The following is a 242,986-nucleotide window of genomic DNA, read 5'->3' on the forward strand; positions in this document are numbered from 1 at the left end:
TTGAGAGGTTGTCCCATCAGGCTATCAGAGCCCAAGACCATCAAATATTTGAGTCTTTTCCCCTTCTCATTCTGATTCCATGCAGCTACCTGGTTAGACCATGTCAAGTAGTCAGTTTGTTTGGCAGCTGCATTTTAAGTATAAATAAGAAATTGTTATACTGATTTTATATGTCAGTGTTAAGGTTATTTTTAGCAAGAGTCATATTTACTAATCTGCTCAATTTCAAGTCATTTCTCCAAAGTAGAAGGCTAGACTCTGGGCTGAGGTGAAGACTCTAGGACTGTTAGCTCCATGAAGGCAGGGACTGTATTTATCTTGTCCATCACCCTCTATTTTAAAGTGCCTGGCCCTTAGTTGGCATTTAATATATCTGAATGAGTGAAGTCTACCTTCTTAGGCTACTGAGAAGTAACTACCTAATTGGCTTCGCTCTTGGTGGCATCAATCATATCACACAAGATTTCTTTTGAACTGCTTAGTAAGCTGTAGTACTGTTATTTTATAGAAGTTAAAACCAAGAATTAAAGTAGTTAAATAAGTTTCCTATTATCACAAAGCTCAAGAATGACTTTGGAACCTTGATGTAGAGAGGTTCAAAACCCATACCCTTTCTATTACATCATGGAGCTCATAGGAATAAATCAAGCTAAATAAATCAGAGATCACAGCTAAGCTGGAGCTATTGGGTAAAGCTTCTTGGAAAAGATTTAATTTGAACCAGGATTTAAAGGTTATTCAGTACTCCAGCCTAGAGACAGGATACACAATATCAGCAAAGGTAAATGAGCAAGGTATTGCATGTTATACTCAAGAAACATTAATAAAATTCAACTTTAGTGTATAAGCTATAAGTTATAAGATGATGGGCAATTGATCTGTAAAAGTGTGACACATTATTAAATTCTGAAATATCAGATGAAGGAATTTGAACATCCTTCTGAAAGTAGGCAGAAGCAAACAAAGGTTTGTTTGTTTTAATTTTATTTATTTATTTATTTATTCATTCATTCATTCATAATTTTTGAAAGAGAGAGAGACAGAATGTGAGCAGGGGAGGGGGAGAAGCAGAGCGAGAGAAGGAGGTCCAGAATCCAAGGTAGGCTTCAGGCTCTGGGCTGTAGGCCCAGAGCCCGATGTGGGGCTCAAACTCACAAGCTGTGAGATCATGACCTGAGACGAAGTTGGTCACCCAACAGACTGAGCCACCCAGGCGCTCCACAAACAAAGGTTTTTAAAGAAGATATGGAACATGATTAAAGCTATGCTTTAGAATGATGGATGATTCAAGTTGACATGTTCCTCAACTGGAAGTGAGGAGACTAGTTAAGATGTTATTAAAACTAATGCATGCAATGATAGTGGGGGATGGGACAGTAAGAGGGGAGACAGGATTCAAAAAGCTGAGTCTCAAGACAACATAGGTAGGGAAATTGAGTGAACATTAACAGAAACAGAGGAGTTAAACTGACGATGTAGAAAGACCATGTGTTTGGTTTTGGAGATACTACGTTTGTATAGCTTGTAGTATATCCAGATATAAGTGCACAGCAGAAAGCTGGAATGTGAGCCTGCTTGGAAAGTCTTGGCCAGGGTCAACTATTTGGGATTCTTCCACAGAGAGGCAATAATTGAAATCATAGGGTAGATGAGATTATCAGAGGCAAGGTTATGAAAAGTAAAGAGTAAAGACTTGAACTAACCTCAGTCAGGAACATTTCGGGTGCAGAAGGAGGAAGAAGAAGCCTCAAAGTAGACAGAGAAGGCGCGGTCAAAGAGGTAAGTAGTTATTACTTCCCTCAGGGGGTTATTTCTGCTGGTTTCAAGACTGAGAACTACTGTCTTAGTTTAATGATAGAAAATGATGAAAATAGCTAGGAGGAAGTAAGCTGGTAAATATGGATTAGGCCAAGGCAAATTTGATGAGCTGAATAGAATTTTTTTGTGGCCATTTACTGAAAAAAATTCTTTTACAATGCTACTTAAAACTGCCTTATTTTCCCAAATTTTCTCCCACTATTTTGAATGAAAGTAATAGGCAATACTAATGGATAATGGATTCATAGTAAATTCTTAAAACATTCAGGAATATTCTTCTAAGCCAAGTTTTGATTCAAATGTGAGATGAATTACTAGCAATTGATGTTCTAGCAGACTTTGAAATGAAAATAGTCAATTAAATGACTTTATCTCAACTATTAATGTACTCTTTTTCTAATATTTGTCTCTGAAATGCTAATCCCTCTTTGCCCTCTGGTTTCCTATCTACAGTAAGTTAGATAATGTCATTTTCCTTTTTAAAATTTCCAGTTTGACATAAGTAACATTTGTTTCTTTGTCCTTTCATAATGCTAAAGCCACAGAAATGCTATTCTATCTTCAGATATTTTTGGCTGCTAAACACACAACATATTTCTACCGTTTCAGTATGCAATACTCTTATAGAAGCAAACAAAAAAGTAAAAAAAAAAATAACTTTATTGTTCAAGATCAAAACGTGTTTGCTCAGTCTTAAGAATGTGCATATTTCATAGCTTTCTGAATGTATTTTGCTAATTTAGCCTTGTTCTTTTTGAATAATAAAAGCTTTGGCAAATTGCTTTTTAATTGCAGAAAGAATTTTTCTTCTTTTTAATTAATCTCTATTAGTAATTTCAACTGATATGAGAAACCCTGAGAAGAATCTGTATAAATGCATAGACTATTTAGAAGTTGTAATCTCTGTGTTTGTTTGTTGTTATTTTTAAAGAGCATTTTGATTGGCAGAAAATAAGAAATTTATGTCATGATAGATATGTTAGGAGAAGACAACTAGAATAAAATTTAAAAAAAAAGAAAAGAAAAAGAAATACCCAATGGCAATTTAATGAGTGGTCTCCAGAGTCTAATAATCCATATTGCAAGGTGAAAACATCAAGCCTCCTATTTGTAATTATTTCTCACCTAAGAAATAGAAAAGAGGTTAAGCTGTACTAATCTTTCATATAGATATTTACACAGGGAGGCATGGATCATACACTGTGTGGAAGGTATACCAAGAGTACATTGTATCAGTTAAAGCTCTTTGGGAATTCCTCCATCACTGTTGGAGTCCCTGTCAGTATTTTGCTATGTATTGCAATTTCCTTATTCCATTAGGTGAACTTTAAAATTTATTATTTTAAAGATTATAACCTTTAAATGCTTAATAATGAGGAAGATAATGAGCACGAAATCGTTTTGTCATACAAAGAAGTTCACTGGTTGTCTTGTTGAGGCACTCGAAATGGTTGTTGAATTAAAAGGTGGATTACATGTTTGTTCATTTACAAATTAGATGAGTGCTCCAAATTTGCTAAACTTTGCTGCAGTGATAGGTGGGCCTCAACAGAATGCTACCTTGTAGATACTGTTTGAAAAAAGGAATGTTTTAATTCATCCCATCAAGATAAAGTCGATGTTTTAATAATGAGTGATTCACTGTGTCTCATTAATATAGCAGAAGCATTTTAAAAATGAATCTTCAGAGATGTTTCCATTGTGATTTTGCCGCATTTTAACAGCAGATGTAAATATGGCTTCTATAAATACTCTCAAAACTGCTTCTTAATTAAAAAAAAAACTAACATTTTATAATCTGTTAAAAAATCTCCTAAATGATGATTTCAGTGTATCTTGAACACATTGCTAAAAGTATGACAATGTAACAACTTCTGATGAGGTTTCAAAAACAAATCATTGGTACCTAAGAAAGTACCCAGTTGCCAAATTTCAACAGAATGTTTGCATAATTGGCAGATGAGACTGAAAAACAAGGATCAGAGTTTCCTAAGTGCTTCCCTTGATGTAGTCATTCCATTGGAATATACAGATTTTTTTGTGGTATCTTTTTCACCTATGTTAGTCCTTAAAACCAGGTTTAAAAAAGCTGAAACTTGGGGCACCTGGGTGGCTCAGTCTGTTGAGAATCCACATCTTGATTTCAGCTCAGGGCATGATCCCAGGGTCATGGGATAGAGCCTTGTGTCAGACTCCTTGCTGAGACTGGAGCCTGCTTAGGATTCTCTCTCCTTCTGCCCCTCTCTGTTACTAGTGTTCTCTCTCTCTCTCTCTAAGATAAAATTAATTAATTAATTAATTAAAAGCTGAAGTTTTGACTCTCAGATCACTAAATGTAAAAATAAGAATTTCACAGAAATTAAGCATAGTCCCTTATATTGTTTTCACTAAAAACAATTATCAATAACTTTAAGAACAAACATTAAAAAAAACATTTTATATATCATCAATAACTTTAAAAATTATCTGATCATGATTTCATCTCCAGTCCAGCCCTTAATCTATCCATTTATATAACTATGTATATGTTGCATTTCATACAATAGTACATTAGTAGATACATACATATTTTATAAATTAATATATATCTATGGGATACACAAGATCTTTTCACTATTAGGGGTTTACTATTCAAGTAGTTTAGAGTTCACTAAATCAATAAGCTAGAATGAACAAAATAAAATGTTTTTCCATCAGAGTAATAATTATATTGAAGATTAAAGAGTACCTTAGTATCTATTACCATGTAAGTTATCAGTGAGAGCCATGTTATTACCTTCATGAGCCCTACACACTTTGTCTTCATGGGCCTCTTCTTCCTTAAAAAATACTTAAAATTTTATCACTGTGTTGGTATAAAGATGAATATATTATCATTATGTATTTTCTCTAACCTAAAAGTTTATTTTTTTCTTTTGATTTTAAGACAAACTATCATTTTATGAGCCCCTAAAAGTATGAATGGCCCTAGGTACTGTGCCACATTGATAAGTTGGCTCCGGCACCAAGTCCGTAAGAGAGGAAATAGAGCTTCTCATATTTAAATTTTAGTTTCATACCTCGTACACTCTTAGTTGCAAAATAGCCACACATCAGGAATGGTTACACTTTTTGAGAAAGGGCTAATGTGCCACGTGGTATATATTTCCTCCAAATAATCCCTCGAAGACTTCAAGTCTCCCTGCGTGACGATGGTGGATTCCTCAGAATGGCAGTTGGAATGAGAGAAAGGAGAGAACATGGGCCTGAAGCTGTAACCTAGGGGCAGGCGGACGATGGAGGCAGAATATGTGCAGAACCGCCAGAACTGGTACGGCAGGAAGGGAGGGGCCAGTGTTCAGTCAGATTCAACTCTGAACCCCTTCCCTTGACCTACAGGTCTGATCCACCCAATCTTTCCTGTCTCATCATATCCCACGTTGCTTCTTTGTCATGCTTCCATCATGCTGGCCTTCCTGACGTCCTCAAACACAAACATACTAGCTCACTCCAGCCTCAGGGTTTCTCCTGGAACATTCTTTCCTACGTTAGGGTAAAGCTACTCCCTTGTGTCATTTAGGCCTCTGCTGCATATCATCGCAGACAATCTTTTCTGACCACCCCTTTCCCTACTACTCTGTTACATCATCCTACTGGTTTTTTTTTTTTCATTGTACTTACCACTGTCTGAATCTGTCTTGATCATTTATTCATTTTTTTATTGTCGACTACCCCAAATGAAATAAAAGAGGACAAGTCTGTTTGGGTCACCTGTAGCCCATCAGTGCCTAGAACAATGCCTAGCCTTCAAGAAATACATATGGAGTGAATAAGTTGAGCTCAACGTAACAGCTATCTCAATCCCTCCCTCTACTTCCATTCAAGCAGCTCAGTTCATGGCACTGCCTACGGTGTGACCTTTCCTTTTTAGGAATGCCACCGTTTTAGAAACACAACACTTAGTTTAACATAATGTATCTGAAAATTACAATCATAACAGTTACAGGATAGCATAGTGCACAACGAGGCAGCAGAAAAAAGCCTCCTCAAACACCTTAAATTTTTTACTGTATTTACTGATGCTAATATAATTCACATGAGTAGGTTATCACACAATTATTAGCTGCCTGAAACTCCCTGTTGTTACATAAAATATCTTGTACTGTGTCTATCACTTAGGTGACAGTTTGGGTGAAATGGATAATACAGACAGTGTACCCAGTGATCATGGGTGCCTCTACTTCTCACAGTGGAGGCAATAGCAGAGAATGCAATGCCTCATGTTTAAATGTGAACAGCATCATCTTTAGAGCCTCTTTCTCCAGCCATCTAGAGTTATTCCCAAGTAGGGAAGTTTTTAAGGGTTTCATTCTGCATGGGACAGTTGTGGTAAGCCTACTGCCAAATGGTCACTAACTGGTAATCCTCAGTTTTAAAATTAAACTACAGAAGATGATTTTCGAGTCCCCCATGATTTTCGAGTCCCCCACCTCCCTTCCCCAAATACCAATTTTTACTTCAGTCATGAGTCCTCCTTCTGGAATCTCTTCAATTTTCTGTTCTTCCTTATCAGACTGCATTACCCATCTATCCCCACACACACTCACAAACCAGTCAACCAGGCGGTATTTATTTACTGCTGATGGTGTGCTCAGTACTGTATTAGAGCTATAGAGATATGGCGGTGAAGTGTAAAAAAGTCATTGCTGCCCTTGGAGAACTTATATGGTCCAGATAAGAGACAAAATTACTAGGCATAAAAAAGCATCGATGGATGTTAGCTAGACTTATTGTGGTGATCATTTCACAATACATACATATATTGGATCATTATGTAGTACACCTGAAACTAATATAATGTTACATGTCAGTTATCTCTCTCTCTACATATATATACGTGTGTGTGTGTGTGTGTGTATGTATGTATATAATTTTTATATATGTGTATGTGTATATATATATAATGGTAAAATAAAATAGAAACAAAATAAAGAAACAGAAAGCATCAAAAAGCATTTGAATCTTAGAGGACAAAATACAACTACAGGAAGTGGACCTAGAGCTCATTCTTCAAGTAAAGAGAGAAGGGCATTTGAGGCAAATGGATAAAAGGCATAAATAAAGGATGAGTATGGCTTGTTTGTGGATTTTGAGGAGACTGATCAAAATGGACTCTATGTTAGGGGGAAAAAAGTGGGAAATGCGGTTAGTTAGCAAATGAGAACATATCATCAAGACGTTGAATGCTAGACACAAGCATTTAGATTTGTTTGAGTGGAAAACTTGGAATTATATTTACTCTCATCTTTCTCCTCATGTCCCAAATTTGTAGAGAAAATAAAAGACTTCTTTTTGGTGAATTATTCCTTCCTGGAAGTCTTCTATTTGTAGTAATGACAGTCAAAACCCTCTGAAGGTATGTTAAGAATAGTGGCTGAAGCCTCGAGCTGGGATTTTTAGCATTTATATGTTTTTTTCATAAGGTACTTTTGCTATTTTTAAACTTAAATAATTTGGTTTGGAGGAATGAGAGAAATGGTCTTTAATGAGAGGTGACTTTTTTTGTGACAGCAAACGGATTTTTCATTTCAGCTGGTCTTACGATACACTTTCTTAAGTATCGTAAGCTGTTTTTGGTTTGTCTCAGTATCTGTAATAAGAACATATTAAATTCAGCTAGGTAATACATGCCCTAAATTTTAATATTTTTAACATAAGGCTTATTTCTGTCACCCTGTGACCTAAATTATTGTTAAAGGAAAGAAGAAAATTTGTGGAGCATGTATTATGAACCCAGTACTCACTACTTCGGTCCGGATGGACTAAGATAAATTTCTGTAAAAAATTCAAGGCCCGGTAGTTGAACCGAACAAAGATTTATTTCCATCATGGGTTGGCAGAGGTCCTATTCTGATAGTTGCTCAGAGACCCAAGCTGACAGAAACTTCATCATTTGCAGCTCCACCATCTGGAACACATGGTCTCCCTGCTCCTAGCATCAGGGGAAAAGAGCATGGAAGATGGCAGACTGCCTCTTATGTGCTGTGACCCACTGGCCAGAACTAGTCACATGACTGCACCTAAGTGCAGGGAGTCTGGGAAATATAGTCTCCCAAGCATCCAGGACAGGTAGGAGAACCAGAATTTGGTGGACACTAGTCAGTTCTGCTGTGGCCAGGCAGTGGGCCCATGCATTTCATATGTCTTATTTAATCTTTGCCATAGCTTGAAGGAGTAGTATGATCTTCATTTTTGCAGATGAAGAAAACCAAAGCAGTGTTGTGAGGTGAAAAGAGATTTGGGTCAGAGGTCCTGGGTTGGGATCTCAGCTCTGTTGTGCATGGAGTTTTAAGACAAATCAGCTTATGTCTCACTCCTTCTGCACAATTAAATTGTGCATAGCACAAGTGGATGGTTTTCCTGACCTGTTGCTGCCTTCCTGTAGGAATCTGCACCACTCTGTCATCACAGTTATAGGTACATTTCTTCAAGGAAAGGGCGGTTCTTACAGTTTTATGCCTTGTACGGTGTCCAGTAGGCACCTGATGACTCCCTAGTATTTATTGAGGGAATAAATTTAAACACTTAATTTTGGGTCATCTGTTGGGTTAAGATGTCAATGAAAATGGAGATGTTGATAATGACATGAAGTAACTTGCCGTGCTCCAGAAAAGCATAGCCAAAAAGAAGTATTTTTTACAAATTTCTTGTATGTTGTTTTTTGTTGTTGTTGTTGTTGAAGTAGGCTTTGTGCCCAGCACAGAGCCCAACACGGGGCTTCAACTCATGACCCTGAGATCAGGACCTGAGCTGAGGTCAAGCGTCAGATGCTTAACTGACCGAGCCACTCAGGGACCCCTACAAATTCCATGATTTTTTAAAATCTGTAACAATATTACTTAATATTACATAGCAGTAGACTACATATAAAGCTCACAGACATATTTTTTTCTACTCTATTGATTTCTGAGGGTTTCTGTAACAAAGTGCCACAAATCACGTGGCTGAAAAACAACAGAAATAAGCTGCCTTAGGATTCTGGAGGCTAGAAGTCAACAAGATGAAGGGAGCATCTGAGGACTGCCAGGGAGAATCTGTCCCATGCCTCTCCTCCTGGCTTCTGGTGATGGCTGCCAATCCTTGCTGTCCCTTGGTTTATAGATGCACCGTTACAATCTCTGCCTCCTTCTTCACATGACCTTTTCCCTGTGCGCTTGTCTCCTCTCTTCTTACAAGGGCACCAGTCATACCGTATTAGGGCCCACCCTGATGATCTGCTCTTAACTTGATTACATCTTCAGAGACCCTATTTCGAAATAAGGTCATGTCCAAGGTACTGGGGATTAGGGCTTCAACATATCCTTTTAGGGGAACATAGTTCAACCCATAACAACTACGAGTAGTATTTTTTAAATATTTGAGCCGACATTGATAAGATCAGTAGGCTTCAAATAACATCTGGATTTCTACTTCTCTTGAAAAATCCAAAGACCTTGAAAGAGAACATCTAACTTCCCCTATGGATCATCTTTCCCTTCATGCGGGGCCTGCGCTCTCCAGTTTTTCCGCACTCCCCACTGATGACTAATGTCTCCCTGGCCAAGTTTCATTTTCAGTGCTGAACATGAATTATGACAGAATTCTTATACTCAGCCCCCTTTATCTACTTCATTGCCTCTCTGGCCCTGATGATTTATGATTTTGTAACTTCTGTTATGAAAAAAAATTCAGCTCTACAGACAGACACAAAAGTTTGCTAAATTCATTTTATTCTATAGTTCTTTCTTTAAGACGCACAATATTATTTATTACCCAAAATAATTTATTCATGGAAAATTGTTTCAGAATGACTTATTTAAAGAGTCTGGAATATAATAAGATATAACCCATGAGAAATGAGAAGATAGTGTCAAAGGAGAAAATAAGGTCAACAATCACTTTTCAACAAAAGCAGCTGAAACGGTGCTGGCAATAATTAAAAGAAAGAGACATAAAAAATGAATTGTATTATATGACCCACCCGTGGGCAAGATAAAAAGATGCTGTGTTCAGAAAAAAAAAAAAAGATTTTCATACGATTAAAAGTCGTTAACAGTCAACTTTTAAGAAATACACAAAGAGAATTTATAAGCAAGCAGAGAAAATCCCTGAGGGGACTCATGAAATGAGCATAAAATGTTCATTCTTTCTCAAAATTGTTGTTTTATTTATTACTAAATGGAAAGTAGCAACTCTATGCAGTATTCAAGGACAATGGACTTAACAAAAGGGAGCAACAGTAGATCTTTAGACCTAAATAGATGTGAGTCTCTGTCCCTCAATCATTAAATTTTATGTGTTTAATACTCATTTCGTCTTCATTTTTCACTTCCTCCACCAAATTCAAACCTGCTTCTCCTTTTGGATTCCCCGTGTTAAAAAACAGCCCTTTTTTCGGTCACCTAAGCCAAAAACATCCCTGGACGCCTCATCCTTGACCCTCAACTGCATGCCATCAGGGATGGAATGTCATTTTTTACCTCATAAATATATTGGGAGAAATCCTTTTCTTTTTTCCATCCTCGCTGCCCCGGCCTTCGTGAGCCTGTCTCTACACATACCTTTTATAAAACCGAGCTATGAATAACCAGGTGGGCACATTAAAGTAACGTGGGTCCTCGTCAACCTCCTCCATGTGGACTATTGCACTTCCTGGAAATCAGTCTCCTGCCACGTGCCTCCCCCAATTTGCTATCTTTTTTCCGCACCTACACCATGGCCATTCACACTTCTGTGTCCTACAGACAAACCCCCTTTGCTCAAATGCATTTAATACCTCCCTTTTCGCCTTCTGTTACTCTTCCCTCAACTCCATCTCACTTGCTTTGTGGGGTCTGCCCGGTTGAGTTAGTTGCTTTTCTGGTTCCTCTCTGTTTACATCTCAATGTACATGCTCCTCAAACCCAGCTGCTAGGTCAGCAGTCTCCACAGCCTGGGAACTTGTGAGAAATGCAGCATCTGGGGCTCCACATAACCTGCATTTTAAGGAGATCCCCAGGTGATTCTTATGCACATGGAGGTTTGAACTGTGGGGCTAGCGATATTATCAGAGGTTTGGAGTTCTGTCTTTTATATTGAATTCTTAGCTCCTCTAGGTGACAGCCACACCTTGTGTCTTTTGTATCCCCTAACAAAGTGACAGTGTATGCTGAGCACTTCCGGTACACAAATGAGTGAAGGAGAAAATGGAAACAGATGGTTCAGAGGCCATTGGAGTGGTTGTGGCAAAACCGGGACACCCTGGCACTTCTGTTAAATCAGATCCTTTCTACCAGCCATGCTGTGCCACTTAAAAAGTCTTCTCTATTCTAAGCCTAAAAGGTGTTGAAGGACACCCTTACAGTCACAAGGCTATTGTAAGTGGCAAAGAGGACTCCAGAACACAAGTTTTTCTCTTGACACTTGGTTAAAGATCTTTACTCTGTGTCATTTGGTCTCTATCTGTCAGAACAAATGCGAAACACATTCATTGAACTTCTGTTCTCACAATTCAAGTTTCAAAGAGCATCTGCCATAATGAATAAAAATCTATTTGCATCTCCCCCAGTGTGCTTTGAGTCAGTCGGTCCTGGGTTAGAGTCCAGTAAGTCAAACTCACTGAACGTCATGTTTATCTCAAAGTTAAGAGAGAGGCCCTACCTAGCTACAAAACAAAACAAAACAAAAAGGTAAGAAACAATTGTAAGTAGAAATATGATTAGTCGATTATCAATTTGATTTCTTTTTCTACCTGGTGCAACAATATGTAGCTTGTAACATTAAGCATATCTTTACAAAATGCATAATGGGGAGCCTAAATGGCTCAGTCGGTTAAGCATCCAACTTCGGCTCAGGTCATGATCTTGCGGTTCATGAGTTTGAGCCCTGCGTCAGACTCTGTGCTGATGCTTGAGAGCCCGGAGCCTGCTTCGGATTCTGTGTCTCCCTCTGTCTCTCTCTGCCCCTTCCCTGCTTGTTTTCTCTCTCTCTCTCTCTCTCTCTCTCTCTCTCTCTGTCTTTCAAAAATAAATAAACATTAAAATTTTTTTTAATTAAAATGAACGATATATAGTCATTTCAAGCTTCCATTTTGAAGGAGACATATTTATACTCCAAATGCCACATTTACTTACGTATTTCCAGAGAGTCTGAATGTTTTGGGAAGGAAACAAATAGGATGATTATGTAATTGCCACCGATATGTTTTGCTTTGCTTTGTTTTCAAATAACAACCATATTACACCATAAGTGGCCCATTTAGTGACAAAGGCGACAAATATCTGTTGCATGTGCTGCATGTGCCGGGCACTGTCACAGGCTCTCCCCTCAGAAAATTCTGTCTCCACAAATCTTGTGGACTCAGGAGGGGAGATAGCTAAAGAAGCAAGTGGTCACCATGGGCTTTAATGAAGGCAGAAGCAAACACAGTAACTACAGGGAATCCGGGCAGAAAGAGCACGTGGTCCAGGCTTGGGAGACCAGGAAAGCCTTCGCAAAGAGGATGACTATGAAGCCAAGTCCCAAAGAAGAATGGAATTTAACCAGGCAAATTATGTGGGGCGAGACTCGCCAGACAGAAGGACAGCTGCATGTGCAAAGGCCCACATCCAAGAGAACGAATGGAAGGTTGGATATAGCTGCAAGTAGTTCGGTATGGCTAGAGCTGGGAGTTATTGGTGCCAGGGACGGCATGATTTGTGGAGTGATGAGGGCTAGTGCCAGACAGGAAAGCAAGGGCAAAATCATGAGGGGTGCTGAATATCGTACAAAGGAATTCGAATGTCACTTGAAATAAGAGTAATATGTAATGCTTTTCTAGTGCTTATACGGGTGCCACATTGCTCTAAACTTATGTCATTTCTTCACAACTGCTGTATGCCCTAGATGCCCTCCTGGTTTTATAGGTAATAAACCTGAGGCACAGAGACTAACAGTACTTTCCCAAAGTTGCACAGCTAGGCAGTAATGGGGCTGGGCTCCTAAAGGCAATGGGAAGGGGCATGATGTAATTTTTGTTTTGTAAAGATCATTCTAGCTTGAGGGTGAAGAAAGAATTTAAGAAGACAGTTGAGTAGTCCAACTTAGCTGAAAACCTGAGCTAAGTTGAGGCAATGGGGAAGGAAGGAAGTGGATAAGTAGAGAGATGCTCAGGGGCTAGGGTAGGACTCAGTGATGGGTCACTAAGATGTGAGACCAAGTATGTGAGCAAATAAGCTTCTCCACAGAGGATATGAGTACCAGATTTTAGGACATGTACAATCAAATACACATTTCCCATGACTATATTTGTAATTAAAATGACTAAAATAAACATCAACTAATCTCTAACTGATGACACATAAATTAATTTGAATAGTGGCATCATTTAAATGAAGAAATTGGAAGACCTGGGTTTCACTTTATAAAAAAATACTACATCATCTAACTACGGTGTTACTTCATTCTTCTCTCTCTCTCTCTCTTTTTTCCCTGCCAATTCTGATTCCCCAGCAGAAAAGCCTCGTCAGTGACTGTGTTCTTCCAATGTTAACAGGAACTCAAAATTCAGGTAATTTTGCTGCAGGTTTCAGTCCATCCTTGATAACTCAGATGTCAGGTTGTGAGTGCCTTTTTTTGATCCATTTATCTGATTTTCCTGCTTCATACACCAACGTCTACACTTGGGCTTTGCTCCTTACAATGCCTGCCATTCACGTGTCTTTGAACACTGGCCTCTCCAGCTCAGGAGCCCTATTACCAGCTGCCAAACCAATCTATTAGCTCATTAAAGTGTTGATACTTAGTGGTCTCCTCTTCTGAAAACAATTTTTTTGGTAATATTAGCAATTTTATGGTAAAACTAACATCTTTCAGGGGCACCTGGGTGGCTCAGTCAGTTAAGTGTTAACTTCGGCTCAGGTCATGATCTCATGGTTCGTGGGCTCGACCCCCACATTGGGCTCTGTGCTGACAGCTCAGAGCCTGGAGCCTACTTCGCATTGTCTCTCTCTCTCTCTCTCTCTCTCTCTGCCTCTCCCCAGCTCACTCTCTGTCTCTCTGTCTCTCTGTCCCTCTCTTTCTCTCAAAAATAAACATTAAAAATTAAAAAAAAACTAACATCTTTCAAATACTTTGTTGCTTATGAATCTTACAATCTGTATTAAAATGTCAACTAATTCATATTCTTTAGCTGTGTCCAACAGTCTAGTTCATCTTTTAAAAGGCATTTTTGAACTTTTAGAACTTCTGTCATTTATTTTCATGATATGCCTGTCCTTTTCCCTTGGCTGTATAACCATTCTTTGAACTATCTTTCAGTATCATACCTCCAGCTCCTTACCTTTAAAACAATTATCCTTGTGTGTTCATATTTCAGGTTTTCCCCCCAACTTATAGTCCTGCCTGTGCTTTCAGTTCCAATCTTCCCAATTCTGTCCAGTTCCACTGGGGCCAGTGTTCAGGGCCAATGTTATAAATAGCCATTAATCCCCATTTTAGATTAAATTATTATTAGAACAGCCAAAATTATGAGAGCGTATAGACATATTTTAAAGATAATCCATAAGTAAAAGGAGAGGGAAGAAAATTTTGTATTTACGAAAGGACAGAGGAACCAAAGTTGCATTTATAAAAACCTTAAACACAGAAACATAGAAAATGATGCCTTTCATCAGGGCAAGAATAAAAAAGAAGCTAACATATTCTTTGCTTTCATTTATCTCCCTGGTATAAATAATATCTGTTATCATTTATTTCTCTGATATAAATAACAAGAAAAGAGCAAATCAAAGCAAAGTTTGAATAATACAGGATCAGGGACAAAATAGTTGCTTGACAATTAACAAAGGATACTGGATTTTGAATGCATTATAAGTACAGAAGGAGGAAAAAAAGAAAAGAAAAGAAAGATAAACATTTTCAGGAGAGATAAAAAGTAAAAGTAAATTAGAATGATTGCAATGCCACTATCTTTGGATCTTTACCATCCACATTTTATAAATCATTCCATTGGTGGATTTTTGTTGTTTAACCTGCATCTGATTTCACAGTTTGCTGCGGGGTCAGCAAACTACAGCCGGCAGGCCCACAAACTGAAAATGCTTTTCGTATTAAATGGTTGAACAGAATCATAAGAATAACATTTCATGACACATAAAATTAGGTGGAATTTAAAATTCAGTGACCATAAAATCTTACTGGAAAATAGCTACACTATTTTTTTATGTGTTGTCTGTGGCTGCTTTTGTGCTATGATGGCAAAGTTGAGTAGTTGCCACAGAGACTGGCCGAAAAGTACTGAAATACTTAATATCTGGCCACGTCCCTGATTTCACGACTCAAGTAAGTTTCATTTCATTTGATGAAGACTTTTTAACCAATATATTTTATAAGTATTCATTCCCCAAAGTAGTGGATGTCTATATAATTACATAATTTGGAAGTGAATGAACCAACCCATTTTCTTTACAGATTATCATGTAACTTAATTACTAGTCTTATAAAGACTTATTTTTATGGCAATGGAAGAGTTGAACAATCTAGGAAACTTATCTAAAATGTTTTATTGCTTGTTTATTGACTCCTGTGTATTTTGCTGGAAAGTTCTTTTTGAGGGAAACAGGGAGGTTGATTTGAACATACAATGAGAAATAAAAATCCTTAGAAATCCTGAAAAAGAACAGAGAATAGTGACAAAGGGAACTACGCACAATGTCATTTTTATAGCACAAAAGAATATCCCTTCAGCAATAAAAGGGACCCCTAAAAATGACATGTATTTTTGGAACAAGTTTATGATGCTAGATTGAACTTGACCCTGATATGTAAAGGCCACAGAAACAATTCCCTTAGTAAATCTATTGTATTTACCTAGGTCATTAATGCCCTCAGTAGCTTCATTTAACCTTTTAAAAAATACAAGAGCTTTTAAAACAAACAAATAAGTAAATAAGCAAGAACTTTTGTTTTTGTTTACATATTCATAGAGTTGGGAATTAAGACAACTGCATAGTATATGTATCACAGGTAAACACGTGTATAAAAAATTATCAAAAAACAGGTCATGTCTATATTAACCAACAGATTTTATTAAAGTTTAGGAGGAAGATCTTTTACTAAACTGAATCTTAGTAATAAATTAATAAAAATATATAGGAATGAAGGAGAAGTTTAAAAACTAATATTCCAAGAAGAAGTTATGTATTCTATTATTTATATGTTTAATGTATTTACTTTTAAAGAATATATATTTGTTCAGCCTGCATCCATCACAGTGTGGTGTGGCTTAGTGGTATGGCTAAGCACATGGCCTATGGTAGGGAAAGAACCCCATCTCTAACTGGCCAGGTATACTTACACAGTGTAACTCCCTTGGTTTTTGCCCTCAGTTTCTCTCCCTAGAAAGTAAATGAAATAATATGTTTATGTCATAAAGTTAACTAATATAAATGTTAGTTCACTATTTCATTTTATGCAAGGCCCCATGTGAAGACTTTTACATAATACAAGCATGAACATTTACTATCTTCCTGATTTTTCCTTTCATCAGCTTAGTAAGCAGATAATTTTTCCTGGTCTCTTTCGCTGTGATTTTTTTTTTAAATAATCTTGGTGCATTATGAGAAAACTAAAATGTTTCAAGAAACTCTGTGTCACTTAGGAAATATACCCATCATCTGTCCATGTTAAATCTTTAACCATCCACTAATCTTTAGCTGTATCTCTGTGATAAATGATAAAATAAAACCACCATTGGCTGCCATAATAAGGGGATTTATGGTCGCTGGTCAAAAAGCAACTTCTGAATGCGTATTCCTGCTCTATGAACTTCCCTGTAACCATGGAGCCAGTCCCACAGCAAGATTGTGGGAGCCAGTCCTACTGTTAGCTTCACTGAATGAGGTCCTGTTTTGGTCTGGTGTTGGCTTGAAGAGATCGGAGCACACCCAGTGGTCACATCCAGGACCTCACTGGGAATTTCCCTTTAACACAGGCATGACTCAGGTCGAGTAAATAAAACCAAACATTCCTAAGTATGGGAGTTTTATGTTGTGGGGATGAACAGCCATTTCTGAATGCCTATTTCAATCGTCTGATTTCTCTGTAAAACCATTGTTTGAAAATCTGGATCCATCCTATGGTAAATCATATAGCAAATTATGCAAAATTTTGGCAAATTATCTTTTTTGTTCAAAAGGCATACATGTTTCTCTAAATTTATAAGACCTTGATCTAGTTTGAATGTGCCATGCCATTTGTGAGCAGGAGGACTGTAGAAGCCACTGCAAGTGAAATCTTTTCTGAAGATTTGGTCTTGGGTTGATTTGATTTGGGCTGCCAAAAGATGCATCCAAAAGATGCTGCCACTTATGCATCTCATAAGTTTGAGAAACTCCTTAATAGATACACAGGGAAAGGGGAAGCCAGACAACTCTGGAACGCCATCACTTTTTCTTCCAAAGAATACTTGTGATCTTTCCCAAAGGGGAGAGAAAGGATTCTGTATTGTCTTAAAAAGGTCAGATCATCCTCAGAGGTGACACTGAGGCCACCGAAGGAGTGACTCAGATGAGGTGAATTAAATGGAAAATCCCCAAATTTCCTCATAGAGAACCTTGGAACCAAATCTTTCGTGAACAGATTTCTGTACCAAGAACCCACACCCTCTTGGGAAGGGTGTTTCCGGAGTTTGCCATTCTCCAGGCTATAGGCTATCTCCAGACAATCAAGCTGTGTTGGAGTTCAGAAAACAAAATGAGACTATGTCAAAAAATCCCCAAATTTCTGCGTACACAGTGGAAAACTGGAGGCATAACCATAACCAACTTTGGTCAGTAATCTTTCATTATTTGTTCATATACACATAAAAAAATCCGTGCATTGTCACTTCGAAAGTTAGCCAGTTTGGTTCACTAAAAGTTTCTTTACTATTATAAAACTGGTGCAATGGGTACTCTGCCAAGTCCTAGGCATATGGCTCCACCATGTGGATGAGCCTCTGCAAATAGCACTGACAATAATTTTTAAAAAGGAGAATTTAGTTGTAATGACAATTAGAGATCATAGGTCAAACCCTCTGGGTGGCTCTGTCGGTTGAGCATCTGACTGGGGCTCAGGTCATGATCTCGCAGTTCGTGGGTTTGAGCCCCACATCCGGTTCTCTGCTGTCAGTGCAGAGCCCGCTTTGGATCCTCTACCCCTCCTTTCGCTGCCCCTACCCCATTCACAGTCTCTGTCTCTCAAAAATAAATAAAAACATTAAAAATAAAATAAAAAATAAGTTGTTACCAGTAATGAGTTCAATACAGAACCTTGGCAAAATTGGCAAAACCCAGCACTTTTATCTGGCCTGGTTGAGGATGAAGGAATTTAAAATCCTAGTCATTATAGGAATGGAATTTCAATCTGCCTGATCCTAGTATGCAAAAGTGAAACATCTAATTACATTATATTCTGTGGTAACTGGGAAAGAAATCTTACTACCCAGTGGCCATCATGCTGTGCAGTTGCCAAGAAAGGCCACATATAAGTGCTCCAGTCCCCACTCCTACTCCCTGAGTCAGCCCAGTCTAGGTACCAACCCATAGCCCTGGAGTCATCCCCGGGTTTTAAGTCTCCTAGCTGAGGCAGCAGACATCACAGAGCAGGGAAAAGCCATCTCCAGTGGCCCACCTGAATTCCTTACCTGCAGAATTCATGATTGTAGTAAAATAACTGTTCTAAGCTGCTATGTTGGGTTTTTTCATGCAGCAAAGATAACCAGAACAGGAATCTACACCCATTCAGTGGGATGGCAAGGCTCTTGGGAAAGCAGGATCAGAGGGTTGTGGAGGGAGTTTGGGGAAAAGTTATGTTTGATAGATATGACCTCTCAGAATGAGCCCAAAATGTGAGTATATTTCTCAGAAAATTATAGGTTTACCGCAAGGCCTCTAGTGTGGATTAGATGACTCACTCAGTAAATACAGGTCAACCTCCTTTCTCAGCAATGCCATTGGATTCACAAACCTGGTGTCCACCATAGAGAGGATGAAGACTATGTACAGTTTCAGCAACATGCAGTTCTCATCAATGGCCATCTGGCTATGGCTTTGACGAATGCTCCATTTTCTATTATCAGTAACTGATCGTGAGCTCCTGAAAAGCATGGTACCAAGTGGAACCAAAGGGCTATTTTGTGTTAGTTTGTGTGGGGTACCATTCTCTTATCTTTTGGGGTATGCAGAGGGGGGACTAGCAATTTTTCTTCATTGCAGTAGGTTATTCAGTGTGGACTTGTTTTTGCCTTTCCCGGTCATTTTTCTTTGTCTTTACACAATCCATACACTAATTGGTTGCTTTATACAAGGTTATGGTATCCCAACCAAAATAGCTTCAGTTTAAAAGAACGAGTTTCTTAAAGAAACAAGGCAAAGGGCTAATGTTCAAGGAATTCACTGGTATTATTGTATGCCCCGTTACCGAGAAGGAACTAATCGTTGAAGATTCAGATGAGCTTGATCCAAGAGTCAACAACTTGGGAGTCTGATGTGCTGTCCTGCAGGATATGGTTCATGTTCTGCACAAATAACCATCACACGGTGTTCTTTCTCCCCTTCGCCAGAATATGCAAGTCTGGAATCCTAGGATTCAAAATTGTGATGGAGGCTCTTAGGATTATACTTACTGACTCATTTGCCAATCGTTTGTTTTCTAACCTTTTGATTTCGGATTCTAACAGCATCATGAGGATAGGGGTTCCATTGAATTGGAAGCTAAGGCTGCACCTAATTAATTTGGTTCTTCACACCCTGTGTAAGCCGGCAAAAACCAAAACCGAAGGAGAAAAAATGGTTACCGTTGTTTCTGTGTTACTATGTTTGTTGCCCTTAAGGGAAGTTACTGCTATTCTTGTGGGTAGGAAGATGTCAGTGTACGGTAACCTTATTTAAGCGAGGCCATCAGGGGCTCATATCCCTCACCATATTGAGTCAAGAATCATGACCCACTGAAATTCAAGTTGAAGGCAAAGGAAAGTGTAATGGAGAAGGGGAATCATAAAATTCAGTTAATTCCTCGGCTACAATACAGAACAAGCCCACTTAGTACCCATATTCCCTTTGTGCTGAACCATGTTCTTTGTTTTTGCTCCTGTTTATTTGCAACCAAGAATTCTGACTAGACACAGTCTCCCAATTTGTTGTTGGCTTATTTTCTGGAAAATGATACAAAAAGCCATGGTTCAGTGTAAGTTTATAACTATTGGAATCATATAAATTTGTATCTATTTTAATTAAATTATATTACTTAAAGGAATTAACACTCTAAGAAATATCATATTTCAAGTAAATGGGCATATAAAAAATTTCAAAACTGAGTTTCTTTGATTTAAACATTTCATCAGGTAGTTATTTAAGTCCCAGAGAGTTTCTTATTCATGGATTTTATAGTTGTGGAAATTGTACTTGGGCGGTTATTGATTTTTAGATAATAATTAAAAAAAAAAAATTTTAACCTTTATTTATTTTTGAGAGACAGAGAGAGAGAGAGCATGAGCAGGGGGATGAGCAGAGAGAGAGGGAGACACAAATCTGAAACAGACTCCAGGCTCCAAGCTGTCAGCACAGAGCCTAACGCCAGGCTCAAACTCACAGACCACGAGATCATGACCTGAGTCGAAGTCAGATGCTTAACCCACTGAGCCACCCAGGTGCCACTTAGATAATGATTTTATGGATAAAAATATTTATTTCTCAACTTCACATAACATTTTTCCTGTACTAATCATAAGAGTGACATTTCAACTAGTCTCTACCATGAAATTAAAGTGCTTTCTTTAATATTCTTGATAATAAAGTAATTGAGTCTAGAAATAGATCATCACTACTTTAGTATATTAAATTAAGTAGCTTATTATTAGGAAAGAGAGTGTCAAATTTTAACTAAACATTTTTCATATTGGAGAGACTATAGCTCACCATGATTTTTAATATATTAAAATATCAAAAATATTTGGGGTTTTAAAACATGATCACTAACTATGGGATGGATATAAGCATGTTATAAATGTTAGAATTATTTGTTACAGGATAGTAAAATAAATTCCTGAAGGATGCAAGCTTTGAATCATACCAAAAAAATAATATAATGATTTGAAGTTGTTGGAGTCTTTCCAAATAAGCCGGTAGTTATGTAAGAATATTATTTCAGTATTTAAGAGTAATTTATCACAGATAAAATTCAATTAAGATCCCAAAATGATCTACCACAGACATTTTAAGCATATCCAAACATCTCCACATAAATGAAACATGATGTAATTGAGTGTTACATTAAGCAAAGCACCACTGTTGGTTGATGTGGAAATCACAGAAGTTTCTGTGATTCCTATCCTTTCGGTGTGTGCTAATGTAGATGTCATAGGTATTTTCATGAGGATCATGCTGCAAGTCAACTTTGATCCACCACTTTAAAGACGGGAAAGGCGCCTGTGTGGCTCAGTCGGTTGAGTGTCTGAATCTTGATTTCACCTCATCATGATCTTCCGGTTGGTGAGTTTGAGCCCCACATTCAGCTCTGCACTGGCGGTGTGGAGCCTGCTTGGGTGTCTCTCTCTCTCTCTCTCTCTCTCTCTCTCTCTCTCTCTCTCTCCCTCCTCTGCTTGCTCTCTCTCTCTTTCTCAAAATAAATAAATAAACTTGAAAATTTAAAAATAATAATAAAGATTGAGGTAGGGTTGTCATAATCTACTTACACAGATTCATATGTTGTTTAGAACCTAATTTATAAATAAACAATATTAGGATTACTTGAAATAAAACCATATATTTAAATAAGTCACTTTCCCAGGCTACCTCTTTGTATTTATCAACACTAATTATTGTTTGTTAAAAACAGACACATTTTAATGGTTATTTATTTCCTATTTTAGCATGAACAAAATTAAGGCCATGGGCTGTTTCATAATTCTGGTCATTTGAGTTTCCCAATAATCACAAAAATTATTTGACCCTTATGTCTTTATTTACATTTGCATATGCACCAAAAACATTTTAGGTCAGATTACTGAGATTTTTTTTCATATAGAATGATTTAGAATTTTTTTAAATTAATAAGTGTTTTTAAATATGGTAGGGGAAAATTAAGAATGGAAAAGTTTAATGGAGCCAGAAGTGAGGTTAATATCTAAAAAACATGCACTTGCTAGTGATGAGCCACAAATTTGGCTCCAAGCTCTCCAGCAGCCAGATATTCCTTAAATAGCTTGGGGCTGTCTTCATACAGAAGCCAAAAACTAGTCTGAACGACCTTGAGGCTACTCAGTCTTGCTTAGTATGGTACAAGAAGATTACATGTTAACTGTGCTTTACACAATAGATTTGTTACTGAGAGACTGGACAGAAATGGAAACTTTGCATATGGATCACATGTTATAAATGTACTAGTGAAGGGAGTATAAATAGTTCCTTTTAAAGAAAATCTACAAATGACTCCTTGTGTAACATGATACAAATACATGAACTTCTCTTAGGCATGTAGAGTATTCAAGGTTGAATTTTCTGAAGTTGGTATAATATGTATAAAGTATGGGACCATCCTTTTATCTCAGTATCATGGAAGTAGAGATATTCAATATGTGCACTATTTCAATGATTTTACCCTCTATGAGAAAATACCTCTAACTCCTGTTTCGCTGTATTGTGTTGTTGCTCATTGCCTTGTTCAATTTTCTTTTTTTTTCTTTAAGTTTATTTATTTGAGAGAGAGAGAGAGGGAGAGCACACACACATGGAGGGACAGGGAGAGAGGGAGAGAGAATCCCAAGCAGGCTCTTTGCCAACAGCGCAGAGACCAATAAGGGGTCTCGATCTCAGGAACCGTGAGATCGTGACCTGAGCTGAGATCAAGAGTTGGAGGCTTAACCAACTGGGTCACCCAGGTGCTCCATGTTAATTTTCTGAGGGCACAGGGTAGCCTCCATATTTAATTTTTTTGTGCAATACATAAATATTTTAAAAGATAAATACACGTGTCTACAGCCATATTCATAGATGTCCCTAACATTCCCCAGTTGTTGTCAACCACGTTAAAGTCTAAATATTGAACCAGGCATCGCTTAAATACTTTATATTTTTTTTAAAGTCTCGCTTGTACTAAAATACGTCTTCTATGATTCTTGAAATCAAAACAATTAGATTTAGTAGAGACTTCATATATTTAAACAGGACCTTATAGATAAGTTATGTTTCCCATTTTCTGAGTAAAGAACACAGAATTCAGAGAGAGCAAGGTTTGCCTCCTGTTGTGTCCCAAGACCCTGCATTGAGCCTAACACATAGTAGGTTCTCAGTGAGTACTGTAAAATGAAGACCGAGGGCATACTGTTTCATGATGGCACTGCTCCGGTTTTCGTCTGTGACGGTTAAATTAGGCCTGAGAAGTGCATTCACATGTCACCAGTGAAAACAGAAGTTGTCCGATGGTGCTAATTCCCATTTGGAAAAGCAAAACTTTCTGTACTAATATCTGGCATTTTCAAATGCCAAAAGACCAAAGTCAAAAAATTAGAGTCAAATTAAAGTCCTTGCCTGTAATCAAGACTCATGACAAATAAAAAGCCCAATTTATACTCATATTTATTAAGCTGAAAAGTGCTTTAGGGCAATGATCCACTTGGAGAAGAAAATGTTTCAGTGTGGATGACCCAGAAAATAAGTCACTAGCAACACAAAATGAGGATGTAATCACTGTAGACAGACTAAATCTGTAGATATCTAGCTAGTTAACTCCCACATGAATGAAAACCAGAAATCCTAACCAGCTATAAGACAAATTACATAATGTAAGTGACAGAAACTATTTTAATGACAGGCGAAAAAAGAGCAGTTAATTTCCCCACAAGCCATCTATTTATATATACTGAATAAATATAAAGAAATTGAAAGCATTTCCTCTGTTTGTAAGAGAGAATTGGAATAAAGGACAGGAATCATTAGATATTTTAGTGACACAAAGTCACTATCATTTAGTTCTTCTGAGAAATTATTTAACCAAATAAAATACTATTTTAGAGCTAACGCTGAAGTAACTTTTATTTATGTTCACTACTGACAATGAAAATGTAGCCAATTAGCGAGGATATCTTTTAAAAGAGACACAAAACAGGGTGAGAAGAAAAGAATATTAGAGAAGCAACTGTGCATAGCAAATAGAAATGAAAGGTAAAATAGTCCTATCAAGATAGAAGGTAAAGAAAAAAATGAAAATGTACTGAAAAGGGAGCCTTAAAGCCATCTTGATGATTATGGGAAGCACTTTTGTAAGAGGAAGGAAGAAAGGAGGTATCTCTATCTGCTGTAGTTTGCAGAGACAGAGAGAAAGGTAAGAAGAAAGGAAGGAAGGAAGGAAGGAAGGAAGGAAGGAAGGAAGGAAAGAAGGAAGGAAGGAAAGAAGTAAGGGTGGGAGGGAGGGAAGGAGAGTATATTAAAAAAATTCTTTTTAATGCTTATTTATTTTTGAGGAAGAGAGAGAGAGAGACAGAGTGTGAGTGGGGGAGGGGCAGAAAGGGAGGGAGAAACAGAATCTGAAGCAGGCTCCAGGTTCTGAGCTGTCAGCACAGAGCCTGACGCGGGACTCAAACTCAGGGACTAAGAGATCATGACCTGAGCTGAAGTTCGGACGCTTAACCAACTGAGCCACCCAGGTGCCCCGGAGAGTATAAGTTTTGCAGTGAAATCTTACTGCCAATTGAAGACCCTACTCCAGAAGTTTATTCTCAGTCTCTTTTCTCACTAGATGTGCCATCTGCTATATGATCTCTAAACATACCAGCTCCCTTTGAAGGCAAGGAGTTTAATTCTTGATGTGTTTGGTTGGCTGGTTTTGGTCACTGGTTATGGGAAGATTTGCCTGCTCTTCTAATGACAAAGAAACCTCTATATCCATTCAAAAAATCTTATTTGTTAATTATTTTGCAAATATAATTTTCCAACATGTAAAATATTTTGCAACATGTAAAGAAATTTAAGAAGAAAAAAATCGCACAGTCCTTATTTCTATTTTTGTACCCTTGCCTCCATTATCCACTGTTACCTTCTAGCTTATTTATATCATATGGTATAATCAAAGTATACAAATCACTTAGTGCTCTGCTTTTCAACTTTCTGTTTTTCTGTGTTATTATACAGTCCATGTTTATAATTATTCGAGGGAACAAAATATTCCATGGATGTTTACTTATCTGTTTGTCTATTGTTGAACAATCAGCTTGCTCCTTAGGTTTTATTTATAATTAACATTACATTTGAATTCTCTCTACTTTTATGGTTTTTTTTCTTTTTAATTATTGCCTTAGGATAAATTCCCAGGAATAGGGGAACAGTGCCAAATGGTACGAACATTTTATTGTACATTCCGTTAAGTGTTGCCAAATTGTTTTTTAAAAGGAATCTACCAGTTTACACTTTCATTAGCAGTATCTGAATGGATCAGTTTAACCCAAAAATTGACAGCATTTTTGCTTTATCATTTGACTAACTCGTGCTTTGAGATGCTTTTTCGTTTCTTTTTACACCACTATCCAAAAGGGATGCATAGACGAGCTTGAAGAGCACAGAACCTTTACTCAGTTGGGAATAACTGAGGAAACTTGTCTTTGTTCAATAGCCGTTGTTACACCCACTCAATGAAATATTAAGGAATAAATAAGATAAACAGAAATGCTACATAGTGACATAAAAAAAAAAAAAAACACCACATTCTGGAATTCAATTCAAAGGAAAAGTTAGACTTAAAGGGTTTGGCTTGTCCACTTCTGTTTCCAAATCCACACCATCTGAGAGACAACTGTGTATACTCAGCCTTGTTTTATGCCAAAGACTTTCTTGCAACATAGTCTGTTTTCAAGGGTAATATAAATCTATTTTTCCAAGAATATTGCTTGCTCCCTAACCACTTCTATCTACCTGCAAAGTTCAGAAGAAATGGATCGAACGTGACATTCTGTAATTTTTCTGGATGGGCATAAGGGTCCAATTGGGAACATTGCAAAATAGTCTATCTAAAAGAATAGAACATCTAATTCTTTTCTTGGTGCTCATCTGTATGGTCTTTTTCTAATTAATTGCAAATCATGTGCTTTTTTAGAATGTTTGACTTCAACTATAATATTTACAAAAATACCTGCTCAGTATTAAACTCGTCTATATTTGTTCACAAGAATGGACTCTGGAACTGGATTGATTGCATTCAGATGCCAGCTTTGCCACTGAGCTGTGAGACCTTGCATGTTACTTAATCTGTCTCTGATTCAGTTTGCCCATCTGTAAAATGGGGATAGCAGTAGTAATTGTAGTAGTAGTAATAATGCCACCTGTCTCATAGGACTGTTGTGAGAATTAAATGAGTTGTGATATCATAGTGTCTGGAACAACATAGTAAAGCACACAATGAATTGTCTTCTATGTTGTCGTTATGTGCGAAATCTGATTTTTTGTACTGTATGGACTCCAAAAGCCCACGTCCCATTGTTAGTAACCTTCATTTCCTCTCCTTGAGTTGTCATTTTTTTCATTTCAAATACAATACATGGGGCGCCTGGGTGGCTCAGTTGGTTAGACATCTGACTCTTAATTTCGGCTCAGGTCAGGATCTCACAGTTCATGAGTTTGAGCCCCGCATTGGGCTCCACACTGACAGTGGGAGACTGCTTGGGGTTCTGTCTCTCTCTCCCTCCCTCTCTCCCTGCCCTTCACCAGAGCTCTCTCAAAATAAATAAATAAATAGAATTTAAAAATATATATAATATGAAACAAAAATAATAATAGCCTACATATCAAATGCTTATTATATACCAGACCATGCTTTATATGCATTACCTCACCAGTCATCACAATTACTCTATGAAGTTGATACCTGTTTTCAGATGCAGTGACAAATGCTTACAGAAGCCAAACAGCTTGACCAAGATGAGCTAGTAAGTGGGAGAACTTGAACTTGAAAGCAGTCCTGCTCATCAGAATATTTGCAGAAAAAGAGAACGTATGTACCCAAATATTGCTAGTGCTTGTCCCTGGATCCTAAAATTTGGTGTGATGTCTTAAAATGTCTCTACGTTTATCTCTGTTTTATGTAATAAGAATATATTACTTTGATAAGGTTATTTAAATCTCTTTCAAATCTTGTAGATATTAGCATTTCTACTTCAAAATGAATAATAGTTACTTTCTTGCTCACTCCTGTGAACTAAAAAGTAGTCTGTCTTTGAATCAGTCTTTTTATCCTTTGGACAAAGCAGTTCTATTACAGCTTTCTAAAAATGAATATGGTGTTTAAGAATTTGAATTTCATCTACTTGTTCTTAGCACAAATGCAACACACACAGATCTTTTAAAAATTCAAGGTAAAATCCAGCGTTAGTTTGAACTTGGCATCAGAAGATCTCCATGCTCTTAGCCTTTATGTCTCTAAGGGAAATGCCCTCACGAGTTCACATGGGGATCAGCAACAGAGAAGAGAGGCCGAATGGAAGCGGAAATAGTCTAGTGACCTCAGAGGATCTGGTTTGTCCCTCAGCCACTTCTCAGAACTTATAAGGAGTGGAGAAGAGGAAAGAAAGGCAGTGTGTGACAGATCATATTCATGGGCAACCAACATTTATTCTAGTGCTTACTTGGTCCTACATGCTCTTACCAGTGTTATCCCCTTTTCTTTGCCAAGACCAGCGTGGAATAAGTATCATTAGTTCCACCTTACCGGTGAGGGCAATAAAGCTCAGAGATCAAGCAGCTTCCTTGAAACCAGGCAGTTGATAAGTAGTAGACAAGGGATTTGAAACCTGGTCTTAACCCTGCTCTTTGCTTTTGTATAATGCTGCCAACACATTCATCATTCGTAATGCCCAGAAGTAAAACAAAAACAAAAACAAAAAAACCCAAAGAGGCAGTAATGTGTTATTCAGTATTACATGTAAGAAAGTATCCTTAATTTGGAATACTACAACAACAAAGAATTAGAAAAAAAAAAAAAAAAGAGGTATGGGTCCATGGGCACATCAGCCCTGTACTTCCCTTGCTTTTTAACATAAGAACCTATTCTTTGATTATGTGTTTCAGTTCAGGCTAGTGTTGACCAGACCTACAGTACTTGCCATAAAGTACAAGGCAAATTTTCATTTGGTGACTCATGATAAATAGGTCTTATTTATAAAAAAAAACAAACAGTTGGACCTCTACTTTTACTGTAACTAGAACCACAGTCCATGGGCTTGCTAATTATTTTCTCGTCCGAGGTCTCTGGAAAGGTGATGATAACCAATCCAGTGACCCGTCTCTAAGGCTCTCATCATCTTTGACATTTCTGTCAATTTATTATTCTATGTATCTGTCAACATGGAGATTAAACAGAGAAGAGTGTGGACTTAGATTTCTCTCAGAACTTCATGAGGATAAGGACATTTAGACAATGGAATACGTTACTGAAGCACGTTATGAAGGTTTCTTTCTTTCTGTCTTTTTTTTTTTTTTTTTTTTTTTTTTTTTTGTTCCAAGAGGCTGAGCTGTCATTTGCCTGGAATGGTTCAGGACAGTTCTGCCTGGAGGCAGGACTATGGACTCATTAACCTCCTAGCCCTGCAACTCTGTCAATCTCAATTCTCTCTACGGTTTCAATCAGATACAGCTGCCTCCAGTTTCATTCTAGTTGGTTTCGTGTGGCTGTGTGCTCTTGCAATTTTCTGTATTTCAGGGGAAAAAAAGCATCTTCAATATGTGTCTGTAGCTGTGCATGAGGCAGTGTGCATGGTGGATCTTTCCTTACCGAAAGGCTCAGCATAAAATATATTAATAGATGAGTGCACTGGTATATAGAAAAGCTCCATGTGCCAAATATAGATGATTCTTATTATTTCTCTTTGCATATAGATGAATACACAGCTGTGCCGCTCTCAGGAGGCCTAGGAGTCGACTTGGTCCAAAGGAATGACTGTGCTATTTTCGCTCTTTCCCTCACATTATTTCTCAAGGCTTGAGGGAATTTAAATGTGACTTACTTGGCAATGACAAGTCTCTGTCCCCTCGGTGCCTCCCGAATGAGATCATTTACACAAGTCACCTCACCATAGCTCATTCTATTTCTTCATAGAGAAACAATATCACTTAGATGTAATCTAGATTTCAAGAAAGGACAGGTGCCCCCACTCTTTATGGCTACTTTAAAACATGTTACTATTAAATTCACAGTACTGGTGTGATGATTCATTATAACATATGTTTTCTAGAAGAGACAAGGGTCAATCCATGGAATATTAGTGTTGCCAATGAAGGAACTGAGACTCTGAGAAGTTAAGTGGCTTGGATAGGCTCTCCCGGTGAATTGATGGCATTATCGAGACTGGGACCCACCTCTCTGGTGTTGTGGCCCCGAATACAGACCTCACTGCCTTGCTCAAGACCCTTTGCTCTCACGAAAGAAATTGATTCTAACAAAAGCAATAAAATCTCTCCTCCTTAAATGTTACTGCACTTTTATCATGAAGTCGAATTTGGGAACAAGCAAATATATTTACTAATACACATATCTGTTACTCCTTATGATTCATAAAGAATTCTATTATTTGTGAATCAGTGAAATGTGTTCCTTTGTGGAAGCATATTAAAATAGAGACAAGCAATAGTCAAGCCAAGCTTAAAATACACAGTGAATACAAATTTGGAGAAAGTGGCCGTTCAGTGATCCTATTCTATGGAAGGAATAATAAAGGCCTTGGGGAGAAGTGGAGTAAGTAGAATCTATGGCACTTTTACAGACTGTACACTTAATGAAAGTTTTTAAATTCAATAGATGAATTCACTTAAAGGAATTTCTAAATTTGTAAGCCCTTTTTACAAAGGCTTTGAAAGATTCTCTGCTTTCTAATGTACTTATGTGTATTTATGGCACAATGTGTTTAAATGTAAATCAAGACAACTTCGAGCAAATTTAATCTAAATAACCTAAACTTCCTTGATTTTTTTTTTTTTTTTGAATTGAGGGAATTCTGCAATAGTTTTATGGAGATCGAAGCTTGGTCATTGTCATGTTATTATGCCATCAATACTATTGGCTACCACTATTTTCTTACAAAATAGTCCCCCCTTTGTAGGGACGTGGATCAATATTTCTCATGAGAGAGTAGAAGAAAAAAATAAATGATGTATTTCTCACTTAGGCAAGCTAAAAAAAAGGAGTTTACTGAATTTCTCATTCATTCTTTCAAAAATATTTATATCTCATGCCTAATATGACAGGTGGTATGGAAGAAGGAGGACTCTGGACTTAGAGTACCTGGGTTTATGTTCTGGTTTTCTATTTATCAGATACGTGATCTTGGGTAATTTGTAAGATGGGAGTAATAATTAATACCTATTGTTATAGATTAAGTGATTAATATTGATAAAGCATTTAGAAGAGCATATGGTAGAACGCCTGGGTGGTTCGGTTGGTTAAGTGTCCGACTTCGGCTCAGGTCATGATCTCACCATCTGTGGGTTCAAGCCCTGCATCGGGCTCTGTGTTGACAGCTCAGAGTCTGGAGCCTGCTTCGGATTCTGTGTCTCCTTCTCGCTCTGCCCCTCCCATGCTTGTGCTCTGTCTCTCTCAATAATAAATAAACATTTAAAAAAAATATTAGAAGAGCATATGGTTAAAGACAAAATAAATGCTAGCTGTTGTTGGCATTATTATGCATTATGGATTACAGATGGGGGATAAACATAATAGATATGGTTCTGCCTTCCTAGAGAATAAAGGTTAGCAGGGGGAAATAGTCATTAAATAACTAATTGAATAACTTTATAACTTTAAACTAGACTTACACTGAGTGCTAAGGGAAGTACAGTGTGAATAATATAACACTCATGTAATATCTCTCTAAGTAGATGTTCATGGGTCATTTTCTTCTATTGCAAACAGGTAAAACCACACTTCACTTTGATATCCCACATCCTGGTGACTGAGTCTCAAAATCTTTGATGTTTTTAGGGTAAATCATACCCTTTCAAGTGAGTGGCAAGCGGAATTTCACATCAGGAACATTGTGTTGGACAGACACCCTGGAAATAATTTGTTTTTCCATTTTCCTTCTCATTTCTTTATGACCACTTAAAGTTTTAAGAAAGCAATCCTAACTTCGTTTTGCTACATTCCTTAAAGCAAAAATCTCTGTGATGCTCCAGAGACCTTTGTCCTGATAAAGGCAAGTACTTCTGGGAAGAAATGAAAAGACCAACTGCCAGTGTTTGTTGAAGAGGAACACTCAGTTGTTCCTCACATTATGCAACAGATGGCATTGACAGCCTGATGGCTACGAAGGAGGAAACACACATTCCCATTCACCCAACCACTGTTCTCTCTCTCCACAACTCTGTGTCATCGTTGCATATTCATTTCTTTTCTTCTTCTCATCCCACGGCTCAGCCTTCTAGAAGGGAGCTGATTTGGATAATATGCAAAAATATTAACCAGATAATCCTAAACATACTTGGCATTTTGGCCGCTACTCAGATATCAAAGGTGTTTGAGGCAAATTTTAAATTCAGAGTTAAACGAATGTCAGCTTGTTCCATAGACAGCTCATCCAGACAAGGATTTAAAAAAGAGAAGAAAGCTGTCAAAAGTATCTTCAATAAGTCAAGCTTATTTCTCTGATTTTCTCTTCTTAAAAAATAAAACAACAGGATTCTCATATTAGGGTTCCCAAAATCAAGACTGGACAAAAAGTGAGGCCAAACCCCCCGAGTTGCTAAAAATTATTCACATTACCTTCAACACTTGTATTAAATGTCTTATCATTTTTTAGACAAGGTTTTTGAGGTCTCTTCCGAAATAGAGGGGTAGTCAAATATTTTATTGACTTTTTTTTTCTTCTTGTAATAACATGGATATTCCTTATGATGGGCGAATAGGAAATTTTGGACTTACCCTTTAAGGTAGAAGACAGATAATAAAAACATAGGCTGCCTGCAAGGCAGGGAGCGGCAGTCCAGGACTGCCTTGGTTATATAGTGAGGTGTTAAAGCGATTCCACCCTGTGGTGCTTGAGTGCACTAAAAATAGGTAACCCTGAACTATACCGCAGTTGAAGGACAAGATAAAAATAGGAAATAAACCTGAAAAATAATTGTATAAATAGAGTACTGGGATTAACAACTCAACCCACCAGATCGAATTCACTAATAAGATTTGTTATTTTTATTGAATGCAAAAGATAGGGTGTCATTTAAATATTTAAGAGAAATATTGGTTATAGAAATGTATTCTGAATTTAAAATGACAGACATGTAAGCAGAGATAGCTCACATTATTATTTGAAAGAGGGTTTCTTTAACCTTTTTAGCTAGGATGTCTCTTTATATCTCTTAATGATACTCTTCTCACTTTTATAAAAACAAATATACGAAAAAAGAAAAAGAGAAACTTGGATGTTATCAGATAGATATAACTGATCTTACAGATGTAGCTAAAAGCCAACAGTGGGGGTACCTGGGTGGCTCAGTCAAAGTGTCAGACTTTAGCTCAGGTCATGATCTCACAGTTCCTGAGTTCTAGCCCTGCATCAGGCACTCTGCTCTCAGCACAGAGCTCACTTGCTTTGGATCTTCTGTCTCCCTCTCTGACTGCCCCTCCCCCGCTTGCTTGTTCTCAAAAAAATAAAAAAATAAATAATAAAAATAAAAAAAAACAAAACAAAAAACAAAAGTGACTTAGAATGTCACAGCTTTGCTCTTGTGTTCAGTTCCCAGTAAATCGTAAGGACTGGGACTCTTCCTAAGACATGGAGGCATTCAGTACACTTTTAACCAATACAGCATCAAATGATCTAAAATTCTTCATATCTCCTTAACAGACAATATTTAAAATTCACAAATTCTGGTTTGGAAAGTCTATTCTGGATTATTAACTCTTGGCCCATATTTTAGACCTCTCCTGTTTTCGCTTCCTATGTTTCCGCCAAAAATATTATCGATTGTTAGCCCTGCCTCTCTTTCTTTCCTCTTCTCTTCTGAGGCCACTGCCATGACTCTAGGGCCTGCATGCCATCATTTCACACTTGGATTTGGGCAAAGGATCATTAACTTCTGAGTTTCTGCTTTTGTCCACTTCTGACAGATTAACTTCAGTGTATAATCACATCATCTTTCTGCTCAAAAACTTCAGGACATTATTTAGAGAATAAACCTTAAAATCTTAGCCTCGAATTCCAGAGTTTCTAAACCTGATTTTTAACAGTAATTAAGGACACATTTGTTTTTATTTAGCCATTTTATTAGCTAATTTTAACCCTGGGATCCATCATCCAATTCATAGAATAGAATAATAAAATATTACCAGTAATTTACCATGTGCTCCTTGCCTTCCCTAATCCCTTCTTTCTCCCTCTCAGAGGTAACCATTGTTCTAAATTTGGTGTTTTTCATGCCTCACGTTTTAAAAGTTTTAGCACGTATATGTACATATAAATAGTAGGCCTTTAATTTTATAAAAAGATTATTATGCTATCTATTGCCATCTACAGCTTGCGTCAATTTTTTTCTCTTTAACATTTGGTTACTAAGACTCATTTGTGTTATTGTATGTAGTTATAGCTAATCAATTTTCACTTTTGTATGAGACTTTATTGGGCAAACATATCACAATTGGCTTTGGAGTTATTCCTTTTTTTTTTTTTTTTTTTTTTTTGGACATTACTAAAGTGTGCAAAGTGTATTGCAGACATTCTTAAACATGTCTCCTGGAAAGCATTCCTGCTCTGGTTTCTCTTGGGTATATGCCCGACATTGGAATTGTTGAGTTTTAGACTGTACCAATAAGGATCCTGGCATGAACAAGATCAAATTGTGTAATTGAGGAAAGTTTAAGAAAGGAGCTATTATGGGATGATGAAGCACCCTAGAACTAGCAAGGGCAGGAGCCATAACAATCTCTGTCCCTGAAGAGGCAAGGGGAGGAAGTGATTATTCAAGCCTAAAAGGGGCAGCTGCAGCTTTAGGAGGGGGATTGCCCAACAGAGGTCTCGCTTTTTTCAGCCAAACAGTCTGGCAGAAAGGGAGCTGATCTCACTGAAAACCCTGACCTCACTCTGTACCCTTCTGTCCAGTGTTGTGCCAGGATCTCCCATTGGCTGAACCCAACCAGAAGCCAGAATGCAAGAGAACCTGCTGATGAAAGTCTACAAAGACCAGCTTCTAAGAACACAGAGAAGGATGGAGAAGGCTGGACACTGGATCTAGAGAGGTAAAAGGGTATATGCAAATGTTAAACATTGTATAATTCCATTCTGTTTTGCGAAGTATTTGTACCAATTTACACTCCCAATGGCAGTGGAAAAGAGAGTCTGTTGGTCTATCCTTTCCACAACTTAGTGTTGTTGTTAAACTTCTGCATTTATGCCAGTAGGTTCAAATGGTATCTCCTTGTGGTTTTGATGTGGATTCCCTCGATTACTGATGAAGCTGAACTATTTTTCATGTTTATTAGCCAGACACATCAACTCTTCTGTAAAATTCCCATTCTTGTATTGCAAAGCTTAACAAGTGTATTCTAAAATTTAAATGGAAGAGCAGAGTCAAGAATGGCCAGCACATTTCTGAAGGAGAAGAAAAAGGTGTAACTCTCCTTCAATATATGAAGGCTTGTTATAAAGCTATAGTAATGAAAAGAGTGTGATATCAGTGCAGCAATACACATCTTGACCGACAGAAGAAGAGAAATGAGCCCCCAAAGAGACTCATTCATTAAGGGAACTTCAAAAATGGTGGACACGGTGTGGCAGGTCCCTGGGGAAAGGCATGGTCATTTAACAAATAGACATGAAAATACAAACTCTTCTTACAGATGGCAAAACAGAAAATAGATTGCTGTCTCACACCATACAAAAAATCAACTTCAAATGCATTCAGACCTTGATAACTTTACTGTTTTCAGAAAAAAAATGCCAGTGAATACCCTTTTCTGACCTTAAGGTAGGGAAGGATTTTTTAAAGATGATTAAAAAAAATCCTAACCATAAAAGAAAGTACTAATATGCTCAAGCACTTTGATAAGATGTTTTCATTAAAAATACGACTTAAAGAATAGGAAACAATAAACCACAAGTATGAAAAAGATATTTGCAATGCATGTAATGAACAATGGCTAGTATCAAGAATATATGAAAAATTCCCAAAAATCAAAAAGAAAGAGACAAATGACCTAGTGGGAAAATGGGCAACATAAATTTCTAGCAGCTTTTTCTTTTATGTTTCATGAACTCTCACTAGTTTATAATTCTTAGAGACTATAATTGTGTCTTAGTTATCTTTGTTTCCTTATCACTTTGCTTAGTGCCTGGTAGAAAGAAAATGGTCAACAAATGCTCATTGAATAAATGAACAAACTTGCACTCTCGAATAATGGAAGCTCTGTTAACAAAACTCACCATATGCATACGACTCTCAGAGTCTATGCTCACATTTCCAGCTTGGACAGCTTCCTGTATTTAGATTACCAGCTCCTACCCATCTTTGGAAGTCGAGATCATGATCCTTCTTTATATCATAAAGACTTCACTGCCTCTTATATCTAACAGATCTTCTTTTGGGACATCTCCTGCACTGTTGAATTGTATTACTCCATATTTCTACCCCTGTGCCAATCTCTCTGGCTTAGATTCTAAACTCCTTGAGGGCAAGGGCCATTCTCTTCTAAAGTACCTCTCACAGTTCTACGAGGTGTTCAATTAATATTTAGTTCAGATGAGTCACACCATCTAGTACAAATTAACAGCCGTCCTTCTAGTTTCAAAATGGCAGAATAATTGTTCTCAAAAAATATTGGTACTTCATTTTGATTTTTCCCAATTTTAGGCACTAGAGGTCAGGTTACAAAGGCTCTAGGGATGTATTCTAGAAAAGATAAGTTGTTGTAAAGAAAAAAAAACCAACTTGGTGGTGATTGATTATTCAAATACAAATTTATGACTGGAAAAAGGCAGCAGAGTATAGTGCAAAAAATGAGGGCCATGGAATCAAATATCTGGGTTTGTTGTTGTTGTTGCTCATTTTCTAGTGATAAACCAGAAGTATTTATTTTATTTTATTTTTTAATATAATTTATTGTCAAGTTAGCTAACATACAGTGTATGCAGTGTGCTCTTGGTTTCAAGGGTAGATTCCTGCGATTCGTCGCTTACGTACAACACCCAGTGCTCATCCTGACAAGTGCCCTCCTCAATGCCCGTCACCCATTCAAATATCTGTTTTTAACCTCAGCACCACCTTAGGGGAGGGAATTCCTTAGATGCTTTCAGCTGATGTGTAAAATGGGATGATAAAATTTACCTCAAAGATCATCTAGCAGATTAGTGGTGCACAGGTGGTACTTAACACATTTGATTTTCCTAATTTCTCTCCTCCCTCTTACAAATAATGCTGTGTTTAATCACACCTTGGAGTGCATGGTTTTAAGACTTAACCATCTAACTCTTCAATAATAAACTTTACTAACAGCAAGTTGCTCTTGTCAAATGAATACTTGCATTCTATCATCTCCCCTGACTTGCGTAAAAAAATTTTTTTAACGTTTATTCATTTTTGAGAGACAGAGACAGCGTGAGTGGGGACAGGGAGAGAGGGAGACACAGAATCCAAAGCAGGCTCCAGGCTCTGAGCTATCAGCACAGAGCCCGACGTGGGGTTTGAATTCATAGACTGTGAGATCATGGCCTGAGCCAAAGTCAGAGGCTCAACCGACGGAGCCACCCAGGTGCCCCTGCCTAAAATTCTTAATTGGTGAAAGGGAAACAAATGACCCAAAATTAAATCTCTCATCCCCATGGGTGTATAGTGCAGCTGGTTGCTGTAATAGGAGTATCTCAAAAATTCATTTTCCATCTCTAGTATTAATAATTTCAACATACAGGAAAAGTGAAAGTCATGTATAATTCACATACCTCCCACCTAGATTTAACAATTGTTCTAACAATTATCATAAAAATAATGCAGAGGTTAATGAGGACTTTAGAATTGTTATGCATATAACTTCCTGATGATTTGAAGGTATCTAAAACCCACCAACAGAAGTCACCCAAAAGGGGGGGTGGGGAGGAAGTCACCCAAAGGGTTACTTCACTGTGAACTCTTTAATGAACCTTTTTTTCCCCATTCATTATAGGAGAGTTTTTCAGATGGTGAACTATCGAAGAAAACATAGATTGGGCTACTCTTTTCCATAATGCCACTTCTTGGTTTCTTGACTTAGGGCTAGGGCTGCCCTTTCTCTTTTCCCCCGCAGGGTACATACTCCTTCTTGCTTGCATTTACTCCTTCCAAATTTTCATGAAATGGTAGGGTTGCCAGATTTAGCAAAGAAACACACAAGACATCTAGTTAAATTTGAATTTCAGATAAATTATTAAATTTTTTTAGTGTAAGTATAACCCAAATGTTGCATGGGACATACTTATACTGAAAAGTAATTCGTTATTTATCTGAAATTCAAATTTCACTGGGAAATCTGTATTTTTGTCTGGAAACTTTGTGAAATAGATGAGTCCAGAGAGCTTTTGAGGGGCCTGTGGATCTCTTTGATATTTGGGCTCTCATGCTCACAGGTCTGAGGATAAAATGAGAGAGAAAGATAGAGAAAGGGAGAAAGTATTTCTGCACCATAAATAATAAAGGAATGGTTAAGCTAGAATTGTTTTTGAGCTAGTTGGGAGTTAGAGAGTGTCTGAGGTATATTTGTGTTGGACTTAGTAACTAAAATAGTCTGTGAGGACTCTGGGGAAAATAGGGTATGTGGACCTAAACAGATTGAATGAATTTATGACTAGTGTTAAAGTCATATGTGTATGAGTTTGCTTAAGAGTATGTATTGCATCTATTGCCACATTAATTCTGTATACCCACCAATCATGAACCTGAGGCCTCGCTCATGGGTAGCATTTATGGTTCACACATCAGCGTCAGTTGGGGGGGGACGGGGGGAGTGGTGGTGGCCAAGTGGCCCTGTCGATCTTGGCTGGAGTTGCTAGAGAAGCTCTAGGCTGGCCTTAGTTGGTAGCTCTGCTCCACGCACGTCATTCTCTTCTGAGGACCATCCAGCAAGCTCAGAGATGGCTTTCTCAGAGTGACTTTACACGCACAGGGAGAAGCACGCAAGCTCATGCAGAAATCTGAACTGGTGCAGTCATTTTCACCTCATTGTATTAGTCACAGAACCTACTTCTGAGGGGAGGGAAATGGCTTTGTCTCTTTAGTGAGAGAAAGCACAAAGAGCAAAAGGTGTGGATGCAGGTGAGATAAAGAATTGGGGCCACCATGATGGTCTACCACGAGGAACAAGGGTGGGTAGGAACATAAGAATAAATTGGAAAGTAAAGAAATTGCTTGTTTTGAAAACTCTAAGTTTGGAATTGTAGCACTTTTCTTTCTCCAAGAGGAGAAATTTGCAAGACTTCCAAATAAATTTCTCCAGTTTGTGAAGCAGAAATGCCAACAGTTCCACACAAATTACTGGAGTGTTTCACAATTTCTCTCAAAATACCTGTCAGAAAAGTTCTTTGGAGGGAGCACATGGTGGCATTATACTTGCCATAAACAAAATATACCCATCCATGTGAAGAGTCTGAGGTGTGAAAAACGAAACCTTATAAGAAAGTGGCGACACTGAAAAGGAAGACCAACTAAAGATCCAGAAGAAGTAGATTACTATGTTGGTGTCCCCTAAAGCCTAGCACATTTTCTTCATGGTTTGCAAAGTTTGGCAATCAGAAAGTGCATACTGAAAACTAGAGGTGGGAATCTGCCACTTGTCTGACCTTTGTAAAGTAGCAGTCTCTTTGTGTACTGTTTTGTTCCATAGTAGGTCAATAATATAAAAATTATGTATAACTAAAGTGCCAAATAAATGAGCTATGTTTACATCAACAGTGACTGAAGAAGAAAACATTCTGCCCATAGAAATCTTCATTGTGACCTCTAATTGCAAGGTTTTTCTTTATCGGAATCCATAGATAGTAAAAATGATGAGTTTGATTCTCAGCTCTTTTTACATTTATTGTCCCTACTGGTAGTGGGTAGGAAATGAACTGGCACAAGACAAATAATTGTGTCAGTTGAACTCTTTTGGTTTCAAACTTCAGGTCTCAAGAAAAAAGCCTGGTGTCATTTAAGGACTGGGATCAGGTGGCAGAGTATGGGTCCTGTTGCCAATACCTGGGGGTCAAGGCTAGATTGGGCCTTAAAATGGGAGGGAGGGTCACCCTTCAGAAGGATGGGGAATATATTAGATAAATAATACCTGTTCACTAATAGTACTAAAAATAAATAGCTTTAAAAAATAAATTGTGTGCCAAACTCTTTTAAAATTCATTTATTCCTTACAATCTCATGAGGAAGGTATTTTGTTAATGCAGCTTTTCAGAGGTTAAAATGAGGCACAGAGAAAATAATTTGCCCAAGATCCCATAACTTGGATGTGGCAGACGCGTGATCTGAGCCTAGGTATCTTGACTTTAGGTAGAACTGTGTACCACAGCAAGAAACAAGTCAATAGGAGAAATGTGAACTGAAATATGATAGGGTAAGTCTCTGTGTGCAAACATTTCTTCCAGAACTCTGCTGGTGTAAAAGGGAACTTGCTAAATGGTATTAGAGTGCCTTTTTAATGCTGAAAACAGTAATGACAAGAAAAAAACAAAAAAAACAAAAACAAAAACAAAAACATGAATGTATTTGATATAAATATTTGTATTGGGTATAAATACACCTATCTGTATTGTGTATAAACGTATTGGATACAAATGTGTCTATAGAGGGATTTATATCAAAACATTAACAGTGGTTATCTCTGGAGAGGGGAGTGGGATGCTGGAGCAGAGAAGAGAGTATTTCATTTTGTATTCTATGATTTATGTAGAATGTGGATAATTTAAAAATATGTAGTATAAAGAAATAGCCTGATCGGGGAAAGCAAAAGCAAAATGCCTAGGTGCCCAACATTAAATATGAAACTAGAAAATTGGTTTCAGATTGGTTTCTGTATCTTACTTCTGCTATTACTTGAGGATATGGCTGGTGAAAACTACCTGTCTCAAATTTCTTTCCCAATCAAGTGGAGAGGTGAGCATGTTTTTCTCCTGAAACAGTGTGGATAATGCCGTCTTTTCAGAATGTAAGTGTATTAATGGTTCATACATATAGCCCCTTAAGTACTATGTGATCTTTAACAAATATTTTAATTAAGAACTTCTTCAAGTATGCTAAAATCTGGAGTCATAAAAGTACAGTTGACCCTTGACAAATGGGTTTGAATTGCTTGGGCCCACTCTTATGTGGATTTTTATCAGTATAGTACTGTAAACGTATTCTCTTCCTTATGCTTTTCTTAGTAACATTTTCTTTTCTTTGGCTTTATTGTAAAATTACAGTATATAATACATCTAACATACAAAATATGTGTTAATCAACTGTATATGTTACCAGTGAGGCTTCCAGTCAACAGCAGGCTATGAAGATTTGAGGGAGCTCAAAGTTACATGTGGATTTTCGACTGTGTGGGGGATTGGCTCTCCGAATCCCCATGTTATTCAAGGGTCAAATGTACTTGTTTTCAAACTGCAGTTTAGAAAATAAAATACTACAAACATAATTGATGACACCTGTAAATCTCCCCAACCCAGCACTCATTTCTTGGTACCCACTAGCAAACCTTATGCATACAGCTGTAATATATGGTTATCATTTTGCATATAACTCGTATCAGAAAACATGCAGTGCTCCACAACCTGCTTTTCTTGTTCATTTTTGAGCAGCATCCATGTTGACATGCATAACTCTGGTTTGCACATTTTGACTGTTGTACAGAAGGCTATCATATGAATGTACGATCAATGTTGAGTGCCAGTTGGGACTCCCCTCAGCTGTTATACGCAAGGCTGCCATGACCATTTTTGTTCATGTCTCCTTATGCACATGCATAAGTACTTTTTAAAGGTAACATGGTAATAAGTCTTTATTCGCTATGGTAAATTTGATGGTTGTGCCAGTGTATTTTCCCACCAACAGCGAGAGTTCCACTGCTTTGCTGTCCTTGACAACACTTGCTATTTTGAAACTTACATTGTTGCTAATTTGATGGGTGTGATATAGTACATCCTTATGTTTTTAACTAAAACTTCCTTGAGTAGTGAACAGTATTTTTCCCATATGTTTCTGGCCTTTCAGATTCACTCTTGTAAGAAACCTACCTTTCGTGGGGGCACCTGTGTGGCTCATTCGGTGAAGTGTCCAACTTTGGCTCAGGTCACGATCTCACAGCTCGTGAGTTCAAGCCCCACGTTGGGCTTTGTGCTGACAGCTCAGAGGCTGGAGCCTGCTTCGGATTCTGTGTCTCTGTCTCTCTCTGTCCTTCCCCCGCTCTCACTCTGCCTCTCTCTCTCAAAAATAAACATTAAAAAAATTTAGAAATATTTTTGTTTTTGCAGCATGTGCATATTTCTATTGTAGTATTTCATGAGATTTAGGAATTTTTATAGCATATATATTATATGTATAATATATATATTAACATTCTTGTGGCTTATGTTTTCACTTTTATAGTACTTAATGTGCATGTGTCTTAAATTTTAATATATTTAAATTTACATCTTTTACGACTGTCCCTTTGTGTCTTATTTAAATAATTTTTCCCATGCTAAGGTCTGAAAAAATGTTGAATATATTCACTTAAGTTTTAAAATATTACTTTTAAAAGTCGTCTTTAATCCAACTCAAATATACTTGTTTATGATTTGAAGTAGGGATCCGAATTAATTTTTTTCCAAGGGGATATTCAAACAATTTTTTAAAAAGTCACTCCTTTCCCTACTGGTTTATAACAACATAAGTTTCCATATATTAGGGTCTCTTCAAGTCTGATTTAAGGAAATAACAGTAACATTTAACATTTAATGTGTATCTGCCATGTATCAGGAACTAGTCTAAGCATGTTAGATGCTTAGATTGTGCACTTTGGAGTTTGTATGGGCTCACATGTACACTAGAGAGCCCTGATGAATGATAGGTTTTACTATGACTTGTTTACTGGCTGATAAAGATACGGTTGTCGGGTGAAATTCATAAATATGCTGGTTGACACAAACCAAACGTATAACTTGCTTTTATTAAACATTGAAAAAATCAACATATCGTCCAAAGAGGCAGACATCCCAAGAGCTTTAGTGAAAACCAACTTAACATCAACTTGTTTGACAAAGCTTTGAGAATAAATGAGCAATTAGATTCTTAAAGTAGGACTAGAACATGAATGAGCTCTAGACTCCAATACAGTTATAAGCCAACAAATTAGGCATTGTTTGGCTTAATAGTTTTAGCTTTAATGTATATATATATATTATTTAGAATATTAGCATCTGAGCTACATAATGATTTTATCATTTTATTCTAATTAAAACAAAGATTTCTGGAACCTCCAAGTAGTCTTTGAAGTTCTCCAATATGGACATATACTAACCCCTATTCCTCACTACATATCAAATGTGAAATAACTGTCAATATAGACCAACATTTTCATACGATTTCTAAGGCTTCTGGCACATAAAATATATAATATCTGTGTGACAACAATGCCATGATTATATACAAAAAAAATATTTAAAATGTTCCTTGTGCAATTTAAGTTCTAAAGATTAAAAAAAACAAATGTTCCATGTTAATAAAATATTAAAATATTATAAGCTTCCCATAAATTTGACATTGATTTTATAATTACATAAAGAACACACAAGATAAGGCTTGCACACTAAGTGATTCATCATTTAAATGAACTGTCGAACCAAATATACTTATTTGATATTCTTAGATCTCTAGATCATACTTTCAGCCAAAATACACTTTAATATAACTTATAAACATTTCCAATTAAACTGTAACATTGAGGCAGCAAATGTCAGATCTACATTTGCCTACCTATTTATGTGTCACACAAATACAAGTCTATGAATCTTAATTTATTCTTTTGTCTAAGTCACCATTGTAGAGAATGTGTCAGTAAGTGAAATCCACAAAAGGTGACGATGTCTCATTTGAGAAAAATGAAAGTCATTAACACCTTGTCTTAAAGTTCTAAAGCAGCATAGTCAGCTTTTAAGGCAAAAAAAAAAAAAAAAAAAAAAAAAAGGCCCAAAATATTATAACTTATAAATTCTGTAATTCTTCTTTTGGCATTAAAAGCCACAGCACAAATTCTTACACTTTAATAGACAATATATTAGTGTACATCTGGATATACATTGGCCAACATTCTCCATCAGCATGACATTGTCCTGTGAAATAGCGGTGTTCGTGAAGTGCATTGTGACAGGGCACATTTAATGGCCATCCTGGGCATCAGGGGACATGGAATGGCTGAGTCTTGACCTTCCATTCACAGATATTGTATTTGATGGAACAGTAACCTAAGAGAAAGAAAGAAGCACAGTTTGCACCCATCAAGTGAAAATGGCACAGCTCTCTAATTTTCAGTTTTCAACAATTACCACATTTGAACTTCTGTATAATTGTAAGCGATAATATTTAGTGTTCCGTATTCAATAAATCACAAATGATTAAGAATAAATGTTCACTCTACCATAAAATTAAAAATAAGAGAGTTGTTATTTCCACAACAAACAAGTTAAATAATCCATTAACACATCTTAGCCTTCACAAAATTACCAAATCAACTCAAAGGACAAGAGCACAAACAGACTGCAGGCCAAGCTGTTGAAGAGCATTTTTTGCTAGGTTAATTCTGGCTCCTCAAAGCTGCCTTGGAAAATGTAGAAAAATAAAGCGAATTCCACAACACAAAGAATTTTTGTATTGATGGTATATATTAACTTGACATTCCCCTCCCCAGGTACTCCTTGTTTATAAGAAAATACAGCTTTGGTTTTTAAAATGCTGTCATTTGAAGGGCTAAAAAAGTCAAATCTAAGAGTGTTATGTCAAAACAATTGCAGAATGAAAAGTAGTTTTCTTCCTCCCAATAAATAAACTCCGAAATTCCAAGATTCTATGGCAAAGTCTCCTATTTACAAATGGTAAGTGAATGAAATACACTAAGAATTTCCTAAATAGCTTGAAATTCTAACATTTAGAAGAATGTTTTAAAAAATCATCTGGATTCTGGATAGTAAATAGGTATAATATTTTGAAATATTATACATAAAATTTGACAATACTTTTAAAAAATGGTTAATGTCTAGTTATAATTTGAATAGATTCTTAACCAAACATTATCACAAGAGAACTGGAGTACAAAAGGCCACAGATTCTGCCTTGCATCAGAGTAAGTTCCTGAAAGGGAAAATAAAATGGGCAAATTCAGTTTGGATTTGATTTCCTAGTGCTTCATTCATGGCCTTTTACTAAAACAAAGATTGGTAACCGAAACGAATCAACTTTCTTCACTATGAATCCAGGATGGAGTAGAGTAGTTGACACTAAAACAGCTAAAAGAAAAGCTGCCACCAGGGGAAGGAAAACTCCTGCACCTTGTTTAGTATTCACGTGGGGTTCCTTTCCAAATATAGCCAACAAACAGGTAACGACTTTTCATTATGTAACTTTGGCACGAAAAGTTTCAGTGTGTAGGGATTATTTTTGTAATTATTGCCAAATTTGCAGTGGTCATAATTCTTTGTAAGAAAAAGAGACAAATTTTGTTTTAAGCATTTAAAAAACATACCAATGGCCCTAATACAAATAAAAGATGTTTACTGTAGCACCATTTATAGAGTGGAGAAACTAGAATCTAGTGAAATGTCCACCAACAAGGAGCAAATAAACTATGGTTCATTCATATAATCAAATACTCCATAGTCTGAAAAAGAATAGTGTGTATGTGTATGTGTAACAAGATGGAAAACATCAGAGATATTTATGAATGGTTTACAGAGGAGTTTATTTTTGTACAGAAAAATTAAATATGTTTATATACTACAAAAGTGGTCTGGAAGGTTTCACTTTAATCTATCACGAGCAATTACTTTAGGGGGAAACGGTATTTCATTTGATATTTAAAAATTTGTATACTAAACTTTCAAGCATGAAAAGACATTATTATAGACTAGTCTATAAATTCTGTGTGGTCAGAAACCTTGACTATTTTAATGCCGTGCCTGGCACGGTATAGATCAATGAATTATTTCTTGAATGGAATACAATAACTTCTTATAAACATTTATAAAGTAAAAGAGTGTTGCTTGAATTTTTTGAATAATGAACATATGACACCTATGATAAAGATTTTTTTAAAGATTAAAAACTTTTAAACATTAAAGAATTTACTAATATGAGCATTAAAGAATTTACTAATATGAGCATCTACTATTTGACTGTCTCAACTTTAAGTTTAAAGAATATCAGGAATATTCTTGTAGTTTTCTTATTCTTGTAAGGAAAATTTGCTATAAAACTGTCATTGATTAATATATATGGAAAGAACTGCCAACCTGAAGCCCTCGGATTGTACAAATTCCAAACAAGGAAGTATGAGTAAAAAGCAGACCAATTAAACAAATAAAAATGCCAGTAAGTTCTGGGCGACTTATCCCATAAGTTCTGGGTGACTTATCTGGTTTCTTTCTTCCTTCCAGGTTTTTATGGAGCCAAAGATAAATTTTACATTCTGAGGAAACGGTTAATATCAACTACTAAATACCATTTGTCACTTTATTTTCATAAACGTATATTCTACTTGTAATAGTATAATGACCTTTAGTAACTGAAGCATCAACAGGAACCAAAAGTAGCCAGAAAGTTCTTGTATCAACACAAGTAAATGATCATAGTTTACTTAATCTCATATTCTCTGAAAACAATCTGCTGATTCACATATAAATCTTTATGCCAAATACATTTTATAAAACAGTAAACTAGATTTATTAAAACTAGGAAGACAAGACAATTCTGTGACTACATGGGGGTCAAAGAGGGATAAGGTGTGGAAAAAAATCTTAATATGAAAAAAAAAACATGGCATGTTCATGACTACATTTACACTAGAGCAATCAACTAGATAATTGTTCTAATGTGAACCAATTATTATAATGAAGGTTAATTATTCGGGTATGAACCAGAGCCATAAGGCAGGTTGGTACCTGGAGTTAAACTGAACATTTGGGTGCCAAAATATAGGCAAACCTGGAGCCAATTTTCTGATGAACAATCTAAGCCCACTGTCAAAATCACTGAAGATTTTATTTGGCACTATAACTGTTGTTCTATAAAAGAAATGTTAGAATTTAAAACAAACCAGGAGAAATGTTCAGTACAGGATAGAAATATGGGACTTAAGCAAAGATCACAAGGAATCAGAGCCTTTTGGTGTCCATTTTTACTTCCTTTTGCAATATATTTTTTGAAATACAATACATGTACAGGAGAGTGCACTGAACTTAAATAAACAACCTGATGGAAACAAACACAAACGTATATATAATCCACCACTCAGGCCAAGAGAATAGCTCCAGCTCCCTACTGATCTTGTCTTTATTTAAAATGTTGACATTTTCTTCATCACAGGTTTTTGCTTTCATTTAGACATTTAAAAAATCTTGCATTAAGATAACATTTATCTCGATTACTTAGTTTTTTAGTTTCCTCTTAAATTGTGTTGCCTGTCCTTCTCCTACAAACCCCAGCAAAGCCTTTTCTCTCCCTGTGGAAGTAACCCTATCATGATTTTTATAATTACTTCCTTGCTTTTAAAAATAATTGCCACCTACGCATGCATCGTTAAATAACATAATTTAGTTTTGCATGCCGTCAAACTTTACACATAGATATTTTTATAGGTCTTTACCCTGTTGTGTTTAGGTGTACTTTGCCCAACTTACTGTTGTTTGATAATCCATTCTTTGAATATATTATTTATTCTGTTTTTGGATATTAATGTTATATTTACTTAGAGCTATTACAAACAATATTTCATGAATATTCTTATAAATGTGTCCTGGTACACAACACACACCTTTTTAGGGTATAATTAGAAGTGAAAATACTGATCATAGTGTGTCAGTTCCGTGACCTTTACTAGACCCTGTGTTCATTTTTAGTGCAAAAAAAAAAAATTGATTACTTAAGGAATTTTTATTAAACAAAATTCAGGAACTGGCACTACAAAGACTCAGGGCTATTGATAATCTCCTACTGAGAGAGATAAAATTTAGACTTGATGGAACCTCAAGTAATGACTTATAAACAGGATACAATTATAGGATCATCATTTAGAGCCTGCTTTCTATGCTGATTCACATCCAGCTCATTCTGGAAGCAAGGAGAATTTTATAAGTGAAGAGACTGCCAATTTAGAGCCCGTATCACCAAGCACACAGCTGCTTGCCTGTACAGTTCTGTTGGCCTAAAAGACATTCCCAACTTAATGCACTCTTTTCTGCAATTAGTCCATTGGAACTGATTACTATATCCACGGACTTAGGAAAAGGCACTGCAGTTATGTTCTGTCTAGCTACTTGGTTCTCCTGTGGACCTGATGTGCCACTGCTTCTCAGTCCCAGGCTGTGAACACCCAGAAGGCAGAGGCTTCGTATTATTCATTTTTGTATCCCCAGCATCTAGGACAATGTTTAGTACTTTTTTGCTTAAAAAATGCTTATCAAGTATATTGAATTGAGAAAGCTTTACATTTTTTTAACGCTTATTTCTTTTTGAGAGAGTGAGAGAGCGAGAGACTGCGTGCGTGCACATGAGCAGGGGAGGGACAGAGAGAAAGGGAGACACAGAATTGGAAGTAGGCTCCAGAGCTCTCAACACAGGGTCCTACGTGGGGCTCAAACTAACAAATCGCGAGATCATGACCTGAGCTGAAGTCGGATGCCTTACCAACTGAGTCACCCAGGTGCCCAGAATTGAGAAAGCTTTAGATCAGAAGTGACTGACTTGAAACTGAACCTTAATTTACAAGATTAGAAAGAGAACTATTTTCTTAAGTGAAAATGTACAGTTTATTTGCGTGGGCATATTTCCTCACAAAAATATAAATGTCGTGACCTGTGAAATACCAGTTTCAGTACTCAACACCACCAACTTTTTTTTTTTTTTCTGCCTGGCACCTAAATTCAGATTCTACAAATACTTGACAAAACTCAAACCTAATCTCCTGAATTATTCCTTCGTGTTTCCTCCACTCCTGACAGCAGGCGATATTTTGCCCTGTCTCCTTGTTTGCCCAGATGGGAGCGCCAAGCCCTCCATGAAAACAGCCGTCACTCATGGCTCCACTGAAACACACTGAGGAAAATGGTGAGCGCAGACAGGGCTGGCCTTGGAGATGTGCCCGAGATGCCCTCCCCTTTTCCTTCTCTCCTTGCAGCATTCCTGTCCCTTCGCAGATTTTATTTCTGTTGAGCTCAGTGCTTTGCTCAACAAGTCTCTTACTCTTCTCTAAATAGCCTCCAAAATGATTAGAGAAGGAATTCACAAAACGAAATGCCTAGGGAGTCAGGAGAATAATGAGTACTTTTCTTGTCTTGAGTGTTGAGGAACTTGCAACCAAGACAACTAAGGGGAGAACAAGAAAGACATTTAGGGAGACTACAGCCTCTGGAAAGTCCAAGTTTTGATGCCAGGCTCCAGGCTTCACCACGTAGGACTTCTTTGAGTGGATGAAAGCAACAGAGGGAGGAAACTCACCTCAAATAATTCCCTGTGTCGTTTTTTTGGCATTTGCTCCCCAAAAGAAGCATACCTCCCTTCCTGAAGTTCTCCTACATCTCCGTAAGGAGGAGCTGGCCACTTTGGCAGGGCCTTATTAGACTAGACTTTCTGCCTTCGGTGTCATCTAAATTCCCTAGATTTTCCCTACATTTTTTAACCTATAAAGCCACCTGCCCCCCCGCCCCCTCATTCTCCCACATATGGTAGTTGACTTTGATCATCGTGGGAGCCAGGACTGAAAACTTGCACGTTCCTATTGCTAGTGCGGCTTTTCTGGACTACGGAGGGATTTTCTTTCTGAAAGAATTTTTCTTGCTATGCTAATACAATTTATTAAAATAAGAGTCCAGGGTACTTTCTATATATAGTTATATAATAATGAGCAAACCCCATGTTCTGCACCTGGCCCATGTTGTGGAAAATAGACCGGACATATTTTTAAGTATGTGTAAGACTCTGGACTCTTTCAGCTTATACTTCAAAAATGACCCTTGACATCAAAGAGCAACTTCTGGCATCCTCCCTATTCAGATGCAAGAGCCAGAAAACAATTTCCCCTAAGTATTAGTTTGACAATGTTGAAAATAAACCCACTGTCACCCATCTGATAAAGAAAACTTACCCTTTTCAATTTGGCAGCAGCCTCTCCAGAACGGATTGCAGTGAGCAAACTCTGTCGGATCTGTTCTGGGTCAGAGCTTTGGAATGTTAAAGAACTTTGTCTCTTAAGAATGAATGATGGGCAGTCAGTTGGAGACGGTATTTGGGAATTCTGTTCATTATGTGCAGAGTTATTTCCCTATAAAAATAAGTGCAAAATATTTATATGAATACCAAGTGAACAATGGGCCATTAAAAAAAATTCATCATCAGTATATTTTTAAAGAATCACTATTTGCCACACTGGTGTTTTAGACATAGTTCTGTTTCCTTCCCCAGTGAGTTATCTCTGCTGCCCGAGCTCAGTTGGAAGATGAGGGTATTACCTTCCCTTCTCTTCAACTTATGAGGCTAAGGAAGAAAAGTGGTACCTCTCTTTGTTTTATGAATACACTAATAATTTTACTGTCCCTAAGTCAAATAATGCTGATTTTTGCCAATGGAGTTGGCCAGAAGAGCCAAATAATAAGAAAAAAAAAATTCCATAGGCTAAAAAAATAACACATGTTTAAAGTTACAAAATATTAGGTTTTCGAATTATCATTTTTGAAAGAACAGAATGGACAAATTGACAATTTTATATTGGTTGAATCTAACATAGCTTCTAATAAAAGAATATTAAGGACCATGCTACATGTAATAGCTTATTTTGTGTTAATGGAAGTCACAGGGGCTAAGTGATGACCGTGTTTTCTTTATTTTGCCCATGGACTAAAAAACATTAGGAATTTCCAAATTTAAGAATCAAAATTTAATTAAACTTCTTAGGAAAGAATATTTAATAACCAATTTAACTGGGAACTATTATCAAATAATCTTAAAAATGTCTTTTTTAAACTGCCAAATATCTTTACAAAAGATGAGCTAAACAGAGCTTAGGCAATGACTCAAAAACTGTATTATCTAAATCAAGCTCTGTTGTTTAGGAATGGTATTCCATTCTAAGAAGAAACGCAGGCTTTGTTCCCAAGTAGAGAATTAATCTCTACATCATACATCTCTTCCTGACATTATATCAAAGATAAGAAACATAAATGTAAAATACATGAAGAAATATTCTTCAAGATGAATACTGCTTTGAAATTATGGAAAAATCTTTACTTGGCAATATGGTTAATGTTCTGTTACTCTAGGAATGTTTGAAAAAGTAATATAAAATACTTCTGGAACTGTCACACAAATCTGAAAGTATTCTTTAAACAGTATCAGGGTAAAAGTACACAAAATATTTTTTAAAAATTGCATGGGGATTATCATAATTCATACTATAAATTTCATCCTTTCCTTTGACTATATTATTTGAATCTAGCAAATTATAACACTTAGTTGACCAAACACTAAATAAATGTTCTTTTATGTAAATTATTAAGGTTAGATAATGGTTAAATGATATTTTAGTCAACATACATATAACTGGAAAAGTTAACAAAAATGTGAAATTAAGAAAATTATATTTTGAGATTGAAAATTCTGGTTTCAATTTAAATTATTTATATGTGTCAATGTTTGGTAACTAAGGTTGAATATATATGATAGAAAATGTATAGTTGAGAAGTATCTGGTTATATTAACTAGTCTTAACTGCTTATGTTTCTATATAATTAAAACTATTTTGCTATTATGTAGAAGTAGAGTAGAAAATAAACCATAACATCCAGAAAAGTAATAAACAACTTGAGATAAGCAAAACACAGGAAAATAGAATCAGAACTATAAACTAGTACAATATACAAATGTATGGCAAAGAAAATTTAAATTAAAATAGGGGCACCTGGGTGGCTCAGTTGGTTAGCATCTGACTTTGGCTAAGATCACTCAGATCATCATGATCTCAAGGTTTGTGAGTTCAAGCTCCGCATTGGGCTCTGTGCTGACAGCTAAGAGCCTGGAGCCTGAATCAGATTCTGTGTCTCCTCTCTCTGCCCCTCCCCCACTTGTGTTCTCTGTCTCTCTCTCTCTCTCTCAAAAATAAACATTAAAACAAATTTTAATAAAAAATTTAAAAAATAAATTAAAATATTTCGTAATGATACAATCATTTAATGACCATATAGTAATACCCAATCAAGTTATATGAATTATAATAATTCTGAGAGTAAATAATCAGATGTTATGTATTTTTTTACTCTTTATTCCCTATGGTAGCTTGCCATTAGATTAATATGAATTCAGAGTTAAGTAACACACAAATATACAACATGCTTGTTAACCCCCATTTAAACCACGTTGTATAAGAACCTCTGATTTTTAAAAAGGTCACGTTACCTTATCACTCACAAGTAGTTGTGGGATGCCCACAAATTTATTTACAGAAGGAGCCTTCCCTTCTTCTGTGTCAGGTGGAGGTCGGGCAGCTGCACCCTCACTGCATGACACTGTGCGCACTTTGCTGAGAGACTGTGACCGTTTCACTACAGCGAGGGCAAAGGGTGAGGGAGCAGAGCTCGAGTAAGGTCTCGGTGCACCAAAAGTTTTCAAAGTCTTCAGATTTAGTGCAGCTAATTGATTCGCAGGAAGAGGAACAGGTCTCGGGGCTATGGGAGGTGGAGGGGTTTCAGTAGGCTTCTGGTTGCTGATGTTATCATCAGCATTTTTAATCTGGGGCTGTGGAAGAGACGGAGTTGTTTTACTTAAGGGAGAAAGAGTTTGTTCTGGAGGAGGTATCACTTCCCTTTCCCCCTCTTTCTTTATTAGTTCTTTCGGAGTAGGGTTAGGGGCCACATGGACACCTTTGGCAGCTGCAGATGTCACATAGTGACCTGAAACTCTTTTTTGCATTTGTAGGAAAAAAGAACTTGGTTTGGTCTGGGGATTTGAAACCCGAGATTTAAGTTTTGACTCCAAAATATTGTTTATATCTTCCAAATTTGGCACAAAAGGAGCTGTGCCAGTGTCCCTTGTCATTCTGGGAGTAGGTTTCAGAGGACTCCCCATGGCAATGCAGGGTGAGTTCTCCACTCCGTGGACCTGATGCTCTGTTCTTGGGCTCGGCTGTAGTTTAAGGTCTGCCTGTGGCTCCTTTGGGTTGTCGGAAATAACAAGATCTTCTGTTTGGATTGCAGTTTCTTTCACATTTTCACCAGTGTGCTTTTTTCCTAAAGTATGGATCTCGTGATCATCTTTATACCCAGTGGTTTCTGATTCCCAATTTTTCAGTATCTCCAGGGACTTGGGAGGCACTATTTTATAAGTAGTCATTCCAATTTTGGGTATGTACTCTCTTGTGATTTCATTTGAAGGTTTTGGCTTGGGATCATAGTCTTGTCTATAAAGTGGATAATTCTTTGAAATAGTTGAGTTTTTATCAATCCCATCTACAGAAGGCAAAAGGCCATCATTACCACGTGCACAAACTGGATCTTTTATGGTGAGTTGATTCTCTGAATGTACGTTTAGGGGGCCCTGACTCCTGAATTTCCTTGAGGCATCTACAGCAGAATCTTGGGGACTTAGAGATGAGGGTTGAGTTGATTTACTGTTACTTGGAGTTTGCACACTCTCATTAACTTTGAAATTAGACAAATGATGGCCTTGGTGATTCCCCTCAAAACTGTCAGAGGAAGGGTTTGTCTGAATCGCCGCATCTTGCATTTTTGTCTTTTCCTCACTGGGTTGATTCAGTTTTTGGCCTGCTACTAATGATGGAGCTAGATGATTTTCCTTGTAACTTTCAGCAGTATCAGTTTTATGTGCCTGATAGTTTGATAGTCTGTCAGCTCCCATGTCCACACTGTTATTTTTGGCAACACCTCCCACATTGATTTCTGTTATCCTCACTCCATTTTTCATATTCTTTTCTGTGTCCGTTGGAATGACAATTATTTCATTTTGATCTACTAAGGGAAAAAATATTGTCAAGTTAAATGTATGAAAAAACTAGAAAAAAAACTCAAGTTTTCAATGTCTGCCTCCCCCAAACTGAAGTAGGTTGGTTTGGATTCTACAGGTAATTTTCAGCTAATTATACAAAACCAAGTAATAGCATTAGGAAGGAAAATCATGGGCTTTGGTATCATAGAAATCAGAGGCTAGAACCCGGCTTGACTGACTACAGTCTGTGTGGCCTCAGCATGTAACCTAACCCCTTTGAGCCTCAGTTTGCTCAGATGTACAAAGGTAAAAACTTGTATTATATTTTATATGGCATTTATATAACATGCCAAATAGGAGACGATATTGCCCAGAACAAGCAGTCCATGGAAGACAGCTACGTTTCTCCTGATAGGTAGACTTCATATTTCAGTTAATGTTAAGAATGACAATAGAAATTGACAAATTCCAAGATGTTTTTCCTTTTTTTGTTTCCTATTTTGACTCTGTCTTTTCTATAACCCCTAGTGTATTTCTATTTCACACCTTACATCAAAAGGGAAACAAGCCCAGTGAATGTTACCAGTTTTAATTAAGGCAAACAATAGTAACATTACCTTTAAGAGTTGAAGTAAAAACAAATTCTCAGTTGACTGTCTTGGTAATTAGGCATCCTTGATAAAGACTTTGTTTTCAGTCATAATATGGGTGATTTCAACTACAGAAAAACAATCACGTGCGCTCTGATTTTTCTCTGAGAAAAATTCTCACAGCCTCTCTCTCCCCTGCACTACTTTTCCTCTTAATTCTAATTCAGATCTCCTGAAAGCAAAAATCACTTGCCAGTGTCTAGGTTAACAAGCAACAGTTGCCAGCCAGCAACACGATGGCAAAGAATTGGAATGAGGCATCTGGAAGGAAACACAGGTTTATGGGTGCGCGCTATGTGTTCTGGTCCTCAGGGAAGTGATTTATATACTGGGCTCCTGTAATCAAATGCCCAGAAGAATCATTTCTTCTGAATGACCGACTAACCCTCATCTTCAAAATCCTTAGTGGCTTCCCCTTCAAGATAGGGCAGCAGTTCATACAGCGCAAGTGAAATGTGAGCCTTGGGAGTCAAATCGTGAAAGGATGTCAAGTATTTCTCTAGAGTTGTATCATCACTCACTTTTACTTATAAGATAATGAACAGTTTCACTGCCTAAAATGTCATAAGCTATTCTGAATAGTTCTGTTAAAAAAGAAAAATATGCATGCAAAAAAAATATCATGTTGCCAGGTAAATTTGTATACTTTCTAAGTTTATTTATGTATGAGGGGTGGGGAAGGGCAGAGGGGCAGAGGGAGAGGGAGAGAGAGAGAATTCCAAGCAGCCTCCAATCTGTCAACACAGAGCCTGATACGGGACTTGAACTCTCAAACTGTGAGATCATGACCTGAGATGAAACCAAGAGCTGGACGCTTAATCGACTGAGCCATGCAGCCACTCCTGTATACACACAACTTTTATTTACTTTTTAAAAAATTTTTTATATGAAATTTATTGTCAAATTGGTTTCCATACAACACCCAGTACTCATCCCAGTGGGGGCCCTCCTCAATGCCCATCACCCACTTTCCCCTCCTTCTCACCCCCCATCAACCCTACGTATCAGCACTCCTGTATCCCTTGGGTAAATTCCTAGCAGTGCTATTCCCGGGTCATAGGGTAGATCTATTTGTAATTTTTTGAGGAACCTCCACACTGTTTTCCAGAGTGGCTGCACCAGTTTGCATTTCCACCAACAGAACAACTTTTAAAAATATATTAGGGGACTGGATGGCTCAGTCAGGTAAGCACCTGACTCTTTATTTCAAGTCAGGTCATGATCTTGTGGTTCGCAGGTTTGAGTCCTATGTCAGGCTCTGAGCTAATAGTGCAGAGCCTGCTTGGGATTCTCTCTCTCCCTCTCTCTCGCCTGCCCTCCCACTGTCTCTCTCAAAATAAATAAATAAACTTAAAAAAAATACCTTCATATTTTTACACCCTACCTAATTGCATGATTTTTTGGTCATGGTAGTAATATTTTCTATTATGTTGCAAGGTTCTTATATTAAATAGCTAATTTTTAAATGGAATTCATTTTTATTCTTCCTAAAAAATGCAACTGATTATCAGAATATTTATTGTCTATACAAGTGACTTCTCAAAGACTAATAATTATTAGCTTTTGTGAGTAAAAACACATTTGATTAAAAATCATTGAAAAGGCACATTTCTGCCTAGGTTCTTATTACTTCACAAGTATTTTTAACGTCTAAATGAAAAGTACTATTGTCAACACTGCTGTGAGCACAAAAGAATGTAAGAAATGTTCCCTGGCACCAGGAAATGAATGTAAATGTATTTCTTTCTCTCTTATTGTAGCTCATTATCCAGTGAGTATAGGTATAGTCCAGTTACACAATAGAAATATTTTCCAAAACAAAGTAAATCAACATAAAAATATATTGTAAATTCAGTTCCCTATAACAAACCCTAACTAATTGGTTTTAGAACTCCAAATGTCTATTTTTCACATTTTTGGTGGGTCACACCTACTTTACTGCTTTTTAATTCTGAATTTCTCATCAGAATCTCACAATTATTACCAATGACAGGGCTTGAAACCTAGAATCACTGCTGAACTCAGTAGCTAATCCATCCTCATACTAATAATGACACTAACCAAATGTCAATGACTGGTTAGGCCATTTTACAATGATAGCCAGTAGAAGTTAAAGGTAGATTTTGTACTATCCTGTCCTCTCCCTACTCAAAACCGATACCAACATCTACAACACAAGTCATTTGACAAAAGGATGACTGAAACAAATATACAGGGTAGGTGAAAAAGAGGGAAAAAAATATTAAAACTCCTTTAAGGATAATAGAAATTATTTTAAAAGTCCCCTATATAATTCAATTAAAAAAAAAGTATGGGGGGGGACCCACCCAGAGTTGACCAAGGTTATTGCAAATCAAATGCAAACAGAAAAATATTATTACAGAAATATACCTGTGACCCTAGCACTAACTTGATGCCAAAATCTTAGCAAAAATGATTTGATGATCATTTTTAAAACAAGGAAGCAGCATGATTTCTCAGTAAAAACTCTACTGACCATCATAGTGTATGCTGTGAGAAACTAAATCAAGAGGAAAAGGAAGGGGAAATTATGTACTTTTAGAACTTCTCAGTATTCTATCTCAGGATGGTACTGACCACGGGGAAAAAGACTTATTCAAATTAACCAACACATGATGTGCCTGGGTGGCTCAGTTAGTTAAGCATCTGACTTCAGCTCAGGTCATGATCTCGCAGTCCATGATTCTGAGCCCCGAGTCAGGCTCTGTGCTGACAGCTCAGAGCCTGCTTCGGATTCTGTGTCTCCCGGTCTTCTCCCTGCCCCTCCCCCACTCGTGCTCTGTCTCTGTCTCTCAAAAATGAATGTTAAAAAAAAAAAATTAACCAACACATACCACATAGGTAAAACAATATATATCTACCCATCTGTTTGTGATGCTGGGATAATCCACATTTTATCCAAATATGAATATATATACCATATGTTTTCTAAAAATCTGCATCTAGTTTTGTATATTAATATAACAGACCGGACTATGAGAATTCATCAGCCAACTCCTTCATATTTCCTTAAAATACCATTGTGCACTCCTTACATCTTATATTTGTGTAGTATCATTTTTCCGAAACTCAATGTTAAGTATAGATCTTCCTTAACTTGTGGTGGAGTTACATCCCAATAAACCCATCATAACTTGAAAATATCATTAAGTCAAATGCATTTAATACGTCTAAGCTACTGAATATCATAGCTTAACCTACACTACTTTAAATGTGCTCATAAAGCATTAGCCTACGGTTGGGCAAAATCATCTCTCACAGAGCCTTTTTTATAATAAAGTGTTGAATATGTCACGTAATTTATTAAATACTGTGCTGAAAGTAAATGGCAGAATGTTGCAGGTGGAGGGGTTGTTTACCCTCATGGGGCTGACTGGGAGCTGCAGCGGCTGAGGCCCACCCTCATGAGAGAGTGTCATGGAGCGTATTGCTAGCCTAGGAAAATACCGAACTTCAGAATTCAAAGTAGTTTCCGTTGGATGCGTACCACTTTTGCACCATCGTAAAGTCAAAAAAATCTTAAGTCAATCACTGTATGTATTTTAACAATATCTCAGTATTCCACTAGGTGCCATGAGGAACTTAAAGTATCGGATAGAATTTCTCTGGTTCAAAAGACTGTCCAATCTGGTTGAGGAGTCAAGACCAGAGAAACACATGGCTTGTAATCAAGTAACAAAGTAAGTGAAGTGGCAGGATTCGGACAGTAGTTGAATGGGTGAAGTTAGGTTGGAAAACCATATTTTTGCAAAGAATGAGCATAGCCCTAAAGATAAAACTAAGTGAAATATAATGAAGAGATGAAACTATCTTGATTGAGGGGGTACAGAACACTGGTAAGTATTATACAGAATTAGATGGTTTCAACCTTAAAAATCAGGCAGACAAGTTTCACCCAAGTAAAAGCCACTTGAGTATGAAGTAAAACAAGTTTGACTTAGGAGCTGGTATAAAGAAATAAGAGAAATAGATCACAAGTAAATGCATAGAGAACACATCTTTAAGATCCAAAATCTAGGTTAAACAACCTCTAAGATTTAACAACAAAAGTAGTTCACATAATGGTTAATAGCACATGTTAAAGTAATACTGTCTGAGTTCAAATCCAAGGTCCACCACTTACTAATTATGGGAACTCAAGTGAGTTATATAATATTATTGTGGCTCAATCATCCGTAAAGTGGGACTAAAAATAATAAGACCCACAAATAAGTTAATCCACAAGATTAAATGAGTTAATATAGATAAAGTGTTAAGAATGGCCCTTTGGCACATAGTAAGTGCTATGAAAATGTTGGCTATTAGTGTTTGTAGAACTCACCATTTTCCTGGTTTGAGCCCACTGACTTCAAGTTTCTTACATTGTCCACTACTCTCTCTTCATTGCTTGCATTATATACCATAATGCGTGGCCCTCTGCAAAACAGGATATTGTATTTCATATATTGATACTATTTAAACACACACACACACACACACACACACACACACACACACACACCCCAGATGAGAAAACAGGCAATAATTTCCAAAGACAGATGGACTGAAATAATCATCTTTTTTTCCCCTGCCAAATACCGGAAATTTAATAGCAAAGAAAAAAATCCAACTGAGAGGAAATGCTGCTATGAACCATTAGCTTTCATAGAGAGGTCCTATTACAAAGAAGGATCTAAGAAGCTTGGTAAAAATGAACACTTTTCTAAAAACAGTGTCTTTTTGTTATTATTGACTGTTTGTCTTTTAAAGAAAAAGAAAACTAAATTAATCATTTTCATCTTGCATCTGCCCAGGCCAAGTTCTGGCAAATCAGGATGTGGACTGACCTCACTGGGATTTTTTAGTCATAGAAGGGTTTAATTTGGAGACAATCCCATGCAAATTATGGTAAAACTTTGATAAAGATGGTTTATTTTGCCTACTTGATTCCATCTTTATTCATGATGTGGCATTTCTAATACAATACAAGTGTACTGTAGTATAGATTTCAATTCCTAGGATCAAGTGGCAAGTGCACTATCTTCATCATGAAGTTGACTGTGAAAATATTAGTAACTTAACATCACACTCTAATATGCAGAATTGTTTTACATATCAGTGAAAATCTTGGAGGAGCATTCACTGAAAATTAAAAAGTGACAGGGAGAGAGAGGGAGGGAGACGCGGAATCCGAAGCAGGCTCCTGGCTCCAAGCTGTCAGCAGAGAGCCTGACATGGGGCTTGAACTCATAAACCAAGAGATCATGATCTGAGCCGAAGTTGGATGCTTAACTGACCGAGCCACCCAAGCGCCCCAAAAGCTTACTTATTTTTGAAAAAAAGTTTAAGCAGGGGAGAGGCAGAGAGAGAGGGAGAGAGAGAATCCCAAGCAGGTGCCACGCTGCCAGCACAAGGCTTTATCCCATGAACCATGAGATCATGACTTGAGCTGAAATCAAGACTTGGTCGCTCAACCAACTGAGCCACCCAGGCACCTCAAATAGATACTTTATTAATAAATATTCTTATAATGGTGGTGAAATAGAGCCTAAACTAAAGGGACTACCATATTTGTATTTAAAATATCAGATCTATACTTCAGAGACTAGTATTAATTAAACAAACCATACACTTCTGGCACACAGACTACTACTTACTGTCCATCTGTGTTTCTAGCTTCTTGTTTTTCTTCTTTGGAGTTTTGTGCGGACTCTCCAGTAACACTGCCAAGGGCTGAGTTAGGATTGTTTTTCAGTGTATTTATTATATCAGTAGATCCAAAAGGAATATCTTGTGACTTCAGAGAAACATTTTCAGCCTCAACTTTAGGCACTTCACTCAGTTCTTCCTTTTCATCTATCTCTTCAAGGCTACGATCAGAGCTTATTCCAGCTACAAAGAAATGAAGATATAATCCTGAGTATTAATTTGCCTCATTCTTCCTACGCAATCCTAGCAAGAAAGGAGTTTTTAAAATCATAATTAGCTGGATGGACTCTTTTAAATGCTCATCCAAAACTAATAGTGAAATACTCTTCTAATGGTGAATAATCAAATTAACATATAATCAGATTATCTCAGACACATACAATTCTAAAAATAATATGCTATCGTTCTAGGTTTTATTCATGGTAGAAAAAAATAAATTATTTAAACTCAAACTTCAAGCTATATATCTGAAAGTTATCTATATATCTTTGGATTTAAATGATTGTTACATTTATGCAATAGGTCTAAATGTAAACGAAAAGAACATGAGATTTTTATATTGTCTACAAGTACACCAAAAAATTTGACTCAGTGGTTATCAGTGCTCACTACAATGGAGAGTTCTCTGAGTCCCTCTTAAAAATACTGATGTTCAGGGGTGCCTGGGTGGCTCAGTTGGTTAAGCGTCCGACTTCAACTCAGGTCATGATCTCGTGGTTTGTGAGTTTGAGCCCTGTGTCATGCTCTGTGCTGACAGCTCAGAGCCTGGAGTCTGTTTCAGATTCTGTGTCTTCCTCTGTCTCTCACCCTCCCCCATTCATGCTCTGTCTCAAAAATAAATAAATGTTAAAAAAAATTTTTTAAATACTGATGTTCACCCCCTCTTCCACGCCTGTTAAACCAGAATCTCTGATGGAGGGAACCAAAATCTTTAAGGTTCCTGAGGTGATTCTAATACAAAACCAGGGTTAAAAGCCACTGCCTTAGATGCTTGGTAAAATTTTTGAAAATACAAATGAGTATTATACAATGAAAATTATTCTCTCAGTTTGATTCTCAGAAGCAATTTCCTTTAACAGATTTTTCCTATATAGTATTGGAAAGTATAAGGAACATACAAGCAGATATACATACTCATGTTTCCTTTTTTTGTTTTTCATCTAATATAAATGGAAGCATACTATACCTGATGTTTTTCACCTTCTGCTTCTCCAGTTAACTGTATCGGGAAAATTGTCCCATAACAATATGTGTGTGTGTCTGTGTGTGTGTGTGTGTTTCTTTTCAAAAGCTATGGCTAGTATCTCAGTGTATAAAAATGTGTTTTATCATTATTCCTTAAGCACCAACAACAAGTGGCCAACAGGCTAAAAGAGGAGACATCCTAACTGGTGCCCACACTAGCTGTGAAAGTTAATTTAATCTAAAGAACGAGGTTCTGGATCTTCACTTATTTAAATATAATTTAACACTTCCATTTACATAATAGCAGCTGAACAAACTTTAATTTTACCACAATAGAAGGGGGAGGAAAGGTGGCATAGCATTGGATTACAGAGATCAGCACAGCCACAAAATTTAATAAAAACTTCAACATGTTAGAAGAATATTTAGGGGCACCTGGGTGGCTCAGTCGGTTTAGCTGTCAACTTTGGCTCAGGTCATGATCTCGTGGTTTGTGAGTTCGAGTCCTGCACTGGGCTCTGTGCTGACAGCTCAGAGCCTGGAGCCTGCTTCGGATTCTGTGTCTCCCTCTCTCTCTGCCCCTCCCCTGCTCACGCTCTGTCTCTCTCAAAATAAATAAACATTAAAAAAAAACGTAAAAACAAAAAAGAATATTTAAAGTATTTAAAATGTATGTCTTTAATTTTATCTCTAGGAGTATCAACAAAAAATTTTGCTATTTATGCTGTTTAAAAAACTTTATTTTTTAAAGTTTATTTATTTGAGAGAGAAAGAGAAAGTGTGCACGAGCAGGGGAGGTACAGAAAGAGGGAGGGAGAGAGTCCCAAGCAGGCTCCACTCTGTCAGCACAGAGCCTGATGTGGGGCTCAAACTCATAAACTGTGAGATCATGACCCGAACTGAAATCAAGAGTTGGACGCTTAACCGACTGAATCGCCCAGGTGCCCCAAATATGGAGACTTTTAATGACAGTTTGTTGTAAATTTAAAAAAAGATTACTCAACAGAAAAAAATATTAAGGAATTTAAGTGAATTTTTTAAAAATATATTTTGGCAAATCTTGTTTTATTATGATTTGTGAAGGAGTCATTATGATACCAATGCACAAATATTATGTATGTAAAACAGCATATCATATCTGTGTAGTAAGAGTGTATTTACATAATTTGAAAACCGTGTATTGAGAAAATGAAAGGCTGTTCTGATTTAGATGCAAATGTGTTTTATAAATGGCTCCTTGGCATATAATAAGTTCTTTTGCAAATTAGATTAACTGAGGTAACATTTAGCAAATTATTGATTGTTATCCCTATTTCTCTCTTGCCCATCAAAAGTTATTTCACACAATTTTTCCTTAAATATGGGGCCCCTTAAAGAGAAACGGGTCTCAGTCGAAGTATAAAGAATGAGTTACGTGTTTCAAAAGTCTTCTCAAATTATTTTTCTGAAATTTTATAACTTGCTAGAGTCATATGGGCTTGCTTAAATATATATGTTTTTTAATAGCTTGAAGAGTACTCCTATTCTTAAATGTCTTAGGAAAGGAAGTGATTCTTTTTAAAAAATTCAAATTATCTGAAAGAACTTTCAGAGTTGGTTGGGTGACTAGCACAAATTTCCCCAAGCTTTGAAAAATAATAAATCAAGTTTTTTTTGTGTTAACAGAATTATATGAATCAGGCCACATTTTAGGACCACAATAGAAAAAGACTGGGTAAGGGGTGTGAACAATGAATAAATTCCACAAATATTGTAGCACAACTATTGTTTTGTAGCTTCGTAAGTTCTAATGGAAGAATACTCACTTTCAAAGAATACAGTGTTCAAAATCTTTGTGAAGTTTTAAGATCCAACAACTTCCAAAGGATAAATGTTAAAAAATTACAGAAGTCATCTTTTTAAAGTTTAACTATTGCATTTTTTACCTTTTCTTAGCTTTATATGATATGAATATTTTTCATCTTAAGTTTTTCATTCCCGCTAAAGAAAGCAAAACTGAAACAAAATATAAAATTCAAAACTTCTTTAAAATTCACAAAATGTAATATGTGTAAATGAAATTTAAATACTAAGCTTTCATAAGCTTTCATATTTTTGTTAAGTTTGTAGCATTTTACTTTTAAATTATTAAAGCTTATAGGGGCGCCTGGTGGCTCAGTCGGTTAAGCATCTGACTCTTGGTTTCGGCTCAGGTCATGATCTCATGGACTGTGGACTTGAGCCCCACGTCAGGCTCTGTGCTGACAGAGCCGAGCCCTGCTTGGGATTCTCTCTCTCTCTCCCTCTCTCTGCCCCTCCCCCACTGACACTGTCTCTGTCTCTCTCAAAATAAATAAATAAACCTAAAAAAATTATTAAAGCTTATAACTTCACTGCGACTTTTGGGGTACTTTGCATATTTTTCCTGGAAATGACTGAAACGGCAAAATAAACAAATTATCTCTCTTTGCTAAAATAAAATCATATTACATCCATTCTGGTGAACTACTTTTTTAAAATTCATTCATTCATTCATTCATTCATTCATTCAGAAAACGCTCACTTTGTCAGACACTAATGCAGTTGCTGCCAGAATAGTTTTCTTTCTCTTATAGAAAATGAGATACAGTTTACCTTCAGTAAAATTCATGATTTTGGGGATCCATTTTGGAATGCTTCATTTTGATAATTAAAATGTTCTATAATGAATACAGGTATATAGTTGAGTGACCACCACCACAATCAAGACACAGATAGAACAAGTCCATCCATCTCCAAAATCCCCCATGCCCTTTGGTGATCATCCCTTTCCCCAACCCTAGACCCTGACAACTATTATCCCCTATAGTTTTGCCCTTGAAAGAATGTTATATAACTGAAATCACAGAGCATCTAGCCATTTAAGACTAACTTCCCCCTTTTATCATTACATGCATTTTAGATTCAGCCATGTCATTGCATGTATTATCTATTCCTTTTAATGGGTAGGTGATATCACCAATGTTTGCACTGACCACAGTTTATCCAGTCCTCAGTTAAGGGACATTGGGTTGTTCCTCATTTTTGGCAATTATGAATAAAAATCCTATAATAATTCACATGTATGTTTTTGTGAGCAGAAAGGTTTTCATTCTTCTGGGAAAATACCTAGGAGTGGGATTTCTGAGTTATATAGAAAACCAACGCTTAAATTTTATTTTTAGAAACCTGCCAAACTATTTTCCAAACTGGCCATACAATTTTTTATTACTATAAGCAGTAGGTGATAATATATTTATTTTAAATAATTTTAAATAAGGACTCATTCTGAGTTAATAAAAAACTGAATAAAATCATTTATGATGAAATTCAAATATTACCTGACTATAAATTTTTGCAATCTAATAACAAAATAATTCCAATAATTTACTTTAAAAATCCCAATCGAAAGCAATCCTACAGAAAATAAGCCAGGCCTAGATAACAAAAAAGTAGTTCAAGAAAGAAAAAAATACATATATACTTTTATATTCATACAGTTACACATTGGAAACAACAGAGTTTAAAGAGTTTTGCCAAAAAAGCAGAGAGCCAAATAGCAGAAAAGCTGAAATCCTCCAAAGCCACTTATTTTATTCATCTTACACCTTGCATTATTCATCTATACGGTCAGGGAAAACATCAAACTCTAAACCTGTAATGGAATTTCAAGTGAAAGAGGGAAACTACTATTTCTTTGAGGCATTTTTACACACGGGATGACCAAGTAACCAAATTTTTCTGTGATTACATCTTACTCTGCATCAAACAAAGCACCAGGCAAGAAAGGCCTGGTCACCTACGTGTCAGAGATGCTACGGCCGCCTTGGGTGTTCCAGGGCACTCCGAGAGAGAGGCTTCATCCGGCGATCTGGGCACAGTGCACTGTTCGTGACTGGGGAGCCCAGGGCCAAGGGGGGCTTCTGCCAAAGAAGTAAAATCTGTGGAAATGGCACTTAGACAACAGAGTTAAGGCAAGCAGAGAACAAGAAGCATTTCGAAGAAATCAGATTTGTTAGCTCACAATTATCCACGCATTAATCAAGAAGAGGTAACTAGAAAAAAAAAAAAGGAAGAGAAAGAGAAATAGATATCAAGCAAAGTTTGAATAGCAGTCACATCTTTTTCGTAATACTTCTAAATCTTCTCATTTCACTTATATAGTTTGAAATTATTTAATACATTTCCTTTGTGGAACAAACAGTATCAATGATATTTTTCTGGGTAGGACTTAAGAAAAATCACGACTAGTTATATAATGATAATATTTTTAATCACAGAGGACAGGAGAATTCTTATATAAGATGTGTCAAAATCTCAAATTCCTAAAAATCAGCTAAGGATTAAAGATTTAGGAGCATTTGGTGCGCCTGAGTTTTTGCAGTGTTTATGAATCTTAATAATAAAAATTAAGGCTATACTGAGTAATTTTCTTACCTATAAAATTATCCCCATGCTAAAGTAATAGCATAGTAATATTCTATTTTTGGCTAGACATTAGTCTCTCATATTCATTTGTATCTAACTTTAAGTCTAAAAATGAAGAAATGTTACCATATTTATTCTTATAATAGCTACTAAATAGCTATTATTAAAAACATTAGGAAACAGCATTCAATCAAATTATTTTATTTTTACTGGCATTTCATTTATTTGGGAAATCCAAAATCAGACCATACAACAGAAAATATTTCGTGATAACAAATTTTTACCACTAAATGAGGACACTTTGTATATCGAATTCATACCTAGAACAGTTGCGTAAAGAATGGTACTTTACACTTTGGTGTAAGTTTTCTTCTGAACACACTAAAGTACGTTCCTAACTAAAACATGTCATTCGTCTTGGGAAGGACATTGACACCCTTGACACTGTACAGGGTAACCTGACATTGCATAAGGCAATCTCTTAAGGTACCATCACAGAACTGGAGTCTTGAGTTCTGCCAGTTTCATACTCAACCCAGGGTGGAAAAGTTTTCATTTCATAATATAAAATTTGGGAAATAGAGTCAAAGCATCTGCATCTCTTTCACAGGCAGAGCATTATAACTAGATTCATTCCTCAACTGTCATGAAAGATCTTTGTCAGTACCACATGACTGTGGGGCAAAGGTGTCCTACCTGGGTTGGACGGCCCCTCGGGGCAGCTGGCTTCCACAGTACTGTCTGTAGGAACTGCACGTCCCGCCTGCAGGACTAGAGGACAGAAGCAGCACACCTTACAAATAATCACACTCACAAATGGAACAAGTCTTTAGTAGGTTAACTTCATTTTTTTTCTATACTTTAGGGAAAGAGAGCCCTGAGGCTTTGTTAGAAGCCATTTCACTATCCAGCTCTGATACAACTAAAACCTCCATGGATTCCCCTTCCTACAGGTAGTCAGCCCTGGGAGGAGAGTGTCCTTCTGAACAGATTCACAAGTGATCACTGCTCAATTTTAGGATCAGGGGGCTGCACAATTTTTTTCATTTTATCCTGTCGTCTTGCAGCTTTTAAAAAGGTAGTTAAGTAAGAATAATCAGGGACTATCTAAGAATTATTAAAATTAATTAAAAGCCTAAGTTTAAGTATTATCATTTAATGAAAAGACCTGATTTATAACCTATATCACTTTCTTGTCTGTATTAAACAAGACACAACACACATGTAACGTTAATGGGAAAAGTAACGTTACCAGTCACATGATTATCTTCATCACTTAGAGGCAGGGGCATTTTGGAGGGTGGGGAAGGTGCTTTTCGCTTTGTCCTTTTCAAAGATGAGTTGCCAACAGATGTACCACTGAGCTGCAGCGAGCCGGTCCTCACTATGCCTGCTCCACAGGGATTCTGGAAAACAAAATGACCAGACACAATCTCTATTTAGAAATTAACAGCAAACTTCAGGAAGACACCGACCTTTACATCCAAGGCACCACATACCAATATGAAACAGGAGAGTCATTCATTCCAAAAACATTATGGAGTGTCTGCAATGTGCCAGGAGCAGAGCTATGAGATTGATACGTAAAGTAAAATAAAATATGGTCCTTCTCAAGAAACTTAGGCTGGGATGGGAGCATGGCATACAAACAACCAATTATGAGCTAGTTAAAAACTAGTTTCCAAAGAAAAATATGAAGAAAACATTGGATGTAAAGTAAGAGCTGATAAAGGAAGGATATTTGTACATTAAAACAGCTGGCTTGATTAATGTTTTGTTTTGGCTTTAGTACTAATGTATTCATGACAAACATCTCAAAAATTTATATGTCTACCCAAGGCAAGGTCATTTGAGGTCACCGACTCTATACGCAGCTAATGGCTAACGCTCACATTCACAGCATGTGACTGTCAGCAGACCCTAAGACAGTCAGTCCTGCCTCAGCAGGCTGCCGGGTGCCTCCTGGCACACTGCCACGTCTTCTCACTCTTTCCAACTAACCTGCTTAAAGGGTTGTTCATAGTTTTTTGTCTCCAATTTCTCATCTCCCACTTGAACCCTTCCAACCAGATATTTCCCAACTTTCGATCCATTAAAGCTATTCCCATCAAAGTCATCAAGGACCTCCACCACGACTAAACTAGTGGTTAATTCTTAGAACTCAATTATTTGACCTGTTAGCAGCATTCAACAAAGTTGACCACCCTCTTAAAATCCTCTTTTTCTTAATTCCAGATTACTACGTTCCTACTCTGCATAGATCCCAACACCGTTTTCTTTTATGGTTCTTTTTCATCTCAGGCCTTGGATGTGTTTTCTTCAGTCTCTACATTCACTCTGTTGGTAATCTCCTCAATTTCCTTGGATTTATGTATTATTCATATGCCGATTAACTCCAAATTTACATCTCCATCCTGGACCTCTATCTGATCTCCACTTAACGTCTAAGGCGATTTCCACCAAGGCATGTCTAAAATGGAGATGCTGATAATCCCTCCCTTCCACTCTCCTGTCAAAAATAATCCTGTTCTCACAGTCTCTGCTTCAATACAGAGTAAGTCATTCCTCCATTTGTTCAGTCCAGTAACTTTGGAGTCATCCACATCCCTTCTCTCTCACACTCCACATTGCAACCACTCCACTGCAACCACACTGGCCTTCATGCTGCTCCTCAAGTGTGCCAGGAGTGTTCCTACCTCGGGCGGTTGTCCTGGCTGTTTCCTGTGCCTGCCATGCTCTTCTGATAATTTGATGTCTTGCTACGTCCTCATTTTCTTCAGGTCATTTCTCAAATGCCACCTTTTCAATGAGCTCCTCCCCCTATATTTATCCCTTTTCCCAGCTTGATCTTTATAATCAGCATTTAATAGCTCTCCAACATCCCACCTAGTTGGCTTATTCACCTTGTTTATTGCCTGCTTCCACTAGAGTTGTGTGTAAGAGGAGGGATTTTTTTTTTCTTCCTATTTTGCTCACTGCCGTATCTGGAGAACAATGCCTGGCCCACAGAAGTCTCTCAATACCTATTTGTTGAGTGAATGAATGAATGAAATACTGTCATTTCCATTTGGAAACAAGAGCCTTTGGAGCATGTAAAGCCTGAGTCATTCCAATCTTTAGACTATACAAGTACACCTAACAGAAGGGAACGAGTGCATTAGATGTCTTTCATCTTTATGCCTTGTGACACACCAAGAAAAATGTAGCAAATTTTACTATTTTGTAATTTCATAATATGCCTGTCAGAGAAGAAAGGAAAAAGAGACGTTTGAGTCAGTTGTCATCACTGTCAGTTGTGCTAGGTACTAAAAAGGAGGGCAGGTCATCTCACAGGGACAGAGCACAGTTAGGTCTACAGTGGCAGGCACTTGAAGGAACACACCTCTGAGGTTAACACCTCTTAGCAAGGGAGTGGACAGGGTGGCACCTGGCTGACCTGACTGTAGTCAAACCATTAAACTTCCTCCATACCAGCAGTAGCCACCAACCTCCTCTCCCCTCCATACCCCGGTCCTTCCTCCAGAACTTTTCAGACCTCTCCACAATCCAGCAAGGAAAGAGTTAAAGCCTGCCACCCAAACCCAGATTAATCCAGTCAATAAAGCCAATTCTGATTAAGTCTCAGGGCCAACCCTCATCCCCTACCCCCTCCACAGTAGATGTGGGGTCAGATCCTCAAGTGCAATTTGGATTTTTGAAAGAATCGGGAGAAGGATCCTTGGCAATCAAGAGCTGAGAAAGAAATGGATTATACAATACAGCTGGATGAGCAGGATTTAAATATCATTTTGAGTAGAATATAAAATTTTCTTCTTATTGATTAAAGATATATCTCTGTGTTCAGAAACTTTCATTTGCTATCTTATAATAAAATTAACAAATTGGGGGGTCTTTTAGGAAAAAGGCCAAAAATTCTCCTAGAACAATGAAGCACTTCACTTTTCAAAATAATGCTGTAAAAATCAAAAGCAGTAGAGAACATGTTATTTTATTTCTTGGATGAATTTACTTATGTAAAGCCCTATTAAGGCATGCCTTCTTACTTTCACAGAGCGAGTTTACCAGCAAGAACACAGTAAGTGATAAATACGTAATTGCTGAGCGCACAGAGTTGGGGCAGCATTTGATTTTCCTCCTACTTCCATGCTGAAAACTTATTTCCCATGCTTTGACAGATTGCTTTCATGAGGTCTAGAATATAAACCCGTGTTCCCCTTCAGGCCAGATTCCCGATCACTGTCATTTATTGGTCTTTCTTATTACCTGATAAAAGCAGTCACGACTTGAATTAGTCATGAATTTCTCAGATAATAGTATCCATTTAGGAGTTAGAGCTCTTAAATTTTGCTCATAATAAAGTAGACAGTATAGAAATTAGAAAGGGAAGAATTTATATACACAAATTTATAGGAACCTGTCCATTACTCAAAGATAAAATAAAAATAGATGCATATATTTCATTTATGTCCCTAAAGGTCTAAAAATAAGGTAACTTGTTTTGAACAGGATATATTTCTATGGACCAAGAATTTAAAGTTGCCAAATATACAGATTTTAGTTTTACAAACACCAAAAAAAATTTGATAGTATTTATAAAGACAATTAAGGGAAAAGAAGAGCAAAGCCATGAATATTTTAAAAGAGCACATATTTTGTAATTTTACCCTATAGAACTTAACTCCCTTTACCCTATTTTGCAAGTGTAACATGAACATAAGAGAACATACATTTTTAGAGCTACAATTGGATCAAAGACTAAGAAGGAAGACATTAAGAAAGACAGCATGATTGTCACTGAGTGGTACCAGGTAGACATACGTGACCTGTCATAACCAATTCTGTCATATAGATTCTTTACTATAGTTCTTTACTATAATTAATGCTTAAAACTTATTAAGTTTATGACATAAATATAAATTTAACAAATTATGTAGGATGGCCCAAAGGCAGGAGTTTTCAAGGAATAAGAATAGTGAGTTTAGATAATTAGCAACAGATTAATGACAGAAATATAAGTTTGTCCTGAGGTACAATAATATTAGCGTTAGTGTTCAAGGAAATAGCTTAACATATATTTCTTGTCTTTTAAGACAGAGAGGCAAGAGCTTCCCCCACCCCTTTTTTTAAGACTGTTAGAAAATAATTTCAATCATCTAAGAAGGAAGGGTAAGGTAATAAAAATCAAACTTGCAGTTATTTTGTGTTAAATAAAATATCACTAATAAGACCAAAATGTTCGAGAAACCTCGGGCCTTGAAAGGATGTTCTGTATTTATTTTTTTTTTTATTTTTTTAAAATTTTTTTTAACGTTTATTTATTTTTGAGACAGAGAGAGACAGAGCATGAACGGGGGAGGGGCAGAGAGAGAGGGAGACACAGAACCGGAAGCAGGCTCCAGGCTCTGAGCCATCAGCCCAGAGCCCGACGCGGGGCTCGAACTCGCGGACCGCGAGATCGTGACCTGAGCTGAAGTCGGACGCTTAACCGACTGAGCCACCCAGGCGCCCCGGATGTTCTGTATTTATTGTAAACATCCTCTCTTGGCTAAAAGCATGCAAGAAAAGAAGGGGCATTTAAGTGAAAAGACCTAGGTGTTCCTAAAAACCAAGAAAAGTGGTGTGTACTGAGGGATGTGGGCAGAATATACGTAGCTGGCACATAAGAGTAGAGAGGCTCCTAACCCAAGAATGACTCCTGGTAGAAAGCAGGCTCACTAACCCATCACAGGGGCTTACATAAACACATCATGAATTCCCATATAAAATGCTAGGGAAACAAAAGCAAAAACGAACTACTAGGAGCCCATCAAGATAAAAAGCTTCTGCACAGCAAAGGAAACCATCAACAAAATTAAAAGGCAACCTTCGAAATGGGACAAGATATTTGCAAATGACATGTCTGATAAAGGGTTAGTAGCCAAAATCTATAAAGAACTTATAAATGTCAACACCCAAAAAATAGATAATCCAGGTAAGAAATGGGCAGAAGACATGAATAGACATTTTTCCAAAGAAGACATCCAGATGGCTAACAAACACTTGAAAAGATGCTCAATATCACTCACCATCAGGGAAATACAAATCAAAACTACAATGATATACCATCTTAGGCCTGTCAGAATGGCTAAAATTAACAACACACAGGTGTTGGCAAGGATATGGAGAAAGGGGAACTTTCTCACACTGTTGGTGGGAATGCAAACTGGTGCAGCCACTCTGGAAAATAGTGTGGAGGTTCCTCAAAAAGTTAAAAATACAACTACCCTACAACCCAGCAGTTGCACTACTAAGTATTTACTCAAAGGATACCAAAATACTGATTCAAAGGGACACATGCACCCTGATGTTTACAGCAGCATTATCAACAATAGCCAAATTATGTGAAGAGCCCAAATGTCCATTGACCGACCAATAGATAAAGAAGATGTGGTATATATATGTACACACACACACACGAATATTAATCAGCCATCAAAAAGAATGAAATCTTGCCATTTGCAACAATGTGGATGGAGCTAGTCTATTATGCTAAGTGAAATCAATCAGCGAAGGCAGATACCATATGATTTCACTCCTGTGTGCAATTTAAGAAACAAAACAGATGAACATAGGGGAAGAAAGACAGAGAGAGAGAGAGACAGAGAGGCAAACCATAAAAGAGACTCTCAAATAAGGAGAACTAAGGGTTGCTGGAGGGGAAGTGGGTGGGGGGATGGGTTAAATTGGCGATGAGCATTAAGGAGGGCACTTGTGATGAGCACTGGGTGTTATATGTTAAGTGATGAATCACTAAATTCTACTGCTGAAACTAGTATTACTCTATACGTTAACTACCCAGAATTTAAATAAAAACTTGAAACATTAAAAATAAATAAAAATAATAAAATGCTTTAAAAACAAAAAAAGAAGGAAAAAAGGTGAGGAAGGCCATCAGTGTCTAACCAGCAGTGTTCTTAAGCCCCAGTTTTCCTGTGACCTTCAGGAGTATGCGCCTAATAGTCTCCTATCTCTTCTACCCTTGCATTAATTAGGCTTGAGCTACCTGGTATTTTTAAGTGTGAGTTTGTGTCTAACTGGAGAGAGGCTTCCAGAGGGTTTGCAAGTTGGAAGGCAGCCTAGTGTGTTACGAAACAAATGAGCTTTGGAGACCATGTCAGGACTTCAACCGGGGAGCATGGCCATCTAGTGTCTCTGCAACCTTCAGTCTCCTCATCTATAAAGTGGGAAAAGTAACAGCACCTACACTTCAGAAGGGGCTGGATGCTTAAGTGAAGTGACATGTGTGAAAACTTAGGATAGTGCTTAGTATACAGTACCTGCTCTGTAAATATTAGCTAATATTACATGCAGCTTATCTATTTTAAAGTATGTGAATGTGATCTGTAAATAAAATAAGCAAACAATAGTTGTAATGTAGAGTTGGAGTGAAAAGCATGGATAAAAGGAGGTACTTATTCTAAGATTTTTGTATTTTGTCTGCAGTGTCCGTGGTGGTGAAGAGTCCTATTAGTCTGTCTGCATTATAATCAACCTTAAAACACCAAGAGCCCCAGCATTCAGGAACTTGGGGTTAGTCCACTGCGTAAGCCAAATCCATTGTGTTTAATTCGTTGTGTGTAAAAATTCCTCCTCTAAGTCACCTCAGGCAACTCTATCCTACCTTAAAGGAATTTAATAAAAGCTCCATACTTAACACCAACTTATTAATTCTTGGTGATGGGTATTGTGAATATATATAATAATACATAAATTTGAATATTTCATAAATTTAATGTAAAGAATTAAAGTTGAAGAATTGTTTAGAATGGTCATTAGCTTTCAGCACCAAGATGCATTCTCTTTTGTCAAATTAGGACTGAAATTTTTTAAAAGAGGTTGAGATTAAACTATATTTAAATCCAAAGAGTTTACAAAACAAGAACACAGAGATGTTTCTACTTACTAGGGGAAAACGCTTTGGTTAATAATTAGAGATGTTCAATTATTTACTTTAGTTAGAGTCCCTAAGTCTGCTTGCCATTAGGGAAAACTACATCCCTGGCAGGAATGCACATCACTGAATTTTACAGCCTGTGAAAAGGAAAATACTGCACAGAGAAACAGAGCACACTAGCAAAAGTGGCAAGGTCAAGCTGAAAACTATGCCAGATACTTAATCCCTCAGAATTCACACCCAGATCAGGATTTACTGGTTCAAAATGCAACTAAATTTAGCTGAAGAAAATAGAATTGAAAGGCATTCAGTAGATTTACTGAGGACTAGCTCAGCACGAGTGATTAGATCACTTTCTAATCACAGCTGAATTTTAAGATGTGGATCATAGAAATCAATATGTTTTGTATAAAAGACTTAAAAGAAAGAGTACAAATAGAAAAATGAGACAAAATTTGAATCAAAGGATGGAAATACAGTGGCCCAACTTCAAGGACATTGTTAAATGTTTCTATTAGAAGCTGTTGGGTTTTTATTTGTTTATGATTTCCACATGTAGGGAGGGAAGGGTTAGAGGAGAAAACCTAAGCCATCCCTTGAAACTGTCTTAAAACTCTTATTTTCCTCCTTCTAAAGAGACAAATTCACATTATCCTTCTCCAACCTGGACATTCTCTACAAATGCTATGACATACAATTTGATTTACTATGAATTATATCTCAATGACTGAACTTCTACGTAACTAACTGAAGGTCAATCTTGAACTCTTAACTCTTGATGGAAGAACTTTTTCTAAAATAATTTTACAACTTAGATAATAGGTCAGTTTTCTTAAACTTCCAAATGCATAATTATAATATAATATATGTAATACAGAAGTATGAGGTATCAAAATGAATTTGCAAAATAAGCAAAGCTGTAAAGGGAAATTGTTTGTAATCACAATGAATTCAGTATTACTATTGATTTGATCATAAAATTAGCACAATCTCAAAAGACGCAAACAATGCATTCATTGATGGGGGGAAGAAAAGAAAAAGTACTGTAAATCCCAACAAATGTAAGTCATGTCATAGAAATTTTGGTGTCCAACCTTTTACACATACCTTTATGCCTTTATACACTGGCATACATTTTTTGACTTGTATTGGAAGGCATATATGCCAGTTTATTTCCTTCTTTATGAAGTTTTATTAAATGTGTTAGGTTTTTTTAAGTTTATTTATTTTTGAAAGAGAGAGTGGGCAGAGGAGGGGCAGAGAGAGAAAGCGAGTTAGAGAATCCCAAGCATGCTCCACACTCTTCAGTGCAGAGCCATGTGGGGCTGGAACCCACGAATCATGATAGCACTGAAAGCCTTAGCCTGTTTAGGCTGTTTTCTTGGATTAAGAAAAATCCTATCAGCGAAGGGTATAAGAAATAGAGGTGATGTAGCAGGTACCTGACTACTGTATTTAGGGTAAGGAGAAATAGGGCAGCAGTGTCAGGGCCTAGAGCTCTTAAATCCACACCTTGTAAGCAGTCATCTATTCTGCCAATTTTTAGGGTGTTCCCATCAATTTGCTGAAATAAATTCGATGACAGCAAGTAATGAGATTAGAGCTGGATTCCACCTAGAGGTGTCTAAATACCATGACCACTTGTAACTTGTATCTTGTTTGGTTACTAGAATTACAATCCCTTGAGAGGATTCTGAGTGGCCAAACTTGCCAGTGGATTTCTCTCAAAATGGTCTAGATTTAAACTCAGCATTATTCAATGATAACATCTGTCTCCTCTGGTTTACGAATGCATTAACCTGAGCATATCTTCCTAAAACTGTGTCCTCTACCTCTTTTTATTGATGCCCAAAGCACTTGGGTCGACTTTGTATTATAGTCAGGAGTTCAGGGAGAAAGATGTCAGTTAATCAACGTTTTATTTTGTTATTGTACTTCAGTGTTTCAAAAATCCTCAGAGAAGAAATACTAGGACTAGGCATCGCTATATGGTTAACACTAATCAAACCAAAAATCCACATAACAAAGCACTTTCATCTGTTAAAGGCCAATTTTGAAAGACAACAAAACAATAATTTGATTATACTGGAGTTGGAAGAGACTTTTGTAAATTTAGTCACAAAATCTTATTGTACAGAGGAATAGCCCAAGCCACAAAGTTCAATGGCTTGTTCTTCAAGGTAGACGACAAAGAAGACAATGAGAAAAATGACAACAAAGAAGAATATAAAAGACCTACTGGTAGATCCAAGACTATCTGTCAAAACAGACTGGGGCTTCTGCTGCCACAAAAGATTTCCTTTCTAGCCCTTCTCCAATGAGATCAGAACACACACACACACACACACACACACACACACACACACACTTTACAACCTGGGTTATACCCTTGCAAGGTTTTTAAATTTCTCTCCCTGAGGCAACCTGTGCTTTCATTTCATTAACCCTATAATACTTTGAGATATCATATAACCAAACCTTATTAGCGGTAATCCCTTCCTAATGACATTTCTTAAATGCCCAAAGAGAAGGGCCTAACTCAGTAATACATCTCAGATGAAAAAAGAGAAGATGAATCAGGAGAAATCAGACCTCAGGATAAAGTTAAAAGGACAGAGGATGGTGATAATCAAGGTTCTCCATGGTCAGTGATGAGAACAAAGAAGGGAGTGCAGGGGCAGGGTAGGAGAGTAGTAAACACGTATAGATTAACTGAGTTTAGGGCCCCCACCAAGGTAAAGCAGTAATCAGGGGAACAAACTGGGATCAACTCACTTCATCCCAGAAAGGGAGCCATGACTGTATGGCAGGCATTATCCAAGGGTCTCTGCTGTTTTACCACCAATGGCTCCAAGAAAAGAGGCCGCCTTCTCTCTGCTCTGGTCTCTGGTACAGAGAAAGGCATTTTCTTCCCCATAAGGTCACAAATACCATAGTGGTAGAAAGTCCAAGTGAGCTGTATACAACAAGAACTTGTAAAGAAGATTCCTGACGCTGATTATTTTAAATATTTTATTAATTCGGTATGCACTTCAGAGGGGCACAACTTTTGTGTACTAATAGATAAGACAGAGAAAGTCACACTGATTCCATAAATGACCTATTGTTCTTTGAATAGTATTATTCTTTAAATTTTAACAACTTTATCATGAGCACAGTTATTTACATTTGGGTCAGAGGTAAAGCTTGTAGAAACTTAAAAAGTAATGGCTCAGAGGATTTTCGAGAGCATTAAGTGAGTAATGTGTTTTGGTACCTTGTCTGAAACATTAGTAAGTGCTACATAAGCATTAGTCACTAATTTTGCTATTGTGATTACGACCCTTTGAAAATCTGATTAAAACTACCAGGGCAAAGTATATTTATATATGGGAAAGCCTTAGAAGGGGAAACATTATATTCAATTATATCCCACTGGTGCATTTCTCTACTGAATGAAACAAGTCATATTTTTGGAAATACAGACAGCTGTATCCTGTATATCAAACTAAAAATGCCATGGCAACCACTGTTCCTAAGCAATTGTAGAACTGTGTGTGTGTGGTTCTTTTTCTATATAATAAATACAAGTGGAAAGTGGCGGGGAAAATCAAATGTTGCATGATAACCTGGACAAAATAACACAAAGATGTATTTCTTAAAGATTATAAGGACATGCTCTGTTACAACAACCTTAATGACTCAGCATAAAACAACTAGGATTAAAACTCATTGAGCAAAGGGACTTCTGGGTGGCTCAGTCAGTTGAGCGTCCGACTTTGGCTCAGGTCATGATCTCACTGTTTGTGAGTTCGAGCCCTGCATCGGGCTCTGTGCTGAAGGCTCGGAGCCTGAGTCCTGCTTCGGATTCTGTGTCTCCCTCTCTCTCTGTTCCCTCCCACTCGTGCTGTCTCTGTCTCTCTCTCAAAAATAAATAAACGTTAAAAAAAAAAACAACAAAAAGCCTCATTTAGTGACACTAAGACCGAATATGTACTTGCACATTTTATAAACATATGATAATCTATCATCTTACCTACTTATAAACCATGATAAATATTAAGAGGCAAAATTGACCAGAAGATGAATGGCAAGCATTTCTTAAAAACAAATCATCTGTTAAAAAATGAACACTCTCAGTATTAAATTTCAGTTGCATAATACTGGATGACAAAGTATTTCCATTTCTCAATATCTGAGTGTTTGTCTGCACCAGAATGCAAAATGGGACCAAATGAACAGTTCAATCAAGATAATTCTTTATTGTGCTTCCAGCCAAAAGCCAATATCCTAACGAAAATGAGGTGCCATTCTGGTAGCCTGGGAAAAGCTGCTTTACTGTAGTGTCCACATTAACTCCAAAGGGTTATAAAACCATACCAAATGTGCAAAATTAAAGAATTCTCCAAAAGTTTCTGTGGCTTCTGTGGGCCAAGACTGTCCACAAATGGTGTCCAACTCTTCTTTCCCTTCTTTAAATGTAAAATACTCTTTAAATGGCTAATTTGTCAATAATATTAAGACATCCTTTGGCCAACAGATTTTATTAAGTGTGCTTTCCACAGAAACTTGGTCAGAGAACATGGTGCAGACACTGGATTTCTGAACGTTTTAAATTTAAAGTTTATTTATTTATTTTGAGAGAGACTGAGAGTGTGAGAGGGAAAAGGACAGAGAGAGAGGGGGACAGAGAATCCTAAGCAGGCTCCATGCTGCCAGCACAGAGCCTGATGCGGGGCTCAAACTCATGAACTGTGAGGTCATGACCTGAGCTGAAATCAAGAGTCAGATGCTTAACTGAGCCACCCAGACACCCTTGAACTTACTTTCAATCTCAGAATTGTAAGTCATTTTCAATTTAAGTAAATGTCATTGCATTTCTAACTTTTGTCATGTGTGAAATAAATGACAATCTATATAAATAACTATATACATGTTATCTTATTGTAAATAACCATACACATTTATACAGTAATACGTGAGATACGGTTTAGGTAAACGACAGCAGGAGACTACCATTACGTACGTTGTTGCAAAAATAGCCTTTCAAATCTTTATTCACAAAATATCCGAAAAGATCTGAGAAAAACTGCTCAAAAATTTCTAATTGGGTAGTTTTCCTCTGCAAATGAACACTTCCATAGAAGACAGTATGTTCACCTTTTATAAGGGAAATGACACAAGGTTTGAAATGAAAAAGAGTACAAAGAAATTTAGGGACATGAAAAAACACACTGTAGCAATGACAGTAAACTATCTCTTCTTTAAGATACATTCTTTATGTGGATAAACTAATTGTAGTTGCAAAAATGTTCCAAGAAATAGGTTAGGATAAACTATTTTACTAACTTGGATCTTCATTGAATCCTCTTTGTAAACTGCACAATCAGTTGCCAAAATTAGCTTAGAAAATCAACAGCCTTTTATGTGAAGAGTTTCAGTTTAAGCTCCAAAATCACTATCCAATACTTTAATTTGCCAGTATTGAGAAATGCTTTAGAGAAATGAGACAAATTATTAAATGCTGACAGCCAAAAAGCATGAAATAGATGTGAGGGGAAAATTTTTTTCCAAGCTACAAGTAGACTGACTTATCCATAAACCTAAGGCAAACATAAGATCGACTACTTAAAATAAGGCTAACATGAAGTGAAAGCTCAAAATGAATAAAACAGTTAATTACAAATCACTTTGGCATGTATTATTGTTATTTACCTCTAGTTCTATTTGCTTGCACTTCACAAAAGTATGTATTTGCTATTTCTAATAGAAGGTAACTATTTCCAATAATTTCTTTCTACTTTATTAAAGGATGCTTTGGGGGAAAAAATGTGTAAAAATGAAAACGTTATAGGTCTGTTAAACAGCGCACCCTTGTGGTCTATTCTGATTCCTGAACAATAAAAATTACAGGATAAGAATATATCCAAAATTCTTCAGGGATTTGAAAATAATTTTTTCCAGTACAAATCAAAGCCACACTGAGATACCACCTCACACCGGTCAGAGTGGCTAAAATGAACAGATCAGGAAACTATAGATGCTGGCAAGGATGTGGAGAAACGGGAACCCTCTTGCACTGTTGGTGGGAATGCAAACTGGTGCAGCCACTCTGGAAAACAGTGTGGAGGTTCCTCAAAAAATCAAAAATAGATCTACCCTATGACCCAGCAATAGCACTACTAGGAATTTACCCAAGGGATACAGGAGTGCTGATGCACTGGGGCACATGTACCCCAATGTTTATAGCAGTGCTTTCAACAATAGCCAAATTACGGAAAGAGCCTAAAAGTCCATCAACTGATGAATGGATAAAGAAGATGTGGTTTATGTATACAATGGAATACTACTTGGCAAGGAGAAAGAATGAAATCCTGCCATTTGCAGCAACGTGGATGGAACTGGAGGGAATTAAGCTAAGTGAAATAAGTCAGTCAGAGAAAGATATCACATGTTTTCACTCATATGTGGATCTTGAGAAACTTAACAGAAGACCATGAGGGAAGGGAAGGGGAAAAAATAGTTACAAACAGAGAGGGAGGGAGGCAAACCATAAAAGACTCTTAAAAACTGAGAACTGAGGGTTGATGGGGGGTTGGGGAGAGGGGAAAATGGGTGATGGGCATTGAGGAGGGCACTTGTTGGGATGAACGGTGGGTGTTATATGGAAGCCAGTTTGAGAATAAATTATATTAAAAAAAAAAAGGAAAATAATTTTTTCCAGGTATTTTTTTCCCAGCCTATTACTTTCAGTCATCAAAAACAATGCCTTTTTAAAGTTTCAAATTTAAAACTAAATTAAAATAGATATAAAATGTCTGTAGTAATATGACTTTTTTATTTTAAATTTAAAATTAGCAGTAAAAGGGCATGTGGGTGGCTGTCAGTTAAGCATCTGACTCCTGATTGCAGCTCAGGTCATGATCTCACAGTTCATGAGTTTGAGCCCCGCGTCTGGCTCTTCGCCGACAGCATGGAGCCTGCTTGGGATTCTCTCTCTCTCTCTCTCTCTCTCTCTCTCTCTCTCTCTCCCTCTCTCTCTCTCTCTCCCTCTGCCCCTACCTCCGTGTGTGCACACACTCTCTCTCTCTGCATCTTTCTCTCTCAAAAATAAATAAATAAACTCTAAAAAGTAACTTAAAATAAGCAGTAAAATAAGCAAAATGTTAAATTGCCCGAATATTTGCATCTGGCTATACAATTTCAATTTGGGGTCAATTTATTTTTATGCCCAATGTAACGTACACTGAATTTTTGTTCTCGGTCCTTAAGCTTTCAATACAACCTTGCCAAAATTCCAGCTTTTCTGTACAAGGTTCAGAAACCAGGAATTACTGGGCCAATTACTCTAAAAGTAAATTTAAGAAATTTTTAAATTATCCAAGTACTTTTGAAAATTTACCATATGTATACATGAAATACTAAAATTTTGTGATAGTCTGTGTGACAGTAATTCTCATTGTATATACACTTGGCTGTATGAAAGTTCAAATTAAAGGTTACTTATTAATTCTCTTAAAACACCTATTATGTTACAATATTTTGCTGGGGAACACAATTCTTGCCCTTCTGTTGTGAAGAGGAAAAGGGAAAAACTAACAATGCTATAAACTTTAAACAATAAAATAACACTAACGTTTATCTTCAGAAGATGGGGCACTTACCCTATATTGTGTTATGGCCACCAATGGAATATTACGCAGTCTTTAAAAAGAGGAAGGCCGTTATGTATTAATAAGGATTTCCAAGATATATCATTCACTACTAAAAAGTGAGGTGTAACACAGTGCATGCAGTGTATGACTAGAAAAAAAAATCATGTGTAGCACAAATATTGGCTTGAATATGAATAGGTCATGTCTGGAAGGATACACAAGAAACTGTTATCAGTGGTTGCCTCCAGGCAGAAGAATTTGGCTGAGGTCAGGGTAAGGAAGGAGAATCTTCACTCCATTCTCCTTTTTATCTTTAGAAATATGTATCATTTAAATATACAACCTACGCATATATATAAATAAAGACAAAAATAAAAATTCACAGGAGAGACAAATTCAGAGAAAGTAAGATCACCCTTCTGGAATCTTTAGAAAATTCTCTATGAAATGAGTGAAACCACAGGTATAATTTGAATGGATAAATAGGAATGAAGAAGAGAACACCAGGCTCACTATGCTAAAAGAATAGGAAATAGGCTTCTGCACAAGCAATGAGTCAAATCTTATGGTTAGAGTTGAAAGCATACTGGAAATGATGAGGAATTAAAGTTTAAAACAAAACTACATTTCTGCACAGCAAAGGACACCATCAACACAGTGAAAAGGCAACCTATGGAAATGGGAAAAATATTTGTAAACCAAATATCTGATGTGGGGTTAATATCCAAAATATATAAAAACTCATGCAACTCGTTTGCAAAAACAATAAACAATGCAATTTGAAAATGGGAAGGGGAACTGAATACACATTTTCTTGAGGAAAATATACAAATGGCCAACAGGTACATGAAAAGGTGCTCAACATCACTTATAATCAGGGAAGCACAACTCAAAACCACAATGAAATATCACCTCATCTCTCCTAAAATGGCTGTCATCAAGAAGAGATTTGTGCTGGCAAGGATGTGGAAAAAAGGGAATCCTTGCGCACTCTTGGTGGAAAAGTAAAATGGTATAGCCACTATGGAAAACAGTACAGAGGATGTTTTTAATAATTAAAAATAGAACTAGCATATGATCCAGCAGTCCCATTTCTGCATATGTATCTAAAGGAAATGAAAATGGTATCAACAATATACCTACAGTCTCATGTTTACTGCAGCATTATTCACAATGGTCATAATATGGGAACAACCTAAGTGTTCATGTATGGATAAATAGATACGCAGTACATACATACAATGGAGTATTAGGGAAAGAAGGAAGCCTGCCATTTGCAACAACACGGATGGACCCTGAGGGTATTACATTAAGTGAAATAAGCAAGAGAGAGAAAGACAAACAATGGATGGCATCATTTATATGGGGAATCTAAAAGACAGAAAGAGAGAGTAAAAAAAGGCTGACTGAGAAAAAAATCAGGAGAGGTTGGTAAAAGGGGACAAACTTTCAGCTATTAGAAGAATAAGGTCTACAGATCTAATGTAAATAATGGTGACTATGGTTAATACTGTATGATATAATCAGAATTCATTAAGGGAATAGAAATTAAACATTCTTATCAAAAAAAATATGTGAGGTGATGGATGTGTTAATTAAGTAAATGGTAGGAATTCTTTCACAATGTGTATGTATTTCAATTCACCACAATGTACACTTTAAATTATCTTGTAATTTGCTCTGTCGATTATACTCCAACAAAACTGAAAAGAAACAAAAGTAGAACTGTCCTCTCCCCCAAATTGTGATTGGTTTGTAGAGGGCCTTGAGTGCCTAGAAAATAACAGCCAGTTATCAAAGTTTCTGAACTAAGAAGACATGTTAAAGTACTGGTCTTCTCCTTACTCTGCACCCTGGACTTCTTTCTCTCTCTCTCTCTTTTCAATAAATTTTTTTAATGTTTAACTATTTTTAAAAAAGACAGAGACAGAGCATGAGCAGGGGAGGGGCAGAGAGAGAGAAACACAGAATCTGATGCAGGCTCCAGGCTCTGAGTTGTCAGCACAGAGCCCAGCATGGGGCTTGAACCCACGAACCATAAGATCATGACCTGAGCCGAAGTCAGATGCTTAACCAACTGAGTCACCCAGGCACCCCTGCACCCTGAATTTTTCTAAGGCATGACTTCAGGAGAAGGAATGAAAGAAAGGGACAAGGAAAGATAAGGAAGGGAGACTGAATGAGGGGCTCACTAAACAAAACATCAAAAATGATCCTGAGCTTTTAAATCTGGGAGAACAAAAACAAGCTTTATCTCCAATATGCTGATTTCCAGGTAGTGATGAGTGAAGAAACAACCGTGAGTTCAATCTGCAACTGAAGAAAATACTGGGATTGGAATCACAGAGTTGATGTGTTCATTTCCCAGGGCTGCTGTAACAATTTACCACGACTGAGGGGCTAAACACAACAGAAATGTATTCCTTCACAGTTCTGGAGGCCAGAAGTCTGAAATCAAGCTGTCGGCAGGACCATCTCTCTCTCTGAAAGTACTAGGGGAGAATCCTTCCTTGCCTCTTCCAGCTTCTGGCTTTCCTTGGCTTATGGCAGCATAACAACAGTCTTGGTCTGCATTATCGCATGACCTTCTCCTTTTTTGTCTCTGTGCATGTGTCTCCTCTCTTATAAGAACACGAGTCATAGGAATTGGGCCCAGACTAAGTCCACCATGATTTTATTTCTAGATCCTTGACTTGGACATATCTTTTGAGGGGACACTATTCAAACCACTGCAGTTGAGAACTCAACAAAGAACACGTTTTCTTTGAAAGAGTATGGTAAATATAGGTGAAGACCATAAATTCAGGTACCTCCAAATTTAGAAAATGGGTAGAGGAAGTGGTGGTAAGAAATAGAGGTGAAATATAAAAAGAGAATCAGGACCAAGAAAAAGAGAAAAAATCAAGACCACGGGGTGATTTAGCACATCAAATATGGTGAAGTAAAGGAAATAAATGCTGAGATGCCTAGGAAGGCATGATTTTGTGTGTGTGTGTGTGTGTGTGTGTGTGTGTGTGTGTGTGTGTGCGCGCGCGCGCACACACACCCCAAACCACGGCATAATTGTTAAGAATTTTTGTAATGAATAAATAAAAAATGGTTCTTCAGCTTCTCTAGGGAGAAACAAATAATTCTGGGTCATACTGAACAATACATCAAAGAACTCCCCAGATGTCCAGATCAAAAGAAAAAATAATTAGAAAATTATATAAAGATGTCCAGTCTGCCAAAGGCAACATACCAAAAAAAAGAAAGAAAGAAAAAAAAATTACTTAACATGGGATCATCAACTGGTCAAAGACCAGAGGGTGAGAATCAAAAGAAATGGCTTTTGGTGAGGCCACTGGAAGCACAGTCTAGAATGTTGAGAGGCAGACTATTAGAAAGACAACGTAGGCCTCTTCAGGATCCAAGCACAAGGAAGTTTACTGGAAGAGAATGGATGAGGTCATTTGGAATAAAGATTTGTGAGCAGGGGCTAAGATTTATTTCTACACAAAGAAAAAGACAGACATCGGTAACTACTCAAAAGTATAATAATTTACACCCTTGTAGTATAGTTCTATGATAATTAAAATTTTAAAACAATCCTAAAAGTGCTACGTTTTAAATGACTTACTATGAAGAAATGCAGAGGAGTTCCAGCCACAAAATGCAGTCTTTGGGGACACTGACTTTGCCTCTGCTTATCTCACTCAGGTTTCAATCTCTGCTTCTTGTTCATGCCCGGGCAGGCCATCACCTTCACATTCCCACACCTTTGAATGTGGTTCCTCTTGCCTGACTAAGGCACACCCACACAGATGTTAATCCTGAACCCAAAAATCACCTCTTCCGTAACACTTCACCCAATTACCTAGCAGTTCCTTTGCAAAACTTTGTAGCAAATGATTTTATCATTTGAAAAAATAACTATTCTCCTGATTCATAAGGTGAGATTTTTTTTACCACAGACATTAGATAAGAAAATCTTTATAGAAATAAGAAGACAGCTGAATAGATGATTTTCTAAAGAGCTACTGAATTTAAGCATTTTTTGCTTCATTTCTACCCTGATTTCTATTTACATTCTAAAGGCATTTAGTTTATAAATTACAATTAAAAACTATGGTTAAAATTTTTAAAGTTAAGAAAGCATAGAAATGTTTATTAGTTCGTTGGGAAGTGTTAATTTACCTAACCATTGAGTTTACTAAACTTCCAAGGGGAAATAAAACCCTTCAAGTAGATATAGGAAAAGTTCTCAGTGTCTCATATATCTCAAAATAAAATTTGCTCTCAAGGTTACTTAAATCGTTCGTCTGATTACAAGCAACAAAATATACAGTCTCATGTTCAATCCCCTTTGCTTAAAACTTCATTTACAGTCCACATGAATAAAGCAAGGAACGTACGTATTTTATAGCTATGAAAAGTAGTTTGCAGGAAAACCACATGTTGCAGGAAAATGTGGGAGTGAACAGAAGCAAAGACACACCTAGAACACTGATTTGAACATAAAGAGTATAGAAAAGAACTGAAATATATTCTCTATAAAAAGACACTTTTTAATTTTTATTTCTTTAACTATAAAGTGTCTATCTACCAAAAAAGTATCAGGAATTCCCCAAGAGAATCCCAGAGTCAGGTCAAGAAGATACATCTAGTTACAAACCCACGAATGCCACATAAAGGTCTTGTTGCTATTTAAAAAAAAAAAAAGTTCAAAAATAAGTATTTGCATTCCCAATACATGCATTCAGCAAGCGCCTCTGGTTGGGCCTTAGTCAGGACTTTAAAGTTTATGGATGATTTATTTGCTTGAATATGAAAGCTACTTAAAATTGACACATTTATTCTTTACAGCATCACAGAACTGTACATAATCTCTTCCCAGGGCCAATGTTACTAATAACATGTTATTCATCTTATCACATATTAGTAACTTAGTGACCGTATTAGTAGATGAGGTGGAAAAGGACAAGTAAGAGGAAAAATAGATGGCCCCCTGCCCCATCCTAAAAACACAAAACAAAACAAAATTACGCACCTTATCTGTTTCATCCACACTCAAGGATTTCACTACACAAGAAGCTGGCCTCTCCTGGATGTGAGCAAGGTCCTGCGGGGCGCTCTGAGACACTGGCATTGGAGGCAGTGGAGCCCGCCTCTTCTTGGGTGCATCCGATGGCAGGGTGTTTGAAATGTATGGTTTGGAAATGGTATTGGACCTAGTAAAAGCCGGGCGATGCTTACTTACTAGAGGAGTTGCAGGAGCACTTGCAGTCTGACAAAGAATGAAAAGGCAAAATCTATAGGTAATTTCAAGATAAAAAGCACATGCAATTAAAAAACAGATGAGAAGAATCTGAGAAAACATTGCATAAGAAAACTTTTACCTGTTCCCGCTTTTTCTTACTGCGTTGAAAAAAGCTGAAAAAACCTTTATTGTCTTTCTCCTTCATAATGTCTAGGTTTTGTGATATTTGGCAGGATTCTAAAATAGAAGAAAAGGCTCTTACTTTTGTACATGGAGTTGTATATGTTCACCTCCAAGTTTTCCCTTGAAAAGCTTATCAAGTGATAAAAGCTACTAATTATGATTGACTATGAACCATGCACTCTGCTTATTCAATTCTCAAAGCAACATGTAAATTTAGTATTATTGTTCCTATTCCAGAGCAGAGCAATCTGAAGATTAGAGAAACAAACATACATACTTGGGGCCAACAATCAAGAAATGACAGAGCTAGGACATAAACTCAATTCTTTGTGACTCAGAGTCTGTGTTCTATGCACAATTACCAACATCTCAGAAGTAAAATGGACACTTTGAATTAAATGAGATACGAGGCTGTTATCATACAGTTTGAATTTTTATTTTATCTCAGAGCTAAACAGTTATGAAATACTGTATTCTCCAAAACATGATTCATTAGTACTTTATTAAGTGTTTCAAAACATTATTTCTTTAATCTGATGGTTCTCAATGAAGGGGCAAGTTTCCCCACTCCTGTCCCCCAAGAACACTGGATAATGTCTGGGGACAATTTTAGTTGTCACAACTGAGGTAGGGCAGGAGGACGTGCTACCAGCATCTACTGGGTAGAGGCCAGTGATGCTGAGCACACTACAATGCACAGGACAGCCCCCCAACAACAAAGGGTTATCCGGGCCCAAATGTCAATAGAGCCAAAATTAAGAAACCACATTTTAATCAGAATGGTAAATGTCCACCCTCATGATTGCATATTAACATTCCATTTTTCCAAAAAGTATTTCCTAATGTCAACTAAAAAGGTCTACAAACAATGACAAATCTAGTAGTGCTGAGGAACCCTGGCCCAGATAGTCTCTAAATACCATTTCCCACTAAAAGAGGACCAAAACTGCATACAAATGGTTGATTCTTTGTGATATCAAGGATTGTAAACATTAGTCTGGAATATCTAGTCACAGTAGACAGAAAGAAATCAGAGTCAAAGGGGGTCATTTTAAAAGGGTGCAGGAACCAATCTGACATGGTTTTTACTGACCAAAGTCAGGACAACTTGGGCATCATACGAATAACTGAATAAATTGAAACATTTTGCATACATTTAATTCCATGCATTTATAATGATACTGAAGAAAATAACATCCTCACTGTTTACCTTAGGGTACTGCTAAGGAACCAGTCTGTTATGTTAAAAACTGATGAAGGAAAAGAGTCACACTTTTTTTCATGCCTCTTCTGAATGAACTCTACCCAGGTAGACAAGCTGATATGGGGAAATTTGCTGTTTCAGAAATACCTCATCTCAATTAATAACTAAAGGAATATTTGCAGATTATGATTATTTTCCAACTCCTAATCAAGATTTAAGCAATGATTATTGATGGCTAACATCAAAAATGGTTAACTTGCAGGGCACCTGTCTGGCTTAGTCGGTAGAGCATGCAACTCTTGATATTATGGTCCTGAGTTTGAGTCCCACATTGGGTGCAGAGACAACATACATACATACATGTGACTCGCTATTACGTGGCTGCTGCTGAAAGTACATAATACCACCTATGAAGTATTCTTGCTGAAAATATCTCACCCAAATCTGATCAAGTCTCTAGGTTTAATAATCAATGTAGAGGAAATAGAGATGACCAAGACGCATGTTTAATTGCACCAGAGGATGCAATCAGCAAAATTCTGAATGTGGGAAACTCGAGAAAACAGAAGACCCGGTTTCTTCAACAAATGACTTGCAAATTAAAAAAAAAAAGAGAGAGAGAGAAAAACATGGAATGGGGAATCTGTCAGTTTCAAAAAACATTTCTACTAAGGAGCACATATGTATTTTATGGTAAATCACAATATAATTTCAGTGACATTTGAGACAAAGTACCATATATTGAAATGGTCTAAACCACAACTTAGAGGTAAATGTATAGTCTTAAATACATTTAAATCTTAAATACATACCTCTTTCTTAGGACTAAATGCATAGTCTTTTTATTTAAAAGATATGTTTAAGGGGGCACCTGGGTGGTTCAGTCGGTTGAGTGTCCAAGTTCAGCTCAGGTCATGCATGATCTCATGGTTAGTGGTTCGAGCCCCACGTCAGGCTCTGGGCACACAGATTCCTTGTCTCCTTCAGATTCCATATCTCCCTCTCTCTCTGCCGCCCCCCTCCCCCACCCGCTTACACTCTGTCCCTCCCCCAAAATAAACATTAAAAAAATAAAAAAAAATAAAAAAGATGTTTAAAAATAAATTATGACAAAATAGGGGCCACTCCAAGAAAGTAGAGATAGTTAATGACAATAAATATATTAATCCAATATGCCTCAATAACACATTAAAGGAGAATTATATTTCTCAAATGAAAACTTCATAAATCTGATGCTTGAAACATTAAGTAAGTAGTACGCTCTGTACAATGAGTTTACTGACAATACTAATAATGAGTGGATAGCACTTTACGGTTACAGATTTTTCACATGCCTAATTTCTTTCCTATAACAATCCAGTGAGGTAGGTATCACAAATTATCATTCTGAGCCCTTTTTCTAAGTTAGAGAATGTAAAGAAAAGGAAGCAGAATCTAGTATCTATTCAAAGATATGTATAATACCTTTGACTTTTCCTTTTTTTTTTTTTTTAGAAATGCTATTTCATCTTAAGATAGACTTTTCTGCTAATTGAATGTAGACATACAATTAAATTGAGGTGGAACAGTAGATAGAAAATTCACATGGCGGTACAGTGCAATCAATATAACCAAATTATTTCTTAAAGCAATTTCTAGGCACTTTGCCATTCTCCATACTACTTAACCTAAGTCTTCACTTACAGCTCTATGGAAGAGATCACCACGAGTCAGAGTTAAACACTAAGAAACACAAGGGGTTCAGCTTACTTAGAAAAACAACTCAAAAACACTGTAGTTTCCTGTTTCCAGAAGAGAGACTCTAAATAACTGCATACAAAGTTCTAAGACTTCTGATAATATCAGACAAAATTAGCAGGCAGTGGCATTTAGAGCATTTCTGTTGATCTTGTGGATTGTGACACTGTAAAATGAGCTTTCTTAATTTTCCTAGTCCAATCTCTTAAGGTTAAATTCACAACTTTTAATACCCTGAATAAACCACATATTTTCTGGGCTTGGAAGGGATATCACAAACCAATGCATTAAACACCTCCAAAATGAGGCAACAAGACTATGGAATTTGCTTTGGGTTGTGTATGTAGAGAATGGCTAAGGTAGAAGCGAAAGCTATGTTTAAGTACTAGGATGTTGCTACTGGAAAAAAGCCCATTTTTTCCCCCAATCTATTATTATAGAAGTGGAAGGTGAGATCCCGACAGATAAAAAGCTATTCACCCTATCAACTTGCTAAATGAGTTTGACAGCTAATGCAGTTTCAGAATTTAAATGCCTATCCCCTGATTATTAGCCAATGTATGCTTTATGATCATAACAATTTTCAGCTCCTTTGATTAGCGTAGTCTTTATGATAGCCACTAATAACAAAGAATCACAACATTACTTACATAGACTAATTCTTGGGACTGAGAGGCTTACTGTGCTATAGGAAAATTGAAAGTGGTAAAGAAAGAAGATTCCAATAACACATAATGTTTCTTAAGTTTCTTTTATTAAGTTTCTTATTTTTTGTAATACGTTTATTAGGTTTCTTTTTTTTTTCAGTAGAGTGGTAATTATTATAGTAATAAATTTTCTGAGTCTATCCTTTTTTAATGGAGGAAAAAGGCTTCCAGACTTTATTATTATAGGCTAATTTTTAATAAAGTTTTCCTCTATGAAAGTAATACATTCCCATTATAAAATTCTGCACTATAAAGAAAAGGTTGAAAAAAATTACCCATAGCCCTACCAAAAGGTAACCAGTATTAAAATTTTTTATGTACTTCATTTCAGAAATTTCATGTAAAAATTTTTTTACATACTGTATTAAACTCATTTAAATGCTTTAAAAGCTAATTTTAGCATAAGTATTTTCCATGTTATTATAAAATATTCACAATTTAACACTGCAAAAAATTTTCAATAATGAATATGCCCTGGTTATAATGTAAATAATCTGAGATCCTTTCTTGGTATCACCAAACTATCACCAATTGAACTTAATATATAAACCAGAAAAATCGTTTTTTCTTATATGAGAATCAAAAATATGTTTCTCACATTCTTAGGATGATATTAATTTTTAAGCAGTTATTGAAATGTAATTATTATATTAATTTCAGAAATCAAAGGTTGGGGGGGTTCTTAATTTAAGGAAATGAGAGCCAAAAGTTTTCTTACAGAATGTACACATTAGTAATGTTAAGAAAACAGGTAAATTAGAAGCTTATTTTTAGTTTATCCAATAAAAATAGAGATTTCATGTTATAATTTTTTTTCTACTTATTCATATGTCTTACCTTGTAAAGATGACTTATTGGAGGCAGTAACAGAAGTGGCTACAGAAGGAGGGGGTAAAAGAGGGTAAATTGACTGTAAAGATGATGTTTGTTCAAGTATAAAACACCACTGAGTTGAAATAGCTGTCTATGGATTATATAAATCCACAATTTGAGGATGAAATTTGAAGTGCTCCATGCACAGGGGATGTAAGTAATCATCCTTCACTAAACTTTTATTTCCTGTGAAACACATGTTGAATAAATAAGCTTGCATTTATCTATTAGCATAGAAACCAACATAACCTAAGATCTCCAAATTTTAATACGTTAAATTATTTCTACAGATTAACACTGCCAGTTATTTTTATTTAGAAAAGTTTTGGAGTTAGATTTTTTTATAAGCCAGTTGATTTTGGGAGAACCTAGAAAAAAAATCTTTCCAGAAACTTATAAATTTGAATGATAATTAAGACTCAGGCAAAACATGGTGAGTCTACAGTAATTCACACTTGATTAAAAAAACAATGAATTTAAATGTAAATTTTTATTTTCTGTTTAAATCTCAAAGCCACAAAGAATTAAGTTAAATCCCACCAAAAACTATTCACAGGTTGATGAAAAAGTGTAAAATGTGAATCACAAAGAAGAAAGATAAGTTTTTGTTCTAATTTCAAAAACTGAAATCAAGTTAAATTTTATTACATTTTCTCTTATTACCAATGACATGTATTGACCTCTATTTACAGGATCCATGAACTTGTCATTATGAACTTCAGAAACTCTATTCACAAACACAATACATGCGCTTACATGAACCTCCTGTCAAGTGTATAAAACAAAGAGTCTTCCTTACCTCTGCTGACATCCATGGCATATAATTCTCTTAGTCCCAGGTCATTAAGAGATTTTGTCAAATCAAGGGGCTCCTGAGATTGATAATCCTTCAACAACAGTGTATGCAGTGGATCAAACTCACATTTGCTGCATATAATGGGGGCAAGTTCTTGAAGTGGTGCATGTGGGCTAACTCTCACTATTGTCTTCTGCGTTTTCTTAAAATTGATCACGACTCTCACAGTTTTCTGAAACACAGAATAAATCCATAGTTATTACAATAATTTATTTACTAAAACATTCCACAATGATATCTATAATAAAGAGATAATCTATAATTATATAGTCTTACAATAAACAGTAATTTTCTATTTTTGTGTAAAATTGTTTTTTTTTTTTTGTCCTGAAGCATATTCTTAAAAATAATTTGTTTATTAAGTAACCTAGATTAAATTCATAGCCCTTGTAAGGTATAAGTTAGTTTTACATTCAAGAGGGAACATAAAATACTATTGATATTTTGTTTTGTTCCCTAACATGTTTATAAGTGAGCAAACACCCATAATAATAAAGAGTTGCACATGTTCTATTTTTTGTTTCAGCTGAAGAATATTTATCTAGTGGTTTGCCAGTTGTTTGGATGAAAAAAGTGGTGTTTGGGTTAAAATATAGAATTTTGTACTTCTCTCTATTGGAAATAAGACAAATGAGATAATCCATATAAAAAGTTTAGCATAGGTCTGGCACATAAATTATGAACAAATAAACATTAGCTATTGCGATTACCTGTTGTCACTATTATTTGACAATTTAGATATCTAGTTATAATTAAAATTATTGAAAAGATTCTAAACATATCATTTTAATGTAACTGAATTTATTCCTATATATAAATGGGATTCAGAAACATGTTACCATGCTAAATCTACAGTTTGTAGATTCTCAAAGCTTAACATGTATTCATTAAACTATAACACAATGTATAATCCCATGCTATAGCACAAATATTTCCACCTAGATACATACGTATCTAGATGGAAAATAGTCCAATGTCCTAATTAATTCTTAATGTTAATATTTTATATAATACAAATGTTTTAATACTGTAAGGGAATTCTTAAATTTTTAATAAAAAGCTACATAACAATATGAAGAAAATGTGAGAATATATACACTCAAGTCATATGTAAATAAACTATGAATTTAATATATAGACTTTTATATATTCCCCGAAGTTAAAATGGTTGATGTTCCTAATGAAAAAATAGTTCTTGAAACTCAAAAAATTCTATCCCTATTGCTTACAGAAACAGAACAATTTTGTAAACAAAGAATTGTTAGAATCATCATGGTTAAAAATTTTTGAGAGCAAAAAAAAATTCTGCTTAAAATCCATATAATACAGAAAACTGAGTCATTATATAGCTCAAATTAACAATTTAGAATAAGTAAAACCACCACTTACCAAGTACAGAGAAGCCAAAAAATATTTTAATTCTTAAATAAATTTTCATTAAAAGATTCTAAAACCTTCCTCTTTTTGAAAAAGTTAGTTAAAATGTAGATAATTTATAATTGTCAGATTCTGATATGGTCCTAGAGATCACTTTAGAGCATCTAAAATCTAAAGTATTCCTCAAATTCTAGTTAATCCAAAGATCAATAACTAAATGAATCCTAAACAAAGTGGCCTAGGCAAACAAGATAGCCATGCTCACATCAAATTAAACAGAAAGTCCATTTTTATTTCATTTGACATAAATACAACCTTCAGTTAATGACTGAAAAATCAATTTAGTATTTTTGCCAGAAGACATCAAAATCTACAGTGATGTTCTTACCTCTGGTATTATAGGTGTAGGTTTTTTCTTATCCAAAACTTTTGGCTTTAAAATGACTTTCTCCACCTCCAACATTCCTATTGGTGTGTTTGGCTTAAATTTAATGGGGTTGTTTTCAGCTGACTGCAGATCAATTGTGTAACTTGATGGGTTTAAGTGATACTGTGCACAGAGGAATATCAACAAGTCCATCATAGGTTTACTGTAAAACAAAAATAATACTGATCTCATAAGTGCATAAAACAATTTCATTAAATGTTAAAGTTATTATTATCCCTAGCATTTTTCTTAGGGCCTCGTTTTCAGTAGATAAAACAAGGCTATAAAAGAGTATGTGTGAAAGGAACTTAAAAATCTAACTGCAAGATTTTTTTCCCCCACTGCAGAAGGTGTGTACCTGGAGGAGGTGTATTCCTGCAGGAAGTGTATGCCTGGACTCCAAGCATCTCTCTAACTATAAGATATTTAAGTGGACAAAATTATAATAGTTAAAAAAATCCTGATTAATATTCAAGAGAGCTTGGGTCCTAGTGCTGGTTTAAAAATTACCTATATTTTTTATCTGCCAAGTTGTCATTGTATTATACATTTTAAGAGAAGTCCTTTCCTTACCCAAGAGTACCTTGCTAGATGCTCCTTCACAATATTATTTTGAATACCAGCAGTCTTTTGCTTATGAACTGGTTATGCTCCAAAGAGCTCATAAAAACGAAGCATTAGGAACAACCACCCCAGGGTGCCTGGCTGTCTCAGTGAGTAAAGCATGTGACTATTGATTTGGGGTCATGACTTCAAGCCCCATGTTGCACAAAGAGCTTACTTAGGAAGGAAGGAAGGAAGGAAGGAAGGAAGGAAGGAAGGAAGGAAGGAAGGAAGGAAGGAAGGACGGAAGGACGGAAGGAAGGACGGACCACTACCACCACCCTTTGGGCTTTAGAAAGCACAATGAGTATCTACATGAAGAAGCCCACAAAATTCTAAAGAAGTGTATAGTACAGATTTCTTAATTCATTCAAATAATATTTAATATATTCTAGGCCCTGGAGACACAATACAAGTGTTAACAGTATATCTGCTCTCACAGATCTACACTACTAAATAGACTAGACAAAGTGTCAGCAAACTATAGTCTGCAGGTCAAAGTGGGCCCACAGACTATTTTTGTAAATAAAATTTTATTGGAACACAACAATGCTCACTTGTTTACATAATATCTAGGGCTGCTTGTGTGTTACAAAGGCAGATTTGAGTTGATGTTATAGAAACAGATGGCCCACAAAGCCTAACATATTTCCTACCTGGCCCTTGACAGAAAAATGTTATGGGCACTTGTGCTGAAACAATTAGAAAGTAACCACGTAAATGCATAATTTCAAATGGTGATTAAGTGTTACATATTACTGGTAATATAAAACCTGCTTCTATAGGAAACTGCACATCCAATTTGACAGCAAAGACACCTCCCAAGTTTTTGCTTCCCTTACCACAGACTCCAATTGTTAACACAGATTGTGTTTCCATTCACACCAACAATAGAACAATGTGGTCTCTGAGTCTTTCTTAATTAGCAGCCCTCAAGGAAAGAATACTGAAGATCTTTTGTATTATGTGATTTCCTCAAATGTCTGGATGATCTTAAGCTGTTAGTTCATATTGAAGACTGAGGCACTAAAACACTCTGTAAAGGCCTATTTTCATGGATTAGGTATAGGTTGATGGGCTTCATTTGATGGTAATTAGGTGGCCAGTTATTTTTTTTTCCATGGGGAAATATAAATGTCAATAAAACATTCTCCAATTTCTTGACTAGATATGAACCTGGGTACTGGCTTTCAAGAACTTGACAGGGAAATGAGGCTAGGAGTCTCACCATTCAGTTTGACATTTTAAATTTTGTACATCTGTTTTCATATGCACCTCATCTCCACTCTCCTTCAGTTTTTCCACAGAGGCAGTCTCCTCCTGGAAGAGGGTTAGTTATCTGCAATGTGTGGTCTTGAGGTTAAACATTTTACATAGATTCTCAAACCATCTCCTGTGTTCATTCCCCTACCTCACCCTTACCTCCTGTGGCTATTGTCCAATCGTTCACATCCCTTTTCCTTCCCCATATACAAGTAGCACCCCACTATACATATATAAAGAAAATGAATAAAAACTCTAAGTCCCTCCATAAATTAAAAAAAAAAAAAAATGTTCTCTGGAATATGTTTCAGTCCTTAAAATATGTTCCCTAGGCCTTTATTAGATGATTCCACAATAATAAACTTAGGAATTTTATATCCTCTTGAGCTATCTAATATATATAGAATATATAAATATATATTCCATATATAAATTTGTCTATAATTGCCCAAATTTTGGCAATGAGTAGGATATATTAAATTTCATCCACAGGAAGACTAGCATAATGGTATTATTCAAGTTTATTTTTTGGTAACATACTACTATCTTGAGACCAATTTAATGCTACATACCTATTCTTGACTTGGAAACGGTATCTCCCTTCCCTGATAGTAAATAAAGTTAAAAAGGATCAGGTAATGTCTAGGTAAATACAATATAATTCCAGTAAAGCTGGGAGAGAAACAAAATTTCACATTCAACCAAAATGGAGAGCTGTCCACTACTGTCTATGAATAAATGATCATATGTTCAGATTATATTTCTCTCTGTATATATAAATGTGCCATGTAACAAATGCAAAAAACTGAAGCTTATACTTTAAACATTTTTTTACTTCTTAAATGTACAGTTCTTTAGAATCTCTTCCAGAAATATGCAAAAGTTAACAAGATAAAAATATTTATTAGTGCCACCATTTTCGTCCTCCTATGTACAAAAATACAAACATTTAAGGAAAACTATATTTTCCATTTTTAAAAGGTAAAAATTTAATACTTTTTATATACACGTATTTAACCTTGCTAATATGACTTAATAAAGTATTGTATTTTTATCTGTGACATTAGTTTTCTAATTTAATAAATGAAGCACATAATGGGCCAAGAATATTATAATAATGGCCTATTCCCGCAGTTTGGTCATCTACAATCTTTGCACACTATATCAGATTTCATGGCAAAAAGGCTGCATGCTAACTAGATCTATGTCATGACTTTTAAACTGAACACTGCCTAAATATTTTCTAATAAAAATGTCTTTGAAAGGCAACTAAAAATCTCAGAACTTCTTTATCACTATTCTCTCATTCTAGAATTCCAATTCTTTATTCAAGAATTCCAGGAGCCAATTTTGTCTTGAAAATATTCCTATTTCCAGACGGATAAAAATGCAACAGACCAGAAAGTTCTATAACAGATGCAAATGCAGAAGGGAATTTAAGACTGCATATGATAATGGTATTCCAAATTTGGGGGGAAAGAACTGAATTTTCAACAAATGGTATTTGGGAAAAAAGACTAGCCATCTGATAAAAAAAAAAAAAAGTTATGTACCCGTTTTATGCCTTACACTAAAGTAAATGCCACGTAGACCAGATATATAAATATGGGGATATTACTCTGGGCGAGGGGAGATGACAGAAAAGAAATCCATCTCCATGTAGCTTATGTTCTAGATCAGTACTGTTCAACTGTTCTCCAACATGGAAATTTTCTACATCTCTGCTGTCCAATACAGTGACCACTCACCCATACGCGGCTAGTAGGCGCTTGAAATACACTGACACAGTGGGCTAACAAACTAAAATTTTCATTTAAACTCAGTTTAAATAACCACAGGTAGTGGGTGGCCACTGTATGGGCCACAGTAGTTCTGGTACATCGGTTCTTAAAGTGTCATGCCTGGGCCAGCAGCATCAGTATTTCTAGGACCTTGTTAGAAACACAAATTCTCAAGCCCCAGTCCAGATTAGTGAATCAGAAACTCTGGAAGTGTGTGCTTTGACAAACACTGCAGCCAATTCTCCTGCATATGCTAGTTTCCAAACCAGCAATCTAAAGAGGCTAAAGAAACAAGGAGAATATACAGTATAACAGATAATAATAAATGTTATGATGAAAAATAAGATAACAAAGGAGGTTAGGAAATGTTCTAAATGGAAAAAAAAAAAAAAAAAGACATTAGAACAGAGACCTGAATGGAATGGGCTATCTGGGGAAAGAAAATTCCAGGCAGAGTTAGACAAGCTGCAAAGGCCTGGGGGCAATAGTGTGCTCCACAAGTTTAAGGAAAAACAGAAAGCAGTGTGCTGGGGTGAACAAGGTAGACTGAAATCAGAGTGACTTGGGACTTTACCAAGTGAGAAAAAACCACTGGAGTTCTGAGGAGTGATGAGGTCTACTTTACATCTAAATGGATTATATGCTGATTGTTGTATTCACAATAGCCTGGGGAAGCAGTTACAAAGCCACTGCAAAAATTTAGGGGGAGATGGTGGCTTGGACTAGTCAGATTTCAGATATATTTTGTAAAGTGTTGACAGGATTAAAGCTGATGCCAGGCCAAAAGGGTAAGAAGACACAAGAGACAGAAAAACGAGTTAATCAGTAGAAAGAGGCCAGTATTGCACGAACACTAGAACACGGGAGGATTGCTAAAAGGACCCAACAGGAGGCCTAAATTGCTAATTTAAATGATTTGCTCTATGATACATTAAGGTCCTGGTAGTTTCCAGGAACATGTTAAATCAAGAAAAGAAAGGAAATTTCAAAAGGTAGGAAAAAAAAAAAAAAAAAAAAAAGAATCCAAAAATAAGATATATAGTCAGAGCCAGGGGAGAAGGCTCCAAGAACATTAACCCTTGGGAATCTATAATAATATTATGAAGGGGATTGAACTTTCCAAAGATCTAGGACAAGGGTTCAGGCCAATCTTATCTTGATCTGAAGGAGGAGGATGGGCTCAAGATGTTATGTGGGTTCCACTTATACCTAGATATGCACTCCTTTCTTGCAAGACCCTCTCTTAGCAATGTTTATTCCCAGTACCTAATACAGTATCAGTACACAGTGAGGTCAGTGTCACTGAATGAGGAATTTATAGGAACTGTGATTATTTATCTCTTAGGGAATTCTGGTATCTCAAACACATTAGACAATATACAACTGAGTTCTCTGCACAGTATGAGATGTATGAAAAGGCAAAGTTGTTGAAATGAGATTCATATGCTTTAAAAACACATACACAGAGGTATGAAAGCTGGATTTTTTTCTTAACTAACAAACTTGACTAGTAACCTTGTTGTATCTAAAGTCAAGACATCTTTACACAGAGGTGAGATTATGGCATTAGGTTGGGTTAAGACCGTTTCCAAAAATAACCTCAAACCTGTTCAAATGCTTCTTATATTTCACTGAAGCCTCAGCATTTAGCACTAAAAACATAGAAGACATGGTCCTAATCCAGCCAATTTTAAGCGTGAGAATTACTGTCTTAACTCTATCAAAGAGGAGCCTTAACACTATAAAAGTAGGACATTAACTTTTAAGCAGGCTCTGCATGCAATGGGGCTACTTTGGGGAATATCTAGTCCCGAACTGCACCACAGAAAACAGAACTCATCTCTTGAGTATAGTTTAGAGTTATCCACCTAGAAGTCAAATTACTTCTAGCAAAACAACAATTTTGTTTTGAGGATAGATACCCCAAGTTGATGTACCAAACAGCAATTGGCTAACAGGTTCTACCCTAGAATCACCACAGGAAAAGACTTGTGTCCATGTTTGCTAAAACAGGAGCATGTGCCAACAGGCCACCTGAAACCTGAGCCAAATGATTAAAAGTAGAAAAGGACTAGCTGACCTTGGTCATCACTTTCTCAATCAAATAAGAAATAGTATCATCCTCCTCTATACCCCCCTATCACTTGGAATTTGGGTTTATTATATTATTTAAGAGTCTACTGTGTATTACCATTTATAAGTTTTTTTCTCTTGTAAAGTAATTTTCTGGAGGGCAGATATTTTTTAAGACTCTCTAAAAACTCTTATTTCTTCTTTAAAATGGAGAAATCCCTATGAAATTCCCTACTTCCTTTAGAAATAAAAAACCCCTTGTATGAATTTTATATCTATTATCTCATTTGAGCTCATAACCACCACAAAAGCTACTCTTACTTCATGAATGAAAAAGCTGAAGTTAGAAAAGTTACATGACCAGATTACGAAGAACATATACAGAATGAAGGTGCAGTCAAAATTAGAATTTCCTGAGTCCTAATGGAGCTACATTTTAGCCTCTCAATAACCATAAATCAGGATTCAAGGTGGGGTGGATGGTGTGGAACAGGCTAACTGCTATCTGTTGTAGTTTTACTTCAAAGAATGATGACATCACTAAATCACCCCCTAAATACTATGGTGACTCTTTCTGCATTCATGACACCTATTAGAGGTAATCTTGTCCTAGTTTTGCCACCTGCTAGCTAAGACGAGACCTCCATTTTTGTGTTTCAAAGTACAACTGGATATCAAAAATGAGAGTCATGATTCAACAGAGAGTTCTCAGATCAGCAAGATGTCCAATAACTTCCTCAGTGAATTTCCAACCCCTGGAAGTGTTTAAACAAAGTCACTTACCAATAGGGTGGCTATGTAATTTATCATCCAATCTGAGACACCTGAGAGCAAAAGGGGGCACTATTAGTAATTAATCTGGGATAATAGGTACAAACAGGGACTGTCATAGAAAATGAAGATGCATGATGTAAGGACTTTTTATGAATAGACAGATTTCAAAGTATCTGACAGGGGTTGAATTCTATGAATAAGATTCTTCCTTATTATGATCCTTTAAATTAAAAAAAATTTTTTGATGTTTATTTATTGTTGAGAGAGAGAAAGAGAGACAGAGCATGAGTAGGGGAGGGGCAGAGAGAGACGGAGAAACAGAATCTGAAGCAGGCAAGCTCCAAGCTCTGAATTGTCAGCACAGAGCCCGATGTGGGGCTCGAACCCATGAACCATGAGATCATGACCTGAGCCGAAGTCAGAGGCTAAACCGACTGAGCCACCCAGGTGCCCCTTTATTATGATTCTTTAAATCTGCCCTACTATCTAATACCATTTTCAATGCATTCTCAAAACTGAGTTGAGTTGAATAGATTCTAGCCTCCCCTTACAAATGTGTACTAACAACCCAATTAGATTAATGATAGTATGGAAATTTTTAGAACACTCTTTGTTATTACTAATGTTTGTTTATCTTATGCTAACCCACCTAGCTCAATAATGAATTCAGGAATGAAGTAATGATCTCTATTCCTATGTGCATGAAATGGAGTAGATGAGGTACATAAAACAAATAAACCTAATCTCAAAGTTGAGAATGCTTACTGAATTAGGCTATAGGAAACATTTAGAAGAAAGTAACACAGAATTAAGATTTTAAGACAATAAAACCTTAGATTAGATTAGTATTAAACTGACAAAAGTTCTTACATCAAATGATTAAAAAAAACAGATAAAAAATTTTTGAAATTCACTACTTTAGGCTAAACTCTACTTGGTCATTTACCTTGGATGTTACATTCAGAACTAATCATAATTACCTTCATAAAAACTGCGATTTAATAACATATCTATTAAACACATACACACACCCCTGATTTAAAAAAAAATGAAGTACTATAAATATATCTCATTGCAATTGGGGTGATGCAAATATGGACAAAAGATAAAATTTTATGACACAAAAGTGAGAAATCATTAACTTAAAGGTAGGTTAATAAGATAGTATCTGCAATATGATACCATATTGCCATATTGGGGAAAAAACAAAAGAAGTGCCTATATAGGTAATGTATACATTTGTGTGTGTCTATGTATGAATAAAAGGTTATATACTATAATGTTAATATACGTAAACTGCCTGTTTAATAATGACATGATGTTTTAATTTTTTTAGCTTATCTGCATTTTCCTACTTTATAGTGTCCAACTATTGCATTTGTAGTCATAAAAAAATCAAAAAGAAAATTAACAAGAGTCATTGTTATAAGGTGTAGATGCCCAGAAAGTAAAGAGAGGAGAGTAGCTCCCCTAGGAATTAACTCAGAGAACATTTGTGAGTATTCTGTCACCTTTTTCCAACCAGGACAGCAATCAACCAGTAGAGGCTTATGCACTCCCTGGCTCAGAGCTGTGGAGGGCAATATTGGAGCCCAGATTACAGGATTCTTCAGTCTCACCAATAAAAACTCAAAAAGTGCTGTTCTACTTAAATAATTTAAAATTCCAACTTTTATTTTAAGCATCCACAATTGAATAAGTATCTACACTAAAATTTAAGCATTCTTAGAGTTCAACATGATTTGTGCCATGGAATAGATTTTCAGCAGTGTGTTTTTGAAATCTATTTGCCTATTATATATATACTATACATTTGTCATTATTTTACACTTTTCAATAAATGTAAATGTGATATGAAATTTTGAAACTCTTCTGAGATCCATACTGTTGTATTACTGATTTTTTTTAAACAAAATTGACCCACATTAATGCAGTTATTATCTTGTCATTTTTCATAGTCTACTTTTTCCAATAGGTGGCACTGTAGTCCATGTCAACTGTTTCTGAGCTAGTTCTCTGACCCAACTAGTGCCCGTCAAAGCTGCGGGGCTTACTCTCAACTCTGCTATAAACTGGTGCTGCTGGACAGGCAAATTAGGTCACAAATCATGTGCAACATGTCGCTGGGTCATTTTATAGGCAAAGGCCAGAGAGATGAGGCAACTTGCTGGAGGTTACATAGCAAGTTACAGAATCAACTATAGGGCCCAGGATTTCTAACTTCAAGTTCTATGCTTTCTTTATTTGTGTTTTCATTTATGGCATTCTCAGATTTGCTCAAATCAAAACAAATTTCTATTTATGGTAGGAGCATAAAAGAAAGCAATATCTTTTTTATAAATGGTGTTGATTCTCTTTTGAAGAAGAGAGACTGTGCTAGTCTAGCCATACAATGCTCTCTCCACAGGCTAAAAAAGAGGATTGATGTCAATCTTTTACCAAATCTCCCAAATGAAAACTGTTTTTAAAGTGTCCCAGAGAAAGAGAATAGAGAAAAAAGGAACAAACACTTCATGAGGAATAATTACATCCTAGGCAGACACCTGACTATAAGGTAAGGACCTGGAGTGATATGCAAACATACTCACATATTTCCTTATTCTCTGTAGTGTCTATAGCAGTTTAGCCCATAAACTCATTTTCATTAAAAATTAACTTTCCCAAGTACATGTAGACACCACTACTTGTGCTGTTGCATAGTGTAGCATTTTCTGAGGAGGGCAGGCCCTGGGCATCTTGTCCCTAACAGCAGTGTCCTTTAATGCTTACTTTTAATAAAGCACAGAGCTGCTCTGTCTGGTGAAGAAGGCTGTTTACTCTGCCCGCATGCATGTGCACGTGCACACACACACACTCATACATGTTTATGGGTATATATATGCGCGCGCGCGCACACACACACACACACACACACACACACACACACACCACAATAAACATTTTAATTTCACCTCCCTTTAATCTAATCATCCATGACAGGATGCACAGAAATGCCCAAGGGTTTTCAGTCTGGCACCGCAGGTAGCCTCAAGGTAAGCAAAGGACCGCAAAGACAAGATGGCAGACAAAGGGTGACTTTTGGTCTCTAAAGAGGCATTATCAGTAAGCTCCAGTACCAAAAGATTGGTAAGCCAGTGCAAGGTTACCAACCTAATTCAGGACAAGTTTTTAGTTTCCCCCTGAGCACAAAGTCTATTACCACCTCCAACCTTATTGTGTTCCCTAATCTGAATAAGCTCTTTGGTGAAAAATCAATGTACAAATAAGGGCATTCTTCTGAAGATAATGCTATGTGTTCACATTCCTGCAAATGGAACATTCTGAGCATATCTCTGTATGAGTTGTATAAGGAGACAAAGGGAAACTTTCTAAAAATCTTCCCCAAGACATTTTGAGGAAAAGAAAATATATATGTATATATATCTAAAAAGTTAAATGAAGTATATAAGTTTTCTAAATATTTATTCCAGTCTAATATTGATATTATTCTTCAAAGGAAATGCATATTTGATAGATAATACTATCAAAATAAATATCATGCACGAGGAATATTTAGATAAATTAAGAAAATATCATCTCAAAAAGTTTTATTAGAGACTGTTCACAGTGACATATGGAACTCTGATTTTCTAAGAAAACATTATGTATATAAACTTATTTAAAATTATTCTTCCTTAATCTTCCACCAAATTCCTGAATTATTTTGTTGAAACTTTCCTTATTCTATTTATAGTAACAAAGCCAGGAAGAAATTTAAGTTGTCCATGTCATGGGTCTTCATTTTAGGTAGCTAACATTTATCTGCACATTTTTTTGTTACAGTTAAACACTGTTTTGTTTTTTAACCATGGGCCAATGGTAGCTGCAACATTCAAGATACTCCAAATTACACTCTTAAGATATCCCAAATTGTAGCTTAAGATATCTACAATCACTAAGATATCCAGAATCACACCACCACTTTTAATCACAAACACTTAATATTAAAAAATTAGTCACTGCACCTATAACTTGAGTCATTCCTGAATGATAAAACTATTAGGAACAAAGTCCCTGAATCAAAATGTCTGATGAAAACACTGGTATGAAACAAATTCTGCTTATAGGAAAGTTTTTCAGCCCTAAACAAATTTTAAACAGCAATCAGTATTTGGGACACACCTTCCTTGTTCTCTATGTGGAGAAATTATCTTTATTTAAAAAATCCTAGGAAAGTAACTATGGACCGTCAAAACAAATGTCTCTTCAGAACATACCATTTAAGTTGCTACCTCCATGTACATAAAAGAGTTTAGGAAGACCATTTTCATTTTAATGTATTTATTAAATGCCTAGTATATTGCAAGAAACTGCTAAGCACCATGAAGTAATGATGCCCGCATGGGTCTTGTGGTCTATTCAAGAAGAGAAGACATGCATATTAATTATAGCATAGATGGATATAGGATAACCATCAATGGTAATAAAGTGTCAGAAGAGTTTGGAAGGTAGAGGTAACAGTTCATTCTGGGAAGATTAGGGAGCCTTCATAAATAAAGGTGTTACTTGAGCTACAAGCCAAACGGAGAAAATGTGGGTGGTAAGGTACTCCAGATGAAAAAACATTCAAAAAGGTGTGGAGGTGGAAAAGTAGAGTATCTGTAGAACAAAAGAGTCGTGCAGCTGAAGCTTAAGATATTCAAAGGGGGGGGGCGCCTGGGTGGCTCAGTCGGTTAAGCGGCCAACTTCGGCTCAGGTCATGATCTCACGGTCTGTGAGTTCAAGCCCCGCGTCGGGCTCTGTGCTGACAGCTCGGAGCCTGGAGCCTGTTTCAGATTCTGTGTCTCCCTCTCTCTGACCCTCCCCCGTTCATGCTCTGTCTCGCTCTGTCTCAAAAATAAATAAACGTTAAAAAAAAATTAAAAAAAAAAAAAAAAGATATTCAAAGGGGAACAGGGAAGGAAAATCGTACCTAATTGTGGAGAAGAAGAAATAAGGTGTCCCAATCTTCAGACGTGGTAGTTTGGACTTCCTTAATTTGATATTGAATTATTGTACCTGTGTTCTTTTATCAAAAATAGTGCCATAAAGAGAGGGGTGTTTTAGTCAGATGCATTTGAGGGTGAGAGGTAAGTGGAGAGAGCCCAGGATGAAGGAAAGCAATTCTCAATAGAAAATGGAGGACTCCACATGTGCCAGGCACTGACACCATTTCATTTAATCCTAACAACGGAGTTATCAAGCATTTTTATAGATAAGAAAACTGAGGCATTCCAACAATTGGTGACCCAGAAACAAAACGGTAATTAATGGAAAATTACTCAGGTTTAGGGACCTAAGAAGCAAACATTGTGGAAGGTCAAAAGGGTGAAGAAAATCTAGGATCCTTTTAAGTACAAATGTAGTAGAAATGATTGGTGCAGAATCCAAGATAAATATGAAGAAAAATGCATCAACTTGCAGAAAAGTCATAAATTAGCCTTCATAAAAAGGATGAAGAACAAATCCAATGAAAAAACAGAAAGTATATAAGCCACACTGTCAAAAAGGTTGTGTCAAAGAGGGAACCCTAAGATCTCAGTAATGACCAGCTTCAAAGTAATGAAATTCAGGGGTGCCAGGGTGACTCAGTTAGTTAAATGTCCAACTCTTGATTTTGGCTCAGGTCATGATCTCATGGTACATTAATTTGAGCCCCACAGTGGGCTCTGTGCTGACAGTGCAGAGTCTTCTTGACAGTCTCTCTTTCTCTCTTTTTCTCTCTCTCTTAAAAATAAATAAGCATTTAAAAATAAAAAGTGATGAGATCCTACTCTCTTGGTAGATAAAGAAAGTAGACTATGGATGTTAGTTTCCCAGAGTTAAGGAAACAGAAAAGTTATCTCAGAAAACATATAAAAATTCTAAAATAATTATGATGGGTGACAGGACATAGGAAAACCATGATGCTAATGCTAAAGTCATTGAGGTTAAAAAAAAAAAAAAAAAAAAGCCCAAAGAACTCAGAAAGCTGAGAGTAGAGAAGAAGGCGATATAAATGCATGACTGGAAGGACCAAGAAGAAATTTTGAGGAGTACTGGTGATGAAACCATTGTTACCTGTCAGTATCAGTGAAGAATTAGGAAAAATACTGACTTTTAAAAAAATTACTTTGACTTCAGGAAAAATAAAAGGAACTGTCTTCATTGGCCCTAGCCACATCCATTATTATTATTATTTTAAAACCAGGGTATCAAGAACTGAAGATGATAGTCATGGTCTCTAACTTACAAGATGCCTTCCTTACTCAAAAGAAGCACAACCTAAGTGATTACCTGCATCTGAGCTAGAGGCCCAAGGACAATCACAGGGTCTCAAACTCCTAAACAGGATTCATTGTGGGATCTCCAAAACCACTTTCAATACAAAATAAATGGCAAATTGCAACTTACTTAAATTTAATGAGAATTTAATACACAGTATTATGTATGGTTTGCTAATGCTGAACTTTTCTACTTTCAGATAATTCTAGTAATTTGTGAAGTTACACATAAACTTGATGGTAAATCTGAAGATTAAGGTTATCTTGAATGAGTTTCTTCTAGACAAAACCACACTGTAAGGATTCAACAACCTATAGATTGCTTACTTATTCTTTTGTTCTACACACACACACACACACACACACACCCTATAGATTGCTTACTTATTCTTTTGTTCTACACACACACACACACACACACACACACACACATTTTTTTCTCTCTCTCACTCTTTCTCTATACAAAGGTCAAAACAGCTTAGATTTCTAAAACAGGACTCCTGATAACAAATGGGCAGTTGAAGGTGAAAGGTGGAACAAGACCAAGTATACGGTTCATGTAACTTTCCACTTCAAAATGAAATGGAAAATTACACTTGGCTTTATTCCATTTTTCCAATTTTTATGCAGGTATTAAAAGTATCAGTCTCCTAAATCACATTTTCACTTCTTGCTGGGTTAAAGTTTAATTTTACATTTCTATTAAACTTATCTACATTTTTAGTAAATTGATGAAATCAAAGAACTAAAAAAATCCTACAATTTTACAGTCAGATTTATCTGTTTTGATAAATAAGAGAGTATGACATTTTAAGAGTAGTTAGTAACCTCTGCAAAATCAGATTCAGAGAAGCAGCTTTAAAAGGAAGCAATAATTTGGAGAGAAAGGGAAAGAATTTCCTTATAGGTCGTTGGCTTGCTTTGTAAGTTGAACTTATAAAATCAATATAACCAATGATTGTTCCTCAGGGAAAGACTTTTTTTTTTTTAAAAGAAAACTTATTAAATTAGTAATAAAAAAACAGTTCTAAGTTTCAAGAGTCACTTGACGGGGGTTGTGGAATTCATAACATTGATACTAAAATATTATTAGGAAAAAATTTATCACCTTTTAGCATATTTTTAATAGATAACTAAATAGGGTGATGAATGAAGTATTCTGTCAAAGAAAAAAATCAAGAAGTACATATAAAACAGAAGGTATCAACAACAGAAGAAGAAAGGGAACTCCTGCTTTCATTTGCTCCATCGTACCTGCCATGAACAGTAGTGGATTTGATAATATCTCCAGGTAGCACCACTGAGAGTTCAATGTCTTTATCTATCATGTTTTCTTTCTGTTCCATGATGCAAGCAGAGGAGTCTACAGTATCATCAACTGAAGAGGCATCAAGGTATTTGGTCTCAGCTGGAGGAAGTGGTGCCTTGGCTTTTGGTTTTCTCCTTAAATAAAAATAAAATGCAGTAATTAAATATATCCATTTTATTTTTAAGTTTATTTATTTTGAGAGACAGAGAAAACAAGCAGGGGAGGGACAGAGAGGGAGGGAGAGATAATCCCAAACAGGCTCCACACCATCAGCGCAGAGCCTGATGCGGGGCTGGAACTCACGAACCACAAGACCATGACCTGAGCCCAAATCAAGAGTCAAATGCTTACTGACTGAGCCACCCAGACAACCCTAAATATATCTATTTTAGTAACTTTCTAATATGATCTAATTTAACAAAAACACAAAATGTGTGTGTACATGTTTTTCACATGTAGAAGAAACAAGCACCAAAATGTTAACTGTTTATTAGACATGATGGAATTAAGGATTTTTCTTTGCCTTAAAAAAAAATGCTTATTGTTGGGCGCTGGGGGGTTCAGTTGGTTGAGTGTCCAACTTCAGCTCAGGTCACAATCTCCCGGTTTGTGGGTTCCGGTCCAGCATCGGGCTCTGTGCTGAGCCTGGAGCTCAGAGCCTGGAGCCTGCTTCAGATTCTGTGTCTCCCTCTCTCTGCTCCTTCCCTGCTCGCACTCTGTCTCTCTCTCTCTCTCTCTCTCAAAAATAAATAAACATTTTTAAAAAATTTAAAAAAAAGTTTACGGTTTATTTTTGAGAGACAGACAGAGACAGAGAGAGACAGAGACAGGGAGAGGCAGAGAGACAGAACACAATCTGAAGCAGGCTCTAGGCTCCTAGCTGTCAGCAGAGAGCCCCATGCGGGGTTCAAACTCACAAACCTTGAGATCATGACCTGCACTGAAGTCTGACACTTAACTGACTGAGCTACCCATGTGCCCCCTTTTATGCTTTTTTTTTAAATTGGTGCTCTCTTTTGTTTTCAACAACATGACTACATTAATTGGCAATAAAAAGAAACATGATAATAAATTCGATATTCACTTTCATTAAGTTCAATTAATGTATGTTTATTACAGTAAAGCAAAAGTGTAACATTTTCTTTGAGATAAAGTATAAAAATCCTTGCTGTCCCAGGATGGAGATCAGTATCTCATTCCTATACCTCATCACAGCTCTTACCTATGTGCCTTTCACTCTATTTATTTCCAACCTAGTGTGTTCTACCTCTCTATCCAGATAACTCCTACCTACTCTTCAAAGTCTAGCTGAAACCACCCTTTCCTAACCCCTCAAAGTACAGTCTCTATATAGCATATACAACAGATTCCATAAATGTGACATTTTTTCCATTTCCCCCCCTGGGTACCAGTTTAATCTCTCTGCCTACGTTTATAACTCTCTGGAGGAAAGAAGCATGCTATTTTACCCACTGCACTTAGCAATGAACAATGAACTGTGATTGGTTATTTGATAAAATACATTTCTGCTTCAGTGAAAAATTCTACAAATAATTACTCTAGCAAATATGTTTCAATGTCACTAGGGCAACCTCTTATAACCTATTTATAACAGAAATAGGTAGCAGACATGCTGAAAACATTCACATGGGCCAATTCAATGATTTGATGGGTTGAAAAAGCATAAAAAGAAAGTAATTACAAATAATGACATACTTATTTTTAAGTACTACAAATTAAAACTTTTGAAAATGTGGTCTTTAATTGCTTTTGGAAGAATTACTACTGCTTTCCATTCAGAAAAATATAAATTTTAATTTCTCCCTCTCCCCATTTCCCACACAAAGTAAAAACCAAACAAGAGAAAGGGCTTCTTTATAAGTAAATATGTAACATCCAGCCATTTAGTATTTTCAAAATTTAAAGTCTCAGACACCCAAGCACCTTTATGCATTTGACATCATGAAAAGCAGAAATTTCCTACACTGTACATTAATTTTCCAAAATAATAGGCATTCAATTTTTAAGAGTATAATTGTGGAGATATATTGTACCTGAGAAAATATTTCTTTTACAGTAGTGACAAGAATGAATTTTTAAAAGTGTTACAATATACATAACACATTTATAAAATCTATATAAGAAAAATTTTACCCAATTTCAAAACATTGTTAATATGTAGAATTGACTACTCATATGTGTTCAACCTACAACTGTCCTGTAAGAGACAATTATGTAGCCGATTCAGCTAAGCACTGGGGATGTAAAGATGATAGGGCCCAATTCCTACTCCTAAAGAGTTCAAACCCCAAAAGGACCAATTAATACACACAAAATCATGACAAAGTTTGATGACTACTCTCATGTAGGTATACAAATGATACAGCTGAAGCTCATGGGAAAAGAAACTTTCCTAGGAACTCAGAAGTGTTTTACAGATAGGAAACATGAGTTAAGTTTAGGGGAATGAATAGAAACTACCAGGGTGGGGGTGGAGGGACATGAAGTAATTTACATTTCAGGCACAGGAAAGCAAATGAAACCATGAAAGAAACTGGTACTTTCACAGAATTGGATAGTTTGGTAAAAATCCACAGAAAAGTCAAAGGAGATGAGAAATCAGTAAATCAATTTTTAAATACTTTGATAAATAAGTGAATTCAGGGGATGCCTAGGTAGCTCAATTGTTTAAGTGTTGGACTTTTGATTGTAGCTCTGGTCATGATCTTAGTCAGGGTTCGTGGGATCAAGCCCCGCACTGGGCTCCATGCTGTTAGCAGATTCTCATTCATTCTCATTTTCTCTCTCTCTCTCTCAAAATAAATAATTAAACTTAAAAGAAAAAAAGAATTCAGTAAACCAGCTCAGTATAACATGAACATGCTAAAGTCAATAGCCTATATAAACAAATGCAAAAGTAGTCAGAAAGTATAATGAAAAAAAACTTTTATACCAGCAACAAAAACGAATCTTAAAAATTGTTATAATACATATAACAAGAATTTCGCAAAATCTGTATGAAAAAAATCTTAAACGCCAAATATTCAGTTTGGATCTCTCCCTTCAACTCCAGATTTGTAAATCTAACGCCTACTTGACATCTGGACTCAGATGACTAACTGGAATCTCCAACTTAATTTAACTTCCGATTTCTCTCTCCAGCTCCTCTAAACCAAATCTTTTTCTCTCCAAGTCTCCTTATCTCTGTAAATCATAATTCTCCCAATTGCTTGAGCCAAAAAATCCCCTCACACACATAGCTGCAATCCAATCCATCAACAATGTCTGCCACTTCTATATGATAGACCTGGATTCCACCAGCAACCCTGTTCACCCAACACCTCTGATCAAGTCGCTAGGTAGTCTCGGTGATCCCACCGTTGGCCCTTCACATTCTTTTCAACACAGCTGCTGGAGTGATCCTTTTAAGTTGTAAGATCACCACACTTCCTCTCATACTCTCCAATGACTTCTGACTTCACCCAGAATAAGATCTAGAGTCCTATAATTTGTCCTTCCTTACCTCTGGTCTCTCTAATTTCCTCTTCCTGTCCTTATGGCACTCCAATACTGTGACTCTTGCCCTTTTCTGGAACACACCTAGAACAATCCTTTTTTTTTTTTTTTAACACCTGTAACAATCCTGACTCAAGATTCTCACAGGGCCTGCTTCTAACTTTTTAAGACAGTACCTCTATTTCTCTGCTTTATTTTTGCCATAGGGCTTATCAACAACTAACATATTATTTTTTCATGTCTCCTTCTATTAAAGAGTAATTACTCCCATGACGATAGGGACTAGTCTCCACTGCCTTGTGTCACACATATTTGCAAATACCTAGTATCTCTGGAACAATGCCTGCCACATAGCAGGCACTCATATTTACTGAATGAATTAATTCAATGAATATTTCCCACAAAAGAGGAGGCCCCTATGCATATAACTGGGAAGGAAAACTTCTTACCACCAAGGAAGGGAATGGGTTTTTACATCTGAATAAACTGTGTTGGAGTTTTAGAAATTGATTATATTCTATTTTTGAGAAGATGAGTACTGGAAAATACACACTTGATTTATTAGCAAGAAATAACTGGGACACTTTGGGCTCTTAAAAGAGTTTCATTAGGAAGGCTGAAAAGAAGCCCAAGTGCCACAGGCAGGGAGGTAAAGAAGCGGAACCATTGGGTCTGCAGCGGACATGGCTTTCAAGAGTGGCAGGACAGAGGTCTGAGAGGCACCTCCTGTCGCTGCCATCATCCCCCCCAGCCCCTGATTTCATTAGGGATGAAAGGAGGCACCTTCTCATCTCCAGAAGAGGCCCATCCTGGTTTCTATTTGAATGCCCTCCTCATCCTCTCTACCTTTACACATATTATTTATCCCTCAAGATCCAGACTGAGTCATAATTCCCTGGGACGTCTTTCTACTGCACACCACAATGAACTCTGACGAACAGTTTTAATGTTCTGTGTACGTGTGACTTTTATTTCCTAAAGTACTTTGAAGTCTGTGATGAAAACTCATCTTAAATTACTAAAGATAAGCCTACTTACAAAGAAAAAGGGAAAGCAGAACAAAGCACTAGTTGAAATATTATTTACATAGAACTTCTTTTAAGAACATCTTAGTGTTCCCTGTTATTCAAATAATAAAGCATTGGTCACCTCTGCTCCTGATAACTGGAAAGCATATTGGCAATCAGACCAAGATCTTGCCACAGCGGACTAGAAATCCAACTGGGATAATGCATTGTCTAGTTAAATAATGAATACAAAGCAAAAAAAAAAAAAAAAAAAAAAAAAAGTGTCATAAAGTAGATGAGTAACATTCAAAATCCAGAGCAATGAGAGCATGATGAAACAAGCTCTGTGGGGGTGGGAAAGTTTACTTCAAAGAGAAGAGATATGTGACTCAGATCATGAAAGAAAAGTAGAATTTAGGTGGGCAGAGCCTGCAGGATCATTATGTGTTGCTTCCCTATTGTGATTCATTTATATTAAATTCAGGAATGTGTCTATAAGTTAAAGTTTGCTTACTACACAATATAGTCTAGTGAGAAGAATACTGGGTAGAGGCCTGGATTTGGTCTAAATCCTAAGTAGTTTCAAGACTTTAACTTAGCCTTTTACTCACCAGCTAAATTTTAAAAATACCTTTTACCTACTTATATCTCTTCTAATATTCTCAATTTTTAAAAATTAATTGATTTATTTAGAGGGAGAAAGAGAGTAAGCGCGAGTGGGAGAGGGGCAGAGAGAGAATCCCAAACGGGCTCTGTGCTGTCATCACAGAGCCCAACATGGACTCAATCTCACAAACTGTGAGATCATGACCAGAGCCAAAAGCAAGAGGGGAATGCTTAACCAACTGAGCCACCCAGGCACCCCCACCCTACAATGTTCTTAATTTTTTTACTGAGATGCTCTGAAGCAGTAATAAAATTAAATGTTACCCAAAGCCAAAGGTATAGTGAAAATAATCAAAGTTTATGACCTAACCCAGGTATAGGTAATTCTGGTAATGCAAAAAAAAAAATTAATACATCCATGTGTAATAACACTATAATTTATTGCTTAAGGATACTAGTTTTTGTTAATATTTAAAAATTACAGTAAATGTCATTGAAGTCCCCAACCCTTTTAAATTTATGTGTTAATGTTTGTTTATTTTTGAGAGTGCATGCGTGAACAGGGGAGGGACAGAGAGAGAATTCCAACCAGGCTCCACACTGACAGTCTGTCATGGGGCTCAAACCCACAAACCGTGAGATTGTGACCTCAGCCAAAATTAAGAGTTGGGAGTTGGAGGTTCAACTGATGGAGTCACCCAGGTGCCCCACCCCCATCCCTTTGAAATAGCAATGTTGGAGTCAGTTTTCCTACCCAGGGGATTTTTACATAAGCTCTTCTTCACCAGTCGCCTAATTTGACTGCCAGTTTCCACTCCTCAGAAACTGCTACCCATAACCAAAAACAACAGCAAATAGGGGGAGATGGAGGGAGACTTACACTGAAAAGATATGGAAAACTCCTCTAGGTTGGGACAAAAATTCATTAATCAAGCCTTAAAAATAACAAGACACAACATCACACATGAATATGGTAAATTGAGTAGTATTATTTACATCTATACTCTCATTTATAATATATTTACATATGAATGCTTGCTTCTGTTTGAGGCACAAAATTTCTTTTTCTCCCCCAGCTTGAGGTATAATTGGTATACAAAAAACTGCACATTATTAATGAATGCAATTTGCTAAGTTTGTACATATGCTTATACTCCCTCCCCAAAAAATATTGCTTTCTTCATTAAAATTACCTCAATATTATACTCCATTTTCATGATAAAATTAAGGTAAACTTTCACACATTTCCATAACATCTTAAAAATATCAAAATGCAATTTTAACACAGAATTCAATTGGTCTCCTGCTAATACTGATTGGTCTTTTTATCACTAGATTTACAAATCACTTCAAATCATGTGTCCATTGCAATCATTACTCCATCTCTGTCAATATTAATATCCTTAAAATAAATGAAAAGAAGGAATATAAGAACCTCAGCAAAACAACAGAAATCTACTCAAATACCTCTTGGTTTGAAAGAAAAAAGCTTTACATTATATATGAGATATACTTACATCCTTTTTAAAAAAAATTTTTTTTAATGTTTATATTTATTTTTGAGACAGAGAGAGACAGAGCATGAGCAGGGGAGGGGCAGAGAGAGAGAGAGAGAGAGAGAGAGGAAGACACAGGATCCAAAGCAGGCTCCAGGCTCTGAGCTGTCCGCACAGAGCCTGAAGCGGGGCTCGAATTCTCCAACTGTGAGATCATGACCTGGGCCGAAGTCGGACGCTCAACAGACCGAGCCACCCAGGTGCCCTGATATAGTTACATCCTTAGTAAGTTACTCAAGTCCAATGCGATCTCATCTGTTTGCTATATTTATATAGTATTCCTATAGATTCACTCAGGAAAGTAAATATATATATAGTCTATATATATATATTCACTCACTATATAAAAATACAGCCTCAATATCAAAGACAAAAATATAAAAGTGGAATAAGAAGTCTAAAAACAATAGGCTTTTTATGTATTACATCCTAATGCCAAAAAGAAATCAAACAGCCAACCTGTCTCCGTATAGCGGGCTACCAAAAATAAGATGCATAGTGGTAAGTGTCAGGGAGGCAGCCCTTCCAAATAACTGGCAATGTTCAGTGGTCCCTAAACTACACATTTCAGCCAGAAAGTGCAGACCGATTCCTCAAAGCAATTTCTTAGTGTTTCTCTTTAGGTTTAATATGAGAAGATTGTATTAAACAGAAATCTGTTCTAATGGTAGGCATAACATTGTGCTACATGCTTGAGGGAATGCAATTAAGAACAACAAAAGGTCTCTTTTCTTGATGAGACTTATATGAAATTAGAGTGAGCGGGGCAAAGCGGCTTTAAAAGATAAGCACTAATGAGAGGCAACAAAGGGAGACCCCCAAAAATCACATGATTCTTAACGGACATTTCTCTTGTCAAGGTCACCAATCACCTATGTGTGTCCAAATCTCATGGAAGATTACCTGAGTCATCTCAGTTACATTTGAGTGAGTTTCTAAATTCCAATAAGGACACATTTCACAGCTGTGCAACAGCTGTGCTGGGAATCCTTTTCCCTCAGCTTCTCTGTGTGACAATACAATTTACTATGTTCTTCTTCCTTCACTGTCACTCCTCAGTCTCTATCCTCATCTCCCTGTCCCAGGCTCCTTCCCTGCCCTTTTCTCTTTCTACAACTCTCCCTTCCAGGTGATTTCATCAAACTCCAAGGCTTTAACTACAAGTAGAGGACTCTCAAACTTACTTCCCCAACCCTGACTTGTTTCTTGAGCTCTGATTAAATGCTCAGTAATTGCATGGTCATCTCCATTTGGATGTCCAATAGGTATCTCACAACCCATACTCTTGATTCTCTTTTCCATCCCAATTCACATCCAACACCCTCCCAACCCATCCTGGTATTCCCCATGTCTGCAAATGGCACCACACTAAACACCCCATTAACTCAAGAAAAACTCTTAGGCATCTCTTGATTCCTCTCTGTCACTATCTCCTATTTCCAAGCTACTATCATCAGCTACTTGTCATCAGCTTCTCTGTTATCACCCTGGTAATTAAAGCATCATCTCTTGGGGCACCTGCGTGGCTCAGACGGTTAAGCGTCCAACTTCCATTCGGGTCATGGTCTCATGGTTTGTGAATTCAAGCCCTGCATTGGGCTCTGTGCTGACAGCTCAGAGCCTGGAGGCTGCTTTGGATTCTCCCTCTCTCTCTGCCCTTCCCCTGCTCACACTCTGTCTCTCTCTCTCTCTCTTTCAAAAATAAATAAACATTAAAAAATTTTTTTTTAAAAAAAGCATCATCCCTTGTTTAGACTGTTCCAATAGCCTCCTGACTGATCTCTTCTGTTTTTCCTCTTGTGCCTTAAAATCTATTCTCTTCAGCAGTCAGGAGTGATCTTTTAAATATGTAAATCTGATCACTTTGTATCTATGAGCTCTCACTGGCCTCCCAATGCACTAAGAATAAAACTCAAATCCCTGTCTTTGGTGTACAAGGCCCTAGATGAGCCAACCTGGTGGCTGTCAATGTGTGATTTCAGAGTAGCAGCTTCTAGGACCTTGTTATAAATGTACATTTTGGGGGCACCTGGATGGCTCAGTAAGTTAAGTGTCTGGCTCTTGATTTTGGCTCAGGTCCTGATCTCATGGTTGGTGAGATAGAACTCTGTGTCAGGCTCCACGCTGACAGTGTGGAATCTGCTTTGGATTCTCTCTCTCTCTCTGCCCCTCCCCTACTCATGTTCTCTCTTTCAAAATAAATAAATAAACTTAAAACAAAAAAGAAATGCACGTTTTCAGGGCCTACGGGGGACTTACATAACTAGAAACACTGGAGGTAGAGCCCTACAATTTGCATTTGACAACTCCTAAGTGATTGTGATGCACGCTAAAGTCCAAGCAAGCACTGACTTAGCCTCTGCAAACCTCTGAGCTCCCCTCCGGTGACTGTTTCAGCTCCCTGTGTAATTCACACTGGCATCCTTTACCTCCTCAAATAGACCAAACCCTTTCACTTCTACCCAAAGTGCTTTTAACCATAGAACTTCAAGTTGCCTGCTCCGTGAGCTCATTCAGACTGCAGATCAACTATTTCCTCCTGATAGAGGTATTCTGTCACCACTCAAAAGAGGTGCAAAAGCCGATCCATACCCATCCATCTCCCCCTACTCTTCACACAACTCCATTTTGTCCTCACCACATTTATCACTATCTGATATAACCCTGTTCATTCATGTATTCACTTATTATTTGATGGCAGCCTCTGGAATGAAAATTCTACGAGAACTGGGACCTGGCCTGTGTCATTCTCTGCTACCACCTCTAGAATGTTAAGTGCAACAAGACAGGGTAGGGTGGTCTATAAGTGTTTGCTGATTTAATCGAGGGAAGAAAGGATGGAAGGTTATATCAATTCCATGAATTCATAGGAGAATAAGAGCTTGGTGGGTTGCTAAGAATCAATTATTTTGTGACCAGTCACAAATATAAGAATTTCAAAGAGACCAACATAGATAAAAGTACTCAATCCTCAAAAAGATTTTAAATCTTCTATTGTGGGGGCAGGGGGAGGGCAGAATTAAGGATTAAGTTGGAACAGACTGAATTCTAGAGTAGAAAGAAATCTTCATTTTGCCCAGATGTTCAGTAACTTGCTGAGGGTCAGAACTCAGATGTCCTAGCTATAGCTTCCTTTGACCAGTGAGGACCATGATTAATATGAGAAAAGAATAACTTAATTTCATCTTTAAGAATGGAACTCCTCTCTCAGGTACATCTGGAATAATGTACCAAATAAAGAGGCAAGGGTATTCTTCATATCAAAGTAAGCACTTATTAAATGCTAATGCCTTCAAGTCCCCAAAATGATTCCAACAGGACACAATGGAAAAATAAAATAGCTTCATCCTAGTTTATTACCATATCATCAACAGATAACACTGGAGTGCTGACTCTGTGTTGGAAATTCCCCTAGGTGTTTTACATCTGCTAACTCTTCACAGCACTGTATAAGTGTGCCCATCTTCATGTTCCAGATGAAGAGAACTGATGCACAGTGTTTAAGGAACTTAGCTATCAGTGCTAGAGTGGAGATTTAAACCCAAGTTGTTGAATTCTAACGCCAGTGCTCTGAGCTACTTACTATATCACTGCTTTGGGAGCTGAAACAGTCCTACAAAATAACAGCAACAAAAAATGAATGAGCAAAAAGCCATGTAGTAGAGGAGAAAAAAGTAAGCAGCTATTGAATATTTACTGCTAAGCACTGTGCAAGAACCCTTTTTCTACACTTAATCTCACGAGGCAGGTGTCACTGCCATATAACTGGGTTTTACAGAGGTTAAGAAACTTGTTCCAAAGCACACAGAACCTGGTACCAAACCCTCTAGATAACCTCAACAAGGGCCATCTAAACAATCCCTGATATTTAAGTAGGATTGCAGACGTTAGATGTGCAAATGCCCACTCACACCTACAGAGGCTGTACTTCCTCTGGTGGAGTTGTGGAAACAAAGTACTAGGACTCAAAAAGCACAATGGCTGCCTGTGTCACCTTAAGTTAATCATTTCTCTAGTCCCCCATTCCTTCACTTACAAAATACAAGTATCGAAACAGATGATCTCAGGTCCCTTTCCACATCTAACATACAGAGATTTGTGCATAATAACGTTGTTTAGAGACTGAGAATGGCAGCCTTGGATATCTTCGAACTGGGGCAGGGCACAGTGTCTGAGCTAACTTACAAATACCATTTGGCGGAAAGAGTGGCATGGACAGGACCCCCTCTCCCAGAGAGCTCTTCCTATCCTGAGAACATGCTGGTCCTGGTCAGGAAAGGGTCTCTCTCTTCTGAGCTCACAGGAAATGGTTCCATTTCCAAGCGCCTTTCTCTGTCTTGGCATACACACTAGGAAAAAATGATGAACAGAGTGACAAACTCAAAAAACAGTTTGAAAAGTTTCTGGTTTCAGTCTCCCACACTCAATACTTTCACATTTCAAAACTTGGAATACAAGGTTCCTATCAGAAGCCATTCATCACTTCAGGGATTTTTGCACCCATTGCACCTCCACTCAAATCTGATCAACAATCCAAACTACGTTAACTATATCCTGGGTTTCCATCATCTTTGATATCTTTCCTTCTTCCCAGAACACGCACACGAAATGCACCGATTATCTTAATTTCCACTTTCCTGTTCCTTCCAAGTATCATTTTATCTCCCTCCTTCCTTTTGCAGCCAAACTTCCAGAACTCTGCTGCCCAATGGGGTAGCCATGTGGCTACTGAGCACTTGAAACGTGACTAGTGTGACTGAGGGATTATACTTTTAGTGAACTTAAATTTTAAAACTGATACTTGATTCAATTGTTGGCAAACATTCAAGTATATTTGGAACAATTCAGGTATGTGGATCTATTTTTGAACTATAAATTTTATGACAACTAAATACAGACCATGTCCTTCTAATGAAAATAAACCGTCTGAATGGAGATGTGCTATAAGTGTAAACTACACACTGTATTTTATTGATTAGTACAATAGTTAATATAAATATATTTATATTTGATTACATATGAAATAATATTTTTACATACTATGTTAAATGAAATGTATTTCTGAGAGAGAGCCTCCAAGATGGCCCCCATGACCCTGCCTCCATGTGTAATCCCCTCTCATTGAATGTGGATTTGGATTTAGTGACTCATGTTCAGTGAATAGAATATAGCAAAGAATGTCACTTCTGAGATTGGGTTACCAGAACACTGTAGCGTCAGTTTTAGGCATTCTCACTGGCTCTAAGGGAAGCCTGTTGCCAGGCTGTCAGTTTCCCTGTGTTTCTCTGGCCAACAGGTAAGGAGGACTTGAGCCCTGCCAAAAGCCATGAGTGTGAGCTTGAAAGTGGATGCCACCTCGGCTGAGACTTAAGCCCCAGCTGACATCTTGACTGCAGCCTCACCTCCCTAATCAATCTAGAGAAGTATGGTTCTGCACAAACCCCATGCCTCCGCTCCAGCAGCAGGTGAACTGACATACACACTACACTTGAAAGCACCCACTGCTCATGCCATCACCTGCACGAAGAGAACATTCTCTTCGCCAACAACCAGTGAAAATCTTCTCTTTGGGTGCCGTTTTTTAAGAACCTTTCTTGTTTTACACATGGAAGTCATTCTACTTTAAAATCTTCTGGATTTATAGATTTATATAAATTTATACATAAATACAATTTATGTATTTATAAATTTATATGCATATAAATTTATATTGTAAATACAATGTATTGTAAATTTATATATATAAATTTATGGATTTATATCTATAGTAGGATGCTTGTATAGATCCTTTTGTTCACTAAGTATCTATGATGAGTCATCACATCCAACATACTATGCAGATGAAGTGGGGTAAGTCCAGAGAGGTTTTCCCTTCTAGCACTGTTAGTGGTATGGTAGAAAGAGTTAAAAGAAACCCAAATAAGGAATTACAGTGTAGAAATAAAGTACCCCAGGCTGCCTTGTGTCTTAAAGCACAGTTCTCAATGCACTCCACCTTATCTGCCAGAAAACTTTTTGAAGCAGAAATCATGAATATATTTTTTTTGTATTTTTGATTAATACATCACCTTTTTCAGAGTATGCTCAATCATTTCTTAAGGAGTGAACTATTCAACTACAGTTTTCATTTGGTTTATCCATTTTTTATTATATCCCTCTCAAGTCTTCCTTTTTTATTACTTTTAGGAACTTAGCAATTGTGTAAAGTGAAGACAAGGACATAATAGAATCTCTTTGTAACAAAGGTCTTCCAGGATAAATCAGCATGAGTAAATGAAGCTTTTGTTGTGGTTTAGTTGTCATAAACCCAAAAAAGCACAGATGCTCTCTTCTGTTTTAACCACATATCCATTCCAAAAGCAGAAATGAAATTTCCAAAAGTTAATTCTGGTGAGGAACGGTTTAATATCCACTATGGTAGCCAGCTAATGAGATGCTAAACAACATAATTTACACTCCCTACTCCCACCTGACTTCTCAGCAGGTAATTTCTGAGAAATTTCTTCAACATTTAGTGATATCCGATAACATTCTCAATACCAAAAGCCTGATTTGTAATCTTCATTTGTTTATATATCTAAAATAGCTAAAAACCACACATTGTATCACATTTTATAAAAGTCAATAGGACAATAATTTACTTCTGAGTGTTTCTAAGACAAACTCTTATTTTCACACACACACACACACACACACACACACAGATGCACACATACACACATGCAATGCTTAAGATAGTTAACTGCATAATTTGGTTTTCACCTTTTTTTGGTTGGGAGGCTATCAGTGGTGTGGCAGGGGGAAAACAAAAATATCTAGCTCATAGATACATAATCTCCCTGTGACAACATTAAGATATTACATGTAGAAAAGCACAAGGTGATATAAAAGAAGTACACATTTGCAATTAAAAAGGAAAAAAAAATCTACATATAAATCCTGAAAAGGTACTGAAAGAGTTCAAGATTTTGAAATGAGTCAGAGATCTTGGTTTGTGCTTAGGGCTGCACTTATTAGCAGGTCACTAATCTCTCTGGAACAATTTCTTCAATCACGAAATTGGATAATCTATCCCACCTCACAGGGTTGCTGAGAGAGTTAAATGGGTAATGCATATTCATTGTCTAGCCCAGTGGTTCTCCAACTTGGCTATACAATGGACTCACCTGAGGAGTTTTAGAAAATGCTGAGGCCTACGTCTCACTTTCGGAAATTAATTTAATTGGCTTGTGGGGATTTTTTAAACCTCCCCAAGTTGATTCTAAAGTGCAGCCAAGTTTGAGATCCACTAGTCTAGGATAATGCATGGCCTATAATAGGTATTCAGAGTTAACGATATACCTTCATAAGAACTTTGTAAATGCTGAAACACTGCCTGAAGGTTGCTACTTAGGTCAAGAAGGTCTCAGAATCACTTAATACGACAAATCTTAGAAGGTAGTCCAAAAGTTTTATAAGAACTTTTCAAATCTAAATATCCAAAATATTTTTGCCTCCTAATTCCTTATAAGAGGAAGGAAAACATAAATCTCCCTTGATATTTTCACTGAGGTATAATTTAATACAAAAAAATGTTCAGATATAAGTGAATATTTTGATTCATGTATACACACTCCAAGAACCAACCCACAAAGACAGAGTACAAAAATGTATCTATAACGGGGGCTTGGGTGGCTCAGTCCATTAAGCTTCAGACTCTTGATTTCAGCTCAGGTCATGATCTCACAGTTTGTGAGTTTGAGCCCCACGTCGGGCTCTGTGTGATGCCAGGGCACATGCACATACTCTCTCTCTCTCTCTCTCTCAAAAATAAGTAAATAGACATTTTTTAAAAAATGTATCTATAAATTAAAAATTAAATATTTAATTTCTCATCTGTTCCATAATTGTCACTGCAATTTCAGTTTGTCTCTGGGCTGTCCCCAACATCTTATGGAGATGTTTATCTTAAGCAGTTAGGAAAGTCAAACAAGAGGTAGGATAAGGAAAGTCTCCAGTAGAAACGTGCATATCAAAGGAAGAGATAAAAAAAAAAAAAATTCATCAAAACAAATGAGCAAAGTTGAAAAAACAGACCTGAAAGCAATATAAAGAATGAGTCACAAGACAGTCAACAACATTTATTGGGCACCCACTGTGTGCTCAGTGCTATAGAAAGAAACTGGGTAGATTAAAGAAATACCATGAGGTCCTCAGATAGCAGTTATGTAAAAATGAAGTGAGTCCAACTAAACACTCAAAGATATCCTAAAAGGATCTTACAAAAAAAAAAAAAAAAACAAAACCCAAAAAACAAAAAAAACCTTACATTAACTGAATGCCTATCTAGCTCCAGGAACTAAATTCATTCAGTAAATAATTTCTCTCAAAAACTAACTGAAACTCCAAAACCATGACCCAGTGCTCACTTGCTGCTCCATTTACTCTGTACATAGTCTTCTGTCTGGTGAGTAATAAATGTCAGGATCAACTGGGCTCAGCATCATCTACTGAAAGCTTCCTTTGAACTTTGAAAATGATGCCTGGCAGGCAATGTATATGGGACAGTCAATGCAGGTTATGAAAATTAGTCTAAACAGTAATAAAACTGTGATTGACACTACAATCTAAAAATTCAAAAATGAGTAACATAAACATGGATAGAGTGAACTATGCAAAACTTCTCAGACTTCCTTTTTCTTTGCCAGATAAAAATTAAGTACAAAAAGTCCTGTATAACTCCACTTTTTCAAAAGAGGTTACATACTTACTGAAAAGTAAAGAAAGAGTTACTGATCAAATTTAAGGTAAAAAGTATTTTTTAAAATTTATTTTGAGAGAGTATGTGTACACTCATGCACTATTGGGGGAGGGACAGAGAGAGAGAGACAGAGGGGGAGAGGGAGAGAGGGAGAGAGAGAGGGAGGGAGAGAGAGGGAGGGAGAGAGAGGGAGGGAGAGAGAGGGAGGGAGAGAGAGGGAGGGAGAGAGAGGGAGAGACAGAGAGGGAGGGACAGAGAGGGAGGGAGAGAGAGGGAGGGAGGGAGAGGGAGGGAGGGAGGGAGAGGGAGGGAGGGAGGGAGGGAGGGAGAGGGAGGGAGGGAGGGAGGGAGAGGGAGGGAGGGAGGGAGAGAGAGGGAGGGAGGGAGGGAGAGAGAGGGAGGGAGAGAGAGAGAGGGAGGGAGAGAGAGAGGCAGGAAATCCCAAGCAGGCTCCATGCTGTCAGTGCAGAGACTGATGGGGGGCTCCCCTCGATCTCACAAACCATGAGATCATGACCTGAGATGAAATCAAGAGTCAGAAGCTTAACTGACTGAGCCACCCAGGCACCCCAAGGCAAGAATTTACCCACAAATTGTTTCATCTTATTATGAGCTCTGAGACAATAAAATTATAAAGAAAGAAATGTTCACCCCTAAAAGGAAGTTAAAAAGTTCTTAGTTGCAAGGCACCTACTGGCTCAGTCAGTTAAGGGCTTGACTTCAACTCAGGTCATGATCTCCTGGTTCGTGAGTTCGAGCCCCATGTGGGGCTCTCTACTGACAGCTCAGAGCCTAGAGCCTGCTTTAGATTCTGTTTCCCTCTCTCTCTCTGCCCCTTCCCCACTCACACTGTGTCTCTCTCTCAAAAAAAATAAACATTGAAAAAACGTTCTTAGTTGCAATCAAAATTGCCCTTAAGTAGGTAAATGGACAAATGAAACATGGTATATCTGAAATTTTACTCATCGCTAAAATGAAGTATCAAGTCATGAAAGACCCTTAAATGCATATTCTAAGTGCAAGAAATCAGTTTGAAAAGGCTACATTGCATGATTGTACATTGTAGGATTCCAACTATATGACATTCTGGCAAAATTGTGGAGATAATAAAAAGATCAGGTGTTGTCAGGGATTGTGGGGTGGAGTGAAGGGAGAGGAACAGGTGAAGCACAGAGGATTTTTGGAGCAGTGAAAACACTCTATACAATACTATAATGATGCACACATGTCCTTGTATATTTGTCCAAACCTGTAGGATGTACAACATCAAGAGCGGTCCCCAGTATAAATTATGGATTTGGGGTGACTATGATGTCTCAATGTAGGTTCCTCAGTTGTGACAAATGCACCACTCTGGTGACGTATATTAATAATGGGGGAGGCTATGCACGTGCGGGGACAGGGTATACATAAAAACCTATGTACCTTCTATTCAATTTTTCTCTGAACCTAAAACTGCTATAAAAAGAATTAAGTCCTGGGGCACCTATGTGGCTCAGTTGGTTGAGCATCTGACTCTTGATTTTGGCTCAGGTCATGATCCCAGGGTCATGGGATCAAGCCCCACACCAGGCTTGATGCTGAGCGTGGAGCCAGCTTCATATTCTCTTATCTCTCCCCCATTGTCCCTCTCCCCTGCTTGCACTCTAGAAAAAACTAACAATAAAAAAAAATTAAGTCTTTTTAAAAAAGCTCTTAGTTGGAATACTTTTCCAGTTTTCAAAAGCATGCTATGTAAGGAACTAAAAAACCTTAAATGTGGACATTATAATAATTAAAATATCTATACCTATGTACATTACTTAGTGGGCATGTAGATGTTAGCCAAGCAAGCACACCAATAATAAATTAACCAATTATAAAATGAAAACAAAAGTTGCCTTCAAGTCACAATTTCAATAACCGTTTCTCAAATACAAGCATAACTCAGAGATATTGCGGGTTCAGTTCCAGACCATGGCAATAAAGCAAATTTTGCAATAGTGAGTCAAATTAATTTTTTTTACTTCCCAGTATATATAAAATTTATATTTAAACTATATGGTAGTCTATTAAGTATGCAATAAATAGAATTATGTCTAAAAAACAATGTATACACCTTAATTAAAAAGTACCGTATTGCTAAAAAATGCAAACCATCGTCTGAGTTTTCAGTGAGTCGTAATTACTAATCACAAATTACTATAATAATAAAGAAAAGTCTGCAATAATGCGAGAATTACCAAAATGTGACATAGACACACAAAATGAGCCAATGCTGTTGGAAAAATGGTGGCAGTGACTTACTTAATACCAGGTTGCCACAAACCTTCAATTTGCAACAAAAGCAAATAAAGCGAAGCACAGTAAAGCAAACCGCAGTAAAACAAGGTATGTCTGTATGTACTTTGGTAAATATTAAACAGCATTTAGTCATTAGTCTCTGTTAAAGTTTTCAACCTTTGTTGGGGAGTGGTGCGTGTTAGAGTAAACCACATTCAAACAAAACCTTCACTGCCTATTGATAAAGAAAAGTCCTTGGAATGAATTTTCCTAGCTAGAGAATTTATCAAATACTGGGCTAATAAAACTACTTGGAAATAGTGTCTCAAACTTTGGAAATATTACAGTCTAAAGTCGCACCTTATACAAAAATTAACCTAAAGCTGATATAAATGTAAAATATAAACTTATAAAATGTTTAGTAAAATACAGGAGAAAATCTTTGGGACCAATGCTTAGGCAAAAGGTTCTTAGACATGACACCAAAGACACAATCCACAAAAGATTTTTTTAAATGTCGATAAAGTGGACTTCATCAAAAATTAAACTTTTGCTCTGCGAAAGACCTTGTGAAGAGTCTAAAAAAAAAAAAAACAAAAAAATATCAGAATAGGGGAAAATATCTACAAGTCATAGAACCAAATGATGTATCCAGAAAAGAGAGAGCGCGCTCTAAACTCTACAGTAAGAAAACAATAAGGAATACAATTATAAAATGGGCAAAAGCTCTGAACGCTACCAAAGACGACATAAGAATGGCAAACAGGCACATGAAAAGACGTTCAACATCATTCTCCATTAGGGAAATGCGAATTAAAGCTATGATGAGAGGGGCGCCTGGGTGGCTCAGTCGGTTGAGTGTCCTACTTCGGCTCAGGTCATGATCTCGTGGTTCATGAGTTTAAGCCCCACGCTGGGCTCTGTGATGACAGCTCAGAGCCTGGAGCCTGCTTCAAATTCTGTGTCCCCCCCCCCCCCCCCCGCCCCTCCCCTGCTCTTGCTCTCTCTCGCAAAACTAAGTAAATATTAAAAGCTCTTAAAAAAAAGAAAAGAAAAAAGCTATGATGAGATACCGCAACACACCTAAATCAAAAACTACTGATATCAAGTGCAGATGAGACTGTTCAGAAACTGGATCTCTCCTATGTGGCTTATGTAACGTGCCTGCAAAATGGTATGGTCACTTGGGGAAAGTTTGGGAGTGAAATATGAGGCTAAATACACACTCCATATGGTCCTGCAATCTACTGTTGATAGTTGCACGACAGAAATGAAAACTTACGTTCATATAAAACCTGTACAAGAGTGTTTACGGCAGCTCTCTTTTTAACCCCAAACTGGAAACAACCCAAATGTGTGCCTGTATAAGAATGAATAAACAAGGTGTGGTACATCCATACATCAGACTCAGCAATAAAAAGCAACAAAGTCTTGATACACTCGATATCTCAGAGGATCTCAAGAGTATTATGCTGAGTGAAAAAAGCCAGTCTCACCGGGTTACATATTGTAAGGTTCTATTTATGTAAGAGTCCTAAAGTGACAAACTTAAGGTCATGGAATACAGATTACTGCCTGCCTGGGTTGGAGGTAGGTGTGACTAGTAAGGGGTAATACAAAGGAGTTCCTGTGTGGTGATGCAACAGCTCTGTTTTCTGAGTGTGGGCTGTCACACAAATCTATGTAGCAAAATGTCGTAGAATTAGAAATCAAAACAGATACATAATAAAGAATGCACGTAAAAGCTGATGAAGTCCGAACAAGGTCTATACCTGAGTTGATAGTATTGCAGCAGTGTCACTTCCCTGGTTTTAATAATGTATTATAGTTATGGAAGATATTATTTTTGGGAGAAGCTTTGGGGAAGGCATATAAAAGTGCATTATTTTTGCAACTTTTAGCAAATCAAACTATTTGAAAATAAAAAATTACAATATATCAACAATAGCCAAAGTATGGAAAGAGCCCAAATGTCCATCAATGGATGAATGGATAAAGATGATGTGGTATATATACACAATGGAGTATTACTCGGCAATCCAACAGAATGAAATCTTGCCATTTTCAACTACGTGGATGGAACTAGAGGGTATCATCCTATGCGAAATTAGTCAGAGAAAGACAAATATCATATGACTTCACTCACATGAGGACTTCAAGACACAGAACAGATGAACATAAGGGAAGTGAAGCAAAAATAACAGAAAAACGGGGGGGAGGGGGATGAAACATCAGAGACTTTTTTTTTAGTTATTTTGTTAATTCAAGTTTATTCTTGAAGGTTTTTATTATTCCAATAAATTTAAACAGCAAGGATTATAAATGTATATTAGGATTTTTAACACATTTTTAATAACCCAAACATACATAAGTCAAGATTTTCCCCACCTAAATTTGAGTACATTTTTCCCCTCTGGAGTTACCAGTTAACCACTCAAAGCCCTGCTTTGATTGGGTTCACAAATCAATACATGTCGAGAAGGCAGGGAACAAATAAATGTGATGTGACCAATGATAGTGAATATCTTGTTCTGAGCTAAAAGAAATCTCTAAGATCAAAATCTATGGTATTAATAAGAAACCTTATTGACATCAGAGACTCTTAAATATGGAGAACAAACAGAAGGTTACTGGAGGGTTTGTGGGAGGGGGGATGGGCTAAATGGGTAAGGGGCATTAAGGAATCTACCCGTGCAATCATTGTTGCACTATATGCTAACTAACTTGGATACAAATTAAAAAAAAAATTAAAAAATAAAATAAAAGTTAACACATAAAAAATTACAATAAAAATAGATTAAGGTAGTGATAGGCATTTGATCTCAAAATTTGATAGGCATTAGAATCATCTATGGAATTTGTTTCTAGTATAGATTTGCTTGAGTGGTCCCATATTGTACCTATTTAAATAGAATCTGTATACGGGGCCCAAGTGATATATACCAGTGATCCAGCACATTACACTTTGAGAACCATTGGACTAAAATAAAGGCAAAGGCATTATTAAAATGATGATCCCCATCAATACATATTGCTCTACTTCATGGCCAGTTACTAAAGAAGTCTTACCTACACAGAATCTCATTCACAGACTATCTAACTGAGCTAAGAGGCTCTCATTTATAGACACAGTAAAAGACATGCAAATGAATTTAATTCTTTATTTTAAAAACACAAATACTATTATTCATAACACACACATTTGTGTATCTATTAAAGTCTTTACCTGTACTTCTACGTAAAATAACTATTGTTGGCAAATAACAAGTACACACATATAATGGGCATCAAAGTACTTAATTTAAATTTTTTTAAGTTTTTTTTAATGTTTATTATTTTTGAGAGAGAGAGAGAGAGAGAGAGAGAGAGAGAGAGAGACAGACAGAGCATAAGCAGGGGAGTGGGTGAGAGACTGAAGAGACACAGAATCCTAAGCAGGCTCCAGGCTCCAAGCTGTCAGCACAGAGCCTCACACGGGGCTCAAACTCACGAACCGAACCGTGAGATCATGACCTGAGCTGAAATCGGATGCTTAACCAGCCGAGTCACCCAGGTAACCCAAGGCACATGATTTAAAAGCTTCTTTTATTAGGAAAAAAAAATGAGAAGATCAACTTAGACATTATTCTATATGCAACATCATAAAAATTAAACCCCAAGAAGTCTGTCAAGATTTAATTCAATTATTCCCTCCTTAGAGGCCATACACAAGGATTGGTAAGAGCTGCACACTTTCAAACCCTAGACCCATGGCTTTTGCATTTACATTGAGTGTCTCTGTGCTAAGCACCTACTAGGCCCCTTTTACCTCACAGAGGGAGGAATGATTCAGTTTCCCAATGTCTCCCATCCATCTTTTTACCAAAAGAAATACAACAATAAAACAGGATAAATCAAGTCTTGGAACACCATTTCTGAAAGGCTGCTCAATCTTAAATCTTAAATCTCAGTCTTAAACATCTGCTGTAAATTCTTAAATGCAAACTCATTTGCTCTCAGCTCTGTGAAAAAATTAATTCTTTTGGATGAAATGTATAAAGCCATTTTCTGATTTGTGCTCAAATAATTCACCTAATAATTAGCAAATCTAGTAATCAGCAAAATCTGGAATGTGGATAGCCTACAGCCCAGTTTCTCCTACAAATCGATGATGTGGGGAAATGGGACGAGGACAAGAACTGGCGTAGAATGGGAGATTTAAGTGCCGTAACCACCAAAGGAATGTGGGAAATTGACTCCAGTTTGGACAAACTGACTGCTAGAGAAATTTAAAGGAGTATTAGATGATACGTTAATTCTGCTAAATACTATAATACTAGAGAAGGCATGTTTAAAAACAAGAGTCCTTATCACTCATACACATACAAGAAAATACTCATAAGTAAAGTGGCTACGGGTGGGATATTCTTCAAAAGAGAAAAGGGGAAGAAAATAGAGGTAGGGAAGGTCAGAAGCTGGGTGATGAGTAATAAATACTCTTTCCTTTTGTGTTTGAGAATTACTGATAGAGAACCACCCCCCCCAATTTTATGTCTTATGGTACAGATGAACAAAACAATTAGAAACAATTGAAAAAAACATTACTAAGGCTAATCAAAAATGCATATTTAAAATATATCTAGATCAGGGGCACCTGGGTGGCTCAGTCGGTTAGGCGTCTGACTTTGGCTCAGGTCATGATCTCACGGTTCATGGGCTCGAGCCCCGTGCCGGGCTCTGTGCTGACAGCTTGGAGCCTGGAGCCTGCTTCTGATTCTGTGTCTCCCTCTCTCTCTGCCCCTCCCCTGCTCACACTCTCTGTTTCTCAAAAAATAAATAAATGTAAAAAAAAGTTTTAAACATATCTAGATCAAATACATGCTGACCTCCTAAATGAAAGTCACTTCTGCCCTTTCGTATGCAAAATGAGCTGTGCTGGAAAATTTGTGAAGTTTCTTCTACTCCAATATTCTAAGTGCTTTAAATAAGCAGAGATTGCTGGGGTGCCTGGGTGACTCAGTTGGTTAAGTGTCCCACTTAGGCCCCAGTCATGATCTCGTGTTTCGTGAGTTTGAGCCCTGTGTCGGGCTCTGTGCTGACAGCTCAGAGTCTGGACGTGCTTCAGATTCTGTGTTCCCCTCTCCCTCCGCTCCACCCTTGCTTGTGCTCTCTTTCAAAATTGAATAAACATTAAAAAAATTTAAATAAGCAAAGACTGGGGCCCCTGGGTGGCTCATTTGGTTAAGTGTCTGACTTTGGCTCAGCTCATGATCTCATGATCCATGAGTTTGAGCCCAGTGTTAGGCTCTGTGCTGACAGCTCAGAGACTAGAGCCTGCTTCTGATTCTGTGTCTCCCTCTCTCTCTGCACCTCCTCCGCTCATTCTCTCTCTCTCTCTTAAAAATAAACATTAAAAATTTTTTAAAATAAAATAAGTAAATAAGCACAGATTATCATTTTTCTTTCTAATATGTATGTCCTATTCCTAACCCGTCTGGGGCCCTAGGCAGCCACTAATCTACTTGCTTTCTCTATACACTTGGCTTTTTGGATATTTCATATAAATAGAATTATAAAATATATGTCCTCTTCTCTCTGGTTCTCTCACTATGATACTTTTGAGGTTTGTCCATATTGTAGTATGTAACTGTACTTTCCTACTATTTATTGCCCAGTATTATTCCATTATATGACTAGACCACATTTTATCCATTCATTAATTGAAGGATATTTGGGTTGTTTCCATTTTTGGCTATTATAATTAATGCTGCTATGAAGAGTCACAAGCAAGTCCTTGCACATACCCCTTGTTGGTATATCATTCTTGTTAAGACTTCAAAACAAAACCAATATAGTATGTTCCTAAGTACCCAGTGTAATTCCTCCCAGACTCACAGAAATAGTTTAAAGCCATGATTCCCTAAAGCTATTTGACATCACTGGCATTTAAATGTATAACATATTTGGGGCGCCTAGGTGGCTTAGTAGGTTAAGCGTCCAACTTCAGCTCAGGTCATGATCTCCTGGGTTGGTGAGTTTGAGCCCCACATCGGGCTCTGGGCTGACGGCTCAGAGCCTGGAGCCTGCTTCAGATTCTGCATCTCCCTTTCTCTCTGCCCCTCCCAAGCTTAGGCTCAGTTTCTCTCAAAAATAAATAAACATTAAAAAAAATTTAAAAGTATAACATATTCATGGAAGACTAATAAATATTCAAGAATTATTAGTCACACTTAGACTAAACAAAACACAGCCTCAGACACAAACTGATTATTCAAGGAACATTTTGGTTACAATTCAAACAGCTCAAGAACTGCTTTTCCAGTAAAGCCATTCTTCTTTCAACTACAGATCAAAGGGTTAGTATAAATGTTAATGTGCAATAACTATAATGAATAATATAATTAAACATATTTGTTTTAAGGCAAGATATAAAGCAGCAATCATTGAATACATTAATACATCTAATAAAAAAGAGGTGTTGGTATAATGAAAACACAGCATAACTGTGTTTATGTACTGGTTTCACTACCTAACCCCAGAAATTTAGGATTCCCCTTAAGTGTTGTTTATGCAATAACGTGTAGTTCAAAACTGTACTTTTAAACTCTGACATAGTACTGTAGAAATGTCTTTAATATTTTTCTTACATACTTAATAAACTCATTTGGGAAAATATCTCTAGAGTTTTAATATATACACAGAATTGGTATTGACGTTATCTTACAGAAAGCACTTGGGAATGATTTTGGAAAATGATCATAAAGGAACACAAATATAAGAAAACCCTCTGTACCTAATCAGAAGGCCATTTAAAAAGCCACCTAAAATATGAAATCAAAAGTTCAAGTAAACCTCAAGCATGTCATTTTGACTTAAAAAACACAGATGTAAATCATACATTGATGATCTGTGATGTAGAGTGAAAGCTTATCTTTGCAAATATACACACTGTGGATTTTCACCCCGTTGGTCTTGCAGAGAAGTAGCACACAATGGTTTCCTTTCACTTCCAGTTTTTTAAAGTAAGCAACAGATTTCAAGACACCTGCAAGCAATTTGAGTGCAAATTCCTTGATTTTTATCATTTTTATTCTTTTAGTTCTCTCATTCAGCACATTTTTGATAAATATAATAAGAGGTGCCAGCAGGAAATCTAGAAAGTAGCCTACTGGCTCCAGCAGTTCACTGAGCAAAGCACAGCCATTTCAGCAGGTTTCACCCAGGGAGGGAAAGTCTCATTTGACCCTGTAAGGAAGTTCACTGAAGTTGAAGGGCTTCTACAGTATTAATAGACATAAGATTGCTGGGGAACTTTGATCCATACACTGAGAAATCTTTAAGAGCCCCAAACCCATTTTTATAGTTCATTCAAACACTTGCAAGCTAAACAAAAACCACATCAGGTACCTCTTAATCTTGTAAGAAAGGTAGTAAAAAATGAGAACACTGCAGATCAGATCACAGGTCAGAAATTATACTAATAATACTCTCAACAGAGTAATAATCCAAGCAGTATTAAGATATAAATACATTAAAGTATAACTTTCAAGAAACCATCATTTTTATCCTTCTGTAGAAACACTCCCTTTCATCTGGGGAAGGAATAATCTGGGACTATCCTATTTATTAATTAAATGCTTTCATGATTATTTTCAATCTCAATAATTTAATAAAATGAAAGTTAAGAAAAACCTAGAAATAAAATCTTATTTGTGCCATCAGAACTGAAAAATCCCAATGAAAATGAAAACTAAATATTTACTGACAAAGAAAAGCTCTCTAGGAAAGAGTTCGCCTTCCTATCTCCTATTTTTTGTTATTTATTACAAGCACAAAATAGCATATTAAGCAAAGAAATCCTGTTTACATATTATATACATCTCATCCAGCCACAATGTTCAAGTGACTTACTGTAAATGTTCACAATTCTGACTAGCAGTTAGTTCAGATTAGTAAATTCTGATTAGTGACTGAAAGCTCACTGAGTCCAAGCACTTTAATACTTTAGTTTACTGCTATATTCTGAAGGATCTAGAATTTTTTTTCTGGCACAAAGAAAGATGGTTAATAAAATATTGTTGAATGAATGAATTCTGTTTCTTCAGATAGATACATAGACACAGAGTCAGGTGCTCAAATACTTTCCCAATTACAAAAAAATCCTAATTTCTTAACAACATGCTGAGATAGGACATTTGATGTATTTAGTGTGAAATGAAAGTTTCACCATTTCACACCAATTCTCAGAAAACAAGGAGAACTTACACAAGGAATAAATTATTCTCAATCATATAAAAATCTGGTGGTCCTGAAGCAATGCAGACAAATAACCAACCAACCATTAAGATTCCTAACAGCTAGGGGCGCCTGGGTGGCTCAGTCGGTTAAGCAGCCAACTTCAGCTCAGGTCATGATCTCATGGTTTGTTGGTTTGAGCCCCATGTTGGGCTCAGAGCCTGGAGCCTGCTTCAGATTCTGTGTCTCCCTTTCTCTCTGCCCCTCCCAAGCTTGCACTCTGTCTGTCTCTCTGTCTCAAAAATAAGTAAAACATTAAAAAAAAAAAATTCCCAACAGCTGTATCCCATTAAAAGAATTTTCTCTTCCTCTTCCCATCTATCATGAGTCCTTTACCTTTTATTAACATTTTCTCATGTTAGTCTAACAACTCTCCCAAAGAAATTATTTTATGTTTTCTCCCCCAATCATCAGCAAAAAAAAAAAAAAAAAAAAAAAAAAAAAATTATTTTTATATTCCTGTGTGAAAAAAGTCAAATTATAGATAAATTAAAACAAGCTCACGTAATAGAATAACCATACAGAGTTAAAGGTAATGATGCATGGGAAAGAATTTTGAACCAGGAGATAAGGCAACATGAGTTTTCCCACATACACTCCCACACAACAGTATTTATTAAGCTACCAACACTGGCTTTGGGTAGAAAAAGAAATACAACATTTCCTGCACTCAAACAATTAATAGCTTATTATTTTACTTAACTATACATGAAAAGCCCCAAATGTTACTTTCTCTTAGGTGCCTTTACTTTAATTAATGAGCACTGGTGAAGTACCCACAATAACATCAATAGTGCAACTCATTAGGCTACAATAGGTGAGAAACTATGCATTACAGTATGTATACATTATAGTTAATTCTTACAACAACCTTGTCAGTTACTGTTTTCTGTATTTTACAGCATAAGGAATGAATTCCAGAGAGTAGAATTAACTTGTCCTAGCCACAGCTTATAAACTGCAGATCCAGATTTTAAACCCAGGGTAGTTGATTTGCAAGCCCATTTCCTTTCCCCCATGCCATTCTACTACTGAATCTCCTACTATGTATGTCCAGCCCTTGTGAAACAACAATCTGAGATCTTAAAATTCTATTTGGAATGACAGATAGGAAAAAAAAAAATTGTGTGAACCTATTCAATAAATACAATTTATTATTACACTCTCTGGAACAACATCTAAAAGAAGAAAACCGTGAGATGTTGTGTATCCTAAAGACTAATTCATTGGAACCATGCTTTCCTGATCTATAAAACTATAGTCTTTTTAAGCAAAGGAAATCACCCACATTCTAAAGAGGAAATAACGTGTCATCTGCCTGGTTTAAGCAACCTGAACTACTATTTCCAGCCCTCCCAACTACCATATATTTGAGCTCCACAGTAAGGTAGTTAATTTAGGGTAGAAATACTGTAAAATCTATTGCAGTTCTTCCTCCCAAGAAACAACAGGAGGAAATGACAAAGAAATATACAGTAGTCTCATTCATTTATACAAACTTTCCCTGAGGAAATAGGCGGATCTAGAAACAAAGGCATATATAACATGCCAAGTACTGGTGGTCAATACAGTACAAAGTCTTAGCAAAGATTTTGTTCAAAAATAGCTTGAGAATATCAAAGCCATTAAAACAACTTTAGCACAAGAATTCTGGTATAATAGGTGTGTCCTGTATTATGAATGCCAAGATAAAGGAGCTAAAATAATAAGTGACATTCATGTTTTGATCCTAAAATAAAAACCAATCAGATATATTGCAATGATCTCACAAAAGATTATAGTCTACATTTTGTCCTCAAAATTTCAGGACCACCATTCACATGTTATTCTTACTCTAGTTTCTTAATCTCCTTCTACCACTTTTCTTAAGGAAAACTGCAAAAGCAAAAAATAAAAATTATAAAACATAAAGAATCGTATTTATAGTTTATCACAAAAGCAAAACTAACCCTTTATTTCTTTTTGATGAACGGTGGTTATTTTCATGAAGTACATGGGATATCTTATGTCTTCACTTAAAGAAATGACAGTTAACTTTGACCAACAACTTTTTTTCCATCTGTGAAAATTGGTAAATCATGTTTATGTGATTCCACAAGAGTAATTTTCAAAAAATAAAAAAATAAAATAGCCAAATGTAATCAATTTAATATTCAAATGTTGGGGCACCTGGGTGGCTTAGTCAGTCAAGCATCCAGCTCTTGATTTCAGCTCAGGTTATGATCTCAAAGCTCATGAGGTGGAACCCCACATTGGGCTTTGTGCTGACAGTGTGGTGCCTGCTTAGGATTCTTTCTCCCTGCCCCTCCCCAGTCCTTGCTCACTCGCTCACTCTCTCTCAAAATAAATAAATAAACATTTATAAAAATGTTTTTGTTTCTTTAAACAGTAGTTTTACATTGTTTTCTAGCATTTCTCTTTGGGTAAAAACAAAACAAAACAAAAATAGAACTTAGCTACACTTTTACAGAAAGTCAAAACCTTTAACAAACAAGTTACCCCAACAAATGGAATCACTAGTGGACTATCCGTATGACTTGAGAGCTGTAGAGTCTAACTGAAAACTGGCTCAAGTTTAAAAGAAAGGGGCAGGGTGGGGAGTCAGTACCAAGCATAGCATTGTGGGAAAATTGAAACAGTTGGGGTTGAGAAAGAATGAGTTTCTAGTTGTACATCTCCATATACATGGCTTTGGGACTAACCACTGTATTTTTTCTTTGTGTGAATAAATATCCTCTTTCCTTTGAAAAAGTTAAACAGTGCTAGGAAGGCATCTAAACATTTCATTTAAAGTCATGACTAGATAACTCCAAGATGCTGTAGAAAACACTCACCCAAATTTAATCCTAGAGACTGATGCATAATCATTTCAAACATGAAAATGCAATATAATTATACTCTTAATGTTGAATGTATAATGAGTTTGTGTTAAATAATTCTGTTACTCACCTTAGTTTTTTTTTTCTTATTCCATCTGGTTCAGTACTTTGCTTTCTGAAGAACATATGCTTAGTGGGAGCAAACAAGACACCCCAGAGGTACATTCTCCTCTTTCTTATAAATGACATCATTAAATCTGCCTATTTATAGTCTCAACTATCTGACCTCATGGCCTACATGGATAAATGGATTTGTTTAGCTTATAATCCTCAGTGTGTGCTTAGCAGCATTTAAACAGATAATAACTTGACACATCTTTTTGATCTTTAAAATAAAATATGGTGAGATTGCATTTTCTGTTGTTTGATATGTGTGAATCTTAAATGTGATAAGGTTTCTTTGTGACTGAAATTTGAAAAACACAAATCTCATGTATTTTTTTCTACAGGAAAATTATAAATTTGAATTATGCAAGTCAGATTTCTATAAAGTATTCAGAAACATAGTCCTGTTTAAAAAAAGTAAGCACTCTGATCTTACTGAACCAATTATTTTCCCCATTTTAGATATATTTTATAATAGCAAGTTCATTTATAATTTGAATACTTAGAACCCTTCCTAAGTACAAACAATTGTTACTTCTCCATTCTCTAAGGTTTTTATAACTTTATCACTTTTAGGAAGACTTCTTTAAATACTGAACAGCTATAAGAAATATCTTTGCACACTGTTATTGGGAAGGTAAATTGGTGCAGCCAGTATGGAAAACAGTACAGAGGAACCTCAAAAATATTAAAAATAGAACTACCATATGATCCAGCAATCCCACGTCTGGGTATATTCCCAAAGGAAATGAAAAGAGGATCTCAAAGAGATTCCATGTTCATTACAGCACTATTTCACACTAGCCAGAACATGAAAACAACTTAAGTGTCTATCAATGGATAAATGAATAAGAAAAATGTGGCATACAATACAATGAAGTATTATTCAGCCATTAAAAAAGAAAAGAAATCCTGCCATTTAGGACAACATGGATGAACCTTCAGGATATTCTAAGTGAAATAAGTCAGAAAGAGAAAGACAAATACTGGATGATATCACTTATATGTGTTATCTAAAAGAGAACTCAGAGAAACGGAGACTAGAATGTTGGTTTCTGGGGCTAAGGAGTAGGGGGAATGGGGAGATGCTGGACAAAGGGCACAAACTTCCAATTATAAGATGAGTAAGTTCTGGGACTCTATAACGTACAGCAGGGCGATTATAGTTAATAATACTGTATTATATATTTGAAAGGTGCTAAGAGAGATCTTAAATGTTCTCACCATTTAAAAAAAGGGGGGTAATTATGTGATATGATGGAGTCATTAGCTAAAGTACTAGTGATTATCATTTCACAGTATGTGTGTCGAATCAACTCATTGTACACCTCAAACTTACACAATGTTATATGTCACGTATATCTTTTTTTTTTATGTTTATTTATTTGTGTGTGAGAGAGAGAGAGACAGACAGACAGAGTGTAAGTGGGGGGAGGGGCAGAGAGAGAGGGAGACACAGAATCTGAAACAGGCTCCAGGCTCTGAGCTGTCAGCACAGAGCCCCATGTGGGGCTCAAACCCACAGACCGCAAGATTATGACCTGAGCCGAAGTCAGACACTTAACTGACTGAGCCACCCAGGCACCCCTATGCCAAGTATATCTTAATAAAGCTGGGAAAAAATACTTCCTACCACAAGACAATGTTAGTTCACTTTCTTTACCTTACTATTTCTTTTAAGCCCCCAGACCTCCAGTGGAAATCATTTAGAGTTTTGATTAAAGTTTCTATTAGAGTTTCAATTTTGATTATCTACAGATATTCCACCCCAAAATTTTAGCATATACAAAGACTTGTTTCCACATTTCATCTAAAATTATATAATACTGGGCATCTATTTAAGGGATGAGGTTAGTGTGGTCTCTAAAAAGAGAATGAAGTTTTAGCACACACATTTTTACAAAGGAAGTACAATATTATAAGCAAAGTGATGAGTCAGGTTGTGTTCTTTGGTTAGTTACATAAGCAAAATCATATAATCAAGTATCAGCCAAGTCATAACTTCCACTAGCAACCTTCTTATTCATGGATCATGCTGACAGAGTTAATACTATTCTAGGGGTCTGCTCTAAGATTTATGTATTAAGAATAGGTTCTTTGTTTTTGTGTGTGTGTTTTTTTAATTTAGATAAATTTGACTGAATGCTATTTTTACTCACTACCTAAAGAGGTGTTAACACAGACAGACCTCATGCCAATATGGTATTGAAAAAAAGAGCACCAACCTGGGAACAAAATGTTAATTACAGTTTGAATTTCTTGTTAAGTAACATAACACCTCTGAATCTCAGTTTACTTATTTTCTGATGTCAAATGAAGAAAATGTTCAAAGTATACTTTATAGCATTTTTGTATTAAAAGAGATAGTAATTAGTATTACTGATTTCACTTTTAGTGAAAGTCCTAGATAAAAAATTATGTTGTTTATTGAAATATTCATAATTTCAAAGAAACATCACCATGGCTTAAAGCTTCAAAGTGTATTAAATAAAAACATAATAAACAACAGTAATTATATATACACACAGAGTTTAATAAATTATTATATTTTTCCTTTCCAACAAGCATAAATTACATCCCTGCATCTACATCTAATGTGTCAAGGGAAATAAATTATATAACTTAGTCTCCAAAACATCAATTCACAAAACCATAAGCTCTTCAGCTTTTTCTATAGAAATTCTGACTCAAAGAGTCCTCAAATAGATTATAATGCTTAAAAGTATAATAGTTCAAAGAAAAACATTAGACCATTTTTAAAAGCAAAGGCTAAGAAATTTTAAGTTCTTATAAGTTTACAAATCATATGTACTTACAATTCTTGCATAAAATCTCCATGAAATGGTACCGTCCCTTTGGCTATTTACTCTTCGAAAATGCTAAACCAACTGTCCTGTTCTATTACTGACTCTACTGTTTATCATGTGTGTTAAGTGCCAGGCACTTCTTACCTCTGGCAAATATGTAAAAGGAGGAATTTACCGGTCTTTCAAAATCATTCCAGGAATGATCATGTAACGTTTTCACAGGTCCTTTTTCTAAAGGGAAGGTGTCTTACACAGTAGTTATAAAAAGTAGCTCCTTATTTAGCAGTTTAAAAACTAGAGAATTCAATATTTTTATCTGTTTTTTATAAAATTATAAATTCGTACCGATTCTCAACATACACAATTTCTCTTAAATTTTTAAGCAACATCTCACTAGATAATTTAATCTTTAGGTGCCAGTGCCAAGAAACATATATAGAATATTTAAGAAAAATCTTAAAATTACTTGTAAGATGACAATCTGAAGAAAGCTGGGTAAATACAAATAAAATTCAGAGAAAAGATCAGGTGTTTAATTTTGTAAACAGGGAAAGGAAACAGGCATATTTCCTGCAGAGGCTAAGACTTCTCCCAGTTGGTTCAAGGCAAACACCATTTCTCATCATAAAAACCCCAATACAGACAATGGAAGCTGAAACTTGACTTACATGGCTTTACCCCTTTACCAGTCTGGTAGACTATAGCCCTGACGTGAATGGAGGAGCATCTGAAAGGCTAGATTTTATAGTCAGCCCTTTTTCAAATCAAAGGTCATTTTCGCGACAATTCAATTTTTTTTAGGATGTTCAAAATCAAATACAGATTATTCAAATAAGAGCAATAGAAACTTTGATCCAAAATTACATGTCCCCTTATTTTCACTCACGGAAACATTATTTCTTCTTCCACATGTGCAGTATTGACTTGGATGCAAGTTACAGCCTCAAATAAACCAAGGACTTCCACTGGAATTCCTTTATAGTCTTAAATGGGACTCAACCGTCTCCAAAAGAGCTGTATTTTTCACCTACATCCCTCTCCACAACAAAACCTCTTTAAAAGGGCATCTATAGCTTTTATGTCTAATTCCTTACCTCCTACTGGCTGGCAGTCCACTAACCTCATAGGAGTCCACTCCTATCTGGCTGGCACCCCCTAACCTTGCTGATATTGTCTTATATTTTTATTATCACCCAATCCCCTTATGTTGCTCTGGATTTTGAAGAACAGACCTCCTCTCTGTTCTTATCTCACTTGACTTCTTAGCATTACTTTAAACATCCGATATCACCAATCCTGAAATCCTTCCCTGGAACTAGATTCCTACATATCATACCTTCTGGTTTGCCAAGAAAGTCCCAATTTGCCTCTGTTGTCCCTGCTTTAGTATAGTAGTTGGGTTTTACTAAATCCCACCACACCCCTGTTGCACTTTCAAAGGTGTTTCAGGTTGCATCATCAATCACAAATTCACTGTACCTGGAGTATTACTGCCCATTTTCTTACATCTGTCTTGGCTGTCTAATTAGGCATCTTAAAGTTGGCAATGGCAAAAGCAAAATCTTCACTTCTCCCAACTTAGCCTTCCCATCTCAATAACCAGCTCCCAAAAGCCAAAAAATCTAAGAATTAACTTTGATTCTTCTCTTTCCTTCACTGCTCACATTTAGTCCAAAATAGATGCCGAATCTGTAACTCACTATTACAACTATTCTAGGGTCGACCTGCCATCCCTCCCACATACACCACCATTACAGTCTCCCTGCCTCTGCTCTCACACTGCAATCCAATCTCTTCTAAAGCCTTCAAGAGTGATCATTTTTAAATGTAAATTCAATCAACTCATTCTCTGTTGTAACTCCTCCAAAGGTGTGCTATGGTTCTAAGAGTAAATCCCAAAAGTTTCATCCTTGAATAATACCTAACCAGACTGGCTCTGTCTGGCTCTCGCACCCCTTTCACTTAGCCCTCTGTGCACTAGCAACACTGACTTTCTTGTAGGTCCCTTATTCATAAGCCTTCCCAACCTTAGGGTCTTTGCCTTTGCTCTTTCCCAGACCTGGAATTATTTTCCCCCTAGAGCTTTCCTCATCACTCAGGTCTGTTTAAATGTTACCTTCTCAGAAAGACTTCTAGGAATCTTGTCTAAAGCAGCAAACCAATTGTTATTACATCACCCTATCTTAATTCTTTACAAAGCATTTGTCGGTGATATTTTTTCTTTCATTTACTTATTTTTCTGGCTATCCTCACAAAACATTGCTCCCACCCCACCCCTCCTCTATCCCCCAGAATCTATTTTCTGGGGAGCGATACCTTGCCAGTCTTTCCACTGCAGGATGTCTCCTAGACTGCCATAGACGCTCAGGCCCTGGTACAACTATCTGGTTGGCACTGGAGGGTCCCTGGGAACGCCCCTGGCAATAAGGCCCTTCAGCTCCTGCAGCAGAGGCCCCATGGCCTAGGATTCCTCTGCCAGCCACTGTTCCAATAAATCAGTCTAGAGGGAAAGAAGAGCTAAGGTGAGGGAGAGTAGGGATGCGCAAAAAGGTAATACGGGTAGGCCCCCATCTGTGGGAAGGTTCTCTAGGCTGCACTTAGGCCTATGGAGAACAACGTCTGCTTCATGCACTTCTATATTTTAAAAGGTAAAAATATAATGTAATTATTCTTATCTTTTCTGTAGCTTAGATAAATAACTGCAGCATCACACCACTATCCTACATTTCAAGTTAAGTGCTACTTTCGCTAAACACCAAACAATCTAGCAAGATAGAGCTGACTGCCTGGGCTGATTCCCAGCTTAGCCATTAACTGGTTGTGTGATCTAGGGCAAGTTACTTATCCTCACTCTCTCTTGGGTCATCATCTGTAAAATGGGATAATAATAATACCTCAGGGGTTTACTGTAAAAATTGAATATGCTAATATAAAGAAAGTTCTCAGCACAGCATCTGCAGCATAGAAATGACTACTTCTTATTGAGTATTTTAATGCCCAAAAAGAGAGCAAAAGCAGACCTTTACAATAAACATTTTGACAGGAAATTAATTCTATGCAATCCCTTAAAAAGAATTAAAAAGTATAGGGCGCCTGGGTGGCTCAGTCGGTTAAGCGATTGACTTCGGCTCAGGTCATGATCTCACAGTTCATGAGTTAGAGCCCCATGTCAGGCTCTGTGCTGACAGCTCAGAGCCTGGAGCCTGCTTTAGATTTTGTGTCTCCCTCTCTTTCTGCCCCTCCCCTGGCTCATGCTCTGTCTCTCTCTCAAAAATAAATAAACATAAAAAAACTTTTTTTAAGTATATCAGTTTAAAAAATTTAAACCTATAACTTATCAGTCAACTTACACTTAAAGATACAAACACAAATGCAGACACATACACTTTCTTTTAAAGGCCTCTGGGTGAATCACATGGAAAAGTTTTGAGATTTTTCATGAGGGCTCTTTCTAGATCAACTTTTTTAGTGTGGCTTCCTCTTGGAAAATAATAACTAAACATTAATCTTAAAGCTATGTATTATTTCCCTGGGTTCCTAAGACATTAGGTTATAAGTTCTACAAAGACATAGGTATTATTACTGCCACAAAGTATAGACACGAGCTGCAGTACTACAACCGCTCTACTTTTGTGTATTTGCAGCTTTGTGCCTTATTTAGAAACCAAATGATGTTTGCCCTGGGCGGCACTGCCAGTGTCTCTGCCCGGCTAAGTGGAAATCCAGAAGGCAGAGTAAGCAACAGACACAGTGGAGATGCTATGCTTTCAGGAAGACATGCTGTCGCCTTGTGAGGTCTCTGGGCAAGAAGTAAATATAATTCTCAGTCAATAATTTGCGCTTCCACTTAGTCAAACTCCAGAACAGACACCCTTTAAGAATACCTTGTCTGTGATGTGCATATTTTCCCCTGGGCGTTTCCTTCCTTTTGGGAAGATTTTAAATATACACATGCCCCTCCAGAGTTTTACCAGCAGTGAGCAATCTGTTTCTCTCTGTAATAGTCTGAATTTCACAATGTTGCATTTTAATTGTGAAAGTAATTTTCCCTACTTTAAAATCAAAAGCACGAAAATAAGATTCAGCACCTTATATGTAGATCATAATGAATACCATATAGAGAAAGCAGACATTTATCTTCTTTGCATTGATTTATCAGCCTATTTTTTTTTTTAATCTAAAAGGCTTTTATTTCTTAGGTGCTCCATATCCGTAAGACAAAAAGCACAATAATGACCTATGTCCCCCCAAAAAGTACATGAATACTAAATGGATAAGGCTGGAACAGTTTGTAAAAGATCACTAAAAATAAAACTGCTACTAACAAACTGTAGGAGTATTGAAGTAACATTTTAATTTTTTGATAAAAATGCTTTGGCATCATCATAGCCCCACACAGCAACTAATGTTCAGCCCGCCCTTACTGCAGACCAGGCTCTTTGTACAGTGCTTCTCAGGCATTCTTTCATTCTATCTCAAAGCACCCCAAACAGGCACTCTGCCCTTTTTTAAGATACTTAGGGATAAGAACTATTTAGAGAGTCAACGAGGCATTTGGAGGCAACATTTGAACCCAGAACCTATATTCTTATCCACTAAACTTAACGTCAAATTTAATTCCAAATTTGCTCCAAATTAAATTTTACACCCTGATTTTATTTTAAAGGCCTGATCTGTGAAATGGCTTATCTATAAGCATTCTGTACTCAAAACATTTTTTAATAAGAGCATGAGGGAACCACACACACTGAGAAAAACCAATAAAATTGACTTATTTTCAACAGATATCAAGAGCATAACAGGGTACTCAAAGACCACTGCTGCTTTTTAGAAAAAAATCTAAAATGATTTCCTAAATAATTGATGACATTACCAATGTATATAATTTTTTTTAAACTGAACAAAGCCATGCATTATTTTCTTAATGGTGTTTTTTCTTTAACCTCAGAAAAGACTATCCAGTAGAAAAAAAGGAATTTTTATCTTTATAATTTAGGATATTCTTCATTTAAACAATACTTCTAATTCCCTTGTTACTTTGTAATCACCTTTTAGGTTTTATAATTTTAGATTTCCAGATTACAAAAGTATGAATAACTTTAATGCCTAGCATGATTATTGCATTTAATCCTCAGTATTACTGTGGTTATGCTTAAAACGTTAACAATAGTTCAATAGATTGTCTAGCTTTTCAACACTTAAAAAAATTTTAATGTTTATTTATTTTCGAGAGAGAGAGCGAGAGAGAGAGAGTGAGAGAGAGCGCGAGCACACGAGCGGGGCCACTAAAGCAGGCTCCAGGCTTTGAGCTGTCAGCACAGAGGCAGACGCGGGGCTCGAACCCACAAAACATGAGATCATGACCTGAGCTGAAGTCAGACACTTAACTGACTGAGCCACCCAGGCGCCCCCATTTTTTTCCTGTATTATACAAAGGGAAGATTAAGCCTTCAGTGTATGATTATGATGACTATGTATTTTGGGACTTCCACAGCAACAATTCAATGATAAGTGATCAAATCCCACAGGTCTTTCAGAAAGGCAGGACACATGCCTCTTGCGTTGTGAGTCATGGCCCTGACAAAAGCCATCCAGTCCATCAGCAAGGTCAGGAACACATGTTCTGGCTGGACAGGCCAGATCCAGACACTAAAATCTCCTCTTCCATCCTAGACATTCCGAACACACCCAAGATGCAGATCAGACATTTTAATGTAAGAGATAAGAATGAAGGTAAAACCATCAAACAGCAACACCAATCACGGGAGTGGATGTTGTCACACACCCTCCACGGGTGCTGCCCCAGGCTTTGAGAAAGAGGTGGGGAGCAACAAGGCAAGAGCAACCAGACAAGAGAAGCAGCAAGCCCATGTGGGCCACCAAAACCTTCTCAGGCTTCCTTTCTCTCCTCGGCTCCTGGTGATTTCTCTCCTTTCACAGCATTCACAGCACTTACCTCCTAGCTTCATTCCTATTAATTTTATAGACAAAAATGCTAAGTTTTTTGATTTATGCCTGCTTTATATTCTCAAATAAGAAGGGAGAAGGGAGTGCTATCACCACAGGCACAGCAGGTGGAATCTACTCAAATGCTTACTATGCGTATAATCCTAGACGGTCTTACGGATCTATTTTTGTGTATTTTGGATCTCTAATTAAATCGTAAGTTCCTTTCTTTAAAGAATAATTCACAGGTATTTCTTCAGTCCCCCAAGTTCCTCACACGACTGCTAAAGCATACATAAATTCTCAATCCACATATTTTGCACAGCTCCTTCTGGGAAATCCTTAGGAGTATAAGCATATCTGTTGTCCAAAACACTGGTTCTCTCAAAAAAGGCCAGTTCTAATGTTAATTCCTCTGAGAAGAGCCCCCTACTCTCTCTGCCTTCCTCCCAGTGAGCATCCTAGTCCTCTGTCCTGTGTTCACTTAGCACTTAGAGGACACTCACAGGTACTCACAGGTACTCAGAGTGCAAAAGCTCTATATGATACTTATGCATCATCTATTTCCAATCCTACATTATGGATTCATTTTAGGCAAAAAATTTGTCATTTTCATTTTTTTTTTTATTCCACTGGCACTAGAAGAGTCAATAAGTGATTTTTAAAATAATGAAAATAAAGACTAAATGGATATATAAGGAAAAGTAGTCAGCTATTCATGAGAATACTTCTAGAGAACCCAATGATGAATGGAAGCAATCAAAGATTTAAAGAGCTGGGGTTTTGTTTATTTTGGTTTTTGTTTGGTTTTCTTAAAGACAAAGCTCTTCACATTAACAAGAGACAAATCCACAACTTCCAGCAGGGGTTAATACCAGAAGTTATACCAGTTACACCGAACATTTTTTCATGTGAGCTAGGAGCTCCAAAAGTGAGAGACAATGTAACTGCTGGTAGTTGCCATGGTAGCAAAAATAAACCTTGTACAGATATTCCAGTCATCCCTTAACTATGCTTTCTACTTGCTGGGGGTTTTCAATGGTGTTTCAGCCCAAGAAAGGAAAAAAAAAAAAAAAAAAAAAAGTGCTAAGCCTTATGCTCCAGGAAGAAAATAGGAAGCTGATACATGAGCTATACTGTGGTCTTCTTTGATTAATAAATAGCTAGAGAAAATCCCCAACCCCTCCCCACAAAAGCTGGGTGGGGGGTGGATTTTATCACCAGACAGGTATAAAATAGGCAGCTCAAGACACAGACTGAAATAAAGCAGTGACATTAAAAAAATAAATCTAGGGGTGCCTGGGTGGCTCAGTCAGTTAAGCATCTGTCTTTGGCTCAGGTCATGATCCTACAGTTTCTGAGTTCAAGCCCTGAGTAGGGTCCTGTGCTGACAGCTCAGAGCCTGGAGCCTGCTTCAGACTCTGTGTCTCCCTCTCTCCCTGCCCCTCCCTCTCTCCCTGCCCCTCCCTCTCTCCCTCTCTGTCTTTTTCTTTCTCTCAAAAAATAAACATTAAAAAAATTTTTTTTAATAAAAAATTAGTAATTCTTGTTAACAAGGTGACCATGCTGCATGGAGAAATGAATCAGGAATATCTGAACACATGGGTTAAAACTCCGGAGTCCCTTTAGATTGCCCTATTCAACAAAGTATTTTACACATGGGAAGGGAGAGACCCATGTTAGGTAATACAGGAAATGAACTAAAATATGTAGTCCTGCAATAAATATACAAAATAACATGTGTACAAAGCATCTCAGTAGTCATGCCAAATACAACAGAGAATATATATCTGGGCAGAAGTATGAAGAAAGCATCCTAGAGGAGATCAGGGGTGACATTGTCTTATGGGAAGTTGATTACAGACAATTAGATGGACTGGGAGAGACATTCCTGGAAAACTGTATATATGAGTAGGGGCAGGCATAAACAGGGCTTGAAGAATAGCAACTAGCTCAGTTTATGAGTAGTCTAGCAAGAGTGGCTCAAATAGCCAGTGATAACACTAACAAACAACAAAATGTCTCAAATCACACCACAGAGAGCCTGAATGAAGTTTGTTTCTTTTTTTTTTTTTTTTTTAATGTTTATTTATTTATCTTCAGGGGGAGAAGAGGGGCAGAGAGAGGGAGAGAGAGATCCCAAGCAGGCTCTGTGCTGTCAGCACAGAGCTCAATGCAGGACTCAATCCCAAAATCCATGAGGTCATGACTTGAGCCAAAATCAAGAGTTGGACACTTAATTAATTGAGACACTCATGTGCCCCTGAATGCAGTATATTTCTTTTTTATTTTTTTACACATGTATTTATTTTTGATAGAGAAAGAGCACAAGTGGGGAAGGGGCAGAGAGAGAAGGAAACACAGAATCTGAAGAAGACTCAAGGCTCCGAGCTGTCAGCACAGAGCCCCACAAGGGGCTCGAACTCACAAACCGCGAGATCATGACCTGAGCCGAAGTCAGAGGCTTAACTGACTGAGCCACCCAGGTGCCCCTGCAGTCTATTTCTTGATTCCAGACCTCTCAGCCACAGACCCATAATTACTGCCACCAAGTAGCTTAAGTGTCACTTTTCCAGGTTCTTTCTCACCAACCCCAACCCATAGTCCTTTCAACAGTAATTCTGAAATTGCTGATTCCCAAGAAGATGATGTGTATTGCCTTTTCCTCAATAATGCCATCTCCATCACGAATGCCATTCTCCTCCTGCCTCAGCAGACCAGGGAAAGGGGTAGAGTCAGCATCCTCCAGAATCTCTTCTGCACCTTCCACAGGAATATGTTACTGTAGTTCCTAGCGAACTCCTCTTCCTACAAGGGTCTGGCCATCTAGATATATTGCCTCTTAATCCATGCTAATCCCTTACCTCCAGGTTGCCTTCTGCAAACATTGAGGAACCTGACATCTGGCTCATACTAAACTTACTCTTCCTTGTGCTGTCACTACTCTGTAAATTTCAGTGTCCATGTTGACGGTCCATTCAACACCCTACCTAGTCCAGACTTCTTCATATCTGTACTCCGCCATCACAGGACCTTGTAATTACCTGAAATTTTGCCACATCAGGTATATCAAACTTTAATCCCTATCCTCTGATTATAACTTCTTACACCTTTTTGAATCTGCACCCATCCTCCATACCCCATGAACTTGACCCCTCAAATAAATACCCTAGCTTTATTTTGTTGTCATCCACCATATACTACTTGGCAAATACCTGAGTTACAATTTCAATTCCAATCTCAATTATTTTGTATCCTTTATCCTCCAGATTATTTGGCTTATAAAATACTAAATTGGAATTACTAAAATAATAATACCTTCCCTACTCCCATATGAGTCATCTGAAGAAAGTAAACCCACTGATTACAGGCTGTCTTCTTTTATGATTTAGTTTTCTAAATTTCTGTAATGAAACTAGAAATAAACTATTAAAATTTGAAAATATTTCTTTATGTGTCAGCCACCATAACAAATGCTTATCAGTTACTTCCCCCACATCCATTTCATACTTCTCACACAGTTTAGCAGTCCTGGTGACTAGTTGGGATGGAGTCCCATTAGACAGTCACCTAAGCAGGCCCTAATTGGCCTAAAACAAGTAGCAAAATCCTACAACCATACCATTGAGATTGATAATAACTCAAAACCAAATCGATTAGAGGCTGCCATTACTTTAGCCATAGGCATTGCTATGGAGACTGTCTTACAGTTGGTCCAAAGTACAGCTGAGGAGTTTTTCTGACATTCAAGGTAAGAGACGTCTCTAAGATGTGCGATGTGACATTTCGAACCACTTCAGTCATCGTTCTATGATGTATCAGAAGGTCTGAGTTCAAACCCGACTTTCCTCTTGTTCATCCTCCTTCACCACCCCTTCTTCCTCCACCTCCTGCTTTTAATCTAGAAAACAGCGATAATAATAGCTTCCATGGAAATTATGAAAATTACATCAGATACACGCAAACACTCTACCGCTAGGTTATGTGGCCCACTGTCTCCCTCCAGTAGCACCCATCAACTGGAGAACTGAAATGGAAAATACTACAATTAGGCCGATTCAGTTCTATGGCTGGTGGCATGTTGAGCAAAAGTCTGTCTAGGGAAAACAGAAAGCTTGAAATTGAGCCAGCTACTGAAGAAAGTTAAAAAGACTGACCCTGGAGTTTAGACAGAACAGAGAAATAAATGCATGGAAAGTCAGAGAAGTAGAAAAATAGAGGATGTTAAAGAAATGTGAAGAGCATAACAGGTTTAACAGGAAAGGAAGGAGTTTAAGAATTTGTAGAGTGAGTGGAGTTTCTGAGTTTATTGTATCAGAGGTATGCTAATTCCAGTTAGTAACGAGAGAGATGGTTTGCAGGAGTAGAGGTTTTTAATAAATAATAATAATAATAAATAATAATAATAATAAAAGAACTTTGGGGCCCCTGGGTGGCTCAGTGGGTTGAGTGTCTGACTTCAGCTCAGGTCATGATCTTGGGGTTCGAGAGTTTGAGCCCGCATCAGGCTCACTGCTGTCAACGCAGAGCCCACTTTGGATCCTCTGTCTCCCTCTTTCTCTGTCTGTCTCCCGGTCACGTGCATGTGTGTGCACTCTCTCTCTCAAAAATAAACATTAAAAAAATAATAAAATAAAAATAAAATTAAATTAAAAAACATTAACAAGGCACCTGGGTGGCTCAGTCAGTTAAGCTTCCGACTCTTGATTTCAGCTCAGGTCATGATCTCATGTTTGTGAGTTCAAGCTCGGCACCAGGCTCCATGCTGACAGTGTGGGGCCGGCTTAGATTTCTCACTTTCCTTCTCTCTGCCCCTCCCCTGCTCACATGCATGCTCTTTCTCTCTCTGCAAGTAAAATAATAAACTTAAAAAAAATTAAAATAGGTACAGGATGAGTCAAATACCCCATCTTAATAGAGATCATGACGACAGGTTAGAAGGGACTGAGAAAAAACTGTAGGAGATGGGCAGCTACGAATGTGGTCGAAGGTGGCCAGATTGTATCAATCTCCAAGGTAGTGAGAATTCTTGATCATTTATATCATCTCTTCCAAGAGTATAGAATAATATGAAGCAAAAAAAAAAAATCTTAAGGAAAAACCAGTATTACTATTACCTGTGCCCAGGAGAATAAGTATCTTCCAAAGGAAATGCAATACTTTTTAAGAACAAGAATAATGGGAGGCAGCAGAGGGAGGTGTAAAGTTGAAGCTGTGTTCTGGTACAGGTTCAGAAGATATAGCTGAATATGTAGCTAACCCATCAACTCTCAAAAGTCTATTTTTAGCCTTGTATTATTTCTATTCAAATTTCAGAGCAGGTGAAAATATAAGATTAATTTAATTACTACTTAAATACCTACCTGAAAACCCATAATCAGCAAACCTATTTCTCACATCAAAATCTAGATTGTAATTGCAGATATTCTCTGCAATTACCCCTTTTACAGGACGTTTTCAAAAATAAGTAATAATTGAGTACAAGTGGATAATTCTCTGCTAAGATTATTACTTACTTTCCTGCTCTCAAGTTGATGGATGTTTTACACATACTGGACTGATTACATAACTCTGAACACTTCCAAAACAGCCAGCTGGGTTGGGGTTTTTTTATTTTATTTTTTTTCGTTGTTCTGGTGTTTTTTTTTTTTTTTTTTAAGCTTATCAATTTATTTCCCCCTGCTTTTACCCAAATGCCTTGAGGGGAAACAGATGAAAAAGGTAAAAACATAAATATCACAAAAATATTAAATACACTCTTTGCAACTAAACATGAACAAGAGTCCTTCTTCAATTTTTTTCCCTTAACCTTTAAAAATTGTGTGTTATATTTGCTCACTAAATATAAAAGCTTTTAGGAAAATGGAGACACTATACAAGGAACTCCGGGGGAAAAAAAGCATAGTTTACATAATATAGCATCCCTCAGTGAGGGAAAAGTGCTTTGGAGAACTCTCTATTTCTCTCTCAAAACCAGTTAAACTTTTGACAGTTTTAAGCACCTGACCTAAAAACAGTGCCAAAAGACAGAACACTAGCCTAGAAATTACTTGTTTTCCACACTCTGCACAACTTGAACTATTACCTTCTCATGTTCTCTCCACAGGATAACTCCCATCAGAAATCCCCAAGAAAATCAATTATCAAAATTACTTTCCATTCAGAAAAAATGCATATATATGTTTATATTATATACACACATTTGATTCCCTATATCTTATCTCTGAGAAAGTCCTCTGGAAAATATTCTTCCAGAGATATAATAGATTTAAAATACTCCCAGAGTTATATCTGTTTTTTTTTTTCCTGGTATTTGGGGATTAAGAATTAGAGGTTAGTTCTAGCATCCCATGTTGCACTTGCTATAACATCTAACTTCTCAAAATTAAAAAAAAAATAGCTGCATCTATTAATCAAATATTTTAAATATTTATATATTTTATTTATTCACTAAGAAAGTCTCTAAAAGGCATGGAAAAAAAATTCTTGTCACTTATATATCTACCCACTTGAAATCAGGAAGGAAGGGTTAAAAATTCTTCCACAGTACACATGACCAGAAAGGAGAAAGGCTGAAAGTGACATTATTTTTAGATGTTAAAAATGTAACAGCTTTACTGAGATATAATTCACATACCATAAAATTTACTGAGTATAAAATTCAGTGGGTTATAGTATATTCACAGAGTTGTGCAACTATCATATCAACGTAATCAATTTCAGAACATTTTCATCACCTCAAAAAGAACCAAAGGTGGTACTTTAACGAGGGCTGGGTGTGAGGAAAGTCAGGAAATGTGGCCATGAAAGGAAAGCAAGGTCTCATCCATCGCCAAGATAAACGTCAAGGAGCTTACTGCCTAGGTTTTCTTTTAGCAGTTTTATGGTTTCAGGTCTTACTTTCAAGTCCTTAATCCATTTTAGGTTACTTTTTTGCATATTGTGTAAAATAGTGTCCAGTTTCATTTTTTTCCATGTAGCTGTTGTTTTTCCAACACCATTTACTGAAGAGATGGTCTCTTCCCCATTGCACACTCTTGCCTTTGTCATAGATTATTTAATAATATATGTGTGAGCTTATTTCTGGGTGCTCTATTGTGTTTCCATGGATCTATGTGTTTTTCTGCCAAGACCATACTGTTTTTATTACAATATCTTTGTAGAACAGTTTGAAATCAGGGAGTATGATAAATTCAGCTTTTTCTTTCTCAAGATTGCTTTGGCTATTTAAGGCATTTTGTGGTTCTATACAAATTTTAGGATTATTTGTTCGAGTTCTGTGAAAAACGCTGTTGGTATTTTGATAGGTTTTGCATTCAATCTGTAGGTTGTTTTGGATGGTATGGGCATTCTAACAAAATACTAACCCAGTAGCACAATATATCTTTCCATTTGTCTCTTCAATTTCTTACATTGATGTCTTATAATTTTCAGAGTACAAGTATTTCACCTCCTTGGTTAAATTTATTCCTATGTACTTCATTTTTTTAATGCAATTGTAAATGGAATTGTTTTCTTAATTTTTCTTTCAGCTAGTTCACATTAGTGTGTAGAAATTTAACAGATTTCTGTATGTTAGTTTTGTATCCGACAACTTACTGAATTAATTAATTCTAACCATTTTTGATGAAGTCTTTAAGGTTTTCTACATAACACATTGTCCGTAAATAGTGACATTTTTACTTCTTTCTTCCCAATTTGGATGACTTTTATTTCTCTTGCCTAACTGCTTGGCTAAAGCTTCCAAACTATGTTGAATAAAAGTGGTGAGAATGGGCATCCTTGTCTTGCTCCTGATCTTAGAGGAAAAGCTTTCAGTTTTTCAATGTTGACTATATTAGGTGTAGGTTTGACATATATGACCTTTATTATGCTGAGATACATTCCCTGTATATATACATTGTTGAGAGTTTATCATAAATGTGTGTTGAACTCTGTCAAATGCTTTTTCTGCATCTATCGAGATGATCAGCGTGGTTTGTCATATTGATTGATTTGAAGATGTTCTACTGTTATTGCTTCCCTGGAATAAATCCCATGTGATCACGGTGTATGGTCTTTTTAATGTATTGTCGAATTTGGTTTGCTAATATCTCGTTGAGGATTTTTGTTCATCAGGGATATTAACCTGTAATTTTCTTTTATTGTGTCTCTATCTGGTTTTGGTATTAGGGTAAAGCTGGCCTCCTGAGTTTAGAAGAACTCCCTCCTCTTCAATTTTCTGGATTCGTTTGAGAAAGATCAGAATTAAATCTTTCAATATTTTACGGAATTCAACAGTGAAGCCATCTCCTCCTAGACTTTTGCTTGTTAAAAGTTTTTTTGATTGATTTAACCTCACTAGTAATCTTGGCCTATTCTTTTTTTTTTTTTTTTTTTTTTTTTCTTCATGATTCACTCTTGGAAAACTGTGTGCTTCTAGGAATTAATCCATTTCTTCTAGGTTTTCCAATTTGTTGGTGTATAATTGTTCACAGTATTCTTTTATGATCCTTTGTATTTCCAGGATATCAGTTGTAACTTCTCTTTCATTTCTGATTTTATTTGGGTCCTTTCTCCTTTTTCCTGATGAGTCTAGCTAAAGGTTTATCAATTACAATTATCTTTTCAAAGAAACAGCTCTCATGACCACTAATCTCTTTCTTTCTGCTTTTTGGGGGGACTCTATTAATTTCAACTCTGATCTTTATTATTTCCTTTCCTCTACTACTTTTGGACTTCATTTCTTGTTTTCTAGTCCCTTTAGATGTGAAGTTAGACTGTTCATTTGAGATTTTTCTTGTTTCATGAGGTACGGTTGTATCACTATGAACTTCCCTTTGTTGAGTCCCATAAATTTTGGAATGTTGTGTTTCCATTTTCATTTGTCTCAGGGTATTTATTTTCTCTTTGATTTGTTTCATTGACTCATTGGTTGGATAGTAGCAGGTTGTTTAGGCTTCACGTGTTTGTATTTTCTTCCAGTTTTTTTTTTCTTCTTGTAATTGATTTCTAGTTTCATACCATTGTGGTTGGAAAGATGCTTGATAGGATTTTAATCTTCTTAAATTTATTGAGACTTCTTTTGTGGCCTAACATGTGCTCTATCCTGGAGAATGTTGTTTGCATTTGAAAAGAATACATATTCTGCTGTTTTTGGATACAACATTGTGTAAATATCTATGAAGTCCATCTGGTCTAATGTATCATTTAAGAGCAATGTTTCTTTCTGATTTTCTGTCTGGATGATCTATCCATTGATGCAGATAGGGTATTAGAGTTTCTTACTATTACTGGATTGTTGCCAATTTCTTCCTTTATGTATAATATTTATTTCATATATTTAGTTATTTCTATGTTGGGTGCATAAATGTTTACAAATGTTATATTCTCTTATATTCTCTTGCTGGACTGATATTTTTATCATTATGTAATATCCTTTGCCTTTTGTTAGTCTTTGTTCTAAAGTCTATTTTGTCTCATGTAAGTCTTGCTACCCCAGCTTTTTTATCATTTCCATTTGCATGGAATATCTTTTGCTGTCCCTTTGCTTTCAGTCTATATGTGACTTTAGATTTGAAGTGAGTCTGTTGTAGGAAGCATACAGATGCATCTTTTTTTTTTTTTTTAATTCATTCAGCCACCTTATGTTTTTGAGAATTTAATCCATTTAAAGTAATTATTGGTAGTATGTACTTATTGACATTTTTGAACTGTTTTTCTGATTATTTTGTTCTTTTTTTCATCTCTTGCTCTCTTTATGATTTGACAGCTTTCTTTAATGATATGCTTAGATTCTTTTCTCTGTATTTGTGTGTGTGTGTGTGTGTGTGTGTGTGTGTGTGTGTGTATCTACTATAGGTTTTTGGTTACCATGAGATTCATATATAATAACCTACATATATAGCAGTTTGATAATTACTTAAGTTTGCACTCTAAAAACACTACATTTTTACTCTCCCTTGATGTTTTATGTTCTAGACATCGTATTGTACATCTTTGTGTTTTGTGTATCCCTTCCTGATTGTTATACTTTTACTACTTTTGTCTTTTAACTTTCATAGCTCACTTTATAAGTGGTTAACACACTACCCTTACTAGATATATATCTGCCTTTACCAATGAGATTTTTTCTTTCATATATTTTCTTATTTCTAGTCATGGACTTTTCTTTTTAGCCTAAAGAAGTCCATGTAACAATTCTTATAAGGCTGGTTAAGTGGTGATGAACTTCTTTAGCTTTTGCTTCTCTGAAAAACTTTCTCTCTCTTCCAATTCTGAATAACTGCCAGGTAGAGTATTCTTGGTTGGAAGTTTTATCTTTGAATATACTTTGTCATTGCCATCTAGCATGTAGTTTCTGCCAAAAAAAAAAAAAAATCAACTTATAGTCTTATGGAGTTTCCCTTGCATGTAACTAGTTGCTTTTCTCTTGTTGCCTTTAAGGTTTTTGTTTGTTTGTTTTAACTTTGGCATTTTAATTATAAAGTGTCTTGGTGTGGATCTCTTCAAATTCATCTTCTTTGGAATTCTCTGTGCTTTGTGGACCTGGATGTCTATTTCCCTCCCATGTTCAAGAAATTTTCCAGCCCTTTTTCTCTCTCTTCTACTTCTGGGATCTCTATAAATGCAAATGTTAGTATGCTTGATGTCCCACAGATCCCTTAAGCTATCCTCATTTTTTAAATTATGGGTTTTTTTTTTTTTTGCTGTTCTGTTTGGGTGATTTTCCCTGCCTTCCAAGTCACTCACCTGTTCTTCTGGATCATCTGCTATTGATTCCCACTACTATATTTTTCAGTTCAATTATTGTATTCTTAAATTCTCTGAGTTCTGTTTAGTACTTTTTCATATTTTCTATCTCTTTGTTTAAGTTCCTGGTGCATTCATCCATTCTTCTCCTGAGTTCAATGGCGATCCTTATAACCATTACTTTCAGGTAAACTCTTAATCAGGTAAACTGCTTATCTCCATTTCATTAAAGTGTGTTTTTTTTTTTTTTTTTTTTTTTTTTTCTGGAGTTCTACCTTGTACCTTTACTTGGAACATGTTCCTATTTCCTCATTTTGCTTTTTTGCTTGACTCTCTGTGTTTGTTTGTGTGTATTGTGAAAGAGCCATCTTTACCTGTCTTGAAAACATAGTGTTGTATAGGACACGAACCCTGTCATTTAACCTAACCCTAGTCCTTGGTTGTCTACTGAGCTCTCTTGACTTAGACCCTTGGGGTCCAGAAATACAATCCCCTCTGGTGACCTGAGCATACTGCTCAAGGGGCATCCCTCGTGTGGCCTGCAGATACCTACTGGCTCTAGTAGGGTTGCGTCAGCAGCACAGAGGGTCAGGGCTGCTTGCCCACTGTCTGACTGAGCTGTGCAAATAGCATGGGAGTGGGGAGTAGTGCTGCTCACCTACAAGTGGTGTTGCACAGCAGTTCAGAGGGCCATGTCTGGCAGTGTACTCCAGTGGCTCAGGGGGGTGGAGCTATTTACGCGCTGCTAAGTGGTTACAGTGACAGTACAAATGGCCACCAGCACTGAGGTCAGCAAGGTAGAGGAAGCCTATAAAAATGGCATCTGCCAGCATTCAGGACCTTGAGTCCTCACAGGCTTCTGCTCCTCTTGCAGACACTAAGCTTAGCAAGTGAATTTCCTTCACCTATGGTCTAGGCTGTTTCAAACTGCTGGTATTTGCAACGGTTCCTGGGATGATTGGGTCTGTGCACAAGCCCTTTAAGAGCAGAATCTTCATTACCTATGGTCCTATGTTTCCTCTGAACATAATAATCTCCATTGGTTTTGAAAGCCAGACGTTTTGGAGTTTGTCTGGTGAAGAACCCAAGAATTGGGGTACATGATGTGGGGTGTAAACACTCTGCTCCGTAGGAAGAAACTCCCTTTATATTTTGTTTTTTCTTTTTTTTTTTTTTTTTTTTTTTTTTTTTTTTTTTTTTGAGACACCTCTCTTGTTCCCACTGAAGGCTGCCACACCAGGGGTGGAGTTTTGGCAAGAGTGTGAGTCTGCCTCTCCTACCCATCTCAGTGTGGAAATTTTATCCTTTGTTGTGAAGGTGTTCTGCTAGTTCTCCAGTTCTTTTCAGAGGGAATTGTTCTATACGTAGTTGTATATCTGTCGTGTCCGTGGAAGGAGGAGAACTCAGGATCTTCCTACACTGCCATTTCGAATTGCCTCTCCAAATTGCCGACATTTTTATAAGCATAATTTTTATTTTGTTTAAAACAGCTAGTTTTCTGTTCTGAAACTAAAAACTGATACACATTTATATAAAGATATCAAAAAGGAAAAGTGCTCATTTTATTTTTAAGCCAAATCCTCCTGTGATAAACACATAACAGATGCTATTTTAAGTAAGTAGATACACTTCCTGAACCGGTAGCCATTGGCTCCAGAAAGAAACGAGTTAGGGTCCTAGTTATCTCATAATTGGAAATGGTCAGCTTTTCACAAAAGGATCCTGATTGTGATACATATAACCCAAGTTCGAAAAAAACGAAGATGCAATTCAGATTCCATTACTCACTATGTGACCTGGATCAAATTACCTAACCTCTGTAAGCCTTAATTTCAACTTTAAAATTGAGCAGTACTGGTCACGTGGCATTTGTATTAAAATTGCATATGCAAAGTACCTATACAAATATTAGATGTCATGAGGAAACAAGTTCCCTTCAAGTCACTTAAAAGTTTTATGACTTCGGGCGCCTGGGTGGCTCAGTCGGTTGAGCGTCCAACTTCGGCTCAGGTCATGATCTCACGGTCTGAGTTTGAGCCCTGCGTCAGGCTCTGTGCTGACAGCTTGGAGCCTGGAGCCTGCTTCAGATTCTGTGTCGCCCTCTCTCTCTGCCCCTCCCCCGCACATGCTCTGTCAAAAATAAATAAAACATTTAAAAAAAATTTTTTAAAGTTTTTTGACTCAAAGAGACTTTTAGGAATAAATTTTTGAAATATCAAATTTTTACTAATGCTTTGTATACAGAGAGAATACTTCTTTAATGCTTGTTTATTCTTGGGGGGGGGGGGGGAGTGGGGGAGGGCCAGAAGGAGAGAGAAAGAAAGAGAGAATCCTGTGATGTCAGCACGGAGACCCCATGGAGCCTGACATGAAGCTTGAATTCACAAACTGTGAGATCGTGACCTGAGCTGAAACCAAGAATCAGATGTTTAACTGACTGAACCACCCAGGTGCCCCCTTCAACCCCTGAGAGAACACTTTTGCTTGTATATTCTTTCTTTGTGAAGATCTGGTCTCTCAAACTCTCCTGCCCTAAATATCAACCTTTAGAAAAATTAAGTGACCTGTTGGTGCTCCTCCCCCAGACTAATTCCCTTCTAAGGCCTACTATCTCCCAGAATCTCTCCTTGGAGTGGACATTCCATTATAAGACACACCCTACAGTTCCCACCCATAAACATTCTTACCACAAAACTGCACTGAATTTCCAAGCAGCCATCACTACTCAGCTTGAAAGAAAAAAGAATCACCAAGTTTATCTTCTGCTTATTTCCAAACAGTAGTCCTGAGATAATATGCCTTTAGAGTCCCCCACTGAGAAGTAGAAACTCTTAAATTTACCGTTATGGGCCAGACCCAATCCCTAGTACAATATGATTCAGATCTCTGAAATACTCAATTTATTCCTTCTGAAGTGACTTCTACACCATTTAAATTATAGAAATACATAGGACTTCTTTTCCACACAGAACAAACCTCTGCTATAAGATGTTGGCTTATAAACCCCTTTAAAGAAAGGTTCTTTCTTTCTTTCTTTCTTTCTTTCTTTCTTTCTTTTCTTTCTTTCTTTCTATTTCTTTAAAAATAAAAAGGAGGGGACTTCATACCATCTTAGATTTCCAGCACTATCCCAAATCAACATTCTACAGATGTTATATATGTTAGTAAACAAAACTTAATTCAAGTGTTTATACATGTAACTTTGACCTTTATTTTACTAGAAAATACTAGAGGAAAACAAATCAAAGACTATTATAATGTTTTGCCATAATTTTCCTATGTCCTTGCATAGATCCTTATGACTGAAATCACTGGTGACCTACAAGCAAGTTGTACTTTGACTTTTGTTTTTATAGCTCCCATGTTAAGTTCTATATGGAATTCCTTTCCAATTTTAATGGATCTGCATATAGCAAAGAACAAAATGCAAAGAACAAAAATAAAAACATCCTAGTATGTTTTATAATAAGACAGACATTTGTATGAAGAACCATTCAATTCAAAACCAAACATAAGTGCCTATTTTATAACAGGTTCAGAATAGTATTGTTTTGTGTTATCTAGAATACTAATAAGACCATAAATATTTTCCTTTGTAAACTGTTATGAAGTATGAAAATCATTAGGGTCATTTATTAGAAAGCACTTTTCAATTTGTGTGTGTCTTAAAATTCATATTATAAAAAGTGTTGCTAGATGGTTAAAAGTTTTTATACAATTATTTAAACACAATTAGGACCCCCCAAATCATTTGACTTTCTATTTGCAAGCACCAGGTCCTGCATACCTAAAGGAGGAAGAATGGATTTGAGGGAAACAACAGCAGACCTCTCTGTGTTAAAGAACTGTCTGCCTTTTTAATGTGCTAATCTCTTTGAAAAATCCAAATCTCAAAACTAAAGGGGTGGAAGCTGAGCCAGAGCCTTCTCATCTGTATCCTGGTGATAGCAGTTCCTATTCACACAGCATTATTGTAAGGCTTAAATTATGCATACCATAAATCATTCCACAGATATAAGACAAAAGAAAACTGTACTTGTCTAAATGCTGTGTACAAAGGGTAAAAAAAAAAATGCCCTTGAGTTTGGGATGTATCTTACACCTGGGGGAGGTCCGGTAAGAACTTTCAGAAGTCTACAAATAAAAGTTCATTTCAGGTGTTTTGTGGGAGGCAATGGGGTAAGGCAGGTACAGAAGACAAAAATCAGGTGAGCGAAAATGAGACACACACTAAAGAATTACACAATGCCATATTTAGAATTCTGACATTCCAGTGACCCTTTACTAGGCACAGCAATGGCCCAGCAAATTCCATACCATTTGGCAAATTCCATTGTTCAGTCAAGTGCTCGCACCTGAACGAAACAGGGGGAGAAGAGAAAGAACAGGGACTCAGTACACACACAGCACAGGTACGGGAAGTCCCCGGGGAATCACAAGGACATTTCATCCCCAAACACAAAGGCTGATGGTTCAAAGCCAGAGACACCCCCTCTTTCCACCCTACCCCTTTCCCTACCATGGGTTGCTCTAGTGTTTTCTTATTAAGTCAACACCATTTATATATAAGAGCAAAAGACATTGTTAAACTCACAAATCCTTTCCCCACCCAACAAGTACTAGTGTTTAAGACCTAGTATTGTTAAGAAAAGCAAAGAATATGAATGTTCAAATCTTCTAAATCAATGCCAACAGCAAGAGCCAATACAAACAAAAGTGAACTGTGAGAAATCCTTATCACAGTTACCAGTCTTCACTAAGCCCACTTCCTTCCAGGACTCTTCTCATCCTCATCTCTAGGGAAAAGTTGCTTCCACATATCAAGTAATCAAATATGTTTATTTTGAAAGGGAAACTACCCTAGATGTTTCTTTTAAAGTTATTCCTTTAAGACAACATTCTAAAAGGAGATTCTTTAAATTTTTAAAAGCAACTCAGAATTTTGAAGCACTAGTAAGACTAAAAGGGATATAGAAACAGAAGAGAAATATTATGCATATATGTGTGGGGTGTGTGTGTATATGTGTACAGACAGAGACAGAGAGAAAGAAACAGAAATTGCACTGGGAAAATGATCCTTTTACTTTTGACAAAAACTTGCAATTCCTCAAGGTTTAGAAAATTAAATTAAATGCCATTTAAAATTTTTTTCATGATATTCCTACTAATCATTTCCATTTATTCAGTATACTTTACTAAAATTACCATTGTAATTATCTCCTAAACCTTTCCTGCTTCTGGAATAAACAGACTGGCCAATGGCCACAGCCCAATTAAAATCACTCTCTCCAGGACTGTATGCAACATCTTCATCACAGTCTCTTTCTTACAGTGTTCAAACTGCCAGAGTAGGCCTTTTTGGAAATCATACAGAACATACATCTAAAATATCTAAGATGCTTTTCTATTTTCTGGAGACCAAAGAGCCCACGTTACAAAGTCTAAGATTAAGCATGTCTTATTTTAGAGAAAGCTCTGAAAAGTATTGAAAGACCTTAAAAGGTACATTTTCTGTAAAAATTATTTCAAAAAAGTTTCACTCAAGACATTTTTAAAAACTTTCAATGGAAACATATAAGGTTTTTATCAGGCTGAAAAATTATGATTTTGAATATGTAGTAATACTAACCACAAGAACTAGAAGCTGGGCCGAGCCAGGAAGCAGCACTGACACTGCGGTCTGAAGAATATGGCACACGGACGGTGGTCCCTCTGGATACCACACCTCCTGATGTGACGTACTAGGAAATATAGGACCCCATCTGCAATATATTCTAGCCAAGCACCATATAAATCCATGTTACTTAGATCTAACTTTTCAAGAAAAAAAAAAAAAGGAATTTAAGAACATGCTCACACCACAGAAGGAAGAGAAAAATCCAGAAAGTACAATGTTTTGTAGTGCAACCTGCCTGTTCTCTTCAAAAAGTCAGTGTCACTACATGAAACTTATCAGACATAATCAGAGGTCAACCAAGTCCCAGTTAGCTCCTAATTAGAACAAAGTACGTGTAAATGTTTTAAAGGCTACCGAGCCAATGTGAGAATGGACCGAGCATTACATGGAGAGGTGAAAAGCATTGAAGGAAAAAGGCAGGTGATGAACCAGCATGACCAAAACAGCATTTCATTTGGGTAAAAACACATATATGTGGAAATAAACAGATCTTGAATTCTATACATTGAAATGTAAATAGGAATAACCTCTAGGCAAGAGAATGTTGCTTTACCTTACTTTTGTTTATTAAAATCTTCTAACTTCCTACAATGGACATTTATAACAAAGCAATATTAATATGAACTTAATATAATTAATACAAGTCTTAAAAAGAGGCTGGGATTCTGTTCAGGCAACCAGTTTCGTAAAATTTTATGTGCATAATGATAGATGGAGTTGCTGGCCTCCCAAAAAGAAAGGAGTTGATTTAACAAAATTGTCTGAAGGAAAAAATTAATTGATATTCTTTCACATCTAGTATTGCTTGTAAAGATTCTAAAAGTCAATGCAATTCATGAGGCTAGAAGGAAAATGAAGCATTGCTTCCAGGAATCTTGATGTCACCAGTTACAGGTAAGATGTCAATGCAACTGAAAGTCCTTTTCCTGTGCAAGCATAACCAAGCTAGACTGACATCTGCCAAGCAAGGTAGGAGGGAAGGTGATAAGGAGTAACAGAGACGGAAAATCAGACTGTAGCTTCTCCCTTTAAACTACAACCCCAAACACCCTCAGCCACCAAATGACTATCGATAACTTGAGACCCCGCTGCTGCAAACTTAAACAGCTTCGAGCAGATTTAAGGGATGTTATGATCGAAGTTCAGCAAGTCTTTGATGTACCACTGGTATGATTTAAGTTCTCATTAGTTTTATAAATCATTCCTTCAAGAGATTCGAAGTTGTATGCAAGGCAAAATAAGTATCAAGTTAACGTTTTGCATAGTTTATAGATTTGATATACTGACATAAACCTGCACTTTTTCAAAACAAAAGATACCGTATGAGTTGTCAATTTACTGCCTCTCAGTTTCAAACATACCCTTCAATGCAGGCCCTGGGATAAACAGTGGAAATCCTTTAAGCATTTCTCCTTTAAAGTAGACATGATGTTAAGTTTTGTATAGAGGGCACTGAAGAGGTATTGCAGAGGAGAGCCTTCCTAGAATTCCTTACCTGGGCTGGGGTTTGGGAGTGAAGACATCTGGTAAAGCCTTCCCCAGACATGGGCCTAGAAGACCATCCCTCCGTGATCTTGCAGCCTCTCCTCCTGGAAATAAGCTTTCCAGGTTCCTCCTGACATAGAAACCAGAGACCCTACACAGACTGGGTGCTCTGAATGCCTCCTGCCTGTGCAGGTCTCTGTACTGTGCTGGCAAGGTCCCTCTCAGCCTGCACACTGTCACTTGTGGCCTGGAAGGTCACATCCTGACAGTGGCTCCTTCTACAACACCCCTCCCTAACCCTTTACCATCCTTACCGTCCCTATCCCCAGCATCTCATGCAATGGAAAATACTTCTGCCCTGCCCCCCCACTAGCGCTCAGACTCCCACTGCATGTCCATACCTGCTCCCCAGCTGCCCTGCAAAGAGTGGCTATTTGCCTAAGAATTCCAGAGCAGGCCCAACATGGCTCCCCTGGCAAGATTCTCTGCTTTCTGGCAGGCTGAACCACATCTTCTCTAAGAAGGCCTTGTACCCTTTATGAGTTTGTCCTTCCTTACTCTCCCTCAGCCCTAGGGTATTACTATATAGTGTTTCCTTACATATTATAATCTTTTATCACAGTAATTCTTTAATATTAAATGTGTCATATAACCTACCATGTGGCTTATTGGACCCATACAGTTTAGATGCCAAATAAGATGGTCAGTTCCCTCAGGCACATGCAGTGAGAAATTCATAGCGTCACCAGTTGGTCTATTACTTTTCATTCTGCCATGTCTTCTCTTAACCGTCTAACATCATCACAAGCTCACCTGAAAGACTGAAATGTCCAGACAAATCCTCTGTAGGTCTCAAGTTATACTATTATGTGATACAGATGAGACGGGGCCTAAAACATTTGTGTTTATGGGAACGTATGTGTTTATGTACTCAAAAGAGAAGTTAAAGGAAAATGAAAAGAAAAAAGAAAAAAAGAAAAAAAGAGTCTGCTAACCCACAGATGCAAGGCTACTATCCTGCCCAAACCTTACTCTAAATCCATTACTACTTTGTGTCTCAGTCTTAAGGAATGTAGGCAAACCTGGGTACTCAGGCCAAAAACTAGGCAACCTTATTAAATAAGCTAATCATTTTCTTTGCTATTCATCAAGGTTGAACATTAGCATGGGCTCTTTCAGAAAGCTCTCAGCTATTAAACTATTTACTCTTTTGTCCAAGCTATTATACAAGAGAGGCATGATTTCTATCTGGCAGGCATAGTTTTGGGTCCCTTTACAACTGTTCTTGTTGAATTCATCAAACAATCTACAAATTAAGTAGGTAAATCAAGTGTACCCAAGAAAAGAAACTCAGAGGCATTAAGCAATATATCCACAATCTTAATGACAGAGCTTAGATTCAAACCCAGATCTTTCTGATCCCAAAGTCTATGCTCTTTCATTTAATCATGACCACACACCCATTCTTCCCTTCCAACTTCTATCCTTCACCAAAATGAGGCATAACTGAAATACTTTGTCAACCAGGCTTTTCAAGAACTTGATTACAGTTTTTTGGACTGTGGTACATTTTTTTGTTCCAAGAAGAACAAGAGGAAATATAGGGTACTCTTAACCCACTTTTAAAAAAACAGGTGAGTACTTTCTTCCTCTACCACAGAATTGACCTTTATCAGCTTCCTTTTTCCCCATGCAAGAACATGCCATAATAGATACAAATGTTATTAAATATTTTCAGTTTCAGGCACAACCAGATTGAAGCTATGTAATTCTTCTCCTAAATAATTATGCTGAGCTACAGAATCATTAAAGTTTACATAGAAAGGATTCCTGAAGATGAGGTCAGAAATCCATGGTTTTATTGGCTTGTGCCTGGCATACCTAAAACAAATCTTAAGTGTAAAAGTGGCCAACAAATGTAAAATAAAATGTATTTTTCCTAATTTTAATGCAAAAATTGTCAATGTTCTCACTGCAGAATTTCTGGCTAGATAAGCCAGCATTTTTAAATTTATTTTATTTACTTTTATTTTTTTTATGTTTATTTTTGAGAGACAGAGAGAGACAGAGTGTGAGTTGGGGAGGGGTAGAGACAGAGGGAGACACAGAATCCGAAGCAGGCTCCAGGCTCTGAGCTGTCAGCACAGAGTCCAACATCGGGCTTGAACTCCCAAACCCTGAGATCATGACCTGAGCCACAGTCAGATGCTTAACCAACTGAGCCACTCAAGTGCCCCTAAATCAGCATTTTTTAAAGCAGTGAATAAACAAGAAATAAAATCTGAGGCTCACGCAAATTTGGGGAGCTTATTTCTTCTTTAAAATATCTGCCTCTATATCTCATCACTTACATACAATTTTTTTAAATGTGTAACATCAAATTTCCCACGAGTTGCTTCACATACATAAATTTGTTTTTAAAATATCAATCCTCTAATCCTTTCTAACGTTTGCCAAGGCTACCAGCAGTAGCAGTCTTTTAACTCAAATAATTTTTCAGATATAACCATATCTTCTCTTCTTTAAGGAAAATTATTACAAATATGTTACTCTGACATTTCATATTCAATTATAATTTATTCAAGCCAAAAGTTTTCTATTTTCCCCTAATATTTCAAGACTATAAATAAAAGCTGAGTATTTAGAACTGGGAAAAGAGTCATACTGTAATTTTCCTGACGGGGAGTAGACAAGGGAGAACTAGCACAAGGTCTCCACACACAGGTGGATTGCCTGCTAAAAGTAAACAAAATTTGAGATGTGATTATAAAGACTTAATTTCAGTCTCTGCCAGAGAGAGTGGTCTTGGTTCTTGTTTCAGGAAAGATAAGTACACACTACCCTGTCCCTCTAACAGAATACAGCTATGAAACTCAGAATGTGTGAAGAAACAATCAGAAGTCTCTGAAATTAAATTGGAGCAAATGGACTGGAGAAGACCAGAATTCAAAGTACCACTGAATTGGCAGTGAGTTAACTCCCTCCACTATACCCCAGCCTGGACTCAAGGCAGCCCAAATTCTGGAAGCAGACAATGAATGCAAAGACCGAGTGCAAGCAAAAGCCCTGTGGTTCAGAGTCAAGGAGCAGGAAAGGGTCGCAATGCACAGAAAGAAAAATGGCTTTTTTGTTGCCTTTTACAAAAACCAAAAGTATTTCCATATAATAGCAATGAACAATTTTTAAATACCACAAAAATGAACTACTTGGGTGTAACTCCATCAAAATGTACACAGGATCTATATTATGAAATCTACATGACACTGATAAAAGAAATCAAAGAAGACTGAACTAAATGGAGAGACATACAATGTTAAGAGATTAGAAGACTGAACACAGTATTAAGAGGTCAGTTCTTCCAAAATTGATCTATACATTAAACACAATTCCAATCAAGACCCGGACAGGATTTTTGTACTATTAAGCTACAGCAATCAAGACAGTGTGGTATTGACAAACAGATACATAGATCAATGGAATACAATAGAGCCTAGAAATAGAGCTAAACAAATGTGAAGAACGTATTTTTGACAAACGTTCAAATTCAATAGAGAAAAGAGAGTCTCTTCAACAAATCATGTTGAAATATCTTAGAACAGGTCTAAATACAAATGAAAAAATAGAAGAATATTTTATGATCTGGGATTAGGCAATAAGTTCTTAGATAAGACACAAAAAAATTCATAAAAGAAAAATTTGATAAATCAGACCTTATCAAAATTAAAAACTTTTGATAATGTGTTGTTAAGGGAATTAAAGGACAAGCCACAATCTAGAGGAAATATTCACAAATCACATTAGACAAAGAACTTACATCCAGAATAGATAAATAACTGAACAGTCAACACGAAAACAACCAGTCCAATTTAAAAACCAGCAAAAGACTTAGTTCACTAAAGGGGATCTGCAGATGGTAAACAAACACATGAAAGGCTCTTTAACATTAACATCTACCACCACTAGGAAAATGTAGATTAAAAACAAAATGAGTTATCACTGCACACCTATCAGAATGGCTAAAATAAATATGGACAATACCAAGTGCTGATGGAATACAAAACAAATACTCCCCTGTATTTCTGGTGGGATGTAAAATGGGTACAGTGAACCTGGAAAGTCATCTGGAAGTTTCTTATAAAATTAAACATACTGTAACCGTATGACTGAGCAGTTTCCTACAAAGAGAAAATGGAAACTTCGTATTTACACAAAAACCTGTATATGTATGTTCCATTCATAATGACTTAAAACTGAAAACAACTCAAATGCCCTTCAATGAGTAAACAGATAAACAAATACCCATACTATGGAGTATTACACTAAGCAATAAAAAGGATCTCCTGATACACATAAAAGCTGGCTGGATCTAAAAGGCATTTGGCTGAGGGGTGCTTGGGTGGCTTAGTCAGTTGAGCGTCTGACTTCGGCTCAGGTCATGATCTCGTGGTTCTTGAGTTCAAGACCTGTGTCCGGCTCTGTGCTGACTGACAGCTTGGAGCCTGGAGCCTGCTTCAAGTTCTGTTTCTCCCTCTCTCTGCTCCTCCCTCACTCACGCTCCACCTGTCTGTCTCTCTCAAAAATAAACAAACATTAAAAAAAATTTTTTTAAAAAAGGCATTCAGCTGAGAAAGAAGGTGGTCTCAAAAGATTTGATTCCATTTTTATGACACTCTAAAAAGCCAAACTATAGTGACAGAGAATGTAGGTCAGTGGTCACCAGGTATTAGTGATGGGGAGGGTCTAACTACATAGAGGTATTTTTCTGGAAGGATGGAACTATTCTATGTCCTGATTGGGGTAGAGTTTTCATGAAACTCTAAAGAGGTCAAAATTCCTAGAGCTGTACATCCAGTAAAAGTCAATTTTGTGTTAATCAAAAGTGCTTAAGAGAATGGCCTTTATTGACATCCAGAATGCCACATAATTTTCTTTTTTTGTTCAACTTCCATTCCCCTTATTTTTTTCCTTGAGAGAGAGAGAGAGAGACAGATAAAGTGTGCGTGGAAGAGGGGGAGAGAGAGAGGGAGACACAGAATCTGAAGCAGGCTCCAGGCTCTGAGCTGTCAGCCCAGAGCCCAACGCAGGGCTCAAACTCATGGACCACGAGATCATGGCCTGAGCCGAAGTTGGACGCTTAACTGACTGAGCCACCCAGGTGCTCCTTCTATTCCCCTTTAAAGTAAAAATATCTATGACAAGAGAAAGCAATTGCATAAATAAATATTTACTTCCATCACCTATGAACATGCTATATATTTCTACCAGAACTATGGGCTCCAGAGGCCGAAGGAAGATAGGATAGTACAAATTCCTACAAACTCTGCCAGTCATTTGAATCTCCTATATCTTGAGCATTCAAAAGGAAAACAATGTCTTTTCCTGGTTCTTTGTAGTTACACCTGATGTAAATGTGAAAGTTCATTTTAGCTTACAACCTAGAAATAGATTAGCAAGTAAATCAAAATTTATGCCAAAAAAGACAAAATATTTCATATCTTTTATGTTTCTTATTTACAGTCAACTCTCAATTATCTAGACAATAGATTAACATTCACAAATGAATGCTAGTAACAAAAAGAAAAATATATTTGTGGTGAAATTACAGCTACGAATCTGCAAGAAATATATATAAAAGATCTGTATTTTTGTAAACCTTACAGCATTCATATAACTCCTGGCATATGGGAAGCACTCATCATAATTCCACATGTTATCATCTGATAGCATTAAACAGGAATATCCAACATAAGACCCACATATCATTCACCTCTCTACTGAAGGTTTAACACTTCATGCATGCAAACGTGTGAGCACCTGCCAGTAATAAATACGAGGGCAGGGAATGACCGAAATGTGGAAAAACAAAGTTCGCTTGGCCTAGTGCAGCAGGAAAAAGCAAGGGAAGAGGGTTACTATAGTGAAAAGAAAGTTGTGTGCCCAGCTTCCACAGCATCATTCATCAGGCAGTGTTGACTTAGTTTCCAAGTAAGGTGCACTGGATGATGTGATGGAGGAAGTCAGAGCATAATTATGTTCAGGGGCATAAGCTAAAGGAATTTTGCAAAAAACTGAAGTAGAATTCTGAGATAGTTTATTTTAATACTAAGAGGTCTTATTCTTTGAAATAGTAATAATTTGGTCTATAACTATTTTTTTTAATTCTATACAATGATCTGATAAACATCCAGTTATATTTACTACCAACAAGTTGGGAATAACATTGAAAAATCAAACTCAAAAAAAAAAAAAAAAGGAGGAAGGAAGGAAAGGGCGGGAAGGAGAGGGCGGGAAGGAGAGAGGGAGGCAAAAAGAGAAATGAATTATCAAGGGAAGACATGACTAGAAAGTGACCAAAAGCAAACACTAATCAGGTGACAAAATACTGATAAATGGTCCTTCTCTTTCTGAAGAACACTCTTCAGAAAAAGAAAACAGAAGAAAAGTGCCACTTCAATAAAGTTTAAGATTACAGTACAGGGTTTTGATTCAGCTTAAATGACATAAATATTTAAATACAAGAAAAATAATCCTCACTCTCTAAAAATCCCCACAGTGATTTTATCATAGAATTTAAACCTGGCCATAGAAAAGGGACCAAAACTTTGGAAGGAAGTTAGAAATTAATTTTTATTTTAACTATTTTACATTAAGTTATTGCATGTTTCTCTGCCTTCCAATAAACGTATTATTTGTAACAATAGGTGATGTCCTTAAAAAGTGACCAGCCAAAAAAGTTAAAAATGTTTTGTTTTTTAATTAGCATTGCTTAGAATCCTTCATCTGATATATTTTGGGATAAAAAAGTTTATCTTTTATCGATTAACATTGTACAGGATCCTCTTCCCATCTCACTTTCCTTCTAAATCATGGTTTTAATCACTTTAATCACAAATATGTATTACACACAGGATACACACACAGTAAGCCCTAGGGATACTTGCTAACGTGTGTCACAATGGAGACAAGCCATACAGCAAGTCTATGCCAAACTGACTGGTAATGGGCTGCCTAAGAGCACACCTCACTTGGGTGAGAGGTGGAAAGTCTTTTGGGAGAAGTGACGGCCCAGCATACCTGAATGATGAGAAGGACACAGCCTAGTGAAGGGGAAGATGCAAGTCCTCTAGGCACAGGTAAGAGAGAGAAAGATCCCTTAGGGACAGGGAGAGGAGGACGTAAGCCTGGACAAGAAGGCTGGACCCTTACCAGTGTACCTTACAAAAACCAAAATTGGGCCTTAGCATTAACAAAATAGAAAGGAAGTGTTTTAAGCAAGAAAATGACAGTCAGAGTTGCATTTTAGGTGCATTACCTGGCTCATATGGAGAATGGATCGGAGGAAAGCTAGAGCAGAGGCAGGAAAACCAAGTGGACTAATCCAGACCAACAATCTCCAAATCTATTTGATCACACACAGTCAGTGAAAGGAAAAAGCTGACTCAGGCTATAGTTATTCTCAGACCTGGTTGTTTCTTAGAATACGTCTGACGAAAAGCTTACACTAAGACCATAGTTGTCAATTTTGCTATTTCTTTGTAGTTCGCTGTCCTAATTTTAATCATATTCAATGTGTGATTTCTTTGCAGACATGCATACCTTAACATCATGAAGATTAGTTTATAAATAATATGTTGTGAACACGTAGCAAGCACATGTAAACTGTAGTATCCTAGAAGGTAATAACCACAGGATGCTAACAAGGTGGCCCCAGGACAGCATGCTCACGGTTTTCCCATGCCAACACCACACAGAGCCTCTCTAACCCATAGCATGAGGGATGTCCTCAGCACCCATCTGTGTTAAATACTGAGAAACCTTAATTTCTGTTTTCATATTACATATTAATAGAAGTTCTAATGTTTTCTTTCTCACACTACTGAGTCATTTCACATCCCCCCCTCCCCCAACCCACCCACTACTTTGGAAGCATATGATCATGGCCTAAAGTGGCTAAGGGGCAAAGATGCAAATTTTTCCATATTAACTTAAGAGGAATTTTAGATTTGCAGAAACAAGTGATCAGAAAGTACAGTTCTCATATACCCTGCACCCCTCCTCCCAGTTTCCTCCATTATTTACATCTTAGTGTGTTACATTTGTTACAATTGATGAACCAATATTGATACGTTATTATTAAAGTCTACAGTTTACATTAGGGTTACTTGTACAGTTCTATGGGTTTTAAACAATGACACGTGTCAATCATTAGTATATCATACAGAATAGCTTCATTACCCTAAAAATCCCATACTGTACTTATTTGCTCTTCCTTCCTACATCCTGTACTTCTAGCAATTTTTTTTTAACTATTTCCATAGATTTATCTTTTCCAGAATGTCATATGTTTGGAACAATAGATTGTGTAGTCTTTTCACTCTAGCAATATACATTTACGTTTCCTCAATATCTGTTCATAACTTGATAACTCATCTATTTTTATCACTGAATAATAATTCATTGTGTTGGTTTACCACAGTTTGTCCATTTACCTGTTGAGGGATACCTTGTTTGCTTCCAAGTTACAGCAATCATGAATAAAGCTGACAAAAGTAATGTGTAGGTTGTAGTGTGGACATAAGGTTTCAATTCATTTAAGCATATACCAAGGAATGTGATGGCTGGATTGTATGATTAAGAGTACGTTTTCTCCTGTTGTGTTTTGTTTTTTAATGAGAAGAAATGAACATTTCTCCAAAGAAGATATACAGATGGCCATTAGACACTTATAAAGATGCTCAACATCACTAATCATCAGAAAAAAACAAATCAAAACCACAATGAGATATCATCTGACATCTGTCAGATGGCTAAAGTAAAAAACACAAGAAACAACAAATGTTGGCAAGCATGTGAAGAAAAACCCTCATGCACTGCTGGTGGGAATGCAAGCTGTGTAGCCACTGTGGAAACAGTATGGAAGTGCCTCAAAGAATTAAAAATAAGAATTTCCGGATGATCCAGTAATTCTACTACTGGGTATATACACAAAGAACACACTAATTCAAAAAGATATATGCATCCTTATGTTTACTATGACATTATTTACAATAGCCAACATAAGAAAACAACCCAAGTAAGTGTCCATCTATAGATGAAGGGATAAAGAAGATATGGGGTGTGTGTGTGTGTGTAAAATGGAATATTATTCAGCCATAAAAAAGAATGAGATCTTTCCATTTGCAACAATATGGATGGATCTATAGGTATAAAGCTAAGTGAAATAAATCAGAAAAAGACAAATGCCTTATGATTTCACTCATGTGGAATTTAAGAAACAAAACAAAGAAAAAAAGAGACAAAAACTTTGAGAACTGTTGGTTGCCAGAGAGGAAGTGGGTGGGAGAATGGGTGAAATAGGCGAAGGGGATTAAAAGTACACTCATCATGATGAGCACTGAGCAATGGATAGAATTGTTCAATCATATTGTGCACCTGAAACTAACATAACACTGTACGTTAATTACACTAGAATTAAATAAAATTTTAAGAGTATTTTTTTTTTAGTTTCATAAGAAACTGCCCAACTGTATTACGAGTGTCTACTATTTTGCATTCCCACCAACACTAAATAATAAATGTGAGTTCTTGTTGTTCTATATCCTTGTCAGCATTTAGTGGTATCAGGGTTTCAGTCTTTTCTTTTTTTTTTTTAATGTTTATTTTATTTTTGAGAGAGAGAGTGAGACAGAATGCTAGTGGGGGAGGGCCAAAGAGAGAGGGAGACACAAAATCAGAAGCAGGCTCCAGGCTTTGAGCCATCAGCACAGAGCCCGATATGGGGCTCAAACCATGAACTGTGAAAACATGATGTGAGCTGAAGTCGGATGCCCAAACGACTGAGCCACCCAGGCACCCCAGGGTTTCAGTCTTTCTAAAAGGTAAGTGCATATTAACTTTTATATCCAGACAACTTTCCAAATATTTTCATGGATTTTAAATGCTCTCCCTTGATTCTCTTAGGTGTTAGGTAGCTTATTTACTAAAGGTTGGGGAGATGCTACTTCTTCTTTGAAATTTGAATACTCCTCATTGCCATTTTGTATCCAATGGCATGATCTAGAATTTTCAGAAAGTTATATGGTAATGATAAATGGCAGACATCTTTGACTTACTCTTGATTTCCATGATAAAGCTATTATTCCATCATTAAATGTAATGTTTTCTATTGGCTTCATACATTGTTGAGTCAATTGTTTAATCAATATCTTGACATTTCTAGGTCTCTAAGTTTTTAATTTTCCATTATCTTTTGAGAAGAGCGGTTCAGTGGCAGAAAGACTACTTAATCTCTTGTCTCTCTAGTGGATAGAATTATATAGAATTATATATAACTATAGAGCACAAGTTATAAGGACATCCACTTCAGTTCCACAAAGAATAGAGTTCTCACTGCCTGCATTGTTATACCAGATTTTCTTTCCTAATTTTTCTTTCTTTTCAGGGTTTTTGTCATATTAGGGTACTATTAATGTTTTATTTACACATTTTAATCAACTTTTGTTCTAAGCAATAACATCAAGCCCATGAATTTGTATTGTTTTCTAAGTGGGTAGATTAAAATGACCACTAAAAGCAAAAAAATTATATCCTCTCAAAAACAGTTTATTACAATATTGAGGAGCACTGATAGACTCGGAGTTTTTCCAGGTAGGAATCTCTTTTACGGACAGGTGTCTTCCCCATACACTAGCACAGTCGCCAGTCCTGAGCAGGCACTTGGTATTAACATTCACACGATGAATGGACAACCATGAAGTCATGGACCTAGATTCGCCAAGAAGGCTGTTAGCCCCTAGTCTTGGAGTTATTTCGGCATGAGTGACATGGTCAGTTTTTAAAATTGGGAGATAGGATAGGTGACCTCAGAGAAGTCTAGGATAAGTATTTTAATTTGTAAGGAGAAATAAGAGTGACTTCCCAGGTATGGATAGTGACTTGTACATCACAAAACAGTTTAACACCTAGTTCTGCCACTTACAAACTCTGTGATTGAGCATGATTTTTAATCTGACTTCTTAAAGTGATATATGAATACTTTTCTACTATTAGGCCATTTTTTTTTTAATTCCTGCCGAAATCCTACTCAGTGACAAAGTAACATGCTGATGAATTTTATTTTCCATTTTAAGTTTTGCGTTTTACAGCCATACTCATAAGAGGGCAGCTTCTTTCTCTTTCAGCGATTTCTTTATAAATGCCATGAGATGTACTATCTAAAACAAACTCAAAAACTTAGCTTTTTCTGTGCTCTGTAAAGCTATAAATATATTATCTATCCCTCAGATCAAATAATCTTGCCTCCTTGATTAATCCCAGAGCTTTCTAGAAGATAGCCTTCTGATAGCTTTTTTCATTTTTCTATAATCCATTGATTCAATATCTCTAATTCTTGATTCAAATTTTTAATATATTTTCTAGATAGCCATCCATTTCATCTGGAATTTCCAACCTATTACCATCAATTGTTATTTACTATTCTTTTAACCTGAAAAGGCTTGGAATCCATTATAACACTTTTGTTCTCTTTTTCATTAAATTTGCAAGAGATCTGTGTTGCTTTTTGAAATCAAATAGTCATATCTTTTAGGGTTAAATGAAATCTGAAAACTTTTGAGTAAGGAATCTGTTAGTGACCTTTGAGACAAATGCTTGAACTTTCTGACATCTGCTTTAGTTATTACTCTGATCTTATTTACCTCTTTCCTTGTTTTCAGTTCAGTTTTTCAAGGTACAGTGTAATTTTAGTATTTAAATATTAATAAAATACTTTAAAATACTTTAAAATACTTAAGTGCTTTATTTTAAAAAATTCTTAAGGTACTTAAGTATATTGAAAAAATATAGACTATTTTTTTTAAGTTTAAAATTTTGTGTTAAAGATAGAGCACAAAAGTCCACAGTATTTTAAATTTTAAAGTGTAGTGTTTTCTTTATCACTAAGTGAAATTTTTTTCAAACAGAAATAGCCAGTTTGTTGCTCTACTCCCATACTTTAAGACTATAAGAATAATGTTTCTTTTTATAGCTTAACAATGTGGTACTTTCTACAACATTCACCAAATGGTCTCAATGTACATTAGTAAACAGCATTAGACCACACTGGTAATTAATTCTTTAATCATTAGACATGTTATCCTCAAAAAATACCAATACATTAAGGAGATCAAATATTCTCATTCTTGTCTAAAACAGTATTTTGTTGACTTAGAGGATAAATTCTATCATTTCAATTTGATATAAATAAAATTTACACTTAACGAATCTTAAGAAAAGAATTAGCCTTCAGCAAGAATCTATTCCCACATTTCTGTAGAAACCATGATGTTGAAAGATACATGCTGTTTATTTTACTATTCTGGTAGGTATGTTACATAAATTCACATAAGCCATTTTGCTTTAAATAGCCAATTACAAAGGAAATAAATGTTCATTATTAAATAACAAATCTGATGATGAATCATTTCTACATTGTGTACTAAATTTTCCCTAGACAGCAAAATCCTGGTCTCTGAAGAGGTCATGTTGGAGGCCCCTATTCCTCCTCTGCAAGATCAGGAGATTAATATAAAAATCATTTCGTGGTCTAAAATTCTACAGGTAGTTACCTAAGCTAAACGTAAGATCAAAATAATAGAATTGGTCTTTCAAAAACTAATAGACACATCTCACAGTATTAAGAAATCCAAAGAAGGCAATAAGAAGACATTTATCCCCTAAGTAACTGACTTTATCATAGTAAATTTCAGATTTGTTTTTGCTCTGAAGAACATAAATAGTGAAAAAACAAACCTGCAACTCTTTCACTCAGGGATCTGTTACTTACAATTTCAGACAGAAATGTATTGATGTACCTATAATAGGATACAGCATACTCCTGGACTGGTACATAATTGAATTTCAATGCTATGAACAAATACCATTTTTTAATTATCTGAATAAATTATCCAGTTACACACTATCATCCTCATTTTCATTAGATATATCACAACTTATTACTTTTGAAAAACTCAGCATCTTCTAGTAGAGTTGCTGTGATCATAGTATATAATCTTTCAAACATAAGTACCTTTGCACACTCCAGCTCAAAATTTTTTACAACAAATATATTTGTACAATAGTCACATCATATAACTAGAATTTTATATTTAAAGTCACTTAATTCTAGAAATATTCACTTACATCCTCCAATAAACCTTTTTAACAAAAAGTCTTTAAATTAAATGCCAAACAGTTCATTAAAAATCATCTATCTCGTTTTAGTTTGAGATGTTCAGAAAATTATACTTATCTCAGAAAAAAGGAGAATATCAAATTTATATGATTAGATATATTTTAAAAGAAAAATATAAGCATAAGAAAAAATATTTTTATAGAATCTATATCATCTTATGTTTATTTTCATTAGAAAATCCTGTATCTTTGGATGCTTGCCAATGTAATATTTTCTAGTATGAGATATACTCCAGAAATTCAAAATTTTTCTTCGGAGATTTGAAAAGTGGATTTCAGGTGGTATGTTTTAAACATATATATCTAGAGGCACCTGGGTGGCTTATTCTGGAGTTCAGCTCAGGTCATGACCCCAGGGCTGTGAGATCAAGCCCCACATTGGGCTCCGTGCTGAGCATGGAGCCTGCTTAAGATTTTCTCTCTTTCTCTCTGCTCCTCCCCTACTCGCAAGTCCACACATGCTCTAAAATAAATAAAGTAAATTTTAAAAAATGAAAATATTATGTCTGGGGGTGCCTGCCTGGGTGGCTCAGTCAGTTAAACGTCTAACTCTGGACTTCGGCTCAGGTCATGATCTCACAGTTCGTGAGGTCAATACTCGCATCAGACTCTGCAGACAGCATGGATCCTGCTCGGGATTCTCTCTCTCCCCCTTTCTCTGACCCTCCCCTGCTGGCATTCCCTCTCTCTCTCTCAAAATAAATAAACTTTAAAACTAAATAAGTAAAAGTAAAAGTATATGTCATATTTCCAGAGCAAATATTTATCAGGAAATTTCGGTTTATAAAAAGCTTCATTTATGGGGCACCCAGGTGGCTCAGTTGGTTAAGCATCCGACTCTTGATTTTGGCTCAGGTCATGATCTCTGGGTCAAGATTGAGCCCCACGTCCAGCTCTGTACTGAGCATGGACCCTGCTTAAGATTCTAGATCTCCCTCTCTAAAAAGTAAAAAAATTTAAAAAGCTTCATTTATAAAAATCCAAGTTATTAGAAAATAATCTAATAGCAATTATATAATGAAGAATGTGACATAAAAGAGTTAAATGATACATCAGTGCAACTGAATGTAGATATTAAACTTCTAATGAAGATTAAAAACATGTAATGAAGATTGTAGCAATACAGAAGTATTTACAATCTTCCCAAATTAAAATTCAGGAGCTAAAAAAAAAAAAAATGTAATATTTGTTTATTTTGGGGGAGGAGCAGAGAGAGAGGGGAACAGAAGATGCAAACTGGCTCTAAGCTGACAGCGGAGAGCCTAAAGCAGGGCTCAAACTCACAAATGGCAAGATCATCACCTGAGCCAAAGTCAGACGCTTAAGCAACTGTACCACCCTGGTGCCCCTCAGGAGCTAAAATTTTTGAACAGCAAAGGAAACACCCTAAAGTCAAAATAGTTGAATTTTTTGGATGATAACATTAAATTGTTTATTATTATTTATGCCATGAGTAGATTTTTAAAATTTATAATTCTTCAAATGACCAAAGCTCAAGATTCTTAGTGTTGAGTTTTATTCCATTCTCTCAAGGGAATTCAGATATCAGAAATCCAGCTCACAATGGAAGCTTAAAAAAACAAAAACAAACAAAAAAACCAAAGCCAAAACAAAACAAAAACATCCCAAATAAAAAGTGTTTAAAAAGAAATACAAAAATAAACAAATACATGAAAAGCATGTACCAATTAAGTAAATTATAAAAGCATTCAATATCATACATTGCTTATACTACAGGTATAAAAATTAGATCGTAAAGATATACACCATTAAGTGATATTGGTCACTTCTAGAGGTGAATAGAATAGAAAGGGTGGTTAAAGATGACTTTCTCTAATATTTTATTTCCTAACAAAAGATGATAAAATGATATAAGAATGTTAAATGATTTCTGGATGGTAGAAATTTGAGTGTGTTTTATAACTTTTGAAATTTATCTGTTAAGCTTTGCAAAACAAAATACAAAGAGTGAAACAACATAAAATCCTTTAAACATTTGGGCAGTATTATGCTAAAAGTCATCTCCTAAATTAGGTAGCTGCCGTGACTTGCAGAAGGAACTACCATGTACATTTTATGTCAATACTCAAACTCATGTTGGACTTTTCTGTCACAGCACAAATTTAACGTTAGTCTTTTCTGTCAAGACACTTATCATTACATGTGCAGGCACCACAGAATTTCAGGAGACAGAAAAGCTTAAAGGTCTCAAGAGTTATACACCGTATATTCTGGGGCAAGAAATTTAATTTCATACAAAAGAGGAAAGTAAGGAGAAAAGAAAATATTTTTTCAATACTAAAAAAGCAACATGTCAAAATTTTTAGGCAAGTACTCATTTAATCATTGGAACAATCCTCTGAAGTAGGTATCATAATCATCCCATTTCTCAGATGGAAAAATGAGATAAGGGAACATAAATAACTTCCAGAGCCACAAGTTTGTAAGCAAAAACCAGAATGCAAGCTACCTCTCTGTCTGACCATTGAGTCATAATTTTACTACCACACCAGCCTCCTGTGAGATCAGAACATCTCCCCCAGGAGTCAAAATAGTTCAATTTTTTGGATAATAACATTAAATTGTTTATTGTTATTTATGCCATGAATAGATTTTTAAAATTTATAATTCTCCAAATGACCAAAGCTCAAGATTCTTAGTGTTGAATTGTATGAAAACAACTTCAAGCTAGTAGACAAAAACTGTGTCTGGGCCCAGTTTTGTTCCCAAAGAGTTCTAGGACCTTAAACTGATACCTGTATACCTCAATCTCCCCATGTATAAAAATGTGCAGTGGTGGACATGATACCATATTTATCAATTCTAATCCACACATTTTTCACCTTTTCAACAATACAAAATCTAGTTATGTCTTACACTCAATGGAATCTTAAAATTGCTCTTGTCCAGGTGACAGTCCTGATGCAGGCATGCCCAGATGTGGTCCCAGGTGTCTCCATTGTCATCAACTCCAGGGAATTATGGGTATCAATGCTGCTACTCATGCGGGTACTGCCAATCAAGGAAAACAACAGAAGGCAAAGAAAATGCCAAATCTCTCGGAGAAGATGAAGATATTTGAAAGCAACAAACAGTTGATAGGACCAATAACTTCATGCATCCACCAAGACTAACATTAAGGCTTCAAGCATCTATTAATCAGAAAGTTTCTATGGATTTTGAACAGAAGCTGCTTAACTCCCAGTGGCATATTACTCACTCAGTTAAGGAAAAATTAAAATCTAGAGTTAGTCAAATAAGAAAATGGTAGCCTAAACTTGTATAATGGACACAATCAACTTGAAAGAAAATCCTAGCAGCAATAGAACATATTTCTAGAAATGCTATTATCATTTTCCATACTCTTGACTACAGGGACAAGATTGAATAAGTCACTGACAACTGTGAGTTCAAATTCTCATCCAGAGTCTGAACAAGAAGTTTAAGGAAAAAAAAATTATTTTGTTTATATGTTCTTTTTATGATTGTACAAGAATGATTTAGGGAAAAGTGTCAAATCAATTAAAAACCCCTTTCAATTTCATTAAATGAAATTTAAAAACTAAGTGGCAATGGCATTGTTCTATATCTCAATTTTGTTGTTGGTTGTGAGGGTGTGTTATGACTCATAACTTGCAGAACTTTGTCAAAGCTTGTAGAATTAACATTAAACTACGTAAATTTTATCATAAATTATAGCCTGAAAAATTTTAAGAACACTGTATTAGTTTATTTGTAAGGTTTTTTTTAACAGTACATAAAATAATGGTGAGTCGAAAATTTGATGGCATCTTGGATCCAATGAAATACAAGATATCTAAAAACTGACTCTGGTAGGGGGCTAAAATCCATCACGTGTGACCAGTGTTCTTTATTGGATTAGACTTTCCGTATTCAAATGTGAATACATGCACCAGTTAATTTCCTGATCTCCATGACAACTGATTTTTAAAAGGTATTCTGACTAAGGTGCCTGGGTGGCTCAGACAGTTATGTGTCCAACTCTTGAATTCAGCTTAGGTCATGATCTCACAGTTTGTGAGATAGAGCCTGGCATTGGGTTCTGTGCTGACAATGCGGAGCCTGCTGGGGATTCTCTCTCATCCTCTCTGCCCCTCCTCTCCCCAAATGCATGCTCTCTCACTCAAAATAAATAAACTTAAAAGAAATAAATAAAAGGTATTCTGGCTTTGAGAAAAAAAAAATCAAAGTTACATTTTAAAATATCCCTATCTAAAAAACATTAAGGATGGAATCAACAAGAGAGAAGCTTAGAAAATGGCACGCCCAAAAAGTACATCCAGGTTTCTGTCATCAAGTTAAGACTAAATAAATCAAGAACCTGAACAACATTCTACAAAAGTTCAAGGAAAAAAATGTTTTCATTTATATTCCCCAAGTCAAATTCTAAATGGATCTACTCACAACTATTAATCTAAATTTGTAACTCTCTGTGGTAGCATTTTTGTCAGACATCACAACTAGCTAGAGGTATTTTGAGACTTATTTTCACCAACATCCAGTACCACAAAGAACAAAACAATTTTAATTTTTAACATTCATATAAGAAACTAGACCAATCAGTCATGAACACTTGAATGCGTTTCAATTGTGAATGTCTAAGAGACAAAATTTAAATCATATATATATATATATATAGGATTTTTTTTTCATATCACTATTCTGTAAAAACATTTTAATTGATTCAGTGTTTAAAGTGACTCAACCAGCCTACCGTGCGCTAGGCATTGATGATCTACATATGGAATTGGTAAGGCATACACAGTCCCTGTCTTCCTCACTTTTTATAATCCACTTTAGTTCACATCTATTATTTGCTTGTATTCTAGAATAAAATATTAAAGATAAATTTTATTTACACAGAAAAAAAATCTTCACGAAAATGTATTTTTGTAAAGCTAGATAAGCAAGGGTAGACTGACTAGTGGTTAATGAATATGAAAGGGTCCACGCTCTGCTCCCACCACCTTCCAAATCTTTAACTTTGGTAAGATCTCACCTTTCTCTGCCTGAATTTCTCCAGTTGTAAAACAAGCATCTTAGCACCCATCTCCAAGTTGCCACAAAAATAAAATACATCTCAAGCTCTTGGTGCAATGCTAGGCTTTTAGTAAACACATACTAATTGTTAGCTGGTTTTTATATTAAAAAGTAGGGCCATGATATATTTTAATACAGAATGGATCTTATGAAAAGAAAATTATTGTTTAAGTCTTATTATGTGGTTACAACCCGTTGTATACAGACACAGAAATGGTCTTTTTGTATTTTATGCAAATTTTTATATAATTTGTTTAAATTAGGGCTTGATTATTCACCTCAAACATTTCACAATTGGTTCCTTTAAATAATATCTTTCAGGACATAAGACCAAACATTTTAAAATACTGACTTTTAGGGGCACTTGGCTGGCTCAGTCAGTAGAACATGGGGCTGTTGATCTCAGGGTTCTAAGTTCAAGCCCTACATAGGGTGTAGAGATTACTTAAGAATAAAATACTTTCAAAAAAAGTGACATATACTTCTAATTATGATTTATATAAGTATTGTCAAATGGATTGATGCATGTAGAAATGCTGAATATATTATACATCTTCACTGTAGTTAGTTGCTACTTTAAATGTAGTTTTTCAGCACAGCTAAACAGAACAAGACCCTAATGAAAATCCACAGTCGTATGACATCTTTATTTAATCAACAACAAAGATTTCAGAGTCATTCATTTACTTTAACCACTGGATAAACAACCATGTACCTTCAAAAGACCGCATGGGGGTAACCAAATGTTACGAAATTATAAACTAGGCATTCAAGAAGCTTATCAGTGAAGAAATACTTTATCTAGAATCATGGTTTGTTTAATTTAGCTAAAGAAATAAAAACAACATCATTCTTATTATGTAACTGACTCCCATCACCCAAACGGAACATCAAGGGTGTTGATTATTCCCCTTTGTCTGACTGCAGCATTGGTAGCCCTTTCAAGCATCAGCAAGTAATAAAAAGGCAAGCTAATGATTAAATGAAAGCATTTCCATCCTTGTTAAAATAAGAAATGGACAACAAAGTAGCAAACTAAATACAGGACTTCCAATTTCAAGTTCAGTGTTTACACTCCAACATCACAACTGATGCTATTTGTCTGCTGGAACTCCTCAAGTTGTTTACAAGAAAATTGTTAGTGGTCAAGCTGAAAAACTCATGACCTTATTTATAGGATTACACAATTGTTTTGAGTCATATTATGGAAAAGTAAAAGAGGAAAATGAATGGGGACTAAAATTCTAGAGCCCTACTACCATGTGCTTTCAAAACCATGCAAAATGTATTTTAATCCCCAATTTATTAGCAAGAGAACGGAGGCTCTGAGAGGGTAAGTAACTTGCCAAAGGTTACCCAACAAGGAAACAGCACATCTTTGATTCAGACCCAAGTCTATGTGACAAAGTCAGTACAGGCAGACAGTGTGCTATTTTTTAAGATGCTTTGGAAAATGAATCTCTAAACAACATCTTTCACATGGTACATAGTAAAATCACATATATTTTCAATGGATGGATTACAGTAGCAAGGTACCAAAAATAATCTTGGAGAAGTTGCTTCATCTCTCATTCTCTCAGGTTTTGCTTTCTGTATCTGATAAGGATAAAAATAGCACTATTTCTCACATAAAGTTGTCATAAAGACAAAATGCTCTAATACTTAACATACTTAGCATACAATTCAGCATCTAATAAGAACCTAATGAATACAAGTCAATTTTTGTATTATTCTTTTTGTCATACATAAAATAGTCTTTAGTCTCTGCCTGGTCATCAGTTGAGAAGTCTCTGAAGAAGTCATTGGGTCTGTCTTATCCTTTGTCCTAATAGACAGTCTGGAATATAGTAAGTGCTCAATGAATACTCATTGAAATAAATCATCTAATAATTTTCCATTCACCTTTATCTCAATGTATAAGTACTGATAGACAAAGGATAAGGCATCCCTTTTACTGATCTTTTTCCCACAATAATGCCTTGAATCAAAAGTTCTCCAAGGACAAAAGATCCTTCATAGGAAGACCTACTTGGTTAAAGAGAAACAGGTGAGGACAAGGGATCCAGAACTTCCATTATGTGGGGGTAGGGGGGTGGGGGTAGGGGGGTGGGGGTAGGGGGGTGGGGGGGGGTGGGAGGGTGGACCTATGCAGACATGCATGCAAAATATACTTCAATTCATATACCTCAATTTCTTCTCCATTTGAAAGTAAATCCCTCTCCTCCAACTCTAGAAAAATGTATAAATTCTCACTGTTCTTGGAATTCTACCACTCTTAAACAGTCTCTCTTTATTACCAGTCTGTCATACATCAAGAAAGAAAATGCCAAAATTATTTAATTCTTTGTGCTTGTCCATTGCTGACTGTACATTATATAAATGTCTTAAAGTCTATATTTACATTTTTAACTCCTTCCTCTTATTTATAATTCAATTTGATAGATTAATTTACCTTGTTGACATCTTAAACATCTACAAGCTGATAAGCACTCGTTTGGAGAAAGGCACACACTGAAATCACTTTTTCTACTATGAGCTGATCTTGAAGCTGAACTTGATTTGACTCTGTAGCACAAGGTGGGGTCAGAAATGCATACTTGCCAATGTTCATGTAAAGCAGAAGAGTATAGTGATGAAGAATGGGAATCAGGCAGACCTCACATGCAAACCTGGTTCTATCCCTTAATTAATCTCAGTTAAGAAAACTGTATGAGCCTCAGTGTTTCCTCCTGTATAAAGACTTAAAACATGAACCCCATGGTGTTGCTGGGAGGATGAAGTGAGTTAGTGCATGAGAAAGTGCTACCACAGCACATGGCATTAATAATATCAATAAATGATAACAACTATGATCTGTTTTCAAGAGATTTTTATAATGTTTTTATTGTTTTTTAATGTTTATTTTTGAGAGAGAGTGAGTGCAAGAGGGGTAGGGACAAGGAGAGAGGGGACAGAGGATCCAAAGCAGGCTCTGCACTGACAGCAGAGAGATCAATGCAGGGCTCAAACTCATGAACCGTGAGATCATGACCTGAGCCAAAGTCGACACTTAATTGACTGAGCCGCCCAGGCCCCCCAATTTTCAAACAAAACATTACAACTACCCTAGTTAAATGTCCATGGGGAGTGTTCCTTCCCAAAGCATTCCTCTTCACACAGCCCTAAGAATTCACCCAGATTTCTCCATCATACATATATAAGAGGAAGAGAAGGAAAAGAAAGGGCTAACGTAAATAGGCAATTATTTAAAAAACAATTTCCTCCACTGCACTCCTCTATGCATAAACTAAAGTTTCTTAGACCACCAAAACCCTAACATGGACAAAACAATTGTTAAAAACCCATTATACAGGACAAAATAAACAAATGCTATTGTAGATAAAAAGATGCAATAAAGAAGCAAATGCTACTGTGGGTAAAAAATAAATCTTGCTTTTATTATTATTATTATTATTTTTATTTAAAAAAAAATTTTTTAACATTATTTATTTTTGAGACAGATAGAGACAGAGCATGAGCAGGTGAGGGTCAGAGAGAGAGGGAGACACAGAATCTAAAACAGGCTCCAGGCTCTGAGCTGTCAGCCCAGAGCCCGATGCGGGGCTCGAACTCACGGACCGTGAGATCATGACCTGAGCCGAAGTTGGACGCCCAACCGACTGAGCCACCCAGGCGCCCCAATAAATCTTGCTTTTAAGAAGCTTACAACTTAGGGGCGCCTAGGTGACTCAGTCGGTTAAGCATCTGACTCTTGATTTCAGCTCAGGCCATGATCTTGTGGTTCGTGAGATGGAGCCCTGAGTCAGGTTCTGCACTGACAGCACAGAGCCTGCTTGGGATTCTGTCTCTCCCTCTCTCTCTGCCCCTCTCAAGTTCAGTTCTCTCTCTCTCTTTCTCTCTCTCAAAATAGACAAACATTTAAAGAAAAAAAAAAGAAGCTTACAACTTAGGAAAACAAGCTTATAAAAAAAATGTAAATAGAAGACAGGCTTAGAAGAATACTTGCTCTGACAGACTTACACTGCCATGAAAGCAAAAGGGAAGAAGAAATAAATCTGGCTTGAGGATCTGTGATAAAGCTTCAAGGAAAAGGTAGACTTTGGAATCGGGCCTTGAAAAATGCATGGATTCCTCTGGGCGAGGAGTTGGGCCAGTAGAGTTCCACACTGAAGAAACTCTAAACAAAAACAAAGAGGCTGTAACTCCTCAGTACACGGAAGAGCCACAGTCTGTTCCCAAGTCTGAAAAGACTTAGTGGAAAGAGACTGTGGGAGATGAGGCCAGGAAGGAAAGTTAGGATGAGGCATCCATACATTCCCATGCCTACTACAGAGTCTGGCCTTTACTATACAGGCAAAAAGACCTTTATGGAGAGAGTACGGGAGCTTGACAGGACTGACTTGTGGTTTGAAAATATCCCTGCAGTATTTTAAAACTTATAATATAAAAAGTAGGAGCAATAAGGGGCCAAATACCCCAGGCCTAAACTAGAACATCAAGAAATGGAAATAAAAATGAACACTATATTGCAAGAGCCCCAAGGACTTAGTAATTTATAATCCTTATATTATACACATATATTTCTTCTACTCAGTGTAAAAGTTAATAGCAAGCAGAGTGGAGATGGAATAAAAAGGGCTGACTAGCATGTGTGGCCCAAAATCAAAATAACCCTCTCGAATTTGCTAAGTATAGGTTGAATACTGGTTATAAGGGGGATCTTTATTATAATAAAGAGATACAATTTGGTAGACGAAACACAATAGCCAAGGTCTCAAGGCAGTTGTGGTATGTGTAGAAGTCAGGCTGAGGATATGGTCAATGTTTCAGAGGGGTTGAGGGGGATGACTCTCTAATTCATAGCAGGCTCACAGCTGGTTACTGAGGCCACAGAAATCCAGGCCCCAAAAGGGGGGAAAAAAAAAAAAAAAAACTAGCAAGGGAGTCAGGACGCAGCCAAATCACCTGAATTTCAAGGGAGGGTTCCAGTGAAGCATAGGAAACAGCCATGGGCTCACTGGGGAAGACTGGATCTATGGGTACGGAGAGTACCCTTAAGGATGGAGTTTCAAGTAACAAGAATAATTCCAGGCCACCCCCACTGGCAGAAGAGGCTTTGTCTAGATTAACCAATTTTTGAACCCACAGTTTGAAAGTCTTCAATACTGAGAAAAGGCTGATTAAAACCCAAACTAAAACTGTTTTAGATGAACATGAACTTGTATCACAAACGTTTTCTGAATTCCTCATCTAAATTCCTTATCTGATGTGAATGTAATGGCAACGGTTATTTAAAAAAAAAAAAAAAAAAGACCTAGTACCAACCAAGATAAAATACTTTTATCCAAAAGCAAGACAAAGTAGTAAACAAAAGGCTCTCAGTCCACTGTAATCTTAAGAAAACTTGTACAATTGGGCCCAGTTTTACCTGTAGCCTCACCTGTCCCCACCCAGTGCATAAGCTCTAGTCACACTGGACTATTTCCCATTCTCTAATACTCAGGGTATTCTGGTGTGTTTATGCCTCCATTTACAATACACATCTTCCTCATTTGGCTTGGCAATGGACATTCATCCTTCAAGTCACCTATACTTCAAGCAAAACTAATCACTGAGTAAGTTCTTACAGCATTTTCTACATACCTTTCTTGGGATAGCATCTAATTGTCCTTCATGATCAGCTCGAGTTCCCTCTCCAAAGAAGCCTTGGGGCTCTAGCAGACATTTATGTTGGCCTTTATTCCCAGCCTTGCCATAAACTGTATCACATCACTTGGTTATTTCTGCCCCCCAATTATGAATAGCTTATGAGCCATAGCTAAATCTTATTCACCATTTTATAGCCTCTAGTTAGCCCATATTCTGGCATAAACTTATCAATATGTTGAGTAAATTAACATTTTTCTGGGGCACCTGGGTGGCGAAGTCCATTGAGTGTCTGGCTCTTGATTTTAGCTCAGGTCATGATCACAGAATAATGAGATTGAGACCTGCGACCAGCTCTCTGCTGAGCATGGAGCCTGCTTCGGTCTGTCTGTCTGTCTGTCTCTCTCTCTCCTCTCTCTTCCCCCTCCCCTCTATTCCTCTCCCCCCACTCACACTCTCTCACAAAAATAAAAATTAAGAACACAAAAAACATTTTTAAAAAATTAACATTTTTCCAGTTTCCCAATAACTGAATAAGGTTCGGTCTGTCTGTCTGTCTCTCTCTCTCCTCTCTCTTCCCCCTCCCCTCTATTCCTCTCCCCCCACTCACACTCTCTCACAAAAATAAAAATTAAGAACACAAAAAACATTTTTAAAAAATTAACATTTTTCCAGTTTCCCAATAACTGAATAAGGTTCTGCGTGTTTACTTTTGCTTATTAATTGTTATCATTTGAATGAAGATATTAATCCTTATTTTACTTCCATATTCTAGTTATCCTTCCCTCAATTTCTTAGAAATTTGCTATAATAGATATTTTAAAACTAGAAAAATATGTCAGACTTTTATTTGATTCAATGTAACAGTGGGGCCATAACAATTTAATACCACACATTGCTAAAATGAAATTCAGGGATTTGAAGAACAGTAGTGTATTATGTCTGCCCACTTAAAATATGCCAGCCTTGAACAAGACAGAGTGTTTATCCTCACCATCCCAGACCAGGCACTTTATTGCCCTTCTTGGCATCACCTGTTATCTAGAACCCATCAAAACCAGGAAAACCCCTTACATTCCAGACTTCCCCTCCATTCTCCTAGACACTACCACCACTATCTAATACATTGTACACTACTATAGCCTTTGCTTATTAGAAAGCAATCTGGTAACAATAATAGTATTCATCATCATCTATACCTTTTGCTTATGATACAGATAATTCTCATAATGGCCCATATTACAGATGAGGATATCTAGACTTAAGTATACAAGTAACTTACTCCAAATTACACTGGAATAAAGGGCTAAAGTGAGATTTTAGATTATAGGAGTCCAAAGCTATGCTCTCTCCACTATTCCAGTGGTTCTCAACCTTTCCCATGCATCAGAATCACTTGGAGTGGTTATTAAAACAGACTGCTGGGCTCCACCCTCCCACTTTCTGATTAAGCAGGTCTAGAGTGGGTCTGAAAATCTACATTTCTATCAAGTTCCCAACTCATACAGATCAGGGACCACACTTTGAAAACGACTTACACTATATCACAATGACAAAGTAAATTACTTAATTGAAGACATATAGTTAATTCAGTAGATTTTCTCTTGACAGAGGGCACCTATGAAAGCATACCCTCCTAAAGGCAAAATCCTGTGTTCTTTGACAGAGAAGTGAGACATCAGGAGAAAATAGTGCTTGGGACAGGTTCCTGAATCAGAAAATTCAATAAGGTAGTTACAATACCAACTCCCTACAAATTTATATGGAAACTAAATGTAAATAATCAATTCCCATTTCCAATTCTAACTTCAATGTGGAAAAACAAATGCCTGAGAGCAGCCAGAATTCCTAAAAGAACATTGGCCATTATGACTTACCCTTCCAGACCATTAAAACATATTACAGAGACACTGCAAATAAAACATTTTGGATAGAAAAGCAGAAAAGTCAATGGAGCTAAAGGGAAAGCCCACTAACACATGAATAAAAATAAATTTAATATATAAAGGTGCCGTTTCAAATCAGTAGGGAAAAGATCGACTGTTCAATAGATAATGTTGGGGTAAATTTTTTTTTAATTTAGACTATCTCATACCACAAAAGAACTTAAAAGTTTGTTTCTGTCAAATATTTAAACTTTCATAAATTTTAGATAAGGGGATATTTTAAAGACTTCTAATGTACATCCATTTTATTCTAAGCAAGGCAAAGGAAATACATGGTACCGCCTCTAATATAAAACTAGAATGACAAAAATGCTTCCACAAACAAAGCTACATGATAAAATAATAAAACTGGGGGAATAGAACATAAGACGCAAAAGGTCAATAGGTTTTATATATTGAGTGTAAAATACATATTAAGAGCTTTTACAAAATAAGATAAAAATAGAAACATGAGTATGAAGTGAATGTAAGAGAAAAGCAAATGAAAACTAAACATTTTATGTTTCTCAAACTCAATAATGATCTAAGAAATGCAAATTTAAGATACTCATAATCATTTTCCCTTATTAGACTGGAAACCATCAAGGCTTGACAATGAAGAAAGTGATTTTTTTTTTTTTAATCAAACTGGAAAAACTGGAAAAATGCAATGAATACTCAACAAGGTCAGGAAACATGCCAAAGTGTCAAACACAAAGTGCATTTTAAGTAGAGAAGGAAACAATTGTTCAGATATTTGATATGTTTCTATTATGTATAATCCTGAGGACAGGTTTTCACTGACTCTCATTTAAAGTGTGTCCTTGACTTTAAAAGATGGAAGATTTTGAAAGGTTCTTGTTTGGTTATTTCAGGGGAGGTGGTGGACTGGGGGTGGGGGTAGGAACTGCTAGTTTGGCCCTTAGATTTTTTTTTTTTTTAAACTACATGAACTCCCTCCCTATTCAGAGCAGTCTAGTGCAAAGAACAAGATACTGCTATTTTCATAAAATATACAAGTTCTGTCTGGGAACTCAATGATGCTTGACAAATCTTTAAAATTATCTACGTATCTGAAATCACAAAACAGTAATGCGTGACAAGTGTTCATATCATTCACATAGCAGCCAGTCAATAAGAATGCTTACATTTATTAGAAAATACATACCACTTCAAAATGTAAATGTACGACAGTGGGCTACCCTCTTCTATGATCACAAATTCCTTCTCTATGACCTTGAGGCTTCTCACCAATTTTCAATAGTTTATGACCAGCGTTAACCTAATTAGAATACCTTAGTGAGGAAAAATGCAGCTGTTTGCTTCTTTATGACCAAAGTAATAGTATGCCTTTCTTCGGAAATGGTACTAACAATTTTTAATTGAGTATCCAAGTGGAAATGAATCTGGCATGACACGAATATGGTACCAAAAAGCTCAGTAAGACAACACCTTCATGCAGATGTCACCTCACACCCCATACCCAAGAGAAATGTGTGCTGTCAACAGAAATAACCTCAATGAGAATTCAGAAAGGAAACGCAGAACTTATTCAAACTGACTCAGTGTGTTTCAAGACATGAATTATCAACAAATAATCATAAGCACTTCTCATCTTAGGTATCATTTTAAGATTTTTTTTTCTTTTTTTTTTTTTTAAATTTATTTTTGAGACAGAGAGAGCGCATGAGCAGGAGAGGGGCAGAGAGAGAGAGGGAGACACAGAATCTGAAGCAGGCTCCAGGCTCCGAGCTGTCAGCACAGAGCCCGATGCAGGGCTCAAACTCACAGACTGTGAGATGATGACCTGAGCCGAAGTCGGACGCTCAACCGACTGAGCCACCCAGGTGCCCCTTAGTTATCATTTTTAATGTAAAGGGACTATTTATGATTTACAGATGTGGAAAGTATGTGACCAATAGTGGAAGGTTCTCAGCCTGTATTCTGCTACTTCAGCTTCCTGAAAAAGGAATGGAATCTGGGCTGTGGATAGGGAAGGTACAAAATAAAAACCTAGTCTTCTCATACATGAGGTGACTGTCTTGTAGTCTCAAAGATAAAGTCTTTTCACCAGGAACCACTGCCAACAATAAAATCCAGTGAAAGAACATCTTTGGTTAGTTTTTTTTTTCCCCCCCTAGGGGAAAAAAGGATAAAGGTCTACAACGTACACACAATGTGCTGTCTCCACATCTACCAGGTAGAGCCTTTTCTAATGATTGTAAAGGGCCAAAAAACCTGCTTACAAAAAAATCACATTCTATGAACTAATGAGTCACAAAACAGCATTATTTTATTTAGGAAACAATTATCCTTAACCAAATATTAACTACTAATTCACTGAACAGAAACAGAGTGGGCAGCTTAAACCAATCTTATCAACTTTCATATGGCTGATGTTCAAAAACTTCAATAATTTAGCTATAGACATTTAATTGTGAAATATTACAGGCATGAGTCGAGACGGGTATCTTCATTTTCAGATTAAAAAAAAAAGAAAGAAAACAGATGTACAAGGTTAATTTGTCCAAAATTTCCTATCTATTCAATGGTGGAGCCAAGACTGAATATCAGGTCTTCCTGAAACACCGAGCCTATGTCCCCTAGACTATTCTTAATACATCTTTGTCACTTCACAAAGTTACAAGTTTAAGGCAACAAAGGTGACTGCTGGAGTCTGGTCAGATGAAGAATAACCTCCATTGTTGCCTGACATCAAACTGCAGCTCTGCCCCTGTGCCTGCTGGGCCGGGGACCCTGGGAGCTCCAGGCTGAAAAGGAATAGGCTAGAGCTACCTCTTGCTGCCATAGCAATGATCCTCAGGCCTCCTGGGTTGTTGTATATTCCCTTTAGGAATTTTCCCCTTGGCACCTCACTGGACTTTGCAATCCACTGCCCCAGTGAGTACAGCATTCACCAGTCTCACAATTATCCCAGACTGAGAGAGACAGTTTTGATACTTGGTTCTAGCTAAGAAAACTCAGTGCTAACAATTTCCCAGAGTCCAGTGAGAAGATTTCATCTCGGGGGAGGGGGAAGTGTTAAGGGGGTAGGAAGAGGGCACATAGATACCTACAACTTCTATATTTGCATAAACATTCTGAAAATGTTCACTAAAGCATCTGAGAAATCACACATGATCTTAACCAAGGCAAAAAAAAAAAAATTTTTTTTTGAAACTGCATAGTAATTGGCATTTCAAAGATTTGGACTTTCCTTATTTTAAAACAGAGAGAGTATTGTTTACACTGCCTTGGAGGCTGTTCAAAGATGTGTATTTTTAATAAGATTGAATCATGTTTTCAATTCAGCCAAAGCAATTTTATTCCATGGATACATTTTCCATGTACTATATAGTAATATTTTCAATACAATTAGCTGCCAGTGCCCAGCCCAGTACCTGACACATAGCTTTCAACAAGTGTCCATTGAATGAAAACAAAATTAATGAACTGTTGATATTTTCAGGAAGATATCTTATTCTTGTTACAATCGGTTACCTATTAAGTAGCATCAAACCTACCCCTCCCCAACAAATTCAATTTTAAAATCCCCCCTCTCAACCCCCTTACCTGTCTTGCTCAGCTTCTTCATCCTTCAGTGGAGCCTATGACTCCCAGTCCTCTTACCCTCCTTGACTACAGCAAAGATTAATAACCAGAACTCCCCTTGTGTCCAAGCTTCCTCAGTGCTGCTGGGAAAAGACCATGCCTGGCCCAGGGACCACACAGACTGCACTTCAAACAATGTATACAGTACTTCCAAACCAAGTAGGTAATTACACACACAGACACCCAGCTTCCCAGCTTACTTTAATAACTGACAACAGATGGTCCCTGACTTACAATGGTTTTGACTTCTGATTTTTCAAAAAGATGGTCCAGAAGTGATACATGTTTAGTGGAAATCATGTTTCGAATTTTGGATTTGGATCTTTTCCCAGGCTAGTGATATGCAATAGGATAGTCTGTCATGATGCAGGGCAGGGGCAGCACAGTTCCCAGTTAGCCACGTGATCATGACTGTAAACAACTGATACACTTAACCACCATTCTGTTGTTCACTTTTAGTATTCAATATAGGAGATATTCAACACTTTATTGTAAAATTGGATTTGTATTAGATGCTTTTGCCCAACTCTAGGCTAATATAAGTGTTCTGAACACCTTCAAGGTAAGCTAGACTAAGCTATGATATTCGGTAAGTTAGGTGTATCAAATGCATTTTCGACTTTATTTTCAATTTACGATGGGTTTATTGGGGCATGGCCCCATCATAAGTCTAAGAAAATCTGTACTTCTATTTCCCTCTAAGAATGTCCTTTCTTTGGCATGACTCTCCCTAACGGCAAGTCACAGTACCTTCCACACAGATTTCTCCGAAACTTGCAAAGGCTTTCAGTTTCTAGCGATAACAAACTCTGGGACTGGTTTCCTCACTGCTGCAAACTTTGCAGTCTTTCAGTTCTGGAATTATATTCATCTAAATCTAAAACTTATCACGCATGGTTAATGATCTCATTGGAAACAATCCAAATGTTTAATATGTAAAAGCTAAAAGAAAATGTAAACACACACACAGGCAAACATATGGTTATACAACTATTTGAAAAAGCATTTTTAAATGTGTCTCAAACAACCGAAATAACTTATAATTCTGAAGAAAAGGATATAAAAATAATACACATAGTTAAAAATCTAAACATTTACAAGTCTAAAAGGATGCATTCTATCCACAGCATTACCTAAACTATAGCTGAAAAAAACACTGGTTTTAAGATATGAATCAGTGTTCTTCCAATAAATGAATTTGGAAAGTGTTACTTTCCATGTTTCTATTCTAGAAGTCCATTCTGTATATTAGCATATTAAAATCCCTGAAAAGACCTTAAGAAAACATTTTAACCCAAATTTTTGTGATCAGAAAAAATAAAATCAGCAAAAGAATGTTTAGCCCCATTTACTGTCACTGCTATAATTATTTATTATATTCGCTTTCCCACCCCTGGCAGTTCTGGGAGGAAGATGTGGGGGACAGGGGAGCAGAATGCAAAGTGGTCAAACCAAATGGATTTCAAAGGACATTTGGGTTCCACTCAGACCTGCCACCTCCTGGCCACGTGACCTTGGACAAATTACACGTATAAGCCTCAGTTCCTCTTCTGCGCAATCCAGATAATGACTACATCTACTTTACAGAGCGGTTGATCACAATTAAGTGCACTAGCACCTGCCATGCATTTAACCCAGTACCTGATGAACAGTCAATGTTCAGGAAACTTTCAATGCTTGTATGACTACAGTCCTATAAGTCATTACCCATTGTTGTTAAATTACTATGCCCCTGATACTTTTAATTAGTGGAAATTTGAATTTAAAGGTATTCATTCAAACCCTAAAGTAATTAAGGTTCCATTTCATTTCACATACTATCTTGTAAAACACATTATTTAAGAGAACATTTAGTGGGAACACCGTAGTACTCAAGAAATTTTCCAAGTGCATGAGTATAATTCATTGTCTAAAAATTTTCATTATACTTACTAAGAAAAGTAGGTGTAAATTATGTTAAGAAATTCTGAATAGTCTTTTCTCTGACATCAAAACTTACCTGCAAGAATATGGAAAATATTCCTGTATTGCCAAAAGGCAAATCCAGAAAAACATTAATATGATTATTTAATTCTATTTTTCCTAATAAAGGCTTTTAGCCAAGGGTATGCAGGGTTAATTTTCAGACCATGCTATCATGCTGCCACCAGAACCTAATAAGTTACGGCTTTACACAATCTGGAACAAATGATTCCTACTAGCCTCTCATCCTAAATGATACAGTCACTATCATCACTGTGTAAAAAAAATTTTCTCCAATAGGTGATAGCCATGGTAACGATAGTGTCTCAAATTTTCACTCCCTCTTTTGAGTAATGATGTTCTTGTATAGGACGTTACAATAGGAAATTTTCAGTCAATACATATCAGTCCTAACAAAATCAAAGAAATGCAGTTAGAGTTATTCTCCTTACAGAGAAGAAAGGTTACATACTAAAATGTAAGGCACTTCCCACAATGGTGAGGAAAGTGAGGAAACAATCAGAATTGCAATCACCTTGGTAGGATACTCCTAATCTCAGAGGGGGCATTTTTTCTCCTCTAAAAGGGAATGTGATTTTCATTAAGATTAGTACCCATTTCGTATTCAGTGTTCCAAGAACAACTTCCCTGCACCTGGCACAGGCACTTCCACGGGTGACTGATGAAGAAAACCAACCCACATCTTCTACTTCCTGGGAGAGGATGATGAGAACAGGCATGTTCTGGCACTCCTTGGTTTCCATTTAGTACAATAATGCTGTCAGCATTATAAGAAGTTGTTTCCTAAAACTTCAGGTAATATTTATAATTTAACAAACATAGATTGAAAGCCTGATATGTGCTGGTGTTACTTCTGCACTTTCATTCTGTATAATTATCCCACCACAGAGGGAACTGAGGCCCAATGAGAGAAAGTGCCTAGCCAGAACAGAGACTGGGTTCCAAATCTTCTGTCTCCAAATCCATTCTGCAGTAGATGACTGCTGAGTGCTATTCTGACTTCTGGCTGGGCCACTTCTATTTGAAACCAAAGACAGTGCTGTTAAGTGTCCGAGGGCCAAGTGCATTGGTTAACCGCATCAGACAACTAACTATAAGGTAGATAGATGGCAGAGTCAAATGGAGAGAATGAACCTCACTCAAAATGCTTTATGGACCTGCCCATACATTAAATTGTTACTTTTTAAAGTTCCTTTTCTGATGCATCCTGGTTGAGAATTTCATCTTATTTGAAGACAATGTAAAATGCCAACTTGCTGCCCAAAACATTCTTGGAGAAATAAAATGAACAAACTTGCTTTCTACTATAATATTTGCAGTTTTGTACACATCTTGAGGTATAATTTCCAAAAACACTAGGGAGAAAGAGCACTTGTATTGATTTTTCTTTCTTAGGTCCCTATTCAACAATTTTATTTCTTCCATTCATGATGCCTTTCAATTCTCAATCTCTTCTTTCATAAGCTGGAAGAAAATACCCTTTATTATTTGTTCTTATTCTTTAGCCATCATTGTTCACATCAAAAGGCTAATTTCTTACACCATTAGAATAACCAAATCAAAATAGCAAGGATCTTGACAATTTAGATTTCAGGGTCTTGACACAAATGAGTAGAATTTTTTTTTTTTTGAGAAGAATTCTTATGCACTAATTAATCATGCAATTAAGGACTAATTGCTTCATCCTCAAAACCTGTAACTTATTCTATAAACCAAATGTTACTCTATCATTATTCAAATAGGAGTATTTAGGCTTTAAATAATCATACAGCACTTAAGTCCTGTTAAACAATCCCACCCATGATGGCTAAACATTTTGTTTTGTTCTACGTTTGAGATGGAAACATTACTCAGAATTTTCACTTATACTACAAATGAAATGCATATAAACACCACTGCAGGGAGTAATGCTAAAAGAGAATATCAGACTAAGAATGGAATTTAATAATAGAGTGCTAAGAGGTTTACAACAACCTTTTTAATGGTGTAGCATTTGATAGGGGTTTAACAATTCATTAGTTAGTGGCTGCAAAAATGAATGTTAAACACTCAGTTTGATGCTTTGTTTCTATCTCTCTAGTGGACAGGTAATCCACTGGTCTTCAATGCTGACCTTTTGCTCAGGTTCACACAAATTCAAATAACACCTATCCAATAACTGATCATCAGGTGTCTAGGTATATGCAGGAAATTAAATCAAACCCAGCAGTATACACAAAAGAAAAAAAATATATATATGTATATAGCCTCTGCCTTTTAGGGTTGCACAATCTAGTTAATCTAATCAAATATATCAGGAAAGAGTATTACACCACAGTAGATTGTAAACTGCATAAAGAATGCTAAAGTGACCACTTATTAATAGCAAAGAGTGGTGGTGGGGATAAATCCAAGTAACCATCAATAGGGGACTAGTTTTATAATTCATGGTTCATCCCTACAAAGACATAATAACACTAGGGGGAGAAAATAGAGCCCTTTATGTCATGAAATGGAATAATTACCAAGTTACATTATTAAGTAAAAAAGCAAGGTACAAAGCAGCACTAACTGTGCACAAAAAAGGGAGAAACAATATGCATATACACACGTGTTTGCTCCTGAGTGTAAGGAGATACACTGTCTAATATGGTCGCCTGTAGTCACATAAGGCTCTTCAGCACTGGGTACGTGGCTAGTGTGATTAAGAATTTAAATTTCAATTTTATGTAATTAACTTTCAAATGTGACTCACTGCAAAATATTTTCAGTTAAAGACAACTTTCTTGCTTTGTAGAATTAGAATCATGTTAACCTTTGCATCATGTAATATATCATTTAAATTGAATTATTTAATGTAGTGCCTAAAATTTTTTAAATTTTATTTGTGGTTTCTATGATATTCGAATTGGCCAGCACTGGTATACAGTGTCCTACCAGGATTTAAAAAAAAAAAAAACAACTGATGACACTAATTGCCTCCAGGAACCAAGGACTGGAGGGAGGTCTCTCACTGGTCATTTTTCTCTTTTGAATTTTGTGCCATTTGGATATATTGCCTATTAAAAAATAATGAATAGGAATGCCTTGGTGACTCAGTCAATTGAGTCTCCAACTCTTGATTTCAGCTCAGGTCATGATCCCAGGGTTGTGGGATCAAGTCTCAGGTCAGGCTCTGCTCTGAGCATGCAACCTGCTTAAGATTCTCTTTCTCTCTCTCTCTCTCTCTGCCCCTCTCCCCTCAAACTCTCTCTCTAAAAAATTAAAATCGGGATGCCGGTGGGGGGGTGCTCAGTTGATTGGGTGTCCGACTTCAGCTTAGGTCATGAACTGATGGTTCATGGGTTCGAGCCCCACATCGGCCTCTGAAGCCTGATTTAGATTCTGTGTCTCCCTCACTCTCTGCCCCTCCCCAGCTCACACTCTGTCTCTCTCTCAAAACTAAACGTTAAATTTTTAATAATTAAAAATTAAAATAGAAAATAATGAATAAATGACATGACCTATAAACACCAATGTAAAGAATTACTATCATTAGCATAAAAATTTAATTTTGGATGGAATCTCTCCCCCAAAAAACATAGATGATACTTTTGAAGAAGTTATATATGGTCCTCGGCAGAAGATGCTTTCTAATTACCTAAAATGACAGAAATGTTTCACAAACTAACAGTATCAGAGTTATCAATATAAGAGATTAAAGACTTCAAGCCTTAAACTGCTTAAACTAGCATAATCTAACATTTAATGCCATTACCTTTCTTCCATCACAAGACTGTTCTTTCATTTTTCCACTCATTGAACATATTTTCCCCATTTTCTTGTTCCCTTCTTTATCTATATCCCCAAATAAAAATTTAATTATCTCTACATTTCCACTTAGCACTGTGTGCATCTACTTGGCTAAGCAAAAAATGGGGGAAAAGCCAGGAAAATCCTCCCCTACACAACTCATGAATGTTTTTTTCTCCATGAAACAGCCGTGTATAAACATAAGCAGATCACAATGGGCTCAACTAAATGAGTCCTGGTTATACTACTGAATCACACTTAACATAATTAAATATTATAATGAAAAATCAAATTGCATATGTATGGGGTATGACTATTTCTTCCCAACTTTCCCACCTTATTTTAAAAATCAGTATTTAAAAATTTTTTTCTACTTTGACATAGCTGGTTTTAGAGCTTAAAATGCATATATCAATGGAAATTGTTTTTAATTAGCAATGTTAAGTTTAAGGAAGAAAAAACGCTGCCATTCTCAAATCCAAAGGATACTCTTCTTTTTCTCATTCTCCCTTCCACTTCCTCAAGAATGTTTGACATAGAGGGGTGCCTGGGTGGCTCAGATGGTTCAGTTTCCAACTTTGGCTCATGATCTCACAGTACATGAGTTTGAGCCCCATGTTGGGCTCTGTGCTGACAGCTCGGAGCTTGGAGCCTGCTTCGGATTCTGTGTCTCCCTTTCTCTCTGCCCCTCCCCGACTCATGCTCTGTGTCTTATTCTCTCAAAAATAAATAATAAACATTAAAAAAAAAGAATATTTGACATAGGGGTGCATTGGTGAGTATCATTTAGAGGAAATACTCCTAAGGCCACAGAGAGCATGTGTGCAAAGCCATCCACAACCAGCAGCCCAAGTAAGACAGGTCCCTCACCAGTCACACAGATCACATACCAGAGTGAATGATGAGCATAGTTAACAGAGGTTTTGACTAGGTTTGATTCAGAGAGCAAGGCACTCGAGATAGCCCTTAACAATTAAAACAAAATGGTTCAGGACCAGAATTTTACAAAATTGCTTCTTGACAGGAAATCTTATGAAATTCCCTGTGAAGGCCAATAGATGGTAAAAGATGGAATCAAATAGCTATCACTGTACTACTTCCTGCCTCCTGAACTGTGTATGCCTTCAGCACAGCCCATCATTTCTTAGTATCCCAAGGATGTTCCTTTAATACCAATGGTATCTTTATGTTCAAATTGTTCCAATTATCTGTGGAGTTCCAGAAACTTGGTCTCTCCCCTTGCCTGAGTTTTACTTCCCCAAATCCATGATATTCAAATTTTCATTATCACCAACTTGATGTGCTTAATATCTGGAAGAATACAAAAAATTATTGGATTTCGTTTACCAAAAATTATAGCAAATATTCATTCAACACCATCAGATAACTTTCAGAATTGCCACTCATTCAAACTTGCATAATCTTAAGTGTCCTAAATAATTATGATTCATTAAAAAATGAAAATCCTAAAGTGTTACATCCTCAATATATATAGAGGAAATCCTGAATTTGGTTAGAAAACACTTGGGGCGCCTGGGTGGCTCAGGTGATTGGGTGTCCGACTTTGGCTCAGGTCATGATGTCGCACTCTGTGAGTTCGAGCTCAGAGCCTGGAGCCTGCCTCGGATTCTGTGTCTCCTTCCCTCTGCCTCTCCCCTGCTCATGCTTTGTCAGTCAAAAATAAACATTAAAAAAAAAATTAAAAAAGAAAACACTTAAAAATGCCCCTTAGTAAGTTCAAGGCTATACCATTACAACTACTAAGTTAGTTGGAAACACGTTCCTAGGCTTCACAAGGTTACCAGCACAAACTTCAGGACTAAATTTTCTTAGCATCATCTAAGAAAGAACTTCCTATGTATTTTACATACACACAGGATCACAGATAATTAGACACTATTCTTAGACATTACTTCTTTCAGACAAAATCATATTTTAAAAAATTATATATAGTATAGGTTGAAATAGGTTCTAGATACAAAATTTGTCACAACTAAGATATGAGGGGAAAATCAGTCTGTTTCTCCTTTCAGATCACTAGTTGTTTTGGTCTGTTTTCTTTTTTTTCCTCATTCAAACAATGTCATACCTAACTTTCCTAGAGGAGAAAATGTTCATAGGTAATAAAACTATCACAGTAAAACCTGCCCTCTTCTCAAAGAAAGAGAAAACTGGAGCACAAGACTGGTAAGATAGGATCACAACATAAAATTTAAAAATTGGTTTCTTTTCACATGCTAACATTCTTTTCTGCCACCTTTAGCTTTGCCCTCCTGAAGCACAGCAAAAAGATTTTCGCTTGAAGTTAAGGCATCTAGCTGCTCTCTGGGAATGAATATCTTACAGAAAAGCAAAAGACTGGAAGAAACCATGCCCATAATCTAGTAGGCACTCCACCCAGCAGTTTTGCTGCCAGTAAATAACCGAACCATGAATACCAGAGAAAAATGGGGGCTGCATCAGACCATGAGGTCCTTTAAGACAGTCACCCTGTCTCTTTCCTAATTCTATTAAAGTAATGACACTTCACTATTGGCATAAAAGAACAAGGTGAGAAACAAAGGGTTGCTCTTTTCTCTGACACTTCTATTTAAGCATAAAGGAAATAATGAATTCAGTGGCTCTTATAATTATCTTGACCAGTGTTGGCTTAATTTGGCCTAGAAACTATAGCACATCCATTGGCCATGGGAATGGAAGGGTGGTAGCCATGTTCAGATTTAGTAATGCAATTTCCTGTTTTTCCAGCAGATCTGAACTGATACACAACTGTAGCAGCTGTTAAAATTCTGGCTCCTGTCTCCACTACTCGCCTTGGGGTCATCTCATACTTCCTCACTTCCATTTCTCTAGAAATAATAGCAGGTACGCGTGTGTATGCAGGTTAGAGAGATGATAATCCTCAAAGACTGGTGATAAATGTCCCATCTAGGTTTGAGGATCTTAAGTCTATTTCCGTATAGATATATGTTGGTATAAGTGCAGAAGCTGTAACATTAGGCTACAAACTGAAATGGTATATCTAATTTTAACAAGTACACTGGAATGCATACATATTACTTAGTGTTAACCTTCCAAATTAATCAGACTGAAAAACAATGCCCTTTTCCAACGACATTACCATTTTAAAAATATATTCTGATGTCTTTGGCAATCAGCCTACACACCATATTGAAAATGAGAATCACTATTTTATAGGCGTAACCATATCATGGACCCACAGTATTTTACCTCAGGTTCTTTTTCAACCCCATTTCAGAGGGTTGCCTCTTAACCACTTAGGTTATTTTACAAAATCAAACCCGTCAAAATATGGCATTTCACTCTTAATTCTGTCCAAAACAATTTTCTACAAGTCTGAGGCAATTACGAAAGAAAACCTCTACGCTATTAACCCAGACCCTAGTCCCCGTTATCCGCGATTTCACTTTCCGCTGTTTCAGTTGCCAGCGGTCAACCGCAGCCCGGAAGCAGAGGGGCCCCTTCCGGGGAATCGTCACAAGGCCAACTGTAGCCTCACACTGCGTCGTCCACCTCACGTCATCTCACAAAGGCATTCTGTCATCTCACATCATCACAGGAAGGGTGAGTACAGTCCGATATTTTTGAAGGGGAGGGGAGAGAGGGCTCACGCATGAGCACACACGGGAGCTCGAGAGACGGGCCACATTCACGTAACTTTTATTACATATTATATGACGTGGTGTCTCCCCCTCTCAGACGGGGTCCCCAAATGTGGGGCAACGATGGGGTGGAAACCGGTGGCACTGCTGGTGGAAGATTTCACCTGAGGCAGAACAAAGGAGATAGAAGTTTACCGAATACACTGCAGGGCAGTCCTGGGCAGGACGACAAAGGAGACACCGTCTCCAAGGAGGCAGTGGGTGGGGGCTGTTTTTAGACGGAAGGTGTGGACGTATGGGGCCTTACGGAATTTTCCCTTTTTGGTAACCGTGCCTCGTGGTCAGTTCGGGCCTATGGATGTTCTGAGGGGGGTGCCCTCGTGGGCCTGTCTGTATTCAGCTCCGTGGTGGCCGTGGGCCCTCCCTACCTTCCATTGCTCAGGCCTGCTGCCCAAAAGTGGCCTCTCCACAGAACTTCTATGGGTACTGTTCTATTTCATGATTAGTTAGGTTGTTCATCTCTCGTTGTGCCTACCTTGTAAGTTAAATTTTATCACAGGTGTGTATGCATGGGGAGAAATGGTATATGTAAGGAGTTTGGTACACAGGGCACTACACATATTCAAAACCCAAATGCCTCAATTCATGGCCAATGAAACCTGAAAATTCTGACCTCTGTAAAGATTTTAATGATTTAAAATGTATTAAGTTACAACTAGTACCGAGTTTTCAGCTTTCTAGGAGTTGAGCTTAACAGACTTTTTCTCACACCTGGGCATTCTTTGCTGTCTTAATACTTTCTTTGTCATATTACCCCACAATTCAACTCTACAGCTTTTTTCAATGTCTAAAGCCATTAAATAGTTGTAACTTCTTTACGTTTATAAACAGCATTGTGAACTTACACTATATGAAACTAATAATAAGTTACCCAAGCTCACGCTAGCATTTTTCCAAAGACTAGTTAGTCTTTGAGAAGCTTTTCCAAGGGATTCATTCCTCAGATGAAGTATGTATGAAAAACTGAAGACATTTGGCCCTTTATAAATAGTCCTGGGAAACTTCTTTCTCCCATACTTTTAGTTTATTTTTACTGTTAACAGATGGGAAAAAATTTAGCAAAGCAGTCATAAAAAAAAAAAAGTCTTACAACAACCATCATGCTAATATTGGAACACTAAAAGCTTACAGATATGAAATATCTTTAACAACAACAAAAACACTTGTTGGAATTATAAAGACAGTTTGACTTAACTCATAAAATAGGTATAGATGCCTATGCCTAGATAGGAACTCCTTCAACTTTTGGTCTGGCTCTTCTAGGCACATTTGCTCCTAAACATCTTAATTATGTATTATTCATTTTTCATAAAAGTGTCTCCAGCACAGAAGTTTAGAACTTCCCTTTAAAATATATTCCAATATCATATGTGAAAACTCTACAATGCTTGCCAAGGGGCCAACCCTGAGCCTTCAGTTAAAAAACAAAAAACAAAAACAAAAAACCCATCGGGTGCCTGGGTGGCTCAGTCGGTTGAGCCTCTGACTTTGCCTCAGGTCACAATCTTGTGGTCCATGGGTTTGAGCCCTGAGTCAGGCTCTGTGCTGATAGTTCAGAGCCTGGAGCCTGTTTAGAGTTCTGTGTCTCTCTCTGTCTGCCCCTCCCTTGCTCATGAGAGAGCGCGCACACGCGCTCCCTGGCTCCCTCTCTCTCAAAAATAAACAAACGTTAAAGGAAAAAAAATTTTTTTTTAAATCAAGGCGCCTGGGTGGCTCAGTCAGTTGAGCGTTCGTTGAGAGTTCCAATTCTTTATTTTGGCTCAGGTCATGATCTCACAGTCCTAGGACTGAATCCCGCATTGGGCTTCATGCTGAGCATGGGGCCTGCTTGGGATCCTCTCTCTCCCTCTATCTCTGCCCCTCCCCAACTCCCACTTGTGCTCAAGTGCACTCTCTCAAAATAAACATTAAAAAAAAAAAAAAAATCAATCACTAATCACCATTCTACAAAATCTTATATCTTACTCTAAGATATATCTTGTTTTATGCAAGCAGAATATTAATCATTTTGTTCCAATTTAAAGTTCAATACTTAGAAGTCCTTCTGCCAATAAATAAATTTGAATTAAATAATTACTTCATTTATCAATTTCATAAGTTAGTCCAGGAGGGTCAGAAAACTTTTTCTATATATGACCACAGGGTAAAACTTTTTACTTTTGTAGGTCATATGATCTCTATCTAGATACTCAACTATGATGTGAAAGCCACCATAGACAATATGCAAATGAGTGGGTACTGCTGTGTGCCAATAAGCTCTACCGAGGATAAGACTATCCAGAATATATACAAAACTCCTAAAATTCGACAACCAAAAGAGCAAACCCAACTAAAAAATAGGCAAAGAACTTAAACAGACATTTCTCAAAAGAAGATACACGAAGGGCCAATAAGGACATGGCAAGATACTCAACATCAGGAGTCACTAGGAAAACGCAAATCAAAATTACAAGATATCACCTCACACTCATTAGGATGGTGACTATCAAAAAACAAAAACAAAAACAAAAAAACAGAAAACAACAAGGGTTCACAATCCTCATGAAATGTTGTTAGGAATGTATAATACCTATAACCACTATGGAAAAACAGAATAGTCCTTGAAATATTAAATAGAATTACCACTTGATCCAGCAATTCTACTTCAAAAGAAGTGAAAGCAGGTATTAAAAAGATATTTGTAGGGGAGCATGGGTGGCTCAGTCGGTTGAGCGTCTCTTTATTTTGGCTCAGGTTATGAACCCAGGGTCGTGGGATCCAGCCCCACATCAGACTCTGCACTGACTGTGGAACTTGCTTGAGATTCTCTCTCTCTCCCTCTGTCCCTCTCCCCCAACTCATTCTCTCTCTTTAAAAAAAAAAAAAAAAAAAAGAAACTTTAAAAAAAAATGTATTTGTATGCCCATGTTGCTAGCAGCATTATTCACAATAGCTAAAATAAGGAAGCAACCTAGTGTTCATCCAAAGATAAATGGATGAGCAAAGTCCTAAAAAAAAGGAAGGAAATTCTGATATATGATACAATACGGATAAACTCTGAGAACAACTCTGAGAACATTATGCTAAGTGAAATAAGCCTGTCACAAAAAAAGATAGAGACTATTTGATTCCACTTATATGAGGTACCTAGAGTGGTCAAAATCAGACAGAAAGTAAAATGGTGGCTGACAGGGGCTTTCAGGGACAGGAGTGTGGGAGCTATGTTTAACAGGTATGGAGTTACAGTTCTATAACAAGAGAGTTCTGGAAATGGATGGTAGTGCTGATTTTACAACAATGTGAATTTACCACTGAACTGTACACTTGAAAATGTTTAAGATAAATCTTGTTATGTGTATTTTACCACCAAAAAAAAAAAAAAAAGAAATTGCAGTTAAAAAAAAATAGGTGAAGGGCCCATTTCAGCATTTCAGGCTTCTGGACTTAGTTTGCTTGGCCACAGTTTGCTGATCAGTGATTTAAGCTTCAGTTAAAAAAAAAAAAAAAAAAGTACCATTTCTATATTAACATCATATTCCTTTTTATCCTGTATAGTTACAGAGAATTTCTTTGGTAAAGCTCTTAACATCAGGGGCCAATCTCCTAGTGCCTAGAAAAATGTGTTTTATATAAAGTAAGGGCTTACAAGTGTTGACTAATTAGTTAAATGAAAGCAGTTGTCTCAATAACATGAAGCTTGGGCATTTATATTATATAAATACACCTGGCATTTCAATACTGTAATAAGGTCATAATATTATTCAATATCCTCTAACACATTTAGAGGAAATTAGACTTTGGATAAGAAGTCTAGTATTGACTTAGTTTTATTTTTCTTATTTGGTAATCAAAAATACCCACCTTTGAATTTACACTAAATTTTTAATAACTACCTGATAGCAAAAATAAGCAGCTTATCACATGACAAAAGTTTACTGAGTTAAATTAAATCATCCAAACACATGAAAATTTAATTATTTTGAAGACAGAAACCAAATATTTGTGTTCACTTTATTTTTTTTTAATGTTTGCTTGTTATTTAGAGAGAGAGTGGGAGACAGAATATCAAGCAGGCTCTGCTGTCAGCTCAGAGCCCTTCATGGGCCTTGAACTCAAAAACAACCGTGAGATCATGACCTGAACCGAAACCAAGAGTCAGATGCCTAACCAGCTGAGCCACCCAGGCACCCCTATGTTCATTTTAAATTCTAGGCACTGGGGGTTTTCATAGGCATTAGAAATTGTGGGAGTTTTTAAAATACAAATGTGATTTTAAAAAGAATGAAGACACGACACTTTATGAAGCCACTCTAAATAAAATACTCTTTAGCCCTTCCCATTCAGTGTAATCCACAGTGGCAAACACTGGGTGCCAACATACCTATGGAGGAAGAACACAGGTATGGGGATCAGATCTTGTTTCTGTTACGCATTCATCCCTTTTAGTGGTGTGTCTTTGAGTATGTTAGTTTAGCTCTCTGAGCCTCAGTTTCCACAACTGCAAAATGGAGTTAATATACTTCCTCAAAAAGGAGTAGCAAATATTTTATTTATCTATTTAATAATATACTATTATTTAGTATAAATTATCTAAATGTAATCTTAAAAAAAAAAAACAAAAAAATTAAAGCTGAAAGTGAGGATCTTGAATTCCCTAAAAATGATTAACAGCAGCCCCCATTCCACTCATGGCTTCACCTCCATCTCAGATGTTGAAACCTACTTAATCAATAGTTCTCAGATCTGGTAGCACATTACAATCACTGGAACAGCATTTTTAAACCTCTCCACACCTTGTCCCAGCCCAGGTCAAATAAAATCAGAGTAAGTAGGAGGTGTGAGCATGGGTATTAGTTTTAAAGATCTCCAGGTAATTCTCTTGTTGAAACCTCAGCTAAGGCATTCAACCTGTAAGCAGTCAATAAATGTTAGCCGACAAGAATTCAGTATGTACAATCAATAAAACTTTAGAACCAACAGTGCATCCAAATAAAAGCTTAAGCAAGCAGCTGCTAAATCATTTAATTTTTACACGTCTTAGCTGCAAAATTATCAAGTAGGTTTTTTACCCCTGTCCATTCCTGAAAATTTGTTTCAGAATCAAAGCATTAAGGTCCTTCAAAGCAAGGTCAACTACACTTTTGACATTTAAATTTCAAGGAGTTAAGCAAAAAACAAACAAACAAACAAAAAAAGGTATCTGTCAGGGCAAGTATAACTTATCCTGCATAAAACACAAGTACTAGCTAGCAGTTCTAAAGATAATGTACCCAAGCTGATTCTTTGAACTTTAATGAATGTATCTTACAGTGGTCAGGAAAAGAGAAAAAACAAAAAAACAAACAACAAAAATAATAATGCATTGAACTCGGCAACTAAGTCCTGGGTTTTCCTTCTGGTTTTGCCACTCACATGTTCTAGGACTTCAGCAAAGCCACTCAGTGTCTCTGGGCTTCAGATTCTCATTTGTAAAATGCAGAGTTGCACTAGATTTCTTTAAAATGATCCGTTACAATGTAAAACTTTGAAAATTACAGAGGGATTCTTTAGAGCAAGGATATCCAAGGAGGACTAAAGTAGGCCTCATAGATTATTGGAGTCATGAGTCATGGTTTAACTAGTTTTATAGTAAGGAATGTACTTCCCAAATCTAATAATTATAACATATTGAGACTGCTCCTTACTACCTCCTGTAAACCCATATCTAAGATTTTTCCCCCCCACAATTAAATCATTTTTAATGTGCTGGGGTTTTTGAGGAAAAAAAGCAATACTGAATATTCAACAAATATTACATAATAGGCACTTGGAATATACCAAGGGACAAGATAGAAAAATGAAAAAAGATAATTTTTTTTACATTTATATTTTGCAGATATTGATAACTTCTTTAAATTGAATGCAAAGTAAAATGATACAGTGGGGCATGTTACTCTAGATAAGATGTTGAAACATTTTTGCAGATATCCCTCATTCGATTAGGAGGGGAGGGTAAAATTCCTTAAAAGTATTTTCTGCATAGTTGAAGAATTACAAAATGCAGTTTTATACATTATTTTCAAGAATTATTTTAAATTGTCAAAAGTAAAATCTGAAGCATCTTAATTACAGTCGTGCTTATCACTAGACAGCTCTTTGCACTTCTTCATCCCAAAGCCATCTGATCTCTATTTTACTCAGAAGTATTGATTTCTGACCACAAGTAGATGTATTTTGTGTATATGCATATGATTTTTTAATTGTACCTTAACCTTATCCATTTTCAAACCCACCAGTTTAATACTATCTTATTTTGTGGCACCCAAATACATTTCTGTATTCCTGAAAGTTGTCTCCTGTTCAGTTTACATATCTCTGTAGTCCCTATGCTTTTATGATTGATATCTTTCTACCAGTATATTTCTTTACTCACATATATATGGAATATATGGAAGTATATTACACTGAACAATGAAAACACTGGGAAAATGGGAACGGAAGTCAAGAGTAATAGGGCTATTTGCAGAGGGGAGAAGATCATTCAAACAAAATGAAAGAATTAATTCATACACTACATGTTATGTTTCCTCCACATAAGCATTATATTAAAAATCTTCTATATTAGTCATGTTGCTTTGAGACTTCTCCATGTTTCCTCTAGACAACTGCCAACGTTCGCATGGTCTCTGATGAATAAACATGCTGTGACTTGCTTCTAAGGAAACGCCTGTCATGTTCCAGGGAAAAATGACTTCTCTTAAATCAGGAAACTGATTTAAGAAAACTGCACAACTCCCATTCATTAGTTACAAAGTCGATTTTTCCTTAACGTTTCTTTTCTGGAATCTTTGTCTTCCCTTTAGGACATTGCTGCCTTCAGATTAACTATCAGAAAGGAAATTTGAGTTGCGGGAATATATGTAGGAAAAGTTACACTACATCAAAGGGGTTCCCACTTCAGAAGCTCAACGAGCACCCAAGTTAAGCCTTCCCTGTTTACCGAGACTAAGGTTATTTTCAGGTTCTCCCCATCTCTTGAAGAACTACCTGTTCTCATTACTGTTTACCCAAATGCTTAGCAAGGTGATTAGCATATCTGGCAGGAAGACACGCTTCATTTAATATTAACTCACCATGTGACAGCCCATTCCCCCTCCAATCTCTCTTCAAACACGTGAGGACACAAAGAAAAGTATCGTTGTTTGCAGTCTGACTTAGCGCTAGGCTTTGGCACCAGCAATTGGCCACAGGCACACACACCCCCAATCACAGACGCTCTCGCAGCCGGGTCCCGGAACTGTCATGCGGGCTGACAGCTGGCACACCCTCCCGTTGCCCTCCACTGCTCGCAGAAAGCCCCTTCCTTACAGTCACTTTGACACTGCTCACCTGCCTGGGCCTCAGCCCTCAGCCAAGGAAACTTTTTTCCCCCTTCCCAAGAGCTCACTCACAGGTATCGTCCGCCGCTCTTCCAGAGCCCCAAACAAGGGGCTCTTTGTTACTATTTTTGCTCCAGGACTCCTCACTCAGTTCCCGGCATTCGGTTGCCCTTCAGCAGCTCAGCGCAGCCCCAGTAGGAAAGGAATCAAAACTACCAGAAACCCCGTCCCCCCTCCCCAGCCCAGACGGCCTCCAAGGAGGCCGGGAGGAAACAGCCTCCTAGGCTGCCTATCCCGCGACCAGTGAGTCAGGCAGCTGGCAGGGCAGCGAGTTGCCAGCCAGGTAAACGCGCTGCGGCCTTGCCGCCTTCGCCCTCCCCGGAGACCCGGCGGCGCGGCGCTCGCGGCTTACCCTGCTGGGGCGGCGGGCGGCGGGAGCGCCGCCAGGGCGTCCTGCGCGCGGGGGGCTCTGCTGTCCATCGCCCTGCGGGGCGCTGCGCGGGCTCCAGCTCCGAGGCGGCGTGTCACTACTAGAGTGGGAGAGGCCGGCCGGTCAGGGCGGGACGCGCGCCTACCCGAGGCCTGAGCGGGGCGGGCCGCGCGTCGAGAGCCCGCCCGAGCCCCCCAGCCCCGGGCCGGCCCGCCTCCCGGGTGCGCTTCCACCTGCGGGCCGCGGCTCGGAGCCCGCGGGCGCCACCGCCTCGGGTCCTAGCGGCCGCCCGCAGCTGCGGCGGTGGGAGGCGGCGCTGCAGCCCCCGCCCCGTGGGGCTTACTGGGTAGCCATTTGGCGCCTCTCGGGGCGGGAGAGGAGCAGCCCAGGCTGGAAGGAGGAGGAGCGGGGCGAGAAGCGCGGCTCGCAGGGGCAGCCGCCACGCCGGCAGCGCGTCTCCGGGCCCCCCCGGCCGAGTTTGCACAAACAGAACGCCCTGGGAAAACTTTTCGCGACGAAAAGTTGAGAGAGCTAATTCCTCTTTTCCCACCCAGGGCTCCTACTTTCTTTTCAGAAGGAGACAGTAGCGCGCCTGTTCTCTCCCGCGGCTTCCTCTCCCACTCTTCCCTCCCCCGGAGCGCGCGCTAGCAGTTGGTCTCTCAAGCCAGGACTTGAAGGAGGAGAGGGTGGCAGCCTCTCCCAGGCCGAGGCAGCGCCTCCCCCGCCCCGCGGGCAGGGTGTCGGACGCTCGCTGGGCGCCGCGGGGCCTTCCCCGAGCCGGCTCACTCACCCTGCCCCATTTCCCTGTCCAGAGCCCCGGAGCTCGCCACCGCCTCCGCCGGACGGCCACCTAGAAGTGGTGGTGAGGCTCGGCTGCATCGGAGCGAGAAAGGCAGCGAGCCGGGGACAAAAACTGGGGGCGGAGGGGGGGGTGCCGAGGGCCGGGTAGGAATTTCCCTCCGCCCACCCCACCCCCGCCTCGGTTTCGGGTCTTTGGGGTCTGTCTGGGGAAGCCGAACGGAAAGGTAACTCCCACGCTGAGAGTTCCCAGTCCCGTCGCCAGGGCGTTGCTTCGGGAAGCCGGGCGCATGGGGAGCCCGACAGGTGGGGAGGAAGGGTAGGTACCTGCCCGGTGAGGACTGAAGGGGAGGATCCCGGCTGCCGCGGAAGTGCGGAGAGAAACTCGCCGAACGGGGCCTGCAGCGTGCCCTCCCGGCGGTTCGACTTTTCACGTCCAGCGCGGTTTGTTTTTTTTAGCTCCAACTTGACCTCTAACGTTGCTATTCGGTTAAAAGCGCACCTGTGACTGATTTTTCTAATCAGTGGCAGGTTTAAGCTTGCCCCGTCTTCAGAGGCATATTTCTTTCTTTCCTTCTTTTTAAGCATATAACAGCTGTGACATCAGGACTGGAAAATAGTGTCTGACGATAATCTAGAACAAATGATATATTTTATTCCCCTCTTGGAATTTTACGGGAATAAAAGAATCACAGACACAGCTGCGTGCTTGTTTGTACATTTTAGTTACCACGTGCATGCTCTGTAGATGATTCTTTACACCTGACAAACAGGTATATTTGCTTATCTTGTATATTGTAAGCGTCAGTTGTTGTAAGATGTAAGACATTTCTGATGGGTTCAAAAGCTTGCTTTCAGAAAAATGTGAAATTAAGTTGTCCTTAAACTACGGTTTAAGAGTAGAAATATTTCAATAAAATAACGAAAAGACTAGGTGAAAAAGCATCCTACAGGAGGCCTCTGCTGTGGTATTAGCATCAAGTAACAAATCTTAGCCACTTCACCCTAGTGATAAGATAACGTTTGACAGGTGGCACAAATTAAACAGATATGTAAAACCAATGCTTGACTAAATGCCTCTTATTATTTAAGCATTGCAGAAATCAAAAAGATTGCTGAAACTAACATACTAAATACCTAACAATATGCCATTTGTCTGTTGTGGGCAGTCATTCTATGTATTCCTTTCTGCGCATAATACATTCCTTTCAGTGTATCTTTACATATGGAAAGGGGAAAAAGTGGCCTATTAAGATACTGAAACCATATCAGAAAAAGTTGCATTTTAGTCTCTAAACAATTCAAGTTAAAGAATTTCATGAATCAATCATGCCCCTAAATGACTTTTACAGTTGCTTGCACAGACAGTAATGCAAGCATTGAGTAACAGTGAAACTGAAGTCTATAACTTTCAATCACAAAATCAAGATTAAACATTAATTAGTTTCAGCCTTAATTTATGACATGCTAATAATACTGACTCCATTAGTCTAACCTGAAACATAAAACATTTTCCTAACGTTTCATAACTGCTGAAGGCATTTTCAATGCTCACCAATTTTTCCTGTCCAACTTCTAGTTTTAGGCATAGGGGAGGATTACACTCTCCACACCACCGAAATTAGGTATGGTGATGTAACTTGTTTGAATAAGTAAATGTGAGCAGACATGAAATGTTTAATTTCCTGGTGGAATCACCTAAAGGCCAGTGCTTGACTCTATGCTCTCTTTCTTGCTGCTGCAATCATGAAAGTTGAGTATGAAGATGAAGGGGCACAGGACTGAAGTATCCTGGATTGCCAAGCATCACTTAGCCTTCCTTAGGTATAATCATGTTTGACAACTTTCCAAATCACTAATAGGCTAGAGCTCATATGGTACTAACCTAGATCCCTAGAGCCTGCTAATTATATGCATAGTTTATTAATAAAACAGTAATAATCATAGTTGCTATAAACTACCTCCTCTCAATCCTTCCCTCTGGTTATGCTAAACTATTGCAAAATTACCCGAGTTTCCAAAATTTTAGTTAATTTCTTCCTGTTTGGAAATCCTCCTCCTTCATTCCATTCAACCTTTTTTAATACATGTGCTTAGGTATTTTCTCATCTGAAAGACCTTCCTAACTGCACAGATAGAATTAGCCCCTTAGCCCCCAGTAAATTTTGTTAGGTGGGGCCAGAGCCCCATATGATATTTTCAGTTTTTCAGTTATACAGTAACAAGGTTTGGGGGGGGGGTCAGCAGTGAACTCAAGAGGCTATGTCTTATCCTTTATGTCCTGAAAGGGTTGCCCAGAACTCAGGAGGCTCTTCACAAATATCTGTGGAATGAATGAAGGAGTAAAGAGATCCTTAGACTCCATTCCTCAGGGCAATTGTAAGAGGCAAGTGGGACCTTAAACCAGGAAAGGCCTTTTCAATTCAAAAGAATTGGCAGACCATTTTAAATGGAACAGATAGTGAGTTTGTCCCTCTAGGGAGAGAAGACTTATTCTCCATGTGTGGTCACCTACCTGATGGTGTTGGTTTCAAAATCACCAGGTAGAAAGAAGATCCATTTCGCTGTATATCTCTTTGAATGATAATTTAGGTTTCAAATTTCTGCTGGAGAGTATTAAAAGGGAAAAAGTTTTACATACTTAATAAATACGTATATGCTATATAAAAAGCAGACACTGTTTAAAGTGGGCAATGCAAAAATTGTTGGAGACTTAAAATTGGAGTTTGTCTAAATATTTTGTAAACTAATTGGGACAATGACAAACTTTTTTAATGTTTAAGTATGTTTTTATTCAAGTATAAGTGCCATTGAAAAGATTTATTTAAACCATACTTCAGAGGTAGTAAATATCTTCCTATGCACTTCACTTTTGCATAATACTGCCTAAAGAAAGTGCTTCTTTTATATCATCCTAGATTGTGTATATGTGTGTGTGTGTGAGCTTTTACACAGCAAGATCAGAGATGTTGTAAGGTAGTGTTCAACTTTAATGAACCTCTTCAGACTTTGAATTTCACGGAAGCTCTTTAATCTCAGGCAAGCATGTCTTTTTAAAAAATTTCTTTTAAGGTCTTTATGAGAGTTCATTGATGACAACAGGGAGCCAAAAGTCAGGACTTTATTCTCAAGTCTGAAATATATACAAAAATAGTTTATTATCATTTTATCTTCATATAGGATTTTGGTTTTTTTTTTTTGTTTTTTTTTTTATCATTTACAGAGTACTCCTACCTGACTTAAAACATAGAAAGTGTTGTTACGAGTCAGTGTCTTCCATACAAATACTTCATGAGAGAGCTTTATCCTAAAGTACCCAAATCCTTTTTTTTCTCTGGCAGCCTGGAATCCTAGTCAGGTTTTCTACTTAGTCACTACTGTCTTTATCTTTATCATTAGCATATCTGCTTTTCCTGCCTCTCTTATTCTTATTTATCATCTTATTTTAATGCCTTTCACATTCAGACTGCCCACCAATAGATTCATAGGTGAAAATAAATTCGATAGATGTATATGTTTTTGAAATATTGTGGCTTCTTTACTTCAGGCATATCATAAGATAGCTATCTATCACAAGATAGCTATCCTATGAAAAATTCTCATTAATTTTTATTGAACACTTTTTCTCTTTGCATTGAAGACAAAAGCATTTGCGGGAATATGTAAAAAATGATTAAGTTTAAAAATGGTTGCATGTTTGTATGATGTCTAATGTATGTGATTATAATAAAACAGATTAGTTTTGTCCATTGAAATTACTTCCAGAACAATTGTTAATTACATTTATTTAAAAGCAAATACAGGGGCGTGTGGCTGGTGTGGTTGGTGAAGCATGCAACTCTTGATCTCAGGGTTGTGAGTTCAAGCGCTATATTGAGCATAGAGCTTACTTAAAAAAAAAAAAAAATAGAAGCAAATACAGTAACTAAAGGTTGTATTATTTATATAGTTTTTAATAACTATGGTATTCATAACCATTTCTTGTGTAAAGAATGTTCATAAAATTTTTAATTTGTGAAATAAATACTCAAATGAAATGGTACTATAATAATTATATTAAGTATTTCATATACATGTTTCCTCTTTAAGTATTGTAGATCACAAGTCTGTTCTTGGAGGGTTTGTGGGCTTGGAGGATTTTATATTTTTTATGCAGTTATTTCTATACTGTTAAACAGAGGAAGGAAGTCATATTTGGCTAAAACATTTCTAAAATATCAGTAAATTCCTATTTTTCCTCAATGAAGTTTGACATTTACTTGTATCAGAGTGTGAAGAAAATAAGAATGGTACTATGTATTTAAAAAAATATAAATGTACACTTCATGGCCATATGTTTGGAATTATATCTTGTTATATCATTTATCTTTTTGGGGGGGTCATTTATAACCAACCACTCTAGAAACTAAAAGTACTGAAATAAATATACTTTCTTGTCAATTTTAATGAGCTTTTAACTTATATTTTATATTTTGAAACTTAGAAAATCATTGTGCTATTTTCTTAGCATAGAATTTCCAAGTAAATTACATACTTATGAATTAATAATCACTGCAGGATCCCTTACCTCTCTTCCAACAGATAAAATTAAACATTTTTTCAATCCTAATTATCAAAAGAAGAAATGCCTGAGTTTAGTATGCTGTGTCTCTTATAATAAATTAAACTGTATTTCTATATTATCACATGCATTTCTAAGTGAAGACTCTTTTTTTTTTTACAATGCACACATTCCAGGATAGAGGTGAGGCCTCTGGAAACATGCATGGGCATGCAGACATGTAAAATATTTAGTACTACAGGCACACAGGAGGGCAGTTTTCAGTGCCCATCCAAATTCCAAGCTACAGAGTCTGATATAGCAACAAAGTTGCCTAAAATCTATTTTCTTATTGCCTCTTTAAGATGTCCTTTTGTCAAAATGAATTTCTGCTTCTAGGGATTCTACAATTCTATCATTGGTTGGCAGTAATTGTCTTATTCATTGGAAAACAGTGAGCCCTTTTATGTCATTTAAGTATCAGCTCTGTTTAAAAGTAACCTTGTGATTTACAATTTAAACACCATTTTATATGGATGTTTACGCTCTTTTCTTAAAAAACAAAAACAGGCTAAGGAACAAAAAGTAAATTTAAATTATATCTATTTGATGTAATACAATTAACTAAATCTTTGTATCTAGCATTTTACTATTGCCTATTGGATTCTAAAGATAGCTGGGAGCTACTTTTCTCTCTTAAGGAGCATGGTAAACTCTTAACTGCTTGTTGGTTTCCACATATCTCAAAATATACAACTTTCACCAAGGCAGTCACTGACTCTGGCTTTCCAGACATAAAACCTAACAAGTCTCAGCATATTTCATTCTGTCAGGACTCTGCATCCAACTTCTTTGCCTTTTCTCTTGGGAAGCTGAGAATGTGTGTGGTTAACTAAGTACCACAGCAGTTAAGAGCTCAGTCTCTGGAGCCAGACAGATTTGGGTTCACATCCTTGGCTTGGACACTCACTATCTAGGTAACATTAGGACAGTTGCTATTTCTGCAGAGAATAAGCATTCAGTGAAGGCAAGATAAGCATCCAATAAGGGGTAAGGAAACCCTTTTCTTAAAGAATGGGAGCCAACTGTGTCTTGGTTAAGGCCTGGTCTGTAGAGCAGAAGTCTTCCTGCTCCAAGCTGGGAGCTCCTGGCTTTTTGTGCCTGTGATGACCTTGGTCAAGTCATTCAACTGTTGAATCTTTGATTTCCTTAACTCTATAATGAGTCTGAGTTCTTTTTCTTTCCATCCATGTTGAGTAATCAAGCTCCTTGCATTAAAAACTATATTGGATGTATGTATACGGACTATTAAACAAAACTTCACATTATAGCACCTTGCAAAGTGCTTTCATTCACTGAGTCTAGTTTGAGTCTTTTGAGTTTGCAGAGATAGATAGTTACATCTCTATTTTACCGTTCTGGAAAATGAAGCAAATGACTTCCCTGAGGACGTAATACCAGAAAAGTGGCAAAACTAAGAGCAAAAGTTATTTTTTTCTATTTTATTATTGTTAGTAACATTGCAGTTACTTTGCTGTAAGGATAACACGTTGAGAAAAAAAACTGGGGTAGTCCACAGAACATTAATATTATTATATAAACATCATGCTGAATATCATTTCCCATCTCTAAATCCTAGGTCTAAGGTACTGGCCACCTAAGCCTGTCTAATCCCAAAAGACCTACTTTAGCTTGGGGAGACTTTGAGGTTGTTAATGTTTCCAGTTTCATCCAAGAAATATGAAGGTCATAAAGGCAAAACAGAAAAATTTAAAGATGATCAGAAATCCAGATGCATTCTGGAGTGAGCCACCCTTGAGCAAACCGAGAACAAAGGTGCTCTAAAATGTGATCGGTTTTTATTAATAATCTGCCTACTAGAGGACCACAGAACAACACAGACATTCTGAAAACTATATAGAATAGTGTTAAGTTGAATAGGATTTCTCTTATACCTATCAAGGTCCATTCTATGAGGGATTTGCAGCTAAATTAATTACACTGCATATTTCCTCCTACTTACAAGGGGGAAAATTACCTGGATATCAAAGGCAGTCAGTCAAGGAAAATAACTCAAAACTGTGTATTTGGCATATGGATAATATGATATAAAGAACACACTACCAAAAGTCCAGCTAGTGTGTAGAAGTTACTATATCTAGTACATGTCAGGCATGGGGTTTTTTTGAACATTAATTATTGGCTACTTTAACTATTTTGCTCTGGTGACTGTGGTAGAAGTGGGAAAATGTGATAGGAAACCAGAAAGGGGTGGAATTATAAATCGATTGTATATATGTGAGTGTGCCAACTTTGAGTCTTTTTTATATGTGAATGAGGAAAATAATACCTATTTTATTAACAGACTGAGCAGAATGCCTAGTAGGGTAGTCAGGCAGCTTTGATCATACAAGTCGGAATTAAAAAGGTATTTGAAAAAAGAGATACTAGAAGGAGCTGTGCAGATCACTGTTGACTGAAATATTTTCTTCTGGGTTCATAATATTTATCAGACAGGGGCGCCTGGGTGGCTCAGTCGGTTAAGCGTCCGACTTTGTCTCAGGTCATGATCTCGAAGTTTTGAGTTCGAGCCCCACGTCAGGCCCTGACAGCTCAGAGCCTGGAGTCTGCTTCGGATTCTGTGTCTCCCTCTCTCTCTGCCCCTCCCCAGCTCACAATCTCTCTCTCAAAAATAAATAAACACTTAAAAAATTTTTTTAATTATATAATATTTATCAGACATCACAAGATACCTAGGTAGAAGACAAGACTTGTGTAAGGTGATTTTCCTTGGTGTGTTCTTATATGATTATATATTTACAGGAGCTACTGTACAAATTTCAGGGGCACCTGGGTGGCTCAGTCAGTTAAGTGTCTGATTCTTGGTTTCCATTCAGATCACTATCTCATGGTTCATGAGTTCGAGCCCCATATTAGACTGTCTGTTGTCAGTGTGGAGCCTGCTTTGGATCCTCTGTCTCCTTCTCTCTCTCTGCCTCTCCCACTTGCATGTGTGTGCACTCTCTTTCTCTCTCTCTTTCTCAAAAATAATAAACATTTTAGGGACACCTGGGTGGCGCAGTTAGTTAAGCATCAGAGTCTTGATTTAGGCTCAGGTCACGATATCATGGTTTCTGAGTTTGAACCCCACCTGGGGCTCTGTGCTGATGGCTCAGAGCCTTCTTGGGATTCACTCTCTCACCCTCTCTTTCTGCCCCTTCCCTACTTGTGTGCGCATGCTCGCTGTCTCTCTCTCAAAATAAATAAAAACTTCAAAATAATAAAAAATAAATAAGCATGAAAAAATTCCTGGGTAGTATATATATTCTAGAACTTTAAAGTTTTCTGTTATAATAAATAAGGTGGATTACTTTGGTCAGCAAGAACAAATATTCTCATACAAAGATCTGGGAATGGACTGAGTAAATACATAGTTATCTTTAGAATAAAAACAGGATAATGGAATTAAGATGTTCTTTCTGAGGGTGCAAATGGAATGATATACAAACATTATCAGTTTTAACCTCTGAATTCCCTGACTGCATGGGAACTATTTATGACAGTCAGTGCCTTTTGTTTGAAATGTTACTAAAACATAGTGTTACATCTAGAAAATGTGAGGCTACTTTCTATATATTTTGATTTGGATTAAGTATTGCCTCATAGCTCCAGGCATGATTCTTATGCATGTTATAAATTTTGCAGCCTGCCAATGCTATAGAACAAGCTGAGTTATTGCTAACATTATTTCAATACACAAGAGCTTCCTTCCCATCCTTTCTGAAATATCTCACTTTTTTTTTTTTTTCAAATAATGTTAGGGGAAGTTGAGGAATTTAAAAAGTGAGTTGGTAGAACATGCTAATAGTAGCTTTGGAATACATTCCTTCCATTCATGAGTTCTATGCTTCAACTGACATTGACTGTAGAAGTCTAGCAAAAAACCAATACATTACCTAGTTATTTCAGCATTAGCATCTCTTCAAACTTCAAAGTCAAGGAATTCAGTGAAGCTAGTAATTTTACAATTATAGTTTTATTAGTGATAATTCATAATCCCATATCTGGAGGAAGGTTTGGAAAATTATTTTGTAATTTTTAGTTTCTGCATCAATAAAATGGTGATAAATTAGTATGCTATTTTTTATTAAGATGTTGAGGTTTTTACTTTATTTTTTTTATAGAGATTTCATTTTTAAGTAACCTCCACATCCAGCCTGGGGCTGGGAACTCACACCCTGGAGATGAAGAGTTACAGGCTCTACCGGCTAAGCCAGCCAGGTGTCCCCAGTTAGTATGATATTCTTTGTTCTAAGGTTTGAATTATGAATAAATAAGAAATGATTGTATGCTACAAAAAAAAGTCTAACTGTAACAGGTAGGAATTATGCAATGTTAAGTCTGAGAAAGAACTATCCATTACATTTCTTGGAAAACCAACACTTAGAAAATAGGATTGTCAGGTTTAATAAATAAAAATACAGGATGCCCAGGGGCTAGACTTGTGGCGGGGCAGGCTGGGATCTTCAGCCTGGGTCAACCTTCGCTCCCACAGATCTGCCAACAGTATTCTGCCCCTGCTGGGCCATGTGCCCCTCACTGCTCCTCGCGCTGGGTCAGCTGTCACCAGGCTCCGCGCTGCATCTACCCCACCATCCAGCTTCTGTGGTGCAGCAGCACACCCAGGAAGAAAAAGCTTTTGTTGCATTCCTGAATGATGAAATTAAGGAGAAAAAGAAGATAGAGAAGAATTAAGTCCCTCCCCAAGATGTCTGGAGGTTGGGAGCTGGAAGTGAATGGGACACCAGCCAAATTAGTGTGGAAAGTTACTGGAGAAAAGATCAGTCACTTTCAACATTAACAATAGCATCCCACCAACATTTGATGGGGAGGAGGAGCCCTCCCTAGGGCAGAAGGTTGAACAACAGGAACCTGAATTGACGTCCGCTCCTAATTTTGTGGTTGAAGTTATAAAGAATGTTGGTAAGAAGGCCCTGTTCCTGGACTGTCACTATCCAGAAGATGAGGCTGGGCAAGGAGAAGGAGAATGACATTTTCTCCCTCAGGGAGGTGAGCTTTCAGTCCATGGCAAGTCTGTGTGGAAGGACATGAATTACACATTCAACACTGATTCTCTGGACTGGGCCTTATAGTGTCTACCTGATGGATTTCGTGGCAGGCGGAGGTGTGGATAACACTTTTGCAGGTGAGTTGGTGGAGCTCAGCACAGCCCTGGAGCACCAGGAATGCATTGCTTTTCTCCAAGATCTCAGAAGAGATCTCAAGAGCCAATAGAGCAGACAAGATGTTGAATACCTTTATTTTATGCCAGGCATTGTCCAGGGAACAAACCTACTGTGAAGCCAGACACACACGTACTTCAAAATGGTTTTCATCTCATTCATTATCGTTAAAAATAATCCAACTTAAATCATTTCCATTGCCCTCTTAGTTACTGTTCACTTATTTCTTCCCTACAAATATGGTATTCCTAGATGTTTGTATAACATAAGACAATAAAATTGATTTATCTCCTCCAAAAAAAAAGTTCCCAGTTAAATTTGGATTTCACATAAACAGTGAATATTTTTTGGCATAAGTATGTCCCATGCAATCTTAAATAATGATTTGATGTCTATCTGAAAATCAAATTTAACTGAGCATCCTGTATTTTATCTGACAAGCCTCCCGTAAAGGTATCATAATTCTTTTTGAAAGGCTTACAGCTAACTATATGCTGATGGCAGGAGTAAAATCTGAACAATTAAGGAGTTTACAGACACTCCTACAAAGGACTGTTATATAGTAGAATGTTTTAGAAAATAAAATAACCATATTTTATAACTATAATTTCATAAGAAACTGAAAACAATCTAATTGTTTAAAGTGGAAAGCTTTGGAGCACCTGTGTGGCTCAGTCAGTTGAACATCTGATTCTTGATTTCAGCTCAGGTTACAGTCCCAGGGTCATGGTCCCAGGGTCATGGGATCGAGCCCCACACTAGGCTCTGCGTTGAGTGTGGAGCCTGCTTCGGACTCAGTCTCTCTCTCTCTCTCTCTCTCTCTCCCCCCTCCCCCCCACTCTCCCCCACTCGTATGTTCTCTCTGTCTCTTTCTAAAAATAAAAAAATAAAATAAAATGGAAATCTTTGGATCTATCGACTCTAGTTACCAAGCTCTGAATTACTTTATTCTCTCAGAATTTAAAAAGTGCTTACTTTTACAAATAAGTTTCTTTTTAAATTTTTGCTAAAACATTAGAAACTCAACCAGTCATCGCTATTACCCAGAGCTGAAAAGCAGCTGTTCCTCAAAGCATGTTTTCCGAATACTTCTAGTCAATAATTCAAGTCATTTTTAAGTAAAGTCTTAGCTAAGAAAAAATAAGAATTAGAATTATTTAGTATCATCTTATAGCTCTATTCTGACCTACACTTAATGTTTTAGATTATCACTTATTTTATAATATATTATCACAAGCTACCTTTATTCATTTTTGTCAGTAACTTAAATCTAAGACTTCAGCACTAACCTGTTGAGTTGCAGAGACACAGACAGGGATGTCACCTAGTTTCCTTGAAACTGAGGCAGGGGCTCTTCAGTTGGCCTTACCTTGTGAGGTCACTGTGGCCCGAAGATCTTAGGTTTCTTCATTTAGCCTTAAGTACATTTCTCCTTTTCACATAAATTCTTAATTTAATCATTTTATATGTTTTCAAAATTACAGATATAAAGTTGGCAATATCCTATTTGTTCAATTCTAAAAAAGCTGTAATTATGTCACTTTTTTCATTCCAGCGGCGTTTACTTATGTCATCCATCTTTTATTCTTGTTAATCTTGCCAGAAGCATGTCGATTTTATAAGGCTTTAGTAACCAACTTTTGGCTTTGTTGATCTCCACTGCATGTTTATTTCCACATTTTTAAAATGAAATGCGTTGCTCTGTGAAGAGGCCCTGGGTAAAGGTCCAATTGGGATTAGAAGGCAACTTATCAGGCAGGTTATAGAGATGATACCGTCCTGAGTGAGAAGTTGGACCAATGTTTTAGGCACCCTCTAAATTTAAGAATCTTTGTTTTTGAGAGCTGTGTTATTTAGCAAGAATAGTAGATGTAGCTAGCTCCAAATGATAACTTCTTTCATAAAAGCATTCCTTACAAATATGAAGTAAGGAAACATGATCAAACTAAAAGATCTTAAAATTCTATAAAAGAGATTTTATTAAGAATACAAACTACAACACATGATACCTCCCAACAAACCTTAAAGAAAAAAAATCTCTTACCAATGTTGTGATAATAATACGTTTGATATTTTTTATATTTACTTTTAAATGGTAAAGAACTCTATATATTTTAAAGATATAATTAATTCTTATGACATGCTTGTAAGGCAAAGAGAAGGCATAATTAATTCTTATTTTAAAGATGAATAAAATGTGACTCAAATTTATTATAGCATTTCCCAAGGACACAAATACTGGACCAGTAGTACTTAAAGTCTTCATATTTTTAGTAAAGAACACAGTACATTAGCTTACCTTAATCCCAGAAACTGTTTTTAAATTATTTAAGGAATAGAACATTATTTCCAGTTATTTTATTTTATTTTATTTTATTTTATTTTATTTTAGAGAGAGTATGAGTGAGTGGGTGGGGGAAGTGGCAGAGAAAGAGAGAGAGAGAAGCTTGAGCAGACTCCATGCTGCACACAGAGCCCAACACAGGGCTCAATCTTTGACCCTGGGATCATGACCTGACCTGAAATCAAGAGTCCCCACTCAACTGCCTGAACCACCCAGGTGTCCCTCCAGTTATTTTAGTATTAGATTAAAGTTATTCTAATCACTAATAATTTATCAATAATACTAGAATCACTATAAAAATAATAAGGTAAAAATTGGAATGTTGGACTGAAACGTTCTTCAAATGTCACTATAAAAATAATCAATCATGCCAAATGGCATTACCCAAAAGTACTATTTTATAAGTACAATATACAGATATAAGTCTTTTAAATCTTAAGACTAGGTCCCAAAATCGGTGACCGTATATACTGAAATCCTTTAAGAAAGGATAAATAGATAAATCACTTTAAAAAAGAATATATCAGGGGTGCCCAGGGGGCTCAGTCAGATGAGTGTGCAACTCTTGATTTTGGCTCGGGTCATGATCCCAGAGCTTAAGATTCTCTCTTTCCCTCTGCCCCTCTTTTCTACTCGCACATTCTCTCTCTCTCTCTCTCTCTCTCTCTCAAATAATAAAAAAAGAGGTTCACCTGGGTGGCTTAGTTGGTTAAGCCTCTGACTTTGGCTCAGGTGATGATCTCAGGGTTTGTGAGTTCAAGCCCCGCATTGGGCTCTGTGCTGACAGAGCCTGGAGCCTGCTTCGGTTTCTATGTCTCCCTCTCTCTCTGCCCCTCCTCTGCTTGCACTTTGTCTCTCTCTCTCTCTCTCTCTCTCTCTCTCAAAAATAAATAAATAAACGTTAAAAAAATTTAAAATAATAAAAAATACATCAAAATGCTACTCATTTTTGTCATATTATTTTTACTAAAGCTGTCTCTATTGTGTAAAAGCTTACAGGAGATGATATTAAGTACTTAGTACTTCTGAGTTTTAGTTGCTAAATGGGGATAGATTGGGGAGCTATTAAAACAACAGTTGGGTGGCAAGTGGGAGTATTTGTAGGGTTTGGTAACTATTTTTACATTATCAGTAGTATACATTTGCTATTTAGTATTATCTATTCAGTTTTATTTATTCATTTAGTTTTATTTATACATTTTAGCATTATAACAGTATTATATATTTACTATTTACTTTTATTTACTTACTCATTTACATTTGCTATTTAGATATTTAATAAAAACATGGTAATGAAAATTAATATCCTGACCTAAACACACTATTTGTTACTTGATAAATGCATATTGTAATGATTTACACCAATAAGAAATGTCAAGATTCAAATATAGTCTCGATAAAAATCCTGAAACATTCCTATTCTGGTCCCCATTTTGACTCTCAGAGAGGTAGGATGTCGTGCCCAAAGTCCCAGATTAAGGAGCAGAGCCAATATTTGAATGTAAATTCAAGATGTTTTATTTATCATTGGCCACTAATTATGTTAACAAAATCTTGCTTAAAGCAGAGGTTAAAAGATAAACATCTGTCTTATAGAGAAGACCATAATTATAGAATTTATTAATTCTGTGATATTTCTAGGATTTGGTCTTTATCAGGGATGGAGGATTTCAAACCTGGCTGAGTTTGTACCTATTAAATCACTTGTACATATTAATTTGTATTTTGTATTAAAATTGTACATATCACTTGTACATATTAAAAATATTGATTCTCAGTGTTCCCAACTTCTCCCTCCCTGCCCTTGCATGTGCACAGCCCAAGTGTGAAGTACTCTCACATAAAAATATGAGAACCTCTGTGTTAAACCATAGTCAAAAAAAATCTGTCACTGCCCCTCATTTGTCTCCCCTGAGACAGAAATTGGTGGAGATGTCAAATAACTGTGAGATTCCTGACTGTAGACAGAATGTCTTAAGGGTGTCAATATCCCCAGCACTTAGCACAGAGTTTAGTGTGCATAAGATCCATTATACATTTGTTAAAGTGAAAAAGTAAAAAAACAAAGAATAAACAAGTTTCCTGCCTTCTAGCAGCTTGTTCCCCTTCCTGGGTGTGAGGAGACATGTGCACGGAAAAGCACAGCAGCACAACAGGTGCTCAGAAAGCAAGTGCTCCAGAAGTTCTGAAATCTGTGGAAGGCTTTGTTAAAGAGGCCTCAATAGATGTACATTTGGATAGATAAAATGCAGATGCAAAAATATTCCTGACTGTGGAAGCAAGCGGCTTGACCTAATGTGTAGTAATTGAAATGAGTTCTCAATCTGAGACATAACATGGACCCAATCTAATGGGGGCATTTGTGGTTAGAAAACTGAAGAATGAAATGTGAAAACTCAGGGAGAACTTTGAACTTAAGGATGGGATGTGTATATCATATAAAGGCCAGGTTTATTTTCTAAATGATAATTTTTAAAATGTATAGCTGAGTGAATATTCAGGGCACAGCCTTGAGAGTTTCACATATACTCAAGAGAGCAAAGGGAAATTGCTAGCTTTCCAAAGCAGGTTTTTTTGGGGAGAGTAAAATGATGCTGTCCTTTTTACCTGCTTATACTAATGCATAGAAGTGGTTAGACAAAGTTCAGGAGTATGTCATTTCTGACAAATTTTCATTGCTATATATTTCTCGGTTGAGGGTTTCTTTTTAGGACTTCAACCTTGTTTGGCAGGCAGACAAAGAATTACTTCTAAATGAATGAAAATATCTTTGTTGACTTTATTTTTCTCATCTCTGAGTCCAGTCCTAATTAATACTGGACCCATAATTTTGGGTTTCATATAAACTTTTTGAGGAAACTCAACCACTTTATGGCTTCACTTACCCTCTGTTTTTAGTAACTCCCAAATCTACACCAATAGTTATCCCAATTTTACATCCCATCAATAATAATTTAAATTATTTAATATATTGGATATTTAAGTTGCAAAAATTTACAAGTTGAAATTTGAGTTCATCAGATTTTCCTAAGCAGAAAGAAACTACCAGAACATCATTATCCAAAGTAAACCAAGGACAGACCCTCCTCCAATTGTCTTGAGTTGCTTAAGTCCATGTGTTTTGCTCTAATGTGAGATGGCGCAGGGGTGACTCACTAATTGACTAGTGATTGGTTTCCTTCCAGGTAAAAATTAAAGAAAGGTCAATTTTCTTGCAAATCTTAAGTTTTGAGTATTTGATAAGTGAATGCATAAATGGGAATGAATGTGATTTTCTATTGTATATAATTTTTTAGGGTTTTCTCTATATAGTATCATGTCATCTGCAAATAGTGAAAAATTTACTTCCACCTTACTAATTTGGATGCCTTTTATTTCCTTTTCTTATCTGATTGCTGTGGCTAGGATTTCCAGTACTATGCTCAGTAAAAGTAGTGAGAGTGGACATCCTTATCTTGTTCCTGGTCTTAGAGGAAAAACTCTCACTTTTTTACCTTTGAATATCATGTTAGCTGTGGGTTTTCATATATGATCTTTATTATGTTGAGGTATGTTTCCTCTTAACCTACTATGTTGAGAGTTTTTATCATGAATGGATGTTGTACTTTGTCAAATGCTTTTTCTTCATCTATTGAGATGATCATATGCTTTTAATCCTCCCTCTTATTAATGTAATATATCATGTTGATTGATTTGTGATTATTGAACCACCTTTGAATCCTTGGAATAAATTCCATTTGATTGTGATGAATGATTTTGCTTAATTATTGTTGGATTCAGTTTGCTAATATTTTGTTGAAGATTTTTGCATCTGTCTTCATCAGGAATATTGGCCTATAATTTTCTCTTTTTTGTAGTGTCTTTATCTGGTTTTGGTATCAGGGTAATGCTGGCCTCATAGAATGAATTTGGAAGACTTCCTTCCTCTTCTGTTTTTTGGAATAGTTTGAGAATACATATTAACTCTTCTTTAAATGTTTGATAGAATTCACCTGTGAAGCTATTTGGTCCTGGACTTTGCTGTTAACTTTTTTCTTTTTCTTTTTTTATTATTATATAATTTACTGTCAACTTAGCTAACATACAGTATATACAGTGTGCTCTTGGCTTCAGGAGTAGATTCCCATGATACATCACTTACATACAACACCCAGTGCTCATCCCAACAAGTGCCCTCCTTAATGCCCATCACCCATTTTCCCCAACCCCCTGTTCTTCCACCCCCATCAACCCTCAGTTTGTTCTCTGTATTTAAAAGTCTCTTATGGTTTGCCTCCCTCTGTGTTGTGGAGTTTTTGATTATTGATTCAATTTAATTGCAAGTAATTAGTCTGTTCAAATTTTCCACTTCTTTCTGATTCAGTTTTGGGAGGTTATATGTTTCTAGGAATTTATTTATTTCTTCTAGGTTATACAGTTTTTTGGCATATAGTTTTCTTTTTAATATTCTCTTATGATTGTATTTCTCTGACGTTTGTTATTTCTTCTCTCTTATTTGTGATTTTATTTGAGTCCTCTCTTTTTCTTTATGAGTCTGGCTACAGGTTTATCAAATTTGTTGATCTTTTCAGGGAACCAGCTCCTGTTTCACTGATATAGTCACTTGTGTTTTTTTTTATTTTTAAGTCTCTAATTTATTTCTGCTCTGATCTTTATTCTTTTCTTCTACTGGCTTTTGGCTTTTTTTTTTCTTTTCCTAACTCGTTTAGGTGTAAACTTAGATTGTTTCAGGATTTTTTTTTGCTTCTTGTGGTAAGACTGTATTTTTACAATTTTCCCTCTTAGAACAGCTTTTGCTATGTTGTAAAGATTTTGGTCCATTGTGTTCTCACTTTCATTTGTTTCCATGTATTTTTTAATTTCCTTTTTGATTTCTTGGTTGGCCCATTTATTGTTTAGTAAAATGTTATGTTAACATCCATGTATTTGTGTTCTTTCCATATTTTTTTCTTATAATTATTTTAGTTATTTATTTTGAGAGAGATAGACAGAGATAGTGCAATTGGGGGAGGGGCAAAGAGAGAGGGAGAGAGAGAATCTCACACAGGCTCTGCATTGACAGCATGGAGCTTGATCTCATGAATCGTGATATCATGATCTGAGCCAAAATCAAGAGTCAGATGTTTTCCTGGCCGAGCCACTCAGGTGCTCCTTTTTTTATGATTGATTTCTAGTTTTATACCATTGTGGTCAGAAAGATGCATGATATGATTTCAGTGTTTTTGAACTTACTGCAATTTGTTTTGTGGCCTAACGTGATCTATTCTGGAGAATATTTTATGTGCCCTTGAAAAGAATATGTATTTTGTTATTTTTGGATGGAATGTTCTAAATATATTTGTTAGGCCTGCACAGTCCACGTGTCATTCAAAACCACTGTTTTCTTGTTGATTTTCTGTCTGGACAATCTATGCATTGATGTAAGTGAGGTACAAAAGTCCCCTACTATTATTGTCAGTTTCTTCCTTTATGTCTGTGTTAATAATTGATTTATGTATTTAGATTCCTTCATGTTGAGTGCATAAATATTTACAATTGTTATATCCTCTTGTTGGATTATTCCCTTTATGATTATGTGTGTCCTTCTTTGTCTTTTGTTACAGTCTTTGCTTTAAGGTCTAATTTGTGCAATATAAGTATTGCTGTATAATTTAATTCTTTGAGGGGTATTGATATATATATATATATATATATATATTCACTCAAATAGTTTTTTATATATATATATATATATATATATATTACTCAGTTCACTCATTATATATATATGTGTATATATATATATGTATATATATATATGTATATGTATTCACTCAAAAGTTCTCATTCTCATACAATCCATAACCTCATTCATGACTTAAGAAGAAAATAAATAACCAACTGTATGGTCTCCCCATAAATATTTTCACCCTGCTTTAAAAAGCAAGTAAGTTCCTGGGGCACCTTCATGACTCAGTTGGCTAAGCGGCTGACTCTTGATTAGACTCAGGTCATGATCTCATTGTTCGTGAGTTCAAGCCCTCCATTGGGCTCTGCACTCACAGTGCAGAGCCTGCTTCAGATCCTCCATCTCCCTCTCTCTGCCCCTTCCCTGCTATGTGTATGTGTGTGTGTGTGTGTGTGTGTGTGTGTGTGTGTGTATGTGGGTGCACATGCTCTCTCTCTCAAAAATAAATAAATATTAAGAAAAAAAAGTAAATAAGTTCCTTAGATGCTTGAAACTTTTAGACATATGTAATAGAAATACTGTTTTGACATAATACACCAATGCATTTTTACATTTAGTCATCCTCAGATCCTGGTGATGCCACAGCTTGCATTTTGAACACATGCCTGATATGCCCAGATCTTACACGTTCTTCCACTGAGTAAAGAAACACAGCACCTGCCATTAAAGCTACATGAACAAGCTAAGTGTTCCTTGAAGAAAAAGGCTGTGACTACATTGAAGTGCTAGCAGAGAGGAAAGGGAAGTAGAAAACATCTTTTCAGCCTAGAGGAGTGAGTAAGAAAAAGTGATAGTGGCAGAGGAAGAAGGTCAGATCTGTGTGTCCTCATCTCCTCTCATCAAAGGAGAAAATTCCAGAAAGAAGAAAGTATTAGAAACACTCAGATAAGTACAAGATAGCCTGAGAACACAGAAACATGTGCCCTACATCCCAAGGCCTCTAGTAAGAGCCAGCTTCCTGACATACCGATGTGGTGCAGTGGTGAAGTGGGTTGGTGGGATAAATGAGCTCAACACAATGATCCTGCCCTCATGCATATTCCTTAGCCAGAAGCTCTTAGAAGGTGTTAAGGGAACTAGGGGGCTGGTATATGCTGGCCCAGGGTCAGGACAAAGGGTGTTAGTGTATGAGGATGACTCAAATGTAGTAAGCATCAGTTGCATCATAGTGGTAACAAGTACAGGGATCCGGCAGGTCCAGCATGATCCAAAAGATAGCACATGTGGAACTCTGGTATCCTTTTCCTCCATGAGTTCACAGAAACCCCTATGTGCCCAGAGACCACATTAGAGAGATAGGAATCTGAAAAACTGAACATCTACTTGAAAGAGACTGAATCATTTAAAAGTGATACATGGGGCAACAAGATCGCTTCCACAACCTCCTGCCATGTCACTCACAGGGGTAGTTCATGAAGGTGAGGATAATACAGCCATCCTTCCATTAAGCCTTGTTCTTGACAGGGTAGAGACAGGAATGATCAACCACTGTTTGCTTCAGTCTTGAAAAAAAGAAAAAAAGAGTCAGAAGTTGGTACCCAATCCTTTGATTCTGTGCAAATGTTTCCATCTTCACCTTCCTTTTTTAACTGTCTTCTTTCAACATGAGTTTGGCTGACTGTAGACAAGTGTTGTGGCTGAGAACACAAAGATAGCTGTCTTTGATGTCTTTGATCATAGAAGTTGTTTTAGTTAAGAAACATTCCGGCAGCCGACTGCTTTTTACCAAAAAACCAAACCACAAAACCAAAATGCCACTTTTCATCAAGTATATGAATCATTCTTTTTTTTTTCCTTTTTATTCTAAACTCCTTCTAAAGCTGGTTATTGCTTTCTTGTACTGCTTTTCTTCCTTTTTTTTTTTTTTTTTTTTTTTTTTTTTTTTTTTTTACATGGTGCCTATAAGAACTTGACTGGGGCAAATAAAGGGAGATGCATTCCATTTAATTCTAATAACAAGGCAAAAAAAATAAGTAAAGAAATAGATGATGTGTCCAACACAGTACAGATCATTAAGATCTAACTGACATTTATAGCCCAATATAACCCAAAACTGCATGATATGTTCACAATATAGACCATACACGTAGCTATGAAATAAACCTCAGTATACTTAGAGAACTAATATCATTGAGAATATTCTTTAACTGTAATGCAATAAAGCTAGAAATTAATAATAATAAGATATTTAGAGAAAATAATAAATATTTTGAAGTTAACAAATTCATAAATAGTTCATGGGTAAAAAGAGAAATCACAAGGGCAATTAGAAAATATTTCAAACTTTATGTTAATGAAAATACATTATATGAGAACATGCTTGCAGCTAATGCAGTACTCACAGGAAATTAATATTGTTACCAACCACTGCATAACTGAAGGTGACTGGTTTTGATCCGATTTTTTTCAAAGGTTAACTGGCTTCTCTAATTTAGAGAAAAATATAGGTAAAAATATAAGCAAAACTTGAGAATATGTGTGTAAAGAGGGATTTTTAAAGTAAATGCTAGGGTTAAATGTGTTGTAACAATAATTTGGGGTAAGTTCTCTTCAATGTTTTAAGTATCTCTGAAATGTTTCTGTAAGTCAGCGAAAAAATATATCATACCCTGTTGTTTGTTTTTTGTGAGCATTTAATGGATTACTTCTAATGCATAAAGGAACATTAAATAAACAACATGCAAAAAAGAAAGTCTTATCTATTTACACAGCACCTAGTTTATTTTTGTTGTTTGGTACAAGTATCTCCATATAGCTACTACTATTTATATACTAAATTCATAGCACAAATTAAAACACGGTATTATGCAGTATTAAACAGACAGACACAAAATGGAAATTCACTGGTTTAGATACCAGATTGAATCGAAGGAGAGGTAGATGGGTTTTTCCGAGTTTAATAATTAGTAAATACTGGTAATTTTTGTAAATATACAAAGCTTTCAGGGCCTTCAGAGTGCCTAAAGTATTTCTCTTTGTGCTTTCTAATATTTGAGTTCATAGATTATTAGTGGGTAAGTATCATCTGTTAAGAAAAGAGGTGATTTGGACTTGTGCACAGGGCTTTTTATGTAACTTCATTAGCTAAAAATAATTATAATGTCCTTTTGCAATATTTAATATTGGTATTGTACCCCTCCTATAAGCCCAGATCAAAATTATACCTCCATCAGATAGCCTTCCTTAAAAAATCTTCCCCATCAGATGAGCTCTTGCCTTTTTGTTAGCTGGATAATCTCTTGGTTAATTATGTCTGGTATTGTCTTCATCTGTACTTCCGTGATTCCTTTTTGATGTATACAAACCCTTGATGTCAGGCACTCAAAATACCTATGAGAGTAATTTGTACATAGTAGGTATTAACAAAATTTGGGAATGAGTGACAAACAAATATAAAAATAGCAATTACTAAAATATGCTAACTTTTTCCTATTCTTAGCAACCTTAAGGAAAGGTTGTGGCTGCAGTGTCCCATGAAACCAGCTATCCCCATGCTTGAGAAAGACTAGAATTTAACTAATGTATAACACAATACAGGGCTTAGCAAACTACAAGCTAAGAATGATTGTATATTTTGTAATGGTTGAAAAAGACCAAAAGAAAAGTAATGTGAGATGTGAAAATTACATGAAATTAAAATTGTAGTGTTCATAAAGATTTTTTTGGAACACTGCTACACTAATTTGTTTGCATATTTTCTACAGCTGTGTTCATGGGACAACAGAATCAAGTAGCAGCTGTGCCAGAAACTATATGACTCGTAAAGCCAAAAAAGCCTAAAAAATGTTCACTGTCTCTATAGAAAAGTTTGCCAATCCCTGGTACAGTGAATTATTATAGAATATCAAATTTTTTCTTTTAATATTTATATTGGGTAAGTCTGAAAAGAAAATCTCATAGGCAAATGGCTTAGAAAATACTTTTCTGGGAAAGACAATGATCAAATCCAATACTGGATATTCTTTTACTAGGCTACAGATTCTACCTCACATGGATCACTTTGTTCGTGATCTCCAACTTCACAGTGAATTCTTGACAGCAGTCATAAAAACATAAGGTATAAAGCTGTAGGTGGATTTGTGTAATTTCATCAACACTGTTCGAGTAATAATTTACTATTGACTGTCCTACTGAGAATAATAAATAGCATCATGTTTGAAAACAAAGATGACATCTTTTTGTAGAACCTCTTACCTGTGGGCTCTCAATAAACATGAGCATTTCAAACGTTTTTAAAGGCCTAAGAAATAATACAACAGTATTTGTTCTATTCTTATGTAGGGCATGTTGTGCTCTGTGGATGATGTGGAGGGATAATACAATTGTGAATTAAAAATGAGAGACACAAACAAGAGGAGAACAAAGGACTACAAAATAGGAGATTTGAGGGGCAACATTTTTCTTTTTAACAAAGAAGCTATTCTACAACAGATATTGTTATTACCTTGTTGATTTTTGAAAGGAAATAATGATTTGATTTGAGAGTATAGTTAGAACTCAAAGGAAAAGAAAATGGAGTGTAGCTAAACCTTTAACTGCTTTTTTCACTTATAACATCTTTTGTGGAGGGTTGCAGAAAAGAGGCTGGAGTTCAAACCCAGCATCTTCTGTGTGTTTGAGAGAGAAGTTTAAGAACAATGTGGAACATGTAATATCTCCCATAATAATATTTTTTCAATGACTCCAACTACTCTGAAAATGTCATTTGTAGATAAGAAGTACTGAGTCTGAAATTACGAAGTAGTAATTTATTTGTAACACTCAGAACATTTCTATGTAGAATTGTCAATTCCCACATTGTCCATTTATGCTTCTTAAGAGAAATATTGATCAAGTCCATATGAAACAGTTATAAGTGACACTCCAATAGAAGATTTTACTCTTTTCAATTCTGATATTGTTAGTTATTATAATAAATTAAACTCAAAATTCAGTCACATCATCAACATGCAGCTTCTCCTCCCCCCTTTCTTCTCTGAAGACTCTGCTGTAAACTATAGGCTAGAAGGAAAGAGTGTCTCAGAGCCTTGTGAAAAGGATTCCATGGCAGAATCCTAAAATGCTTTTTTTAGGCAGAATCCTAAAATGCTACCTCCCCAACCTGTGAGCTATGTGAGTATGTTATGTTATAACACAAATGAGATTTTGCAGAGGTAAGTGAGGTTGCTAATCAGTTGACCTAAAATAAGGAGAATATCTAGTTGGCCCTAATGGAACCATAGGTGTTCTTTATTTTTTTTTTAAGTTTATTTATTTATTTTGAGAGAGAGCATGTGTGCACAAGTGGGGGAAGGGCAGAGAGAGAGAGAGAGAGAGAGAGAGAGAGAGAATCCGAAGTAGGCTCTGTACTGTCAGTACAGAGTCCAGTGTGGGGCTCAAACACACGAACCATGAGATCATGACCTGAGCCCAAGTCGGATGCTTAACCGACTGAGCCCCCCCAATGCCCCCGCAGGTGCTTTCTAAAAGCAAAAAAAAAAAAAAAATTTCTCTAGCTGGCAATGGAAGGGAAAGCCAGGGTTAGTTAAAATGTAAGAAGGATTCAACTCATGGTTGCTGTTTCAAGATGGAGGGGGCTAGTTGAGAAAGAACATAGGCAGCCTCTAGGAGCAGACAGTGGTTCCTGGCTGACAACCAACAAGAAGACCTTGGAACCACCACTGCATGTAACTACATTCTGTCAACAGCCTACATGAGATTGGAAGTGGGATTCTTTCCTGGAGCCTCCAGTTAAGAGCCCATCCCAGCCAAACCTTACCACAGAATTCTGAGAACCTGACTATTGAACCCAATTGAGCCTACCAGAACTTTTGATGGACAGAACTATAAAATAATAAGTGGAAGTTGTTTTCAGCTGCTCTCCTTGGGATAATTCATTGTATAGCAGTAGAAAACAAATACAGACTATATACCATGTACTCTTAACTATTGATATTTCAAGATATAGACTTATGGGTATAAGATATGGATCTTAAAATGTCACTACTTGCACAACTGTCAGATACTAAAAGACTGAATCAAGATTATCAATATTTTTTTTAGTTCTGAAGAGGATATCTCACAAAAGCAGACTGTTGACCTAATTTCTAATATTCAAATAAAAGGGAAATCTAATTTTGATAATATTTTTAGGCTTCTTTTTTTTTCTCATTGGGTATATGAAGAAAACTTTTTTCTTTTTCTTTTTTCTTTTCTTTTCTATTTTTTTTTTGTCTCTCCCTAGCCCTCAATTTAATAGACTATGCTTTTGCAAATTGAAATATATACAAAAAAAATTTCTAAATGGTAATTCATCCTCCCTGAGGCTTCACAATTCAGGAACAAATACTTTCCCGAGTCTTGTAGCTTTTTTTATGGCAATGATAATTAACTTTACCAGTTCAATAAGAATCTTTCCTCTTTTTTACCAAGACACAATTAGATAAATTGATTATGCAACCAAGACCATACCTGGTAGTGTCATACTGTAGGAGAATAAATCTCACTTCATCAGTTCTGACAAGCCCACCATGAAGAAATAAAGGTTCTACTTCACAGGTGAAACCAAGGGCCATAAAACAGCCCCAGAAAATTGGTCTGATACATGTTCCAGAGCTTACACGCTATAAATAACATCACTCTGTGGCAGCCCAGAAATCTCATTGTATTTTAGGGACTTTGGGGAGAGAAGAATCTATCCAAATTTATAGACTCTATTGGTAAGCTTTGTTGAAATGAATTTCTTAGATTTACTTTCTTGGTCTCAGAATAAAACAGCCAATAAGAGCAATTCAAAAACTACGTCTGGAATAATAGAGGTTATTGAAAATGCAATCTGAGATTCTTTATGAAATTTGTACAGAATTTCCTCCAGATGAGCTGACCTCAGCAAGGAGGCTCTTGTGGTTATTAACACCTCATGCTACACCCACGTGTCAAGATAAAATGAGACCAGCCTTCTCTTGTTTTCAAGAATAATCTTTGGGGATTATTTGTTTGGTGTTTGTATATTTTTGAGTCCAAGTGAATTAGAAAATATTTTATGCATACTGAAAAGAATAAGTTTTTTGATCTGTACTAGTAATTTTTAGTATTTCTGCCACTGGACCCAGATTTAACATCCTGTTTCCCTAATTAATAAGCTAAATTTAGCACATGTTGATTCTACATTTGTGTTAGTGTTTTCAACTTTTTCAAAATGACACATATCAAAAATGTGATTAAATCTATTTTAGGTTTCACATCTAACCTTTTATAATTTTATTGGGATTGATGATTTTTAACTGTGGAATTTTACTCTGAATAAAGATGGTTTAACTTTTCTTTTTAAACCATTAACTTTTAAAATCCTAAAGGAATCACTGTTGTAATTTAATAATTGCCTTGCTCTTGGTCCTGGAAGTTTCTGTGATGTTAAATGAGAGGAAAAGATTATATTTCTCTAAATCAACTGGTTAATTTAGATTATCACTGTTTTTGAGTTTGAAAATCATCATATCTATTTCTTGGCAATTTATTGTTTCCTTATTTGCCTTAAGTTTGCAACAGTATTTTCCAATCAGTAAATTCATTGCTAACTTTGATATTTACACTCACAGACACTTTTACATTAAAGAAACCTGAGAAAGCTACTAAGTATAAAATGCTACCATTTAGGAGGAACTGTAATTGGTTAAGTGAGGGCTGGTACCAGAAGAGAAGTAAATATCAATGGTTGAGTAAAGAATATGATCATTGGGAGCAATAATTAGACAATGATATTAGCAGTAAAAAAAATTTTTTTTTTAATTTTTCACATGAGCCTCCTGGGTGGCTCAGTCGGTTAAACATCAGACTCTTGATTTGAGCTCAGTTCATGATCTGACAGTTCGTAAGATTGATCCTGCCTAGAACTTCACACTAACAGCACAGAGCCTGCTTGGGATTCTTTCTCTCCCTCTCTCTCTGCCTCCCCCCCCCCCCCCACTCACATATGTGTGCACCCTCTCTCTTTTTCTCTCTCAAAAGAAATAGATTAATTTAAAAATAAAAAATTTTCAGGGGCTCCTGGATGGCTCAGCTGGTTAAGCGTCTGACTTCGGCTCAGGTCATGATCTCACAGTTCGTGGGTTTGAGCCCCGTGGGCTCTGTGCTGACAACTTAGAGCTGGGAGCCTGCTTCGATTCTGTGTATCTGTCTCTCTCTCTGCCCCTCCCCTGTTCATGCTTTGTCTCTCTCTGTCTCTCAATAATAAATAAACATTAAAATTTTTTTTAATTAAAAAAATAAAATTTTCACTCAATTATTAGTAAATTGCACATGGGGAAAAACAATAAATATGAATATATCTTGCTTTATCTTTGGCTTTCTTATAGAATGCCTTTCATTTTGATGTACAGATTAAAACCAGTAACAATATTTTAAATGACTTGAATACCCAGATTATATTATATTTTGTCAAGTGCTATGTCAATTGTTCTTGCCTGTCTTATTCTGGGGACAGATTTTATAAGATGGATAGAATAGTTGGTCTTAATTAGTCAACAAGTCTTCATGACCATCAGTTTTCCCCAGTAAGTCTTAGATACCAGTCTATAATTTAAATAATTACTATGGCATTAGCTTAATTGCTTCACGAGAAACTCTTCCTGGTCAATTACTGACAAACAAAAACAGCAACAGGATGTTAACTCCTTATTTTTATTTCAAAAATAGCAATTAGATTCAACAAATGACAGGTTAAATTCTTTTCTTACATGACCAATGCAAAAGCTGAGACCCTGTTACAGATGACATTGAACTCGTATTTCCCAGGTAAACATAGAGTTAAAGTAAGAAATTGCCATTAAATGAAAACATGATATTTTACCTTGTTTTCAGAGAAAATATTTTCATTCAGGAGTATTGCATTTATTAAGGGATATACTGATACATACTTTTTACCTGAAGACACATGACTGTATTTGGTTGATGTTCCATTTGGAAACATTTTGGGGTGTCATTTCCTCCTTTGGAAATTGGTTGACTGCATGATGAATATGAAGGAAAGTATATCCTGAATTCCTTTGGAACCCTGAGAGAACAAAGTAGACTAACTTATATGGATACCTTTTTTCTACATATCTATTTTTGTATTTGATGCACTCCTGATTATGTTGAGAGCCAATATTTCCATTGTTATAAAAGTTTATTTTTCTTGTCTACATAAGTTTTCTCAGAAGGGTAGACTAGAGACCCTGGACAGAGCTGAAATTCTGTCCTGTCCCTATAATGCTCAGTGTGAAATAACAAGTGAAAATTTGATTAGGTTGGTTTCAGATTGGCCATAATATTTTAATTCAGGACTGGTTATTGAGATAAGGAATGACGTATTTGCTGTGGTTGTAGGGTAAGAAATTCATTATTATATAGACATGCAAAATATGTGTGGGGCTTTTTACTTATCTATAACTGATAAAATTTTCCTGAGCTCTCAGCTCACTCAGCAGGAGTAATTGCAATGGGAATCAAAACTTCAGTTTACCAGTTTAAGGCGTATCATTTTCTTTCAGTTTAGACAGTTTCTAGTTAAAAACAATTTGATTGGGTAAACATTTAGTCAAGTAAAAAACCAACTCTTTATCAGGGCTATTTGTCCTGTGCCTGTCCCCTTTACAAGAGGGAGTCTAGGGGGTGCCTGGATGACTCAGTTGGTTAAGTGTCTCACCCTTGATTTTGGCTCAGATCATGATCTCAGAGTTCGTGAGATCCAGCTGTGTGTTGGGCTCTGCACTGACAGTGCAGGGCCTGCTTGAGATTCTCTATCTCTCTCTCTGCCTCTCCCCTGCTTGCACACATGCACTTTCTTTCAAAAAAAAAAAAAAAAAAAAAAATATATATATATATATATATATATATATATATATTAAGGGAATATATATATATGTATATATATGTATATGTATATATATATATTCCCTTAATATATATATATATATATATTCCCTTAATATATATATATATATATATATGTGTGTGTGTGTGTGTGTGTGTGTATACATATATATATAGTTTTGTTTTTTTTTTTTTTAAAGGGAATCTGGATGAAGGAAAGTTTAGGATCTTCATTGAAGGGGTAGAATGCCTCATGATGGTCTTTGTGTTGGTCTGGCTTTTGGATTTACAATGATTGATGATTGATATCCACTGACTCATGATCCATGTAGTCCAGTCCTTGAGTGTCTTGCTAGTGTTCATCATTGAAATCTATGGCTAAAATATTATGGTTTGTTTGTCTTGACTAAGTCAAGATAATGTCAATTCTGTACTATCTTGATCCCAGATGATACTACAGATCCCTTATTTCTTCTGGGTGTGTCTCCCACGTGCTTTCTAGTTGGTCTGGTCTGCCTGCATTGAATTTTTTTGTTCTAGGAGTGTTATGATTTCCTCATTGTAACCACTTTTTAAACCACTTCTCTCCAGTGCCTCAGCACTGCTACACCTCTCCTCTCTGCCTCAGGATCAGTGTGAGGATGGTCCCAGGGGACCCAGTAAGAGATAGGCCAAACCTCCTCCTCCTGGCTTTCTTTTCAACCTAATTAATATCCCACCTCCTGTGAAGTTAACCCTGAGAGGTATACACACACATCCAAGGGGCTCTCTTCCCTCCCAATATCACTTTTCCTGGGAGAGAAAGGCTTTCTCCTCCTTCTTTTCTGAAAGAGACTTGCTGATGCCAGATCGTGGATTTCCTCTTCCCTATAGGCTATAATAAAACGTTGCCAACCAATTTGCTCAACTTTGTTCTTAACATATTAAGAGGAACTAAAAATTTTTGGAAAATATTTTTACTTAACAAATGTTGATACTTAGCCTATTGACTAGCTGAAAAGTACACTTTGGTTTTCAAAAGCTTAACATTTTCTTGTTTTTTAGATTGCTACTGTAATCATCATAACTATCCTACAGGCAAATGGATGGCTCCAGAACCATTTTTTTATTCTTTCATACAGCAAAAATTACTGATCATATGTTACATGCTCAGGACAGTTTCAGGTGCTTGCGCACTAGTGGCAGAGGTGAACATTAAATGAGAGAGATAAGGAAGGTATTAGAAAGTGATGAATGCTGTGGAGAAGAATGAAACAGAGAAGGATAAGTGGACATGTTGAGAGGGGAAGTTGTGCTATTCTCCATAGTGGGGGAAAGGTCTCATTGAGAAAGTGACTCCTGAGAATTATCTGAAGGAATGGAAGGAGTTAGTCATTTGATATCTGGGGGAAACCATTCAGACAGTGAAAAATAGCAAGTTCAGAGGCTTAAGGGCAGGTAGTGTGTCTACTTGGAACAAGAAAGGAGTAGGAGATGATGTCAGAGAGGTAATGAGCAGCTAGAACATATAGGGCCTTGTAAATCAGAGGTGGACTTTGAGTTTTACCCAGGGTGGGTCAGGAAGCCACCAGGCTTTTAAGTGAGGAATGATCATGATCTGAAGCAAGTTTTAGCAGTCTGTAGGAGAGTAAGCAAGAAAATGAGACCATTGGAAGTTATTACAGTAATATAGATGAGGGATGATGGTGGTTTAAACCAAGCCCCTAGCTGCGAAGAAGTAGCTAACTTCTGGCTATATTTTGAAATTAGAGACATCGGAATTTGATAAGAAACCAGATGAAGGCAGTAAAAAAACAAACAAACAAAAAAAAACAAAAAAAAAACCCCAAAAAAACGAATCAATGATGGTATGAAGATTTTGGCACTGGAACTTGAAAAATGGAAATATACTCAACTAAAAAGTAAAATGAGCACATTTGAAATAAGGGGGGGGATCAGGAGCTTAATTTTGGATATATGTTTGCAATGTCTATTAGACATCCATGTGAAGAAGTTAAGTTGTCAGCAATTAAATCTGTAGGTCAGGCATCCAAGGGAGAAGTTGGGTTGGAGATGTACATTCTTTACATCATTAGCATACAGTCTTAATTTCTTACTTAAGAGTAATAAAAGCTTGCCTTACTTGACAGGAAAGAAACGAATTTGGATGCCTTTTATTTCTTTGTGTTGTCTGACTGCTGAGGCTAGACTTCCAACACTACGTTGAATAACGGTGGTGAGAGTGGACATCCTTGTCGTGTTCCTGGCCTTAGGGGGAAAGCTCTGATTTTTTCCCCATTGAGGATGATATTAGCGGTGGGTCTTTTGTATATGGCCTTTATGATACTGAGGGTTTTTATCAAGAAAGGATGCTGTATTTTGTCAATTGCTTTTTCTGCATCTATTGAGAGGATCATGTGGTTCTTATCCTTTCTTTTATTAATGTATCACATTGATTGATTTACAGATATTGAACCAGCCCTGCATCCCAGGAATAAATCCCACTTGATCATGGTGAATAATCCTTTTAATGTATTGTTGGATCCGGTTTGCTAGTATCTCGTTGAAAATTTTTGCACCCATGTTCATCAGGGAAATTGGTCTGTAGTTCTCCTTTTTAGTGGGGTCTTTTTCTGGTTTTGGAATAAGGTAATGCTGGCCTCATAGAATGCATTTGGAAGTTTTCCTTCCATTTCTATTTTTTGGAACAGATTCTAAAGAATAGGTGCTAACTGTTTTTTAAGTGTTGGGTAGAATTCCCCTGGAAAGCCATCCAGCTCTTGTTTGTTGGGCAATTTTGGATTACTGATTCAATTCTTTTACTGGTTATGGGTCTGTTCAAATTTTCTATTTCTTCTTGTTTCAGTTTTGGTAGTTTATATGTTTCTAGGAATTTTTCCATATCTTCCAGATTGCCCAGTTTGTTGGCATATAATTGCTCATAATATTCTCTTATTATTATTTGTATTCCTGAGGTGTGGGCTATGATTTCTCCTCTTTCATTCGTGATTTTATTTATTCAGGTCCTTTCCTTTTTCTTTTTGAACCATCTGGCTAGGGGTTTATCAATTTTGTTAATTCTTTCAAAGAACCAGCTCCTGGTTTCATTGATCTGTTCTATTGTTTTGTTTTGTTTATGTCATGTTATGTTATGTTATGTTATGTTATGTTATGTTATGTTATGATGTTATGTTATATTATGTTATGTTATTTATTTTGATAGCATTGGTTTCTGCTCTAATCTTTATTATTTCCCTTCTGCTGGTTTGGGGCTTTGTTTCTTGTTCTTTTTTCCAGCTCTTTTAGGTGTAAGTTTAGGCTGTGTATTTGAGACCTTTCTTCCTTCTTTAGGAAGGTCTGGATGACTATATACTTCTCTCTTTTGACCACCTTTGCTGCATCCCAAAGGTTTTGGGCTGTCATGTTTTCACTTTTATTGACTCCCATGTACTTTTTAACTTCCTCTTTAATTTCTTGGTTAACCCATTCATTCTTTAGCAGGATGTTCTTTAATCTGCAAGTATTCATGGTCTTTCCAAATTTTTTTCTTGTGGTTGATTTTGAGTTTCATAGCATTGTGGTCTGAAAATATGCATGGTATGAACTCGATCTTTTTGTACTTGTTGAGGGCTGATTTATGAATTAGTGTGTGATCTATTCTGGAGAATGTTCCATTTGCCTTGAGAAGAATGTGTATTCTGCTTTAGGATGAAATGTTCTGAATATATCTGTTAAGTCTATCCAGTCCAGTGTGTCATTCAAAGCCATTGCTTCCTTGTTGATTTTCTTCTTAGATAACCTGTCCCTCAGTGTAAGTGGGGTTTTAAAATCCCCTACTATTATCGTATTATCTATGAGCTCCTTTATGTTTGTGATTAATTGAATGATATATTTGGGGATTCCACATTGGGGGCATAAATGTTTACAATTGTTAGATCCTCTTGGTAGATAGAGCCCTTAATTACAATATAATGCCCTTCTCCATTTCTTGTCACAGTCTTTATTTTAAAATCTAGTTTGTCTGGTATAAGTATGGCTACTCCAGCTTTCTTTTGACAACCATTAGCATGATAGATGGTTCTTCATCTGTTACTTTCAATCTGCAGGAGTCTTTACGTCTAAAATGAGTCTGTTACAAGTAGCATATAGATGAGTCTTGTTTTCTTATCCATTCTGACACCCTATGTATTTTCATTGGAGCATTTAGTCCATTGACGTTTAGAGTTAGTACTGAAAGATATGAATTTATTGCCATTATGTTGCCTGTAGGGTTGGGTTTCTGGTGGTGTTCTCTGGTCCTTTCTAGTCTTTGTTGCTTTTGTTTGTTTATTTGTTTTTTCTTTTTTATCTTTTTTCCTCTCAGAGAGTCCCCCTTAAAATTTCTTGCAGGGCTGGTTTAGTGGTCATGAACATCTTTAGTTTTTGTTTGTCTGGGAAACTCTTTATCTTTCCTTCTATTTTGAATGACAGCGTTGCTGGATAAAGAATTCTTGGTGCGTATTTTTCTCATTCAGCACGTTGAATATATCCTGCCACTCCTTTCTGGCCTGCTATGTTTCTGGATATGTCTACTGTGAACCCGATCTGTCTTTCCTTATAGGTTAAGGACTTTTTTCCCCCTTGCTATTTTCATAATTCTTTCCTTATCTGTGCGTTTTGTGAATTTGACTATGATATGCCTTAGTGATGGCCTTTTTTTTGTTGACTCTAATGGGAGTTCTCTGTGCTTCTTGGATTTTGATGTCTGTGTCCTTCCCCAGATTAGGAAAGTTTTCCACTATAATTTTCTTACATAAACCTTCTGCCCCTTTTTCTCTCTCTTCATCTTCTGTGACTCCTATGAATTGGATGTTATTCCTTTTTAATAAGTCACTGAGTTCTCTAAGTCTTCTATCATGATCCTTTCCTTTGTTTCTCTCTTTTTTTCTGCTTTATTATTCTCTGTAATTTTATCTTCTAAATCACTGATTTGCTGCTCTGCTTCAACCATCCTTGCTTTCGTGGCAGCCATTCAAGATTGCATCTCAGTTATAGCATTTTTAATTTTGTCCT

The 242,986-nt window shown here is 36.7% G+C and overlaps 1 protein-coding gene and 1 pseudogene across 5 annotated transcripts; one reads left to right on the forward strand and one right to left on the reverse strand.

Annotated features, from left to right (window-relative positions):
• Positions 1–41,930: 41,930 nt before the first annotated feature.
• COBLL1 (cordon-bleu WH2 repeat protein like 1) lies at positions 41,931–210,326 on the reverse strand. 5 transcript variants are annotated; one of them, XM_042948985.1, is made up of 16 exons: positions 210,262–210,326; positions 209,454–209,571; positions 107,148–107,336; positions 93,080–93,281; positions 91,258–91,486; positions 90,423–90,461; positions 85,894–85,991; positions 85,545–85,781; positions 66,201–66,354; positions 65,645–65,719; positions 64,324–64,443; positions 59,287–59,521; positions 57,972–58,066; positions 51,435–53,002; positions 49,132–49,308; positions 41,931–43,243 (listed from the first exon to the last, which is right to left on the reverse strand). In XM_042948985.1, the coding sequence occupies exons 1-16, from the start codon at positions 210,269–210,271 to the stop codon at positions 43,157–43,159; spliced, it is 3,633 nt and encodes a 1,210-aa protein (XP_042804919.1). In that variant the 5' UTR covers positions 210,272–210,326; the 3' UTR covers positions 41,931–43,156. The 5 variants fall into 5 exon arrangements, with proteins under 5 accessions (XP_042804919.1, XP_042804918.1, XP_042804922.1 ...); XM_042948984.1 differs by having other exon boundaries at positions 51,435–53,005; XM_042948988.1 differs by lacking the exon at positions 90,423–90,461.
• A 9,037-nt stretch (positions 210,327–219,363) lies between these two features.
• On the forward strand, positions 219,364–220,105 carry LOC122226190 (annotated as a pseudogene).
• Positions 220,106–242,986: the final 22,881 nt, after the last annotated feature.

This window comes from Panthera leo, chromosome C1 (assembly GCF_018350215.1).
Source record: "Panthera leo isolate Ple1 chromosome C1, P.leo_Ple1_pat1.1, whole genome shotgun sequence".
Lineage (NCBI taxonomy): Eukaryota > Metazoa > Chordata > Mammalia > Carnivora > Felidae > Panthera > Panthera leo.

What these genes read in the sequence shown, in the direction of transcription:
- COBLL1 (XM_042948984.1), bottom strand. An exon ending in CTACACCTATAATACCAGAG is followed by an intron (nt 91,487 to 93,079) that starts GTAAGAACATCA and finishes TCTGTGTTTCAG; the next exon opens with AAAACTGTGAGAGTCGTGAT. An exon ending in TGAAGATAATCATGTGACTG is followed by an intron (nt 65,720 to 66,200) that starts GTAACGTTACTT and finishes TCTGTCCTCTAG; the next exon opens with TCCTGCAGGCGGGACGTGCA.